The 242,870-nt window shown below is 41.7% G+C and overlaps 1 protein-coding gene across 3 annotated transcripts; it reads right to left on the bottom strand.

Annotated features, from left to right (window-relative positions):
- Positions 1-2,783: 2,783 nt before the first annotated feature.
- On the bottom strand, positions 2,784-231,380 carry esyt2b (extended synaptotagmin-like protein 2b). Of its 3 annotated transcripts, XM_072576195.1 has the most exons (24): positions 230,896-231,380; positions 151,848-151,889; positions 138,811-138,945; positions 132,057-132,133; positions 124,574-124,646; positions 123,548-123,637; positions 80,335-80,390; positions 54,472-54,592; positions 49,466-49,642; positions 45,306-45,388; positions 39,787-39,835; positions 39,493-39,582; positions 35,707-35,802; positions 34,798-34,899; positions 32,151-32,213; positions 29,439-29,513; positions 23,329-23,415; positions 22,225-22,374; positions 16,544-16,935; positions 15,495-15,593; positions 14,811-14,942; positions 10,885-10,990; positions 8,712-8,758; positions 2,784-5,767 (listed from the first exon to the last, which is right to left on the bottom strand). In XM_072576195.1, exons 1-24 carry the CDS (start codon positions 231,223-231,225, stop codon positions 5,722-5,724), a joined length of 2,718 nt encoding a protein of 905 aa, XP_072432296.1. In that variant the 5' UTR covers positions 231,226-231,380; the 3' UTR covers positions 2,784-5,721. The 3 variants fall into 3 exon arrangements, with proteins under 3 accessions (XP_072432296.1, XP_072432297.1, XP_072432298.1); XM_072576196.1 differs by lacking the exon at positions 34,798-34,899; XM_072576197.1 differs by lacking the exons at positions 32,151-32,213; positions 34,798-34,899.
- Between the last annotated feature and the right edge of the window lie 11,490 nt (positions 231,381-242,870).

The raw sequence follows: 242,870 nt of genomic DNA, 5'->3' as shown, positions 1-242,870 counted from the left end.
GTACAGTAAATAGCATAACCCTTATAGCATCAACACAGAGGGATCAAGGCGTGTTAGTCCACAGCTCTCAGAAAGTGGAAACAAATGTGGGGAAGGTGATTAAGGTGGTGTATGGCGTTCTTTCCTTCATCGGTCAGGGCACAGAGTGCAAAAATTGTCATGTTGCAGTTGTATAGGATTTTAATTGGGCCACATTTGGAAAATCATGCATAGTCCTGGTCACTACACCACCAGAAGGATGTGGAGGATTTGCGGAGGTTACAGAAACTGTTTACCAGGATGTTGCCTTGTTTGGAGATTATAAGAGGACAGATTGGATGAACTTGGGTTTGTTTTCACTTGAATGTTGAAGAATAAGGGGGTGCCCTGATTGAAATGTACAAAATTATGGCAATATGGGTGGCATCTTTTTCCTTGGGTAGGAATGTCAATTACTAGGGGACATAGGTATAAAGTAAAAGAGAGTGAGTTTAAAGGAGATGGGAGAGGCAAGACTTTTAACCGGAGAGTGGTAAGTGCCTGGAACGTGCTGCCAGATATGGTGGTGAAGGCAGATACAACAGCAACATTTTAGAGGTAACTTGACAGAAATATGAATAGGTAAGGAATAAAAGAATACAGACAGCGTAAAGACAATAGATTTTTAATTTAGAAACGTGCCGTGTGTCGGCACAGTCTTGGTGGGCCAAACTGTCTCTTCTTGTGCTGTGCTGTTCTTTGTTCACAAGCCCAGACAATATCTTGGCAAATCTCCTCTGTACCCTCTCCAGTCCACTCACATCCCTCCTATTATGTGGATTCTGGAACTGCACAGAATACCTTAACTTGCCACACCAATGTTTTACACAGTTCCAGTAGAACAGTCCCCCCTCTTAAACTCTATGCCTCAACTAATAAAGGCAAGTAACCCTTACATCTTTTTAACCAGATTATCCACATATCCTATTCAAGAATCAGAATAGGAGGGTGAAATGAGAAAAGAAAACAAAAATTAGAAAAAGAAAGAGCTGAGAGAGCAATAAAACAGAATAGGAAAATAAGGAAAAAAATTTAAATTTTAATAATCACCAAAAACAATAGACTACCTGAGGAATGAGATTAGTTTCTGCTGCTTCTTTATCAGCCAAAGAAGCTGGCACTGCAGAAAAAATTGAAAGATCATCCTTAAAAAGTTGCAAACTGAAATTAATGCAGACTATAATTTATACTTATTACACAAATTAGCAATTTTTAGAAAATAACAGGTACATTGACATCAAGCTACTGTATCAGTTAGCAACTCATGGCATATTACTTCATCTAAATTGCTGGCTCTGATGATGATAATAATGGTAAATAATTTCCCAAGAGATTCTGGACCATATTTAAGTTTTATTTCTCTGCCCAGTAAATAATAAGAGGAGGATGGAATGAATAAAGGCTGATTCCCCAACTATTGTCAGCTAACAGTGACTAGATTGGCGTGGTACTGAAAAAGCACAGCAGGTCAGGCAGCATCCGAGAAGCAGGAAAATCAACATTTCGGGCAAAAGCCCTTCATCAGGAATGAGGCAGGGAGCCTCCAGGGAGGAGAGATAAATGGGAGGGGTGGTGGGTCTAGGGAGAAGGCAGCCAAGCGTACAGTAGGTGGATGGAGGTGATAGGTCAGAGAGGAGGGTGGAGCAGATAGGGAGGAAGGAAGATTGACAGATAGAACAGGTCATGAAGATCGTGATGAGCTGGAAGGTTGGAACCGGGATATAGTGGGGGAGGGAGGAGGGGAAATGAGGAAACTGGTCAAGTCCACATTGATGGCCTGAGGTTGAAGGTTCCGAGGCAGAGGATGAGGCGTTCTTCCTCCAGATGTCGGGTGGTGAGGGAGTGGTGGAGAGGGAGTTAAAATGTTTGGCCACAGGGCTGTGGGGTTGATTGGTACAGGTGTCCCGGAGATGTTCTCTAAAGCGGTCTGTGAGGAAGCGTCTGGTCTCCCCAATGTAGAGGAGACCACATTGGGAGCCACGGATACAATAAATGACATTGGTGGATGTGCAGGTGAAACATTGATGGATGTGGAAGGCTCCTTTGGGAGCTTGGATGGAGGTGAGGGGGGAGTTGTGGGTGCAGGTTTTGTAATTCCTGCGGTGGCAGGAGGGGAAGGGTGGGTTGTTGGGGCGCGTGGACCTGACCAAGTAGTCACGGAGGGAACAGACTTTGCAGTAAGTAGAAAGGGGTGTGAAGGGAAATATATCCTTGGAGATGGGGTCCGTTTGGAGGTGGCGGAAATGTTGGCGGAGCATGTGGTTTATGCGGATGTTGGTAGGGTGGAAGGTGAAGACCAGGGGGGTTCTATCCTTGTTGCGACAGAAGGGGTGGGTTTGAGGGCGGAGGTGTGGGACATGGATGATATGCATTGGAGGGCATCTTCAACCATGTGGGAAGGGAAATTACGGTTTTTAAAGAAGGAGGCTTCTGGTATGTTCTGTGGTGGAACTGGACCTCCTGGGAGCAGATACGGCAAAGGCAGAGGAATTGGGAATACAGGATGGCATTTTTGCAGGAGGTAGGGTGGGAAGAGGTGCAATCCAAGTAGCTGTGGGAGTCGGTTGGTTAAGTCGATCGTCACTCGTGGAGATGGAGGAGTCAACTATTAAAAATATATGTTTGCTGTTCCTTTCCTCAAAACAATGGTCTTTTATTCTGTGGTTGTTTATGTAATGAAAATAACTGAAATTACAACAATAGTAATCTGAAGTACTTGGTGGAATATGAGACAAAGAAATTGCCATACAAGACTTTGTGTTTACAACCAATATTTTTATTTCAACTGTTCTTTTGAATTGCAAAAGAATAAAGCAAATCCATTTCTTAATAGTTTTAATTACTATACATATACAGTTGACAAAACAATTAAATTACAGAATGCTAGAATTGCCAGTCAACAAAAATTGAAAATATTTATAGTGAAGACAACATTAAAAAAAAATGATAAAATGAACTGTGGCTTTTTAAGCTCTCTTGCTGTTAATTATTTGCCTCTGAATTTCCCATTCATCAGCATTCATAAAATGTTTTACAAGATACAATCATAAGCAAGTCAATGAACAGATAGCAGAAAATCAGTTCATTGTATACCCCAAGTCAACAGATCTTTCTTATTTGATGGTGAAATTTCTGAACTTTCCTATTTGTGATGCTTCTAAATAACACTAAAGAGAGCACATTGGGGATGAACAATTATTTAAAAAAAGACTGACGGTATCATTTGGATAGAATAAAGAGGCCTTCATTCTGATGAACATCTAAGAAAAAAAAACTTTAGTCTACAGCGTTGACAATTCTGCAAAGTAAATATCATAAATATAGCTGCTAAAAAAACTCCAAAAATCTGAGAAGTATAATGATCTTCAGACAAGAAAATTCTTTTTATAACATCTTCATACATATATATTTAAGGCACAATCAGAACTGCACAGAGCAGACAATGGTAGCTTGAAGCAATAGACTTGACTGATTCAGCTGCATTATTCTATTTTGAGAACCAAACACTCAGATATTACAGAATTAACACCAGTCACAGAGTGCGCTTTGTGCAATTGTAAGTAATCTTTAATATTATTTTGCATTCAATGGGACAGTGTGATCTGTGAACAAAGATTACTGCACATGTAAATTCCATTTTGTTGATGCTTATGATTTTCTTGTTAGTTTCTGAATAAGAATCCTCATACATTCCAATTGAAATACTAGGATGCTTATAGAATGATTAGTCATCAGTGCCTGAGCAACTATTTTTAAAATAGAATTCTATTTTGTTGACATTATGAAGTAGTCAACTCTTGATTGCAATTTTTAAAATCAGATAATCTAAATGCATGGAGATATCATTAAAACTTGTCTGCAGAAATAATTCTTTATTTCTTAATAAAGGGAAAAGTTCTGCATGTAGTTGTAAATAAACACTGTACCAAGAAAAATGAAACAAATGTGAATTACATCTCTTAAGGTACAAGCAACTGACCTTCTGGTTTTCTATCAATGACCTAGATTTTGTCAATATAACTCAATACTTGTAACGTTTAATACCACTTTTGCCCTGGAATATTACTTATGCAATAATCATCTAGATACCACAAGATCAAACTAACTTCTGTTTGAGTGAAGAACGTGTTAGCTGGAATATAAAATGGCACTGCAGCATTTATAACATGATTAACGTTCTGATTAAGTGAAACAAAATGGTAAGTGAATTCAATCATTTTTGATGATTTGATGATGTGTATTGTCTCACGATTAGTAGGTCAGTATACTTTTCAGAGACACTGTACCTCAGAATCCCAGCATTGACATACTAACTGTGAGACACAGCACAATAAAATCTGAAAATATTTTGCTTCTGTAACTCAAACCTACGATATCTCATCTAAAATCAAACAATAGCTTACTTAATAACAGGTTTTTAAACCTTTTACTTCAACCCAACCTTTGATTCAAAAGAGTTGAACTAAACTTTCATACACTGATAGAAGATGTCAATACATCTGAAATACTACAAAGTATTAACATCTTTAATACATTTTTATATACAATGAAATCTTAAACCAGAGCAATGCTGTAGAAGAACATATGTGTAATAGTAATAGAACATAAGAACATCCAACAGTAGGCCTGTCAAAATACAATTTAGATTCTCCTCCGTGATTTCCAACACAATGAGATTCTGATGTCATGTATATAGGGAAGATAAACAAAGCATGCAATCCCCACATCTCCCATTAATTTAAAGAAGAATAGGTTTAGAAGAGATCTAGAATCAGTGAAGTAACTTGTCCTGTCAGTCATTAAGTGCTGAGTGAAGACATTGGGAATTCCCCAGGGAAAGGCAAAAATGCAAAGACAGAAGCCTGTGAGTAATACAGGGATGAAGAACTTATGGCACTTAAATCTACAAAACAAAATTTAAAAATCAAGACTAAAATAAATAGTTACTATTAAATCCCCATAGTTTTTACTCGAGACTCACAATTGTGAAATGCAGTTTCTGCCTCTGTAGCTTGCAGCTCTTCACAATTGCTCTGGTAAATACACAATGTGACATGTGAATTGAATGACAACTCAATAAAGCCAATATATTTTGCATCATAGCACATGCTTCTTATGAAGAACTATACACTGCGCAGCTACTGTAAAAAGCATGAGGCAACTGCTCAGTGAGACATGCAAAGTTTGTTACTTCAATAAATGGAACATTCTCCCTTCAGTATCCTTCACAAATGTCTCAGAACACATAGTAATATAATAATTACACTTGCTGTATTTACATGTTATACATTGCAAACCTACAGAAAGCAAGGCTAAAGTAATTCTGAATCCACTTTCTGCCTCACACCATATATTACAGTCTTGTACAGGAAAGAGATTTTCTTTCGAAAAACGGTAGTCAGTACATACACCACAGTTTATCCACTTTACAGCCATGGGTGACGTGTCAGTAATTGTTTTGATCAAAACAGAATTTTAAAAATTACTTGATGAACAAAAGTATTTTTAAAAAATGCACAAGCAGTGCCAAAACTCAGTAAACTATATACTGAGAGGGTGACATCATCTGTAAGACTTGGTGCATCCAGTAGCACGTGCAAAGCTTTAGGTGCGATGCTGGTGCTCCTGGAAACATGTGTATTAAAAAAAAATCTGCTAAAAGCTTGGGTGGCCAAAGGTAACAACACTGCGTTAGTGCATTCTCTAGGCCTGAGGTTGGTGCCTGGTCCCATCTTCTGTTAAATCATACCTGGAAGGTGAATATAGATAAAATTACATGCATTGCAAAAGCTATATCTGATCGAGTTAGAAGACAAAAATTCTCAAATACTATTTTCTTCACCCTACACAATATCACAAAAATGGAAAAGTAATGCTGATCTTTGTTTGGTTTGCTGAGACCAATCTGAGAAATTGAGAATAGTGACATGAGACTTACTGGAATTGACAATAGGAGCTCTGTAACTGCATGAAGCTAGACAGTGTCCCACAGCCTGACAGGCAAACTTAATGTCGTCTTTAATAAAATGTCAGGAGATATAATGGCACATGAAGTCCATCACTGCTCTCTGTCAAGCACTAAATTCATCGATCATCTCCGGTTCCATTACCTTCAGAGGCAGCAGGTTCTGGGTAAATACCATTTGCAGCAAAAGGCTTTCCTTACATCCTTTGTATTTCTTGCCCAAATCCTTAAATCAGTGTGTCCTTGTCCTTCTATCATTAGGTAATGGGAACAACTGTCAAAATCTTGTACACATTTATCAGATTTCCAGGCAACCCCACCTCTGCTCAAGGGCTGCCCCAGCTTTATAAACCCAACCTTGGAGATAAAGTCCTTCTTCCTTGGAACCATTCTGCTGCATTGCAGCACTCTCCTAAAGACATTCTTCCTAAAGTGAGATGATCAGAACTATAGACAATACTTTGGTTGTGATTTAATTCAAGCTTTATCATTTGCAGCACAAACTTCCTGCTTTTTAAATCAGTATCCCCATTTATGAAACACAAGAGACCATGTTCTGCTATATTTCACAATTAAGCACATGCGTGCCTAGTCCCTGTGTCCTACACACACTTTAGAACTGCTAAAATGCATCACCTCACATTTCACTGTTAAATTTCATTAGCAACTTATCTATTTCATTAACCTATCTGATATTGCAGGCATATAACACCATTCTCACCATGTGTCATACCGCTCAGTTTGGTATCATCAATCAATTTCAATATCCAAGATGGAGCAACACCAACAGCATAGGTCTAACTTCCATTCTAGTGGAGGGAGAGCAGGCACTGTCATCATGCCTTGATTAAGATCATTTACACCTCTGCTTCCATCTCACCTGAATAAATCTGCTAGCAAAACCCTCATCTGTTGTTTTATAAAATCGTGAGGGGCATACATATAGTGAATAAGGAAGGTCTTTTCCCTAGGGTGGGGAGTTCAAAACTAGGGGGCATATTTTTAAGGATGACAGGAGAAAGATTTGAAAAGGACATGAGACTTAAATTTTTTACAGAGATTGGATCACGTGTGGAATGAATTGCCAGAGAAAGTAGTGGATGGAGGTACAGTTACAATGTTTAAAAGACATTTTGATAAGAACATGAATAGGAAAGGTTTGAGGGATATGGGCCAAATGCAGGCAGGTGGGACTAGTTTAGTTTGGGAACATGGTCAGTGTGGACTGGTTGAACCGAAGGGTCTGTTTCCATGCTGTATGACTCTACAGCTCTATGACCTACTCCATTCATGTTCTAATACAGGTACACCACTTGCAGATCTTCTATTCCCTTTCAATCATTCAAAATGTTATCGTCTGTTTCCTAGATTGCCAAGTCCTTCACTTCAATTGACTCCCATACCCAAATAGCTTCGCATATTTAAAATTCCTGTCTTTATACTTAAATTCCTTTCCTCATGTTCCAAACACCCTCGAACACTTCAATACCTGCCCTCAAATCCACAGACCCACTAACTTCAATATCTTGCACTCCTTCTCCCATTCCCTATGTTTCAGTTCACCATTGGTGAACATAGCTTCATCCACAGGCCTCGTGATATGCAATTCTCCTGTCTGAAATATTGAGCCCTGAAAAATGAACATTTTTGGAAACTGTATAGCTTTTAATTATATTTAAATTATGTAGTAGAACATTTTTATTTGTGATATCTGGCTTTGCATTTTTTTCATCTGACATAAAATAATTATCTGATTAAAATGGACTGATGAATGAAACAGAGGACCTTAGTTAAGCTATCGTCATTGTCACGTATTCACTGTAAAGAGATCCACTGACAATTTTAGTTCTATAAAATTGAAATTGCTGTCATGATTTGGAAAGGTTTAGGAACTGTCTATTGAATATTACATATGTTTTAAACATGTTTGTTGTTGAGCAGAGAGAAGGTACTTCCCAGCAGACAACTGTTAGTGAACAAGGAGGTGCCCCCAGGTCTCTTGCAGAACTCCTAGCAAACAGCAACAGTACCAATGAGCATTGTTGGCAGATGCCAGTGAGCAAGTAGCATATCCGCTATTGGCAAGAGTGGTGCGGGGAGAGCTTAAAAGGGAGAAAGGTCAGTCCTATTTGTGAGTTCATGTGTAGTGACCTATAATTGTAAGTCAATAACAGTCTATTTCACAAGACCGTGGGCAGCACGGTGGTTAGCACTGCTGCCTCACAGCGCCAGAGACCCGGGTTCAATTCCCACCTCAGGCGACTGTCTGTGTGGAGCTTGCACATTCTCCCCGTGTCTGCGGGGACTTCCTCCGGGTGCTCCGTTTTCCTCCCACAGTCCAAAAATGTGCAAATTAGGTGAATTGGCCGTGCTAAATTGCCCATAGTGTTAGGTGAAGGGGTAAATGTAGGGGAATGGGTCTGCATGGGTTGCGCTTCGGCAGGTCGGTGTGGACTTGTTGGGCCAAAGGGCCTATTTCCACACTATAAGTAATCTAATCACCCCACTTTGCCTCCTTCCTGCTGTAAAACCATACTCTAACCCAATGTTTGGTCATCTTGCCTAATATCTCCCATTCTACCTCAGAATCCACTTTCCTGCCTGTCTCCAAATTGCCTTGATGATATTCAATATAAATGAGAGAATTGGTCAGAAGCCAAAAATATTTGCTGCAGCATTTCCAACCCAGCTTTATTCTTCAGCTTTTAGTCAACATTTTGGTACTTACCACTGCGTAGAGCCTTTAATTACCTCTTCTGTCATTTCCATTAGGAGCTATAACAAGAAATTATACATATAGAGCGGTACAAAACATGACAATTAAGAAAAATAGGAGCAGGAATCAGCAAACAATCATAGCTGATCTCATCCCAGCCTCAACTCCTGATCGCTATTCATAACCTTTCAACACACTGCTAACAAAAATCTGTATCTCTTCCCCAAATTTACTCAGTGCAATTTACAGTACAGATATGAACTGTTATACCAACTTTCTTATTCAATTGTTGATTGATACACTGTATCAATCACTGTATATTTTGAGATTCTCCCTTTCATCTTAAAGATATATAATTAAAGAGTGAAAAACATGCTATATCAGGCATTATTTTAAAAATTAAATGATGTGACAAAAGCACATGCCAATTATTGGGTTTAGCATGATCTGAAGCCAGACTGCCCATTTATGTAATAATCTGGTTAGATTCCGTAACTTCCTTGCGTAAATAAGGAAAAGTTGAAATCCTAGAGAATAAAACCACAAGATTCCAGCTTTGAACAAAAAAAGTTTACTGTATAAGGTTAGAAAATAATTATAATTTCTACTCTAATGTCCAGAATTAACAGGAGGTAAATATGGGTAACAAATCATGCGGTGTTCAAACAGGTAGCCCTGCACATCAAAAGTCATATCGTTCACAAGAGATTCTATTTCTTCACTTGCGATGGTCTACCCAGCAGGGAACTCCCTCATTCGGTTATGGACTGTCTGAATGATTGTTGCTCTCCTGGTGGTTCAATCCCTTTCCCAAAACTCCACTAGTGTCTAATTACTGGTACTAGTTCAGCTTATTATCAAATAATTTGTAGAACTACTGTTTTTGGCTTTCTCTCAGCTGCCAGACCCAGCACTCTGAGCTGAGCTAACTGACTTCTAAGACTGTATCCTTCTGTTTTGGTCATGTTATAGTCCAGCATCTAAACGCAGGCACGATGCCAGCTCCAGAGCCATGCTGCTGCCAATAACTGCTCATCTCCTAGCTACTTAAGCCCTAGCTCCTCAGTAGAACCGTAAAGCTCATAGACCATTTTGTCCTAACTGCAGTTTGCAGTAGCACTTCAGCAAAATGTAATCACTTCTCCTTTCTCGATCACTGACAAACTGACTGCTATTTACCGACTGCTGAACTGATCAGAACGACCTCTTAAAATACTGAGATCCCCCCGTTCCTCAGCAAAATCAAAGTTAGCATCCATTGGAACATTCTGTACTTATGTTACTAATTCCACAGGCTGATTAAGTACACAGCAGAAATGGATATAAAAAGTTGATTTCATCACGAGTTTGATAACTCAAGGACTTTGTTTCACACTCCTTCCACTTCTGTCGTAATTTTTCAATGCGTTGGCTACATTACTGGCCATAAATTATGGCTTATATTTGACTTGTCACAGCAACTACATATATATGCCATTTAAACTGGTTCTTCAACTAAATCTCAGCCTACAAATTCTAATGTAGTGTCAGGATACAATCCAATTTGTCACTGTTCATTTGTTAGCTGCAGTGAATGTCTTCACATCGAGAATACCCGACACTGTGTTCTGTGGCATTATCACCATGCTAAATAGGATGGACTGAGAATAAATCAAGCACCAAGCACACGTTAGGCACTGTGGGCCCTTAGCAGCAGTGGAGCTGTATGCAGACAACCTCAAGGCTTGGCATATTCCCCACTCTACTCAAGACTGGTTCAATGGAGAGTGCAGGATCACTTCAGAAGAATGTGTTCTGAAGAGTGATTGGACTCAAAACATTACCTCTGTTTCTCCCTCCACAGATGGGCTGTCAGACCTGAGTTTTTCCAGTATTTTCTGTTTTATTCCCTACTTTAATTGCTCCACCATTGCTAGTTGAGCTGTCAGCTGCCCAAGTATTAAACTCAAGAATCCCTCCTCTAAATTTCGACCTTGTTCTTTTAACAAGACACCAATCAAACTGTATATTTTTGATCAGGGTTGTGGTCATTTTCCCTAATATTTCCCCATGTGGCTCAGTTTCACATTGTATTTGACATTATGCATGTTTGGTGTCTTGGAATGGTTAACTACTACATAAATACAGAGAATGATGAACAGAAGAATTTTATCCAAAGCAAGAGAAGTGCAAATGTGATACGTGCCTTTCCCAAAAGCCCTTTGTCCCTGGATAAAAAGCCACCACTGTTCTTTACAGCTACATCCAGAGTCCTTTTCTGTACCTCTGCTTGCGATACAATGAACTCAAATCTATGGAAAAAACAAAAAAACAAATTAGGCAGCTATGCTTTCATGAAATTGGTTTTTGCAAAACATGCACATCCATAATCGACTGGAGGCCACTGATCGGTCATGTGGAGCTCTCGCTAAACAGCAGATCAACTATGACATAGATACCACACTCTTTAGAATTACTATTTCATTCTATCACGTGATCAGTAGAAAGAGAGACTGTAATCTTAATAGACAGAAATAGTGAATAAAATATGCTGTATTAATACACACTCCACTTTTATACCATAATCTCAATCCATGAATGAATTAAATATTGAGCATCTGATGCTCTCAGTTGCTTCCTTGTAAATATGTGAAAACTTTGGTTTGCAGGGGGTAGTCTAATTTTTCAAAGGGCTGGCTTGGGATCTGGTGAGAGCTGGATGCGAAAACTGCAGGAGCAGTCATCTTAGGATCTTCAGGGCAGTTCGAAAATTTTTAAAAGTGTTTGAAGCAGAAAGAAAATGGATATTTAGCGCTTCAGAAATTGTTTGTTACACAGCTGTGGAATTGGTACAAAGGATAATTTAAGTTTATCTGTCTTTACTTTTTTCACCGGTTTCTTCCTACTTACGCTGGTGCAAGTAGTGGACTTTCATTTCTCCTTATTCGCCTCTTTTGGCCTTATCGATACTGCCGGGTCTTTGAGGAACTATCTGCTGCTCTGCTGAGGCAGCACCAGGCTTACCCAACACAGCTACCTCTGTCATTGCTGCTCACACTAGACAGACAATTCTCACTTCCTGGAGATGCTTAATTAGGGCACAAACATTCAAAACCAAGGTTGCAAAAGTGAAATTGAGATGTGGCACTTCGATCTGGCCACCCTCCTGTCTGAAAGTAGGATTTGAGTGTAGAGGAATTAATTCTACTGCATTTTTATCCTCAAGATTTTGACTTATCCTTTGGTACAGTACTCGGGTGCCTGCAACCCTTTAGCACCTCACCTTTAGCAACTGCAAATCCAGTGGGAGAGCCATCACTCAATTTGATCTTGTTCTCACTCACCCAACATTCATGTTACTGCAATAATCCAGCAAGTACCACTAAACTGAAGAACCAGTGGGAATAACGGTCAATATTTTTCTTCCCTGTATTCTCAGCATAGGCTAATTAAAGCCACTATAAGATTAACTAGCTCTATTGTTAGAATAGATACCCCTCATGATTTTAAAAACCTCTATAAGGTTACCCTTCAGCCTCTGACCAGGGAAAACAGTCCAGCCTATTCAACCTCTCCCTATAGTACAAACCCTCCAACCCTGGCTGAACCCTTTCAAGTTTCACAACATCCTTCTGAAGTGGGAGATGGCATGGGGAAGGGTGACACTAGGCACACTGACACATAAGATGGCCATGAGCCATATGTTGGCCACTTGACACATAAGATGGCCACCGGACCACAATATGGAGAGAGACAGCACAGCAAACACAGATTATGCCTGGGGCCACCAGAATGCCAACACAATGCACTCACAACCTAGCTAATTAGTTTAAGGTGGGTGAGGGTGAGAATACATGAACTCATCCACAGACTCTATCAACAAACACATCGACCTGGACCCAATATAATGGCCACTACAGCGGACAGCTCAAACTGACAACCGGAAGCGGCAGAGAGAGGTCACTATAAATGCAGGAGGAAACAGCACAGAAGTGCTTCACAAGAGGCTCCCAAGCACTGAGGATGTCACCTAGACAGGGGACAAAACGTTTGCAAGACAAATTCCCAGCTCGGCGAACAGAACCACAACAAAGTCTGATCTCCCAACTCCAGTACTCAATACTCTGGCCAATAAAGGAAAGCATAGGCTAATTAAAGCCACTATAAGATTAACTAGCTCTATTGTTAGAATAGATACCCCTCTATTGTTAGAACAGATACACCTTCTTCACAATCATATCCACCTGCGACTCCACTTTCAAGGAGCTATTAACTTGCACTCCAAGGTCTCTATGTTCAGCAACACTCCCTTGGACATTACTATTCAGCGTGTAAGTCCTGCCCTAATTTGCATTTCCAAAATGCAGCACCTCCCATTTATTTAAATTAAACTCCATCTGCCACTTTTCAGCCCATTGGCCCACCTGATCAAGGACCCGTTATAATGTGAGGTAACCCTCTTCACTGTCCATTACACCTCCAATTTTGTTGTCATCTGCAAACTTACTAACTATACCTCTTATCCTCATATCGTCTAACTCTCTATAGTCTCCCTTCTGAATCTAATCCTTTTCCCTTCCAATGTCATTGGTTCCAAAGTAGACAATGACCTCTTGCTGGCCCCTCTCCCCCTTGAGAACATTCTGCACTCTCTCTGACAGCAGGGAGGCAACACACCATTCTGATTTTTTGCTGCTGGCCACAGAAAAGTCTTTCTGTGCCTCAGACTAGAGAGTCTTCTAAGACAATCGATCTATTGGAACCTGACGTACCCCTCGTTACATTAGTGCCAGTCTCAATACCAGAAACTTGGCTGTTGGTGCTACATTCTCCTGAGAACCCATCACCTCCCACAAGGTCTGGAATACAGGTAAGTACTGAAAAAACTCAGTAGTTGGTGATAGAAACAGAGTTAGGACCCGAGTTAGTGCTACATTGTTCGAGTCCAAAATGACTCAACTTTGGAACCTGTCATTAAAGTGGGAATGTATTCAGTCAGGCCGAGGAGGACGGCAATGTATAGAACTGTTCAGGCCTCCTTTCAAGGAAGAAGCAGTGAGCCCTCAGACAGTCCTGTTGGTAGATGGATGTATGCATAGAGGAATTGCACAGCTATGATGAAGATGTAGCTGCTGGTATCAGGAGGCTGGAATTGGTCAAAGTCAGAACAAACTGGTAGTTCCAAAGTTATGTTGGATTAGACTCTGCAAATACTACAAGACCTGCTGAACTTCTATGGCACTTTGTTATTATTTCATGAGATGCACTTACCAAATAGTGAGAATTTATCAGATTTATATAACAAAGCTATACTTCTAAGAAAATAAAAACACTTCCGTGAAATATCCATCCGTACTGCACAAGTGACAATGATCGAGGCAAATGCTTACACCATACTACTGAGCAAATACTCTAATTTGAGAATTGACAGGTTGGGAGTAGGCCTAAAATGTGAAATGCTTGGTGTTGGGCAAGAATATAAAATTATCACCCTGGTTTTCCAATTGGTCCATGGCCTCATCCCTATACTGTTAATGTCTTCCAGCCCCATAGTCCTTAGATTTCTGCACTCCTTCTAATTCTCACCTCTTGTACACCCCAATTTTAATTGCTCCACCGTATCTTCGATTGTTTCGGCCCTAAATCTGAAACTGGTGTTGGAGGTTGAGACAGCTCATAATATCTGTTTTGTTGCATCTTGCATTTCATTATATACATGTTACGAAGAAGCTCTGCAGACATTCCCAAAACTGCCATCTACAACAGTGCATATAAATGGACCTTCAAAAAGGAGAATCTGTGAATATATTTTTGTCAACTTATTCATTCACGCCTTGGTGGAACATGAACCAAAACCAGTGGCAAAGAGGCAGGGACATTACCACTGTTAATACAAGACCCCTTTCTAGAAGAACATGTTTGGAATCTCACAAAGTTAATGGATTTAAACAGGAAGTAACATTCCAAAACTACCAGCTCCTACATTGGTATGTTTCATTACTTTCTGAAAGTGTAATAAATGTTGTAACTGTTATCGTGATCATTTCATTACAAATAGTGAATCTTCAGTTTGATTGATTAATAATTTAAACAGGAATATTTTAAAATAAATGCAAATATTCCTCTACTCACGTTTCATCATAGACTGGATTTAACTGTCTCTTCAGCACAGATGTTTTTCTCCTTCCCGATCTTCTTTTATCAGGCAATAAATACAATCGAACATATGGATCGGAGCCATCTTCAGAAAAAGCTATTAAATTACTGCAGAAGAAAAATTAATGTAAGACATAGTCAATTCAAACTTTGGGTACAAGCACTCAGCAATTTAGAAAGATAGCAATAACAACCGCGACCTTCACAATCTGTGAAGACATACAATCTTCTGTTGCTTGGAGTGAGAAGTGATATAAACACAGGGTTCATTATTACCCACAAACTATACAAACCTGCAGATCATCAAGATTGCTCCTTCAGTCAATGCATGCCCAGCTTTACCGTCCACACAACCTTTGCCAATCAAATATTCCAACCATTTTTTTCCTGAACACCATAAAAGAGTGGGTTAGCCAACTCCTTCAGGTTGGTCTATTAAGAATCACATCAAGAATCAGCTGCTTTGTTGACCTCATCTCAGTGAGCAACTACCATGAATCTGACTCAAGAATGTGAAGAATTATTATTCTAACTTCAGGTACCAAATTAGAGAAGTCGTTTTCAGAATACTTCCTAGCTATTGTATTTCCTCCTTTACATTACAAACCTTATTCATATTTGTGCAGTCACACCAATTCATTAGACTGTTGCATTACCTACCGGCAAGCATGTACAATGACAATAAGTTTGTTTCTTTGGGAACTGTGTCGAAGAGTTAGCTGAATCTGACCCAATGGTGATTGACCAAGAGTTGTCCCACTGCAACATACAAAATGTACAAAGATTTACTAATGAGACCAATTCTCTTGCAATACTGATGAATCACACCAAATTTAACCCAGTCAAAATAAGTGATCAAATCGCAATAGGCTGCAGAGCATTCTACATATTTTAAACTAAACAGCTTAATTTTCCAAAAACAAAACCCTTAAACTTCATGAGGGCTGTTGTTTTTTTTAAAAAACCTGTTTTTGTCAAAGCAAATGTGTTGAATGGAATAGGTGGCACCCTTTTCTCTGTTCCAAAGTTACGCAAAAGAAAACAGCTCTCTCCCACAGCCAAGGCTGTTTCTTCATACAGTTACAGTTGCAAGAGTTATGTTCCTAGTTAATGCCCACTATTGCTGAAGTGGTAGACAAGTGGAGAAGTGGAAAGAGAAAATTCCAGAGTTTAGAGCCTGGACAATTGAAGACACATGGAGTAATTAAAATTGGGAATGCACTAGAGTCCAGAATTAGAAAGACTGCAGATCTGTCAAAAGGACTTTGGGGCTGGAGGACATAAAGGGGCAAGACCATGGAGGGATTGGAAAATTAGGGTGATAATTTTATATTCAGGACTTGGCTTGACCAGGAACCAACGTAGGTCAGTGAGTACAAGGAAGACAGCAACATGAGACTCGTTATGAGTTAAGAGACAGACAGCAAAGTTTCGGTATCAAATTTACAGAGGGTAGAAGGAAGAAAGACCAGCCAGGTGGGCCTGACAACTAAAGGTAATATGAATAACTTTCAGCAGCAGATGAGACAGAATGAAAAGTAATTTTTTGTCTTGTTCAAAGAGAGAAGTAAAGAAAACTTCTGTGTAAGACAAAATATTTTTCAGCAAAAAAAAATCAAATGATTTTACATTCCCATTCCTTAAGATCAGTTTTAAGTTATGAAACAACTCCTCCCGGCCAACCAGTGTAAAAGGCAGTGGGACTGTACTTTTGGAGTTGACGCAGTCTCTGGTGTAACTCCTGCGTGGCAAAGGGTAAAGATACATCGGAGGCAATACTTGGAGTTGGTTCTTTAGAAGAAAGATGAGATGGAGAGCCTGTTTGGCTGGAGCTGGCGTTAGCTGATGCAGTTTGTTGAAGATTGGCAGGCCTCTGAGGGCTGAGGGAAGCAGTGCTGTAGTTCTCCAGCCTGTCTGTCTTCTCAGGCTTTTTGATGCTGTCAACAGGAGGAGCAGTGGGGGAGGGCTTGCTTGACTCTGAGGGCGGGACCAGTGGCACTTTGGATGCTGGCTTCCGATTATCTTTGCTATGAGATGGTTGCTTCTTTAACTGAGCTGATGAACCATCTGGAGTCTTGTCTCGTTTTTCAAGACCAAGGATCTGTAAAGAGGAGAAAGAGTGTGAAAAGAGTGAAAACTACAAGCTTTATGAAGTAACACAAGAATATGGTGCTGAAATGTAAAGATAGAAAATGTTTTTTTTAAGTTAGTGGTAGATGAAGAAAGCCGAAGTCCATTTTAATTAATATTTAGTCCTATTCAACACACGTTAGACCTCTACGATCCTGCATAAAGGATTGCAGACAAACAAGAGATACCAATCTTCTCAAGGAAAGCAAGTGACCATTTTAAACTTTGGTTGTTTTGTTTTCGTCATAATAATATTTTTAAAGGAAATGTTGGGCAGTCTTTAACAGGAGACAGGGTTTCCCGGTTACCCCTTACCTATTGCATTAATTGGTTGAAAAGGGGCTCTATACCCCTCAGATAGGCAGAGGTCTGGCCTCAGAGACCTGCCAGTCAAACTGACAGCAATATTCACTGTAGATACTAGAACTGGTGTCCACAACTGGTGTCCACAACCTTGGAATATTGCGTGCAGTTCTGGTCTCCTTCCTATCAGAAGGATATTGTGAAACTTGAAAGGGTTCAGAAAAGATTTACAAGGATGTTGCCAGGGTTGGAGGATTTGAGCTATAGGGAGAGGCTGAACAGGCTGGGGCTGTTTTCCCTGGAGCATCTGACCTCAGAGGTTTACACAATTATGATGGGCGTGGTTAGGGTAAATAGACAAAGTCTTTTCCCTGGGATTGGCAAATCCAGAACAAGAGGGGAAAAGATATAAAAGAGACCTAAGGGGCAACTTTTTCACACAGAGGGTGGTACGGGTATGGAATGAGCTGCCAGAGGAAGTGGTAGAGGCTGGTACAATTCCAACATTTAAGAGGCATTTAGATGGGTATATGAATAGGAAGGGTTTGGAGGGATACGGGCCAGGTGCTGGCAGGTGGGTTTAGATTGGGTTGGGATATCTGGTCGGCATGGACAGGCTGGACCAAAGGTTCTGTTTTCACGCTATACATCTCTATGACTCTAAGAAAGTGAGACCTAGGAGAGACTTGAGCAGATAGAACGGGTGCCTTAACAGGGAGGTCAGTATTGAGATGGAGAGCAATTTGTTAAGTGCGTACAAGACAATTTTCTGATTCAGTGTGTGGATGAACCCGCTACCTCAGATTACAACAGGAACTTGACCAGATGGGCCAATGGGCTGAGAAGTGGCAGATGGAGTTTAATTCCGATTAATGCGAGGTGCTGCATTTTGGGAAAGCAAATCTTAGCAGGACTTATCCACTTAATGGTAAGGTCCTAGGGAGTGTTGCTGAACAAAGAGACCTTGGAGTGCAGGTTCATAGCTCCTTGAAAGTGGAGTCGCAGGTAGATAAGGATAGTGAAGGTGGCGTTTGGTATGCTTTCTTTTATTGGTCAGAGTATGGAGTACAGAAGTTGGGAGGTCATGTTGTGGCTGTACAGGACATTGGTTAAGCCACTGTTGGAAGATTGCATGCAATTCTGGTCTCCTTCCTATTGGAAAGATGCTGTGTTCAGAAAAGATTTACAAGGATGTTGCCAGGGTTGGAGGATTTGAGCTACAGGGAGAGGCTGAACAGGCTGGGGCTGTTTTCCCTGGAGGCTGGTGGCTGAGGGGTGACCTTATAGAGGTTTACAAAATTATGAGGCGCATGGATAGGGTAAATAGACAAAGTCTTTTGCCTGGGGTCGGGGAGTCCAGAACTAGAGGTTTACACTGAGAGGGGAAAGATATAAAAGAGGCCTACGGGGCAACTTTTTCAAACAGAGGGTGGTACAGGTATGGAAAGAGCTGCCAGAGGAAGTGGTGGAGGCTGGTACAATTGCAACATTTAAGAGGCATTTGGATGGGTATATGAATAGGAAGGGTTTGGAGGGATACGGGCCAGGTGCTGGCAGGTAGGACTAGATTGGGTTGGGATATCTGGTCAGCATGAACGGGTTGGACCGAAGGGTCTGTTTCCATGCTATACATCTCTATGACTTTAAGAAAGTGAGACCTAGGAGAGACTTGAGCAGATAGAACGGGAGCCTTAACAGGGAGGTCAGTAGAGAAGGAAAACATTCAAGTAGGGAGGTGGGAAGGGAGAACACTATTTAGGAAAGGGGCCTTTGAGAAAGGCTGTCAGGGCTCCTATTTTCACAGCTAGCTGTTATGGTCATTGCTGTAATACCCAACAGAAACAGTAGTTTTACGTTTTGACTGCAAAGGTGAGATTTGTTAAAACTCCTTAAAAGATGTCAATATATGGCTGTCAAGTTGCTTATGCTACTTGTACTTAGAAAGAAACATATCTAGACCACATCTTTCAAGGGTGGATACTTGTTAAAGTTAACAATTTTAGATACAAACAGCCAGCTGTAACACTGTAATAAAGACAAAAATTACAGACAGGGTTCTGAAGAAGGGTTATTCGGCTTGAAACATTAGCTTTATTTTGTCTCCACAGATGCTGTCAGACCTGCTGGGTTTCTCCAACAATTTCAATTTTTGTGTTTCAACTGAAACTCCATATTGGAATAAAGGTCATACAAATTGTGATCTGCTGCGGAGTTCATGGATTGAAATGGCTTGAAATGATGGAAATGAAGAGACATTTCTTCACCCAGAAAGTGGTGGGACTGTGGAATTCACTGCCTCGGAGCACAGTGAAGGCTGGGACGTTAAATGTCTTCAAGACAGAGATTGATACATTCTTAATCTCGCAAAGAATTAAGGGACATGGGGAGAGTGTGGGTAAGTGGCGTTGAAGTGCCCCATCAGCCATGACTGAATGGTGGAGTGGACTTGATGGGCCGAATGGCCTTACTTCCACTCCTATTTCTTATGGTCTTATGATTTTAACAGAAGGGAAGGATTCTTAGACATAATTTGTTTGGAAAAGAAGACAGAAGATTGTCCATGGCGGACTGAACACAGCAAAAGACAAACAAATGGGGACTGATGAGCCAGTGTTCCAGAATGCAAGGACCACATAACGATGCCTTTGTGAAATATTACAACTTTGTACTTATTGCATCTAACTTAATAAATTCTGGAATGTTTAAGCCAATGTACTCATATCTACTTTGATCAGTAGATAATACGAACTGAGTCAAAGATTGATTTAAAGTTTAAGGTTGAATATAAAACACAAACATCCACACTTATAAAGCAGCCATTTTCCTTTTATCACCAGAGGCCTGAGCAGGGTGGCCTGTCAGTTACCTGCAATCATGACCTTCTCTGACCAGCCTCAAAATTGTGTCAGTAATTGGCCACTTAAGGGCATCAATTAGGGTGAGGATAACATCCACTGTAAAACCAAGACCAGGGTACGAGCTGATAGCAGCAAGGCCACTCAGGCAATTTAACACTCCCCCCTGCAACCATGCCAGTGGGGACTATTAAATACGTTAATCTGAGATTGTCTGAGAATTAAAGCAGTGGATCTTCGTACTTTCTCCCATAAACAGCAGAGGACACTGGATCAGCTGTTAAACACGAGATCGATAAATTTTTGTGAAGCATAAGTGTGAAGGCTTTGAGCCAAAGGCATGTTTAGATGGAGTTAAACCACATGATCTTGTCAAATGGTGGAACATTCTCAAGGGACTGAATAGTCTACTCCTAGCCCTATGTTCCTAATTCTTGCTGATTTATGCAGTACTTCATTCCAGTACTTGTCATCAACTGGGGGGAAAACAAAAGCCTGACAAGAAAATTTAGATGTAAACTGCCTTAAAAATCCACTATTTGCCACCAAGTAGTATATGACTATTGAGTCATAGTCATACAGCATAGAAACAGAATCTGGGGTCAACTCGATTGTTTGCAGTTGTGTGTTTAATTTGAACTGCGATTTCATTGTTAGATCTTTAGCTTTGAACAAATGTTTAAGAGGCAGGTTAAAAGGCAAGAAACAAGTGATGGTTCTCGCTAGACTGGAGGAAGCAAACATTTTTAAAAATTCATTTATAGGATGTAGTGTTGCTGGCTGGCCACCATTTATTGCCTGTCCCTAGTCAGTCAATGTCCAAAGCACCAAGCAAACAGAAAATCAAAGAAATAAAACTATACCATGGTTACATTTTTGAGATTAGCTTTAGTATTGCTATTAACACAAAGTTAACTTTTCTTGAGAACATTCCAAAAGGAGATAAATTGCAACAAGTATAACTGCTTGACTGCAACACCTTACACAAGCTCCCACAGACAAACACAAAAGTCTACATGCATGGATACGACGATTCAAATAGATAAAACACGCAGAAGCTGAAGTTCACATTCTTGGAGTAACAATAGCCTGTATCGCTCATTTCATTTGATTTATCATCTAGCTGAAGAATAATTTTAGCCCAGCCAAAAATAATGGAGATAAAGCAAATGGGCCATGACACATATTAATGTATGGATAAAAAATGTGCTTTCCCAAAACTTGAATGTTATTAGCACACATGCAGTGACAGCTTTCCTACATTTAACACAGTACACAAATTTTTAAATGGTATTTATGGAATTCTGAGATTCCCTGAAGTTGCACTTCAGCAACAGCTGATTATTTCCCTCCCACCTCCTGGCTGCACTGCAGAACCACCTCCTCAAAGTAATATGGACTATGACCTACTATGGCAGAAATGTTTTTCATGGATGACAACATACATTACTTACTTTAAAAATCACATTCAGACCTTTCACAAAGATCAAAAATGAACTATTACCAAGTTGCAATCTGAAGATTAGATTTTAGATCGAATAGTGACACTGCTGCATCCATTTTGTTTTCCTCAAGTGTAAGGCAAGTCCAACATCCCTACTTGGGACATAATTTGGGTAAATGAGTCACCTTAGTCACCCACAATCTATACCTTATAGGGCCTTTTATTAAGTTAAAATCAGTAGCGAAAACTGGAGGATTCAACTAAACATTTGATATTTTATTACCATGTCCTGGACAAGACGACAATATTCCTAATAACTAAAGCTATTAGCTCAGGATTTGCTCTTCCTGCAGTCCAGCAAAGTAGATATCAGGAGAAGAGACTTCAAAATCAACAGACTGGCTGAAAATCAGAAGGAAGGGCAGACATCAAAATACTTCAGCATTGCCAAATTAACTAGTTTGTTCAAGGAATCAACACAAGCAGGGATCTTTATGTCAGCCAAGTTTTGTAGTTATATAAACAGAAACATGCCTGTTCCAGGTAAGCAATTTCATTTTAGTTGGCACTGACCACTATTTTTAAATACTATCCTAAATTGGAGATAATGGCAGGTGGCTTTTGTTTCAACAGACACAAAGACACTGTTCACACATACTCGAAGCATGATCTTCATCTTGAGAGTGCTGCTAGGACCTGAGTTGTTTAACTGGAATCGTTGGTCCATGGTTAGGTCTTCAGCCTCCAGCAATTTTTTAAGAGGTAGGTTAAATGAACCTAGCGAGCACTGGTGATGGTCATCCTTAGCCTGGAGAAAACAAACAACACAATAGTGAACTTTCAAAGCATCAAGCTTTGAAAGACCATTTAATAGAAAGGACAAAACTATTTTGTATTGGAGGCTGGAGGCCAACACCGCAAATGAATCCCACCAGAATCCCACACTACCAGAGTGGTTGTTGCCTCTCAAAGATTCAGAGAGACCCTTGGAGACATGGAGCGATGGAGAGACTGGGACCAACTTCTTGGTGCTGAGTTCCACAGTCAAGGCTTGCATGTCGTGCTCCCTGCATAGCAAGATCCTGTCCACCAGGGGCTGAATAACAGCGTGAGGCCCTCAAGTTGGCATTAATTGCCCATTTAAGGGAGAACTGTCCACGAGCCTTCCTGTCTTGATCAGGAATACCTGGTGCAAGCTTGATCCCACATCGTCTTGCTTAATCAATCACACCCCCAGCATCATCCCACCAATGAATACACCTCCAGGAAGAAGGTGGGTATCATTAAAGTCTCTCCTGCAAAACAATTTTGAGTCTTCTTTCAGGGACAGTGTACTGATATCTCCAGATACTAGCTAGAACTATCAAATATCATTTGTCAAAGTAGTAGTCATTCATTTGGGTATAAAAGTTTCTTATTCTGATGCTTCGCATTAAAACAAACCCCATTTCCCATGCTTTAATTTGTTTACAAGTCAGCTCATTGTCTTTGATCATATACATTAGTATTAATGCATCCAATTCAAAATTCTGATTTAAATTATCTCATGAATTCAATTCAAACAGCAACTTGATGTTTGAGGAAATCATATTAGTTCTTCTACATTTCAACTTGAATGAGTAAGCTACATAAATCTAGAAAGTTGCACCTTTGGTTTGGTTTCTGCTGCAAACTTCAACTGAAGTGCTCAATGAATTGGTTCCAATAACTGACTGGCATAAAAAGGTAATATAATACAATAAAAGCCTTTTAAACACCTTACCTCAATATCCAGGTCCACAGTCAATGGATTATGAATGCGGAAAATAAATGATTCTTCCCAGACAGGCTCTGTGGTCCGATATCGGATCTGCACAAGGTGACAGCCAAGAAAATGCAATAAACAAGCCAGCATTCTACTGATGGAAAACAATTTTTTTAATAGTCTGCTATTAAAAACAATATGAATCAATTCTATAAAACAAAACTGGGCATAGGTCAACGTAAAACAACAAGTTATAGGATGCTGTTATCAATGAACTCAGACCTTTTATAAAAATAAGATTTAGTTAGAGCATTTTTTTTGAGGTATTCATGACTTTGTTATATAGAAGTGAACATAATCTGTTTGCGTCTTGTGTGATGATACTGTGTTCTGTCCTTTTTCTCTTGTAGAGGGGTGTTGTCACAGTGGTGGCAAATATCTTCTTCAAACAGGCTAGGAGCTTTCCCTGGGTCTTTCTTTTAAAAAATAAGACAAACGGATTATGAGTGGGCAGGATCAGGCTCACGCAGACTCATAAGGATTTTGGTTTTGCTTTCACTTAGAAGGAGGGTTTGCTGTCTGTTGGAGCTAAAAGCTTGAGTTGGCTGCTGCTAGAGTGAAGAACTGTTTTTCTGAATTGCATTTTGCCAAAGGGTGTGTTTATGGGATGCTGCTTTATTAGAACATGATGTGAAGGAGCCAGTGTTGGACCAGTCGAACAGTTGATGATTAATGGATTGATAATACATAATCTTGTCAAGTATTTCAATTCTTGTTGTGGTTGTGTTCGCCGAGCTGGGAATTTGTATTGCAGAAGTTTCGTCTCCTGTCTAGGTGACATCCTCAGTGCTTGGGAGCCTCCTGTTAAGCGGTTTTGTGATCTTTCCTTCGGCATTTGTAGTGATTTGTATCTGCCGCTTCCGGTTGTCCGTCCCAGCTGTCCGCTGCAGTGGCTGCTATATTGGGTCCAGGTCGATGTGCTTATTGATTGAATCTGTGGATGAGTGCCATGCCTCTAGGAATTCCCTGGTTGTTCTCTGTTTGGCTGGTCATATAATAGTAGTGCTGTCCAATCGAACTCATGTTGCTTGTCATCTGAGTGTGTGGCTACTAAGGTTAGCTGGTCGTGTCGTTGCGTGGCTAATTTGTGTTCATGGATGTTGGTTTTGCTCGAGGGAGAGAGAGACAGAGAGAGCCAGAGAGAAAAAAAAGAAAGAGAGCGAGAGAAAAAAAGAGTGAGAGAAAAAAAGAAAGCGAGAGCGCGCAAAAGAGAGAGCGCGAAAGAGAGCGCGAAAAAAAGAAGAGAGAGAGAGAGAGAGAGAGAGAGAGAGAGAGAGAGAGAGAGAGAGAGAGAGAAAGAAAGAAAGAAAGAGAGAGAAAGAGAGAGAAAGAGAGAAAGAAAGAAAACGTGCAAAGGAGAGAGAGAGCGAAGGAGAGAGAGAGAGAGAGAGAGAGAGAGAGAGAGAGAGGCGAGCAAAGGAGAAAGAGAGCGAGAGAGCGAAGGAGAGAGCGCGAGCAAGTGAAGGAGAGTGCGCGAGAGAGCGCGCGAAGAGAGAGAGCAATCGAAGGAGGGAGAGAGAGAGCGCGAAGGAGAGCGAGAGCGCGAGAGAGCGAGAGCGCGAGAGAGCGAGCGCGAAGAAGAGAGAGAGCGCGCGAAGAAGAGAGAGAGCGCGAGAGAGCTAGCTAGCGAGAGAGAGAGAGCGAGCGAGCGAGCGCGGAGAGAAAAAAAGAGCAAGAGAGCGAGAGAGAACGCGCGAGAGCGTGAGAGAACGTGCCCGAGAAAGAGCGAGCGAGCGCGCCCGAGAGAGGGCGAGCGCACGAGAGAGAAAGGGGGCACGAGCGCATGAGAAAGAGAGCCCAAGCGTGCGCGAGAGAAAGCCCAAGCGCGCGCGCGCGAGAGAGAGAGAGAGCCCAAGCGCGCGCGCGAGAGAGAGAGAGCCCAAGCGCGCGCGCGAGAGAGAGAGAGCCCAAGCGCGCGCGCGAGAGAGAGAGAGCCCAAGCGCGCGCGAGAGAGAGAGAGAGCCCAAGCGCGCGCGAGAGAGAGAGCCCAAGCGCGCGCGAGAGAGAGAGCCCAAGCGCGCGCGAGAGAGAGAGCCCAAGCGCGCGCGAGAGAGAGAGCCCAAGCGCGCGCGAGAGAGAGAGCCCAAGCGCGCGCGAGAGAGAGAGAGAGAGAGAGAGCGCGCGCGAGAGAGAGAGAGCGCGCGCTTGAGAGAGAGAGAGCGCGAGAGAGAGAGAGAGAACGCGAGAGAGAACCAACTAAAGAGATTTTTAGTCAGCCTAGAGTTATATTCAATGTTACGGAAGTGCCAGTGAGCACCTGAGCCTCTGAGAATCCTCCCATCCTAGCTAAAGAGGGTGACATCTCCCCCTGGCCATTCACCTGCCCTTGCCAGGAGATGTTGGGATACTAATGCTAAGAGGGAATAAATTCACAAGTGGATTTGAACAGATGCAGGAGTGTGGTCACTATTTTCCAATGGTGGATGTCAGCAGACTTGTTGAATGAGCGAACATTTAGTTGCAATCTTATCTTGGGGTCAAATAAAATACGAAGTTCAATCTCAGGCAATTGCCTAGAAATGAAGATAACAGCTTTGATCTCCCAACTTGGATAGGCACTTGGCTAAGAGGCAGGAAACAAAAGGTCATCAAAGGCAGACTTTCTGAGACTGGAAATCTGGGTATAATAGTGTTGCAAACACCCTGCCCTTGCCTCTGAACTTTCAACTGACTCCATTTCTCTCATCAGACCTCTCCACAAACATAAGAAAAAAAGGACATGACCAACAAGACAGCATTTAACATTCATCTCTTAACATTCAATTTCAGATAGAGTCAAGGAGTTCCAGAGGTGCACTGTTAGAAACAGACCCTTCAGTCCAACTTGTTCATGTCAACCAGATATCCTAAATTATTCTAATCCCATTTGCTAGCATTCGGCCAATATCCCTCCAAACTCTTCCCATTTCTGTACCCATCCAGATGCTTTTTAAATGTTGTAATTGTACCAGCCTCCAACACTTCCTCCGGCAGCTCATTCCATATACGCATCACCCTCTGTGTGGAAAAAGTTGCCCCTTAGGTTCATTTTAAATCATTCCCCCTTTCACTTTAAACCTATGTCCTCGAAGTTTGGACTCCTCTACCATGGAGAAAAAAGCCCTCGACTATTTACCCTATACATGGCCCTCATGATTTTATAAACCTCTATAAGTTAACCCCTCAGCCTCTGACTCTCCAGCGAAAACAGTCCCTGCCGATTCAGCCTCTCCCGATAGCTCAAACCCTCCAATCCTGGCAACATGCTTGTAAATCTTTTCTGAAACCTTTTAAGTTTCACAACATCTTTTCTATAGCAGAGAGACCAGAACTGAATGCAAGCGGGAGGCGATGGCATTGTGGTACTATCGCTAGACTGTTAATCCTTCATCATCCTGTCTACCTGCCACTCCACTTTCAATGAACTATGAACCTGCACCCCAAAGTCACTTTGTTCATTAACACCCTCCAGGACCTTAAACACCTAATGGGAAGTCATAACCTGATTTGCCTCTCTAAAATGCAGCATCTCATACTTATCTAAATTAAACACCATCTGCCACTGCTTGGCCCGTTTGCCTATCTGATCAAGGTCCCGTTGGACTCTTAGATAACCTCCTTTGCTGTCACTACATCACCAATTTCAGTGTTATCTGCAAACTTACTAATCATACCTCCTGCATACACACCCAAATCATTCATGTAAATGACAAAACACAGTCAGCCCAGCACTAATCCTTGCGGTACACCACTGGTCACAGGCTTCCAAGTCTGAAAGTATCTAGATTACACCTCCTCCCACCCTGCCCCCTGTAAAAACGCCATCCCATTTTCCCAATTCCTTCGTCTCCACCGCATCTGCTCCCAGGAGGACCAATTCCAATACCGAACAACCCAGATGGCCTCCTTCTTCAAAGACAACAATCTCCCCTCATACGCGGTTGACGATACTCTCCATCGCATCTCCTCCACTTCCCACTCCTCCACCCTTGAACCCCGCCCCTCTAATCGCCACCAGGACAGAACCCCACTGGTCCTCACCTACCACCCCAACAACCTCTAGATACATCGTAACATCCGTCGTCATTTCCGCCACCTCCAAACAGACCCCACCACCAAGGATATATTTCCCTCCCCACCCCTATCAGCGTTCTGGAAAGACCATTCCCTCCGTGACTCCCTTGTCAGATCCACACCCCCCACCAACCCAACCTCCACTCCCGGCACCTTCCTCTGCAACCGCAAGAACTGCAAAACTTGCGCCCACACCTCCCCCCTCACTTCCCTCCAAGGCCCCAACAAATCTTTCTATATCCATCACAAATTCACCTGCACCTCGACACACATCATTTACTGCATCTGCTGCACCCAATGTGGCCTCCTATACATTGGGGAGACAGGCCGCCTACTTGAGGAAAGTTTCAGAGAACACCTCTGGGACACCCGCACCCACCAGCCCAACCGCCCCATGGCTGAACACTAACTCCCCCTCCCACTCCGCTAAGGACATGCAGGTCCTTGGCCTCCTCCATCGCCAGACCATGGCAACATGACACCTGGAGGAATGGAGGAAGAGTGCCTCATCTTCCGCCTAGGAACCCTCCAACCACAAGGGATGAATGCAGATTTCTCCAGCTTCCTCATCTCCCACCTTTTCTCAATCCCAACCCTCAGACTCAGCACCACCTCTTGACCTGCAATCTTCTTCCCGACCTCTCCTAACATTCTGGGAGTTATTATTGATTAGAAATTGAACTTAATCAGCCATAGACATACTATGGCAACAAGACCAGATCAAAATAGGAATTCTATGCCAAACAACTAACCACCCAATGCATGGCTCACCATCTACAAAATATAATACGGCGCTGCGATTGAATCCTCTCTATTTGGCTAGATTGGTGCTGGAATAGAATACCTACAGAGTGGAAACAGGCCCTTCGGCCCACCAAGTCCACACCGACCTCCTGAAGAGTAACCCACCCAGACCTATTCCCTCTACCCTATATCGACCCCTGACTAAAGCACCTAACCTACACATCCCTGAATACTATGGGCAATTTACCATGGCCAATTCACCTAACCTGCACATCTTTGGACTGAGAGAGGAAACCAGAGCACCCGGAGGAAACCCATGCAGAAACAGGGAGAATGTGCAAACTCCACACAGACAGTCACCCGAGGCTGGAATCGAACACGGGTCCCTGGTGATGTGAGGCAGCAGTGCTAACCACTGAGCCACCGTGCCGCTCCAGTGCAGTTCCAACAGTACTAAGGGGACTTGTCACAATCCAGGAAAAAGCTGCCTATATGACTGGCACCACATACATCACATTTTAAATACATATCCTTTACCAATGGGACACAGTGGCCAGCAGGGAACACTATCTAAAAGATGCACTAAAGCAACTCAGCCAGGATCTTCCAACAGTAGCTTTCAAACCTATAACCTCCAGGTCAAGGGCAGCAGCTCCATAGCAACACCGCAATCTGCAAATTCCCCTCTAAGCCACACATCATCCCTGATTTGGAACAAAATTGCCATTCCTTCACTAACACTAGGTCAAGCTCCAGAAAAGTAATTCCTAAGAGGACTGAAAGTGCCCCTACAGTGGTTAAAGAAGGAGCTCACCACCATATTCTTCTGGGCAATTAGGGAACGGCTGAGCTAGTCAGCAATTCCACCCGTACCACAAAGGAATTTAAAAAACCCACCATATCTTCTTATAGCTGGACTACAAAGGAATAGGCCTCAACCGGATGTGTTGAGGACCCAGAAGCCTCCAGCCTCTGATCAGCTGGTAGGTATTGGTGTCCCAGGACACCAGTTAAGGCCTGCAATATGACAAACAACCCACCAAAGCACTTAACAAGCTGACTGCCACACAGTAGGAAGAGTTATCTCAGCAGTGGAGAATGCATGTTTGTCAGCATACTTAATTGCAAAACAGGAAAACTACGGACATTGTGGTAGAAATTTATTGCTGAAAATGGGAAGTATGGAGGTAATGGCTGCAATTATTCAAAAGAAACACACCCATTGGTGATAACTAAAACTGATTTCCTTTTCAGGAAGATGGGCTGCTTACCTTACTTTCGTATGTGGTATGTCCCACTGACAGCTGGACAAATGGGTTAGGCTCACTGTTCATTTTCTTTGCAAACTGTAATAAAAAATGAAAAAAATTTCGGAAGTCAGAGAAGAAATCAAACTCTTACTTACTAGATACAAGGCATTTCATTTTAGCTTTGTAACTTACCTAAAATTACTGTTCTGTTTCAAGATTCTGAAATGACTCAGAATCCCTACAAAAGGAGGCCATTTGGCCCATCTAGCACACGCTGGCCCTCCGAACAACATCCCACTCAGGCTCACCATATCCCTGTAACTCTGCATTTCCCCACGGCTAATCCACCTAGCCTGCTAATCTCTGGACACTATGGGTAATTTAGCATGGCCAATCCACCTAACCTGTGTATCTTTGGAATGTGGAAGGAAACCGGACCACCCAGAGAAAACCTGCACAAACTTTAGACAGAGAATAGCCAGAGGATGGAATTGAACCTGGGTCTCTGACACCATGTTAGCAGCAATACTAACTACCGTGCCACTGTCACTAAATATATTGGAACTAATTAATTGGCTGAGAACAGATAGTATGGTAAAGAATCAAAACATGAACTGTCTGAGATTGTTTTAAATCTACCTGAATATACAGCATTTCACATGGTAAACGCTGAATTCATAATGGTATCAACAAGATCCTACTATGAATTACTGAAAAGTTATTTGAGTCAATTCTAGCAATAATAACAAAGCCTGTGAAAGTTTCTATTTTCAGAGATATAACAAAAAAGAACTTGCTTTTTTTAAAGTCAGAAATCTCAAAATATTGTATATAACAATCACCACTGTTCTGACAGATTCTCTTTAATTCACAATAGTTCATTCACTAGGTTAGTTAGCAAATTAATAAAGATTTTACTGAAGCCCACAAAAAGTCATTGAGTTCAGGTTGCTATTTTTATTTGGTTTGACCAAAAGTAAGAATTCATCCAAATTGTAATTTCTATAGATACCCTTCAGCATCTCTCCCAGTGTAGTTCTGCATAATTCCAGCAAGATGTCAGCTGGTCTCAGTATTGTACCTGGGTAGCAAAGCTGCTTAAAGTGTCATTATGATGCTATGGATTGGTCAACAGCTGACTCAGATAAAGCACCTCACTAATTCAGAAGGTCAGTAAGTTTACGCCCCAATATCACACAAACTCTTCCCAACTCACCTCTCTGAAACTTATTCATGTCCGCACTCAAAGTCATTCCACACAATTATACCAATGGAATGTGACATAGTTAATTTATAAATATTTTCCTTTGGTAACATACATAAGATAAAGGGATGGAATTTAGCTAAGTAGGTGAGTAACGAAAGTTGGGAAATTTGCCTGTGACTCTGGAGGACTATTCTGGCACTCACGGGAAAGGTGAGTGCCAAGATGGATTGGTCAGTTTGAAGGCCTGCTACTGGTCACTGGGACTTTGCCCCATTGTGAGAGAGGATTTTTAAGTCTCTATGCACTATATCTTCCATATCCTCTTACCCACTATCCACATTCCATGGTATGCTCCAAACTATCTCTTGTCCCTTTCATGCTAATTTCTCTGGTATCCACTACACATGCAATCAATATAATGCCAGAGAATAACAATAGCAAGATTGGAACAGCCAAAAGAGCCAATGTTCTTTTGAAGAATAAACTGCTGTTCTTACAAGCCGATAAACTGTTTTACACAGAGTGGGGGCAGTAATGTTCTGGAACTTGTTGCCCATAAGGGTGGGAAAGCAAGAATGATGAATTATTTCAATAGGAAATTGGAAAGTGCACTGAAGAAAATAAAACTTCCAGGTCCACGGGGAAACAACTGGGAAACAGACCTGACTGGAATACACCACAGAGAAAGGTCTGTTTCCATGCTGTACATCTCTATGACTTTCTGATGGGCCAAATGGTATTCTGCACTGTAAATTAATGCAACATTCTAACTAATGCAGTAGTTGTCAAACTGGGATCCTCAGAGACCTCCCAGAGTGACAGCTCAGGGCCAATACTGAAGAAGGGCTTATACCCGAAACGTCGATTCTCCTGCTCCTTGGATGCTGCCTGACCTGCTGCACTTTTCCAGCAACACATTTTTCAATCCAATATGTGGGCAACCATCCATTATAAAAAGTGATAAACCCCAATCAGAGGTGTTCCCTTGCTCCCCTCAGATCCTGCTATCTCCAAGTACTACGCTGCCTGTCATTTGTCCTACCTAAGTTCCTGCACACTCAGAGTTCCTGCCAGGATAAATAAGCTCTGCACTGAGAATCAGGCACACCCACCTCACTAATAAAATCCTAATTTTTTAAAAAGCATTTTGTAGACACTCTTTACAGGCAATGCTCTTGTCTTATGAATATTAAATGGTGCACTAACTTAGGTAGGAGATCAGTGATTACTGATCCATTACAATTGAGTCTATTAGCTAAATACACTTGAGAACTTCAGAATTAATGAGAACTTACCGTTACCGAAGTCACATAACTTGACAACTTGCGCTTTAATACTACCTTTTATGTAATAAAATATCCCAGCTCCTTAAATTAATGTGACGATTAAACCGAGTGAAATCAGCCAGTTTTTAAAATTGTAATTCTCTTGTGTCACAATCAGTGAAGAAATTAATTTAAACCCAAAACCTCCTTTCTCATCCCGGTTGACTCTGTGTGGTCTTCAGTAAATGATTATCAGATTACCTTCAGTGATTTGGAAATATTAGCCCTCTTCAAGCCGTCAAGGTTAAATTCAAATGGATTGCGCTTTGTTGCAGGAAAGAATGAACAGAGATTAACGTTGCACATGCAATGCAGAAACAGCATTCTGTTATAGTAAAGAGATGAGCACAACATTCCACCCAGAACACTTTGAACTGAAATGAAATGCAAGATTTTGTTTTCAAGAATGCAGCATAAAAAGATCCCCAGAAATCATTTCAGTTAGTGCCAAGGAAAAGTGACCCAAAACGAGGCCGACAAATTAAGTACTGAAGTTATAAAAGATGCATTGTCTTCAAACAGGTTTGTTAATATTCTCCAAACTCCCCAGAGTGAGTAGTTATAGATTTAATAAAAAAATGAGAAACCCACCTAACTAACTAAATTTAAGGCTTGAAGGGAAATTTCTGAAACTCAGACACATCACTCGTGGAAAACTAAGTGCATTCATTTACAGATAGGTGATAAGCACAAATTACACATCTAAAACCACACAAAGTGAAGGGCTGGGTTAGTAGCATTGAAGGACTTGGATTGCTGTTCATTTATGGCCTTAAAAGAAAATGGAAAACAATGAGATACTGCAATGACTGAGTTTACTTTAACTGGATGAATTATTTTGAACTGAAGAATTCATCTCATCCATAAACGAGTAGGCACAGCTTTAAAGTGATGTGAAAAAGAGGCAAAGGTGAAGTGACTAGATAAGGTATGGGAATGCACTGCCTGGAAAAATAGTGAAGGCAGGTTTGATTGAGCATTCAACTGGGCATTGGCTGATTATTTGGACAGAAAATGCGTGCAAGGGTATGAGGAAAAGGTGGGAGATTGGCACAAGATAATGGCGCTTGTTACAGGAGCCGGCGCAAGCTCGATGGATTGAATGGCTTCCTTCTGTGCAGCTAGGAGAAAGTGAAGCTTCCAGATGCTGAAGCATCAGAGTTGAAGAGTGTGGCACTGGAAAAAGCACAGCAAGTCAGGCAGCATCTGAGAAGGAGAGTCAACATTTCAGGCATAAGCCCTTCATCAGGAATGTGCAGGGAGGGAGGGGGCTGAGAACTAAAGAGAGGGGTGGTGATGGGATGGCGATAGGTGGATACAGGTAGATGGTGATTGTGTGATAAGTTGGTGAAGAGGGTGGATTGGATAGCTGGGAAGGTAGATTGATAGGTAGGTCAGGTCAAAAGGGGGTGCCAAGTTGGAGGGTTGGATCTGGGATGAGGTAAGAGGGAGGAGATTTGGAAACTGGTGAAGTCAAAGTTATGCAGAATGGTTGTAGGATCCTGAGGCGAGTCTTCAACCATACAGCATCAACAATGACTTCACCAGTTTCCAAAATGTCCCCACCATCTACCTCATCCCAGATCTAACCCTCCAACTCGGCACTGCCTTTTGATCTGATCAACTTGCCCATCTTCCTTCTTACACATCCGCTCCACCCTTCCCACGAAACTATCACAATGACGTCCGACCTGCATCCACCTATCGCCATCCCACCTAACTTCCTCCCTGCTCCACCCTCAAATTTACCTCCCAGCCTCCTTCCCCCTCAACATTCCTAATGAAGGGCTTATACACAAAATGTCAACTCTCCTGCTTTTCGGATGCTGCTTGACCTGCTGTGCTTTTTCCAGCACCACACTTTTCGACTCCTTCTACGCAGTAACAATTCAGGGTTGCTGTGACATACAATTGGGCAACCCTTACAATGTCATGAAAACTGAAGACAATCTGTGCTTGTGGAAAACCCATTAAAATCCTGGAACTCTCTCCCTAACAGCATTGTGGGTCCTCCTGCAGCACATGGACTACAGCAGTCCAAGGTGGCAGCTCAGCACCACCTTCTCAAGAGACAGGCAATAAATGTTGACTCAGCCAGGGAAGCCCATATCCCATGAGTGAATAAAAATGGTTTAGGACTAGTTTGGCTTATCTTAGATGAACACTAAGATAAATAACCTTGCTCACATATGGAGACAAGTCACTCTGACAAAGCATAGAGACCAGCAAGCATTATGTGTACTGGACTCCAGCAGGTGAGACAGCCTGCAGAAAACTAATTAGAGGGTAAAACAAAAATATTTACATGATCCATTATTTAAATTTGGTGGAAAAAAACGTCAGTCTAATGCACCGACATGTATTAAATAAAAAAACCTTTCATTCTCCAGTCCAAGTTGAGACTGCTGCTGAATAAGTGGGAAAAAAATCTATTTATTTGGATTTGCAGTCATGTAACTTCCTCTTTCAATGAGGAATCATTTTATGTTTTTCCTGCTTCACATTCTGTAAACTTCACCTTGGAATCTGTGTATTTAACTTAGGCAATAAAATAGGGGCTTCTCCTCCCCACTTAAAAAGGGAAGCAAACACCATGTCTTTCCTCCTTCTCATTCTCGATATACTAATACACAACTCAAAAACACCTTCCTAAAGATTAAGACCAACTTGTACAAGGTTTTTTTGAAACATTTACTTTTTGGAATTGCACATCAATTTTCTATATCAGAGCATGCATTGAAATAATAAACGTGCTCTGAAACCGGCTTGAAACAAACTTACTATATAAACCTTCATTATTAGTGCCTATTCACAACACACAAAAAAGCAAACAGAATAGAGCACTCACAAAAAAGTCTCTAAAGATTGAGCTAGTATTTTCACAAAAGACTAGTCCTGCTGCTCTCCTCTCTCGTAAGTATCCAGACCCAAAGTTTCCTTCGTAGACATTCTTAAGGAAGATGGAAGTGAAAGAAAAAGCAAAGAGTGATGGGATAGGACAGGTACGTGCTGCAGGGAAAGGCAGAATGGAATGTAGGAACAGCCAGTTTATTGTAAATAACAGGCAGAGGTTGAGATAACTAGTAGCCAATGCATTTAATACCATTGCACATATATTATAAATGCACAAATTGCATTTCAGTCATTTTCTGCATGCGCAATTAAAAAAAAACATGGTTTTTCACTCAATGTAGAAATTTATATCAAATTCAACAATTCGCAAACCTGGAAATATGCACATTTCACATCAAGAATCTACACCTGATAGAAGATCTCTGCACAAAATGTTAAAAATTGAAGCAGATCTACCTGCACTCATTGTAAGCAAAGGGATTTCAAACAAATTTTGTTGCAAAGAATCGTATTGACAAAATTTTATCAGCATACATTGAATAAAATTCAGCAGGGCACGTTCAAGAATAAACAAAACAATAGACATTTAGCACTTATGCCCAAACATACTAACTTGTGAAAAACACAAGAACAGTCCATTCACCAACCTGAAAGAAGGAGCCCAATTTATCACAACTATTAAAAACAGTAATAGATAAACTATCTCATGACAAGTTAATAGATGCTGGTATTAGGGACAGAGAAGGTGTTCAACAAGAATATTATTGGGCAACTGTAAGACTAGAGAAGGAGGAGGTCTTAAGAATTACATGCCATGGTTAAAAATAATTGAGAAAGATGACAGCAGAATGAATCATGGCATAGTAACATCAGTACATCATTGCAAAAAAAAAAATCCACTTACTGGGAGATTCCTAGCAGAATCAAGATAGATGATGAGTAAAGCAGAGGAAAGTCCATCATTGGCTGTTCCTTTAATAGCTTTGGTGCTGGCCATTGCCTGGAGAACAAGTAAGCAGTGTTTTACATTATGCTAATTTTCTTGCAGTAAATCAGCATCAAGTCTCAAATTTTCATTTTCTATATTTCATATCACAATAACGCCATAGTCACAACAAAGCTCTTCAATTTACTGAATTCCCTCTCGAAGTAACACAGATTAGAACGAGTGCATCATTAGCAAATTCACCATGTTTACATAAAGGAAGTGTAGTTATTGATCCAGATCTTTCTAGCCAGGGTGAAGTAATGACAAATGCAACTGACCTCAAAGAAAGATGCTCTCAAAAATCAAACCAGTTCACTAATGTGGGTTTAATCCTTCCTGGCGCCAACAAAGAGGCTCTCTGGTGTTTCAGAATAATAGAATTATTAACAGTCCAGAAGGTGGCCATTCAGCCCATTGTGTGTGCAGATGACCAATTCATCCACTGCCATTCCCCTGTCATCTCCCCATACCCTACAATATACTTATTTTTCAGATAATAATCCAATTCCCCCTTGATTGGTTCAATCGGCTCTGCCTCCACCACTTTCGAGGCAGTGCATTCCAGATCTTAACCACCTTGCTTCAAAAACCTTTCCCAGTCTCCAGTTTGTTTTATTAATTATCTTAAATCTGTTCCCTCATTCTCAAACCTTCCACCAATGGGAACAGCTTACTCTATCCACTCTGTCCAGAACATTCATGATTGTCAATACCTCTATTCAGTCTCCTTTCATTTTTCTTCTTCTCCAAGAAAAACAGTTCAAGTCAATCTATGGAACTACCTTCAGAGTTCTGCATGCCTTAACCCATTCTCATGATTTATTTTCCCCACTCTCTCAATGCCTTCACATATTTCCTGACGTGTGGTGTCCAGAACTGGATGCAAAACTCCAATTGATACCAAACCAGTATTTCACATAAGTATAACGTATACCCCTTACACATTTATTCTGTGCCCCTACAACTAAAATAGCCCAAAATGCTGTATGCATTATTAACCATTCTCTCAGCTGCAATGATATCTGCACATAAACTAGCCAATCCCACTGCCCTTGCACTTTTAAAGTTGTACTCTATTTTATATTGTCTTGTGTTCTTCCTATCAAATCGAATCACTTCATAATTTTCTGCATTACATTTGATCTACCAGTTCTCTACTCAGGAGACAATGAGGTCTGCAGATGCTGGAGATCAGAGTTGAGTGTGTGTTGCTGGAAAAGCACAGCAGGTCAGGTAGCATCCGGAAGCTGCCTGACCTGCTATGCTTTTCCAGCAACACACACTCAACACTTGTCTACTCATCCCATCAATTTGTCTATGAACTTTGTGGAATATCCTCCTGAAATTAATCTCTTCTTTTTAATCATTTGCAAATGTTCAACCTTTTCCCTGTACACAAGATCTAGGACAGTAAGATACATCAGGAAGAGCAGCATTTCTAACACCAATCACTAGAGAAGTCCATTAAAGATGCCCCTCCAGTACAAAGAAGATCTATTCTCCATTTCCTGTCAACCAGCCAATTTAGCTTCCCTGATATTACTGTCACGTTTATTCCATGAGTGATGATTTTGCTCACAAGTGTTTACTGTGGCACTTATCGAAAGCTAAGTGCCCTGCAGCAGCACTGTCATTGATCAGGCTGTGTAGCGACTCATAATTAAAACAATATGCATCAGTAATTATGACTAAATACACTATTAAAGACCCAACGACACCTCATGCACAGTATAACGTTTTCGGTGACTAACAGAAGCAGGGTAACAGCAGGGTAAAAGGAGGAAGCTCATGTTAGTTAAGTGATTTTTGATTATTTGCCAGACTCAAGGATATGCAATCTATTGTTACTACTGTACAAAATTGAGATATCAACACATTTACAGTTAAATATGGAAATCTAGAAGTTGCTATCAGTAATAAATACACTGCTACCTCACAAGTTGCACTTTTCATAGCTGCAATTAGCAAAGAATCACTGACTTGATGCAAGTCCAACATTTAGACACTATCCTTATGGTAAAAATCAATAAAAATGATAGATCTTAATTAATCAGGAATAATTGAGCATAAAGGCTACTGAAAAATTTGACTGAGAAACTAATCTTACAAGTTGTTATCTAATTTCTCAGGTGAATATTTAAAAGTTACATAATTTACAAAGCAATAAAAATAATTTGAATTGTTCAAAAAAATTATAGCACTGAGGTTAAACCTTAAGCCCAAAGAATGACATGGGTAAATGTCAATTCAAACATTGAGCTTAAGGTACCATGGCTCACCCCATAAAAAGTCAGGAGGGAAAGCGGGGATAGTGGATAACCTCAGGGTTGGGAAAAGACCTGAGATGGACTCAAGTTACATTTTTGAACAGAAAAGAAATTAAGGGATACGGTGATCAGGCAGGTAAGTGGAGCTAAGTTCACAAGAAGATACAGCCATAATCTTATTGAATGGCAGAACAGGCACCACAGGCCAGATAGCCTATTCCTGCTCCTATTTCTTATGTTCTTATATAAGGTGTTCCAAACAGTAAAAACGCCCCTACTCCACCCACAATAACCAACAGCTGGATGCTTGGTCTTTTCCACCACTGGGAAAATCCCTGTGGCAGCAACTGTCCAAAACTATCTCAAATTGGTTTTATACTTATCCCACTGAATGCACACTGATCAAGCAACAATAGGATTTAAAAGGCATTAACAACAGTCTTCAAAAGTTACTTTCAAAGAGATAGAATTCTCCATTGGCTAAGTTGGGACAGGTGTGTTCAGTGGAGACCCACCAACAGAAAAACTTGCAACATCAAACTTCAAAAAACTGAAGAGCTGACAGGTGAGTTTCTTGATGAATTACAGACTTTGACATTGGCTAGAAGCTTCTAGCAATCAGAAGCCAGCATATTCTGGAGATTGTCATTGGACCTTGGTCTTCAGGAGATCCAAATAGTGAGGAGCCATATCTTTTTCTGTCAGGTGCCATGGGTCATGGGGGTTTTGGGTTGGGAGGGTTATCACAGATAACGGCAGGAGATGACTTTCAGTGGCCACCCCTTGCCACACTTTCCCCATCGTTTCCCCCCTAGATTTGGGCAAATGGTATTCCCGCACCTCTCCAACACTTCAGGCAGGGTGGCCTGGGCTCCCAATTGAGAAACGAGTCACTTTTCCCACACCTAGGGAAGGCAGGTATTTGGACATGTGGTGAGTTAGGGCCCTTAGGTGGTCATTAATTGGCCACTTAAGGGCCATAACTGCTAGTGAGTCAAGATGGTTGTCCAATGACCTTCTCATCAAATGCTTACATTTCTGAGGTGAAAAGAAGTGGATTGGTAACTCTCGAAGGTCAATTTACCCAATTATTTACCCTTCTCACACCTTCAGAAAGGCAACATTCTGCCCCAATGAGTGTTTTAAAAATGTAAGGTGCAATATAGTAGTGTGAAACCGGATAAGTGCAGTACATTGATTGAAGAAGTATCTTTGTACATACAAATGTCTCACCTAAAATCTACCTCAAAAGGCCCATTTAAACATATAAATAACTGCAACTGTTTTGGTTCATCATTTTGTGCCCAATGTAGGCATTTCAAATTTGGTGGAAGCAGGGAGAAGAAAAAAAAAACCATGCAAAACATCAATATAAACTGCTGATTGTGTCACTAAAATTGGCAAATTTAACTTGGTATATAAAGTGTTTAAGTACCTCTGGCAGTTTGTTGGCTTCTGACAGCAGGGAGAGCCACTCGAACTTCAAGTGCAGCTTTCCAACGCTCACCTCATCCAAATCGAACCACTGTAAATGCATAAAATAGTCAAACACCTAAAAACAGTGGCCCCATGAGCTACCAACACCATCAGTTCTGGCAAAATGCAAAGATTCCCCAATCTCCCTTCACATACTTCATGTTATTTTAACACCCATTTTACTTTAACAAAAATGTTAATCTATTTCTACTTAAAATACAGCCAATACATATGATCCAAAATTACCACATACCTGATCAACAAGCTGTTCCTTTTGAACTTCAGCAAGGTCAATCATAAGGCTATAATGAGAAGATACAGATATTATAATACATATCATGAAAACAGACATGCAGAAAAATAATAATGTTTTCATTCATTAAATTTCCATTGCCGTAACACCTCCCAATACAGCTCGCCTGTATTGAGTTTCCATTCTCATTTGGAAAGGGATGAATACTATGCCCACTGACTTATCAATTTCACCAATTTAGAAGAATAAAGGGAGATCTCAAAGAAACATATAATATCCTGATGGGACTGGACAGGCCAGATGTGGGAAGAATGTTCCCAATGATGGCGAAATCCAGAACAAGGGGTGACAATTTAAGAATAAGGGGTAAACCGTTCAGGACTGAGATGAGGAAGAATTTCTTCACTCAGAGTTGTGAACCCTGTGGAATTCTCTACCACAGAAAGCTGTTAGGGCCAGTTCATTAGATGCAGTCAAGAGGGAGCTGGATGTGGCCCTTGTAGCTAAAGGGATCAAGGGGTATGGAGAGAATGCAGGAATGGGATACTGAGATTGCATGATCACATTGAATGATGGTGCAGACTCAAAAGGGCCAAAGGGCTTACTCCTGCATCTATTTTTTGTGTTTATATATTTCAACATCCAAGTTGTAAAAATTCTTATCCTTGCTAGGATATTCAACTGAGCCTGAAGGAAGCCACATGATTAATGTTTCCATTTTTGAGGATTATTGAATTTCCCTCTCAGTAATCACCTTGAGCGATACTGCCCTTTAAGTTCTCGAGCTCCTTTACATTTTGCCATGTGCCTTCCTTGCTGCCATTAATGACCTGGCATTCAGATGTCTCGGCCTGACGTTTCCTACTTACATACCTAAACCTCTTTGCCCAGGGTCCCGTCTGTCTATTCATACAGATACAAAGATCTTCTGGTAAGTTAGTGGCAGCATTTGCTTTCTTAAACAGTTTTTAACTCCCAAACCTACAATAAACCCCATTCTACCTTGTTTAATTTCAACTTAATTTAGTCAACAAAGTAGGCAAAAGTCCATTCCCGATGAAGGGCTTTTGCCCGAAACGTCAATTTTCCTGCTCCTCGGATGCTGCCTGACCTGCTGTGCTTTTCCAGTACCACTCTAATCCAGACTCTTGGCTATTGTATCCATGACTTCTCTGCAGTCACATTCCCAGGGTCCTCATGCCACCACAACTCCCTCACAGCGAAAGTTCAGGAGAGGGAAAACTGCAGGGGCAGAGTTATAAGCCGGAGATTCAATGAACTGGTGAATCAGGGAGCATCAGAGGCTACAAGTTGGAGAATTAAAAATGTGAGTCAGGTATAGGAGAGGGTTTAAGGTAGGTCATCAGGAGGAAGAGTCTGCAATGATCAAGATGTCAGTGTTAGCAGAACCACAAACTCCCCAGTGTAAAAGCAGGCCATTTGGCCATTGAGTACACACTAACACTCCAAAGGGCATCCCACCAGACCCAACCCCCTCCCATTCCCATAACTTTGCATTTCCCATGACTAATCCACTTAGGCTGTACATCCCTGAACACTACGGCCAATTTAGCATGATCAATCCACCTAACCTGCACAACCTTGAACTGTGGGAGGAAGCTGGAGCACCCTGAGGAAACCCATGCAAACATGGGGAGGATGTGCAAACTCCACACAGACAGTTGCCCAACAATAGAATCGAAGCTGGTACCCTGGTGCTATGAGGCAGCAGTATTACCACTGAGCTACTGTGCCACCCAAATGAAAGGTATGTGCAAAATTGCCACTTTTTACTTTTTATTTTAATATTTTCAGTTAAGTTTAAATATTTCAACTTACAAGAGATAATGTGATTTAATGTGATTTATTTTCTGAGAAGGAAGGTCCTACATTTTGTTGAAATTTTACATTCCTGCACTCACCAGAACAATTCACAAGATAAATCAATATTAATATGGTGTAAGAGAGAAGATTGCTAATTGGTCTATAAGTGGAATTTGATTGTGATCTCTAAGATAATGTTTCTGCCAAAGGGTCCATAAATGTAATTTCTTTATCACTCTCTGCATTTTACAGCTACATACTAACAAAAATCTAATCTAAAAACAACTCTTCTCATTTCCAATCATTAACTAAGGGTTGGAATATATATCAGGTATAAGGCAAAGGCACAATTTAAAATATTTGACCCATCTTCAACAACTCTGGCGGAAAATACGTAACTTGCTCACATTATTAAGATTCAAATCTGCTACACATTAAAATTCACAAATGGTACACAACATTTCATTTCAGTATACAGTGGAAACTCGATTATCCAAATGTGATGGGCGGGCACTATTTTGTTCAGATAATCGATTATTCAGAAAATTGATTTTCCTCTGGGGCTCAGAGTCTTAAAGTGCTCTCTATTCAGGAGACTGCAGCAGCGCGTGAGACCCCGCTCCCAACCCGGGGTCCAACCACGTACCCCCGCTCTAAACCTGCTCCCCGACTCCCAACCTGCGCCCACACTCTAAACCTGATCCAAACCTACTCCCCCACTCCCAACCCCCATCCCCCCCAACCTGATCCAACCCCGACCCTGCTCCCAACCCAGTCCAAACCTGCCCCCCCAGCTCCCCCAACCTAGTCCAACCCGCCCCCAACTCCGTCCAACACATTTCCCCAGCATAAAGCACACGAACCCCCCCCCGCCCCGGGCATCTGGACTGCACACTAACAAAGACTGCTGCTGCCATCTCTGTGGCGTAAGTCTCCAAGTAGCACACAGACACACACACAACTTTTTACTGCAAATTTTTGACAGGTTCCATGTTTGTCTGTATATGACAATGTTGGAGAGATTATTCCAGGGAAGTGGGGGGGGGGGGGGTCAGGCGTTGGAGGTGGTTAGGGTACACCCGTGTAGAACTCCAGGGAAAGTGTGGGAAGAGAGAGAGAAACAGAAGACGTGATCACTGCTGGAAACACATCTTTGATGTAATGTTTCTATAAGGACATTGTGATCTCCTTCGGATAATTGGTATTTGGATAATCGAGTTTCCTCTGTACACTGGAAAATCCTGTCAGGTTTCATCAATGGGAAAACCCAAATATCTCGACTTTCGCCAGTAGCACCTATTCTGTCAGCAGTAGTGCCACGATATAACTTTTCAACAGAGGGAGCTTTGTAAAGGGAGCGGCTAAAACTACAGCTCTTGCATTCAATTTTGAGAGATAAGATTTTTTAAAATTGTTGTGCATAATGTTGCATGTTTTGGCCACCAAGTGTCACTGCTGAGCAGCCTAATTTCCATAGTCTCCGTTTACAAACAAAGTCTGCTGACTGCCGGCATCCCTTGCATGTGCATAAATCTGGCACTATGTATGCGTGAATTGCAGGACCATGCACAAGGATGGAAAAGGGATCAAGAAGTGCATAGTAATACAGACTATTATTTGTGCGAAAAAGTTTCTCCTCATATTCTCTCTGGATCTATGGTCAATCACCTTAAAACTGTCACTTGAATACAAACCCTTCATCTTTCGTTATATCATCAAGCGCTCTCTCAATCTTTCCTAAAGCAAAACAAACTTAGCCACGTAACTGTAAACTCCTAGTCAGTGGAACCATCCTCTAAATTTCTTTGGTACCTTCTCCAAAATGTTCACATAATGAGTGTGTGTGAGAGAGTGTGAGTGTGAGTGTGTATGCGAGCAAGCGAGCGTGAGAGTGAGTGAGATAGCGAGTGAGAGTGTGTGAGTGAGAGTGTGAGAGTGTGAGAGTGTGAGAGTGTGAGAGTGTGAGAGTGTGAGAGTGTGAGAGTGTGAGAGTGTGAGAGTGTGAGAGTGAGAGTGTGAGAGTGTGAGAGTGTGAGAGTGTGAGAGTGTGAGAGTGTGAGAGTGTGAGAGTGTGAGAGTGTGAGAGTGTGAGAGTGAGAGAGTGAGAGAGTGAGAGAGTGAGAGAGTGAGAGAGTGAGAGAGTGAGAGAGTGAGAGAGTGAGAGAGTGAGAGTGTGAGAGTGTGAGAGTGTGAGAGTGTGAGAGTGTGAGAGTGTGAGAGTGTGAGAGTGTGAGAGTGTGAGAGTGTGAGAGTGTGAGAGTGTGAGAGTGTGAGAGTGTGAGAGTGTGAGAGTGTGAGAGTGAGAGTGTGAGAGTGTGAGAGTGTGAGAGTGTGAGAGTGTGAGAGTGAGAGTGAGAGTGTGAGAGTGAGAGTGTGAGAGTGAGAGTGAGAGTGAGAGTGTGAGAGTGTGAGAGTGAGAGAGTGTGAGAGTGAGAGTGTGAGAGTGAGAGTGTGAGAGTGAGAGTGAGAGTGAGAGTGAGAGTGTGAGAGTGTGAGAGTGAGAGAGTGTGAGAGTGTGAGAGTGAGAGTGTGAGAGTGAGAGTGTGTGAGAGTGTGTGAGAGTGTGTGAGTGAGAGTGTGAGAGAGAGTGAGAGTGAGAGTGAGAGTGAGAGAGTGTGTGAAGTGTGTGTGTGTGAAGTGTGTGTGTGTGAAGTGTGTGTGTGTGAAGTGTGTGTGTGTGTGAAGTGTGTGTGTGTGTGAAGTGTGTGTGTGTGTGAAGTGTGTGTGTGTGAAGTGTGTGTGTGAAGTGTGTGTGTGAAGTGTGTGTGTGAAGTGTGTGCGCGAGAGAGAACGAGAGCGAGAGTGCGCGAGTGTGTGCGCGAGTGTGAGTGTGAGAGCGAGCGAGCGAGCGAGCGAATGAGAGTGAGAGAGAGAAAGAAAAAGAGAGAGAGAGAGAGAGAGAAAAAGAGAGAGAAAAAAAGAGAGAGAGAGAGAGAGAAAGAGAGCGAGAGCGAGAAAGCAAGCGAGACAGTGCGAGAGCGAGAGACACAGACAAAAACTGTACATCTCTAGATTGGAGGAGGGAAATTGGACATGATGTTCCAGCTGTGTTCAAACAAATGTTTTATGTAGATCTAGTGACACTGCCTGACTTTTTTTTAAACTACATGCCTCTACTTATGCCTAGATCCATCATTCATTGTTGATTCCTTTATTAATCAATCTTTTCACTTCCTATGATGAATGCACAAGTCTCCCATATTTTTCTGGTTTTGCAAACCCTTTAAAATTATATCATTTAACCTGCTTCAGTAGATAAATACAAAAAGTGCCAGCACTTCCTGTTTTTCTTATGTTTCTTTTCACCACATTTCTAAGGAAACAGAATGTCCCACCTTCAACCCCCCCAGTTAATCGTCAAAACCACATCCTTTTAGTCACATCCACACATCTTTCTCAATGACTTGCCCTCCGACAAAAATCACTGAGCAGCAGCAGTGCAAGGCAGTTAAATTCCCTCCCCATCAACCAAGATGTTAGCCTCCATTACCTTCACCACACCTTATGAAGAACCTTTGCCCTGGCCTTGACTGTGGGCCACCTCATTCCACTGATCTGTGAAATTGCCCAGATATACCAGCCACCTTTGCCCCTCCCTATTAAAGATGCAGCTCAACACAGAAACTTCATTAATTCATCAGAATGTATTGCAGAGTCATTTCTTTTTCAAAAACCAAAATTATAATTTCTTTTACCTGCCAAGAAAATCATCTTTGTCTGGATCTTCGTCAAAAAGTTCAATCTCAAGTTCTTGACCAGGATTTTCATAAATTAGTGCCTATAATTACAATTTTAAAATATATTGAAATACACCTAACAATATTATATCAATTCAATCTGCAGACAAGTTATTGAAGCTAGTTATGGTCTGGAAATTCTCAAGTCAAATACCAATCTGTTATTTGGAAATGACCAAATTTTCTTGCACCAATTTAATATAAAAGCGGGTGTTAGCTTATAACAGTCCAGAGCAGCACTGCAGCCTCTCACATTGCTCACTTTCTGTCCACTTGTTTGATCATTTAGTGTCTTTGTTTTGCAGAAAATGCAGTAATTGAGATTACTTCTGCTCCTGGTTATTATCCTTAAAGTGAAGGCTCAAAATGTCAAGTTGTCAGCTATCCCAGAAAAAACAAACCAGAACTTTAAGCCCAGCTCACATTTGCTCTTAATTCAAATTGTGAAAGATCATGTTATTCTCAAATGAAAACTGCATATACTCTTGTCAGAATAGAATAGAATCCCTATATTGTGGAAACAGGCCATTCAGTCCGACAGGGTCACATCGATACTCCGAACAGCTTCCCACACAAACCCATCCCCCTATTTCCCATGGCTAACACACCTAACCTGCACAACCCTGGGCCCTAAGGGGCAATTTAGCATGGCCACTCCACTAACATGTGCCCTCTTGGACAGAGGTGAAACCAGAGCACCCAGAGGAAACCCATAGACACACTGGTAGATTGTGCAAACTCCACTCAGTCACCTGAGTGTGGAATCAAACCCAGGTCCTTGGCGCTGTAAGACAGCAGTGCTAGCCACTGAGCCAGTGTACCACCTCGGTTCTTGTTCTCCAGATGTCTTCAAAACCTGATAAAATTAATTCTGCCAGACATCTTCCTGAGAACTTCTGAGAGATACAGGAGTTTCACTTTAGAAATTTTTTCCATGGTATGTGAGTATCGCCAGCAAGACCAAGTTTTATTGCACATCCCCAACTAACCTTGGACTGAAAAACTGCTTGAGAATTTGAAGGCAGTTGAAAGTCAATCTGGAGTTACTCGTCAACCAGATCAAGTAAGGAAAGCAGTTTTCCTACCCTAAAGTGAACCAGATGGAGTTTTTGTTTTTACGTCAACCGATGTTAGTTTCATGGTCATCATTACTGATAATATATTTCAATTCCAGAGTTATTACCAATTTAAATTCCAAACAGAGTCACAGTGAATGTGAACAAATGGCCCTGCAGCATTAGCATGGGCTTTTGGATCATGAGTCCAGTAACAATACTCCTGCACTACTGTTGTTCTGTACAAAAGCAATTCATGTTGTTCATAGCCTTAAGCTGTCTGTGGCAGCTATCAGGATTGCGAGTCTCCCCATTGACTCATTATGGGGCCTGTGGTCTCTACCAAGCTAAACTCCAACTCTGAAGTCTCCCAATATTTCCAAAGCTTCGCCCTTTATTGATAGCTGCATGAATTTCAGATCCTATCAAGCATGTAAGGACAAGAATTTAAACTGTTAAGATTTTTAAGGCCCCCAACGAAGCTGCTAGCAAAGGAAGAAAGATTGTGCCAAAGCCTGCCAGTGCACTATAAAGACCTAAGACCACAGAAGAAAAGCAGAAGCCTGGCACCCATGAAGGAGCAGGGAGGTCCTCTTCCTAGAAAGTTGCAGGATGCCACCACAACAGAGACATCTCTGTTCTCAGTCACTGGCATTGCCTCCAACTCCCTCCCCCTTCAGCTCCTACTCTCCCTCCAATGAGTTATCACTGTGCAGAAAATGACCATCCTCAAGGTCCACACCCTTGAAAGGGACCATATTATGAAGAATACAGCAGACCACCATAAGGCATGGGTCCTACTGCCCTCTCCAATGTAATGTCCTAGTTGTGAACCTAATGTGTTTCTCAGCATCAGGAAAGAGACATCCGTCACATTGGTAATGCAACCCTGTGGAGCTGCCTGGGAGATACTGCAGAAGTGACTGGTGCTCAGGTCCTTGTGACCATCTTCCAAGAGAATTCTCAGTCATCGACGGGTATTTTTGCCTCTGCTTGCATTTTTCTGTTGCTCAGAATGGTGCCTTCTTTTTATTTGTGCCTCATGTCCATCGCCTCTGGTCTCCTGATGCCCAGCATTCTCTTCCACGTGTAACCTGCTGCTCTTCATCTCCTCACCCTCAGTCTGCTACTCCTACCAGGAAATTTTCTTGTCATGCTGATCTAACTTACATCATTCTCACAAATGCACTGCAGTCTGCCTGCAATCACCCTAATGTCCATATTCCAGCTATGCTTAAGTCAACCCTTCTTTTCTGTTGTCCTGAACTTTGTCCTGTTGAGATATCCCAGTGTCTTTTCAGCTCTGATCAAGTGGCCAAATACCAACACTTTTTTTCCTAAATGTCACTTGATAAGTTCTTCTTTCTTTTACAATTTCAAGCACCTGTACATTTGTATTGTGGTATGCGTATTTATAACTATCTGTCATTACATCCAATTTGAAAAACCTCTATTTATTTACAGGTTTTTGAAGCATACATCAAAAATGGACCGAATGTAGCATCTTTACATCTTTCCCAAGCTTGAGATTTCCTGATGTTAACATACTCTTCATCTTCACAAGATTGCTTCTGGCGATGTCTACCGTTCTTGTGACATCAGCATCACATCTACCGCTTTTTTAAAAGTCATTTCTCCTAAACAGACAGATTTATCCACTTCTATCATCACACTCCATTTCTTTTCACATGTTCCTTATTTCCACTGTTTTGTCATTTTGATCTTCATACTCAATCCATATTCTAAATGTGCAGATGTCACTTCAACTATAGTATTTTGTTGGGTCTCTTCTGTTCTGCAAGTATTGATGTGTCATTGGCATATCACAAGCTTGCAATGTCCTTGTCCATAACTTTTGACCCAGAAGTAGAGCTGACCTTCCATCTGCTCTGTGTACAGGTTGAATAATCTTGCAACAGAATACTACCTTGTGGTTCATTGCTCTTCACCTGAAACATAGCTGCTTGTCTATCTTATGATCCAATATTTGCTATTCGGTTCCAATAAAGGCTCTGGATAAAGCTCACACCTTTACTGTCGGAGTTACATTTCAGTACCACCTCAATCAGCTTATGGTGATAAATAGGTCAAATGCTTTAACACCCATGTACATTAAAACAAAATTCATCAAGGGATATGGGCATCATTGGCTTGGTCAAAATTTCTTGTTAGAAACTAGATGAACTCAAAAAGCAGTGGTATTCTGACACTGCAGCTCATTGTTTACTCTTCCTCAGTCACATGCTCCACGGCCAGCAACTGCATGTACCAGGACCTCCAAGTCCCCGTCAGTAAAATGGCATGCAAAGTTTCCTCTGCCCTGTGTGTCTGGGGCAACTGACAGGGACAATGCTGGGCAGCTGTGGACTGTCAGTGTTGGTTGGGTCATAGCTGGGCTTTAAAGTTGGCATTGGCACCTAAAATCCCAGGTGATCCCAGCAGTGGCCAGTACTTCCACCTATGGCAAATGGGAGAATACAACAGCGGGGCACCATAGAGCATGGTGCATTGGTAATGAGGCACATTTGGGTAGACAGCCTGCAAAACTTTGCTTGGGCTTTTGGAGAGGAACCCTTCATGAAAGCCTGCAAAATTGACAATTAGCTGATTTCTGGTAAAATTCCATCTACGGTCCACGCAGCTGACACTGATAGCTGCATCCTGCAAAATTGAGAGAAATTGACTTTTAATAAGCCCACAATGAGCTTAATTGGTCTCATAATAGGCTTTGATGACTCTCAAGGCCTGTGTGCTCTCTTGCCTTTGAGAAAAGTGGGACGGGCGGAAACAAAAATGCCTTTGACTACATAATCGTGGCAATTTTCTTTTAAAACTAGCTTGCCTCCAATACAGCTTGATGTGAAGCCAGCAAAATCCAGCTCCCCATGTTTCAGTGGGTTTCAAATTGATGTTAATCATGAGAATCTTGCTCTTAAAACTGTCCATGTGTTGGGTACGGGAAAGAGTGCTTGAAGGGTTCTGGAGTGTGGGCAGTCATATAATGAAATATTATCTAGACCTGTACAAAAAGGAATTAGTTTAGCTTCTTGTAAGGATGGTTACCTCATAAACCTCGTTCCATTTTGGATTGAGATTTTCTTTGATAGTCTTACTTTGGAACATCTGGTTACCAATGTAGAGAATGCCATATGGGTCAGATTTTCCTTTCACAAGTCCCTTCATGAACTTGTCCTTCCATTGCAGATCCTGAGCTTCAATGAAGTGTATTCTCAAAAGCCCCTAATAAAAGACGGAACACAATTTGTTAAATATAAAACTTCAGTAACATACACAACCCAGCAGAATAATTACAGAGTACAGTACTTTAAAGAGAGGTTACACGAAGAAGTTTTATTGAAGAATTCCAAGGATATCAGCTATCATGAATCCTTAATCACATAACAAATATGTAGACTTTTGATTCTCAGGAAGGAGGCAAGAGATCAAAGAAAGCGATTACATATGTCAATATTTGTATCAAGAGCTTTGCACAGAATGATTTTCATACCTTTTCCTCTTGCCATTATATTAAGTACATACGGTTTAACAGTGATCAGCAGAAATTAAAAAGTAAGCTATTGACCTTGATCTTCTCCTAATCTGTACTTCATGCACTCACTTTGACGATAGTTCACGAAACAAACAGTGTGGCAATCTTAGCTGAACATTCTTTCTCGCCACAATATACAATAAAAATGCCCCTGACTAAGATCAAATCCGCACAAACCTAGGTCTAAAAATCACATATATGGTTCATGCCAAACACATTTCTCTAGGCAAGGCAAAAAAGTGAGTGTCATGCTAATGGAATCCCATACACAAATCATTATGATTATAGACAAGTTTGTTAAAAGTTTATAATTTTGGAAATGTTTAATGGAAGATAAAATGGAATTTTGAAGGGGGTCTTGGAATCTCCTACAAATTCTATCTGACAACAGGTTTAAAATTTACTACAATCCTTTGAGGAAGTAATAAGCAGGATAAAAGGGAGACAATGGATATAATTTATTTGGATTTTCAGAAGGCGTTTGATAAGGTACCAAACATTAGGATGCTTAAGGTAAGAGCCCAGTGTTTGAGGTACTATATTAGGAGAAAGTGAAGACTGCAGATGCTGGAGATCAGAGTCAAGCGTGTGGTCCTGGAAAAGCATAGCAGGTCAGGCAGCATCTGAGAAGCAGGAGAATTGACATCTCGGGCAGCATGGATAGAGGACTAGCTAATCTACAGAATACAGAGAATTGGGATAAGGAGGGCAATTTACCTGTATAATCCCTCTGCTGATCCCGTCATTCTTACCACTTTCCATCGCACCAATTTTTGGGTCAATTGCAAACCTGGCTATAGTACATTCACTTTCCTCAACCAAGTCCTGAATATATATAAAATTAAAGTGGACTTAGCACTGATCCCCATGGCACTCCACTAATTGCCTTCCCAAAAACATCCATGTATCCATTAGTTGTCCACCACCCTTCATGACTAATTGTGGCAAGACTGCCAAGCTTCGACTTGATCCTTTGGTTGTGAAATCACTTAACTCTATCACTTGCTGCTGATACTGTTTGGCATGCTAGCCTGGTTTTGTCACTTTACCAGGTTGATACCTCATTTTTAGGTATGCCTGGTGTTGCTCTTGGCATGCCCTCCTACACTCCTTATTGAAGTGGGGCCGATCGCCTGGCTTAATGGTAATAGTAAAATGTGGGATTTGCCAGGATATGAGGTTGGAAGTTGCGTTGGAATACAAATCAACTGATGATGGTCCACAGCTTATTTTCAACTTAAAGATGGGACTTCATCTCCTCAAAGACTGTGCAGTGATCTTACCAATATTGGTAATGGACAGATGCAATCAGTCTATTCCTGATGAAGGGCTTTTGCCTGAAATGTCGATTTTCCTGCTCCTCGGATGCTGCCTGACCTGCTGTGTTTTTCCAGCACCACTCTGATCTAAACAGATGCAATCAGTCCATGAGGCAGATTGGTGAGGATAAAGTCAAATATGTTCCTCCCTCTTTTTGGTTCCAGCATCACCTGCTGCAGACCCGTCTAGTAGCTCCATCCTTTAGGACTCAGTCAGTGGTAGTGCTGTCAAGACAGTCTTGGTGATGGATATCAAACTTGCCACTTGATTGTCTTCTTGTACCATAGTGCAATTGTCAATCCTTGGATAAGCGCATGGATGATGATGGGGTAGTGTCGGGGGATGGGCTTAGAATAGTTTCTCAGGTCGGCGCAATATCGAGTGCCATAGGGCCTATTCTGCACTGTATTGTTAGCGAGTTTTGAGAAGATTTGTGTATGAGGTTGAGGTTCTGGATGTAGGTTTGCTCGCTGAGCTGGAAGGTTTATTTTCAGATGTTTCATCACCATACTAGGTAACATCTTCAGTGAGCCTCCGAATGAAGCACTGGGTGTGTAGCCCGCTTTCTATTTATGTGTTTGGGTTTCTTTGGGTTGGTGATGTCATTTCCTGTTCTTTTTCTCAGGGGGTGGTTAATGGGGTCCAAGTCAATGTGTTTGTTGATAGAGTTCCAGTTGGAATGCCATGCTTCAAGGAATTCTCGTGCGTGTCTGTTTGGCTTGTCCTAGAATGGATGTGTTGTCCCAGTCAAAGAGGTGTCCTCCCTTACCTGAATGTAGAGATACTAGTGAGAGAGGTTATGTCGTTTTGTAGCTAGTTTTCTGCCAGTTTGGCCAATGTAGTGTTTGTTACAGTTCTTGCACGGTATTTTGTAAATGACGTTAGGTTTGCTTATCCTTATATACAAATAAGGAAGAACACCACTTCGACTGAGACAACACATTCATCCTAGGACAAGCCAAACAGAGACATACACAAGAATTCCTTGAAGCATGGCATTCCAAACAGAACTCTATCAACAAACACATTGACTTGGTCACCATTTATCACCCCTGAGAAAAAGAACAGAAAATGACATCACCACAGGAAATGGCATCAACCCAAAGAAACCCAAAAACACAAACAGAAATCAGGAAGCATCAGGAGTGCTTTGTCCGGAGGCTCACTGAAGAGGTTACCTAGTACGGTGATGAAACGTCTGAAAGTGAACCTTCCAGCTCAGCAAGCTGTATTGTTCTATGTTCGCTTACACAGAATATATTCTGTCCCGTTATCAAGTGCTGTTCAACATGGAAAAACACAAATCCATCCATAACCTGACACCATGAGACTTCATCAGATCCAGAGTAAAGACTCTGAGCACAGCTCCCTTCCAACAGTATACTACTGTCCCTTCACCTTTCTGGGTCTGTCCTGCCAGTGGGACGGGGCACACCCAGGGATGGTGATTGTCGTGTCCCAGATATTTTGTGTAAGGAGAGTATGACTACATCAAGCTTTTTTTTGTCTAATCTATGAGCCAGCTCTCCCAATTCTGGCACTAGCCCCACATGTTAGTAAGGAGGAGTTTGCAGGGTTGACAGGACTATTGCTGTTAAGGATACCTTAGTTGATGCAAGATGATCCATCCGTTTACACTACTATTTTCCTTAGTAGATGGTACAAACTGAATGAAATAGTCTAGCAAGGCAGAGGACAGTTTCGAGTCAATCAGATTGCTGTGGATGGCTGTTTATTAGTGAATATTAGTGAATTAGAACAGTCTTCCCAACAATTGACAACGGTTTTCAAAATGTTCCCAATATTTACCACACTATGTTTTTTCCTTTCAATCTAATGTTATCCTTACCTTCCCTGGGTAACCATGGTTGGTTTATCCCCTTCCTAGAACCCTTCTTTTTCATTGGATATATCTTTGATGTGAGCCATTTTCTTACTGTCTGTCATTTTTCTTCAACTGCACTTGCTCCCAAATTCCTTTCCTAGTGGACTCTATAGAGCAGTACAGTCATTTCGTTTGTAATTACTTTTGTTTAAAGTTAGCTCATTTGTTCCAATCCAAATTCCTCCATCACAAAGTAAATGCTAAGTTCTACTGTATAATGGTCACTATTTCCTAGGGGATCTTTTACTCTGACATAATTTATTATATCTACCTCATTACAGATCATCTGATTCAAAACAGCCTGATCCCTAGCTGGACTCACAATACATTGTTCTAGGAAAGTGTCACAAATTCACACTATGAATTCACCCTCATGACTATCTTTGCCAATTTGACCATTTCAATCTATGTGAAGACAGCAAGTGCTATGGTTGCAACTCCTAGGACCTCTGAACACAAATTAAGGCTGAAACTCTAGCACAATACTGAATGAACACTACACTTTTGAAACACTGTCATGCTTTAAAACTAAAGTTTTGTTTGCCCTCACATTCTGACTAATAGATCCCATGACAATGTTTCAATGAAAAATAGGAGAGTTAATCCATTCAATACCCCTCAATCAACCTTACAAAATCAGATTATTTGGTCATTATCCATTGTTGAAGGCAAACTGCCTTCTGTGCTTCCTACATTACCATGGTGCCGACACTTCAAAAGTGTTTCATTAGCTGTAAAAAAACTTTGGAAAATCCTGTGATCGTGAAAGGCAAAATGCAAATCTTTCTATTTTGATAAAAAGTTCCAAGTGTGTAATTTTAAGCTTTCAAAGGCCTGAAAAAATTAGTGATAGTCAAGTCTGTGATCCATTTCAACTTCTTCAACCATCTCAATGAGTTTTATATCATCCACTTTTTAATGTAAATGTCTCAAACTAAATATTCTGGTTTGTCCAATAAAAAGATATAAATTACCAAAAGAAACCCACAATTTGTTTTGAAATTTTCCAAAGGGCTCCTGGAGGAAGCAAATGTTCACACCCAAGAGTAAACCCTGACAGACTGCAATGCCTTCCACATGAGATGTAATACACAAAAGTTTAGGCAAACCACTCTTAACTCCATTCATGAAATCAAATGATATTTTCACATTCTGCTACACTTCCAAAGCTCTGCACCACCACACTTTAGCCCAAGCAATTAATATTCATAAGTTTTCCTCATTGTTAACTGTATAGAAGGCCTTTTGGCTCATCATGCCTATCCTAACTCTGCTAGAACAATTGTCCTAACCAGTCAACACACAGATACTTACTTTTGGTACAGGAAAACGCAGTTCAGCCAGATGCACCTCATCAACCAGTGGTACTGTGATCCGATTGGGCAAAACCAGATAGTTGGAAATAATGTCAAGGATGATCGTATCTGACATGCCACTGAGGAAAAACGGAAATGTTAAACTTCCAACACAATACAAAATACATGCATTATTCCATTCAGAACACACTTGAAATTCATAATGATATTACCACAAGAAATTACAAATTCAAAACAATGAAAAGTCATCTGTATTCTGCACTCTCTTCTGCTACCTGAATACAGTTTCTATGTTAAGAGCTGCCTGTATAGCAAGCAAAACAACACTTTTCACCGTATCTCGGTACATGGGACAACAATAAAATCAATCAATCTGGAAAACTGGCCAGAATTTTAATACTTCATGCACTAAATACACAACAGGCACCTTTAACATCGATGAATTTCACCAGCCCCATATTCAAGAATGATGCCTGATTCTGTGCTCTATCTAGAACTTGCATACTTCTAGACCTTTCAGATGCCTAGACAGTGAACTTTTCTTTTGTTTGAAACTGCCACCAAATCAGAGACCAGCAGACAGTACAAGCAGGACAAGCCAACAGAAGCCAGATTGTGCAACTACGGACAACTGGGCAATGAGAAGCTAAGTTTTCTTTATGACCACACTATACTCATCCGTCCTTAGGCAGGAAAAGGATAAGAGAAGATACAAGTTTTCAAAATCATGAGTGATTGTTCAGAATAGGTGGAAAGCAACTATTCCCTGTCATGAGAGAATGGAGAACCAGAAGACAGTCTTGAAGAATTTTAAGAAAAAAGCAAATGTGAGGTAAAGAAAAATCCTTTTCACATGATGGATAGTTAGGATCTGGAATGCACTGCCTGGAAGTGTGTTGGAGGCAGGCTCAATTTTCTTAGGGACATTAGTAAATTATTTAAAATGAAAAAAATGTGCAGATTATGGGGTAAAGGCAGGAGAGTGGCACCAAGACAAAATGCTCAGAGTTAGTGAAGACATAAATGGGCCAAACAACTTCCATCTGCCCCACAACAACTCTATGATTTCTTTTAGCTTTCCAGCAACCCCCTATTAAGCTTGCTGAAAGTTTGCTTTTTTACACTCCAAATTTAACTGGTTTGTTTACTTTAAGTTCCTGTGACCAAACAGCAATTAAACTCAAGATGGCCTAAACCTCTGATAACATGACAAGTGGAACGTGTGCTCTTAAAGGTCTGGTTTTAAGTCCCACTTGTCACAGACATGTCAGAATATATCCAAACAAGTTGATTAAAAATAAACAGGCTCAAAGCAGATTTCTTTCCTAATTCAAGTTGCAGGTCCAAAAATACATAAGTTACTTTTAATGGAGGAGAATAAAAAAAAGGGGGGGGGGGTCGGACTGGAGGCCAATGGTAGGTCCACAAGCACAAGGGTGGGAATAGAAGTTGGTACAAATTAAGACATAAACACATTTGGATGATGTCAAGTTTGCCGAACATAGCAAATCAGGAATACACTGAACTATCAAGGCTTGAAGTAATAAGCGTCTATTATAGTAGATGAGACAAGTTGAGTGATGATATGGAGATGAAAATACATGGTCTTGTGACTATAAATACAAGACAAGAAGTGCATCTCAGGATCAAATATGGCACAAAGGCTGAGAACATTCTAACATATATTGGCTTAATTTCGGATTGTTGTCATTGTTGTCAGATGAAGTATTTAGTGAGAGGCTAGTAATTGGAAAGGAGTTTGAAAAAGATGGCTTCAGTCATTTTGCTGGTTGGGAATTCTTGCTCATCCAGTGCTGAACAACAGAGAATGTCAGCTTGAGACTTAAGTCAGTGACATTTGTGCCTCAAAGTTTGAGAATTGTAAGCCCAAGATCCACTCCAGGGCTTGAGCACATAAAATCAGTACTGGGTGCCATCAAGCACAGGTAAAAAATAATGAGGCACCTTCAAATGGATGTTGCTCATGGGAAGTATCTGGATAGAATTTAAAGGGTTAAGAATGGATCCTTGGGGGAACATTGGAGATAGTAGTGTAGGAGCAAGAACAGAAGCCATTGCAAGTGAATGTCTGGTGACAATTAGACAGCTGAGAATGGAACCAGTGGTCCCCACCCAGCTGGATGACACTAGATAAGTGCAGGAGGAAGATGATATGATCAACTATGTCAAAGACTGTGAACAAGTTGAGAAAGATGAAGTGGTTTCAGAATGATCCTTCACCGTACCCACCCACACCAATGCTTGACATACTACATTTATCTATTTCGCAAATTCTGAAGTGATACTTTGCACAGTCAGCGCACAGTGACTGAATATTTTGTTTCTCACTATTATGAGATTCACTATCACACTTGGTAATAGATCAACATTTTAACATTGAAACAAAGAACCTAATGTACCAGCTAGCTAGAACACCTTCAACTGATCCCTAAACAGAAATATACACAGACACATCTGTACTAGTCTAGATTAGAGTGGTGCTGGAAAAGCACAGCAGGTCAGTCAGCATCTGAAGAGCAGGAAAATCAATGTCTTGGGCAAAAGCCCTTCATTCCTGATGAAGGGCTTTTGCCCGAAACGTCGATTTACCTGCCCCTCGGATGCTGCCTGACCTGCTTTGCTTTTCCAGCACCACTCTAATCTAGACTGATTTCCAGCATCTGCCGTCCTTACTTTTGCCACATCTGTACTAGTGTTAAGACACGGGGTAAACCCTCCTGCTAAATTTAAACAACACAGAAAAGACTTTTCCTGTACAGTAATCTGTAAAACTTCGACTGGCCAAGAATATTTAAAGTAAAAAAAACAACTTTATTTCTTAAAGTATAACAGAGAATAATTAACTAACCACTACTCACCATTCCTTATTCTAACCTGTTACCTTCCCTTCTCGACTACTAGTCCGATAAAACTCCCAATTAAGATTTACAAAACAACACTTCTTATTTCAAAACCGGGCAGCTATATGTGTGGTGCCACAGGAGATGGCGGAGATACTAAATGAGTATTTTGCATCAGAGTGTACTGTGGAGAAGGACATGGAAGATATAAAACGTAGGGAAATATATGGTGACATCTTGAAAAATGTCCAAATGACAGAAGAGGTGCTGGATGTCCTGAAATGCATAAAGGTGGATAAATCCCCAGGACCTGATCAGGTGTACCCTAGAATTCTGTGAGAAGCGAGAGAACTGATTGCTGGGCCTCTTGCTGAGATATTTGTATCATCAATTGTCATAGGTGAGGTGCCGGAGACTGGAGGTTGGCTAACATGGTGCCACTGTTTAAGAAAGATGGTAAGGACAAGACAGGGAACTACAGACCAGTGAGCCTGACGTATGTGATGGGCAAGTTGTTGGAGGGAATCCTGAGGGACAGGATTTACGTGTATTTGGAAACGCAAGGACTGATTATGGATAGTGCCTTTGCGCGCGGGAGGTCATGTCTCACAAACATGATTGAATTTTGTGAAGTAGTAATAAAAAGGACTGATGAGGGCAGAGCGGTAGATGGGACCTACATAGACTCTAGTAAGACGTTCAACAAGGTTCCCCATGGCAGACTGGTTAGCAAGGTTAGATCTGATGGAATACAGAACTGGCTTGAAGGTAAAGATAGAGAGTGGTGGTGGAGGGTTGCCTTTCAGACTGGAAGCCTGTGATCAGGGGAGTGCCACAAGAATCAGAGCTGGGTCCACTACTTTGTCATTTATATAAATGATTTGGATATGAACACAGGAGGTATAGTTAGTAAATCGGAGGTATAGTGGACAGCAAAAGAGGTTACTTCAGAGTACAATGGGATGTTGATCAGATAGGCCAATGGGCTTAGGAGTGGCATATGGAGTTTAATTTACATAAATGCAAGGTGCTGAACAGTCGAAAAGCAAATCAGAGCAGGATTTATCCACTTAATGTAAAGTCCTAGGGAGCACTGCTCAACAAAGAGACCTTGGAGTGCAGGATCATAGTTCCTTCAAAGTGGAGTGGCAGATAGGTAGGATAGTGAAGAAAATGTTTGGTATACTTGCCTTTATTGGTCAGAGTATGGAGTATATGAGTCAAGATTGGAGTGATGCTGGAAAAGCACAGCACATCAGGCAGCATCCGAGGAGCAGGGAAATCGACATTTTGGGCAAAAGCGCTTCATCAGGAATGAGGCAGAGAGCCTCGGGGATAGAGAGATAAATGGGAAGGGGAGGGCTGGGGATGGCGCGGGGGGGGGTGAGGTGGTGGAAGGAGAAGGTGCCCGAGATGGATGGAGGTGGGGATGAGGTAATAGGTCAGAGAGGAGGGTGGAGTGGATAGGTGGGAAGGAAGATAGACGGTTGGGACAGGTCACGAGGACAGTGCTGAGCTGGAAATTGAAACTGGGGTAAGGCGGGGCGAGGGAAAATGAGGAAGTTGGTGAAGTCTACATTGATGCCATTGGTTGAAGGGTTCTGAGGGAGAAGAGGAGGCGTTCTTCCGCCAAGCGTCGGGTGGTTAGGGAGTAGCGATGGAGCAAGTCCTGCATCTCCATGTCCTTGGCAGTGTGGGAGGGGGGAGTTGAAACATTCGGCCACGGGATGGTGGGGTTGATTGGTGTGGGTGTCCCAGACATGTTATCTGAAGCGCTCTGCGAGTAGGTGGCCAGTCTCCCCAATGTACAGGAGACCGCATCAGGAGCAACCGATACAGTAAATGATGTGTGAAAGTTGAGGTGAAGCTTTGATGGATGTGGAAGGCTCCTTTGGGGCCTTAGACAGAGGTGGGTGGGGTGGAGGTGTGGGCATAGGTTTTACAATTCCTGCCGTGGCAGGGGAAGGTGCCAGGAGGGGAGGGTGGACTGTTAGGGGTGTGGACCTGATCAGGTATTCATGGAGGGAATGGTCTTTATGGGAAGCGAATAGGGGTGGGGAGGGAAATATCTCTCTGGTGGTGGGGTCAGTTTGTCAGTGGCAGAAATGTCAGCAGATGATGCAATGCATCTGGAGGTTGGTAGGGTGGAAGGTGACGACTAGGTGGGGTCCTGTCCTTGTTGGACCCACCCAAGTTCCACAAGTCTGACTACCCCGGCCGACCCATTATCTCAGCCTGCTACTACCCCACCTAGGGTGTGGGAGTCCAGAACTAGAGGGCATCGGTTTAGGGTGATGGGGTAAGATATAAAAGTGACCAGAGGGCAACTTTTTCACGCAGAGGGTAGTGCGTATATGGAATGAGCAGCCAGAGGAAGTGGTGGAGGCTGATACAATTACAGCATTTAAAAGACATCTAGATGGGTATATGAATAGGACAGGTTTGGAGGGATATGGGCCAAGTGCTGGCAAATGGGACTAGATTAGGTTAGGATATCTGATTGACATGGATGAATTGGACCGAAGGGTCTGTTTCCATGCTGTACTTCTCTATGACTATGTTCTAACTTATCAAACACCTTCTGAAAACCCAAATATATTATATGTACTGCTTTCCTTTATGTGTCCAGCTTGTAACTCAAAATATTCTACTGCACTTGTCAGATTCAATTTTCTCTTCATGATGCCACGATGATTCAGCTTGATCATTCTTTGTATTTCAAAATGCTCTGCTGCTACACCTTATCATATAATAGACTCTAACATACTCCCAAAAACAGGTGTTAAGCTAACTGGCCTATACGATACCTATTTTTTCTGTCCCCTTCCCTTTCTAAAACAACAGTGTTACATTGGAAGATTTCCAATTGTTTGAGACTTTTTCAGAATCAACTGATTCTGAGAAGATGATTATGTGTGCATCCACTATCTCTGCACATACTTACTTTAATATCCTAATATGGATCTCATCAAGTTCAGAGGACTTATCAGTCTTTAGCTCCATTAGTTTTCCAAACAATTTTTCTCTAATAATGGTTACTGTATTTACTTTTTCTCTTCCTTTTGTCCTAGCTCATTTATTACATGGCCAAACAAGTTCCCTCCCAATCTGTAAATCCTGGCACTAAATCTATTGCAGGCAGTAAGAACAGGAGTCTCTCCTGGTCAGACAAGCTTAATGTGGGTATATCATCCGATAACAGTCTGGTGAACAGTTCCAGAAAACTAACTATGGAAACAGACATAAGCATGTGCTTTGTCAGCCTTATATTTAAGTGAATCTAGGAAACATAGAACTTCGGAGAAGGACTAGTCACTGTGGCCCCTTGAATTTGTTCCACTGTTCGATATGATCATGGCTGATCCTCTACCTGAATGCCATATTTCCACTTCCTCTACATACTCCTTGATGCCTTTAATATGAAAAACATTCCAATCTCTTTCTTGAATATAATCAGTGACCTTGCCTCCACAGTCTTCTATGGTGGCAAATTCCACATTCTGGTCACTGAGTAAAGAAATGTTTTCTGGTTTCAGTCCTAAATGGCCTATTCCATATTCTGAGACTGTGACCTTGGCTCTAGAACTCCCCAAGCAGGGAAATCTCCTCCCTTCATCTAATCTGCCTAGCAATGTTAGAATTTTATAAGTTTTAGTCAGATTCCCTCTCATTCTTTTAAACTCTTTTGTTAACAACATTTTTGTTAATAAATACAGGATCAGTCGAACTAATCTGTCCTCATAGGACAGCCCTGCCTTCCCCAGTATTAGACAAGTGTATCTTTGCTTCATCCTCTCTACAGCAAGTATATCCTTTCTTCGGTGGGGAAGCTAAAATTGCACACAATACTCCAGGTGCGGTCTCATTAAGGCTCTGCATAACTGCACTAAGACATCCCTACTATGAACTCAAATCTCCTTGCAGTTAAGGCCGACATACCATTTGCCTTTTTAACTGCTTGTTGGATAGTGAGGACTGCAGATGCTGGAAAAGTCAGAGTCGATAAAGTTTGGCACTGGTATAAGCAAACGGGTCAGGCAGCATCTGAGGTGCAACAGAGTTGACATTTCTGGCATAACCCTTCGCTGGGACTGGGGAGGGGGAAGGGAGCTGAGAAATAAATAGGATGGCTGGAGTGGGGCTAGGGGAAAGGTAGATGGGATGGCAATGGGTGGGCAAAGGTAGGAGGTAATTGGGATAGGTCAGTGGGAAGTGTGGAGAGGATTGGAGGGAAGATAGAATGACAGATGGGTCAGGTCAAGAGGGCGGAGCAGAGTTGAAAGGTTGGATCTGGGATTGGGTGGGGGGGGGGGGGGGGTGGTGAGATCTGGAAACTGGTGAATTGGGCTGTGTGGTTGTAGGGTCCCGAGGCGGATGATGAGGTCTTCCTCCTCCAGTTTGTGGCTGTTGTTGTTTAGGCAGTGGAGGAGGCCCAGAATGGACATGTCATTGACAGAATGGGAGGGGGTGTTGTAATGGATGGCCGCAGGAAAGTGGGGTTGGTTGGTGTGTACGGGCAAGAACTGTTCCCTGAACCGTTCTGCACTCTATCTTCCCAATGTAGAGGAGACCACAGAGAGCAATGGATGCAGTAGATGAGGTTTGAGGAGATGCAAGCAAATCTCTGCCATATTTGGAATGATCCTTTGGAGCTTTGATTAGAGGTCAGAGGGGAGGTGTAGGCAGAGGTTTTGCACCTCTTACGGCGGTAGGGGAAGGAACCAGGTGTGGAGAGGGGGTTTGGTGGGGTGTGGACCTAACGAGGGAGTCTCATAGGGAGCAGTCCTTATGGAATGCAGATAGAGGTGGGGAGGAAAATATATTTTTGGAGGTGGGGTCTAATTGTAGGTGGTGAAAATGGCAAAAGGTGATACACTGGAGTTGGAGATTAGTGAAGTGGAATGTGACGACACGGGCATTCTATCCTTGTTGTGGTTTGGGAGAGGGGTTCGGGGGGGGGAATGGAGGATGTGTGATTTAGGGTATTGTTGATAATAGGAGAGGGGAGATTGCAATCCTGGAAGTAGGAAAACATTTGGGAAGTCCTGGAGTGAAATTGCTCATCCTGGAAGTAGATTTGGTGGAGGCAGAGGAATTAGGAATAAGGGATCGGATTTTTACAGCATTGCTGCCTCATGGCACCAGGGACCCAGGTTCAATTCCAGCCTTGTCTGTGTGGAATTTGTACATTCTCCCCATGTCTGCGCAGGCTTCCTCCCACAATTGAAAAATGTGCAGGTTAGTGAATTGCTCATGGGAAATTGCCCACAGTATTTAGGTTAGGTGCATTAGTCAAGGGAAATGTAGTGTTATTGGGGAATGGGTCTGGGTGGGATACGCTGAGGGTCGTTATGGACTTGCTGGGCCGAACAGCCTGTTCCCAAACTGTGGGGATTCTATGATTCCATGGAGGCTGAGGATGGAAGATCACCTGAGGTGATGAGATTGTCTTGGAGATGATGGTTGTTCAAATTGCTTGTTTACTTTCATTGACTGGTTTACAAGGACAGCCAGATTCCTTTGTTATTTTAACAAATATGGATGTACATCATTTAAATAATACTCTGACCTGATGTTATTCACACCAAAGTATATATCTCCACGTGCTGCAGCATCTGCCAAGTGCTTAAACACAATCAATTTGTCCAAGTTACCCTGAACCCTCCTTGCCTTCCTTACTCAGTATCCAAGCCTCTAGTTTAAGTGCAGGAGTATCAGTTAACACTGGAATATCTCAAAATACTTCATATTATATAATACTCTAAATGCATGACTGCATGTTGACTGTATCATATACGTTGTACTATAAACACTACTTGGGTATCTGAAATATTAATTACATTATAAATACCATTATCTGTAGGATAATCAAATCAAAAGACCTATCACAAATAAAAGAATTAGGAGGGTATCCATTTAGATGCTTGAGCCTGGTCCACTATTCAATAACATCAGAGTTGATCAAATAGTGGCCTGAACTCTACTTTCCAGCCTACCCTTGGACGCCGCTGATCATCAAGACCTATCCACTTTGCCTGCAAAATACTGTGACTCTACCTCTACTTCTCTCTGCAGGTGGTGTGTGCAGGTGCATGATCTTGACATACATTTGGCTCATCTCTGCCTTCAACAAGACCCACCCCTTATTTTAAAACAGTATTGCCCAGTTCTTGTATCACCCACAAGAGGAAACATCCTTTCAGTATCCACCCTGTGAAGTCCCTTCAGCATCCTGTATATTTCAATAATGGAGATAGCCTAATCTTTTCTTCTAGGATAACACTTTAATCTTAAGAATCCTAGTTTCCTTCGAACAGGAGACAGAGGGTGGCAGTACAGGGTTGTTGTTCAGACAAGAGGCCTGTGACCAATGGTATGCCTCAGGATTGGTGCTGGTTTCACTGTTGTTAGTCAAATAGAAATTGAGAAATAAATTTGTAAGGAGATCTTGTTATCTGTAAGAACAATAGGATGGTTACGTTTGGGGATTTTAACTTTCCAAACATAGACTGGGACTGCTATAGTGTTCAGGGTTTAGATGGAGAGGAACTTGTTAAGCATGTACAAGAAAGTTTTTTTGATCCAGTTTGTGGATGTACCTACTAGAGAAGGTGCAAAACTTGACCTCCTCTTAGGAAACAAGTCAGGGCAAGTCACAGGGGTGTCATTGCAGCAGCACTTTGGGGCCAGCAACCATAATTCTATTAGTTTTAAAATAGTGATAAAAAAGGATAAACCGGACATAAAAGGTCAAGTATTAAACTGGAGGGAGGACAATCTTGAGGGTATTAGGCAATAATTTTCAAAAGTTATTGGGGACGGATGTTTGCACGTAAACGGGACAGCTGGAAAATGGGAAGCCTTCAAAAATGCGATAACAAGATTCCAGACTTGGTATGGTTGCAAGGCCAGGCTGGTAGGTGCAGGGAATGCTGGATGACTAGAGAAATGGAGGTTTTGGTTAAGATGAAGAAGAAAGCATATGGCCATTATAGACAGCAGAGTTTAAGTGAATCCTTATAGCAGTACAAAGGCAGTAGCAGTATACTTAAGAGGGAAATCAGGAGGGCAAAAGGGGAACATGAGATAGCTTTGGCATAATTGGGTGAAGGCAAATCCAAAGGGATTTCATAAATACATTCTGACAAAAGGTAACGAGGGAGAGAATGGAGCCCCTCAAAAATCAGAAAGAAAGCCTACATGTGGAGCCACAGGAGATGGGGAAAGATACTAAACGAGTATTTTTCATCAGTGTTTATCGTGGAGAAGGGCATGGAAGATATAGAATGTGGGGAAATAGATGGTGACATCTTGAAAAATGTCTATGCTACAGAGGTGGTGCTGGATGTCTGAACATCCATAAAGGTGGAATAATTCCCAGGACCTGATCAGGTGTACCCTGGAACCCAGGGAACTGATTGCTGGACCCTTTGCTGAGATATTTGCATCATCAAAAGTCAGAGGTGAGGTGCCGGAAGATTGGACGTGGCTGACGTGGTGCCACTATTTAAGAGAGGTGGTAAGGACAAGCTAGGGAACTATACACTGGTGAGCTTGATATCAGTTGAGAGGGAGTTGTTGGAGGGAACTCCAAGGGACAGGATTTACATGTATATGGAAAGGCAAGGACTGATTAGAGATAGGCAGCATGGCTTTGAGCATGAAAAATCATGTCTCACTAACTTGATTGAGTTTTTAAAAAAAAAATAACAAAAAAGAGGATTGATGAGGACAGAGCAGTCACGTGATCTATATGGACTTCAATAGGGCATTCATCAAGAATCCTCATGATGAACTGGTTAGCAAGGTTAGATCACATGGAATACAGGAGAATGAGCCATTTGGATACAGAACTGACTGGAAGGTAGAAGAAAGAGGGTGGTGGTGGAGGGTTGCCTTTCAGACTGGAGGCCTGTGGCCAGTGGCGTGCCAAAAGGATCAGTGCTGGGTCCAGTGCTTTTCATAATTTATAGAAAATGATTTAAATGTAAACATAGGAGCTATAGTTAGTAAGTTTGCAGATGACACTAAAATTGAAGGTGTAGTAGACAGCAAAAGTTACCTCAGAGTACAATGGGATCTTGTTCAGATCGGCCAATGAGCTGAGGAGTGGCAGATGAAATTTAATTTAGATAAATGTGAGGTGGTGAATTTTGGAAAAGCAGATCAGAGCAGGACTTATACACTTAATGGCAAGGTCCTGGGTAGTGTTGCTGAACAAAGACCTTGGAGTGCAGGTTCATAGTTCCTTGAATGTAGAATCACAGGTAGATAGGATAATGAAGGCAGCGTTTGGTATGTTTTCCTTTATTGGTCAAAGCATTGAGTATAGGAAGTTAGGAGCTCATGTTGTGGCTGTACAAGACATTGGTTAGGCCATTTTTGGAATACTGTGTGCAATTCTGGTCTCCCTCACATCAGAAGGATGTTGAGAGACTTGAAAGGGTTCAGAAAAGATTTACAAGGATGTTGTCAGGATTGATGGTCTTAAGCTATAGGGAGGGGCTGAACTGGCTGGGGCTGTTTTCCCTGGAGCGTCGGAGGCTGAGGGGTGACTTTATACAGTTTTATAAAATCATGAGGGGCATGAATAGGGTAAATAGACAAGGTCTTTTGTCTAGGGTGGGGGAGTTCAGAATTAAAGGGCATAGGTTTATGGTGAGAGGGGAAAGATTTACAAGGGGCCAAAGGGACAACTTTTCCACAAAGAGAGTGGTGCTTATATGGAATGAGCTGCCAGAGGAAATGGTGGAGGTTGGGACAATTACAACATTTAAAAAGCATCTGGATGGGTATACGAATATGAAGTGTTTAGAAGGACATGGGCCAAGCACTGGTAAATGGGACTAGATTGGTTTTGGATAACTGGTCAGCATTGACGAGTTGGACTGAAGGATCTGTTTCTGTAATGTACATCTCTATGACTCTATTTATATAAAGGATTTGGATGAGAATATAGGAGACATGGTTACTAAGTTTGTGGATGACACTAAAAATGGTGGTATAGCAGACAGTGAAGAATGTTATCTTAGAGGACAATGAGATCTTGATTAACTGGGCCAGTGAGCTGAGGAATGGCAGATGGCGTTTAATTCATGTGCGAGATGTTTTGGCAATACAAATCGGGACAGGACTTTAATACAGTTAAAGTGTTAGGGCCCTGGGAATGTTGGTGAACAGAGATACCTGGGTGTACATTGTTCCTTGACATAGTGTCACAGGTAGACAGAATGGTGAAGGTGGTATATGACATTGATCAGAGCATCGAGTACAGGAGCTGGGATATCATGTTGCGGCTGTACGACACATTGGTGAGGCTACATTTGGAGCACAGAGTACAATTCTGGTCACCCTACGACTGGAAGGTTCTTAGTAAACTGGACAGACTGCAGAAGAGATTTACAAGGATGTTACCAAGACTGGAGGGTTAAGTTAGAAGGAGAGGCTGGGACTTTTCTTTCTTTCTCCCCCCCGCCAGAGTGTAGGATGCTAAGAGAGGGCATTATAAAAGGTTTATAAAATCATAAGGGGCAAAAATAATGTGAATGGCCAATGTCTTTTCCCCAGGGTAAGGGAGTCTAAAACTAGAGGCATTGATTTAAGGTGAGAGAGAAAAGATTTAAAAGGGACCTGAGGAGCAAATTTTTCATACAGAGGGTGGTATTTGCAGAGGAACCTCGATTATCCAAAGTACACGTGAGGAATATTTCACTCAGTTGATCAAAACTGGTCAATTAAATGCTGGATAACATAGTTAGCCAAGCATTGGGATCTTGCAATCTTGTTTGGATAATCTGAAATTCGATTAATCAGATGCTGGATAATCAAGGTTCCTCTGTATATGGAATGAGCTTCCACAGGAAGTGTCAGAGGCGAGTACAGTTGTAACACTTAAAAGACATTTGGAGAGGTACGTGGATAGGCAAGGTTTAGAGGACATGGACCAAATGGGACTCGTTTAGATTAGGAAACCTGGTTGACATAGACGGGTTGGGCCAAAGGGTCGGTTTCTCTGCTGTATGATGATGCCGGTGCCAACCATGTTGCTATTCTGACCTAATCCAATCTGCCTGCACATGGTTCACATTCTTCCAATTCCCTCCCTGTTCAGGAATCTTAATGTCTCTTAAAAGCTGCTATTGTGTTTGTTTTTTACCATCTCCCCTGGCAGCACATTCCAGGCATGCAGCCCACTGTATAAAAAAAACCATGTCTCACAAACCTCCTTTAAACTTGCCACCTGTCACCTTAAACCTATGCCCCCGAGTATTTGATAATTCAACTCTGAGGAAAAAAAAAAGAGAGAGTCCGACTATGCATCCTATCCATGTCTCAATTTTTTTATACTTCTATCAGGTCGCCCCCAGTCGCTGATGCTCTAGCAAAATGTTAATGGAACATATCCCCAAAATATAATTGCTTGCTTTGGTATGGGGAAAAATCTCTTCACCCAGACAGAGGTGAGCCTGTGGAATTCTCTGCCCGAGAAAGTGATTGACTTGAAAACACAATGTTTTCCACAAGGGATCAAAGGGTATGTGAAGAAAGCTGGGGAACTAAATGCAGAGTCCGACGATCAATTATGATTATACTGAATGAGAGCATGCTCGGAGGGCCAAAAGGCCTACACTTGTTCCTATTTTCTATGTATTATTCTGGTGAATTTTCATTATGATCCTTTCAAGTTTTATGCACGTTTCCTGACGTTGAGAGCTTGAAATTGAACACAGTACTTCAGATGGCGTCTGACGAGGGCTCATTCTCCTAGAGATAAAAGTAAATAATCCATTAGCTCTGTTGGATTACTTTTTGTACTTATTTTTAAATTCTTCGGATGTAGGCATTGAATAATTAAGTGCCAGACTCATAGCTATCAGACAGTGGTGAAGCATGTTTTTGAACCACTGCAAGTATAGGGGTTTGGTACAAATAAGTGATCTAGCATTGCAGACACAGATAAAGAGTTAATCCAATTGCTGACAATTAGTCACATATAGGACTAATCAGACAAAAATAACTTTCTTCTCTGTAGTGAACCAGCTATTATGTTGTTAAATGTAATCACATCCCTCCTCTGACATGGATTCCAAAACTGCACACAAAATTTTAGCTGTGGCCTAACCAATATTTTCTCCAGTCTCAGCCTAACCTCCCTGCAATTAAACTCAATGTCTCAGCTAACAAGTGAAAGTATATCATATGCCTTCTTAACCACTTTATCCACTTGTGTTGCATTAACTTGTATTCTCCTGAGTTTAGAAAGTTAAGCATGGTTGATAGACTATTAACTTAATCACTACGGTCCCACTCTACGCAGTATTTTTTAATAATTTATGTACATGGAGGCCTAAAGCCCTTTGCTTCTCCAGTTTTTATTCCAAAGTTATTCCAGTTTGTCATTCAAAAATCTAGCATTATTATTAATGATGAAAAACATCAGAGTACAAGTAGTTTGAGGGCGTGTCTACAACTGCTGGTAACATGCTTGTGCTTTGTAGAAATTGAAAAACTAGAATTACTGCATTTTTGTTTCAGAAAGGATTGGTCTGAGATTGTGACAATTAAAAGGCTGCAAATGTGGGATTTGCTAAATAAAGTGCTTTGCAAGAGATGATGTTTGTTTCAATTTCAGGTTTATTTTAATTCAAATAAACTTTAAAGTGAAACAATGACATCCTCTCTTACTAAGTACCTTATTTATAAGCTGTCTATTTCATTTAGATGAGTGATATTGCAGTACAGAATTATAAGATTACAGTAATACTGTACACAAGATTGATTTAATCAGTCAGTTCAGCCGGTAAATTACAGAATAAAAAGAATAGCCTTAAATATCACTCTCACCAAGCCTTCACCCGGGTCCTTTTGAATATATTACCACAATCTGGCACTTCATTTTCCATTTTCTTTTGTAAAAATTAGTTATTTTTATCTAACTATTCTTTGATTCCAGGCCACACAGCATTCTATCTTAAAAGTATCAACAAGAGTTTTGAAAAGAACACCTTCATCAAAAGAGTTCTTTAACATCTAACATCTAAATATTTTCACCTGCAGAAAGAAACATAGGAGACAATTTTTAGCTGCTTCCCTTTTGTCTGACAATTTGCAGTGAGTAAAAGTAAATTGCTTGGAGGGGAGACACCTCGCCTGTTCCATGAGGATCACCCAATGCAATTGTCAGGTGGATACAAGAGCTCTATGACCCCACTTTACTTTGACAAATCGGTGGAAGGACCTCCACTCTCTCACACTGGAAAATCCTACTGGATAATGAGCAGCCTCTCTGGTGTTCAAAAGACCACAGGTGCCTGTTTCAAATAGCCCTGTCTCTTTTGTTTTTAAAAGAGCCAATAGAATGAGGAATGCTCCATATGAGAAGAGTTGGTTACAGCCAACATTCCTAATTCATGATATAATCAGAATAGAACTATATATTACTGTAAAGATGGTATGACTTAGCATTTATACAGCATCACATTAAACTTATAGAATATTGCAACAGGTTTCAGAAGGGCAATACCGAACAAACTTGATAGAAGATATGCTGGTACAGATGATCAATATGGTCAAGGAGATAAGGTTTTAAGAAGCATTGCGAAAGGAGGAAAAGAGATAGCAAGGCAGGAATATTTAAGAAGGAACTTCCACAGCTCTGGACCTAGTCAGGTGAATGGCTGCTCTGAGGAGGGGCAACAGAGAAAAGAAATAGCATGACTTGGTATTAATAAGAAAACAGACTGAGCATTGTTGAGAAAGGAACCCGGAAGTGGCTTTTAATTAAATTAATTCATGATATACGTGTTCCTTCTTTAAGACACTCTATACTCCCACAAAGCATTTTGTAATGTTTTACTGCATTAATATGGATGAATCTTGTTGTTATAGGTTTGGACTGATCTGGCCAAAAAAATCACCTTCACCATTTATACAGCACTTGTTAGCATGGTAAAATACCCAAGCTGGTTCAAAAGAATATTTCTGTTGAAAGGCATCATTGAGACATACATCAAGAGATCCTGGAACAGGTTAACAAAAGTTTGGTCAAGAAAGTGAATTTCCCCTTCAAAAATAAATTAATCTGAAAATCTAAGACTAGCAATGATGGGTAAAGGGAATCAGGCTTGTCCAAGATACTGGAATTGAAGGAATGAATAGATCACAGCAGGCTGAATGACTGGAAAACGTTGTGGAAATCATCACAGTCAAATAGACTGAACAGTCTCCTTCAGTGCTGTAAATGGATTGTAATGGGGATACCAAATGACTTTAAGTGCTGTAATTTATGAGAAACAAATTGCACTGTGTTCAGTAATGGAGGCAGCCAGCACTATCTTCTCAAATTAATGCTAGAGAGTGAATTGTTAGATGTACTGGATATATATCCTTAGTTTAACCTCGTTTGCATGCTATATTGTTTCTTTTTTAATTTGTTCATGGAATGTAGATTTGCTGGCTAGGTCAAAACTTATTGTCTATTCCTAGTTGACCAGAATAGATTAGGCTCAAAACATTGATTCTCCTGCTCCTCAGATGCTGCCTGACTGGCTGTGCTTTTCCAGCATGACACTATTTGACACTGATCTCCAATATCTGCAGTCCTCACTTTCTCCTGCCTGGCACATATATTGCATTATTTTGTACTTTGTATTGCTTTATTATTATACTTTATAACATTACATGATTTGCCTAGATTTATCATTTTCATCTGCAGCTCTGTGAACTACAGATTTCTCATTCCATCTAATCTGGCCGAGTTGGGCAAAATGAGGATCAAAACTCTGATCAGTTTTTGTGGACTTCATTGCTCGGTTCAATCTTCATACTATCAAAAAAAAGGAAGCTAAGTAAACACAAGGCAAGATCCCAGGTTTAGATCCCATTATATGTTTTAAATTAACTAACATTATCCAGGATGGTAGAAAGACTACCTCATTTGCTTGCACCCAGTTCTACAGTGAAGAAACTTGATCAAGATATGATCAAGTTGTGACATACATTTTCGGGACAGAAGCGGATGTGAATTGCTGAAGTATAATGTAGCATTCCAACCTATTATCCACTCTGGCAGTCGATCCTTTGACCTATTTCAATGATTTAGATATGGGGATTAAATGTAATATTTTCAAGTTTGCAAATGACACAACTAACCAATGTGAGGGCTGTGAGGGGTTCAGTCCTGCAAAAGTGCTTCTCAGGGAGAGGTCGACTGAATGAGCAAAAGTTTAACAGACATAATGTGGAGATGAGGTTATCGACTTTGGTAAGACAAAGCAAAATACAGAGCATATCTTAAATGGGAAACGTTGAACTTACAATCAGAGAATCACTATGGCATGGAAGCAGGCTATTCAGACCATTGAATCTACATTGCTCTTCCAAAGAGCATCCCCATGGGGACTGACTCCATCCTTGTAACCCCATATTTCCAATGGTTAATCCAACTAGCCTGCACATCCCTGGACACTTTGGGCAATTTAGTATGACCAATGCACTTAAACTGCACATCTTCAGACTGTGGGAGGAAACCCACGCAAACACAGAGAATGCGCAAACTCTGAGACAGTTGCCAGAGGCGGGAATCAAACCCAGATCCCTGCTGCTAATCACTGAATCACCATGCCGCCCTCAAGCCATGATCTCAGTGAATGATGGAGTGAGTTCATAGGGCTGAATGACTTATTCTTGTTCCTATTCCTTATGTTTCATTCTTTTGTTCCAGTCAATTTCATCAAGTTTTAGACCAGATGCCATTTTAGCTCATTAAATCAACTCAGAACAAAATGAAAACAAATTTGGTTTTAACTGAGACGGGGAAAGAGTGATTGGTTAGATGATTTTAAGGGGGGGGGGGGGTGGAGCCAAAATACAGCTTAAAAATGGAGGATAGACAGCTCAATATACAGGGAAACAAAGTGTTCAGTAAACATAGGGAAGGAGAAAAAGGTAGCTGGTGTGGTTGCACTGAATAGGGAAGACACTTAACTTTTTGAAATTGAGAAGGTCCTTTAAGCACCAATGACAAAATCTGTTTGGATAGAGTTGAGAAGCAAAACGACAATCATTGTAATAATTTAGAGATGGTGCAGAAAATCTATGCAGAAATCAGATAACTAGCATGATGATATGGAGGGATTTTAATTCCTCAAACATCAGTAAAGATAAGGAAGGGATGAAATTTCTGAAGCACATTCAGGATAAGAACACAACAAGATCTGGACAATATCCAGACTTGGCCTGACAGGTGGCAAGTAATATTCACACCATACAAATGCCAGGCTATGATCATCACCAATAAAGAGACATTGCCCTTTGCATTCAGCGGTATTCCCATCACCAAATCTCTCACTATCAACATCTTGGGGGGTTACCAGTGACTAGAAACTTAATTGAACTTGCCACAAACATAGTGGCTACAAAAGCAAGTCAGAGGCTAGGCTTACTGTGGTGAGTAACTCACATCCTGATTCCCAGAAACTGTCCATAACCTACAAGGCACAAGTCAGGAGTGTGATGGAATACTCCCCACTTGTTTGGATGGGTGCAGCTCCAACAACACAAGTAGTTTGATAACATTCAGAACAAATCAACCCACTTGACTAGCACTACATCCACAAAAATCCACTCCTAACACTACCGCCGACATTCAGCAGCAGCTATGTGCAATATCTACACACACGATGCATTGTAGAAATTCCTCAAAATCCTTTTTCAGCACCTTCTAAATCCATGACCACACATGGGAAATCCACCACCTTCAAATTTCCGTCCAAGCCACTCAATATCCTGTTTTGGAAATGGATCACTATTCCTTCACTGTCACTGAGTCAAAATTCTGGAATTCCCTCACTACTGGCACTGTGGGTCAACCCATAGCAGGTGGACTGCAGCAGTTCAACAAGGCAGCTCATCACCATCTTCTCAAATGGCAACTAGAGACAGGCAGTAAATGCTAGCCAGTCAGTGATGCACACAACTAACAAATGAATGAAAAAAAGGAGAACCTTCCTTGACCAGTACGGTCCCATAAGAGGCATTATTGGATCTGGTGAAAAACAAGTTAAGCCAAGTGGAACCGAGTGAACAAGGGGAACACTGGGTAAGAGTGATCTTTGCATCATAAGATTTAGAATAGCAATGGAGAACAGCAAAATGCAATCTCTTATTCAACTTCTAACTTGAAAGACTAACCCGAATGGGATGAGAAAAGACTTAGCCAAGCTAAAATGGAAACAGAGACTGAAAATAGAAATAGTAAAAGGAGCAATGAGTTATCTTTAAAGAGAAGGTGGTTCAGATACAGGTTAGATACATTCCAGCAATGGTGAAAGGTCAGGGAACCAAAGCTAGCACTCTTGAATGACAACTCTTTTGGACCTAAAATGGCTGCAGTAGTCACCTGACCACAGATTGAAGCAAGCATCATAAGACTCTTGAAATAAACAAAACCATCAGCACTAACATTTTTAACTGAAGACGTCAAAATCAGACATTGGAGTTAGAAGCAAGAAATTTGCATCGCCGTTTTAATTTTACATGTTGGGATATTTTTTAAAACGCACCTACCGGGCTAGTTAGCCAAGTTAGAAAGATAAAAGGAGCCAATCTCAAGAACACACACTGAATTATATTTCAACAACTGTTTCTGAACAGCCGAAATAACATGGATTGGCAACAGCAAGGGCTAAAAGTTTCTCTTACATCCTTTTATTAGACAGTGTTCAATGAAAAAACATATTAGAGATGTAACCATTCACGGAGAAGTCAAAGATACCTAGAAACTTGGCCACTGTTGAGTAAAACCAGTCAACAATTAAACAACTGTGGTCTCACATTTAAAAGAAACAGGAGCACCTCAAGGACCTCTAGTAGTTTTAAACTACATAACCTCTATTCTCTCTCTCTCAGTATTAGACATTCGCCCCTGTAAACTGTGCTTATGTGTATTTGATCAAACCCATTGCCTGGTGAACATAGAATCCAGCCCTATGACTTTGAAGAGGACTTGAGATTTCTATACAATCTTGGTGCTTGTTTCAGAGAATAATGCAGTTGTTCAGAGACAGCAACTGAGCTGTGACTAATATTTCTAACTGGCAGTAGCACCTGTAGCTCCAGCACAACAAGGAATATCTAAATTATCCTGCAATGATTCACAAAAAACAAATTTCCACTTCCTCCATAATACAAACTTATTTTCACGAAAATAGTTTTCCAAATCTTGTAGCTGTTAGTGTGAAACTCTTTCAATACACCTAATACATCTGCCTAACTTAAAGAGTTATTTCCACTCCTAATCATGTAACTAGTGTAGCAAAGGTTGTGTCATGAACTTTATGATTTACTAAATTTAAAAAAAAACACCATCTGAAGGTTACTTGAGATAATGACTTGTTGGCAGGGGCTTTATATACCAACCTGAGATCTCACTTTGGATGGGGATGGTCTCAGGGACTAACAAGTACTAAAACAAACTGCACCACAAGTAAAGCATGAACAATAGGCAAGGTTCTCACGTTGGGTGTACAAAACATCTCTCAGACTCTTTCACATCTTCCAAAATGCACAACCTACAGATGAGTGGCTTTCCCTCCCTGAATTCAGAGCTCTCTGCAAAAGTAAAAGAAAAAGGGGAACACTAGCTCGTTTGGTTCTCAAAAAAATCAGCATCCGAACTCTCAATTTCATTTGAAGGCTTCCTAAACTTCACCACTCAACCCTCTACTTACCCCACATCCCCTTTCCATGCATCCTCAGATCCCCATGTCACCATAACTTCATGCCCCCTCCACAATCATTCACATAGTGGGTCGGGTACGTTTTGGCACCGCCCTTTTGGCGCCGATCATTTGACCCTGCCGTTTTGGCTCTAAACTGTTTTGGTGCTCATTACTTTGGTGCTGAGCTGTTTTGGCGCCAATTCAGAATTTTAAAAAAAGTCTTGTTTGGTTAAAGAAGAGGGGATGACGAACGACCTGATGTAATTTTCTCAACTAGCAAGAGTTGATAGTCAAAGCTGTAATGACCTGCTGTAGATTCAAATCTCGTTTTGTAATCATTTTCTCATTTAACAATTATTAATAGTCATCTACTGCCTTGATGATACTTAAGCCCTTCTGTCTTCACATTGGAAAGCTGGTAATACAATTTTCTTTCTATTTTCTTGTAGAGCCCATACCAGAAATGGTTGAAAACATTTTAAGCAAGCGAGACAAACCAAAATTTTCACACGATGGTTATCTATAAGAATTGCGCCAAAACAGCTCAGCGCTAAAGTAATGAGCGCCAAAACGGCAGGGCCAAATGATCAGCGCCAAAAGGGCGGCACCGAATAGTCCCATTCCGTCACACAGTATCCATTATGTACAATCCTTAAGAGCCATGCAGTATCCCAGCAAATTTATGGAAAATGAAAGTTTTAAATAAAGTGAAACTGATGGCAATCTATAAATTCCCAATCCATAAACTTATACTTGATACTGCAAAAATAAAAGACACTCCTACAGAAAAAAAAAGTTTAATCCCTGAAATGAGCATTAAGTTGTTTAACCAAAGAGTGTGTACTCAAAAGACAACTGTAAGAAATAGGAACAGGAATAGACCATTCAGATCTTTGAACGTGCTCCATCACTGAGTAGGATCCTGGCTGATCTGACATGCCTCACATCCACTTTCCTGCCTTTTCCCTGTAACCCTTAATACCCCGAATGAACAGAAACCAATGGCAGATGACGTCACATCAATCACCCACTTGGCAGAGTTGTCAATAGATTACCGGCTGAGTTCAGGCTATTCACAGATTTTGGAACTCGGTTAAGTATTCCTAATAGCAACAGCTATCAGAACAGATCACAACAGTTCCAGGCAATGAAACTGTCAAACCAGATGCTGTATCATTTACAGTTCAGAGCAGTTCAATGGACTAGAGTCAGTAGTTAGATTAAAAACAAAAAGACCTGCTGTTAAACAAAGTAAAAGATACCTGGACATTTAAATCTCGTACACTTATCTACAGTTTTGAATGTATTATGGCACTTTTCTTCATTAGGAAGAATGCTGCAATGCACATCATTACTTACAAAATACTGGTCACTATAATGGCCAAGTTCAATAAAAGAAAAATACCATGGATACTAGAAATCTCAAAGAAACACAGAGTGAATGAGGGAGAAACTCAGGCAGCATCTATGGAGACAAGAACAGAGTTAACATTTTGAGGCCAGTATGACTTCTTCAGATAAGTTTTAAATCCCTCTGTTTTCCCAATGAGCAAAGATCCTTTCTGGAGCAATGTTTCAAATAAGTCAACCCTTAGTCTTCTAAACTTCAAGCCTATTCTGTCCAAACTTTCCTCAAAAAGGCAACTTGCCCATTCCATGTATTCATTGTAAATTATCACAGAACTGCTTCTAACACATTACATCCTTCCTTGCTTTTATATTAAACTCCCCTCGCAATAAATGATAGCATTCTATTATTTTTCCTAATTACTTGCAGTACCTGCATGTTAACGCGAGATTCTAGAACTAGAAAATCCAGATTCCTTTGTATCTCAAGAGTTGTGTAATCTCTGACCATTAGGATAATATGTTTGTTTTTATTATTCTAATTTCTCCCTCCTTATTAATCTTTTAGTGTTTCTTTCTTTTTCTAATTTTCTGAAAGGCCACCCATTTCTGCACAATTATATGCTTTTTTTGTTAAGTTTCACATCATATTTAACTTTTTAACGAACTACGTTTAATGGGACCTCCCTTTGGAATTTTTCTTTCCCATTGAAATGCATGTATTCTGTGTATGATGAAATAATCCCCATCTGCTTTGGAACTCTATTGACCTACCCCTTAACCTAATTTGCCAGTTTACTTTATCTAGCTCAGTTTTCATGCCCAAATAATTGCCTTATTTTTAATTTAAAATACTGGTCCTGAACTCTCTCTTCTCTCCATCAAACCGAATATAAAATGCAATTGTATCTGTGACCTAGAGGAACCTTCACCATGAAAACAATTAATCCCATTTTGCGTACAAACTAGAACTAACAGCCATGGCTAACCCACCCAACTGGCACATCCCTGGATGCTACTGGACAATTTTATTTTGGAAAGCATGGCCAGTCCACCTAACCTGCACATTTTTGGATTGTGGAAGAAAACCAGAGCACCCAGAGAATAGAGAAAGTAAATGTTGGCCCTTTCGAGGGTGAAAATAGCAAGGTAATAATGTGAAACTCAAATGGCAAATGCACCAAACCAACATTTTGTCTTTGGTTTCAAAGTGAAAGATAGTAATTTTTTTCCCAAAAACTGCAGTTACTACAGAGGAACTTTGTGAAATTACTATTACTAGGGAGAAGTATTAAGTAAATTGATGAGATTAAAGACAAAAAAAAACTGCAGATGTTGGAATCCAAGGTAGAGAAGCAGGAGAATGGAAGAACCCACCAAGTCAGGCAGTATCAGGTTTGGGAGAAGTCGACATTTTGAGTGTAACTGTTCTTCTGGACTCAGACTGGATTAAAGGTACTGGAAGAGCACAGCAGTTCAGGCAGCATCCAAGGAGCAGTAAAATTGACGTTTCGGGCAAAAGCCCTTCATCAGGAATAAAGGCAGACAGCCTGAAGGGTGGAGAGATAAATTGGGGGGGAGGAGAGAAAGAGAGAGAAAGTAACAGAGTACAATACGTGAGTGGGGGAGGGGATAAAGGTGAAAGGTCAAGGAGGATGGTGGAGTGGATAGGTGGAAAAGAAGATAGACAGGTAGGACAAGTCATGGGGACAGTGCTGAGCTGGAAGTTTGGAACTGGGGTGTGGTGGGGGAAGGGGAAATGAGGAAACTGGTGAAGTCCACATTGATGCCCTGGGGTTGAAGTGTTCCGAGGCGGAAGAGGAGGCGTTGTTCCTCCAGGCATCTGGTGGTGAGCGAGCGGCGGTGAAGGAGGCCCAGGACCTCCATGTCCTCGGCAGAGTGGGAGGGGGAGTTGAAATGTTGGGCCACAGGGCGGCGTGGTTGATTGGTGCGGGTGTCCTGGAGATGTTCCCTAAAGCGCTCTGCTAGGAGGCATCCAGTCTCCCCACTGTAGAGGAGACCTGCATCAGGAGCAACGGATACAATAAATGATATTGGTGGATGTTCAGGTAAAACTTTGATGGATGTGGAAGGCTCCGGGAAGTCCCCAGGGCCTGATAGCCTGCACCCTAGGGTATCAAAGGAACTGGCAGCAGAGATAGTGGATGGATTTGTTATGATATTTTAAAACTCCCTGGATTCTGGAAAGGTACCAGTGGATTGGAAAATGCTAATGTGACAATCTTATTCAGAAAAAAATATAGCCAAAAAAAGTAGGAAACCACAGACACACAGTTTGTTCTATGTAGTGGCAAAGTTGCTGGAATCAACCATAAAGGAGGAGATAATTGAGCACTTGGAAAAACAAAGCTCAATTCATCAGAGACAGCACAGTTTCAGTTTCATGAAGAGCAAGTTGTGCTTGAGAAACTTTGAGGATGCAACCAGCAAGGTAGATCATGGTGATCTGATGGATACGGAGTATCTAGACTTTGAGAAGGCATTTGACAAGTTGCTACGTAAACATTGATCCCAGGAGATTAGGGTTAGAGCTTGGCTTGGACAGAGGACTGGTTGGCTGACAGAAAGCAAGGAGTTGGCTACTTCTCTGGATGGCAAACTGTAACTAGCAGGGTGCTGCAAGGTTCAGTTCTCAGACCTCATCTGCTTACAATCTATATAAATGATCTACAAACAGGGAAAGTGTAAAATTGCAACATTTGCAATGATACTAAAATAGGTGGGGAAAACAGGCTGGAGTGAGGAGTTTAAAAAGTTTACAAATGCATATTGATAGGCTAAGAGAATGGGCCAGAGTCTGACTGATGAAATTTAATGTAGGTAAGTGTAAGTTGTCGATTTTGGGCAGAAAAATAAAAGAGCAAATTATTATTTAAATTTGAAGCAGATTCAAAGCACATCCGTGCTTTGTGCATGAATCGCAGAAAGTGGGCATATAAGGTATAACAAAGTAAAGACAAATGGAATCCTGGCATTTACTGAAAAAGGACCAGATTATAAGAGTAAAGCAATGTTATTACAATTATATAGAGTGGTGGTGAGACCACATTTGGAATACTGTGTCCAGCTTTGGCCTCCTTACATGAGGAAGGATGTGGTGGGGGTGGAGGTTCACCCAGTCGTTTCCAGGGAGGAAAGGTCTACCGTACGAGGAGCGCTTGAATAGCTTAGGCTTGTACTCTCTGGAGTTCCGGCAGAATGAGGGGGTATCTGATTGAAACATGTAAAATGCTAAAAGGGGATCGATAAGATGAAACAGAAGTCCCCCTTGTAGGACAGTCTCAAACAAGGGGTCAGAGATACAGAATGTGAGGAGGTAGGTTCAAAACGGAGGCAAGGAGAAACTACTTCAGAGTGCAGTGAAGCAGAATCAATCAACAGATTCAAGAAATAAATAGATATTTTTCTGATCAAAAATGGGATAAAGGGCTGTGTGGAGCAGGCAGGAAAGTGGAGTTGAGACCAGGATAGGATCAGCCGTGATGGTGTTATAGACAATAATAGACAATAGGTGCAGGAGTAGGCCATTCTGCCCTTCGAGCCTGTTAAATGGAGGAGCGGGCTTGAAGGGTTGAATTGTCTATTCCAGCTTCGAATTCCTTCATTGTATGTAACATGAGAAGTGAGTGGGATTAGACAAGTTAGTTCGTGATGGAATGGGTTAAATATCTAATTTCAATACTGTAAATTTAATGATTCTAACTCAACATTACTCAATGGTGCAATGGTTGGAATCTTTCCTCTCAACAAGGAATTTAGAAAGCCAGTTACAAACATATCACACAGTTTAAAAATAGACTAAACAAAAAGTGTTTCAGTTTAGATGCATGTTTCCATTCACAAACATCCATGCCTCTTGAAAGTAACCTTCATTCTCAAGGCCCTGCTTGTTCATTCATTCATTATACTTACTTCAGACCAGGGACATCCAGAAGATTGGTCAGTCCTGTCCAATTAATTTCAAGCAACTGGTAATTAAAAACAAAGAATTATTTTCAGTGTATAATTTTCAAAAAGTGCCAAAAAGCTGCAAATTAGATCGAAAATGTAAGCCACTAAATTCATCAGATTTTAATATGTGACTACCTAATTCAATAGGCATTCAATTCTTTCCATTGTTATTTTAACATTGGTATTTATCTTGTTTGTGTGAAATGTTGATAAGGTAATGAATCCTGAGGAATATAAATCGGCAATTTTGTTGAAGTGTTTCATATATCATATGTTGAACAATACTGATTACAGAGGTTTAGGTTTACCATTCTGAATGATTTAATGATCATAATACATGCTTCCATGCCAGTTATCATTAATTATGATCTAATTACTGTAGGGTTTAAAAAAAGATAGTTAATTACTAGTAAACAAAGAAACAGTACTTATTAAGTACAAGTTGCAATTTAAATAGATTTAGAACCTAAATAAGTAATGGTGTCAAAAAGACTTCAAAAGGTTAATTACATTTTCCAATTTGTTTCAATTTATTGTTTTTATTCAAAGATGGCAAATCATCAATAAATTTTACATTTGCAAGTGTTGCTTGCATGTGATTTATATATGAATGTATGTCAGATTTTGACCTAATAGCCTGTGTGTTTTAGATGGTGTGTATGACGGGTTTAATGATTAACTTGTCAGCATTTCTGGAATCAGGTTTTGTTAAAACCAGTATTTGAGAGAGTTAGTGTGAGATAATGGGAATTTGTTAAACATTCAGTGCAAACAGATAGAGTAAATATTGAATATTAGCTTGCTTTCAGTATAGAAGGATCAGGAACGGTTTCTTTTATGCTCAAGGGAAAAACCAATAGCTTGGAAAGGTAGAAATCCTAGTTGAAGTTTATTGTAAAAAACACTTCCCCTGGAGAAAAGGAGTTAGTTCTGAAAAGTTCGGAAAAAGGTTGTGTGTCAGTGTAATGGTATTAATTTAAAAGTTCCAGCCCAGAAGTTTGGTTGAGATCCTGAAGGAGTTATTTGAAGCGGAGAAAGCCTAAACTCAATTTTGTGACCAATTAAGGCAGAGGCTTCCAAACTCCAAAAACCAGGAACTGAAACAAATTATGTTAAACCTATAATCTGCTCGAGAAACAAATGCTTCAAATACTCTAAAATGTTGTTGTTGGGATAGATGGGACTGTTGTTTTGAAATCTATCAAATTGTGTCATATGTAAATATGTTGGTTTATTCTATTTTATCTTCATTTCTTTTTATGTAATCAATTTCTAACTTGCTTTTAATCTGCAGCATTGCGTACTTGTATTTCAGTGAAAGATGACCTCCTTAAGTTAAGAAATATTAAGCCAGATTTCAGTCTGGGATTGGACTTGTACAGGAGTAAACGTTAGCTGGAATAACATACTGTTGGGATTTCTATTAATGTGCTATGAAGGTCAGTGTTCAGGTCTGACATTATGGTACAGTAATTACAATGAACTGAGTCTCTGTTTCATCGATGGCTGGTGTAATTACTGATATAGCATGTCACTCCTGTTACATATCACTTAAGAGCTGTAAAAGAATTAAGGAGAACCATTTCACAGCAAGGACAATACCTGGAGAAACTTGCTTTATTCAAATCCAGCTTTGGTTAAATTGCTCATCAACTCCTAAATTTATGTATTTGCACGAAGTCAGTCAAGGTGACTGTCTCCAGTCATGCTTCAGCGAGTGAACACAAAAGCATCAATAACAATGCTGGGCAGATGTTCACAAAGGTACACAGTTCAAAACAGTAAAGCAGACAACTGCTGGTGGTACTAGCACTTTTCAGTTAATATAAAACAAAATGATGGTATTGCTTCATTTCAGTGTCGCATTTTACAATGCTTTTACTGTCCGTAATCCACTGGTATGTAGTGAACAATATTTATGCTCAGCGATCAGCATTTTCCAAGCTGCTCCAACTACTTTCTGTTCTCACTCAAAACAGCACACAGATGTCTGCTTTTCATCTTTTAGGGTGTGAAGCAGAATTTTTTTTGTCTTTGAATTGCCACTGAACTGAAAGCAGCAGTACAGAAAAAAAATGGATCACAGCAGCTCGCAAACTGATGCTCTCCAGGCCCTGTCATGACATAATGTAGCAATAAGTGAGGTCATTGATGCAGTTAACCAAGCTAGCACAATTAACAAAGAAAAAGTAGTAGAATAATATTATTATTATTCCAAAAGTGGGTGGAGAATTGATTTTAAAACATTGTCTCTCGACTACTTTAAACTCAGTGGAGGTGGGGGTGATCTCACTTTTGAGGGGCCTCAACCATCTGCAATCAAAAGTCAATGAATTTTAGTAAATTAAACATGTTTTAAACGAACATTCAAAATTGTGAGCACAAATACAAGTATTCAGAAATTCTCTTGAACATTTAAAAAAAAATCTTATGGGCCACCTCAAATCAATAAAGCAAGAAGTTTTATCACTGAGGAAAATTTTCAACCTGTGGTGGGATGCATTTCAACAAACTGGTTATCCTATTTGCTGCATAACTGGACATAACATGGACATGTTTAATAGCAAATAAAAATTGTTGTTATGTTCTTAAAACAGCTTTTATAACTAGCTAGGACAGAGTATGATCAACACTACCTTACCAATCCTTTTTATACAACTAACGAAATGAAAATAGTAATGACAGAACAATTGACTTATATAATTTTATTATGTAAGAAATGAGAAGAAATGAAACAATTTACCAACGCTAAGTAAAAGCAAGTACAGATTAAACTCTAATAATACCTGGAAATAAACAAGTAGCTTCATTGGAAACTTTTATGCAGTCAGCAAACATTTTTTAGGGAGATGTCTGATTTACAGACTGTCAGACAAAGTTATGGTTGTTAGTTGCAACAATTACTCAGATTTTATTGTGGCAATGACAGCAAAATTAGCAAAATTTGCAATCACAGACAGCAGTGTCTGGACTCCATACGCATGCAGAATTTTGACAAATACACATATTGCCATCAGTGATTCTATGCTTTTTCGGAGATTGCTGGAGCACCCCCTGATGACAATCAATAGAAATCAAAAGAATTAATATGAGCTCCCACTCAATGTTATGGCTTCTGTAAAAATCTTTGAAAAAGCTGTGGAATGCGATCTGACTAGGTTTTTAACTGCTGGTCCAACTCAATCCATGCTAAATACCTCACAAAAATCTACTACTACTAGCAATTTTTGAGAAGTCTTGTAGCTCGGGTGGATGGTAAGTAAGCAAGTTAATGAGCTAACTTATAAACTACTACTTTATTTGAGGAATGTCAAATTTCACCATAACAGAAAATGCAGATTCATTTATAATATAATCGATTGCTTTAATATCAAAAATCTAAAAGCAAGATATTATTACATTGGATATGTGGGATACAAACTAATGGTTTCAGCCCAATATGTCCACAATGATAGAGAGACATTTTGAATTAAATAATTTTTATTGTTCAGACATGTTATTATGTATGCCTAAAGCAGGTAGAACATGAACCGGAGTTTCCTGGCTCAGAGGTAGGGACACCACTATCGCATCTCAAGAACCCCAGTGGAAGGACAGTAAATTAATTTTTCTAATCAACCAGTTGAGATGTTTTATTCATCTCTGGAGCAAGGAGGGCTAGAATCCAAATCTTTTGGCCCTGGGGGAGGGATTTATTTATTTGATTAATTTATTGTCACATGTATTTTGTTAAAAAATACAGTGAAAAGTGCTGTATCGTGTTGCCACTCTCCAGCACCATCTTAAAATACAGAAAAATATGTTATGAACCAGGCCAGACCCCCTCAAACCATTTTAAAGAAGGCACCACAGACCCTAAACTTTTATGTACATGTAAAGTGGAAATTCCAAGAGTGATACAGCTGGTCAAATCACTCAGCTTTAAGCAAAACAGAATTAATTTATCACTATGGATGAAACACAAACAAAAAAAAACAGAATTTAAAATAACTTACTTAAAAACTCAATTGCAGAGGAAGTGATTGAGGCTAGGACAATTGCAATATTTAAAAGGCATCTGGGTGGGTATATGAATAGGAAGGATTTGGAGGGATATGGGCCTGGTGCTGGCAGGTGGGACTAGATTGGGTTGGGACTTCTGGTCAGCACAGATGAGTTGGACCGAAGGATCTGTTCCCGTGCTGTACATCTCTATGACTCTATGACTTGAAATCGCAATTTAATGAAGCAGTTCCAATTCCTGCAACCTCCCATAAACACACCCCTTGGCAAATGGTAAATTCAAACACAGGTTCTTACAGCCAAGAAAGATTTCAGAGAGAAAGCTCAGGCAAGATCCCTGTTGAAGCATGGAAACTCTTTTCAGTGTATCTGCTTCTCCTAGTCCCCAGCGGTTTTTGACTGCTTGCTAAAAACAGACCAAACTAGAAAAGAAAATCTGAACAAGGAGGAATGGCCATTCCCCAGCCATTGTTTTCAAGTAGCTATTTCCAAACATATTGGAATCTCTGCCTTGACGGCCCCTTGAAAAAAGAAACAAAGACAACATAACCTTGTTAAAGGGGCAGCGTCATCACAAATAAACTAAAAAACAAACAAACATCAAGGCAGGAAATAAGAAATGAAGGAAGTGTTCAACTTTACAATCCTTCTTAAGTGCTGCACCATGGGTTATGGGCCTGGTGGCCAGGTATGAATTCCTGCTAGAAGGAAGATTCCCAATCTCTGACACCCTGACAAACTTGCTTCGGCTGCTGCCTCCATGAATCTATGCTGGACGCGGATGCTGCCAGGAACCCAAAGTCGCCTGCAGCGCAGCAGCTAAGGGTCAGCATAAGGACTACCTTGTCAGAAGCCGCCAAGAATCCAAACTTGCCTCCGATGCTGCCATCACCAGTCTGTGCTGCTATGCCCACTTACTGCCGATGAAGAATGCTCCCTCTGCAACGGAGTTCACTTAAGAGGTTAAGTAAAATAAAAGAGAAAAAAAAAAAGAAGAAAAAAGAAAAGCAGATGCGCCCCGGCTCAGAAGCCTTACTTCAGTGCCATCTTACCAGAAGATGGCCACTATCCTACACGAGTCCTTTTTGAAGGACATTAAATGCTTAGCTTCCTAATATCTTGCATCTGAATGCTTAAAATGTGATTAGCTACTACCAACTTGCTAACATAACTGCTGCACAAATGTTATTAGACTTGGCTGTGTCCGCAACTTTCTTTGAGGTCTGTAGTGTGCACCCTTCCTTTCCCACTAAATTTGGGGGTATATGCAAAGACGTGACGTGAAAAATAAAGCAATGTTTTCCTGCTTCCCCAGACCAAAATCAGCTTAATAATCCAATCTTATAATGCTACACATTTGAAAATAGTAGAAAAGAAAGCTGTTCTTTGTAGAATTCTTGCATTTCATTGGAAATGACAGAACCTAATGGAGTTCCACCAATTGTAATTGGGAAAGCAAGCCACTCAGATCTAAAAGAAGTTCAATAATGATACATTGTATAAGCACAATGTTTTGACCAGGTGAGGAGTGGTGAATTGGTTAACTTTTTTTTTAAAAAACCCTTTGGTTGGTCTTAACTAAAACTTCTTGAAAGGAAGTGAAAGTAATTTTCTAGTCATTAAATCAGTGAAAAATATTAAAGTGTGATATTAAATGTACACAAAAACACAAGTATAAATTTTAAAAAGGGAGAATGATTAGTGCACAAAAGAAGATCAAGTATAGCAATTAAAGAAATCCCCAGAATCCTCCAAGTGTTAGATTTTAACCAGAGGCTGGGGTTGTTTAATTGATGTCATGTGTCTTGCAGTGGTTAAAATTTGAAGAAATTCCAGAGTCCTTGAATGATTGTTGATCCTATTTGTTGCTCTATGGAACAAAAAATGTCTAGTGTTGCGACAGAAGATGAAAATTACTCAAGGAAGACTAAAAAGACCAAGATACCACAACTTCCAATTTTTAGCAAATGATCGAAAAGTGGCAGAAATACAAAGTACCCTTTACGTCACATTGGCATTCGGCTCACTGACTGAACTCTGGACAGCAGAGGTTCGGTAACATTCCTAGCAAAAATCACAGGTCAGTAGAAGCTTTTGGGTGGTGCTACTTTTTGTGGTCAACAATGAAATTAAACACGACAGTTATTTAAAAAATGTAAAACTGAAGTTGAGTGGCTCTTATGTATGGTTTGCAGAATCAAAAGCCCTGTGAAATTGTTCTCAATTAGCCAACTAATGGTCTTAATTACCTTCCTGGCAGAAAGTGAGGGTTGCATTCCTTATGCTCGAAACTTTCATTCTCCTGTTCATCAGATGCTGCCAGAGCAGCTGTGCTTTTTCAGCACTAAGCTCTCGACCCTTAAATTACCTTCCTACCCTACCTATAGGCAATGTCCTCCCACCATGTTGGCTGTCATTGTGATAATCTGGATATATCATGAAAACTTTAGGTTTCCTATCAGACAAATTCCATACCTGCATTTTGTGCCCTCTGACCCACTTCCCCCTTAGAATCCAATCCCAGCAGGCCCAGATAATTCTGACCAATATCTTGGGATTACATCATCATGGAAAAAATGTCAAAGAACATAAAATCTTATCATTAACATTTACAGTTCATGTAAAAGCATTGATTTGATCATTACGTGAAGAAATGGGCAACTGGAAGTATGTTATTTTTATCAGCCAGCTTCTTCCTTCATGGTCACAAAGTTATTGGCAATAATAAAGACCAAAAGCTATTTAAAACCTCTAGCAAACAAGACAAAAGCAATTAACTTCTGTGACTCAATTTCCTTTAATAAATGGACTTGGGATAATTACCAAAAAAAAATCCTTGAATAATTAATACATGATTTCCTCTCACAGGGCCATTCATCAGAATGTTAACCGAAAACATTAAGATTGGTACCTCTTCCCATAAATGCTGCCTACCTTGTTAATATTCCAGGGGTTAAACTTTAGATCAAAGTTTTGATGAAAAATATATTTAATAGTGAATTAATTTTTCATCTATAAAGTGAACCAGCAGCTTTCTTTGAAATGTTATAACTCATTCCAAGCACATTATGACACATTTATCTCTTTCCTTTGTTACAAATCAAACAATCTATCAAGGTATGTGTAGTAAAGAGATGATTATAAATATAAAATCAACACTGTCCATCTAGTGAAAAGGACTAAGGGAAAGGGTGGGTGGCTAGGTGGTGGTGTTGACTTCAAAAAAGCGAAGTAAATTAAAAAAAAGATAAGTGCAATGAAAAGGTAGGATATTTGACAACATAGCATTACGAAAGTAAACGGTGTAGAAAATCAACTGAATGTCAGTATTGCATATGTGCCTTGCTATTGACAGAGCTCACTTTTAAAGCACTCTACATACCACGTGGATACAATGTTGTAGCGCTGTCAGACAGTTAGTCTGCTTGGGGTCTGCAAATTGCACACACTACAGAAATCAGTTGGTTTGCTGTAGCATCAGCTAAATTAACCCACATAGCTAACCACTGATGAGCAATTGATTATGAGATTATAACATGACTTGGGGAACAGAAAATACCATGCTAATGAGAAGTTCCATGCTTAAATAGTCAGCAAACAAGTTAACTTACTGGTGAAACTCATGGTTGGTCATCTTAAATTATGCTCATGTGCATGACATGACACTCAGTGTATTTGTTAGAGTGGAGAGTTTTGAAAACCTAATTTGATCATTAAGCAGAGAAATTACAATTGAGAAGCCAGTTTAATTCACTTTAGAAAGACAAGAGATCAGAGTGCGTGCTGGATTGGCAGCAAGCAAAGGAAGGCCAAAAAATATCATCAGAATTTCCACAAAATACAGTAGTTTATCTTGGGAGTTGCACACCTTCTAACAGAATTTAAAATACTCTTAACAGTGTAAAAAGCCTTCAGATTTGGGTGGATCTAATTCAGAAAAGTAAATCATTAAGCTTTGCATAGCAATTGGTGTGGCTGAGTGATTAGGACTGCTGCCTCACAGCACCAGGGACCTGAGTTTGAGTCTCGAGCAAAAATGTGGGGAGTTTGCACATTCTCCCTGTGACTCTGTGGGTTTCCTCTAGTTGCTCCAGTTTCCTCCCACAGTCCAAAGATGTGCAGGTTAGGTGAATTGACAATACTAAATTGCCCACAGTATTCAGGGTATGTACAGTAGGCTATGTACATTAGTTAGGGGAAATGTAGAGTACTGGGGTAGGGGAATAGCCCTGGGTGGGATACTCTTCGGAGTGTTATTGTGGACTTGTTGAGCCAAATGGCCTGTTTCCACTCTGTCGGGATTCTTCTAAAAGTCCATAGATACTTAACAAATTGGACTAACGGCTAAAGAGCTAAAAGAACCCAAAGCATATGGATCACATTAGAAAACTAATTCAGCAGCAGATGAAACCTCTAGATTCAGTGACAGGAATGCATGCAATTGACGCAGAAGCCTCCAGAATTCACAAACCACTTTCCAAGCAAATGCAGAGAAATGAGATTTGTGTGAATTTTCAGATGAGGAGCTGGTAAACAGAATTGCTGAGTTGGTGATTGCATCCACCTCTCTGGATGCTTTCCAGAAAGATTTGCAAGTCAAACTAAAGAATTATACGGAAGATCTCCTGCATGATGGGTGCATATACAAAGACTGCCTCACAAGTCAATGAAGTCAACGGGTCCCAAATACACTCGACAGTTGATGCACTTGAACATCCAAACACAGCAACACATGTGGAACAAAAACCAAGTGCTGGAGAAACTCAACATGTCTGGCAGCATCTGTAATGTTTCTCCAACACTTGTGTTTTTGAATCAGACCTCCATCATCTGAGCTCTTTGTTTTTATTTTAGTACCTGTGAAACATGAAACATACTGCATGCTCCAAGGAAGTGCCCAGCTTTCAATTGTGCAAGACATCTGGTAGAAAAAGCCCCTGGCACATATCACACCAAAACAAAGGCTGATGAAGCTGGAGACCTGTGCACTGATTCAGAAAGACCATGCAAAATGAGTATTTTTTAGCTGCAATAAAAGACAAATTTGCTATCCCATCAGAGGCATATACACAAAATGATGGACAAACCAGAAGCTGATGATATAGATGATGAGTAAAAGTGGTAAACATGTGTTTCACACCGTCAGTCTACATCAAAATCCTGGAAATCCCTCCCTAATGGCATTGTGGATGCACCAATGGAATGAAACATTTCAAAAAGACAAGTCACCATCACCTTCTCAAGGGCAATAAATGTTGGCCAGCCAACAATCTCTATATTCTGTAAATGATCACTTAAAAGTTAAACAGAGACAACAAAAACTGAAGCATACCATTCAAGAAACGTGCAGAATGGAAAAAAAAACGAAAGACTTCACTTGCTTCTGTCATAAAAGTGAAAAAGATGAAAAGGCTGAACAACTAGCTCGGGTAAATCTGAAGGTAAGGATACCACCTCTGAGATGATACAGTATTTAGTGTATATCTCCGCTCAAGTCAGAAAATCTGAATTAAATGCTGGAAGAGAAAGAAGGAAAGTAAGATTAACTGCAAGGTCGAGATGTGCTTCCCTGTAAGTTATACCTTTATATTTCTCTTTTTCTTGAACTATCAAGACACTACAATATAGTGGCAACATATGAAAGCTTTTCACTGTATTTCTCACTGCAAAATACACTTGACAATAAAATCATTACTTCATTCATTTACTCAATCATCAATCTATTGAAACGACTACTGACTTTCTATAACACACACAAAACAGATCAGGCTCAGTATAAGCAGCTACAGAAACATCGGCTCGAGTTCAAAATTATGCTAGAGAACTGGATTCAAGACAAATATGTATGGTAATAATGTTAGTTTTGTTTGCAATACGATGGTTTACATTCCTGGAATAATCAGGGATGAAGCTAGAGAGGATTGTGGATGCATTGGCAACAATCTTCCAAGAATCCATAAACCCTAGACAAACCTACCGATTCAAAAAAAAGAGTCAAAAACATCGGTCGTTGGAAAAATGTTAGAGTATAGTGTAAAGGATTTAATAACAGACTATTAGAGATATGTAATCAAGCAGAGTCAGCATGGCTCCATGAAGGCTAAATCATGCCTGAGAAATCATTAAAACTTTTTCAGCAGGGAGCAGGATAAATAAAGGAATATGTATTGGATTTGGATTTCCAAAAAGCATTCAATAAAGCACTGTACAAAAAATGTTACTTATGATAGGAGCCACAGTGTCAGGGGTTATATGGATATAAGAGGATTAGCTAACTAACAAGATAAATAGTTGGATGAGAGGGGCATTTTCAGGATGGCAACCTATAACTAATGGAGTGCAACAATGGATCAGTGTTGGTGCCATAGTTATGTTAATGACTTGGATGAGGGAAGTGACCATAAGGCCATAAAACATTCAGCTTAACTACGTGTCTGCTATTCACTAAGATCGCAGCTGATCTGATAATCTTCAATTCCACTTTCCTGCCTTTTCCCTATAACTCTAGATCCCCTTACTGATTTAAAATCTGTCCACCTTAGCCTTGAACATACTTAATGACCCACCCTCCAGAGCCCTCTGTAGCAAAGAACTCCATAAATTCATTAGCCTCAAAGAAGAAATTCCTGGGAAGAGTGGTAGAGGTTAATTCCAGAGGAGGTTTCCAAAGAGAGCTGGATTTATATTTGAAAGTGATAAATTTAGAGGGGTATGGAGATAGAGCTGGAGAATGGGAGGAGTTGGGTAGCTCTGTCTGTAGCCAGTACAGTCATGATTAGTCGAATGGCCTCTTCTGTATTGTAAAATTCTATTCATTAGTCTTAAATGGGTGACTACTTATCCCGAAATTATGCCCTCTGATCCTAGGCTCTTCCACAAAGGGGGGGGAAAAAAACCTTTCCTCATCTACCTTTTCAAATCCCTTAGAATTGTGTGTGTTTCAATGAGATCGCCTCTCATTCTTCTAAATTTCAATGAGTACAAGCCCACCCCTTTCAACCCCTCCAAATAGAATAGTCCCTCTATACCTGGAAGGCAGTCAAGAGAAGGGTTACTGGATTGATCCTGGTTTTGGAGGGATTTCCTTATTTAAAAATGTTGAAGCTACACTCATTGGTGTTAAGAATATTGCAAAATTTCTTTGTTTCCTAGCTGCTTTTACTAGAGTTGACAGCTCCTTAATGTTGAGTGAAGAGGAGCAATGAGCATTGGAATAATTTGTGTTGGATATACATAGGATTTTGAGTCACATGCAGAGCCATGGCTTCATTAAGGTTCCCAGATTTGTGCGAACACAGCAATAATTTGCAACTCACAACAAACCAACATTCAATAACCCAAATATTTAGGAAGTATTCTGCAAGTATTAATGATCAGCTAATAGCTACCCACAGGAACAAGTTGTTCCAAGTTGATATTTTGCAGAACGTGACTTTTATAATGTTATTGCACTCATGGAAACTACAATAATGAATATTGCTTTAGTATATTCCTTGAAGTAGTATCTAATGCCATCAGCTGGAACATTTCTCTTGCTTGAAAGGCCAATCTACAACAGAAATAAAATCAGGATCAACTGCATCAGCAAGCTGAATAATACAAAAGCATGGAGAAATGCTCTCATATATTCCCAAAGCTTACTGTGCTTAACCTAGCATGCCATTACGATCCTTGGCATAAAATATGCACTCCAACATGGATTCATACATGCAAAAGTAGTGGTAAGTAAAGCTTTCAGGAATTATAAATTATAATAACAGTCATATCTCAGACACAATAATGCTTTTATAGAAGCCTAGTTCAATGCTGTATTCTTTGCATATCAGTAAAATAAATATTAATTTGAACACAGAAGGATGAACAAATGAAAGACAGCAGCTTCATTTTAGAACACCAAAGTTCTAGAGGTTATAGAGGTTTACAAAATTATGAGGGGCATGGATAGGAAAAATAGACAAAGTCTTTTCTCTGGGGTCGGGGAGTCCAGAACTAGAAGGCATAGGTTTAGGGTGAGAGGGGAAGATACAAAAGAGGCCTACGGGGCAACTTTTTCATGCAGAGGGTGGTACGCGTATGGAATGAGCTGCTAGAGGATGTGGTGGAGGCTGGTACAATTACAACATTTGAGGCATTTGGATGGGTATATGAATAGGAAGGGTTTAGAGGGATATGGGCTGGGTGCTGGCAGGTGGGACTAGATTGGGTTGGGATATCTGGTCGGCATGGACGGGTTGAACCAAAGGGTCTGTTTCCATGCTGTACATCTCTATGACTCTGCTGTTCAGATTGTGAAATATTCAAGATTAGGTATTTTGTTCAATGAAATCTAGGACACAACATACAAACTTGGTACAGCTGTGTATGTGCAAACTGAGACCTTTCATGAACTGTGTGAAATTCACAGGTTCTACCAATCTCTCTCTCTCTCTCTCTCTCTCTATAAATTCAATTCTCTTTATGAGGTTTAGCATCAATGATGCAAAATCAGCAATTTGCCAAATAATCTTCAAAAGATTAAGGCAGAAAATATTAAACACGAAATGCAGATTAATTCTGTACCTCAGACTTGCTTCCGATCGTTTCCCACCACTAAAGGCAGGCTGACTGGCTCATTGCTTGCTAGTTTATCCCTTGCCCTTTCTTGAACAACTGTAGCCCACTGGCTATTCCTCCAGCATCTGGCAAGTCTCCTGTGGCCAAAATGGAATTGAAAATTGTCAGCGTCCCTTATATTTTCTCCCTTTCCTCCCTGAATACATTTTATCTGGCCCTGGAGAGTTATCTACTGTCAGACCATTCAGAACCTCCTCTGCACCTACGTTTTCTGCTTTTTGAATGTAAGTGCATCGACTAATTGACCCTGCTACTGTCGTACAAGAATACATTTAATTGGGGTAAGGGGGGGGGGGGGGGGGGGGAAGGAGCAGTAAAATGTAGTGCTGTGGTAATAGGTTTCGTCAGAGGGATCAACATGGTTCTGTGTAGCAAAGAGGAAGAGTCCAGAAAGCTAAATTTCTAGCCCCCTGCCAAAAGCAGAACTAGTGGGTCACTGTTTCAAAAGGATGGTTACCCATTTAATGCAGGGATGAGGAGACCCCTTTCCTCATGGATGGACCTTAGTCTTTGAAACTCTCTTCCTCAAAAGGCGATAGAAGCAGAGTCTTTGAATACTTTTAAGGTAGAGATAGATAGAATCTTGAAAGCAAGTGGAAAGATCATGGAGTAGGGTGGTGGTGTGTGGGGGAAAAGAGACAGACAGACAGACAGATAGATAGATAGAGAGAGCGAGAGAGAGAGCCGAGCAAGAGAGCCGAGTGCGAGAGAGAGAGCGAGGGGTGGGGGACAGACAGGAATATGGACTGAAAAAAAAACTGGCAGAACTGCAGATGTTTTAAATACAGAAACAAAAACAGAAAAGCTCAGCAGGACTGGCAGCATCTGCAAAGAGAAATCAGAGTTAATATTTCAGGTCCGGTGACCCTTCCTTAACTCTGTACTCGAAACATTAATTCTGATTTCTCTTCACAGGAATGCAGACTAATCAGTTCAGTCGTGATCACGTTGATTGGTGGAGCATGATCAAGGGACTGAATGACCTACTTCAGCTCCAAATTCATATGCTTTTATGAATTATGATCTAACTTAATTGCGGAACAGGCTCAAATGGCTAAATGACTCAATCCCTTTTTTTTTGTCCTTAACCCTTGAATATTCAGAATAAAAATCTGTCCAAGTCTTTCTCAAACTTCATGACAACAAAAGCATCCATTGTATCCAAAGACAATCTGATCAGTAACAAGTTAATTTTCAACTATTTACATTTGCCTTAAAAATAATTTGTATTTACATAGGACCGTTCGTGGCTTTTTGAAATGGGGTATCATTGTTACAACGTATGAGATACAAGCCAGTTTACAAATAACAAATTCCTACAGGCAGCAGTGACCAGATGTTATAGTCTACATTTTTGCTAATGCGGTGAATGCACAGAATTGGGACATTTCCTAGCTAGCCATGTATTAGGGCGGTTTCACTCTAGTTGTGTGGTACAGACACCAAAGGGAGGTAGCCACTGAGGTTGACGTTTACCAAGGTGGCCTGGCTGAAAGGCCAGTCCAGATTATTTGTCTCTTTTCCCCCAGTTACTTCCTTAAACATCAGGCATCACAGCCTTATCTCTTCCCCCACACCTGCCTCTCAACACCCATCCAGTCCTATGTCCATTCATGCCTACTCACAACACCCACCAACTGCTCCCCATGGTCCCTAATAGTCTCTATTAGAACTTTGGTGCCAACCCATGCACCCCAACACCCATCAACTTTGCCTGTCACACTAGAAGAATTTACCTACTTTAAAAAAACCATGAGAACTTTACAAACTAACAAAAGGACAGAAAAGACCTCAGTTCAATGTCTAACCTCAAAGACTTTAGATAATGCAGCATTTTCTTAGTATTTCACTGAAGCGATTATTATAAGCACAAGTTTCTGCAGTGTGCTTTGGCAAGAAGCAAGAATTTCACCACCGAGCCAATGTCAACACAGTTCCGTGATTGAGTCTTCATGTAACCTGGTTAAAGTTAAAATGATTATTAGTTTGTAGTCTGATGAGGGGCAAGTACATCAAATGGTAGAACTGTGCAATGGTTGAAATTGCAGTGCCTTTACAAAGTAGTGTACACAAGTTTGGGTATTTTCACATTTAGCCTGAAATTATTAAACTAGGGCACCTCTGATAAACAGATCTTATAAAATGTCATGCATCTTTTCAGGAGGTTAGCCTGGGGAAAGATATGAAGGAATTATTGGCATTTCTAAAGAACGTTTCTCATGGAGCAATGCGTCTGGCATTTGAAGACTTTAATCATCCTCATACGAAGTGTGCTCAGAAAAATCAAGATTCATGTCTGATTGCAAAATGGAAATTGAGGTTACTGTCTGCAATCTGACAAACTCACCATTACCTTATATGGCAACATTAAGCATTGCAGTATGAATTATTTCTACTGTATGAATCAGGTCTAGTAGGTCAACTCAGACTGGAAAGCAATGAAGGCCAAGCTGCACTGTGTAATGCTGTCTTTGCCAAATTTCACAGTACCCAACAGCAGACTTCAATTCGGAATAAAACAACATAAATTAAAACTGGATGTTTGGAGTCTTTTAGACTATAGGTTTGAAGTGTTCCGAGAATGGTTAAGCATCGATTTGAGCAAGGTGCAAGTAGGATTTCTCAGTAATTAGCTAATTGTCCTCATTGCAGATGCCAACTTTATAAGAAATACTGATATACATAAAGTACTGGGATTTGGGGTAGAGGAACTCAAGTTTGTTTCGCAACTTTGATACTGTGCACGTAAAAGCAGAGGTCTTGCAACAACACAGCTGCTTTAAATAATAAAGTACATTCAGTAATTTCTAAAAGCTGGCTCAACCAGAAAGACCGAATTATTGACTGAAATTTTCTGCAGTGGTGTTGCGAACAAGAACTAATAATCTGGAAGGAAACAGTCAAACTCCTTGTCACCTTACTGCCACCAGCACAATTAAGGGGCAGCATGGTGGCCTCACAGCAACAGGAATGTGGGTTCAATTCCAGCCTTCGGTGAGTATTTATGTGGAGTCTACACATTCTCCTTGTGTCTGTGTGGTTTCTGCCGGGTGCTCCCATTTGATTTGATCTGATTTATTGTTGTCACATGTACCTGAATACAGTGAAAAGGTTTTGTCTTACATGGAGTACAGGCAGATCATACAAAAATGATAGGATGATAAAACAGTGAGGAATATAAAGTTATGGTTGCAAAGATAGTGCACAAAAAGCAAGATCAACATTAGATTTGAAATTTGAGAGCTCCATTCAGAAGTCTAATAATAGCACAGAAGAAGCTGTTCTTGAATCTGTTGGTCCATGTGTTTAAGTTTTTGAATCTTCTGCCTGACGGAAGAGGTTGAAAGATTATAAACTGGGGTGGGAGTGGTCTTTGGTGATGTTGGCTGGTTTTCTGAAACTGTGAGTAATGTAGATGGAATCAATGAGTGGAAGGTTGGCTTGCTTAACGGACTAGGCTACATTCACAACTCTCTGTAGTTTCTTACAGTTCTGGGCAAAACAGTTACCATACCAAACGGTGTTGCATCCAGATAGAATGTCTTCTGTGGTGCATCTATAAAAGTTGGTGAGCGTCCTTTTTGGACATGTCGAATTTCCGTGAAACTCCCACATTCCAAGATGTGCAGGTTAGGTGGATTGACCATGCTAAATTGTGCCATAGTGTTCAGTGGTGTGCAGGCTAGGTAGGTTAGTCATGATAAATGCAGGGTTATGGGATACAGCAAGTGCCAGGTCTGATTTGGATACTCTTTAGGGGATCGGTGCAGACTTGATAGGTCAAATGGCCTCCTTCTGCACTTTCGGGATTCTATGATGCTATGCCTCACTACCAATTGTAGTTCTTAAGTAGACAATTCTTGCTTTAAAAATACCCTAATCCCAACTTCATAGCAATTAGTCCAGCCTCTGGGTAGGCTTATTGCCATGCAGTGGAATGACAGATAAACCAGGGCAAGCTGCTTGTTTTCTCTTCAGGGAGGGCAAAAGTGGTGGCATCCACCCTAGAGCAGTGGTAATATCACTGGGATAGAAATTTAGAGACCCAGAGTTAATGCACTGGGAAGAAAATTCAAATCCTACCACTGCAGCTGGAACAAATGAAATTCAAATAACAATTCTGGAATGTAAAGCTGATCGCAGCCAGTTATGGAACCATAAAGATCGCATCAGTTGTTGAAAAAAAAATCTGTGGTTCACTAATGCCCTTTTGGAAAAAAAATCTGGCACCCTTACTTTTTCTTAAATACAAGTTCACGGGATGTTGACATCACTGGCCAGGCCAGCATTTATTACTCATTCTTAATTAGCCTAGAGAGCAGTTCAGTATCAATCATATTGCTGTGGGTCTCAAGTCACATATCAGACCTGGTAAGGACAGCACTTTCCTTCCCCAAAAGGATATTAGTGCACCAGATGGGTTTTTGCTGACAATTGGCAATGAATTCATGGTCACCATTAGACTCTTCATTCCAAAATGTTTGCATTGAATTCAAATTCCACCACCTGTCATGGCGGGATTCAAACCCAAATCCCCGAACATTATTTTGGTCTCTGGATTAATAGTCTTGTGATAATACCATTCAGCCAACGCCTCCCCAGACCTCACCTGATCTGGCCTATACCACACTGTGGTTTACATACCTGTTCTCTAAAATTGCCTAAAATGAGCCACAGTTCAAAGGTTGTGAATCTGTGGAATTCCCAGCAGTTGAGGTTGCCTCATTCAATGTTTTTAAGGCAAAGGTAGTTAGATTTTTGAACAATAAAGGAATTAAGAATTATGGTGCGTGGACAGGTAAGTGGAGCAGAGTCCATAAAAAGGTCTGCAATTATATTACTGAATGGTGGAGCAGGCTAACGGGCCGTGGCCTACTCCTGCTCCTAGTTCTTACGTTATGTTCTTACAAGGGGAATTAGCTATTGACAACGAAAACTGGCCTTACTAGTGACAACCACAATACTACGAATTTTAAAAAGCATTTCAGGTGAGTTCTGATTAATGTAGTGACTGACATGCTGAGTGTTTACAGGATTTTCTGTCTTGGCCATCCCCAGCTAATTGCCTTCCTACATATTAGGTAAATTATAAATAATGGATCCTTTAGTTTGGTTGAGCATTGCAATGCTGATGTGTCATAGATGCAAGTATTAATATTGAAAAGTAAAATTTAACATCAACAGAATTTCAGACAATCTTTACTGCACCAAGAATTTACTTATAGGCCAGATCAGGTGAGGTCTGGGGAGGCGTTGGCTGAATGGTATTATCACAAGACTATTAATCCAGAGACCAAAATAATGTTCAGGGGATCTGGATTTGAATCCCGCCATGACAAGTGGTGGAATTTGAATTCAATGCAAACATTTTGGAATGAAGAGTCTTATGATGACCATGAATCCATTGCTAATTGTCAGGAAAAACCCCATCTGGGGCACTAATATCCTTTTGGGGAAGGAAAGTGCTGTCCTTACCAGGTCTGATATGTGACTTGAGACCCACAGCAATATGATTGACACTGAACTGCTCTCTAGGCTAATTAATAGTTTTCTCGTAAGTAATATACTCTGAACACAAGTTTATTCAACTATTCCTTTTGGGTGACCAGAAGTTTGACTTTATGACTCACTTCGTAAAAATGATCACAGCTATGTATTTTACATCAAAGAATGCATACTTGGCTACGAGAAGGCCTCAGCATAAAAAAATCATTTACTTACAACTGTTTCAATGAAAAAGAAAGAAAGTGCTCAAAAATATTCAATACATTGGCCTTATCATTGCTTCTAACCAGAATACTAGAACTTTCCTGAAGTCTTTAACAAAGAAACCCATAAGATGTGATATCACTCACTGAGGCCCTTTGACTTAACAGCAATCCTTTGGGGTAACAAGTTAATGTAAACTTCGGCCAGCGCATCACTATCCAACGTGAAGAATTGTTCTTATTTTGGCTCTACAAATTATTCAAACATCAGCTGTTTCTTTAAAAATTCAAGCTTTCTTACAATGACCTCGTTACATTGCCCAATGTAGTACCCAATTAGTTCAAGAAAAATCCAGCTTAAGTGCCAGCAATACAACTCTTAACATCTGCAAAGCACTCACTCTCCTTTCCCATGACTCAGCACTCAAAAGCTTTTACAATCCCATGGCATTCTGCCACCATCCTGCTCGGAGACCCTGGAAAAGCAAAGTAAATCACTGCAATTTAGTGTCATCAGTTTATTTAATGGGAATGACTGATTCACTTTCTTTAACCAGTCCATTTATAGAAACTAATGCTGCTCTCGCAATATTATGAACCATCAGTTATGAAGGTGTCTATGTTCATGGACCAATCTCAGTATATGAATAACTAAGAAATATAGGTTAGGTGTTCATTACGGTGAGGTAAAAACATCCTAGTTTCAAACTTCCAGCTCAGTAACTGTCTCCTTGACTTGTCCGGACTTGTCGAACCTGCCTATCTCCTTTTCCACCTATCCACTCCACCCTCTCCTCCTTGACCTATCACCTTCATCCCCTCTCCCACTCACCCATTGTACTCTATGCTACTTTCTCCCCACCTCCACCCTCCTTTAGCTTATCTCTCCATGCTTCAGGCTCACTGTCTTTATTCCTGATGAAGGGCTTTTGACCGAAACGTCGATTTCGCTGCTCGTTGGATGCTGCCTGAACTGCTGTGCTCTTCCAGCACCACTAATCCAGTAACTGTTCATTACGTTGACTTTGGCGTTGGCTTTAGTGTTTATAACACCAACTTGCCAAATTAAAAGGATGCATAATGCTTCCATTTACTTTATGTGTATGATATCAAGATGTTAAAATGCATCAGATAGTTTTCAGCTACTACCCACTATACAGGAAAAATAAAAACTCAATTTAATTGTACACATTTATAATTTAAAATGACAGAAGACGAATTAATGCTGTTCAACAATTTTTGTGTTCATATCGCACCTTTAACATTGAAGGATGTCACCCAAATTACTTTGGGAATGACAAAAAAAACCCTCAAATGCAGTGAAGTAGATGTAAGCTGATATTTTGTTATCTTCAAGCAGAGAATTTTCTGGGTGGCACCCATTCAGATTAAAGTTTGCAGAAGAGAAATGGTATAAATAAGCAGAAAAGCACACCTATGCTGACATAGTTCCAATATGATTAGGCGGAAGTGAAGACTGCAGATACTGGAGATTAGAGTCAGGTGTGTGGTGTTGCAAAAACACAGCAGGTCAGGCAGCATCTGAGGAGCAGGAAAATCAACATTTCGGGCAAAAGCCCTTCATGAGGAAATGCCTGGTTCCAATATGACTTTGATATACCTCAGCAAAAACCATCTCCAAATTTGTCTGCGTATGATTAATTGCAAAAATTGGGACTTGAGGAGTCCAATATATCAAGTGATGACATTGATACTATCAGATACCTGATAAACATTTTCTGACACTGTAAGTGGTGAGAGAATATTCAGTGTTTGTATTTGGTCGTTTCTACTCAATCCAGAACATAGGCCCTCACAACCAATTGAGATGTACAGATCTTTTTCATCAATCTGTTTGCAGAGGTGTTATGCCATGCCTATAGAACAGGGAAGACACGAATCTAGGCCTTTCAGATCAGAGGTAGGGACACTACCGATTTAGAATAGGTCCTACAGAAACAAACAGGTCAGTGAAAATAGTTTTACCTTAAGGGTCAGAAGATTATAAGTTCAAGTTTCATCTGTTCATCACACAATTTATAATCAGTGTAGTAAACCAGTGGGTGCTGCTTTGCCTGAGATAACCTCTTTAGGAGGACTGACGAAGCAAAACCTGATTGGATTCCTCTGCTAGATTTTACCCTCATACATTGTTGAAGAAATGCTGAAAGTCTCTTTGAGCCAAACAAAAGCATAAGCAAATGAAGTAGTTAGTTCCTAATTAACATTAAGTTTATACAGTGTGCAAATTAGGTGCAGCTTTGCATAAGTAACAGCAGCTACATTTCTAAATATGTCGTCGGCTGTGAAACTCTGAAACGAGCAGGAATGATCCAAAAACATGAGTTTTTTCTCCCACTGCTTCAAGCACGTGTCAAGATGTTTCAAAAACAACTAGAACTCTCAGCAGTGGACCTCTCATGATATTGCAAATTAATCTACGATGATCTGCCTTCAGTAATTTCTGTTGATTTTTCTCTCACCGCACCTCCTTAGCTAACGTGTATTATTTCTGTTTTTCTTCTCTTTTATTCTCATTTCCTCTCATGTCAGCTGTGGTGGGAAAATGCACCACATGCGCCACAAATATCAACTATTACAAAATCTGCCCCACCCATTCTTGAATTAGGTCATAACAGGTTGGACAGGTTGATTGAAAATACGTACAGACATTAGCTATTCTAAACAGTAAAATAATTCACAAGTGAGATAAATGTTAGTTTCAAAATACAGCTTTTTCAAAACATAGGCAGCATTTTTTTAAAAAGGCGTTTTATCACCTTCCTAATTTCTTCACTCAGCATCAATGTTAAATTGCATGAATGCAAAGCAACCCCCATTGCAGGAGTATAACTAATACACCAACATTTATAATACTCTCAAAGTTAGTTCCTTTTCAAAAATACTACTTTTTGTGGTAAAGCTGTCGAATTTCATTCCCAACCTTTGCTTCAAGCAATTTGAAATTGAACTGCATATAAATTGCTAGAAGCAAAAGTAGCATGTGCCACCCATAAAAGTGATTTTATGGGTACCTGGAATATCAGGCCCGCTCAAACTACACGATTTGCAGATTTGCAAACATAGAAGTCAACACCCAGGGCTTTGGGCTGAAACCATTAAATTAAAAAAAAGTGAAGGCACTGAGGGAGACAAAGTACAAATCAGTTGTTTAATTCAGTAATGTGAATGGTGTATTGTTTTTAAATTTTGTTTATGCCCTGACTTTGGACATTAGCAATATCAATAACAAATAAAAATCATTTACAAAAAAATTATGCAGAAAGAAGGTTAGCAATTTGTAAGGGATATTCACTGGAATAGCTGGTGCTGCATATTATGAAGTACGATAGTTTCATCATCAACTATTACCAAAAGCTGCAGGAGGCAAAGGCCAAAAGACTTGGAGTAGAAGGAAGCCATTAGGCCCATCAGGTTTGATGCGCTATTTGATCATGACTGAGATGCTTCTCTCCCCTTATTGCTTTCACAGTTATCTTTTGTTGGTTTTTAAATGCTTTCCGCTAATCTTAACTACACTGTATGCTTTTTCTTTTGCTTTTATGCTGTCCCTGACTTCCCTGGTCATCCTTCCCTTGCTAGGTATCTTCTTTCTTGGGATGAATTACTGCTATGCGTCACAAATTATCCTTACATATTTAGTTCCCAGCTCTGATCCTTTTGCAGCCATATGTCAAATGATATCCACAACATTGTGCCTGCCAATTTCAATCTGTGCAACAAACTCATTTATCTTGTTTTGTAAACTGCATGCATTTAGGTACATCTTCAATCCTGCATTGACCATCACCCTTCTCATAGGTGTCCCTTATCTGTCATGTCTGAAACTAGATTCCTGATCTTTCCATCCTCTCTGTCCTACTATTTGTTCAGGAAACTAATACCCACTGCTAAGCCCTCCTTTCCTTTAATGTGTTCCATAATTTTCCGTGCAAATGAACCCACCCACCCCTAATTAATCTACAGCCTTATCCATAGCACCTATGCCCTACTTATACAATTCACTAGAATCTAGTCCCAGCATGATTTCAGGTGGAGTTATCACATTGGAATAGTTCCCTCCTTCCTCAGTACTGATGCCAGTGTCCTTTGAGTTCAAACGCATTTCTCTCACACCAATCTTTAAGCCATGCATTTGTCTCAAATCTTGTTGACCCTGTACCAGTTTGCTTGTGGCTCAGATTACCAGGTTTTTGGTCCTGCTTCTTAATTTATGCCCTGGCTACTCATATTCCATCAGCAGAACCTCCTACCTGCACTGTTGGTACCTATGTGGACTTACTTCTCCCATTTCAAACTACTTTGCAGCTCAGATGAGATATCCTGAACGTCAGCACAAGAACCTTCAGGATTCTTGATTCTGGCCACAGGGAATACTGTCTATCCCCTGACTATGCTATCCCTGATTTCCAGCTACATTTCTTTTTTTTTCTCCCTCTTGAATGGCTCCCTGTACCATGGTCCTTTAGTCAGTTTGCTCATCTTCCCTACAGTCCCCAATCTTGTCCACACAGGAAGCAAGAAACTCAAACCTGTTAGATAAGTTCAATGACTGAGGTTCCTTTAGCACTGTTTCCTGGATCCCTCAACTTGCCTCACTCATTGTCAAACTCTCATGTCCCTGACTAGTGACAGAATTAAGAGGTAGTTAATCGAAGGGGTGTGACCGCCTCCTGAAACAGTGTCCAGGTAACTCTACCTCTCCCTGATGTGTTGCAGTGTTCAAAGCTCAGACTTCAGCTCATCAACTCTGAGCTAAAGTTCCTCAAGTTATGAACATTTGCTACAGATGTGGTCACTATAAACCACAATTCCCTCATCATGCAGGAACAACATATCACCTTGCCCCACATTTCAATTTTAATTACTGAGTTCTTAATTTGATTTTTTTTTAAAAATTTATACTGGTCTTTTAGTTTGTAGCCTGTAGATATTTCCCAATGTATCTTCAACCTGAAACTAACCTGTAATAGACAGACAAATCAGTAACTATTGTCAACCAGTGAACTTGTGGTTTACCGGTTATCTTTTTTTATTCTGGGCCCCTGATCTAGGGCTTCAATTTATCCTGTTTAAAAAAAAATGCTTCTTAACTTTAGCTAAAAAAAAGCAAGGAAATAGTACCTTTTCCTCTCTCCTATGCTACCTCCAATTTCCCCAAAATATATACTCATTTGGGATGTCTCATTCTGGATGGGATCTCTCCTTCCTGACCTTGCACAAAGCTTGCTATTTGTATAACTGATCAGTATGTGTGCAAATAATTGAGATGTCTTGTAATGAAGCTAAGATTCGAGGCCCTCTTTTTGGCACAGTGGTAGTATCGCAGCCGTGGATTGGGAGGCTTGGGTTCAAGTCCCACGTGCTTTGCAGGTATGTAATAACAGGTGATTAGAAAAATTGATCTAAAAAAAAAGCTAAGATTTACCTTTGCGGTCCTTGCAGCTTACTCTTACACAGAAACTAAACCTCACACCACAAACAAAAACAGAAGTACACAATATCTCAAATGTTGACCTCAGTTGTACTTATAACAATCATTGCATCTTTGCTCAACTAAATTAAAATTACCATTTAGCCAGGGGATCAACGCTGGTTCAACAGGGATTGCAGGAGGACAGATTGGGAGCAGCATCAAGCCGGTGAAACTACCAAACCAAGCTACTTGCCTGTCAAACAAGTGGTAGATGAGCTAAGGGGATCCTACGACCAATTGATCACACCCAAGCTCTGCAATCATACCATATCCAGTTATGAATGGTGTTTGACAATTAAACAACTCAATGGAGGAAGGCTCCACAAATACTCCTATCCTCAGTGATGGAAAAGCCCAAGTCATCAGTGCAAAAGATTGCTGTGAATGCTTCAGCCCTATCCTCAGCCAGAAGTGCTGAGCGGATGATCCACCTCAGCCTCCTCCAGTGGTACCCAGCATCATAGATGAGTGTTCCCAACCAACTCAATTCACTCCATGTAATATGGTGAGAAATGCTAGACACCGCAAAAGCTATGGAGCCTGACAACATTTCATCAAAAGTACTGAATACTAATGCTCCAGAACTTGCTGCTTCTGTGGCCAAGCCATTCCAGTACAGCTGAAATACTGGATTGCCCAGATATGACCTCTGCACAAAAGTACAACTCCAACCCTAATCAATTACTGCACCTCAGTCCACTCTCAATCATTAGTAAAGTGATGATCAGAACAACACTATCAAGCAGAACCTCCTTAGCAACAATCAGCTCACTGACACCCAGTTTGGGTAAGAGATGAATGCCAGAGGTGAGGTGAGAGTGACAGCCCTTGGCATCAAGGAGCAAAGCTGGAATCAATGGGAATCAGGGGGAAGCTCTCCACTGGTTGGACTGATACCTACCACATTGGAAGATGGAGGTCTGTCATCTCTTTTTGGAAAAGCAAATCTAAGCAGGACTTATATACTTAATAGTAAGGTCCTGGGGAGTGTTGTTGAACAAAGAGACCTTGGAGTTCAGGCTCATTGTTCCTTGAAAGGAGAGTCACAGGTAGATAGAATCGTGAAGGAAGCATTTGGTGTGTTTTCCTTTATTGGTCAGAGCACTGAGTTGGGAGATCATGTTGTGACTGTACAAGACATCAGTTAGGCCATTTTTGGAATACTGCGTGCAATCCTGGTCTCCTTCCTATCAGGATGATGTTGTGAAACTTGAAAGGGTTCAGAAAAGATTTACAAGGATGTTGCCAGAGTTGGAGGATTTGAGTTATAGGGAGGGGTTGAATTGGCTGGGGCTGTTTTCCCTGGAGTGTCGGAGGCTGAGAGGTGACCTTATAGAAGCTTATAAAATCTTGAGAGGCATGGATAGGATAAATCGACAAAGTCTTTTCCCTGGGGTAGGGGAGTCCAGAACTAGAGGGCATAGGTTTAGGATGAGAGGGGAAAGATATAAAAGGGACCTAAGGGGCAACTTTTTCACATAGAAGGTGATGCATGTATGGAATGAGCTGCCAGAGGAAGTGAAGGAGGCTGGTACAATTACAGCATTTAAAAAGTATCCAGATAGCTATATGAATAGGAAGAGTTTGGAAGGATATGGGCCAGGTGCCAGCAAATGTGACTAGGTTAGATTAGGACATCTAGTCAGCATGGATGAGTTGGACCGAAGGGTCGGTTTCCGTGCTGTACATCTCTATGACTATTTCAGCTCCAGGACATCTCCGCAGGAATTCCACAGGGCAATGTCCTAGGCCCAAACATCTTCAGCTGCTACAATCAATTACTTTTCTTGCATTGCAAAATCAGATGTGGAGATGTTCACTGATGATCATACAATGTTCAGCACCATTTCACTGACAAGTTTGCTGATGACACCACTGTTGTAGGCCAGATATCAAGCAATGATGAGTCAGAATACAGGGAAGAGATAGAGGGCTTGGTATCGTGGTGTAATGATAACAATCTCTCTCTCAATGTCAGCAAAACAAAAGAACTGATAATTTACTTCAAACAGAAATAAGGAGGACACGCCCATATCTACATAAATGGATCTATAGTGGAGATGGTTGAGAGCATCAAGTTCCTAGGAGTGACAATAATCAACAATCTGTCCCGAATCTCCCATGGAGATACAACAGTCAAGGTGGCACAACAATGCCTCTTTTTCTTCAGGAGGCTCAGGAAATTCTGCATGTCCATAGGGATCCTCAAAAACCTTTATAGATGCACCATACAAAGCATTCTATCTGGGTGCATATCAGCTTGGTATGGCGACTGCACTGCCCAGAACCAGAATAAACTGCAGAAAGTTGCATACACAGCCTAACTATCACAAAAGCCAACTTCCAATCCATGGTCTCCATCTACACTTCCTGCTGCCACGGAAAGGCTGCCATCATCATTAAAGACCCCTCCCATCCCTGTAATACACTCTTCCAACCTCTCCCATCGGGCTGAAGATTCAGAAGTATGAACACACGAACTAACTGGTTCAAGAACAGCTTCTTCCCTGCTGTTATTAGACGACTGAATGGACTTCTCTAATCGCAAATCTTATATTCATCTTGCTTATGTGCACCTCCTGTGCAGCCATAACCCTGAGGGCGGCACGGTGGCACAGTCCTCACAGCGCCAGAGACCCGGGTTCAATTCCCGCCTCAGGCGACTCTCTGTGTGGAGTTTGCACATTCTCCCAGTGTCTGTGTGGGTTTCCTCCGGGTGCTCCGGTTTCCTCCCACAGTCCAAAGATGTGCAGGTTAGGTGAACTGGCCATGCTAAATTGCCCGTAGTGTTAGGTAAGGGGTAGATGTAGGGGTATGGGTGGGTTGCGCTTCGGCAGGGCAGTGTGGACTTGTTGGGCCGAAGGGCCGGTTTCCACACTAATTAATCTAATCTAATCTGTATGCCTTGCTCTGTCTAAACACCCTATGATCTGCCTATCCTTGCATGTTATGATCTGCCTGTACTGCTTGCAAGACAAAAAAAACAAACAAACTTTTCACTATACTCAGGTACATGTGAGAACAATAAATCAAATCAATCATTTGTTACTCCTCAGCTACTGGAGCAATCCATGTTCAAATACAAGATCTAGATAATATCCAAGTTTCAGTTCACAAGTGGCCAGTAACATTTGCACCTCACAAAAGTCAGGCAAGGGCCATCCGCAGTAAGAAACAATCTAATCCTTTGACAGTCAATAGTTACCACCACTGAATACCCAACTATCAACATCCTGGGAGTTAACATTCACCCGATACTCTACTGGTGTCACCACATAAACAAGTGGCTGCAAGAGCAGATCAGATGCTAGGAATATTGAAGTAACTCATTTCCTCTCTCCCCAAAGCCTGTCCACCATCTACAAGGCACATCATGAATGTGATGGAATACATTGCCTAGATGAATGCATCTCCAACAATACTAAAGAAGCTTGATACCATCCAGGACAAAGTAGCTTGCTTGTTTGGCATCACAACCACAAGCACCAACTCTTTCCACCGCTGGCAATCAAGTTGCAGTCTGTGCTATCGACAAGATGCACTGCAGAAATTCACCGAAGATCATTAGAGAGCACCTTCCAAACCCAATATCATTTCCATCAAGAAAAAGGGCAGCAGGTACTTGGGAACACCACCACTTGCCAGCACTCTCGAATTCCCCTCCAAGCGATTCACCATCCTGACTCGAATATGTATCCTATTTCCTTTATTGCCACTGGGTCAAAATCCTGTAATTCTCTCCCTAATGGCATTGTGGGTCCACCTACAATACACAGACTGCAGCAGTTCAAGAAGACAGCTCATCACCACATTCTCGAAGACAACTAGGAGCAGGCAATAAAATGCCAGCCAGCCAACACACACATCCCATGAGGGAGTAAAGAAAACTTTACGAAACTACTTTAAACAGAGCAAGTCCTAGTGATTTCTATATTGGTTCTGGTCAAACTCAAATCAAAATGGAGCCTGACTAGAATAAAAACCTTGCACAGAAAGACTTTCTGAACAATTCAAACTTGTTCATGAATTTACACAATTAAAACTAAATGCCTGAGTTAGCAAACTTTTCTTGGTCTAAAACACAGGTGCAAAAGAGAAGCGACCCTTCTGAAAATGGAAGCAGATCTTAGGCGGCCAAAAGTATGCCTCAAGCATACTGAGGAAAGCTCATTAGAAGACCCACCTAAATATTGTACAAATAAAAGTAAAATACTGGAAAACTGAAATAAAAATAAAATGTTGGAATCCATTCTGGAAAAGAAAAGTTATATCAGACTCAAAATGTAGATTTTGTTTCTCTCTCTACAGATGTCGCTCAGTTTCCCCATTTTCTGTTCAACACTCTGGGACTTGATTCAGTTAAAAGCAGTTAGGTCCTACAGTCCTAATCCCAAAAATCCACTTCCATGCTCCCCCCCCACCCCCCACGATCCCCATGGCAACTGGAGCTCCACAGTGACCTCTCTGTTCCCTGACAGTGCTGATATCAACTCAGTGTCCACCAGGAGCAGATCTCAGGAGCCATGTGGAAACTTAAAGAAAACTTCTCATACAAAACTGACTTAACACACTTGGTACTGAACAAAGTCTCCTATTAATGAAACCCATTCAAACCTTGTATATCACTCCGTAAATCTAAAAGTAATTCCTATTCATACCCCAACACTAAAATCAAATAATCCTTTTAATACTTTAAATTGTGAAAATGTGAACTCAGAACCCCTTGCTGAGATAATAGAACATTGAAGACTCAACTAAGCTTGCATAATGGTATAATTGCACATTGGGAAGAATCAAGATGTAAGGCACCAAGATTCCTGTGGTGCAGTGGCTGTGTCCATATCTCTGTCCCAGAATTACCATGGAGTGGTGTCATAACACATCTGAACAAATAGATTCAACAATTTTGTTTCTAAATAATGTATCAACTGGACAACAGCAGCTGACCTTACAATCAAAGCAATCCAACAACATCTTGTTTTAAACCAATGATATCGCCACCAGTTACCCTCTACAGTTTGAAAAGTGGGAGACTTAAGCAATTTCAAATCATGACACTACACAGAGCTCATCAACCCTTCAAGAGTGTTTACATTCACCCCATGAATTTATCACTGACATTACAATTTAATGCCTTCACAACAGCCAAAATGAATCTGCCTGAACTCAGCACTAAGTTCAAATGCCCCTGCTGAGTTTGTGTTTCCCTGTAAGATTCATACTTGCCCCTTTCCACCACGGGCAAACAAGGATTGGTCAGAAATAGGGTCAGAATATTCACATCTCTGAGTCCTACCTGCCATTTGTCAAAGATCAGTGGAATTTTCTCACTCCACACAAAAACAACAAACAATCTAAAGTGTTCTACACAACCGGTGGTCCAACTGACACCAATCAGCAATTTCAGGTAACACTGAGCAACTTGTTTCATTGTAGCAACATAATGAATATATAAGAAAAGAAGTGTGAAAGGAATAAAACATGTTGCATGCCAAGAAACAAGCACAAATTCTCCTTTCAAGATCCTTGTCCACAACACAAGGCCAGACAATCTACAAATTCACTGTTTACAAATCCAACATACAATTATTTGGAGAGAAAACTACATACTTGTCATGACTGACAAATAATATTTAACTTTGCAAAGTGCAATATTAAAGATACAGACAGGGAGAATGAAAACCCTTGCAAGGGATAAGCATTAAAACAATAATAAAGAAATTTGGGCAATTCGTGCATAGATTGCTAAAGATTGGAGAGCGAACTGGTAAATTGGTAGGTTGATGGAAAAGAATGTTTAGGTACATTTATAGGCCAATTCACTACAAGACAAAATGGACTTCTATTGCCCTTTCACAGACTTTGGCCAAGTATCAGTTAAATTTCAGTGATCAGTTTTTATTTCCTCATGAGAATATTAAAGTTTTCAAAAGGGTAAAGAGGATGGCTACTAAGTTAATTCAAATTTCATTTCTCTTCTTTTCCTTTTTGTTTACAGCATGTGGGTATCATGGGTTAGGCCACTATTTACTGACCATAAGAACAGCAGGAGGTCATTCAGCCCTTCTAACCTGTTCTACCATTCAATAAGATAGTGGTTGATTTGTGGCCTAACTCCATATATCTACCTTTGGCCCACAACCCTTCATGCCTTCGCTTAACAAAACTTTGTTATCTCAGATTTAAAATTAACAACTGATCCAGCATCAACTGCTGAGTTCCAAACCTCTTCCACCCTTTGTGGATAGAAGTGCTTCCTAACATCTCTCCTGAATGACATGGCCCTAATTCTCAGACTGTGCTCCCTTGCTCTAGAATTCCCAAACAGTGACATTAATATTTTCTTTATCTACCCAGTCTTTCCCTGCTAATATCTTGAAGACGTTGATGGGATCATCCCTTCACCTTCTAAATTCTCGAGAAAACAGTCTTAATTCGTATATAATCTCGACTCATAGGATTACAAGAATGATACCTGGACTATGTTGTACGCCTTTCAAGGCCGATACATCCTACTTAAGGGGTGGTGGCTAGGTCTGCTCGCAGTGCTCCAAGTGGGATCTAACCAAGATTTTGATTAGCTTTATTTTGTATTGCCAATCTCAGTTCAAGCCTAGGTGATAATCTAGGTCTTGCTGCACATGGACAAAGGCCTACTTCATTTTCTGAGGAGTTGCAAATAGTGCTGAACAATGCATAATCATTATCTTGTGATCAAAGTGAAATCAGAAGAAGCAGCTGAAGATGGTTGGGTTTAGAACATAGAACATAGAAGAATACAGCGCAGTACAGGCTCTTCGGCCCTCGATGTTGCGCCGATCAAAGCCCACCTAACCTACACTAACCCACTATCCTCCATATACCTATCCAATGCCCGCTTAAATACCCATAAAGAGGGAGAGTCCACTACTGCTACTGGCAGGGCATTCCATGAACTTACGACTCGCTGAGTGAAGAACCTACCCCTAACATCAGTCCTATATCTACCACCCCTTAATTTAAAGCTATGCCCCCTTGTAATAGCTGACTCCATACGTGGAAAAAGGTTCTCACTGTCAACCCTATCTAACCCCCTAATCATCTTGTACACCTCTATCAAATCACCCCTAAACCTTCTTTTCTCCAATGAAAACAACCCCAAGTGCCTCAGCCTTTCCTCATAGGATCTTCCTACCATACCAGGCAATATCCTGGTAAACTTCCTCTGCACCCGTTCCAGTGCCTCCACATCCTTCCTATAGTATGGCGACCAAAACTGCACACAATATTCCAGATGCGGCCGCACCAGAGTCTTATACAACTGCAGCATGACCTCAGGACTCCGGAACTCAATTCCTCTACCAATAAAAGCCAGTACGCCATATGCCTTCTTCACTGCACTATTTACCTGGGTGGCAACTTTCAGAGATCTATGTACATGGACACCAAGATCCCTCTGCTCTTCCACACTACCAAGTAGTCTACCATTAGCCCAGTAATCCATCTTTTTATTACTCTTACCAAAGTGAATCACTTCACACTTAGCTACATTGAACTCCATTTGCCACCTTTCTGCCCAGCTCTGCAGCTTCTCTATATCCCGCTGTAACCTGCCACATCCTTCCTCACTGTCTACAACTCCGCCGACTTTCGTATCATCCGCAAACTTGCTCACCCAACCTTCTAACCCTTCCTCCAGGTCATTTATAAAAATGACAAACAGCAATGGTCCCAAAACAGATCCTTGCGGAACACCACTAGTGACGGCACTCCAAGATGAACCTTTGCCATCAACTACTACCCTCTGTCTTCTTCCAGAGAGCCAATTCCTAATCCAAACCTCCAACTCACCCTCAATGCCATATCTCTGTATTTTCTGCAGTAGCCTACCATGGGGTGGTAGGACACCACCCTGAGGAAATCTTGAAGCAATGTTCCCAGTTGACTCCTAAACAACTTCCTTTGTAACAGTATGCCTCCAAACAGCACAGAGTTTCCTCAATGCATGCCATCTTCAGTTTTGCTAGGGCTACTTGATGCCATATTCAGTCGAATGCTGCCTTCATGTCAAAGGCAGTCATGCTCAACTCTCTTCAGGAGGTCAGCTCCTTTGGTCAAGTTTAGATCAAGTGTAATGAGGTCAAGAGCCAGAGCCTTGGTAAAACGTTGGTTTTTCTTGAAGATTAGCTGGGAGAGCCAAGATTCTACATTTTCTAGGGAAGGCTTAGAATTGATTCATTGATGTTTCTAAAATGCTGATAGAGGATATATTACCGAAGAGATGAAAATTTGCTACAATTAAATATGTTACAAAGACCCAAGTTGCACCATCCCAGATATAGGTTAGATGTCAGGAAGTGGTTCTTTTCCCAAACAACACTGGATCTGCTGAAGACTGACTGAACTTTTTCAAGGAGGAGGTGAATCTGTTGGCAGAATTTTCAGACTCAAGAGTTTAACAATTTCAGATCATATATTCAGTCTTCATTTTCTGAGAGAAGTACCAGTGACAATATTGTGATTCACAATTACATCTTCTCTAGATTAACCTTCTGGTTCTTCATAACACATTACCATCTCGTTTTGCCTTGCTCCATTAAATGATAAAAGGCAATCTCCTCCAAGTCTCAAGGACAATTAGGGATAAACATCCAACTGCCTCAAAGAAATTCAACCTGCCATCATCAACCTTCCTTTCCCTATCGTTCCCCACTTTTGTCCTTGCTTCAAAACCTCTGCATCTCTAACATTCTCCAAAATTGATGAAATTTAAATTTAATGTTAATTCGTTTGCTCTAGATAGATGACAGCACCATTTCAACTCTATGGCTACTTTGCATATTATTGAATTTTCTCGCATGATAAACTATACAGACCACAAAAATTAAATGATTATTCTCTGCTGAGTTAGCGGACACCAGTTAGAGCAAGGAACACACATGTAACTTGTATCCACAACCTCTCAATGGAAGAAATTTCCAGGCCTCATTCATAATTCCTATCCAACAATATCATCTTAATGTCCAGGTGTGCAGAATTCGAATAATGCCTCCCATTGTTGCATAGTCTTTCAATAATCTTTAACAGGATTTTAAAAAGTGTTTTGTTCATTTGGTCATAACTGTTAGCATTTATTGTGCATCCCTATTTGTTTTGGGGGAAGGCAGGATTTTGACTTGGTGACAGTGAAGCTACAATGATATCATTCTAAATCAGAGGCTTGTGATTTGGAAGTAAACTGCTTTCCTTGTTGTTTTAGGTGTTAAGAGATTGAAGGTTTGGAAAGTGCTGTCAGAGGAGCCTTGCTGAGTTACTGCAGCGCATCATGTAAATGGTACAAAGTGCCTTCACAGTGCATGAATATGTGCACACACAAATAAAGTCATTTGGGGAAAACAATTTCAACTTGCTTCTGGTATCTGTAATTCTAAATTGGTAAGAAATTTGGTCAGCATGGAACAGTTTGGGCTGAAGGGCCTGTCTCTGTGCTGTAGGACTCTGAATCAAGAGTGTGTTGCTGGAAATGCACAGCAGGTCAGGCAGCATCCAAGGAGCAGGAGAATCAACGTTTCGCGCGTAAGCCCTTTATCAGGAATGAGGCTTGTGGGCCGGGGGGTGGGGGTGGCAGCGGGGGGGGGGGGGGGGGGGAAGCTGAAAGATAAGTAGGAGGGGAGTGGGGCTGAGGGGAAGGTAGCTGAGAATGCAATAGGTAGATGAAGGTGGGGGAGAAGGTGACCCTAAGTTCAAATCTTTGAGAAGAAACTGGAAACCAGATGGATGAGGAGGACTGGGTGAAGGAAGCAGCTTAAAAAGTTTGCTTTGATGCTCATTACTTTGCATTAAGACAAAAGTTCTAGCAAATATATGATGCTGTACGACAACAAAATTGCCAGTGGGTTCTGACCTGTCAACTGCACACAGTTGTGACACCCTACCATAAATCTGCCAAAATTTGTTAACAAAGATTTTTAGAAAAGTGTGTTTACTCCATTGTTCTTTCCTGACTAATGGCTGTTGAAAATACAGCAAGGTTACTTGGTGTTACCAGTGGCTGCCCAAGACCATGTAAAGGGCCACCAATGCAACAACTTGTCCAATGTACAATCATCCACTATTTATTACTCCATTTCACATCTTAGAGTGACATTTTATTATCACTTCATAGCTCACAATTTGTAATTTCCTTCTTAAATTAGTTCTGTTTTACTTCAATGGCAAATGCCAAGGACTGCATTCTGCATGAGAAGTAATGTTTATTTTCTTGCTTCAAGTTGTTATCTTTCCTGATTTCAAATGTACTCCATGCAATATTCCAAATTGATATACAGTAGAAACAAACACATGCACACAACTTAACTTCTTCGAAACCAGGATCAAAACGAAATTTATGAAGACGCTCAGCTTATCAATGTGTTTTGGCTATTTATTATACAGTGAAGTACACAGGTCAGATCAAAAACTGGTTGACAAAGGTGGAAACTGGAAGCTAACAGATTTGATAAAACATCAACTGCTGGCAGCAGCAAGGTAAAACAAAGTTTTCAGAACCCTTGGTTGCTAGGGACACTTAAAACTCAGCAATCAAGGCATGATCTGAAGCCTTTATGAGCATATTTTCCAATATCCCATATTTCTTTCCTGCAGGTGTCATTTTCATATTGCCATAGAAAGACATATATTCTGCTTGTCTGAATTTGATCTTATCACTCCATTTGGTGTAGGTACACACAATGCCAAACTGAAGGAATAGCATAGCATTTCCAGTCAGGATGATGAGTGGCTTGGATGGGAACTTGCATGCTGTGGTTTTTCCATGTGTTTGTTGCTCTTGTCTTTGCAGAAAAAGTTTTCCAGTTGAAAGGTGACGTCTAAGGAGCCTTCGTGAATTTCTGCAGTGCATCTTGTAGATGTTACACATCGTTACAACCGAACATTGGTGATGGAGGATGTAAAACTTTGTGGATACGGTGCCAATCAATTACGCTTGACACCATTCAGGACACAGGAACATGAAAGCTATTGAAGCTGCACTCATCCATTCAAGTGGGGAGTACCCCATCGCACTCCCGATTTGGACTTTGTAGATGGTCATCAGATTTTTGGGAGCCCGCTGGCTATCCGCTGCAGCATTCCTGGTCTCTGACTTCATCTTGCACCAAGAATACTTAAATGACTAGCCCATGTTCAGTTTCTGGCCAATGGCCATGCCAGCACATTGATGTGTGGGAAACCAGTGATGGCCACATCATTGAATGCCACAGTGCGATGAGAGATTGTCTCTTTTTGGCGAGTCATTGGCTGGCTGGCATGAACATCACTCACCAAATGCTGTTTGATAATGCTGTTGGTAACCCCTTCCATCACTTTACGGATAACGAAAAATAGGCCAAAGGGGCGGAAATATCTGGATTGAATTTGTCCGGCTTTTTATGTGCAGGACATACGGGGGCAATTTTTCATATTTTTGATTTGATTGGATTTGATAAATTGCGATCACATTTACAGAAATAGTAAAATGTATTGTTTCACATGCTAACTAGACAAATCATACCTTAAATGAGTACATCAGAGTAATAGAGAACAGAAGGCAGAATATAGTGTTACAGCCACAGGTCAATTCTAATACCCAAGAGGTCCTTTCATAAGTTTGATAACAAGGGAGAAGAACTTAATCTTGAATGTGTTGGTATGTTTGCACTTACTGGTCAGTGCATTGAATATAGAAGTTGGGAGATCATGTTGTGGTTGTACAGGACATTGGATGGGCCACTTTTGGAATACGGTGTTCTGATCTCCTTGTTGTAGGAAGGATGTTGTGAAACTTGAAAGGGTTCAGAATGATTTAAAAGGATGTTGCCACGGTTAGAGGGTTTGAGCTGTGAAGAGCCTGAATAGGCTGCGGCTATTTTCCCTGGTGCATAAGATGGTGAGATTTATAAAATCATGAGGGGCATGGATAGAGTGAACTGTCAAGGTCTTTTCCCCAGGATGGTACAGTCCAAAACCAGAAGGGCATAGGTTTAAGGAGAGAGGGGAGAGATTTAAAAGGGACCTAATGGGTAACTTTTCATGCAGACGGTAATGTACAAATGGAATGCACTGTCAGAGGAAGGCATCTGGTTAGTACATGAATAGGAAGGGTTTAAAGGGATATGGGCCAAATGCTGGAAAATGAGATTAGATTAATTCAGAATATCTGGTCAGCATGGACGAATTGAAGCAAAAGGATCTGTATCCATGCTGTACAGCTCTAGGACTCGGTTTTAAAATGTTTGTATTCCTGCCCAATAGAAGAGGGTGGAAGATGATGCAAGTATTGTAGTTGGATTGGACCAGCTTGGCTAGGGATACAGCTGATTGTGGACCACACATCTTCAGCATGATTGTCATTATGTTTATATGGGCATATTCAGTGCCGTTTCCAATGCCTCCAGCTGTATTTTATTGTCACATGGAATGAACTGTAGGAACCCTTTGGGACATTGATCATAACATGAAATAATTCATCATGCAGGTTGCAGGGAAGAAGCTTGATGTGACATTATTACAATTGAGTAAAAGGTAACTACAAAGACATAAGTCAGAGTTGATTGGAAGGGGAAATGAACAGGGAAGGCAGTGGACCAGTAATAGCAAGTTTGTCTGAGGGGGCAATCCAGGAGGCACAGCAAAAATTCATTCTAAGAAAGAAAAAACATACTAAGGGACAATGAGGCAACCATGGCTGACAAGGGAATTCTGGCATAGCTTAAAAGCGAAAGAGAAGGCATAGTGCGCATTGAAAAATCAGTCAGAAGCTCCTTGCTGAGCTGGAAAAATTCATTTTCAGATATTTCGTCACTTATACTAGGTAACATCAGGGAGCTTCCAGTGAAGCACTAGTTTTAGTAACCCGCTATTTATGTGTTTAGGTTTCCTTGGGTTGGTGATGTCATTTCCTGTGGTGATATCAGTTCCTTTTTTTTCCCCTCAGTGGGTGATTAAATAGGGTCCAAGTCAACTTGTTTGTTGATAGAGTTCTGGCTGGACGTCCATGCTTCTAGGAATTCTCATGCGTGTCTGTGTTTGGCTTGTCCTAGGATGGAAATGTTGTCCCAGTCAAAGTGGTGTCCTTCCTCATTTGTAAGGACACTAGTGAGAATGGATCATGTCTTTTTGTGGCTAGTTGATGTTCATGTATCCTGGTGGCTAGTTTTCGGTTTGTTCAATGTAGTGTTTGTTACAGTTCTTGGGGAGCCTTTAAAATCTAGCAATGGACAACTAAAAAAAGTAATAAGAGTGGAGAAGATGAAATAGCTAGCTAGTAATATGAAAGAAGATTGCAATTTTTAAAAAAAATGTTGAAAAGATTAGAGGGGGCAAGAATGGTCATTGGACAACTGGAAAATGAGGCAAGAGTAGTAGTGATGGTACACGAAGAAATGGCAGATGAACTGAATAGATACTTTGCATCAGTCTTCACAGTGGAAGACACCAGTAGAGGTGAGCGTCGTGTCCATCACGAAGGAGGTGTTGGGGAAGCTGAAATATCTGATAAATTACCTGGACCAAATGAACCTGAAGGAGCCAGTTGATATTATGTAGTCATTGGTGGTGATCTTTCAGGAAATCATTGGAGTCGGGGAACATCTCAGAACTGGAAAACAGCTAATGTGACACCCCTATTTAAGAAAGGAGGAGGCAAAAGACAAGAAACTAGGCCAATTAGCCTGACCTCAATCATTGGTAAGATTTTAAAGTCCATTATTAAAGGATGAGATTGTGGAGTACTGAAGTGCATGGTAAAATAGGGCAAAGTCAGCACAGCTCTGTCAAGGAGGAGGAGGGCTTCACACCTGACAAATCTGTTAAAATTCTTGGAGGTGGCAATGGACAAGTTAAACAAAGATGAGCCAGTGGGTGTGACCTATTTGGATTTCCAAAAGGCCTTTGACAAGGCGCCACACAGAGGCTGCTAAATAAGGATGGCGCCCACTGTATTAGGGGCAAGATACTGACATGGATAGAGGATGGGCAAGATACTGACATGGATGAGTAGCAGAAGGCAGAGAGTGGGGATAAAGGATGACAGCCGGTGACTGGTGAGTTAGAATGCAAGAGCAAAGACATGTTATTGAAGCTATGTAAGGCTCTGGTCAGACTGAATTTGGAATATCACACAAGTTTTGGGTTTCATATGTTAGGTAAGATGTGCTGGCATTAGAGTTGGCCAGAGGAGGAGATTTACAAGAGAGATCCCATGGATGAAGGACTTGTTATATGAGCAATTGAAAACACTAGGTCCGTACTTGATGCAGTTTAGAAGGATGAAGGGGGCCAGTATTGTGCCATTGTTTACGAGACGTAGCAGGAATAATCCAGGGAACTACAGGCCTGTGAGCCTCATATCAGTGACAGAGACAAGATGTATATGCAATTAGAAACAAATGGACTTAGTAACGATACAGCATGGTTTTGTGCAGGGGAGGTTGTACTTCCTTAATTTGATCAAGTTTTTTGAGGAGTTGACAAAGATGATTAATGAGGGAAAAGCAGCTGATGTTGTCTATATTGACTTCAGTAAAGCCTTTGACAAGGAAAAACATAAGTTGCTGGAAAAGCCCAGCAGGTCTGGCAGCATCTGTGAAGAGAAGTCAAATCCAGTGGGTCACTGGACCCAAAACATTAACTGTGATTTCTCTTCACAGATGCTGCCAGACCCCTGCTGAGCTTTTCCAGCAACTTAATGTTTTTGTTTCTGATTTACAGCATCCACAATTCTTTTGGTTTTTATTAAACCTTTGACAAGGTCCCTCACAAGATTGATACAAAGGTCATACTCGATGGTGTTTAGAAGGTTAGGGGGTGGGGATGGGAATCTCAAAGAAATTTACAGAATACTCTCAGACCTGGATTGAGTAGACGTGGAGAATGTGTTTCCACTAGTAGGAGAGATCAGAACCAGAGTGCACAATCACAGAATGAAGGGACAACCCTTTAGAACTGAAATAAAGAGGAATTTCTTCAGTCAGAAGGCAGCAAATCTGTGGAGCACACTGCCATAGAAGGCCAAGTCATTGAGTGTACTTTAAGGTAGAGATAGATGAGTTCTTGCTTAGTAAAGGGATCAAATGTAATGGGAAGGAGGCTAGAAAATAGGACTGAAAAAATGTCAATCATGATCAAATGGTGAACCATACTGGATGGGCCAAATGGCCGAACTTTGCTCCAATATCTCATGGTATTATGGCTGAAGACTGGCTTCTTGATACTAGGGACTTTGCACTTCTGACTGGCAATTGTTATAAGTAACATTTCTGGAGCCTCCTCTTCCTCCAATCAGCTGTCCACCACCATTACATTTGCTTGCAGCAGGATTGTAGAGATTGGATCTGATTGATTAGTTGTGGGGTTGCTTAGCTCGATCACATACTGCTGTGTTGTTTGGCACACAAATGGTCCTATTCTATAGCTTCACTAGGTTGATAGCTTGTCCTTTGGCTATGCCAATAATTTTGGTACCAGAATACTCCCCTGCATTAGATTAGATTAGATTACTTAGATTAGATTAGATTAGATTAGATTAGATTACTTACAGTGTGGAAACAGGCCCTTCGGCCCAACAAGTCCACACCACCCCGCTGAAGTGTAACCCACCCATACCCCTAAATCTACCCCTTACCTAACACTACGGGCAATTTAGCATGGCCAATTCACCTGACCCGCACATCTTTGGACTGTGGGAGGAAACCGGAGCACCCGGAGGAAACCCACGCAGACACGGGGAGAATGTGCAAACTCCACACAGTCAGTCACCTGAGTCGGGAATTGAACCCGGGTCTCTGGCGCTGTGAGGCAGCAGTGCTAACCACTGTGCCACCGTGCATTCTTCATTGAGCCAGGGTTGATTCCTTGGCTTGATGATAGTCAGAAGATATACCAGGCAATGAGGTTGTAGAATGTATTAGGATTACAATTCTAATGCAGCTGACAGCCCATCACACCAAATAAAAGCTGAGTCTTGAGCTGCTAAATCTGTTCTGATCGAAGTGTATCTCATTTCGTATGGTGATACTGCCATGCACTGTTTTACTCAGTTAGGTCAATGTGAAGATGGAACTTTGTCTCCAGAATGACAATGCAGTGGTCGCCAAATGATAGTTATGACCAAATGTATCGGTGGCAAGCAGATCTGGGAGAATGACATCAAAAATACTTCTCTCTCTTTCATTTGTTCCCTCAATACCTGCTGCAGACCCAGTATAGCAACCATATCTTTTAGGACTTAACCAGTTCAGTCAATTATTCCGACTCCGTGCCACTTTTGGAGTTAGATATTGAAAACTCCCACCTAGATGATTCTTCCAAATGATGTTCAATGTGGAGGAATATGGATTCATCAGGTGAGTTGGAACAGCATGTGTTCATCAGCAGGTGGCTTCCTTGCCCACAATTAACCTGATGCTCAGAGATGTCACAGGGTCCGCAATCAATTTTGAATGTGCCCACAGCCTCCCGCTCTGAACTGTATACCACTTTGAAGCCACCTCTGTTAGGTCTGGCTTTGCTCAGAATCTCGTCATATTCATAAAATCATAACCTACTGACAATGTCAGTCTATTGCTTGACCAGTGAGATAGTGCTTCCAAATTTTGGAATTAGTCTTCGGACATGAGGAAGGAAGAGCTTGTGGGGTTATCATTTCTAATGGCTTCCGTGATGCCAGGTGGTCTACTTTCCTGCTTTTGTTTTTTGAGAAGTTATAGCGATGGGTACAACTGTTAGGTCATTTCAGAAGGTAGTTAAGAGTCAATTACTTTGCAGTGACGCTGGAGTCACATGTAGGCCAGACCAGACAGGTGAGGACAGCTGATTTCCTTGTGTAGAGGACATTTATGAAACAGATTGACTTTTGCTACAATCGACAATGGTCTCATTGGACCTTTTGTTTCAGATTTCAATTGAATTCAGATTTCACCATATGCCGTGGTGGTGGTCCCCAGAACATTATATAGGTCTCTGGATTACAAGTTCAGTGACAATACCATGACACCACTGCTTTCCCATCTTTGTAATGTATTAAACAGTTGCTGAGTGTATGGCATTAGTCCTAGAATACACTACCAGGGGAGGTTGTAGAAGCAATATGACAGCTACTTTTAAACTGCATTTAGACAGCCACATCAACAGGCAAGGGAGAGAGACACAGATTATGTACAGGCAGATAGGGTTGGTTTAGAATGCACTGTGTTCAGCACAGATATAACGGGCCATACAATGTTGTACTGTTCTATGTTTTTAATTCTAAATGGATGAGCAACAATAAGCCAAACAAACTTTAAGAACTTTCTGAATATTGCTCATGTTAGAGGACTGAAAGAGACTCTCTCCTAATCCAATATTTCATGCTTTAAGCTTTCCCAAGAGAAAACTTAGATCTGAAAAGATGTACATACCCATCTAATGCGATATACAATTAAAGTTAGTAAAAAGCAGATTAGAGTGCAGATCCATAATACAGTAGAATCAAAAGGTTGCATTCAGGGAGGCGATGGCTTAGCGATATTATCACTGGACTGTTAAACCAGAGACCCAGGCAACGTTCTGGAGACCTGGGTCCAAATCCAGCCTTGGCAAATAGTAGAATTTGAGTTCAATAAAAATCTGGAATTAGGAGACTAATGATGACCAAGAGTCCATTGTCAATTATCAGAAATGCCCATCTGGTTCACTAATGTCCTTTAGGGAAGGAAACTGCCATCCTTACATAGTCTGGACTACATGTGACTGTAGATCCATAGCAATGTGGTTGACTCTTAACTGACATCTGAGCGATTAGGGATGGGCAATAAATGCTGGCCAACCCAGTGATGGAACGAACGACTGACAAAAGAAGCTTCATATTATATAATATTATTAAATGAATGATAGGTATAATTGAAACACAGAGTTAGACTTAAGACTGTAAAGAAAAGATCATCCGTGCTGGTAAACTCAATAGATTTTGTATCATACAATCATAGAATCCCTACAGTGTGAAAGCAGGCCATTCGGCCCACCGAGTCCACACTTACCCTCCGAATAGCATCCCACACAGACCCCTACGTCCCCCACCACCATATCCCTGTAACCCTGCATTTCCCATGGCTAATCCACCTAGCGCACAAACCCCTGTACACTATGGGGCAATTTAGCACAGCCAATCCATCTAATCCGCACATCTTTGGATTGTGAGAGGAAATCCCGGCAGACACAGCGAGAATAGGCGAACTCCACGAAGACAGTTCCATGATGCTTAAATCAAACCTGGATCCCTGGCACTGAGAGGCAGCAGTATTTACCAATGATTCACCATGCCGCCCCAATCATTGCAGCACTATTCAAAAGGAAAATGTCCTCTCAACATCCAGGCCAACATTAGTTTCTTGCTCAATATCCAAAAGATTCACCTTATTATTGCTAGTGGTATTTATTTAGCATTTACAGTTGACCATCCTATTTTCAAACTTAACTGTCATTTTTAAGGAAAATCTATTTAAAATAAGTACTTTAACATATTTGATATGTGGCAAGTAAATGCCAGCAGGCACAGACTGAGCCAAATATCAAACTGTGTTCGTGCATTTCAGTGTTAATAAAGTTACTTAAAATTGTAAATTTGTAAGCTTATCACCAGTAACAAATATATGGTTGCTTAGGTAAAGATTTTTGCTGGTGAACTAAATGATCCAACATTATTAGATTTCACATTTTCAAAACAGAAATAGGGTGTAAGCAGCTTTACAAGTATATGTTGTTAACCATGGTTAAAGCATCTAAATTTAGGATCTGACTATTTTAGACAAAGACCTTGCTTGGCGAAGGAATTATTTTAAGAGCAACTCCACTGATAAAATAATTAGTTAAGATCATTTTATATCACAGAAATAGGCATTTCAGTTTGTTAGGTCTTATCTAGTTACTCCACTCTCCCATATACACACGATAAACTTTTAATGTTCTTTTCTGCACTAACTCGATAGTCCCATTTTAGTATGACTTTGGACTTTGCTTCACAACCACAATTTACTTCAGAGAGTTTTAAATTCTGACCATTGCATACACAAATACATAGTTAGACACAAACTTTTAAATATTTTTGATCATCTTAAAATTTATGCCACATGATTTCTGGCTCACAAACCAGTAGAAAACCTGTTACTAATATCACAATGGAGGAATGCAAGTGTTTTTTCCAATCATAAAGTATAATACAAGAGCAATTTATACTGCCTGGACATAAAAAGGTGGTACACTGCAGATGTAAGGATGTGTCAGAAACAAGAGTGTATGCAGTTTTGTTTTCCTAACACCAAGTCCAGCATCAACAATTCCAGAAGATAATAAAGATACTCACAGGCCTGCGGAGAAAGAAGAGTGATAGTGCTCCAACCAGTGGCATGTCACCAATCAAGGGTTCAAGAATCACACGAATTATACCATTCAGCTGCAAAAATAATAAATGGTCCAGATCATTTCAGAAAAAAATATCATCTCTTTTTACAGATTAGAGAACAGCTCAGTTGTGCTCAAAACACATTTCAAGGACCAAAACTTCTCAAACATATTCTCAGACATATCCATAACCAATATCATGGATAACGCGTGGAGAAAAATCAGAATATGTTCCATTCTGAATGGTCACTGGTCCCAAAACTTTAACGCTGATTTCTTTCAACAGATGCTACTAAACTTGCTGAGTTTTTCCAGAAATTTGTGTTTTTGTTTTTGTATCTGATTTCCAGCTTCTGGCAACCCTTTCAGTTTATCTTATATAACATTATGTGAACAGCCCCCAGATCAAAGAAATGACTTTGAAGCATTCTATTCTATTCTATTTTCCCTCCATGAAATTATCCACAAGCAGATCAGGCAAGTCTGATTGTTCAGTACCTATTAATGTTCTATAATTCCAGGCATTAAAGCACTTTGGTACGCAACGGATGCTATTTTACAATGTTTATTTAATTAATTCACAGGATATCGACATTGTTGGCTAGGGCAGCATTTATTGCACACATCCAAATTACCCTCAGAAGGTGGTGGAGCCAGACAGAACACAGTAAAGTGAACACAAGAATACAAACAAAAAGACCATTTAGTCAATCAAGCTGTTCCTTCAGATGATTAGCAATCCCATTTCTCTAAACTACATCTCCTAAGGACAACTTCAATATGCATGCTCAGATCCCTAAAAGGTAATAAAGAAACAAAACTCTGAAATAGTGATCCTTGCAGTTAAAGTTGATTGCCTTTCAATTCCACATATTACATGACACCAGTTAAGAACAGTTAATTACCACTTCACAAGCACTGCCGAAGATACGCATGTATCCAAAGTGCAGTCAGCCATCTAAAGAGTTCTAGCATTTAAGGCACTTACCTGTATACCTTTCACACCAGCTCTGCAAAAGTACTTCTTAATCTCTAGGTCTATCTCACAGTTTCCAACGTAGCTGGGAAGATGAAAAGAAGTATCATGTAAACAACATGCCAAGCAATGTTAATCAGTCATTAATCTAGGCTTTTATTGAAAACCCCAAGATGTTAAAGCAAAAAGAAAGCTCAGTAGGCATCTATCAGCAACAGATTCTTGATGCAACAAGATAACATTAGCAAAGTTGGCTCAGAAGCAAATGATTTCAGAGTTCCTTTCTAACGTTCATTATTCCATGAATCTGAACATTGTTAGATCTTGAGCTGCTTTACATTTACAGCATGAAGCAAAATGGTGAGCATATTAATAATTGCAACTAATTTAATACCATTTTAAAAACTGTTTGCTGAAAGGTAATTGAGCTGAAACATTCATTCAGCTTCTCTGTCCACAGATGCTAAGATTTCGAGAATTGTTTGCTCTAATTTGAAAACTATCCCAACTCTACTCAAATCCTAATGTAGAAGGATACTGCCCATTTAATTAGAGTGCTAGTTGCATTTGACAGCCATCCAGAAATAAGAACACATATATGCCATGGCCACATTACTGACAGAAAACAACTCAAGTTTTAGTCACAAACTTTATTTCCAGCTTCAAAACAAACAAAACAAGAAATTAGCACGTGAAGAGATGACAAAGACAAACAAGAGGTTTATCTCTTGGACTATGCGGCACTGTGGTTAGCACTGCTACCTCACAGTGCCAGAGACCCGGGTTCAATCCCGCCTCAGGTGACTGACTGTGTGGAGTTTGCACATTCTCCCAGTGTCTGCGTGGGTTTCCTCCGGGTGATCTGGTTTCCTCCCACAGTCCAAAAATGTGCAGGTTAGGTGAACTGGCCATGCTAAATTGCCCATAGTGTGAGTTGAAGGGGTAAATGTAGGGGAATGGGTCTTGGTGGGTTGCACTTCGGCGGGTCGATGTGGACTTGTCGGGCCGAAGAGCCTGTTTCCACATTAAGTAATCTAATTTAATACCATTGAACATCAGGTTCTTCACAAGTGAGTTTACCAACCAGGCTCTCTGCCATCCACAACTACAAGCTGTTATGATGAGACTGACAAGATCAGTTACAACACTGCAAAATTATAGCAGAAATACATGGAACAATTCATAGAAGGCTTGGCCTTGGTGGTCACATCTGAACAAATTACTACCTTCCAATCCAATTTCCATTCACATGTACCACAAGGAATCAAAATTGATCTCAAATCTCATGCTTGAAAGCTTAAAAGGGTTATTCAAGTAATTGCTCTGAAAGCAATGAACAGTATATATTATACAAACTATGATCAAAACAATAACCCATGGTCATAATGAAGAGATGTATTTAATCCCACCATGTGACATACTAAATTTTTTTTCCCAGACATTAAATACAAGTGATCGACATGAACTCTAATGCAGACTCGACAACTGCATTACTTTACTGAACGTCAATAATACAACCCATAAACAAGCACACAAATGTATGCCCTCACATCGCAGCTGAAACATAATAAACTATAGCTGTGCTGTAATTTAAAACTCGGAGGAGGTTTGGTGACAAACCAACTGTTGATTGTTTCTGCCCCAGAGGAGCGACCTTTTTTCAGAATACTTAATCTGTATTTGAATATTTGAAACAAAATAAAACCTACACATGCCCTAATGAAACTTCAAATTAAATATCTAATTTCATACAAACAATTTAACCTCAGACTTTTCCATTAGAATGGAAAGGAACATTATTGATTTAATTATCAGCAATATATATTAATGACTTGAATAAGAAACTGAATACACTACAGCCAAGTTTGCAGATAACACAAAAATAGGTGGTAAAACAAGTGGAGAGAATGAGATTCTGCAAATATAGAGGGGTTTAAACTAGTGGACAAAAACAAAGCAGTTGGAATATAACATGGGAAAATGCACGATTGTGTACTTCAGGATGAAGAATAGAGGAGCTCAATATTAGTTAAATTGAGAAAAAGTGAGAAAACTATGGCACAAAGGGATTTTGACATCCCCACCCATGAGTTACAGAAAACTAGTGGGTAAAAGGGAAGGCAAATGGAATGGCTGCTTTTATTTCTAAGAGAATGGAGTATAAAGCAGGCAGATTTTGCCATAACTATTCAAAAGGGTGGCACAGTAGCAGAGTGGTTAGCACTGCTGCCTCACAGCATCAAGGACCCGGGTTCAATTCCTGCCATGAGTAACGTTGTATGTGGAATTTGCATGCTCTCCCACTGTTCGCACGGGTTTCTTCTGGGTGTTCCAGTTTCCTCCCCTAGTCCAACGATGTGCAGGTTAGGTGATTTGGCAATGTGCTAAAAAGGAAATTGTCCTGTGGTTGTCCAGAGATGTACAGGATAGGTAGATTAGCCATGGTAAAAGCATAATGTGGGATGGGATGTTGGTCAGAGGGTCAGTGCAGACTGCACTGTAGGGATTCAATGATACAAGGAATTAAATCAGCCCACAACTGGCATTTGCCAATTGTTTTGGGTTCCTTAATCAAGAAGGCCGTACAGAACAAGTTCACTGGGCTGAATCGGATGTGGCAGGACTCTCTTTACAGGGATAGGTTGAGTAGGTACTCCTGGAATTTAAAAGAATGAGAGGCAACCTTATTGAGACATTGAAGATTCTTAGGGGCCTTGACAGGCTAGATCCTGAGAAGTACTTTACCCTAGTGGGAAAGTTGAGAATCAGAGGGCATAATTTCAGAATATGGGTCACACATTTAAGTCAGAGGGGAGGAGGAATTTCTTTTCTCAAGGGATAGTGAATTTATGGATTCTTTACTGCAGAGAATTGTCGACACTGGGTCATTGAGTATTTTCAAGGCTAAGATGCACAGACTTTTAATCAGCAAACAAGTTAAGGTGAATGGAAATAAGGCAGTCAAGTGGAGTTTAGTGTCATCAGATTAGCATTGATCTCACTAAATTGCACAACAAGCTTGATGGGCTCCTGTGCCTTACAGTCTCCAGGAAACAAAGTGGGATAAAGATGTGAAGATTGGTTCAACATAAAATCACAATGAATAATGAGAATCCAAGGTTTGGATACTAGACAAAGAGTAGAATAGGTTCAACACAGTAAACCTGGAACAAAGTCAAAAAACAGCTGCTGAAAACCTAAAATTAAACAGAAAATGCTGGAAACACTTCACTAGTCTGACAGCAATTGCCAAAAAAAGAGAAAGTGTATCAATTGTAAGGCCATAAGACCACAAAATGCACACTTATGCTTATGATCACAGCAGGCCTTCTTTTTAAACTGAAACAATGCTGCAGGAATATTTCTCCAACCCTTTTTTTCCAGGTTAAAGTAATGTCCACAGTCATGTAATACCAGTAGGGAATGAGAAATCCAGAAGCCTGAACGAATAAATATCTGCGTGAACTGAAAGCTTATACTATGATAGTTTGCAAATAGGAATTTGGTTTTTAAAAATTATTTGCAAATTAAAAGCTAGCATGAGTGAAAGCAATTACAAATCTCCAAGTTGTCATACAATTCTAACTGGTTCCTTGATGCCATTCCTGAAAACAAATTATTCACACTGAGCCTGGGACATTCAAGTCTTATATCCCTTTGATGTCACAGAGCAAAGTGCTCAATTGTTTCAATCGGTTACCAAGAATAAACAGCAATAAAGAAGCACCTTTACTGAACCAATTGCAGCATCTGAAGTTCATTACTTTTACAGGGATGCTCAACTCAAAAATAAAAACAAAATAAGCCACCCGAGTAACTGAGTTGAACCTATATAATCTATAGTCAGCACATTTGAACGGAGTTGAAATGTGCTGACTAGAACCATAACAAAGAATAGTAAAAGAATTACAACCAAGTACAACAGTGCAGTTGAACACAGCCAACTTTGAACAGTAGCAGAGCTAAAATAAAATCAATAATCAAGAACACTGGTTGGATTAGATAGAGCCAAGACATCTAGGACAAAGAGTAGGGCCAAAACAGAGACCACTAATCATCTGTTTAGTTCATGAGGCTGACAAACTATTTTCAAAATTTGAACTATTTGATATGACTGTATAAATTTTCAATATCCGACCCAGTGTCAGAACATGCCAGGAGGCCTTCTCGAATGGATGAGTAGGACCCATTTCCAGGATTACCACCCCCTATTCCCAACAAATTTCTTCAATGAAGGATAAAAGTGCAAGTGGAAAATCTTTGCTGGCTCTATTGTGGGGTGAACATTCCAAATTTGCCCATAGTTTGATTGAATAAGACCTGTTCTGTAGGAAGACAAGGCTCACAACCTGTCATCCAGAACCACTGGGAAACTGTAGTTCTGATTTAGGAACCAAAAGAGCCCAGTCATTCAATATTACTTTTGAGATATATTGCTCTTCTTACTTTCTCAGGAAGTTTTAATCTGGAAAAACACATCCAGTCAACTGTTCTCTCTGCTTTGGTTGACACAACTGACACAATCAATTGCAGTGGGGAACTGCAAGAACTGCTCAGTTGACAGCTTTATTGTTTTTCATTAATGTAACTCTCCTTCAAGATATTTTTTTAAAGGCCTGGATCTTTGTTATTAGAATAAGAGGTGGGGGCTGGGTAATAACCTTTTTTTTATCATCTATAGCATAAGTAGCTCAGATTAAACCTTTGAAGTTGCAGGCTGAACAATTTAGTTTCTACAGTAGATTTTCAAATACTGATTAGCCTGTCAGCTTCATCAATATTACAAAGACTTGCCAATGGCTCATTTGTTCTGTACATTTTAGTTACAGTGATTGTGGTTATGGAGGACACTTAGTGGCATTGGAAGTACAATAAGGAAATAAGATATGCAAAGAAAGGAGCATGGAAGATATGGAGTGGGAATGATACTTGATTGTGTTGGCTGCTATCCCGAGGTAGTGGGAAGTGCAGATGGAGTCAGTGGAAGGAAGGCTGGTTTTCGTGATGAAGCGGGCTGCATTCATAACTCTGTATAATTTCTTGCGGTCTTTGAGAGAAGTTGTTATACCAAAAAGGTACCTTAGGGCAACTTTTTCACACAGAGTAATGCGTACATGGAATGAGCTGCCAGATGACATGCTAGAGGTGGGTACAATTACAACATTTAAAAAGACATTTGGACAGGTACATTGCCCTGTCCAAGATCATTGCCTTCTACAAGAACAAAGGCGAGAGAAGCGACTGCAATAACTACAGAGACATCTCTCTCCTCAACACTGTTGGCAAAGCCTTTGCTTGGGTCATCTTGACTCGCTGCAGAAACTGGCAGAACATGTATACCCAGAGTCACAGCGCAGCTTCCGAGCTAAAAAGGTCAACAGTAGACATGATCTTCTCCCTTCACCAACTGCAGGAGAAGTGCAGAGAACAGAAAATGCCCCTGTATGTCGCTTTCACCGACCTCACCAAGGCATTCGACCGGTTCAACAGAGACTGCCTTTAGATTTTTAGATTAGATTACATTACAGCGTGGAAACAGGCCCTTCAGCCCAACAAGTCCACACCGCCCCGCCGAAGCGCAACCCACCCATACCCATACTTCTACCCCTTACCTAACACTACGGGCAATTTAGCATGGCCAATTCACCTGACCTGCACATCTTTGGACTGTGTGAGGAAACCAGAGCACCCGGAGGAAACCCACGCAGACACGGGGAGAATGTGCAAACTCCACGCAGAGAGTCACCTGAGGCGGGAATTGAACCCGGGTCTCTGGCGCTGTGAGGCAGCAGTGCTAACCACTGTGCCACCGTGCCTCTTCAAGGTTCTCCTGAAGATCAGCTGCCCACCAAAACTGCTGAGCATGATGGAATCCTTCCACAGTAACAGGAAGGGGACAGTACAGTTCCACAACAGCTCTTCTGAGCCCTTCAACATCCACAGCAGCATCAAACAAGGCTACACCTTTGCTCCCACACCCTTTGGGTTTTTTTTTTGCCATGCTTCTGAAACATGCTTTTGGCACCGCAACGGAGATTTACCTACGCATTAGTTCAGACAGCAGGCTCTTCAACCTGGCCTGCCTCAGAGCCAAGACAAAAGTATGTGCGGCACTCATCAGGGACATGCTATTTGACAATGATGCTGCAGTTGCAACACACACCTAGCAGGAACCCCAGTTACTGATAGATAGCCTCTCTCAAACTTGCAAGGATTTCGGCCTGACTATCAGTTTTAAGACGAGCGTCCTGGAACAGGACACAGAGGCACTGCCGGTCATCACCATCGACGACTACAAACTCAATGTCTTCCATCAGTTTACGTACCTTGGCTCTACCATTACTGGCAACCTCTCCTTGGACACAGATCGACAAGAGGCATCGGGAAAGCAGCCTCAACATTTGTTCACCTCACAACTCTAGTATGGACAAATACTAAGCTGACAGTGAAAACGAAAATGCCAGTCTACAAAGCCTGCATCATAAGCACACTGCTGTTTGGCAATGAAACATGGACTACATCTGCCAGAGAGGAGAAGACTGAACACCTCCCACTTGAGGAGTATCCGCCATATCCTGGGTATATCCTGGCAAGACAGAGCATCCAACACAGCGGTCCTATTTCGCACTGGCCTTCCTAGCATGTACACTCTGCTCAGGCAGCAGAGACTGAGCTGGTTGAGCCACGTCCACAGCATGGAGGACGGCTGTATCCCAAAGGATATCCTCTATGGCGAGCTTGCATCCAGAAGAGACCCACTGAGCGTCCCCAGCTGTGCTACAAGGACGTTTGCATGAGGGACATGAAGGTGCTTGAAATCGTTACGGAGTCCTGGGAAAGGCTTGCAGTTGAGTGCATGAGATGGAGAAGCACCCTGAACCAACAGTTCAAAACAGGGAAAAAGAAGCTGATGAGCGCTGCAGCAGACAAGCGGGCACAAAGGAAGGAGTGCAGCAGTCCTAGCAGATCAATGACCACCACCAGGACCATCACTCCAGCAATGGTCTCTTCAGTCACAAGCGATGTTGCTCCAGGGAAGCAGAAAGACAAAATGAGAATGAAACCCATGATGGTCAGCCATGACTGAAAGGGGCCTCACTTATTGGACAGGTACACAGAAATGAAAAGGTGTCTGGGGTATGGGCCAAATGCAAGCAAATGAGACTAATTCAGTTTAGGAAACCTGGTCAGCACGGACAAGTTGGGTCAAAGGGCCTGTTTCTGTGCTGGACATCTCTATGACTCAATGGCTACATGGATTCAACAGAGAAAGGAAGCCTGGTATTCCAAAAATTATTACTGTCAACAAGGAATTAAATCCTTCAGAAGGAAAGAAAAGCATGGCCAAATATAATTTAATAATTAGTACTCTCAAAGGTAAACCTCAAAATAGGTCCAAATCGGAATTACTGTTCTTTTCCAGATTTATCACACTCAAAATATATATAATCAGATAAACGTAACCAACAATTGAGTATGGTTCTGTGGAAATTACCTGATTTGAAGATCCAAAATAATTTGTCTACTGTCTATGTTTTCCATATATGTTTTCACCCCATCAATCCGCAGAGGCTGAAAAGAGATGAACAAAGAACTAATAATTAACAGTCTTGAAAGCCCTCCTGAACAGATGATGATCTCAAACTTCGATAAATTCTTTTTCACATTTGGAGGAATTTTATATTTATACCAACTTGATTTCTTTTAGGTGCTTCAATACTTCAAAACATTCTAAGGGTTTTGTAGGAATAATGTTTCAATTATAACAAGACTCATATGCGATACTGGTTTTGAAACTTTTGGAAATATGAGGAGAGGGGTCTTTTTACATTGTCAACCAGTAGAAGGGAACTTGAGCAATTAAGTGCAAACACGACCAAGACAGTCATAGAACATAGAACAGTACAGCACAGAACAGGCCCTTTAGCCCACTATGTTGTGCCGACCACTGATCCTCATGTATGCACCCTTAAATTTCTGTGACCATATGCATGTCCAGGAGTCTCTTCAATGTCCCTAATGACCCTGCCTCCACAACTGCTGCTGGCATAACATTCCATGCTCTCTAAGCCCCTAAAACCTCCAATACCTCCTCATTCCCTATGTCAAACTGCTGTAGAGCCTCAAAGTCCTAATTCTCGAATCCTAGATCTATGTTTTTAATCTAAAAATAAAGTCAGATGTAAATTATTCATTTAGCACCCTACCCAATGTCCTCCAGCTCCATGCACAGACTGTCCCTTTAGTCTCAAAATAGCCCCACTCTTTCCTTGGTTGTCTTCTTCCCTTTAAAATATTTATAGAATGTCTTGGGATTTTCTCTAACATTACCCAATGTTTTCTCAAGTTCCTTCTTTACTCTCTGAATTGCTTTCCTAAGTTACCCCCTGCAGTTGCTATATTCCAGTAGGGCCTGCATTGATTTACTTCCCTTATACCTGCTAAAGGCCTCCCTTTTCTTACTTATCCAGTCCTGAATATTCCAAGACATCCAGGGTTCTCTGGGATTGTTGTTCTTACATGTAACCTTAAAGAGAACATGCTGGACCTGTACTCTTGCCAATGTGATGGAATATTCCCCATGCTTGGATAACTGCAGTTCCAAGAACACTCAGGAACTTGACACCATCCAGGACAAAGCAGCCTTTTGATTGGCAACTATTCCACAAGCATCCACTCCCCCCACGACCAACACTCAGTAGCAGCAGTGTGTACTATCAACAAGATGCACTGTAAAAATTCAAAAGATCCTCAGACAGCACTTTCCAAACCCATGACCACTTTCTAGAAGGACAAGGGCAGCATTTACATCGGAACACCACCAACTACAAGTTCCCCTCCAACCACTCACCATCTTGACTTGGAAATATATCGCTTTTCATTATTGTCACTGGATCAAAATCCTTGATCTCTCTCCCTAAAGGCATTGTGGGTCAACCCACAGTAGGTGGGCTGCAGTGATTCAAGAAGGCAGCTCATCACCACCTTCTCAAGGACAACTAGGGATGGGCAATAAGTGCTGGCTCAGCCAGAGATGCTCATCTCCCATGAGTAAATGAAAAAAGACCAAATTCTGCTCCTTTGTCTTATGGCCTTTATATGATAAATCTCACTTCTACCTGATTCAACATTCCAATTTTCAAAAGTATATGTACTTCTAACAAGAGCATTTTTAAAATCAAAAATACATTGGCAACCTTTTGCTATGTTGGTCATCAATCTATTTCCATGTTAAACTAAAAGGAAATATAAAACATATGGTCAACAAGCCGATCTCACTCTGGGATCATCTGGACTAGTGTCACCATCATCTGGGATCATTTATCAAGCTCTTGCTAACTAGTCTGACCCAAGTCACTAGATGTTAGCAATGGAGGACTTTGTCAAGCGAGTACAATTATCATTTATGATGCTTTGATCAATGCTTGTTAACACAAGTGGTTTTCGTTTTTAAGACTCACTAGTGATGAGGCAGGGGCTCATTTTCTATCACTTTTTGGATGTAGGATTGCTCGCTGAGTTGGAAAGCTCCCCCCCAAACGCTCCACCATCCCACCAATTAACATCCCCAATGGGCCCCAGGTGAAGCATTGCATCTGCCTGAGGCCCACTGAAGATGCCACCCAGTATAGTGATGAAACGTCTGGAAAAGAACCATCCAGCCCAGCGAGCAAACCTACATCCAAAACCTCAACCCGAGCAACAAATCTTTTCAAAACTCACTATTCTCTATCACAGTTAACAAAATAAAACCTTTGGCTCACTTCAGAAAATGGAATTCATGGTAGCACTCAATGCTAATCTACCTCCTGATGAAAGGAATCAACAAGGGCAGCTCATTTTAAAGTTGTTAACCTTTTGCTTATAAACACTGTGTCTTATACCTCTCTATCATACCACACTGGAGGAAGGAGTTGAACTTCCAAACCTGTTGGACTATAAACCTGGTGTCATTTAATTTTTGACTTTGTCCACCCTGGTCTGACCCTAGCATCACCACATCAAATATTTAATTGAGAGTGGTTTATTCTTCAAATATACAACACTGATATTTCCATATGTCAGCTGCACCAGTATGTCCAGCTTTCAATGATGCTGTTGAGTGAGCAAAGGTGAGTTGCTATAGTGTATCTTCTGTCATGATCAAATAAGGGACCTCCGTTTGTTGTCCTGACTTGTCAATGTGTTCATGAGAGTGGAGGAGAAAACTGGAAGAAGTAGAACAGATTTAGTTGGAGAAGCCATGTCTGTAACAATTAAGTCTTGATTGAGATAAGGTAACTATTCAGAGTTTCATTGAACCCGATTCCCCATTCTCATTTTTTCAGCCAAGTCCCTGTATTCACCAACTGCTGCTCATTCACCATTTGTAGCCCTCAGGGCTTTTCCCACCATTTCTAATTAACCTGGAGTGATTGTTTAGAGTTCAACTGATTCTTGTTCATTACAACTAACCATCAGCCTATCATCATCAGTAGACAACTGGGACCTTTCTTTTTCATTTTCTTAGTCATTATGTGAGGTAGACGATCCTTGGCTTGCAATCAATAAGTCAGGATTCCATAATTATGCATTCCAGAATTAGCTCCAGCTAGTTAGCAACTATTTGCTCTTAACTGCTAAGGTCAGAGTCAATCATTTTACATGCGCCCTTGGCAGTAACAAGAGGCATTTGAGCTACTAACAATTCTTAAAGCTACAGTGCAGGATAAGCTGGTTATCTTTCTATTCCATTCACTTCTTATTTCATTCAGCTTCGTTCTCCTCCTCCCACTCCCAATTACCATCAACCGTTGCTGGGGTAGAATCATATGAGCACTAGAAATACACTGAAACCATTCCAAAGTTGTCTTGCTTTTATCTGTGAGCCAAGACAGTGTTGGTACGTTACTAGGGCATAAGAAAGTTGAGAGCTGGGCCCAGTCTTATCCTCGCTTGACACTATAGTTATAATCTGCAATATGATCTCTACTCAATTCTATTCACTCATTCGCTCGGAGATGCTTGAAGCCAATTGCTGATCTCAACTCATGCACTGACTGAAATGTATCAATTCAGCCCAAGAATCAGATCCTTTGTTCTTCTAGTTTTCTGTGCCAGAGGTTGTGGCATAGTGAAAAGGTCTTGAGGATAGTAATGCAGAGCCTCCAGGTTAATGTCTGAGGCGTGTGGGATCAAATCCTGCTACAGCAGATGGTGAAATTTAAATTAAATTTAAAAAAGCAGTTAGTGCTGCATGGTAGCTCAGTGGTTGGCACTACTGCCTCACAGCCCCAGGGACCCAAGTTCCATTCCACCCTCAGGCAACTGTCTGTGTGGAGTTTGCAGATTCTCCCTCTGCCTGTGTGGATTTCTTCCCGGTGTCCAAATATATGCACATTGGGTGGATTGGCTATGCTAAATTGCCCAGGATTATGCAGGCTGGATGGATTAGCCATGGGACATGCAGGGTTTACAGGGAAAGGGTAAGGATTGGCTCTAGTTGGGATGCTCATCGGAAGGTTGCCATGGATGCTAAGGGCCAAATGACCTGCCTCCACATTGTAGAGATTCTTTGATTCTCATCTATTTATGCCAGAGGTAGTGGTAAGATCACAAAGCTGGTAATCACCAGGTTAATGTCTTTGGGGCATGGGTTCAAACCCACCAAAGCAGATGATGGTATTTGAATTTAATAAAAATCTGGAATAAAAAGCTAGACTAATTGCAACCACATGTGAAAACCCATCTGATTCACTCATGTTCTTAGATAAGGAAATCTGCCATCTGTGCCCACATGCAACTCTCGAGAGTGGACTGAATCCTCATTACACTCCGGGCAATAAATAATCAGTGGTACAATATCTCAAAGATGTATTTAGGAGTTCCTATAAGTAAAGTGGATGAAACGTTTTTCCAACACTGTCAAATTAAAACAATAATTAACATGAATGATGATTAACTGGCTGAGGCAACAACAATGTATCCAAAAGGACACTAGAATGTTTCAGCCCTGTCAGCAGCAGTTCATTTCACATTCAACATTCATTCTCACCACCACAATTGCAATAATGTATAGTATTTACTAGATGGAATACGCCACGCCTTCTTCGGTCACACCTTCCAAACCAGTGTCCTGACCCATCCAGAGGATTATGGGCACATGTTCACCAGAAGCTGTAAATTCCCCACCAGATCATGTGCCACTCTGGCATGGAACTTGATTGCCATTCCATCAGAACCAATTCCAATGGGGGAAAAAAACCTTATTGAATATTTTCTCTGAATTTTAGAAAAAAACATTAATAAACAGACTTTAAAAGATTCAATAGTCATCTCGATAAACTCGAGGTGATAAACACACCATATTATATTTGAATATATCTTCAGGTTGGAAGTCAGAGCTGGATCTCATGATTGAGATCATTTCACACAACAGGAGGAGAAATGAGCAAGAAATATGAGCTTTGAGCAAATGGAACCTGAGAGACATTTGTCTTAATGGAAAATGGTAATAGTTAAACAAATTATCTTTCTGACAAAGACATCAAGGATGGAGGGTAGCTGAAAAGAGAGGCAGACTGCTCATTCTGGAAAAAAAAATTCAAGACAGGCAATCTTCGCTCATGAGGAAGACCCAAGAGTAGTCAATAACTTCGGCAGACAAAGATGCAGCTTTATATAATCCAGTGATATTTGGAATGATGGCTAAACCAATAAATGTCCAACAGGCTCAAATGTGTACTCCCTGATAGAGCAAAGATCGGGAAATGAACAGGATATGTTTTAGGAGAAAGTGAGGACTACAGATGCTGGAGATCAGAGCTGAAAAATGTGTTGCTGGAAAAGTGCAGCAGGGCAGGCAGCATCCAAGGAGCAGGAGAATCGACGTTTCGGGCATAAGCCGATTCGATTCTCCTGCTCCTTGGATGCTGCCTGACCTGCTGCGCTTTTCCAGCAACACATTTTTCAGGATATATGTCTTAATAGAGATAACAGCATTAAGGGTAATGTGATGAAGTGGTTGAGAAAATTACATAGCAGACGGATGGAAGTATTTATAATCTCCATGGGGAAGCTGCAAACTAAAATATACCAATTTATTGAATGACTGCAAAGTTAATACATTCTCTACAAGATTCCAATATTATACAACCTGGACATGAACATGAAGTAGAATCTACACAAATTAAGCATGAATTAATAGACAAGTGGTACTTCAAAATGGTAAATGTTAACTTACTGTAGACAATACAACAATGATGCATCTTACACAACCACAGGTACTTACCCCTGATGATTACCAAAGGCATGTCGCACCTCATATGATTCAAAAGTTCTTTAACGTAGCCGTGTGCATACACAGTCCTCACTTTCCCACTCAATCAATTTAAAACTTGAATTACATTCACAAGCAACTGTTCAGTGACTCCAGAGATGACCATCAATCAAACTTTACACTCTGCAAAACCTCTCTAGCTCGATGTCGAACATTTGGGATGACACATTCTGCACAGACTTCTTACCCAGCCCTTGATAAAAATATTTTCATGAATTTCATTGGTTCTGGCTAAACCTAACAGTAATATAATTATCCAATTCACAATCATTGCTCTAATCTAGTCTTCAGCTATTTGTCCTATTTACTTGTGTTACTTACACACACACTCGCAGGTGCACCTTCTTTCTTCTTCCCTCTGCTGCTCTTCTCCTGGCCACGTAAATATTGGTCTTAACAGCTTTCTTGTTAAGGGCAGAAGTGCCAATAGATTATGTGGGAAGCACAATTTTTACAATTTACCCCTTTTCAACTGCTAAGTAATTTCCAAAACCATGTTTAGAACAATTACAATTCCCTTCGCAAGACATTTTTAAAGAAACAGCACATTTTCTTTATCACATTACTTCCAGGTCAAAGGTCAGCACATGCCCCAATAACTAGATAGTTGGGAGTTTAAAGGTTTTGGATGAGTTTATTTTCAGGGAGATGGACATTAAATGAATAGAGGATGTGGTGGTGGCAGATGTAAGGAAATAGATGGATGTGACTTTGTCAGCCATTGAGACCAAGGCAAGACAGAATTCGTGGATACAGCAAGTTTTAGGTGGAATAATTCTGATTAAGGGGAGGAATGTCTATTTGGCTAGGGAGAATTATGGAAAACAGAAGGAAAATAATAAGACTACACTCATTTCCCTCTTACACATAAGGGCAAATTAAGAGTCAAACTGCTTTTTAAAAATTGTTTTTTCCAGTAACCAGCACTCACCTTGTTTCCCATGTCAACCTTTGTAAAGTTGAAAGTACGAAGATGACTGTTTGCTCCCCTCACAGCTGGTTCAATGGTTTCTTTCAACAATTTCTCCACAAATTGGCAGATATAAGGCCACAACTGCTTTACCGTCTAAATGTAATAAAACAAAAATAAAGCTTTATAAATTGTGATCAAGATATAAAATACAAAACTAGTACATTGAGTTTGTAGTATTACATAGAATTAAAAACCATATTAGCACTATACATCAACAGCAATTCTCTCAAATAAGTATTGATTTAGTTCTGTTTGGCTTCCAATGCATCATACTCAGAAGTGTTTCTTCTTTGAATGTTCACCAACTTCATTTAAAAAGTTGTTACGCTTCTGTTATTACTATATCTGGTAGGATATTCCATGTTCTAACTAATTTCTGCACAAAATCAAAAATGTTGTGTCCCTCATTTTAAAAGTTGTTGAGTCATTTTACACAGAAGCAGCATGATTCACTGTTGCAAACTTGAATTAAGCAGTTCATTTCCTTGGCTTTTTCTGACTACAAGTTGGGAAAAACCATATTGAAAGGAACACTTTCTTTCAAATAGCTGTCCTTACGTTTGTGTCTAAGGTATGCATTTTTTCATTTTGATTTGGTGCTTTTTTTGAGTGGGTTTTATGGCATACAGTCCACACAGCAGCAATGAGTTTTCTCTCTCAATCTTCTGCACTTAATTAACAATACAGTCGGTCTCTGCATTGTACCTTCTCATGCAATCACAAAGCAAAAGAGGCAGACATGCTTACTGCTGCCTGGATCTTCTGGCATTCCTGCTGCTGGCACCATATTTAAGATCTGTTGCACACCACTCCAGGCACTGAAGTCAGGAACTGGCCCTTATATTGTTGGAACACATGCCACACCCCCACCTTCCCAGGACATGGCCCAGCAAGGCTCGCCACCTCCCTTGCTAAAGGGACTGTAAAACACTGGTGGATGGACAGGAATACAGCACTTTACACTGGTAAGTTGCAAAAAGCAGCCAAACCCACCAACCTGTAAGGTGATAGCAGCTTGGGTCAATGTAGTTCCAGTAGTGCAGAAAGTCTAATGATCTTGTGTACTGCTCAAGCATAAGGCCACTATATTCCCTGTGTAAGGTCTCCAAGCCACAATCATTTTAATTCTGTCACCTACCAAAGCTCATGGATTACAGTTCACTGCTGCTTCCATCAAGTCTGTTCAGCAGCTCTCATCCACGTCATCCTCCAAAACTATTAACTTTTTTGCCTTACCGTGAACATCTCCATATGGCCATAAGACAGAGGAGCAGAAATTAGGCCATTCAGCTCATTGAGTCTGTTCTGCCCTTCAATCATAGCAAATACGTTTCTCAACCCCATTCTCCTGCTGTTTCCCCATAACCCTTGATATATGAGAACCCCTCTACCTCAGTCTTAAGTATACCCAATGTCCTGGCCTCCACAGCTTTCTGTGGCAATGAATTCCACACATTTACCACTTTCTGGCTGAAGAAGTTTCTTCTTATCTGTTTGAAAAGGTCTTCCCTTTACTCTAATGCCATAGCCTCGGGTCCTAGTCTCTCCTACCAATGGAAACATCTTCCCGACATCTACTCTGACCAGGCCATTCATTATTCTGTATGTTTCAATTAGATCTCTCCTCATCCTTCTAAACTCCATCACGTATAAACTCAGAATCCTCAAACAGTCCTCATACATTAAGCTTTTCATTCCTGGGACCATTCTCCTGAACCTCCTCAAAACACGCTCCAGGGCCAGTCCATCCTTCCTGAGGTTATGAAACTGTGCAGAATACTCTAAATGTGGTCTGATCAGAGTCTTCGAGTTTCAGAAGTAGTTTCCTGCTTTTATAAAAACGTCCTCTCAAAATAAATGCCATAATTGCATTTGCCTTCCTAACTACTGATTCAACCTGCAAGTTTACCTTGACAGAATCCTAGACTAGAACTCCCAAGTCTCTTTGCACCTCAGACTTCTGAATTTTCTCCCCATTTTGAAAATAGTCCATGCCGCTATTCTTCCTAACAAGTGCACTACCACTTTCCCATATTATATTCCATCTGCCACTTTTTTGCCCACTCTCCTAACCTGTCTAAATCCTTCTGCAGCCTCCTGAATGCTATCTGTCCCTCTACCTATTTTTGTATCATCTGCAAACGAAACTAGACTGCCCTCAGTTCCTTCATCTAGATCATCAATGTAAAAGTGAAAAGTTGTGGTCCCAACACTTAGCCTTGCAGAACACCACTTGTCACCGACAGCCACCCTGCAAAGGGCCCTTTTATCTCCACTCTCTACTTTCTGCTAGACAGCCAAGCTTCAATCCACGTTGGCACCTTGCCTCTGACACCATGGGCCCTCATCTTACTGAGTCACCTCCTGAAAAGCACCTGGTCAAAGGCCTTCTTGAAGTTCAAGCAGATAATATCCATCAGCTCTCCTTGGTCTAACTGCTTGTTACTTCTTCAAAGAATTCTAATATATTTGTCAGGCATGACCTCCCCTTGATGAAACCATGCGTACTTTACCATACACTTTCAAGTAATCAGAATTTCATCATTCACAATAGATTCAAAAATCTTACCCATGACCAAGGTTAGGCTAACCAGCCTGTAATTTTCCATGTTTTGCCTTACTCCCTTTTAAACAGGGATGTCATATTCGTGATTTTCCAGTCCTCTGGGACCCTCCCTCACCCTAGAAATTCCTGAAAGATCATCACAAACGCCTCAGCTATCTCTTCAGCTATCTCCCTTAGAACTCTGGGGTGTACGTCCATCTGGTCCAGATGATTTATCCACCTTCAGGACATTCAATTTGTTGAGGACCTTTGGAGGGGGTTTCTGAGAGGAGTTACAGTGAGGTAGTCATAGCTCAGGTGCAAGAAAGAGGCAGATGGGTTATAGTCAAGGGACAGAAAGGGAGCTAGCAGGCAGTGCAGTGAACTCCAGTGGGCCTCCCTCAATATCAAGTATACCTTTCTGGATACTGTTGGGTTGGGTGGACTTACCAGGGGTAAGCCATGAGGTACAGGTCTCTTCAACAGAGCCTGTACCTTTGTTCAAAAGGGAAGGGAGGTGATGAGCAGAGTGTTAGTCATTGGGGACTCCATAGTTAGGGGGACAGATTGGAGGTGCTGTGGGAGCAAGAGAGACTCACAGTTGGTGTGTTGCCTCCCAGATGCCAGGGTTCATGGGGTCTCAGATCGCGTTTTCAGGATCCTTGACAGGGAAGGCGAGCAGGCGAGCAGCCCCAAGTCGTAGTCCACATAGGCACCAATGACATAGGTAGGAAAAGGGGTGCGGATTTAAGGTGGAAATTCAGGGAGCCATGGTGGAAGCTTAGTGCTAGAACAAATAGAGTTGTTATCTCTGGTTTGTTGCGCATGCCACATTTGAGTGAGGCAAGGAATGGGGTGACAGAAGTTGAACACATGGCTACAGGGCTGGTGCAGGATGGAGGGTTTCAGATACCTGGATAATTGGGGCTCTTTCTGGGGTAGGTGGGACCTCTACAACAGGATGGTCTACACCTGAACCAAAAGGGGTACCAATACCCTGGGGGGAAATTTGCTAATGCTATTAGTGTAAACTAATTTAGTAGGGGGATGGAACCCAAGCTGGAGTTCCAGTGTCCAGGAAGTTGAAAAGTAGTGAGGTCAGAAATATGGTTTCAAGGTTGCAAAAGTTCACCGGCAAGCAGGAAGGTGGCTTGAAGTGTGTCTCCTTCAATGCCAGGAGCTTCCGGATTAAAGTGGGTGAATTTGCAGCATGGGTTGGTACCTGGGACTTCGATATTGTAGCCATTTTGGAGACATGGATAGAGCAGAGACAGAAATGGTTGCTGCAGGTTCTGGGATATGGGCGTTTCAATAACAACAGAGAAGATGGTAAGAGAGAAGGGGAGGGGTGGCATTGCTAGTCAAGGACAATATTACAGTGGCACAAAGGAGGTTTGAGGACCCGTCTACTGAGGTAGCATGGGCTGAGGTTAGAAACAAGAAAGGGCGTCACTCTGTTGTGAGTTTTCTATAAGCCTCCAAATAGTTCCAGAAATGTAGAGAAAAGGATAGCAAAGATAATTCTGGATAGGAGCAAGAGTAACAGGGTAGTTATGGGGAACTTCAACTTTCCAAATATTGACTGGAAATACTAAAGTTAGAGTACTTTCGATAGGTCAGCTTTTGTCCAATGTATGCAGGGTGGTTTCCTGACACAATATTTAGACAAGCGAACAAGGGGCGAAGCCACATTGGATTTGGTACTGGGTATTGAACCTGGCCAGATGTTAGATTTGGAGGTAGGTGAGCACTTTGGTGATAGTGACCACAATTCGGTTATACTTACTTTAGCAATGGAAAGGGATAGGCATATAATGCAGGGCAAGAGTTATTCTTGGGGGAAAGGCAATTATGATGCAATTACAAGATTTAGGATGCATAGGATGGGGAAGGAAACTGCCGGGAAGGGCACAATTTAAATGTGGAGCTTATTCAAGTTACAGCTACACTGTGTCCTTTGTAAGAATGTACCTGTCAGACAGGGAGGAATTAGTCAAGTGAGGGAGTCATGGTTTACTAAAAAAGTTGAATGTCTTGTCAAGAGGAAGGTGGCAGCTTATGTTAGGATGAGACATTAATGCTCAGTTAGGGTGCTGGAGAGTTACAAGTTAGCCTGGAGAGACCAAAGGAGAGAGCCAAGAAGAGCCAGGAAGGGACACAAGAAGTCGATGGCAGATAGGATCAAGGAAAACCCTAAAGCTTTCTATCGATATAACAGTAATAAAAGAATGACTAGAGAAAGATTAGGGCCAATCAACGATAGTAATGGGAAGTTGTGCGTGCAGTCCAAGGAGATAGGGGAAGCACTAAATTAATATTTTTCATCGGTATTCACACTGGAAAAAGACAATGTTGTCGAGGAGAATACAGAGATACCAGCTATTAAAGTAGAGAGGATTGAAGTACACAAGGAGGCAGTGTTAGCAATTCTGGAAAGTGTGAAAATAAGTAAGTTTCCTGGGCCAGATGGGATTTATCCTAGGATTCATTGGGAAGCCAGGATGGAGACTGCTGAGGCTTTGGTTTTGATTGTTACATTGTCATTGTCCACAGGAATGGTGCCAGAAGACTGGAGGATAGCAAATGTTGTCCTCTTATTCAAGAAAGGGAGTAGAGACAACCCTGGTAATTATAGACCAATGAGCCTTAACTTCGGTTTAGATTAGATTCCCTACACTGTGGAAACAGGCCCTTCAGCCCAACAGGTCCACACCGACCTCCGAAGAGCAACCCACCCAGTTTCATTCCCCTGACTAATGCACCTAGTACTATCAGCAATTTAGCATGGCCAATTCACCAACCTGCACATCTTTGAACTGTGGGAAGAAACCGGAGCACCCGGAGGAAACCCACACAGACACTGGGACAATGTGCAAACTCCGCAGACAGTTGCCTGAGGCGGGAATTGAACGTAGGTCCCTGGTGCTGTGAGGCAGCAGTGCTAACCACTGAGCCACCGTGCCAGATATGGGTAAAGTGTTGTAAAGCGTTATAAGAGATAGGATTTATAATCATCTAGAGGAGGAAAAAGTTGATTAAGGTTAGTTAACACTTTTGTGAAAGGTAGGTCGTACATCACAAACTTTACTGGGTTCTTTGAGATGTGACCAAATAGGTGGATGAAGGTAAAGACGTTGATGTGGTGTCTATGAATTTCAGTAAGGCAATTGATAAGATTCTCCACGATAGGCTATTGCACAAAATTTGGAGGCATGGGATCGAGGGTGATTTAGTGGTTTGGATCAGAAATTGGCTAGCTGAGGGTGGTGGTTGATTGGAAATGTTCATCCTGGAGTTTAGTTATTAGTGGTGTACCACAAGGATCTGTTTTAGGGCCACTGGTGTTTGTCATTTTTATAAATGATCTATAGGAGGATGTAGAAGGATGGGTTAATAAATTTGCAGATGACACAAAGGTTGGTGGAATTGTGGATAGTGCTGATGGATGTTGCAGAGGGACATAGATAAGCTGAAGAGCTGGGCTGAGAAGTGGCAAGTAGAGTTTAATCTGGAAAAGTGTGAGGTGATTCACTTTGGAAGGAGCAACGGGAATACACAGTACTGGGCCAATGGCAAGATTCTTGGTAGTGTAGATGAGCAGAGAGATCTGTGTCCATGTACATAGATCCCTCAAAGTTAATAACTGTATTAACCCAAGTGGCAAGGAGGCATTCGGTATGTTAGCTTTTATTGGTTGAGGGATTGAGTTTGAGCCACGAGGTCATGTTGCAGCTGTACAAAGCTCTGGTGCAACTGTACTTGGAGTACTGTGTATAGTTCTGGTTACCGCATTATCGGAAGGATGTGGAAACTCTGGAAAGGGTTCAGAGGAGATGAACCTCGTAGGATGTTGCCTGGTATGTCGGGATGGACTTTGAGGAAAGGCTGAGAGACTTGAGGCTGTCTTCGTTCAAGAGGAGGTGGTTGAGAGGTGACTTGAGACAGAAGATAATCAGAGGGTTAGATAGGGTGGACAGTGAGAGCCTTTTTCCTCAGATGGCGATGGCTAGCACGAGGGGATATAGCTTTAAATTGAGGGGTGATAGATATAGGACAGATGACAGAGGTAGTTTCTTTACCCAGAGTAGTAAGGACATGGAACACACTGCCTGCAACAGTAGTGGATTTGCCAAATTTAAGGACAGTTAAATGGTCATTGGTAAACATATGGATGGAAATGGAATAGAGTATGTTAGTTGGGCTTCAGATTGGGCCCACATGTCGGCACAACAGAGGGCCAAACGGCCTGTACTGCACTGTGATGTTCTAGGTTATCCTTGATGGTGACCACCATACTCAGCTCTGCCCTGACTCCCTTGAATTTTGGGAAATTATTCATGTCTTCCATCGTGAAGACTGACACGAAGCAACTATTCAACTGCTCAGCCATTTCCTTGGTGCCCACTACTATCTCTCCAGCATCATTTTCCAGCAGCCCAATGCCCACTTTTGCCCTTATATATATATATAAAAAAACTCTTATAGTCTTCTTTTATATTACTGACTGGCTTTCCCTCATATATAATCTTCTCCTTCATTTGTTTGTTGCCCTCTGTTGCTTTTTGTAAACTTCCCAATCCTCTGGTTTCCCATTGCCCAATGCCACATTATACACTTTCTTTTTTGCATTTATGCTATCCTTGACTTTGAGTCAGCCATGGTTGCCTCAGCTTCCCTGTACCATGCTTCTTTTTCCTCGGGGTGAATCTCTGCTGCGTCTCCAGAATTACTCCCAGAAACTCTTGCCGTAGCTGTTCCACTGTCTTTCCAGCTAGGCTCCTCTCCCAGTCAATTCTACCCAGCTCCTCCTCCAGGCCTCTGTAGTTGCCTTTATTCAGCTATAATACCATTATCTCTGATTCTAATCTTCTCCCTCTCAAATTGCAGACTAAATTCATCATATTACAATCACTGTCTCTGAAGGGTTCCTTTACCTTAAGCTCTCTTATCAAGTCTGCCTCATTACACGATATTAAACCCAGTATTGCCCGTTTCCTAGTGGGGTTCACCACAAGCTGTTCCAAAAAGCCATCTCAGAGGTATTCCACAAATTGCTTTTCTTGCAATCCGCTGCCAACCTGATTTTCCCAGTCCACCTGCACATTGAACTACCCAGTGATTACTGTAACTTTGCCTTTCCTACACATCTTTTCTACTTCCTGGTGGATCTTGCACCCCAGCACCTGACTACTATTTGGAAGCCTGTACATAACTTCAACTACTTTTGTTCAAAACTTTTGCAGTTCCTAAATTCTACCCACTCAGATTCTCCACCATCTGACGTTACTTTATTTCTTACTATTTAATTTAATTTAATTTCTTACTAATAAGGCAACCCCACCCCCTCTGCCACCTGCCTATCTTTTTAATAGGATGTATATCTTTGAATATTCAGCTCCCAATCCTGATCCCCTTGTAGCCACGTCTCCGTGATGCCCACCACATCATACCTGCCAATATAGATCTACGCAACAAGCTCATTTACCTTATCCCTTACACTGCTTGCACTCAGACATAACACCTTGATCCTGTATTAAACATCCCTCTTCTCACTGTCATTCATTTGTCCAGTTTGCTTGAAGTTCGATTGCTAACCCTTTCCAAACACTGTCCTATTTGTGTCTGTGCTGGAGATTTTAATAACCTGGCCTGAAGTCTGCACTCTTACCTCCTTCTTTAGTTTCCCCTATGAGCCCTTCCCCCCAGCTATTTAAGTTTAAAGCCCTGTCTACAGCCGTAGTTATGCAATTCACGGACTCTGGTTCCAGCTCGGTCCAGATGAAGACCATCGCATTGGAATAGGGTTCTTCTTCCCTAGTCCTGGTGCCAATGTCCCATTTCTCATACACCAATCTTTAAGCAGGTAAATGCGTGGCTCAATTTTACTGATCTTGTGCCAATTAGTTCATGGCTGAGGTGGTAATCTAGAGAGAACCACCTTTTCGGCTCTGCTTTTTAAAATTGAGCTCCTAGCTGTTTGTACTCCCTTAGCAGAGCCTCTCTCCTGGTTTCAACTAGGTCGCTGGTACCTACATGGACCACAACCACTGAATCTTTACACTCCCATTCAAAGTTCCTCTGCAGCCCAGGTGAGATATCCTGAACCTGAGCACCAAGCAGGGAACACAATCTTCAGGACTCTCAATTCTGGTCACAGAACAGTATCTACGCCTCTAATTGTATTATTCCCAATTACAACAACATTTCTCTTCTCTCCCTCCACTTGAATGTTAACGTGTACCACAGTGCTGTGGTCAGTCAGCTCACCCTCCCTGCAGTACCCATTCCCATCCACACAGGGAGTAAAACTCAAACCTGTTGAACAAGGACAGAGGCTTAGGCTCCTGCAACTCTACTTCCTGGATCCCTCGACCTGCCTCAGTCACATACTGGATTAGTGGTGCTGGAAGAGCACAGCAGTTCAGGCAGCATCCAACGAGCAGCGAAATCAACGTTTCGGGCAAAAGCCTTCCTGATGAAGGGCTTTTGCCCGAAACGTTGATTTCGCTGCTCGTTGGATTCCTGATGAAGGGCTTTTGCCCGAAACGTTGATTTCGCTGCTCGCTGGATGCTGCCTGAACTGCTGTGCTCTTCCAGCACCACTAATCCAGTATTTCATTTTCAGCATCTGCAGTCATTGTTTTTACCCTGCCTCAGTCACAGCCACACCCTACTGTCCTTGACCACTGGCTGAATTCGAGTTAGTTAGTCTAAGAGGTGTGACGGTTTCCAGAAACACAGCGTCCAGGTAAGTGCCCCCCTCCCTGATGTGTCACTATGTTTGAAGCTCACATTCCAGCTCATTGACTCTGAGTCGGTGTTCTTCCAGCAACCAACATTTACCGCAGACATAGTCACTGGGAACCACAATGGGGTCCACCAGCTCCCACATCATGCAGAAACACATCACCTGACCCTCCGTCCTTCTTTTATTTAATCAATTTTGAACTTGGTTTTATTACCTTTCCTGCTCCTGCATCATCACTATCTGGTCTTCCATTCACTTCCATCACACTCAATCCCTCCCTTTGTCTCAGTCCAAGAAAAACTGGCCCAACTGATGACTCCACGGTATCCTGACTGATACATCTGTAATCTGTACGCCTATATCATATAACCTTTTGGAGGCCATGGCCCAATCACTAGACTGCAAACACAGATCTGGGACTCTTATCAGACCAGCACCTGACTGACCATGGCTAATCACCTGGGCTAGAATCAGAGTAACCATATGACTAACTATTAACCCTGTCTGACAGACCCTTCAACTCCACTGGGACTGCTCCTTTTTGACCTTCATACACAGTCATTTAGTTCAGGTTCGTGCAGTTTATGCCATGTAAGTTGCTGACAAATGTTTGGTGTGTGAGACTGATGTGACTTCATGCCACAGATCAACTTCTACCCCTTGACTATCCAAAGTTCCTACCATGATAAGCTTCCTGCTTCTCTGATGACACTAAAAAGCAATTCAAGACACTGAGGCTGGTAGCCTCCAAGTAGGTGCAAACTGAGCGAACACCAAAAGAAATAAAGCTATTAGTTATATGATTCATCCTGCTTAAATGCAGGAGATGCTTAAGTGTTCCTACATGTAAAACAAATTGGTCAGTGTCCCTTAGTTCAAAGCCAAGACACAAAGTGACCTTCAAGTTGGACTGACAGCATGTATGATGAGGAGATGAGGCCATTGTTTCTTGTTCCAACAAGTACTCAACCTCTCCTCATTAGACAGCCCTTCCATACTGGGTATGATCCTAGCGAATGTTCTCTGGATTGCCTGCAATGCTGGCAGTATATCTTTCCTTAAGCTAACTGGCCAAAAACTGTCCACAGTACTCCGGTTCTGGTCAGACCAGATCCTTGTATTGTTTAAGCAAACCTTCCCGATGTTTATATTCCATTCCCTTTGAAATAAAGGCCAACAGTCCATTTGCCTTCCCTGTTACTCCTGAAATTAGATGCCAGCTTCTTGTGATTCACAGAAGAAGAATATGGAGTAAGCCACTTATGGCCAAAATGTAGAGAAACGTCTTCATCCAAAAAGACTGGCAAGTCTGAGAAACTCTCTACCATAGAAAGCAGTTGAGGCCAAAAGAGTGAAGACTTTCAAGAAAGAAAAAGTTAGCTCTTAGGGATCAAAGGGTTAACAGGGTACAGAGTTACATGATCAGCCATGAACACGTTGAATAGTGGAGTAGGTTTGAATGGACAAAATGGCCTAATGTCTTCTCCTATTTTCTAATGTTTCTGGGAGGAGAATTCAACAATCTAACGACACTTAGAAAACGAAATGTCCTCAGCTCAGACTTGTAAAGATGATGTCTTGGACTTTATTCCCTAGTCCCACAAGATGTAACATCCTCCCGAATCCCTGCCAAGTACCTTCAGGATCATATCTGTTACAGTAAGATCACTTCCCATTCTTCTGAAATGAAGTGGGTATGGGTCCAATATGTTCAGCCTTTATGCATACAATAAGCCAAACATCTCAGCAATGAGGAGAAAGTGAGGACAGCAGATGCTGGAGATCAGAGCTGAAAAATGTGTTGCTGGAAAAGCGCAGCAAGTCAGGCAGCATCCGATGAGCAGGCGAATCGACGTTTCGGGCATAAGCCCTTCTTCAGGAATGAGGAGGGTGTGCCAAGCAGGCTAAGATAAAAGGTAGAGAGGAGGGACTTGGGGGAGGGGTGTTGGGAATGCGACAGGTGGAAGGAGGTTAAGGTGAGGGTGATAGGCCGGAAAGGGGGTGGGAGCAGAGAGGTCGGGAAGAAGATTGCAGGTCAAGAAGGCGGTGCTGAGTCTGAAGGTTGGGAATTAGAAAAAGGTGGGGGGAGGGAAAATGAGGAAGCTGGAGAAATCTGCATTCATCCCTTGTGGTTGGAGGATTCCTAGGCGGAAGATGAGGCGCTCTTCCTCCAGGCATCGCGTCGTGTTGCCATGGTCTGGCGATGGAGGCGGCCAAGGACCTGCATGTCCTTGGCGGAGTGGGAGGGGGAGTTAAAGTGTTCAGCCATGGGGCTGTTGGGTTGGTTGGTGCGGGTGTCCCAGAGGTGTTCTCTGAAATGTTCACTTTAACTCCCCCTCCCACTCCGCCAAGGACATGCAGGTCCTTGGCCTCCTCCATCGCCAGACCATGGCAACACGATGCGACGCCTGGAGGAAGAGCACCTCATCTTCTGCCTAGGAACCTTCCAACTACAAGGGATGAATGCAGATTTCTCCAGCTTCCTCATTTCCCCTCCCCCCCACCTTTTCTCAATCCCAACCCTCAGATTCAGCACCGCCTTCTTGACCTGTAATCCTCTTCCCGAACGCTCCACTCCCACCCCCCTTCCGGCCTATCACCCTCACCTTAACCTCCTTCCACCTATCGCATTCCCAACACCCCTCCCCCAAGTCCCTCCTCTCTACCTTTTATCTTAGCCTGCTTGGCACACCCTCCTCATTCCTGAAGAAGGGCTTATGCCCGAAACGTCGATTCGCCTGCTCCTCGGATGCTGCCTGACCTGCTGCGCTTTTCCAGCAACACATTTTTCATCTCAGCAATGAGTCAAATTAATCTTCTCCGAACTGTGTCTTACATTCCAAATAAGGAGACCAAAACTGCAAAGTACACCGGATGTAGTATCACCAAAGCCCTATACAGGTGCAGCAAAATCTCCCTCCCTATATATTCCATTCTGTTGCAATATGTAACAATATTGCAGTTGCCTTCTTAATTATTTGCATTTACCGAAGAGATTTTTTCACCTTTCAATAGGAAAAGGTGGCTTTTGAAAAAGATACCAAGCTTACCACCGTGGGCGGCACGGTGGCACAGTGGTTAGCACTGCTGCCTCACAGCGCCAGAGACCCGGGTTCAATTCCCGCCTCAGGCGACTGACTGTGTGGAGTTTGCACGTTCTCCCCGTGTCTGCGTGGGTTTCCTCCGGGTGCTCCGGTTTCCTCCCACACTCCAAAGATGTGCAGGTCAGGTGAATTGGCCATGCTAAATTGCCCGTAGTGTTAGGTAAGGGGTAGATATAGATATAGATGTAGGGGTATAGGTGGGTTACGCTTCGGTGGGGCGGTGTGGACTTGTTGGGCCGAAGGGCCTGTTTCCACACTGTAAGTAATCTAATCTAATCTAATCTAATCTTACAAACCTGAAGTGTTAGTAAATATCGGAACTGCAGTAAATCATTCAGCCCCTCAAGCCTAATCCACCATTCAATATCATGGCTGATCTATGGCCTGACTGCATATTCCTGTCTTTGGCCCACATCCCTTAATGTTTGCTTAACATACGTATATCACATATTTAAAGATTTCTCAAACTATGTAACAGAAATATATATTGAATCAAAGTTGGTCCCAAAACATTGTATCAGTAATTAAATCCAGTTTTTTTTTAAATTGCATTTATACAAAAGTACTTTCCTCAAGAAAAATAATCAAGTTGAAGTACCTTATTTAGCCATTCCACCCGCTCCACATCTGGGAAGTGAACCTGAAACAAGAAAAGGAACATCAGAATAAATCAGCAAGAAAGTAAGCAGAGCATACATACTGGGTGAGGGAGATTGTATGGGATCAAATAAGTAAAAGAATAAGGAACATTTTAGCTCCAAGTGAATAACTGAACACTGAATCTTTGCTCAGAGTTTCTATTTTTAAGAAACAGCTTTTCATGTCTGCAAATAGTACTAAGAATATTCACAACCCTCAGGAACTTCAATATGTCAAATTTCTGCAAATATTTGACCTTTGCTTTATTGCAAAAGTAGTAAAGTTAGTCCTCAATTTATTCTTGAGTCTTCATTCATTTGTGACATGGTGCCAAAATACTGAACTCTGTTTCTAATAAGTGGCAAGTACAGGAAAGAATTTCTTTCCTTCATTGACAAGATCGACGTATCATTACGAAGACTGGCAATTAATCAACATCCTTAATGCCTGAGACAGGCAAAGCCTTCTACTTTCTTCAACAACATCAGTTTGCAAGTAAAGGGTCTCCAGCTGCAGTCAGCTGGATTTTGACCCAGCAACTATGTCGGAACAGTGATATAGGTATGTAATTGGGAAGTGTAGTTTTAGCCACAGAATTTATTTAGCTGGTCTGATTAAAGTTCTAGTCAGTGGCAACCCTCAGAACATTGAGAGAATTCAACAATGGTGAAACCATTAAATGTTCCAGGACGTAGTTTGCTCTCTTGGAGACAGTCTTTGCTTGTGAACGGCGACATTTACTTGCTACAAATCATAAACAAAATCTTGAAGTTATCCAGGACAAGTTGCATGTCAGCACAGCCAGCTTCATTTTCTGTTGAGTCACAAGTTGCAAATAGCATTGAACAGTGTGCAATCTGTAAATCACCTGACTTCTGATCTTATGACAGATGGCTTATCATTGATGAAGACTTTAAAGTTGGAGGGGCAGACATTGCCTGAGGAGCTCCTGAAACAATGCCCTTAGAATTCCAGCAATTTCAGTCCTAACAACCACAACCACAACCACATTCTTTTACGTTAAGTAGGTTTCCAGCCAGTGGAAATGTTTCCACACCACCTCCCCAAAAGATTTGTTGACCGGCTAAGAATTTTCTGGAGCTACATGGTATTACACCCATTAAAAGAACAATTTAATAGAATATAATTATTTATGGTCATTTGTACTTTTATTACAAAATAGTATGCAAAGCATGTAAAGGGTTATCATTCTCCTCTAACATCAGATTCTTTGTCAATCCTCAGTGCTGCAAGGGAGGCCTAAAACAGAGTGATTCTGCCAAAAACCAAAACGGAGCGTCACTGAACAACTGAGAATAGCTTCATGATAGCATCTCAATAGATGTTGGTTACATCTTCCAAAGCCTTACACAGTAAGTGGACAGATTGGTTTGGCCCTGTTTCTTGTGGAGAGGGCATAAATTGGCTCAGTGGTAGTATCACTGGATCAGTATCATCCAAGCTAATGCTCTGCAGACATTAGCTCAAGCAAATAATGGAAATTCAGTTAATAAAAATTTGCAATTGAAAGTGGTCTCAAGATGGTGACCATGACAACCATCCATGTGCCCAACATTCATTGTCAGAAAAAATAAATCCGGTTCATAAATGGCATTTAGTAAAAGGAACCTGCCATCCTTATTCAGCATTGCCTGATGGGAGTCCAGATCCATAGACTCTTGACTGCCCTCAGAAATGGCCTAGCAAGTCACTCATTTTGAAGGTGATCAGGGATGATTGCCAGTGGTGCAAGGATGCACTAAAGCTTGGGGCAGCTGCCACCAAGGCGCCTTGGGGAAAGACCACCATCTAAGATTTTTCTGCCAAAGTTAAATGGGTGTCCATTCAGTTATTGGACACCTTGGTGCCTCAAATGCATGTAAACAGGTCTTCTACAAGTAAGAGATTCTGGATTAGTGGTGCTGGAAGAGCACAGCAGTTCAGGCAGCATCCAAGGAGCTTCGAGATTGAGCTTTTGGGCAAAAACCCTTCAGCAGGAATAAAGGCAGTGAGCCTGAAGCGCGGAGAGATAAGCTAAAGGAGGATGAGGGTGGGGAGAAAGTAGCATAGAGTACAATGGGTGAGTGGGGGAGGGGATGAAGTTGATAGGTCAGGGAGGAGAGGGTGAAGTGGATAGGTGGAAAAGGAGATGGGCGGAAAAGGAGATAGGCAGGTAGGACAAGTCCGGACAAGTCATGGGGACAGTGCTGAGCTGGAAGTTTGGAACTAGGGTGAGGTGGGGGAAGGGGAAATGAGGAAACTGTTGAAGTCCATATTGATGCCCTGGGGTTGAAGTGTGCCAAGGCGGAAGATGAGGCGTTCTTCCTCCAGGCGTCTGGTGGTGAGGGAGCGGCATCACAGGAACTGTAAAACCTGTGTCCACACCACCTCCCTCACCTCTATCCAAGGCCCTAAAGGAGCCTTCCACATCCAAAGTTTTACTTGCACATCCACTAATATCAATTATTGTATCCGTTGCTCCCGAAGCGGTCTCCTCTACATTGGGGATACTGGGCGCCTCCTAGTAGAGCGCTTTAGGGAACATCTCCGGGACACCCGCACCAATCAACCACACCGCCCCATGGCCCAACATTTCAACTCCCCCTCCCACTCTGCTGAGGACATGGAGGTCCTGGGCCTCCTTCACCGCCGCTCCCTCACCACCAGACGCCTGGAGGAAGAACGCCTCATCTTCCGCCTCGGAACACTTCAACCCCAGGGCATCAATATGGACTTCAACAGTTTCCTCATTTCCCCTTCCCCCACCTCACCCTAGTTCCAAACTTCCAGCTCAGCACTGTCCCCATGACTTGTCCGGACTTGTCCTACCTGCCTATCTCCTTTTCCACCTATCCACTCCACCCTCTCCTCCCTGACCTATCGCCTTCATCCCCTCCCCCACTCACCCATTGTACTCTATGCTACTTTCTCCCCACCCCCACCCTCCTTTAGCTTATCTCTCCACGCTTCAGGCTCACTGCCTTTATTCCTGATGAAGGGCTTTTGCCAGAAACGTCGATTTCAAAGCTCCTTGGATGCTGCCTGAACAGCTGTGCTCTTCCAGCACCACTAATCCAGAATCTGGTTTCCAGCATCATTGTTTTTACCTCTACAACTAAGAGATGCCTTTGGTTTGCTTGTTGGATAGAATCAAACTCCAATATTTGGTGGTTTCTTTTTATGCTACTATACAGAACTGAACTGATTAATGACTATGCAAAAAAGATATTTTTATGAATAAAGTATGTTTTTGAAATTTAAAAGAAGTGCCAGTGATCCCACATCTCATGAAGGAAGAAGGTTAAAAAAATTTGGTTCCTATATTTAAAAATTATTTTTTGCTTTCACCAACAATGAATGCTGCAAGTACAGGATTAATATCAGAGATGTAGACAAACAACGTCAGTAAGATCTGATCCGGTGTGGATGAGATTCTAATCTAGCACCTTAAATACTCAGCCATGACAAGATCTCATGTGCATAAGGGGGCTAGAGCAACAACGAATCACTAGCTTGATCCATGGTATAAGGTGTTGATAAAAATGGGATTATATTCTCCAAACTTTTAAAGAATAAAAAGGTCAAAATCTCAGCTCAAACCATGAGCCCATATCCAGTGTAACAATTTTATTTTTCATAAATACAGAAAACAACTATACTTTGGAAAGCAAGGCAATTTGTATCTTTAATTACAGGGTCTAGTTGTTTGTTCTCTAAAATAAGAATGAATGAATAAAAAAAGTCAATCCTGAGATGTTGACATTATTGGCTCAGTCAGCATTTATTGTCATTGCTAATCGCCCAGTGGGTCGTAAAAGTCAGTCATGTTGCTATGGGTCTGGCGTCATACTTCCCTACAGGACACTAATGAACCAGATACATGGTTGCCATCAAGCTAGCTTTTCATACCAGATTTCTTGAAGTTGAATTCAAATTTCATGACTTACGATGGTGGGATGCAAAACCATGCACTCAGAACATTAGCCTGGTGCTCTGTATTACTAAACCAGTGACATTACCACTATGCTGGAGAATCAGTTTAGCTCAGTTGTCTGGATTGTTGGTTTGCAGAGCAGTGGGATGTCAACAGCGTGGGTTCAATTCCCATCTCCGGTTTGAGGACACCATGAAGGACTCTCCTTCTCAACCTCTTCCCTTGCCTGAGGTCTGGTGGCCCTCAGGTTAAATACCACCAGTTGCTTCTAATGAGAGAGCAGCCCCTATGGTCTGGTAAAACTGTGGCGACACAACCAAACCACTATGCCAAGTGCAAAAGATAACCATTTACCTTCTACTGAATATCAATGCACATTAACCTGCATCTGAAACCCATTCTCAGATCCTTAAATCTACTTATTGCAAAACTCAGCAGAAACCTGGTGGCAATTTGCAGATTAGATTAATAGAAAGGTTGTAACACTTGGCATTTGAAAACAAAAGGCTTAAAAAGTTCTTCTGAAGACGACTCCCACTCAGATTTCCAATCTTGGAGTCTGCCAGAAAACAAGTGGGACTACCTGATAAAACACCATGACTAAATGTCAACAAGACCTATTGACCAGTCTTCTTTTTGGAGAAACCATGGAGTTTTTTTTTAAATTCACGAATGCGGTATGGCTGGGCCAGCATTTATCGCCCATCCAAGCTGCCCTTAAGAAAGTCGTAAGGAGCTGCCTTCCTGAATCGCTGCAGTCCATCTGCTATGGGTTTACCCAAAATGAAGTGAAGTGAGAGAAGGAATTCCAGTATTTTGACCCAAAGATACTGAAGAAACAGTTATATACTTCGAGGTTAGGATAGCGAATGGCTTGGAAGGCAACTCTTCAGTGCTGTTATTCCCACATTTCTGCTGCCTTTGTCCTTTCAGATTGAAGTGATTGTGGGTTTGGAAGATGCTATCGAAGGATCTTTGATAAATTTCTGCAGTGCATCTTTTTGATAGTACACACTGCTGTTGCTGAACGTTGGCGGTGGAGTGACTGACCTTTTGTGGATCATAGAATCATACAGTACGCAAACTCTTTGGCCCATCGAGTCTGCACTAAAAACTGAGCCAAATCTAAATTAATGTCACTTTCCAGCAAGTGGCTCATAGCCTTGAACGTTATGGCAATTCAAGTGCTCATTCAAGTACTGTTTGAAAGGTTGAGAGATTTCCTGCCAAAATTACCCTCCCAGGCCGTGCATTCCAGATTCCCACCACCCTCTGGGTTTAAAAATAAAAACTTTTCCTCATATCTCCTAGAAACCTTTTGCTCCTCAGCTGAAATCTATGCCCCTGATCTCTGATCCCTTCCTTAAGGGGAAAATGGTTTTTATTGTTTGGCCTATCTATGCCTCTTAATTTTATACATCTCAATCATGTCCTTCTCAGCCCTAGTCTGCCCAATCTCTCCTCTTAACCAAAACCTCTTAGCCCTGGCAACATCCTAATAAATCTCCTCTGCACCCTTTCCAGTGCAGCCACATGCCTTTTATAATGTGGATTCCAGGCTGCACACAATACTGTAGCTGCAGCCTAACCAATGTTTTTGACATTTCTCAGATAACCTTTCTACTGTTAAATTCTATGCCTTGGCTAACGAAGGCAAGTACACTACATGTTTCTTAACCACTTTATCCTCCTGCTCTGGTACCTTGAGGGACTGGTATACAGTTCCCTCTGTTTCTCGGTGCTCCACAGTCCTACCATTCATAATGGTATTTCCTCACCTTGTTTGCAGTGCCCAAATAGATCACCTCATGTTTATCTAATTGAATTCCATTTGGCACATCTGACTGTCTCTATTCTCCTGTAATCTAAGGCTATATTCCTCACTATTTCATACCCAGAGTAGAGGGGATGCTGCTGGAAAGGCAGCATCTGAGGAGCAGGAGAATCCATGTTTCAGATATAAGGCCTTCATCAGGAATGACTGAGAGGAGGAGAAGAACCTCTTCAAGGTAGGCATCCTTGGAAGAGGCTTCACAGCAGGGTTGAAATCAATGAGAAGGTGAGGATTGCAGATGCTGGAGATCAGAGTCAAGTCTGTGATGCTGGAAAGACGCAGGTCAGGCAGCATCCAAGGATCAGGAGAATCGACATTTTGGGCATTCCTGATGAAGGGCTTATGCCCAAAACATCGATTCTCCTGCTCCGTGGATGCTGACCACACTGTTGACTCTGATCTCCAGCATCTGCAGTCCTCACCTTTCTCCTACTATTTAGCACCCAACCAATTTTTGTATCATCTACAAACTTAATAGTCAACCCTCCAAAATCCAAGTTTAATTCACTTACATAATCCACAAACAGCAAGGCACTTTTCAATCATCACCCTCTCATTCCTGTTGCACAGCCAATTCTAGGTGCAATTTGCAAAATTTCCTTGAATCCCATGGTTCTTACATTTACTTTCAGTATCCCTTGCAGGACCTTATGAAAAGCGTTGAAGTCCAAGTTGACTACATCAAATTGCACTTATTGTAAAAACCGAGATAATGCTTTGAAAAATTCGATTAAGCTTATCAGACATGACCTCCCCTTAACAAAACCATGCTGTCTGTTCTTGATGAATCCCTGCCTCTCCAAACACTGATTCGGTCCCTGAGAATTGTTTCAAATAGTTACTCCACCACGGAGATTAGACTGACTAGCCTGTAGTTTCCTGGTTTATCCCTTGGTCCTTTATTGAATAATGGTGGCACACTAGCCATCCACCAGTCGTCCTCCTGTGGTCAAACAATTTGTTTGAGATGGTAGTCACGTGGCAAGTATTGGCCAGGACACCAGAAAGAATTCCATGTAACCTCCATATTAAACATTTACTATTACAGAATAAACAGAGAGGTATGTGGATTCAGGTTGGTGTACTGTTTATGCTGGAGATCAAAGATATCTTCTGAATTGTTAAAAAATAATTTTCAATGTCACCAACTCTGTACAGACAAAAAACATGCAGCTAAAATGACAACTCAAGACTATTTACTGAGACATTGCAGAAAGTCTGCAATTTGATCAGCTCTTCAGCTTGTTGCTTCTTCAATGATTTGCCTGCCGTGCTGCAGTCTCAAATTTGGACAGTCGTATGAGAGGAAAATCTGATCTTGCCCCTGCAACATGCTGCACAAGTGGACCATTCCGGGAGCTTGCCCACACATACGCTGGCAAAACCAACTGGGGATTTTGTTAACAATTTTGCCTGGTGTTTGTTCTCCCAAAACTAAAGGTTACCTTGCTACCAACAACTTCAACCTCTTTGCATTTTGTTTAACAGGATGGGCAAGTAAAATAGTCATGAACAACTATCAGCAACAGCAACGTGCAAGTTTTTGCGCTCTTCAAAAATTATATTCATCAAATCACATGACTCAGTTTTTTTTTGACTCTCAACTCCTATGGATCAGACTTCAAAGATTCCTGGAGCCTATTCAGATCAATAAAAAGTCAGCCTACACTCTGAATATTTCACAGTCAAATGCTGCAGACCAAAAAAAAAATCAATAAATTTGTCTAATGTCTTTCTGCATTCTGCCCAGCAATATTGTAAAGTAAAATGATTTGAAGGCTGTGAACAGTTTTTGAATTTGGTTTTAAAGGAAAAGTGGGGTATTTTAATCCTGTCCACTCCAGCATATACCAGGAAACTGAGCAGTCTAAATGCTCTTGATCTTCCATTCTAAATTTAAACAGCAACTTCCAGACAGGAGTCAAAGCTGGCTGAGTCTTACTTCAAAAATGCTAATCAGATGCTAATCTATGTAGGGGCTTGTGGCACAGTGGTAAGGTCCATACCTCTGTGCCAGCAGGTCCAGATTAAAGGCCTGCCTGTCCCAGATGTGTGCCATAGCATGACCAAAATGGTTTATTAAATTGGTGACGGCATTTTTCATGAACTCAGGATAATCTGAAACACTTCTGATGAAGGGCTTTTTGCCCGAAACGTCGATTTCGAAGCTCCTTGGATGCTGCCTGAACTGCTGTGCTCTTCCGGCACCACTAATCCAGAATCTGGTTTCCAACATCTGCAGTCACTGTTTTTACCACATTCCCACAAACATCAAGCATAATGATAAAGCTACCAGTGTTCATTGGTTTAATGAATCAGTGTTTGACTGCGTTGGTCTATCCATAGACCCATGCTGACTGTACATAATTGCTGAGGGTTGAATAACTCAGTGGCTGGACAGCTTGCTTGCAATACAGAACAATGCCATTGTGTGCATTCAATTTCTGTTCAATTCCCATTCCAACTACCATGCTTCTCAACCTCTCCCTTCACCTAAGGCTTGGGAACCCTCAGGTTAAAGCATGGCCAGTTGTCTTGCTCTGTCATGGAGGCAGCGGCCCTAAGGCCCAGTCGGACTGCGAAGAATTTACCTTTACTTAATTGCATAACTCACTAGCTCCACCCACAGGATAATTATATCATACAAGTTCAGAAACACCTGGGTTCTGGGTTGAATACAATGGGGCAGAATTTCTACAATTGCTGAAGTGCATGTAGGTACTGTCAATAACCTATTGTAGACTGGGAACAGAAATAAATCAGATACATGAAATATACAATAAAAACATAACAGTGAGCCTCTGAATTGCTAGTCTAGTAATCTCATGCGTGAAACAAGAGCTCAAGTTCTCACCATAGCTGCTAAGGATATTTTGAATTCAACTCAGTCAATTCATAAGTCAGCATAAAAATGTAAATCGGATTATTAATGATCAACCACCATAAAGTCAGGGAAAAAAACCCATCTTGCTCACCAAAGCCCTTCAGAAGAGGAAATCTGCCAACCCACATGCCACAAAAAAAAAACTGCAGATGCTGGAATCCAAAGTAGACAGGCAGGAGGCTAGAAGAACACAGCAAGCTCGGCAGCATCAGAAGGTGGAGAAGTCAATGCATTGGGTGTAACCCTTCTTCAGGGTTGGGGATGGGTGTGGGAGGAGCTGCAGACAAAGGGAGGGGCGAGGTGGCGGGGGGGGTGGTTGGTGAAGTGGGGATGGTGAAGACAGGTAGAGGGCAGACCTGGTTGGTCAACACCACCACAACTCCAGTTACTGGCCCCACCCCCACTCCCAGCTCCACACCCACACCAAATCCCAGCTCCCAGCACTGCCGAGTTTTCACCATCCCTCCAGACCTCCCCTTCACTGAGGACGAACGATCAGTCCTCAGCAAAGGACTCACCTTCAATCCCCTCCGCCCATGCATCAATGAATTTAATACACGCACTGAGGTTGAACACTTCTTCCGCCGCCGCCGCCTCCACCTCCGAGCTTAATTTCACAATCAGGACTCCCACCCACCTTCAGAGGACCCCTTCGCCCGCCTCCAACACACTGCATCCACCTGGACACCTGTGGTGGCCTATTACCTGCCCTGGACCTCTTCATTTCCAACTGCCGCCGGGACATTAACCGCCTCAACCTGTCTAACCTCCCCCCACCGACCCCCAAACCTCTCACCCTCAACGCGCAGCCCTCCAATCCCTCTGCTCCAATCCCGACCTCACCATCAAGCCAGCAGATAAAGAGGGCGCAGTGGTAGTCTGGCGCACTGACCTCTACACCGCTGAAGCCAAACGCCAACTCAAGGACACCTCTTCCTACCGACCCCTCGACCATGACCCCATCCTCCGTCATCAAACCATCATCTCCCAGACCATACAGAACCTAATCACCTCATAGTCCGGGAACCCCGCACTGCCCAGTTCTACCTCCTTCCCAAGATCCACAAGCCTGACCACCCTGGCCGACCCATTGTCTCAGCATGCTCCTGCCCCACTGAACTAATTTCTACCTACCTCGACACTGTCCTATCCCCCCAGTCCAGGAACTCCCCACATACGTTTGAGACACCACCCACACCCTCCACCTCCTCGGAGACTTCCGTTTCCCCGACCCCCAATGCCTCATCTTCATCATGGACATCCAATCCCTCTACACCTCCATCCGCCATGACCAGGGCCTCCAAGCCCACAGTTTCTTCCTCTTCAGACGTCCCCAACAGTACCCTTTCACCAAAACTCATTCATTTGGCTGAACTGGTCCTCACCCTTAATTTCTCCTTTGAATCCTCCCACTTATCTCTCCACCCTTCAGGCTCTCTGCCTGTATTCCTGAAGGGCTTTTGCCCAAAACGTCGATTTTACTGCTCCTTGGATGCTGCCTGAACTGCTGTGCTTTTCCAGCACCTCTCTAATCTAGACTCTGGTTTCCAGCATCTGCAGTCATTATTTTTACCTAATGGAAGGAATGAGGAGAAAGTGAGGGCTGCAGATGCTGGAGATTAGAGCTGAAAATGTGTTTCTGGAAAAGCGCAGCAGGTCAGGCAGCATCCAAGGAACAGGAGAATCGACGTTTCGGGCATAAGCCCTTCTTCAGGAATACAGGCAGAGAGCCTGAAGGGTGGAGAGATAAGTGAGCCTGGCTGGTGGCAGGGAGCAATGGAAGTGAGGGGGAGGGGCTGGGAAGAGTCAGGGGATGGGGAGGGAGGTTATTTGAAAGTGGAGAACTTAATGTTGAGCCCTCCAGGCTGTAGGGTGCCCAGACAGAGGATACGGTGCTGTTCCTTCAATAGGAGCTATGGTTTGTTTTGGAAATGGAAAAGGCCAAGGATGGTCATGTCGGAAAGGGAGTGGTTGGGGAAATTGAAATGGATGGTGACTGGGAGGTCCAATCAGCTTCTGCAGATCCGATTGAGATGTTCAGTGAACCGCTCGCTAAGTTTACATTCGGTCTCCCCGATGTAGAGAAGACAACATCGGGAGCACCTGATGCTGTAAACTAGGTTGGAAGAGAGGCAGATGAACCTCGGTCTCACCTGGAAGGAATGTTTGGGGCCCTAGATGATCAAAGCCATGTCGCTAACTCTTAACTGCTCTCCAAAATGATTGAATCAGACTACTGTATCAAACTGACATTTCATATTTGTACAGAAAAAAAAAAGTGGACGGCAACAGTTGAAAGAAATGCCTCACTAATAGCTTCTCAAGGGCAATTAATCTGAACACTTCCCTGCCAGCAATTCACACATCCCATGAACTAATATGAATAACCCACAATAATCTGCTTCTGAGCTATTATGAAGAAATAAACTTTGCCTGAGACAATTGGAACAACTCTTCCTTGAATAAGTGTTGGTGACAGAGTAATCAGAACCTTGTTTGACAATGTATTGAAAAGATGGCACCTGTCTTACTGTAACACAGCTCAGACTATGCATCCAGAGTGCAGTTTAAACATGCAGCCATTTGACTTGAAGAAAACAGCTGACTCTTAAATAAATAGTTGTGCTTTACATTAAAATATGTCTGTCTTGTGACACACCTACTGGGTGGAAAAAATAAATTTCTTGCATACAAATCTCCCTCAATTTTTTTCTTTTTCTTTCTCTCCACATAGTCATAATTACCAGTAATGTATCTAAGACAATTATGGAGCCACATTAAATATTTTTCATATGGATTTTTCATGTTTTTCATGAGATTTGGGTATCACTGGTTAAACCGGGATTCATTGGTTATTCCCAACTGGTTCACAGCAGAAAGGATACCCTTTTACTCTACGAAGATAAATGGGCTATTAAGAATAGTTCAGTCACTACAGTATGAAAACCAATAAGAGGGTTCTTGTGTTGTAATGATAGGGCAACTATCTGAGCTAGGAGGTTTGGGTTCAAGTCCTACCTGCTTCAGAGGTGTGCTGTAACATCACTCAACAGGTTGATTAGGAAAATACTTGAAAACTAATCAGAACTGAAAAGAGAAAGTAAAATACCAAAAGGAAAAGGTGTGGAGAGGACTGGGGTGCAGGGTGAAATTAAATGAAGCAAACAAAAGGAGATGAGGAACTGGGATAGGAAAATTGAGGAGGAAGAAATGGTCTCAGCGTTAAAAAATTCAGACTAAGCTCATTATAAGTTCATTTTAACATCCCATCTTTCAAGTAGGCAGATTACAGTCTTCCTTTCCAAAAATGAAATTCAACAATTTCAGATCATGACTTTATTTTTTATCTGGATTTCACATCTTCAGTGATAAATGGCAGTGATTCTGCTCTTGCGTTTAGTTTCTATAGGCTCAGTTTTAAACAGCTGTTTCTCCCAAATACCACTCCCCTTTACTTTAGCAACATTATTTTGTAATTTAATAACTTTTGCCTTCAACACTCGCAGGCCCTCCTGTCGTTTTACTTTACCTCATTCCAGGTCTGCAGCTCTTTCCCTGCTTAAAAACTTATTTGAATGCTAACATTTTTCAGATCTGACAAAAGGTCATAAGACTTGAAATGGTAATGGTTTTTCCCTCTGCAAACTCATGGATTTTATTTGGAGCATTTTCTATTTATATTTCAGCTTTCCAACATCTGATTACATTTTGCTTTTGAAGAAGATGCTTCACACAAAGTAGCATGAAAATGCAAGGGAGCATGGAGTGAGATCGAAGTTGGAGGACTGAGGGGTATGAAAGAGGTGATGTGAACAACAATAGATGACAGGGGGTGGAGCCGCCAGCCTTGAGGCACATAAACAAACACTTATGCATGAAAGACAAAGAAACAAGCAGGATAGCACATACCAGAGACAGGGTGTAGACATAGGTCATTATCTCTAGGGTTCAAACCTCCCTCAAAAAAAACCTAAATTCTAATTTTTACTGTTTGAAGCAAGAAGAGAGTTAGTACATTTGGATAATGCACTTGATTAGATTCACGACAGTATGGAAACAGACCCTTTGGCCCAACAAGTCCACACTGACCCTCCAAAGAGTAACCCACCCAGACCCATTCCCCTACTCTATATTTACCCCTGCACCTAACACTATGGGCAATTTAGCATGGTCAATTCACCTAACCTGTACATTTTTGGATTGTGGGAGGAAACCGGAGCACCCAGAGGAAACCCACAGACAGGGGGAGTGTGTGCAAACTCTGCAGAGGCAGTTGCCCGAGGTGGTAATCGAACCTGGGTCCCTGATGCTGTGAGACAGCAGTGCTAACTACCGAGCCACTGTGCCGCCCTGTGCTACAATGTTATCATACAATTTAAAAAGCCTGTCTGTAGCTCTGAATTTCATTACAGGATTTTAAATAAATAATCTAAAGATGAAAATTGTTTAAAGTGACAAAACAATGCCAAACCATTAAAGATAGAACATCAAAATCATGATTTACATGAAACCTAAATTTCTAAGCTTTCACAAATTAATATGGAGGATAAAATTGACATTTCTGATGAAATACCACACATTTAATGCTTGACAAGAAACCTGGTTAAACAGAGATAAGCATATTGAGAACTGCTACACATATTCAATGTCAGTTTCTATTTTATGCTGCAGTGATAAGTGCAAAATACTATGTTATCAAACACTTGCATGCAACATAAGATAAGCTCCATCTATTGCACTGATATAAGCTATCAGAAATAATCATGAACTAAAATAGAAGAGTTCTATTTACACATATAATTTTATTCAAGAACTAAACATTAACAACTCTAGCATCTTCCCTCGCCAGTTTGTTTTAGATGACTAGGATACGGGATTATTTCCAAAAACAACAAGCTTTATCCCCCCATCACCCAATGAAAGACTTGTTTTTGTATGGCACCTTTCATAACACTAGGATTCCCTGAAGTATTTTTCAGCCAGCCAAGTACTATTGCAGTTTAACTCCTATAATACTACTAAAGAAATGTGTCCATTTGAATCCATGATCAAATAATTTGTTTCAGTGATTTTAGTTAAGGATAAATGTCAGGCAGGTCATCAAGTAAAACTCCCTCGCCCTGCTCTTTTTGAAGATCATTGGATTTTTTATACAGACGTTGGAAAGAAGGGGGGTGGGGTTCTTAGTTTATTGTGTCATCTGAAAGAAGGCGCATCAATTAGTGCGCCATTATCTCCATTTTGCATTTCTTATCAGCCTATATTGTTATGCTTCAGTGTCTGGAGATTACAGAGTGCAGCTGTCTATCGTATTTCATAGAGCACCTCTGATCATCTTCTAATCAGTGATGAACAATCACAAAATAAAACTTGCATTTACATAGCACTTTTAACATAACAGAACTAAAAAGGAACAATTGAAGAATGACATCTTCAGATTGCTAAAGACAAGAAAGCCCCATTAGTGCAAGGAGCATGCAGCAACAGCCCATGTGAACAGTGAATGACATTGTTGCTGCCACCCTTCCCAATTGAATTGGATTATACTGCCACCTGAAAACTCTGTAGGGGAATGGGTTGCGCTTCGGCGGGTCAGTGTGGACTTGTTGGGCCGAAGGGCCTGTTTCCACACTAAGTAATCTAATCTTTAAAAAAAAGACTCAATAGATAAGGACATTCAAATCCTGGGCAAGGAAGCAAACAAAGTGAAATAATTTAAAACATCCGTGTGCATTTCACATGAACATCACTGACACCAAGCCACGAGATGGGACGGCAGATGTTCGAAAGCTTGGTCAAAGAGGTAGATTTAAAAAGGGGCATCTTAAAGTAGAAAAGAGAGAGAGTTGGGAAGGCTTATGAAGGATATTCCAGCCTTAGGACTGAGACAGCTGAAGGCACAGCCAATTAAAATTGGCAAAGCTCAACAATCCAGAATTGTAGGTTTGCAGACTAATTTCACTTATTACCCTCAGGAGAGAAAATAAAATTCTATTTAACTCAGTCTTAAAAGGCCTTATTCTTAACATCTGCCTCCCTAATTCCAGAATCCCCCACACAAACATCTTTCCAGTATCAAATCTCTCAAATCCACTCAGGATTTTACATTTCAATTTCAATCAACTTTCATTCTTCTGAACTCCAAAGGGTACAAATTCAAACTGTTTAACATTTGTTCATAAGAAAAGCCCATCAAACCAGGAAAGAAGCTTCTCTCAACTGCTTTAAAAATGCAATTATTTCCTTTGTCAAATAAGGAGACTAAGTTGAACACACTGCTCTAGATGTAGTTTCATCAAATGTACAGCTGCAGCTTTCATCCACAGGGCAATGAAAATAAAGAATTATCTCCCCAGAAAAGTTAAAATTTTCATGAGCTAGATTATTGACATTTATATAAAACTTTCACATATAAGTCTTTCAATAAAATTGGAAAGAGCTGAGTAGTGCCAAACTTATTGCATTGAGGGGATGGGGAGAAGCATTTTTCCAATTTAAAAAACATCAAGTCAGGAGGGGCAGAATTGCTGCTCCAGTTACTCAGCATCTTGATCACTATCTATTCACCATTTTCCTCCACTGAACTGCCACATCCTGGATTTAACCTCCAACTGTTGCCAGCAGGAACAAGATATTCAATGAACAAGCTGCCTGTGGAGATGCTGGCAGTTTGGCTAACTAATATTAGTGAGGCTCAAGACCCAATTTTAGGCCAGCACAGGGTCTGTGTGACTGGAGCTTCCTCCCTAAATATCTCCATTGTAATAAGACCATAAGTGAGAAGCATTCAAACCATCAATTCTTCTCTGACTGATCTGGTAATCCTCAAATCCATTTTCCTACCTTTGCCCCATAACCCTAGATTCCCTCACTGATTGAATATTCATCCATGTTAGCCTTGACTATAATTCATGATCCAGCCTGGACAGCCCTCTGGAGGTAAAGAATTCTACAGATTCACTACACTCTGAAGAAATTACTCCTCTTCCCCACTGTAATTGTGCAACCTCTTATTCTGATTGTTCCAAGACTCTCCTACAAGGAAACATATCTGTTCAACCCTGTAAAACCTCCTAAAAAAAGGGAGACAACGTCTCAAAATTCTCAACTCAACAAAGAATACAGGCCAAAGCTACCCATTCTCTCAGAACAAGAAAATAAGCCTAGTTAACCTTCTCTGTACTACCTCCAATGACAATAACATCTTTTCTTACACAACAAGGCCAAAACGGTTATGGGCGGCATGGTGGCTCAGTGGTTAGCACTGCTGCCTCATAGCACCAGGGTCCCAGGTTCAATTCCAGCCTTTGGTGACTGTCTGGGTGGAGTTTGCACGTTCTCCCCGTGTCTGCATGGGTTTCCTCTGGGTGCTCCGGTTTCCTCCCACAGTCCAAAGATGCGCAGGTCAGGTGAATTGGCCATGCTAAATTGCTCATGGCAATAGGTCCATTAGTCAGGCGGTATTGGGTCTGGGCGGGTTACTCTTCGGAGGATCAGTGTGGACTGGTTGGGCCAAAGGGCCTATTTCCATACTGTAGGGAATCTCATCTAATGTACTGTAAAGCATGTACCTTCCTATTTTATACGAAACTCCCTTTGAAATAATGGCCTACATTCCATTTGGCAGATTATTGTCTTAATTTGCCTTGTAAATTAATACAATTTTCCTGTTATCTGCTGAACTTGGATGCTAGCTGTTCCATGATACATGCAAACAGACTTCAAAATGCCTTTGTGCTACAGCTTTTCAGTCTTTTTCCATCTGCATAGTATTCAGCTCCTCTTTTTTGACCAAAATGCATAACCTCACATTTCTTTGTATTATATTCCATCTGCCAAGTCTTGGTCCACTCACTTTCCCTCTTATATCTTGTTCCATCCTTGAAGACTCCTTAAAAACGGGCATTTGAATATCTGATCTCATATCTAGGAGCAATTGTTCCATGGTAAAGGTACTATAGACATGTGGAGATTGTTTAAGGAACAGTTGTTGCGAGTGATGAATAAACATGTCCCTCTGAGACAGGCAAGAAGGGGTAAGATAAAGGAACCTTGGATGACGAGAGCGGTGGAGCTTCTCGTCAAAAGGAAGAAGGTAGCTTACATAAGGTGGAGAAAGCTAGGGTCAAGCTCAGCTCTAGAGGATTACAGGCAGGCGAGGAAGGAGCTCAAAAATGGTCTGAGGAGAGCCAGGAGGGGGCACAAGAAAGGCTTGGCATTACGGACTAGGGAGAACACAAAGACATTTTACACTTATGTGAGGAATAAGAGAATGGTCAAAGAAAGAGTAGGGCCGATTAGGGATAGCATAGGGAACTTGTGTGTGAAGTTTGAGGTGGTAGGGGAAGCCCTAAATGAGTTTTTTGCTTCTGTCTTTATGAAAGAAACGAACTTTGTCGTGAATGAAACCTTTGAAGAGCAGGTGTGCATGCTGGAATGGATAGAGATAGAGGAAGCTGATGTGCTGAAAATTTTGTCAAATATTAAGATTGACAAGTCGCCAGGCCCAGACCAGATTTGTCCTTGGCTGCTTTGGGAAATGAGAAATGCGATTGCTTTGCCACTTGCGAAGATCTTTGCATCCTCGCTTTCTACTAGAGTCGTACCTGAGGACTGGAGAGAGGCAAATGTAATTCCTCTCTTCAAGAAAGGAAATAGGGAAATCCCCAGCAATTACAGACCAGTAAGTCTCACGTCTGTCGTCTGCAAGGTGTTCGAAAGGATTCTGAGGGATAGGATTTATGACCATTTGGAAGAGCATGGCTTGATTAAATGCAGTCAACACGGCTTCGTGCGGGGCAAGTCATGCCTCACAAATCTTATCAAATTCTTTGAGGATGTGACTAGAAACGTTGATGAGGGTCAAGCTGTGGATGTGGTGTATATGGACTTCAGCAAGGCATTTGATAAGGTTCCACATGGTAGGCTCATTCAGAAGGTCAGGAGGAATGGGATACAGGGGAACTTAGCTGTCTGGATACAGAATTGGCTGGCCAACAGAAGACAACGAGTGGTAATAGAAGGAAAATATTCTGCCTGGAAGTCAGTGGTGAGTGGTGTTCCACAGGGCTCTGTCCTTAGGCCTCTACTGTTAATAATTTTTATTAATGACTTGGATGAGGGGATTGAAGGATGGGTCAGCAAGTTTGCAGACGACACAAAGATTGGAGATGCCGTTGATAGTATAGAGGGCTGCTGTAGGCTGCAACAGGACATTGACAGGACGCAGAGATGGGCTGAGAGGTGGCAGATGGAGTTCAACCTGGATAAATGCGAGGTGATGCATTTTGGAAGGTCAAATTTGAATGCTGAGTACAGGATTAAGGATAGGATTCTTGGCAGTGTGGAGGAACAGAGGGATCTTGGTGTGCAGGTACATAGATCCCTTAAAATGGCCACCCAAATTGACAGGGTTGTTAAGAAAACATATGGTGTTTTGGCTTTCATTAACAGGGGGATTGAGATTAAGAGTCGTGAGATCTTGTTGCAACCCTATAAAACTTTAGTTAGGCCGCACTTGGAATACTGCGTCCAGTTCTGGTCGCCCTATTATAGGAAAGATGTGGATGCTTTGGAGAGGGTTCAGAGGAGGTTTACCAGGATGCTGCCTGGACTGGAGGGCTTATCTTATGAAGAGAGGTTGACTGAGCTCAAACGTTTTTCCTTGGAGAAAAAGGAGGAGGAGGAGAGGGGACCTAATTGAGATATACAAGATAATGAGAGGCATAGATAGAGTCGATAGCCAGAGACTATTTCCCAGGGCAGAAATGGCTTACACGAGGGGTCATAGTTTTAAGCTGGTAGGAGGAAAGTATAGAGGGGATGTCAGAGGCGGGTTCTTTACACAGAGTTGTGAGAGCATGGAATGCGTTGCCAGCAGCAGTTGCGAAAGCAAAATCATTGGGGACATTTAAGAGACTGCTGGACATGCATATGGTCACAGAAATTTGAGCGTGCATACACGAGGATCAATGGTCGGCACAACATCGTGGGCTGAAGGGCCTGTTCTGTGCTGTACTGTTCTACGTCATAGATATATACAGCACAGAAACAGACCCTTTGGTCCAACTTGCTCATGCCAACCAGATATCCAAATTAATCTAGCCCCATATGCCAGTATTTGGCCCAATACCTCTCAACCTTTCCATCATGTATCCATCCAGATGCCTTTTCAATGTTGTAATTGTACCAGCTTCCACCCGTTCCATACACTTACCACCCTCTGCGTGAAAAAGCTTCCCCTTAGGTCCTTTATAAATCTTTCTTCTCTCACCCTAAACCTATCCCTCTAGTTCCGGACTGATAAAGTTTTATTTCATAATATTTCCATGAAAATTCTTGAGACATTTTATGGTGTTAAAGGTTCAATAGTAATCTACTGTTGGTGTTTGGGCATACAGTCCATGTTCAGACTCCATTCAGAATCCAAGAGCAGACTCAAAAGTGAATTTTCAGCTGACAGAATGAAAGGAAGAGTTTTCTAAAAAAAAATGACAAAAAAAAATAATAATAATATATTATTATTACTATTATTTTAGGGAACAGTTTGTACAAGAACTTTGACTACAATTTTCAATATCATGAGCATCTTCAGAAAATTAAAGATTAGAGCAATGGGATAAAACTATGGGTCATCAACAAGATAGCCCATTTAAGGTGTTTTGACAGGACTGCGACATCCAAAAAAAATGATCTCACTTTGCACCACAGTTAGGATGCAGGTGCTCATCATTCTATTTTGGAGGCAGAGGCCCACTCTTGACACAGACTGTGAAACAATAATCCCTATGAGTATCACACATTGCTGGAATCAGGTTAAGTATTTAGAACTACTTTTCACAACAAAACATTAACATTAATCCTAAAACTCTGCAAAAACACCAAAGATACAATTTTAGTTGCAAGGTGAATTAAAGAGCATGTCCATAAGGACCCTCACCAACCTATATAGATGCACCATAGAAAGTATTATGTCTGGATGCATCACAGCTTGGTATGGCAACTATTCTGGCTATGACCATAACAAACTACAGAATGTTGTGAACACAGCTCAGCCCATCATGCAAGCCAATCTTCAATTCTAGCTACACTTCTTGTTGCCGCAAAGGCAGCCAACAGAAGTTAAGTACACATACCAACAGGTTCAATAACGGCTTCTTCCCTGCTGCTATTAGACTTTTGAATGGGCTTTCAAGTTTCAAATCTAATGATGATCTTGCTATTTGTGCACCTTCCCTCCTGCCATGTCTTTATATCCCTTGCTCTGTTCAAATCACTCTATGATCTGCCTGTACTGCATGCCAAGCAAACACTTTTCACTGTACTTAGGTACATGTGACAAGAATAAATCAAATCAAATAAAGGAGGTGAATGTTAACACTTCTTGACAACCAATTAGTTAAAATAAGATAAATTCAGTTGACTCTAGACATGATACCATTCTATCAATCGTTAACCAGGCCCGGCCTAGTCCCCTTAAAACATTTCAAGAAATTAGCCCAGACCCTAATTTTGCAAATTGTTTTAAGCAGGTGTAATGTGGATATTCCAGGAGTGATGCAGTTGGCTCAAACACTTCGTTTTAATCAAAACAGAACTTATTTGTGTTTCATTTGGTAACCTTGCAGAGAACAGAATATAGAATAACTTAATCTATCCAAAAACCTAACAGACTATGCCAACTTAATGATGCTGTTCCAAATTCCTGCAACAATTGCCATAAACTCACTTTGACAAAAAAAGGGAAAATCAAACACAGGATTTTTACAGGAGACACAGACATCAGAGATTCAGCATGGAACACCTTCTTCCATGTAGCTGTTTCTTTGGTCAGTAGCCTCAAAACTGACTGACTGCTTTCTCTGAACAGCCAGAGTACTAAAACCAAACCAAACTAGAGTAAAGCTGAGCTGGGAGAACTGGCCACTGCCCTTTCATTGTACAAGTGTTTTTATCTTTAAAACTTAAAAGCTCCAAGTAAATCAAGTCAGATATTTTGGAACTGGTGTTGTAAAACACTTCTAAAAAAAAACCAAGGACAACAACCTTGTTAAAGGAGCCATGTCATCACAACTGCTTAAGGCAATGAGAAGCCAACCCAAGAAAAAGTCCCAATTTTAATTGTTATTACATGCTGAGTTTCCATATCTCACTGGAGTGAAAATGGGTTGACTTTGCAGGCAAGAAAAAAATTATTTTTGCTCAGAGACGTCTATAGTCAAATTGACTCCCAGGATTTACAAGCAAGAAATTTTAATAAAAATCACTGAGACTGAACCAAGGCATCATTTGGGATCCCCAAAGTTTGAGATTTTATTCCCCTTCTGGTACATGTCTTGAACAATATTTAGGAGAACTGCAAAGTTCTGCACAATGTCAGATCATGACATTTCTTCCTGGAAGGAAAGTAATAAACTAAAATATTATTTAACAGAGCTCTCATCAAACAGAATAGCTTCATAAATAAATAATGTCTAAGATGACTGCAAGGCAGAAAAATTCAGACGAGATTATATATTGCATTCAATAGATGTAATTTACTAATCAGACTGTCAGGCAAGGGAACATGAATCTAACTAGTTTTATTATATTGATCCATTAAAAATCCCACTGCATCAATAAAACATATTCCCTGATTTGGAACATCTAACTTTATGCACAAAAATTGCAGCAGCACTGCACTTGGAAAAGTGTCAGTTTATATAGAACCAAGTTGAGACAAGCCTCCAAATCCCCATCCTCATCCAGCTCTGCTGGTGGGGTCATATTCTCAAGGGTATAAGAATGTTAAGTGTTGCTCACATCCCTGAAAAAGCTCCTTTGATACATTAAGGCACCAAGATGTTTTTTCAGGAACCACTGGCTCCCATTTTTCTGGACACAATGGGTACCAAGTGCATACTGTTATGTACCAGGTAAAAACAATGACTGCAGATGCTGAAAACCAAATACTGGATTAGTGGTGCTGGAAGAGCACAGCAGTTCAGGCAGCATCCAACGAGCAGCGAAATTGACGTTTCGGGCAAAAGCCCTTCATCAGGAATTGCCCGAAACGTCGATTTCGCTGCTCGTTGGATGCTGCCTGAACTGCTGTGCTCTTCCAGCACCACTAATCCACGGTTATGTACCAACCTATTCCTGCCCTGTTTAAATGCATGCTCCCTACTTTTATCCCTACTGTATCAATTATGGTTGAATTGGTCATTCTTTTGCCAAAGAGTCACAGGTTTCTGGGCTCAAGTGCCACTGCAGGGCTTAATCATTAAAATCAAAAGATTGACCTTCTAGCGTGGTATCACGAGTGCACTGTTACATCCCATGGGAAGCTAGCCAATTGGATACAAAATTGGCTTGAAGGAAAGAGACAGAACGTGGTGGTGTAGAGGTGTCGGAATGTTTTTCGGACTGGAGGCCTGTGAACAGTGGTGTGCTATAAGGATCAGTGCTGGTCCACTGCTTTTTGTCATTTATATAAGTGATTTAGATGTGAATATAGGAGCAGTTAGTACATTTGCAGATGACACCGAAATAAGTAGCATAGTGAACTGTGAAGATGATTATCTCAGTACAACGGGATCTTGATCAGATGGGTCAATAGGCTGAGAAGTACAAGATGGAGTTTAACTTTAATAAATCTGAGGTGTTGCATTTTGGCAAGGCAAACCAGGGCAGCACTTCTCCAGTTAACGGTAGGGCTCTGTGGAGTGTTGCCGAACAAAGAGACCTAGGGGTGCAGGTGTATAACTCCTTGAAATTGGAGTCACAGGTAGAAAGGGTGGTAAATAAGCTGTTTGATACACTTGCCTTCATTGGTCAAAGCATTAAACATATGCATGCCAGGACATCATGTACTGGACATCAGTGAAGCCACGCTTGGAATATTGCATTCAATTCCAGTTGTCCTTCTATAGGAAAGATGGTAAACTTAAGAGGGTAAAAAAAATTTACAAAGATGTTGCTGGGACTGGAGAGTTTGAGGTAGAAGGAGTGGCTGGATAGGCTAGGGCTTTTTTCCCTGGAGCATCAGAGGCTTAGGGTTGACCTTGTGGAGGGATGTCTAGTCAATACAGAGGAATTGGGCCATTGTGTTGTGCAGCAAGGAAACAGACCCTTCGATTCTATGACACCTATGGAAGTGATGCCTTTTGTATGAGACATAAACCAAGGTCCCACCTGCTAGATCAGAAAGCTACAAAATATCTCATGGCACTATTTCAAAGATGACAAAGGAAATAATCAGCCATGCCCTGGCCAATTTGTATCCTTTATACAATATTCATAGGTTGAGCTCCCTGCTATATCCTTCTTTCAGTTAGGCACTCAAAATGGTAGACAGTTCTTCAGATATGGTATTTATTCTCATTTTAGTAATTATATTTGGGAAATAAGGAGGTTTAATTATACAATGCACTGCCTTGTGTGTTAACTGATCAATGTATTAAAAAGTGTCATATTTCAGATGAGATATTCAAGTGAGGTTTCATTTCCATTCTCAAATTGGTGTGTAAGATCCTATCATAACAACTGCAGGTCAATTGTCCCCTTTGACCTAGCATTTCTCCCTCAACTAACATTGCTAAACTAAGTATCTAGTCAGTCTTACACAGGAAAGCTTGCTCTGTGTAAACTGGCTGGTTCATTTCTTATGTCACAGTGCAATTACATTGAGAAGTATTTAATTGGCTATACAGAGCCTTTGGATGCCCTGAGGTTGTGAACAGTGCTACATAAATCCAAGCGTTTTTCACTTGCCTGGAGTGTACATTAATTGTTGGTGTTTACTACATACCAAAGTATTTCGCTGACGAAAAGGTGCTTTGAAAGGTGCTATGTAATTGCAAGTTCTTTCTGATTTGTGCCTATTTCTAACATGTGCAATTTACTTCAGTTAATTACAAATAAACTTTGCCCTTAAATTTCAAATGCTGAGTACCATGCTTATAAAGTTTGAGATGGCACAAATTACAAAGGTAAATTATTACCAAAGTGTTCAAATACCATGAGCATGCATGAATCAGGCAAATTACTTGGTGACTATGCTAAGTTTATATCCAAGAATTCAGGTTAGCATACTTGTCCCTGATAACAGAAGCTCTTCAGCCACGTTCTCAAACAGACTCTCTATCACAGCCACATACCTCTGGGACACCCAGACCAACCAACCCAACCACCCTGTAGCTCAACACTTCAACTCCCCCTCCCACTCCACCAAGGACATGCAGGTCCTTGGACTCCTCCATCGCCAGACCATAGCAACACAACGGTTGGAGGAAGAGCGCCTCATCTTCCGCCTGGGAACCCTCCAACCACAAGGGATGAACTCAGATTTCTCCAGTTTCCTCATTTCCCCTCCCCCCACCTTATCTCAGTCAAATCCCTCGAACTAAGCACCGTCTTCCTAACCTGCAATCTTCTTCCTGACCTCTCCACCCCACCCCACTCCGGCCTATCACCCTCACCTTGATCTCCTTCCACCTATCGCATTTCCAACGCCCCTCCCCCAAGTCCCTCCTCCCTACCTTTTATCTTAGCCTGTTGGACACACTTTCCTCATTCCTGAAGAAGGGCTGATGCCCGAAACGTCGATTCTCCTGTTCCTTGGATGCTGCCTGACCTGCTGCGCCATTCCAGCAACACATTTTCAGCCCTGATAACATTCACCAGAGATTTGTTGCAGTCGTGTTAGATTCCTGTAATCCATGGCAAAATTAAAAAAACATCAACTTCAGATCACAAAATCAGATGGTCTGGACCAGTTCATCATTTCGCTTAATGCTATTCTGTCTACTCCAACTAATCCTGCATATTGACTTTTTTCAAATTTTGCTAGGTCTTCACTGAGGCAAAAGTGAGGACTGCAGATGCAGGAAATCAGAGTATAGATTAGAGTGGTGCTGGAAAAGCACAACAGGTCAGGCAGCATCCAAGGAGCAGGAAAATCAACTTTCGGGCAAAAGCCCTTCATCAGGAATAAAGGCAGGGAGCCTCCAGGATGGAGGCATAAACGGGAGGGGGTGGGGCTGGGGAGAAGTTAGCAAAGAGTACAATAGGTGGGTGGGGGTGGGAATGAAGGTGATAGGTCAGAAAGGAGATACTCTCAATGTGGACTTCACCAGTTTCCTCATTTCCCTTCCCCCCCACCTTATCCCAGTCCCAACCTTCCAGCTCAGCACCACCCTCATGACCTGTCCTATCTGCCAATCATCCTTCCCATCTCTCTGCTCGACCATTCTCTCTGACCTATCACCTCCATCCCACCCCCATCCACCAACTGTACTCTTTGCTATTTCTCCCCAGCCCCACCCATCTCCCATTTATCTCCCCTGGAGGCTCCCTGCCTTTATTCCTGATGAAGGTCTTTTGCCCGAAACGTCGATTTTCCTGCTCCTCGGATGCTGCCTGCCCTGCTGTGCTTTTCCAGCACCACTCTAATCTAGACAATAGTCTTCACTGAAACTACCTCTGCCACAATCTCCAGCTGTGCATTCCACATCCTGACCACTTGCTGCGTGAAAAAGCTTTTTCGCAAAACAAATCACATCTAAACCCTATATTTGAAATGACGGAAGTCTTGAGAATTTGTGGTAATACAACTGTGAAAGACCTTGAATTTGTCACACTAGCCAGAGTGTCAAGAAGGCAATAGTCCTATGCTTTGAAAAAAAAAGGCAGATTAAAACTGAAGGCTGACTGTAGAAAAGCAAAATCTGCTCAGAGCATGCAGCACCACAGCCTGCACTCAGCATCCTATGTAATACCATATTTTAAGAATGGAGACATATGGAACAGCAACAAATCTTCCTAAATAAACCAGGGCCAACTACAGACTGGGTTTATAGGGTCAAAATTCCTTTGGGTCACATGATCATGTCTCCCAAAGGAATTTTGACCCTATCACTCGCTGCTGGTCAGAACATTTTCAACAATAACTCAAAACTTTGAATCTACAATGACAGCTGATATTCTTCAAGCTTCTGTCGGATGCAAAATATAAGTGGATCTCACCAATTGGTGAGCTCCAACAAGTAAACAAATTAGGAGCAACATATCCAGCAGATCTGACGGCATTCCAGTAAAGGTCTTCAAAACTTGTGAGCAATTGTCCACATCAAGACTTAATGCTTTCATCAACACATTTAAAAGAAAGTACTCTACCCATACCCTGTTTATAAGAATTTGAAAACCTAACTAGCTTCAAAAAAGAAAAATAAATCACTGTGCGGGAAGTATGGAGGCACTTCCTGTTGTTGATAGCAGGAAAGATTCTGACCCACATACTCCTGTTGCTGAGAAATTCCTGCCAAAGACAAAATACGGTTTTAGACCTTCCAGAGAAACCTTTAACTTGTCATTTTTACCAGACAAAATCAAAGAAAAGTTTTGAGTTTGCTCAGAATTCTTTATGGCATTCAACAATCTGACCAAAAAATGGGACTCACTAAACCACAAGATTCTGTTAATCGTTCTCCAGAGATTTATAGGTTCAAGATATTTCATCACAACCTTTCCATGATGAGGATAAGACAGCACAGTAGACTTTAGAACCATCAGATCAGCAAAAAGACCTACTTTCGCTCCTACATCTGTGGTTGCTTCTTCGCGATGGCATAAGTACAACTGTCCCAAGTATGAAATTTGAAAAAGTTACCTTTAAATTCAAATCTGTGCCAAGCAAGGCTTTGCAGATAACTCTCTTTATTATGTATAATCTACTTTACAATGGGTTAACTTTAGAAATAATTACCTTCCACTATAAGCTTTAAATGCCACCTCTAGATAACTCCACAGTTGCGTCTGTGCCAAAACTAAAACTGATCACCACATTCTTATGCGATGTATAGTATTTGGATAACTACAGTAACATTATCCATTCTGCATTAGACTTGCAAGCCTCTCTCAACGTCTTATTCTGCAGATGAGATTTTACAGAGGAGTGTGATGGTGTTCAAGGGCAACGAGGGATGAGCAATAAATGCCAGCCAGCCAGCCAACAGCACCCATATCCCATAAGAGTAAAAAAAACTTGTTGACCTGAATAAGTGCAGCTGCAACATCTCAAGGAACTTGACACCATTCAGGACAAAACAGCCCATCTTCAAAAATTCATTTCCTCCCACACCAACACTCAGCAGAAATTGTCTGCCGCATCTACAACACGTGCTCCTTTTGAATCCATGTACACTACCACTCAAAAGGACAAAGGCAACAGACACATGGGACCACCACCAGCAGACATTTCTCTTTAAGCCACTCACCATTCTGACTTGGAAATACATCACCTTTCCTTTACTGTCACTGGCCAAACTCTGGAATTCACTTCGTAATAACATTATGTGTCAACCTATGCCAAATGGACTGCAGCATTTCAAAACTGCAGCTCAACTCACTACCACCTGCACAAGGGCAAATAGGAATAGGCAATAATGGCTGAGCCAGTCAACAACACCCATATTCCATAAATGAATGAAAGGAAATAATGAACTTTACATCTTTTGAGTATTCAATAATTTTCTGACCAATTTATAAATTGATATTTCTGGTCAAATTTATTCCTGTGTTAGTTGCGGTCACCAGAAAACTATGTCAAGAATAGACGAAAAAAAACTGTTTATATTATAAATGCAGACAAGACCAAAAAAGGGCAAATGCCCTATTTGCCAAAGTAAACACTCAGCTCTGTCCTGATCCAGAGAAGCAATTACAAGGCTAGTACAATACATTCCCCAGAATGACATAATTATGTATGTAAAGTCCCAGAGGAAATGACCAAGTTGTTTACCAACTAGACTGTGAACAACAGATCACTTACTGAAATAAACAGGCTGCTCCAGTTTTAATATATTTTAATCAGTCAACTGCATTTCCCAATTGCTGGAAATAATTTAATTTATGTTTTAATTAGATCATCAGGACTTCCGTCTCCTACCAGAAAAATGAGTATGATCGTGCTATCTACTTTCTATCCAGGATAAAAACAGGAAGTGCTTGAGAAACTCACCAAGTCTGGCAGAATCTGCAGCTGGTAGAAAAAAAGTCGTATTTTATCAAACATCAACTCTGTTTCTCTCTTCATAGATGCTACCAGACCTGTTGAGTATTGCCAGCTATTTATTTTATTTCACATCTCCACAACCATAACACTTTGCTTTGATTACTGACCAAGATGTCAGTCTCGGGTAAAATTTCACATTGGAACATAATTAACATGTTCCATTAAATCAACAAATTCACAAGAAAATATAGCATCCTTTGGTAACCATGCACTAGGTATGCCTCATCTTCTTTCTGGTAACAATCAGAGGTTATAACGGACTGCTTTCAACCTTAGTGACACATCTGTACCCAAGAAGAATGTTAACCACACGTTAATGCAGTTAGTATTTTTTTCTTAGGAAAGATTGCCCAACTCCAACCCTGTCTCAGTTCATCTGCTGCTGCTGCTAATGTCATCCATATTTTTGTTATCTCTAGACTTTACTCGCCAAATGAACTCCAGGCCAAATTTCCATTTTCTATCTTCTGCAAACTTTAAATCATCCAAAGCTCTGCTGCCCAAGTTCTCACTCAGATTAAGTCAGCATTGACCTCTTCCCCTGAGATTTACAGAAACTCCCTGTTAAAGAACTCAAATTTAAAATTCTCATCCTCCTCTTCAAGTCCCTTAAAAGGTCACACCCCTCCTTATTACTGCAAACTAAAGGCTTTCAACTTTCTCAAGATGTCTACTTCCCACCAATCCAGCCTCATGAATATCCCAGATTTTCAAATCGCTGTTTAGTGACAACCTTCCTTCAGTTAGCAAGATCCAAAGCTTGGAATTCCCACCCTAAGTCTTCCTATCTCTCAACTTCTTTCCTCAAGAGGCTCCTTTAAACCTAACTTTTGACCAAGCTATTCATTATTTACCCTAGCATTTCCTTACGTGTCTGTGTCATTTGTGCTGGATAGTGCTCCAGTGAAATGCCTTGCGATGTCTTACAATGATAAAGGTAATATATAAATGCAAGTTCTTGCTAAATTATGTATGGTGGGATGAACAACAGTTGATAAAATAATCTCCTTTGATTTTGAAAAACACATGTTAAAAGACTGGCAAGGTTCTTAATTAACAAGGAGCCAACAATATATGAACAGACATTCATTCAATCAACTATATTTGTTTCATTGTTTACAAATTGTGAAAATATATATTTCCCTCATAGACAACTGAAAATGTTGAGATGGGGTTTAAATAAAAATTGGAAGAGGACAGAAATTAATGAGGAAAATGGAAGTGTAATTTCGAGATAAAGGGAAAATTGTGTATTCTGCAAAGCACTAAGAGAACCATAATTGATTCACAAGTCATAATTGGTACCCTGCACTACATGAAGGTAAACACTTCAAATATGCAGTGAGAATTATTTTTTGCAAGGCAAAGCATTTCTTTGAATATTTTAAACTCTAATGATTTTCCATTAAAAATATCAAATCTCATTCATGAATAGAGATTGAAACAACAGCTAAAATTAATGTGGCAACTCAAGCCACTCTCCTAATTAAAATTTAACCAATGAACAATCAAAATGTTTAGACATCATAATCTGCAGCGAGTTTATAGTGACCCAAAGTTACACCCAGTCTACAATATATTAGTTGAAATTGTAAATCTGAAGTGATTTGTACTTCTAAAAAAACATAAATTTCTCATTAACACCTCCAACTCACGCATGTCAACTAAACTACATTCTGACAGGCAGCATCCTTCTATTTTCAAAGACACAACGAAAAACCCAGTTCAGATAGGTGCATTCATAAGGTGCAACTTTGCTGCTGAGAAACAATCCTTGATGTAACTACTGTCACGAACATATGAAACTACTCAGTATCATTGTGGGATGTAGTCTTTGGCTTTACAGTCTGCTACTGTGACCATTGGTCTTAATTATGTTGCAGAGTCAAGATTAGAGTGATGCTTTCATTCCTGATGAAGGGCTTTTGCTCAAAACGTCGATTTTTTCCTGCTCGTCGGATGCTACCTGACCGGCTGTGCTTTTCCAGCACCACTCTGATCTTGACTTCTGATCTCCAGTATCTGCAGTCCTCACTTTTGCCTTAAATGATGTTGCAGGCCAGCTATCGGTGGCATCAACCTTTTCCTCTGTCATCAGGTGCAATATCTGATATTCAGGGGATCAATGTAACACTTGTACACATTCATGAAATGATGCTTTGAACATAGAACATAGAACAATACAGCACAGAACAGGCCCTTCGGCCTACGATGTTGTGCCGAACTTCTAACCTAGATTAAGCACCCATCCATGTACCTATCCAAATGCCGCTTAAAGGTCACCAATGATTCTGACTCTACCACTCCCACGGGCAGCGCATTCCATGTCCCCACCACTCTCTGGGTAAAGGACCCACCCCTGACATCTCCCCTATACCTTCCACCCTTCACCTTAAATTTATGCCCCCTTGTAACACTCTGTTGTACCCGGGGGAAAAGTTTCTGACTGTCTACTCTATCTATTCCTCTGATCATCTTATAAACCTCGATCAAGTCACCCCTCATCCTTCGCCGTTCCAACGAGAAAAGGCCGAGAACTCTCAACCTATCCTCGTACGACCTACTCTCCATTCCAGGCAACATCCTGGTAAATCTTCTCTGCACCCTCTCCAAAGCTTCCACATCTTTCCTAAAGTGAGGTGACCAGAACTGCACACAGTACTCCAACTGTGGCCTAACCAAAGTCCTGTACAGCTGCAACATCACTTCACGACTCTTGAATTCAATCCCTCTGCTAATGAACGATAATACTTCATAGGCCTTCTTACAAACTCTATCGACCTGAGTGGCAACCTTCAAAGATCTATGTACATAGACCCCAAGATCCCTCTGTTCCTCCACCTGACTAAGAACCCTACCATTAACCCTGTATTCCGCATTCTTATTTATTCTTCCAAAATGGACAACCTCACACTTGGCAGGGTTGAACTCCATCTGCCACTCCTCAGCCCAGCTCTGCATCATATCTAAGTCCCTCTGCAGCCGACAACAGCCCTCCTCACTGTCCACAACTCCACCTATCTTCGTATCATCTGCAAATTTACTGACCCACCCTTCGACTCCCTCATCTAAGTCATTAATAAAAATTACAAACAGCAGAGGACCCAGAACTGATCCCTGCGGAACTCCACTTGTAACTGGGCTCCAGGCTGAATATTTACCATCTACCACCACTCTCTGCCTTCGACCGGTTAGCCAGTTTTCTATCCAATTGGCCAAATTTCCCTCTATCCCATGCCTCCTGACTTTCCGCATAAGCCTAGCATGGGGAACCTTATCAAATGCCTTACTAAAATCCATGTACACTACATCCACTGCTCTACCCTCATCCACATGCTTGGTCACCTCCTCGAAGAATTCAATAAGACTTGTAAGGCAAGACCTACCCTTCACAAATCTGCTGAGATATTTCTGAAGTGATGCTTAAGAATAGCTAGATAAGAATGCCTGCTGTAAACAATTGTAGGGACGTACAGTTTAATACAATCCACCAAATGCCAGAGATAGGCCATCAAACTTTTGTAATGTTTTGTGTCTCATTTCCATTCTAATAACTTTCTCAAACAGAGCGCTGTGTATGTATGGAACAAGCTGCCAGAGGAAATGATGGAGGTTGGTACAATTACAACATTTAAAATGCATTTGGATGGATATATGAATAGGAAGAGTTTAGAGGGATATTGGCCAAAGGGATGAGGTCAGATTGGGATATCTGGTCAGTGTGGATGAGTTGGACCAAAGAGTCTGTTTCTATGGAATATGGCTTTTGACTCGAGGTGCAAGCACACAGGTCCCTAAAAAGTAGCAGTATAGGTAGAGAAGATTGTAAAGGCAGCATATGAGATGCTCTCCTTCAAAGGCATACGATACAAAAGTACGGATAGAATGATGAAACTGCATAAGACACTGGTGAGGTCACTATTGTATGCAATTCTGGCCACCACATTACAGGATGAATGGGGAGGGAGTGCAGAGAAAATTTACCAGAATGTTGCCAGGGTTGGAGAATTTAAGCTAGGAGGGAAGATTGGAGTTGTTTTCCTTGGAACAGAGAAGGCCGAGGGGTGACATGATTGAGTACATAAAACTGTGAGGGGCAGACATAGAGTAGACAAGAGGAACCTGCTTCCCTTGGTGTGAAGTTCAAAACAAGGGGTCAGATATTCAAGCCAAGGGGCAGAGGATTAGAGGGGGCATGAGAAAAAAACATTTTGTTTTTTTACACAGAGGGTGTTGAATATCTGAAATTCACTGTCTGAACATAAGGTAGAGGCAGAGACCCTAAACTCTTTTGATCTACACTTTAACATGCTGTAACATGCAGGGGTATGAGCCAAGCTAAGGAAGAAGAGATTTGAAAGTACAACTGAATGTCTGTCAGTCATCATGGACAAGATGGGTCAATGTCCACCCCCCGCTGCCCCCCTTTTGTGCTGCATCATTCCTATGGTTCTGTGATTCTGAGAGACTAACCCTAGAATTGCTGGATCAAAATTAGGAATTCCTTGACTGATTACAATGTGGATCAACCTGAAGCATGTTGACTGCATTGGTTCAAGAAGGCAGCTCACCACCGCCTTTGCAGGGGCGACAAGGATGGGCAATAAATGCTGGCCAGCCAGTGACATCCATATTCTACAAGGGAAAGAAAATAAAATGCTCTTACTTTGAATACAGAGAGCGGAGGTAAATGTTTTGTATAGTTGCAGTTTCGCTTACTCTGATTCAATGCATCGCCCATGAAGCAGGCTATTTTAATGAGCTATTTGGTTATTGCTTTAGATTAGCATTTCAAGTATCAAATTTTCAAACTCCTGTACCACCCACTTGGCACTTGAAACTATCATAAAAACATTTATTTGTTTTAAATAGTCTTCTGCCAGTACTAAGCATCATTTGACTCCACTGCATTAAGATTTAGCTAGTGTCCAAATTTGGATGAGAATGAAACCCTGCACTAAAGGGAACTGAGCCAAGTCCTTGCTCTGCTTCAGTTATTTCCTCCGTCATTATCCTGAAAAATTCTGCATCTATCATATTGGTGAACGTTTCCATTTGAAGATGAAAATTAAATAGCATTTGTCCAGTGAGGCAAGTAAACATGCATGCAAGTTCAGAGAACATTAGAGGGTTGCTATTTACCTGAATTTAATACTTCAAGTCATTACTGAGAAACATTAACAACCAAGTACATTCATCCCTCAATCTTCCACCACTTACAAACCCATTGATTTTCTTCTGACTTTTATTGCTCATTTCCTTACAGTGACTACAGAGAGGGTAAAATTTCAGAAGATGACAGCCCTCCACAGTAAAGACAAGTTCGAAAAGACAAATCTGGGACTATCTTTACTGGTGCCCTCAGCTACCAGAAACCAGGCTAACTTACAAAAGGAAAAGTTTAAAGTGTATACTGTTTAATAGCAGATACTGCAGGGTCATGATCAGTCTGTGCACAGTTTTCAAGGAACTACATGTCAGGCAGTCAGGTGAAAAGAAAATGGTATTCACTACAGCCATCATTTATGACTGAATGTGACAGGAATGCAGAGCATAGATCTAATGTGTTGGTTGTGGGATCAGTTAGCTCTGTCTATCCCTTATTCTGATACTTACAAATGAGGTATCAATCTGGGAAGTTATGTCTGATGCGGCTCCTAGCATGTTCTCCTGTACTCTGCATTGAACACCCAGCTTGATAGTTGCAGATTGTGCTGGAGTACAATTTTGCTGCTGTTGATGGCTCATAGTGCTTCATGAATGCCCAGTCTTGAGTTGCTATATTTGTTCAAAGTCTATTCCACTTAGCATGGCGATGGTGCCATACAACACAATGGAGGTTATTCTCAATGTCAAGACAGGACTTCCTCTCCACAAAGACTGTGCAGTGGTCACACTTAATGATACTGTCATGAACAGAGACATGTGTAACCAGTAGATTTGTAAGGATGAGGTCAAATATATTTTTCCTTGTTGTTGGTTTCCTCACTGCTGCTAGACTGGGTCAGTACTACGAAATGTCATTTAGGACTAACCAACTTGATCGTAAGTGCTGTTGCCAAGCCACTCTTGGCAATGTCACTGAAATCCCTAAACAGAGTGCATTTTGTACCCTCAATGTCTCCTCCAACTGTTGCACAATATGGAGGAGTACTGATTCATGAACCAAGGAAAGATTGTGCATGTTAAATCAGCAAGAGGTTTCCTTGTCCTTATTTAACCTGAAGCCATGAGTCTTCATGGGATCCAAATTTAATGTTTACGACTCCAGATCAACTCCTACTTGACTAGGTATCACTGTGCTGCCACTTCTGTGGCTCTACATCAGTGATGGAAGAGCTCAACAGATGAATACAAAAAGATAAGATTAAGTATTTGCAGCAATCTTCTACCAGATTTGCCAAGCGGATGATTTATCTCTGCTTCTGCCAGTGGTCTCCAGCATCATGGGTGCCAGTCTTCAGCCAATTCGATTTACTCCACATGATATCAAGCAATTGTTGGGGGCATTGGATGCCACAAAGGCTTTGATAACATTGCAGCAAAAGATCTAAAGACTTATGTTCCAAAACTTGCCACTCCCCTAACCAAGCTGCTCAATTAGCTGCTTAATTAAGGACTTTCCCTCCAGTGTAAGGTCAGAAACAGGGATGTTCATTGATGATTACACCATGTTTAGCAGCTTCTCAGATCCTGAAGCAGTCCATATTCAAATATCACAAGATTTTGTCAATATCCAGGCTTGGGCTGACAAATGGGTAAGGCAGCATCCAAGGAGTAGGAGAATCAACATTTCGGGCATAAGCCCTTTATCAGGGATGAGGCGTGGGGGCCAGGAGCGGAGAGATAAGCGGGAGGGGAATGAGGTTGGGGTGGGGGTGGAAAAAGTAGCTGAAAATGCAATAGGTAGATTAAAGTCAGGGAGAAGGTAATAGTATTGGTGATAGACAGGTCAGGAGGGTAGTGATGAGTTGGAGGCTTGGAACTAGGATAATGGGGAGGAAGGTGGGGGTAGGGAGGGGAGGGGAAAGTGAGGAAACTGTTAAAATCCACATTTATCCTGTGTGGTTGCAGGGTCCAGAGGCGAAATATGAGACGTTCTTCCTCCAGACGATGGGTGATAACGGTTTGGCGGTGTAGGAGGCCCAGAACCTGCATGTCCTTGACAGAGTGGAAGGGGCAACTGAAGTGTTCAGTCACAAGGCGGTGGGGTTGATTGGTGCAGGTACCCTAGAATTGTTCTCTGAAATGATCCACAAGGCAGCATCCTGTCTCCCTGATGTAGAGGAGACCACATTGGGTGTAATGGATATAGTAGCTGACATTGGTAGAGGTACAGATAAATTTCTGTTGGATGTGGAAGGATCCTCTGGGGCAGAGGACGGAGGTGAGGGGTTTGGTGTGAGCCCAGGTACTTCCTGCACTCGCAGGGAAAGGTGTTAGGGATGTAGGCTATTAGTGGGGAGGGGCGGGGGTGGTGTATGCGTGTGTGCGTGTGCCTGACGAGTGTCATTGAGGGAATGGCCTTTGTGGAATGCTGGAGTAGGTGGGGAGGGAAATGTGTGTCTCGGGTGGTGGAGGCCCGTTTGTAGGTGGTGGAAATGGCGGAGTATGATGCAATATATGCGGAGGTGGGTGGAATGGAAGGGGAGGACTTGGGGGTTCCGTCCTTGCTGCGTTGGCAGAAGTGGGGTTCAAGGGTAGTGGTGCAGGAAGTGGAGGTAACGCGCTAGAGGACATACTCAACCACGTGGGAAGGGAAATTACAATCTTGGAAGGAGGCGGCCATCTGGGATTTAAGGTGGAATTAGTCATCCTGGAAACTGATGCGGAGGAGGAGGAGGAATTGGGAATAAGGGATGGTGTTTTTACAGGAAGTCGGGTGGTGGAGGCATAGTCTAAGTAGCTGTGGGAGTCGATGGGCGTCTCCAGCGACTGACTAACCATGGGCATCTACTACAAGCCCACCGACTCCCACAGCTACCTAGACTATTATCAATTCCTCTGCCTCCACCGCATTTGCTTCCAGGAGAACCAGTTCCACCACAGAACACACCAGGCAGCCTCGTTCTTTAAAGACAATTTCCCCTCCCATGTGGTTGATGATGCCCTCCAGCGCATCTCATTCACTTCCCGCACCTCTGCCCTTGAACCCTACCCCTCTAACCACAACATGGACAGAACCCCCCTGGTCATCACCTTCCACCCCACCAACCTCGTATACATTGCACCATCCTCCACCAATTCCACCACCAAAGACATATTTCCTTCCCCACCCCTATCCGCTTTCTATAGAGACTGTTCCTTCCTCGACTGCCTTGTCAGGTCCATGCCCCCCACCAATCCACCCTCCCCTGTAAAACCTGCACCCACACCTCCCCCCTCACCTCCATCCAAGGCCCCAAAGGAGCCTTCCACATCCAAAGTTTCACCTGCACTTCCACACATCATTTACTGTATCTGTTGCTCCTGATGCGGCCTTCTAGACATTGGGCAGGTAGGACGCCTACTCACAGAGCGCTTCAGAGAACATCTCCAGGACACCTGCACCAATCAACCCCACTGCTGGGGAACATTTCAATTCCCTTACCCACTCTGCCAAGGACACACAGGTCCAGGGTCTCCTTCATCGCCACTCCCTAACCACCCAACGCCTGGAGGCAGAATGCCTCATCTTCCACCTCAGGACCCTCCAAGCCCATGGCATCAAAGTGGATTTTACTAGTTTCCTCATTTCCCCCTCCCCCAGTTATCCCAGTTCCAACCTTCCAGCTCAGCAGCACCCTCATGACCTGTCCATCTTCCTTCCCACCTATTCGCTCCACCCTATCACCATAACCCCACCTATCGCACTCTCAGTTACCTTGCCCCAGCCCTACCCCTTCCCATTTATTTCTCCACCCGAGCCTCCCAGCTTCATTCCTGATGAAGGGCTTTTGCCCAAAGTATCGATTTTCCTGCTTCTTGAATACTGCCTGATCTGTTGTGCTTTTCCAGCACCACACTCTCTACTCTACACCTCCTCCCACCCTACCTTCTATAAAAATGCCATCCCTTATTCCTAATTCTTCTGCCTCTGCTGCATCTGTTCCCAGGATGACCAATTCCACCTTAGAAAATCCCAGATGGCCTTCTTCTTCCAAGATCCCAATTTCCTTTCCCACACTGACACTTCAAGTCGCCCTCCATCATCACAGTGGTTGACAATACCCTCCAGCGCATCTCATCCACTTCCCGCTCCACCCGTCCTTGAACCCCACTCCCCCCAACACAAGGACAGAACCCACCCGATCCTCACCTTCCACCTCACCAACCTCAGCCACTTCCGCCACCTACAAAAGGGGCAAACCATCAGAAATATACTGAGATTACTTAGTGTGGAAACCGGCCCTTCGGCCCAAGTCCACACTGACCCGCTAAAGCGCAACCCACCCAGAACCATTCCCCTACATTTACCCCTTCACCTAACACTATGGGCAATTTAGCATAGCCAATTCACCTAATCTGCACATATATTTCCCTCCCTAACCCTACCAGCATTCTGGAGAGACCATTCCCTCTATGATTCCCTCATCAGGTACACGCCCCCCACCAGCCCAGACCCCACTCCTGGCAGCATTCCCTGCCACTGCAGGAAGTGCAAAACCTGTACCACACCATTCCCCTTACCTCAGTCCAAGGCCGCAAAGGATCCTTCCACATCCGACAGAAATTCACCTGTACCTCTACCAACGTCATCTACTATATCTGTTGCACCTGATGTGGTCTCCTCTACATCGGGGAAACAGGATCCTTCTTGCAGATTGTTTCAGAGAACATCTCTGGGATAGCCACACCAACCAATCCCACCACCCTGTGGCTGAACACTTCGACTCCCCCTCCCACTCCATGCAGGTTCCCAACCTCCTCCACTGCCAAACCATTATCACTTGATACCTGGAGGATGAATGGCTCATATTCCGCCTTAGGACCTGCAACCACACGGGATAAATGTAGATTTCAACAGTTTCCTCATCCAGCCACCGCCCCAATATCCCAGTCCCAAGCCTCCACTCAGCACCACCCTTCTGACCTTTCTCATCTATCTGCTCCACCTATCACCTTCTCCCTCATGTTAGTCTACCTATCGCATTCTCAGCTACCTTCCGCATCAACCCCAACCCCTTCCCGTTTCTCTCTCAACCCCCCCCCCGGCCCACAATCATTATTCCTGATGAAGGACTTATGCCCGAAATGTTGATTCTCCTGCTCATCAGATGCTGCCTGACCTGCTGTGCTTTTCCAGCACCACACTCTTGACTCTGAGCTCCGGCATCTACAGTCCTCACCTTCTCCTTGGGCTGACAAGTGGAAAGTAATTCATGGACCACACAAATGCCAGGCAATGACCATCTCCAATAAGTCTGACCACCATCCCTTGACATTCAATGGTGTTAATATCACTGAAACCCCACTATCAACATCCTGGGGGGGTTACCAGTGACCAGAAGCTCAACTGGATTTGCCAAACAAACAGTGGCTACAAGAGCAGGTCAGAGGTAGGAATACTATGGCAGTAATACACCTCCTGACTCCCCGTCTATCACCATTTTACAGGACACAAGTAAGGATGTGGTGGAATACTACTACACCCCATCTCCCCCACCCCCAGTTGGTTGCAGCTCCAACACTCAAGAAGCTTGACAGAAGCCAGGACAAAACCTGTTTAATTGGCACTGCATGCACAAGCATCCACTCCCTCCACTACAGATGCTCATTATCAGCAGTATGTATTAACTACAAGATGCACTGCAGAAATTCGAAAGATCCTGAGACAGACATTCAAAACCACAACTACATCCATCTAGAAGGACAAGGTCAGGAGATACAGGGGAACACTACCACTTTCAAGTTTTTCCGTCAAGCCACTCACCATCCTAGCTTGGAAATTTATCACTGTTCTTTTAGTATTGTTGGTCAAATTCCTGGAATTCCCTGTCTAAAGGCATTGTGGATCTACCTACAGCACATGGACTGTAATGGTTCAAGAAGGCAGCTCACCAACACCTTCTCAATGGCAATTAGGAACAGGTAATTAATGCTTGCCAACCAGCAACACCCAGGCCCCACGAGTGAATAAACCAAAGGATATTCTGCTGAGAAACTCCGGCAGGGATGCCCTATGCTCAAGATGATCGAACTCAATTTTTCTGTGCTATGCTATGTATGACTTCTGATTGTTTCCATTGACTCCACTTTTGTGAATGCCTTGTTCAAATGCTGCTTTGATGTCAAGAGCAGTCAAGTCACTTCCACTCATGGTCAGCTTTGACCAAGGCTGTAACAACATCAGGAGCCATGTGCACCTGATGGAACATAAACTGAGCATCAGTCAACAGGATACTGTTGAGCATGTGCCACCTGATAACACAGACAAAAACATCTTCCATCACTTTAGTAATAATTAAGACAAGACTGATGATTAGCTACAGACAATGGAAGTTTGCCCACGAAAATACATATAACCATCTGGTTTTCAGCCAATGCACATTTTAGGTAACCATGTTGTGATGAGATAATTTATGCTGTTCTTGCATATGCATGATTTCATTCAGAGAGACAAATGTACCCCATACTTTATGTACTTAATTTTGCAAAAGGTTTATAGCATATTCCTGCCATCAGAACATTATGATCCCAATAGAGACTGGATATTTTAGAAGTTAGGAATACCCACAACACCAGAAATAACAATGATAAGATTTCACTTTTTAAGACTTGAACGGAAACAAATAATACACCACAAACATCAATAAACAAGCAATTATTATAACAAGCCGAAAAAAATGCAATTTCTGCACTAAGTTACTGCAAGATCTCCACAGATTCACCAACTTCTGTTACACCAGATCAAAACTTCCAGTATCCTTCAACAATCACTCCACCCTGTCATTTTTTTTTTGGATATACCCATCACCCAGCAAAGGTCCACCCTAACAAATCCTTGTTCTCAAAGTATTCAAAAGCCTCTGTTCGATTTGCTTTAGTTTGACCATAAACCATTCTGGTGTGCACCCAGAGTTCCAATTAATTCTTTCTAAAATTCTTTATCATTTGTTTTTAAAAGGGATATTAGAAAACCTAAGCAAAGTTCCAGGTTCATGAAAACAGCCAGAAACTAAGCCCCAATATGTCCAAAAGGTGACTTCAAATTGAAAATCACTGACCTAAATATTAGCTCTTGATGGCTTCACAGATGCAGCCTTACTTGACTATTTCCAGCTCCTCAGGTTTTAGTTTGGATGTCCAGCAGCAGCTTTAATCTATGATATCAATTTCAATTTGTAGATACTGAATCTGGATGTCCATTGCTCAAGATATTGATAAACATTGCTGATTGGTACAGTTTGCATGGAAAATAGGACTGAATACCAGAATTTGATTCCCATTTGCTGGTAAATATTCCAAAATTCTAAAGAATAAAAATAAAATTTGAAATTTTTCAGTCATCCTGAATCAGTGCATGATTTTGTGAATGAACTTGATGTTAGAACTCAAATGGTGCAGAAAAGTTAGAATCCTCAATTCAAATGAACATGAATCAGCAGAGTTCTAGACATATGCGAAACCCAAGTGACAAACTTCAGATTATTAGAATTTTTATTTGCAATGCTATGTGTAAACTTATACTAAAATGGGCAGTGACACTACAGACTCTCGACTGCAATAGTCGAAGTGTCATCACTATCCAGACATTGAAAGTGTCAATAAAATAAAATCAAATTACTGCAGATGTTGGAGATATGACAGAAACAGAAAATGCTGGAGAAAAATTAGCTGATCTGGTACCAGCTGTAGAGAGAGAAACAGAGTTATAACATTTTGATGACAACTTGGATCTCAAGTTATGTTAGACTCAAAACGGACTGGGATCGGAATCTTGAAGGACACAGAACACTTAGAAATGACAGAAAAACAGGAAAAAGTGGAGAGTAGCTTAGATAACTAATGATGGTATTAGCATAGTAAAGAATATAGGTTGGGTCAAAATGGAAGAAAATTATGGCAAGAAGTCACTTGAGGGAGTAGTGTCCCAACGTCTAACAGTAAGCATACTAAAGTGAGCATAAAAGATTAAATAAGGGAGTTTAGTAGAAAGGCACAACAATAATTATGGGAGTTTTTAATCTGTATGTTGACTGGAAAAGTCAGACGGACAAAAGGTACCCTGCATGAGACATCGCAGAATATTTTCGCAATAGTTTCTAAGAAGAGCAGGTTCGGATGCCAACCAGAGTAGACAAGACTGGACCTGGTATTGTGCAATCAGATAGAATTATCATCTCAAAGTCATCGCAAGTTAGCAGCAACCATTATATTGTTGATTATTAAGAGTTTGAAGAAGAGAGTCATAGAAACATACAACACAGAAGCAGACCCTTCGGTCCAACTCATCCATGCCAACCAGATATCCTAAATAAATCTAGTCCCATTTGCCAGCATTTGCCCCATACCCCTCTAAACCCTTCCTATTCATATATCCATCCAGATGTCATTTAAAATGTTGTAACTGTATCAGCCTCCACCACTTCCTCTGGCAGCTCATTCCAACATGCACCATCCTCTGTGAAAAAGTTGCTCCTTAGATCCCTTTTAAATCTTTCCCTTCTCACCTCAAACCTATGCCCTTTATAGGGGCTGCACAGTGGCTTAATGGTTAGCACTGCTGCCTCACAGCACCAGGGACATAGGTTCAATTCCAACTTCAGGCAACTGTGTTTGTGGAGTTTGCACATTCTCCCTATGTCTGCATGGGTTTCCTCCCACAATCCAAAGATATGCAGGTTAAGTGAATTGTCCATGCTAAATTGCCCATATAGTGTTCAGGGATGTGTGAGGTGCATTAGTCAGAGGCAAATGTAGGATAATAGGGTAGAGGAACGGGTCTGGGTGAGTTACTCTTTGGAGGGTCAGTATGGACCTGTTGGGCCGAAGGGCTGTTCCCACACTATTCATTGGTCCAAAAGAAATTGAGATTGGAAAAATTAGGTAATGGCATATGAAATGAATCAAGCACTTTCAGTTAATTTTCACTATAAAAAGGATGCAAGTGACAGCCCAAAATCAATGATACATCAGCAAATGGAGGGGTAGGTGAGGTGAACTCAGGAAAATCAGTGAAGTGATACTAAGTAAGCTGTTGGAACTGCAGGCTGCCAAGTACTCAGGTCTTAATAAACTTCACCCAAGAGTTTTCCAAAAAGAGCAGCCACTGAGGTAGCTGAGGCATTAGTTTTTATTTTCCAAAGCAACCTTGATTCAAGGAAAGGTCCATCAAATGGAATATAGTAAATGTAACCTTTTTAATCAAAAAAGGGAGCCAGAAAGTAGGAAACTACAGGCTAATTAGTTTAATACTTTCCTAAAGGCATGTAACAGCTATTGTTAAAGTTATAACAGGGCACTTTGACAAGCTCAACATAATCAGGAAGAGTCAACATCGTTTCCTGGTCATAAAACAGTTTAACCTATCTACTGGAGTTCTTTGAAGAAATTGATGTTGTGGATAGAAGGAACCAGTGGATGGATTGTACTTAGATTTTTAGAAGGCTTTTGATAAGTTGGTATAAACATTCGTTAAAATCCATTCATAGGAAGGGGATATTCTCACATGTACTTATGCCCATCCCTCATTGCCTTTGAGGCAGTTGTGGTGAGAGATGTTCTTGAACCACGAGACTTATGATGCCATGAGGGAGTTCCTCGATTAGCGATATACCTCCAAGTCAAAATGATGACTGATGGGTTGGAACCCACCACCTGCAATTCCCATGTAGCTGCTACCCTTATACTTCTGGATTGTGGTGGTCTTGGAATTGCAAACAGTGCTAACTTTGGAGTCTTGGTGAATTCTGCAGCACATTGTGTAGATGGTACACACTACAGCCACTGTGTAGTAGGGAGTCAATTTACTGCCTGTGTTGCCAATCAAGCAGGTGCTTTACCCCGGATGGTTTCATGATTCTTGATTGTTGGACCTGTATTCATCCAGTTTTTGGAGCACATTCCATCACTTGTACTTTGTAGATGGTGGACAAGCTTTGGTGATACAGGAACTAAAATACAGAGTCATAGAGATGTACAGCTTAGAAACGCACATTTCGGTCCAACTTGTCCATGCCGACCAGATATCCCAACCCAGTCTAGTCTCACCTACCAGCAACCAGCCCATATCCCTCCAAACCCTTCTTATTCGTATATCCATCCAAATGCCTTTGAAATGTTGCAATTTACTAGCCTCTCCTATTTCCCCTGGCAGCTCCAGGATTCCTGTCCTCTGACCTCCTCTTGTAGCAGCAGTATTTGTTTTGTGACTTATTTATAGAACGATTAATGTTATTTGCTGTGCATTTGGGTTTCTGTTTTTTGAGTCAATAACCAGTGAGGTGCAGGTCTGATGTTGACAATTACCTTGTAAACATTTCAAACAAAATCACCATGACTACAAAGACTGACTTTAGAATCAATGAGTTTTGTGCATTCTAAATGGACTGTTATTCATTTAGAACATTTTGTGGTCTAGGAAATATTGGGCCTCAAGGACTGTTCAAAAATTCTGGAAACTTTAAGCTGAAGCAAAACACCCACAACCAAGACAAACCTTTTGCTTCACTTTTGTCTTTCAGTGGGGCAGTCCTGTGAAGTTCTTGGAATAGGATGGCTGTGTGAATAATACTATACTATACAAATGTATTTCGCTTTCTTTTCCATTTATAAAAGGAGTGCTATGGAAACAATGGGATTATATTTTTACTGCACTTTTTAAAAATCTTAGAACTGGTATATGGCTTAGAGTATCCTATTTTACTTTCATTTCCTTTGTAATAAACTTATGTTTTATTGTTCAAGTAAAATCTGCAGAATTGCACACTCACAATGAGAAATAGCTTTGTTAAAATCGAAACAAATGAAAATATGATCTATCTAGCCAGATTTCTGCCTGGGAACTGATTCAAAAGGAATAACATGATATGAAATTATAATATTCATCCAGTTCAGTTTCTGATCAATTGTAACCATCAGGATATTTATAGTGGAGAAATTCAGTGATGGTAATGCCTAATATCAAGGGACAACAGTTAGGTTCCCCCTTGTTGGGGGTAGTCATTGTCTGGCACTTGCATGACACAAACATCACTCGCCACTTGTCAATCCAAGCAAGAATACTAAATAAAAAACAAAAAGAACTGTGGATGCAGTAAATCAGAAACAAAAACAGAAGTTGCTTGAAAAGCTCAGCACGTCTGGCAGCATCTGTGTAGAGAAGTCAAAGTTAACGTTTCAGGTCTGGTTACCCTTCCTCAGAATACATGGTAGCTAGAAAAATGTCAGTTTATATGCAGAAGATAAGGTGGGGGGGGAAGAAGTAAGTAGTAAATGATAGGTAGGGACAGAGCCTAAAGAGAGAGAGAAAAATAGTTGGACAGATAAAAGGTGGTAATAACAATCTGGGTGGGAAGGTGAAGAGATATTAATGGAGACAGTTAGTGGCTAACAGTAGTAATGACAGACTGCAATAACAAGCAACATCCCACCTGCGATTTGATGACAGAGGAAAGGTCACTGATGAAGCAGCTGAATATGATTGGGACTAGGGCACTAAACTAAGTTGACTAATCCCGAATAGCTACAGCCATCTTGCTTTGTGCCAAGTTTAACTCCAATCAGCAGTGAGGTTCCCCCGATTCCCATTGACTCCAGTTTTGCAAGGGCATGCTCAATCAAATTCTGCCTTTTGACATCGAGGCTGCCGTTACTCTAACTTGCCCTCTGGAATTCAAACCCTGGAGCAAACCATAAATTCACACACCAGCTGGATGGTTTCCAGTAACATCCATAATTTGTTTTTAAAAAATGGTGAAACAAAAAACTGAACAGGGTGAGAGAATGGAATAGCTTTTATGGAGAGCAAAACTGGCCAAATGGTTTGTTGCATGCTGTAACACTTTAATGACTATTAAAGATAACAACTCTCAACCTCAAGAGAATCAACATCACATAACGATTACTTAAATGTTATAGGGCTACCATTGCAAACTGCGCAGTCCCAGCAATGAATTGCAGTCTGGGAACCTATTCTAACAAAATCATGCAGCTAATCGTGATCAATTATTTTCAGAATTTATGTTCAAGAAAATGGCATTTTCTAAGTTCATTGTGATCTTGGACACAAAAACTACTTAACTGTACGTGCAGTCACAAAACTTGGGAAGAAATAGAGAACAAGAAACCATTCTTCAAAAAAAAATTAAGAATTATTCATGGATTTGCCTATTCTTTTAATTAACTAGACTCCATATAGTCTGCATTCTATATTCCAAACATATTCTGGAAATCTCAGGGCTGTGCAGACATCAGGTGAACATACAAAGTAGCAGCAGAAATAGACCACTTAGTCCCTTTAGCTTGCTCTGCCATTCCATATGATCAAGGTTGATGTGCTTGTGTTTTAAATTCTGGATTCACTTCTATCCCCAAGAACCACTGATTCCTTGGCCCAACAATAACCCATCTACATCTACCTTAAAAATATTTAGACACCACATTAAGGCAGAGTGTTCCAAAGTTGCACAGCCCTCATATTTGTCCAAAAAGGTGGCTCTAATTTTAATTGTCTCCTATATCTAAACTCACCAACAGAAGTAAACATTTCCTCACTTAGTCAAGACTGTACAGGATTTAATGCACTTCAATCACACCACTTCCAACTCTTTTAAACTCCAGGAGAAACTAGCTCAGACCGCCAAACCTACTGCCAAGAAACAATACAATCATCCCAAATGTCAATACTAGAATCCGTCTCTGAACCACCTTCAATGCATTTATAGACTTCCCCAAGTAAGGAAACTAAAAATCTACACACACACAAAAGGATAGATGTGGACTTACCAATATCCTGCATAAATGAAGCATAACATCCTTACTTGTACGAGAAATTGCTCTCATAATAAAGGATAACATCTCATTCTCCTTTTGGATTTCATGTCATACATGCATATTAACATTATGACTCTCCCTCAGATTTCTGCAACCTTCTACATTTCTGTGGATTGTTTTCTGCAATAACTTTTGATGCAGCATATTATCAAATGCCGTCTGGAAATCCAAGTACAGTTAGTCTTCAGACTCCCCTCTAACTACAACATGTTACTCCTCAGTTTTTCTAAGTGTGCAGCAGCTATAATCTCTTTTATGATCAATTCAAAAACCTTCCCCATAATACCTATATCAAGCTAACTTTCCTACAGTTTCCCGTTTTCTATCTGCGTTCCTTCTGGAATACATATTTGCTACTTAACAATCTAATGGAACCTTTCCTGACTCAAGGGAATTTTGCAAAGTTAGCACCAACACATTTACGAGCTCATTAGAAACCTCTTTCTAAGAGCCTAAGATGAAGTCCATTTGGACCTAAAGACTTATCAGCCCAGTTACCTCATGAATCAGGCGAGCATTTCAGTTGTGCACTGTAAAGATTAGATTAGATTAGATTACTTACAGTGTGGAAACAGGCCCTTCGGCCCAACAAGTCCACACCGCGCCCGCCGAAGCGTAACCCACCCATACCCCTACATCTACATCTACCCCTGACCTAACACTACGGGCAATTTAGCATGGCCAATTCACCTGACCTGCACATCTTTGGACTGTGGGAGGAAACCGGAGCACCCGGAGGAAACCCACGCAGACACGGGGAGAACGTGCAAACTCCACACAGTCAGTCGCCTGAGGCGGGAATTGAACCCGGATCTCCGGCGCTGCGAGGCAGCAGTGCTAACCACTGTGCCACCGTGCCGCCCAAAGTTTCAATCTCAAAACAATACAAACTAGGATGATTTTATTTTGAGCAAAGCTACTCCTCATCAGCCTGAAGATAGATTGCTGTAGCTTTAGATTAATGAACTGCAAAAATTCTGGCTAGAGTTGCCAACTGTAGCTACATTTATTACTGGAATTATGCTGTCACGCTTAAGTGACAGGAGGATCAGCCTTATACAGAAGTACTGAATTAACTGCACCCCAAGAAACAAGTCAAAGCAGCAAGATAGACCTTAACTAAAGTAGTAAAAACAAGGGCTGCAGATGCAGGCAACCAGAGTCTAGACTAGAGTGGTGCTGGAAAAGTACAGCAGTTCAGGCAGCATCCGAGCAGGAAAATTGACATTTCGGGCATAAGGCCTTCATCAGGAATAGGGGCAGAGTGCTTGCAGGGTGGAGAGATAAATGAGAGGAGGGTGGGGGTGGGGAGAAAGTAGCATAGAGTACAATAGGTGAATGGGGGGTGGGGATAGAAATGATAGGTCAGAGAGGAGGGTGGAGTAGATAGGTGGAAAGGAAGATAGGCAGGTAGGACAAGTCATGGGGACAGTGCTGAGCTGGAAGTTTGGAAATGGGGTGAGGTGGGGGAAGGGGAAATGAGGAAACTGGTGAAGTCCACATTGATGCCCTGGGGTTGAAGTGTTCCGAGGCGGAAGATGAGGTGTCCTTCCTCCAGGCGTTGGGTAGTGAGGGAGCGGTGGTGAAGGAGGCCCAGGACCTCCATGTCCTCGGCTGAGTGGGAGGGGGGAGTTGAAATCTGGGCCACAGGGCAGTATGGTTGATTGGTGCGGATGTCCCAGAGATGTTCCCTAAATCGCTCTGCTAGGAGGCGTCCAGTCTCCCCAATGTAGAGGATTCTGCATTGGGAGCAATGGATACAATAAATGATATTGGTGGATGTGCAGGTAGAACTTTGATGGAGGTAGAAGTGAAAAATGAGAATCAGTTTTCAAATAAAATTGATCTACGGTGGTACAAAAATGTTTACTGTTTGCACAAGGTAAGAATAGCTCAAGTTTACACAGCAGACTACAGGAAGCAACATTGCAGAAATGGAGGCAAACTCCCAGCATATTTTCCAGTACAAACAGTGGGAAGGGCTGCCTAGGTTAAACAAAGAAGCTTAATCAAATATCTGAATCACAAGACAACAGAAGGCAAGAGCATGTGAGCCAATTTCAATATTAAATTCTTCTTGGAATTTGGAAAGACAGCTTCTACTGTGATACCAAACAAGGAATGAACATGATCATATGAGTAGAACAAACTTGACATTAAATTTTACTTCACAAACAACTGAAAGGTTCAGTTTTTTAAAAAGGATTCAGTTATCATTTTCAACAGGAATTGCTGCTTATGCAAACATTTAATTCAAAACATCAAATCATGAAATTTCCTCAAAGCTTTTGCTCTGGTTTCAAGCCTGAAATTCCCTTAGATTGATGAGACTCTCACTCTGACAACATTATAGTCTCTGAAGAATCAATGGAACCCTTTGTTGGTGTTATGTTTCATGATTTGATTGGGGGAAAAACCTTGCTTTTCATGACCTCAAGAAATTCCAAAGCATTTTATAAAATAGTTCTGAATACATTTTTACTATGTGCTAACTTGCACATGGTAATTTACTATGTACAGCAATATGGTAATGAACAATGCACTGGGAAAGTTCAGCAGGTCTGTTAGCATCTGTGGACAGAGAAATGTAGTTGACGATGAATCCAATATTGGCTGTTCATCAGAAAGTCAAGTCATGTTGCACTTGAAACTCTACTTCTATTTCTCTCTTTACATCTACTGCGTTTTCCTAACTCTTACTATTTCAAATTTCCAGCATCCACAACACTGCTTTTATTAACACACAAAATAAAAAAAATTGCTGGAGAAACTCAGCAGGTCTGGCAACATCTGTGGAAAAAAAACAGAGCTCACATTTTGAGTGATGATTAAGGATGGATTGTTTCCCCCGGTTGGAAGTCGATGTTCAAAGGGCCCATGGGGCCATTGCTGGGGTCCCCACCATTTGTGGTAATTTAGACTTGAATGAAAGAGGATTGATCAGTAAGTTCACAGATGATACAAAAATTGGTGGGGTGATAAGCAGTGAGGGAGATAACCTTACATTACAGATTAGGTGATGAGTGATATTGGAATTAAATCCTGTTCGATAGGAAGAACAAACGAAGCAAGGGAGTGCATCAAGCATCAGGGGGACATGGAAGTGGTAGTAAAAGTGGTTAAGAAGGCATATGCATATTTGGCTTTATTAGCAGAGGCACAGAGTTTAAGATTAGAGGGGTTATGGTATCTGGTCGGCATGGACAGGTTGGACCAAAGGGTTTGCTTCCATGTTGTACATCTCTATGACTCTATGTGACTTAGAGCAAGGCAGGCAGAGGAATCCAAGAGGTAGTGCTGAGGAGCCTCGGCTCTTGAGCTTGTCTAAGAGCTTTGAAATTCTTGCTCTCTGTATGGATGACAGTGGGGGCTGTAGGGAGGATGAGCAAACTAACCATTGCACTGTAGTACAGGGAGCTTTTTAAGGGGGAGGGGGGACAAATTTGTAATTGGGAATAGTATAGACAGGGGAATAGACACTGTTCTCGGTGGCCAGAATCAACAGCTCAAAGCTGTGTTGCATGCATGTGCCCTGCTTCAGAGGCTTTAAGAGACTCTAGCCAGAATTTTTGCAGTTGGGCGGCACGGTGGCACAGTGGTTAGCACTGTTGCCTCACAGCGCCAGAGACCCGGGTTCAATTCCCACCTCAGGCGACTGACTGTGTGGAGTTTGCACGTTCTCCCCGTGTCTGCGTGGGTTTCCTCCGGGTGCTCCGGTTTCCTCCCACAGTCCAAAGGTGTGCAGGTCAGGTGAATTGGCCATGTTAAATTGCCCGTAGTGTTAGGTAAGGGGTAGATATAGATGTAGGGGTATGGGTGGGTTACGCTTCGGCGGGGCGGTGTGGACTTGTTGGACCGAAGGGCCTGTTTCCACACTGTAAGTAATCTAATCATTAATCTAAATGTCAGACCACATATCGAGTACTGTGAACAATTTTGGACTCCATACCTCAGGATGGATGCACTGACCTGGAACAGGTCCAGATAAGGTACATGACAATGATCCCATGAATAAAAGGCTTAACATAAGAGGAACATTTGAGCACTCTGGGTCTATACTAGAAGGAAAAGGGGTGATCTAATTAAAACTTACAGAATACTGAATGGCCTATACAGAGTGGATGTGGGGTAAATGGTTCTATTAACAAGACAGTCAAGGATCTGAGGTCACAGCTTTAGAATAAAGGGAAGACCCTTTACAACAGAGAGGAGGAGAAACTTCTTCAACCATACAGTAGCAAATCTATGGAATTCATTGCCATAGAAGACTGTAGAGACCACATCATTGAGTATATTTAATGAGAGATAAATAGGTTCTTGACTATCAAGGGGATCAAAGGTTGTGTAGAGAAACCCAAGAGACTGGGGCTGAGAAACTTATCAAGCATTATTTCTGCTCCTCTGTCTTATGGTCTGGGCTGCACAGAAACCTGAAGCGGAAGAGGAAAGATCCAGTTGTAGTGATCCACAAGTATCAATGATTTAGACTGGAAGAGGAAAGAGGAAATATAAGCAGCTAGCAGCTAAATTAAAAAGCAGAACCAAAAAAGATAATAAACTCCAGATTATAAACTTTGCCACAAGCAAACTGGCACAGGGTCAACAAAATTAAAGAGGTAAACGCATGGCTCAAAGATTGATTTGGGAGAAATGCATGCCAATTTTGAAAAAAATAAATTATTTGTTGGACAATGGCTTTGCTGGCTTGCCCGTACATGTTCATCCACTATGGCAAAAGCCTCCAAGCCCTCCGTTCCTTCCTCTCCCACTGAGCCAACCAATGCACCAACACACTCCTTCAATTGGCAGAATGGGTCCTCACCCTCAATAATTTTTCCATAAAATCCTCACACATTCTTCAGGTTATAGGGGTAACCACGGACACTCACATGGGCCCCAGCTATGCCAGTCTCTTTGTCGGATACGTGGAATAGTCCATCCTCCGCAGTTACACTGGCATCATTCCCCACCTTTTCCTCTGCAACATTGACAACTGTATCAGCACCACCTTGTGCTCCCCTGATGAGGCTGAGAAGTTCATCAACTTCATGAATACCTTCCACCCTAACCTCAAGTCCATCTGGACCATCTCAGACACCTACCTCCCCTTCCTGGATCTCTCAATCTCCATCTCCAATGACCAACTCAACATTGACATTTACTTCAAACCCACAACTCCCACAGCTACCTGCACTACACATCCTCACATCCTCCCCCTCCTGTGAAAACGCTATCCCTTATTCCCAATTCCTCCGTCTCCGCCATTTCTGGTTCAAGTAGGAGCAATTTCACTCCAGGACATCCCAGAGGGCCTCCTACCTCAAGGACTGCAATTTCCCCTCCCACATAGTCAACCACGCCCTCCAGCACATTATCTCCTCTTCCCGCACCTCCACCCTTAGATCCCATTCCTCCAACCACAACAAGGATAGAATCCTCCTCGTCCTCACCTTCTATCCCATTAATCTCTAGATGCAATGCATTATCCTTCGCCACTTCCAGCACCTACAATCAGACCTCACCAAAGATATATTTCCGTCTTGACCCCTGCCAGCATTCCATAGTGACCACTCGCTCCACAACTCCCTGGTTAAGTCCACATCCCAACCAACTCACCCTCCACTCCCAGCACCTTTCCTTGCCACTGCAAGAGATGCAAAACCTACACCTACACCTCCATCTAAAGTCACAAAGGATCCTTCCACATCCGGCAGAGATTTTCCTTCACATCCAAACACCTTATCTACTGGGTCTATTGCCCTTGATGTGGTCTCCTCTATATTAGGGAGACAGCATGCCAACTCGCAGAATGTTTCAGGGAACATCTCTGGGGCACACGCACCAAATAACCCCACCGACCTGTGGACGACTATTGACATCCCACTCCCAGTCAGCTAAAAGATATGCAAGTCCTGGGACTGCTCCACCGGCAAATTCAAGTCCCCTGACTCCTGGAGGAAGAACACCTCATCTTCCACCTTGGGTACCTCCAATCACATGGCATCAACATGGATTTCACCAGTTTCCTCATCTCCCCTCCCCTCCCTTATTCCAGATCCAACTTTCCAACTTGGTATCGCCCTCTTGAACTGTCCAATCTGTGCATCTTCCTCCCCATCTCTTCGCTCCATCCTCCCCTCCAACCTATCGCCATCATCCCCTACTTGCTTCTATCTATCGCCTTCCCAGCTACCTTCCCCCAATCCACCCTCCTATCTCTCAGCAAACCCCCCAACCGCCACACATTCCTGATAAAGGGCTTACGCTTGAAATATTGATTCTCCTGCACCTCAGAAGCTGCCTGACCTGCTGTGTTTTTTCCAGCACCACACTCTTGACTCAGAGCCCTATAAATTGAAGAAATAAAATGAAAATCGCTAGCAGGATGCAGGGTGGATGTGATCCATATGGACTTCATTTAAGCGTTCAACAAGGCTCCCCATGGGGACTGATTAGCAAGGTTAGATCTCATGGAATACAGGGAGAACTAGCCATTTGGATATAGAACTGGCTGAAAAGGTAGAAGACAGAGGGTGGTAGTGGAGGGCTGTTTTTCAGACTGGGGGCCTGTGGCCAGTGGAGTGCCACAAGGATCGGTGCTGGGTCCTCTACTTTTTGTCATTTACATAAATGATTTGGATGTGAGCACAAGAGGTACAGTTAGTAAGTTTTCAGATGACACCAAAATTGGAGGTGTAGTGGACAGTGAAGAAGGTTACCTCAGATTACAACAGGATCTGGACCAGTTGGCCAATGGGCTGAGAAGTGGCAGATGGAGTTTAATTCAGATAAATGAGAGATGCTGCATTTTGGGAAAGTAAATCTTAGCAGGACTTATCCACTTAATGGTAAGGTCCTAGGGAGTGTTGCTGAACAAAGAGACCTTGGAGTGCAGGTTCATAGCTCCTTGACAGTGGAGTCGCAGGTAGATAGGATAGTGAAGGAGGCGTTTGGTATGCTTTCCTTTATTGGTCAGAGTATTGAGTACAGGAGTTGGGAAGTCATGTTACGGCTGTACAGGACATTGGTTAGGCCACTGTTGGAATATTGCGTGCAATTCTGGTCTCCTTCCTATCAGAAAGATGTTGTGAAACTTGAAAGGGTTCAAAAAAGATTTACAAGGATGTTGCCAGGGTTGGAGGATTTGACCGACAGGGAGAGAAGCTTAACAGGCAGGGGCTGTTTTCCCTGGAGCGTCGGAGGCTGGGGTTTACAAAATTATGAGGGGCATGGATAGGATAAATAGACCCTTTTTCCTAGGGTCGGGGAATTCAGAACTAGAGGGCATAGGTTTAGGGCGAGAGGGGAAAGATATAAAAGAGACCTAAGGGTCAACTTTTTCACGCAGAGGGTGGTACATGTATGGAATGAGCTACCAGAGGAAGTGGTGGAGGCTGGTACAATTGCAACATTCAAGAGGCATTTGGATGGGTATATGAATAGGAAGGGTTGGGAGGGATATGGGCCAGGTGCTGGCAGGTGGGACTAGATTGGGTTGGGATATCTGGTTGGCATGGACGGGTTGGACCGAAAGGTCTGCTTCCATGCTGTACATCTCTATGATTCTATTGGAAGGCATATAATCTGTGTGGGTATGGGTACAGTTGAGGAACCACAAAAGGAAAAAAAAACCATGATTAGAGTTGTAGTTATGATGTGGGGAAGAAAATAATTCAGAAGATAGAAAAAAGGCATGTAATAAAGGAACTATTACAAGCATTATGGGGTATTTCAATATGCAGGTGAACGAGGAAAATCAGATTGGTAGCAGATTTCGATTAGATTTGATTTCTTACAATGTGGAAACAGGCCTTTCAGCCCTCCAAAGAGTAACACACCCAGACCCATTTCCTCTGACCAATGCACCTAACACTATGGGCAACTTAGAATGGCCAATTCACTTGACCCGCACATCTTTGGACTGTGGGAGGAAACTGGCACACCCAGAGGAAATTCACGCAGACACAAGAAGAATGTTCAAACTCCACACAGACAGTCATCCAAGGTTGGAATCAAACGTGGGTCCCTGATACTGAGAGGCAGCAGTGCTAACCATTGAGCCACCATGCTGCCTCCAAGAGAAGGAAATCCCGAAATGTCTATGAATTGTGTTTTGAAACACTTTGTGGTACAGCCCAGTAATGAAAGACAATTCTGGATTTGGTGATGTCGAACGAAACAGGTTTCATTAGGGAGCCAAAAGTGAAATATACCCTTGGGGACAGTGACCATAATAATAATGGAATTCACCAGGCAGTATGAGGGGGAGAAGTTGGAATTAAATGTAATATTATTATAATGGAGCAAAAGCAACTACAACAACCGGAGGGAAGACCTAGCCAGAGAGCTGATTAGAAAGGGAGCCTAGCAGGGAAGACATTGGAGTTGCTATGGCAGGGGTTTCTGGGGGTTTATTGGGAGGCACAGCAGAAATTCATCCCAATGATAAAGAAACGTACTAATGGGAGATTGACTTTTCTTGTCAACCATGGTTGCCTCAGAGATGGCATAAAAGCAAAAACAGCATACAATGTGGTGAAGATTAGTGGGAAGCTTCGGAGAGGGGAACAAAGAAATGGCATATGAACTGAATGGGTGCTTTGCATCAGTTTTCACAGTAGAACAGTCCTGCAGCATGTGAGAACTTGAACAAGTCATGAGGAGGCATCACTAAGGATAAGGCACTAGGGAAGCTGAAACATCTGAAGGTCACCTGGACCACATCGTCCAGAGTTCTAAAGGAGATAACTCCGAAGTTTAGAGGAAACACTGGAAGTCAGGGAGGGATCCACAGAACTGGAAAATGGCTAACGTAAAACCCTGTTTATGAAGGATGGAGGCAGAAGACAGGAAACTGCAGGCCACTTAGCCTGACCTCAGTCAATGATAAAATTTGAGTCCATTATTAAGAACAAGATAGAGTACTTGGAAGTATGTGGTAAAATAGGCCTGAGTCAGCACAACTTCGTCAAGGGGAGGTCAGGCCTGATAAATCTGTTAGAATTCTTTTTGAGATGGTAATGATCAAGTTAGGCAAAGTCAAGCCAGCGGATGTGATCGTATTAGATTTCCAGAAGGCCTTTGACAAGGACTGCACAGGAGGATGATTAATAAAGAACTATGGTATTAGGGGCAATGTACTAGCATGGATAGAGGATTGGCTGACTGGCAGAAGACAGAGAATGGATAAAGAGCTCTTTTTGTAGCTGGGGACTAGTAAAAATGTATATGGGCATGTCATGGGACCACAAATACAGAGGTACCTCAATTATCTGAACGAGATGGGTGGACAGTATTTCATTCAGATAATTGATTTTTCGGTTAATTGATTTAATGCCTCTCCTCTGGGGCTCAGAGTTTTCTCAAGTTTCCTTTTTCGTCTTTCTTCCTATTTTGCTCTCTCTCTTTGTCTCAGGGTTGGCTTTTGAGCAGATACACACTTGTGTGTAATGGTCCTGCAGCATTGCTGAAGCCTCCCATGCACCCTCAAATCAGTTCAATGGAATTGGCACAGCGAGCACTTGCTAAGTCTGTTCCCCGTTCAGGAGACCCGGCAGCAGCACAGTGTGCACGAGAACGCCCACCCCGCGCAGCTAGACTGTACACCAACAGCAAGACTGCTGCTGCCTTTGGCAGGGTGAGTCTGAAAATAGCGCACACACACACACCTTTTTACTGCAATTTTTTGACAAGTTCCACCTTTGCCCTGTACAAGACAATGTTGGAGAGATTATCAGGAGAAGGCGGGAAAGGGTACACCCCTGTATAGAACTCCAGGGAAAGTGTGGGGAGAGAGACAGGTCAGGCAGTCAGTTATTTGAAGACAGTGCCTGGGCTCCCATCAATGTCCAGGACTGTTCTCGGCAGCATTTCAATAAGCCAAAATTCATTTTTAATCATTGTAAACAAAAGACGCGATCAGTGTTGGAAACAACTCTGATGAAACGTTTCTACTGGGACCTGGAGATCTTCTGCGGATAATCCAAAATTCGGAAAACTGATATTCAGATAATTGAGGTCCCCCTGTATTAATGTTGTACATAAATGATCTGGACGACGGAACTGAGAGCATTGTAACTAAGACTACAGATGACACAAAAGACAGATGGAGGAACAAACAGCAGTGAGGAAGCAAGGAAGCTGCAAAAGGACTTGGACAGGTTTGGAGAGTGGAAAAAGTAGCAGCAGATGGAATACAATGTGGGAAAATATAAGATTATGCAGCTTTGTGTAAGAGCAGAGGCATAGACTGGTTTCTAAATGGACAAAGGGTTCAGAAAGGGGAGGCACAAAGGTCCATAGGAGTCCTGGTTCAGGATTCTCTTCAAGTCAACCTGCAGGTTCAGTTGGCACTTAGGAAGACAAATGTAATCTTAGGATTCACCTCAAGAGGGCTGCGCAAGAGCAGAGATGTACTGCTGTGACCGAAAAAGGCTTTGGTCAGAATGCGTTTGGAATATTGAGATAGTTTTGGGCCCCCGTACCTAAAGAACCAATGTGCTGGCATTGAAGGGAGCCCAGAGAAGATTAACAAGAATGATCCTGGGGATAAAGGGCTTGTCATATGAAGGGCAGAGGATAAAGATTAGAAGGATTAAGAGGGATTGGGTTGAAATTTACAGAATACTGAAAGGCCTGGACAAAGTGGATTCGGAGATGATGTTGCCACTGATAGGAGAAACTAGGACCTGACGGAACAGCCTCAGAGTGAAGGTGTGACCTTTCAGAATCACGATGAAGAGAAATTTCTTCAGGCCGAGGGTGATGAATCTGTGGAACTCATGCCATAGAGGGCTGTGGAGGCCAGGTCATAGAGTACATTTAAGACACAGGTTCTTGATTGGTTAGGGGGATTGAGGGCTATAGGGAGAAGGCAGGAGAATGGGGTTGAGAAACATCCCAGCCATGAATTCAGAGTCAACTTGATGGACTGATTGGCCCAATTGTGGTCCGATGACTTACGATGTCATTACAGTTATGAAGAGAGATTGGAGAGATTAGGGTTCGTTTCCTTAAGACAGAGGAGATTGAGATGTATAACATTATGAGGGGCACAGATAGGCTAGAGAGGAAGGAATATTTCCCTTGCTGCAACGGGCCATGACTAGGTGCATAGATTTCAAGTAATAGGCAGGAGCTTTTGAGGGTATGTGGGGAAAATTTGTTTTCACCCCCAGCAGGTGGTGGGAACTGGAATGCACAGCCCGTAAGGATGGAGTGAGTTAAGTACTGTAGATGCTGGAGATGAGTCAAGAGTGTGGTGCTGGAAAAGCACAGCAGGTCAGACAGCATCAGAGGAGCAGGAGAATTGACATTTTGGGCATAAGCCCTTCATCAAGAATTGCTACACTCTCAAGCCTGTAAGGACGGTCAAGGCAGAAACCCTCATAACATTTTAATAAACAAACATTTAGATATGCATTGCGAAGAAGGCATTTAAAGCTATGAGCCAAGTGCTGGAAAATGGGATTAATATAGACAGGTGGTTACTTTTGACTGGCATGAATGTGATGGACTAAAGGTCCATTTTCTGTTCTGTATATAGCTATGACTGAGTCCTGTGACCCTGTATCAGAAACAGTTTTATTAAATCTGCTTTTGGGATATTGATCATTAGATGAAGGTCTTAAGCGTGTAAAGTCAACTCTTCAGCTCCTTGGATGCTACCTGAGCTGCTGTGCTTTTCTAGCACCACACAGTAATTTTGGGGGAAATTTATTTTTAAAATTCGACTCAGGATGACTTATGTCCACTCAAGGGGACAGCTGGGGGCTCGGTATAAAGTCCAAAACAAAGGACAGCTCCTCATACACTGCTACACTCCTTCAGTACTGCACTACTGGATTGTCAGCTGAGATTTTGTGTTCTAGTCATTGCAACATATTTTGAGCTGGCAATATCCAACACAACATTCTGAATCAGAGGGTGGAGTGCTGCCAACTTAGTTACAGATATATACAATGTTAAACAGTGTTTCTTGGATGAGACCTTATTAGATTACAGCTAACATAATGCAGCCTTCCAACATGAAAAGGTTCCCTACCTCTGGTCCAGATGGAGACTGAACTTGTGACATTTTGCTCTGCTATTCAACAAAATCTCAGATCCAATACGCTTATTAATGAATTGACAAATCAAAGATTCACATGGTGGTGTTAAAGGAATTAACTTTGTGCTGAAGGTCGTACTTCATTGATATTTTTAATCAACCTGCTGACATATTGCAACATGCCTCTGGAGCAGGTGGGGCTTGAACCCAGACCTTCTGGCTCAGAGGAAGGGACACTATCAATGCACCACTAAAGCCTCTAGTTACTTGAAATTAACCCCCTGTAAACATAAATTCATGAGCATTCTTGCTAGATAATGTCATCTTGACCAAATCTTCAACATGATGAATGGAGATCCAATTTCAAACTAACTACTGCAACAGGTAAACCTCGTCAATACCACTGCTTTGCAGTTTACATTGAAAAATAACAAGAACTATATGTTAAATTCCCACACAATCGGAGAATCTCAAATAAAAGCAAATTACTGCGAATACTGGAATCTGAAAGCACAAAGAGAAAATGCTGGAAAATCTCAGCAGGTCTGGCAGCATCTGTAAGGAGAGAAAAGAGCTGACGTTTCGAATCTAACTGACCCGTTGTCCAGTTTTGACAAAGAGTCAGTTAGACTCTCAACGTCAGCTCTTTTCTCTCCTTACAGATGCTGCCAGACCAGCTGAGATTTTCCAGCATTTTCTCTTTTTGTGATCAGAGAATCTCAAAACTGAATTCCACCTTTCCTCTCCAAGAGCATATACATCTTTACTTATTGTGCTTTGCAAGACCTACTATGATTTTGTACATTCAACTCCACTCAAAAAAATGTTGAATTCCAAAACCTAGACTGACATTTCAGGGAGCACTGCAGACAAAATAATAGATCCCACATCATTTCGCTGAAGAGGAAGGGTGCTCCCTTAGGGCCCTTGCCAACATTTAACTCTCAACCATAATCATTTAAATAGATTGTCTGGCAATCAGGTTGCTGGCTGTGCATGCAAATTGGCTACCAGCTTTCCTTTCTGATGCTGGCTATGGCTTAAAACTACTTGATTGCTTCCATAGTGTTTTTAAACATCCTGAGATTATAAAGGCACAACATAAAAAATAATTTTATGCTTCAATTTGTTTGAAGGATATAATGCTAGATCAGAATGGATTCGGTTCTGAAGAAGGGTCACTGGACCCAAAATGTTCACTCTGATGTCTCTCCAGGCCTACTCAGATCTTCCAGCAATCTCTGTTTCAGGGTATCACAGAGTCTTGTTTTGTGTTTTTTTAAAATCTCTATTTCAGTATGAGTTCCATATTATTTACCTCAGTTATGCCTGTGAATCTGCATTCTTTTCAAGAAGAATAGCTCAGATAGTCATTTTTGTCATGTCTCAGCTAGGACAAGCTTTATACGATTATGTAGCAAAAAGGACATGTTAGGAACAGAGAAGCAGAAATAGGCTATCCTGGCCTCTAAGCATATTACATCATTCAATTAGATTAAGGCTGAGATCAGAGGTTTTTAAATGCCTTCCCAAAGGGCAATCAGCTCTGCAAATACAGACAGGCTCGATCAATCAATCGGAGAGAAGCAAGCCATACTTGGGAATCTTCATTTACATTCAACCAAAAGGTTTTTTAAAAAACAAAAAGGAATAGAATGCAAATTTTGAAATGTCAATATTCAATCAACACTTGAAACATGCGAACAAAAATCTTGGCTAGCACTACTGAGGAAATGCTGCACTGTTTTTGTTGTTTTTCAGACAAACGTCTCAGTTAGATGTAAAAGATCCTACAGTATTATTTCAATGAGTGAAATTCTTCCTGATATCCTGACCAACATTTAAGCAACCTCAAGGAACATTATTAAAATATATCATCTGGTCATTTATCAATCGCTGCTGGAGAGACCTTGCTGCACATAAATTAGCTTGTGTTTATGACAAGAGGAACAGCACCTGCAAAGGACTTCAGACTGCTGTGTACTTTTGGACAGCCCAACATCATGAAAGGCACCACAGTATACCTGGTAAAAACAATGACTGCAGATGCCGGAAACCAGATTCTGGATTAGTAGTGCTGGAAGAGCACAGCAGTTCAGGCAGCATCCGAGGAGCAGTAAAATCGACGTTTCGGGTAAAAGCCCTTCATCAGGAATAAAGGGCTTTTGCCCGAAACGTCGATTTTACTGCTCCTCGGATGCTGCTTGAACTGCTGTGCTCTTCCAGTACCACTAATCCAGAACCACAGTATACAAATACACTTTTATAAAATCACCACAAAAGAACAATAAAAATACTAACCCCCATCTCTGTGAAATTGCATAGTGCCAATTCAATACACAATGTACAAGTTTGTCACCTTTTCTAACATCAGTTAGAACAGTTTCTAACAGTTTCACTGTTTGACTCGAGATAGGAAACACCTCACTGTAATACATTAATCCAACTTGAGAATGTAGCTGGAAACCAAATTATATTCAACACTAGCAGCCAGTGTTTCCCAGGGCACAAAAAAAAAACAAGGTAGCTAAACAGACCTCAATGGCTGTATCAATCAGGTTGGTTCATTTAATCAGATTGCACATGTTTCACATCTTATGCAAATCCTCTGCCACAATTAGTCATCTCGAACCATCTTCTCAAAATTTGAAATTCCCTGTTTTTTGACCAATCTTTTCCAGTACTCATTTTGTCCCGAATGCCAGTCCAACTAGCCTAATATCCCTCAAGATCCTCTGCTATTCCTCCTAATGCAGATCTGAGGCCTACCACTTGCCTTCCAATAATTCTTTTGACACTGAAGTCAGCAAAATGTCTCTAGGATTTCTGGTTTTCACTATTCCTACCTTTCATTTCAGTTGAATGGACAGCATAGATTAATATCCATTCCCACCCCACTGCAAACAACATTTGCGCTAGTAACCATTCTTCCCTACCATGGTTTCAGGAGTTTAATTAAATAAACAATTTATTTATAACTCCTCATATTCCATCCAAATATAGGTTTGAGGCATGGTTCAGCATAATTTTTTAAAGTACAAAAAAATTGCAAATTTCCCTGGCCAGAGTCAGCAATTCTAGGGGCAGAAGCACGAGTCAAAAGAGGGAGGGGGAGAAAGGGAGAGCAGAATAATACACACATACATAAAATGTAGAGTCTATAAAATGGTGGAACATTCATTTTCTCAATAGGCATACTTCATTAGTTTTACAGATGAAACACAACATAAATTGACATTAACAGTGGATAATAAAGTGATGCAGTGACCTGTGCATTGAGATTCCAGGGCACTTGATCATAACCAGAAGGCAAAACAAAAAGAACATAAGTCAATATGTAGTCAGTTCTCTAAAGCCTTGCAACAGAATCTAATACTCTGGGGACATGGGGTCATATGCCACAGCAACTGGTATAAATTAAAGCTAATTTAAACAATAAAGCTAGTCTTAGTCTCAGTTTCATGGTTACCATTACTTTCATAAAAAGCCCCATCTGGTTCACTAATGGCCTTTAGAAAAATCTTTACTAGGCTTGGCCTTTGTATGTGACTCCAGACCCAAAGCAAAGCAATGTCATTGACTCTTCAGTTTTCTGGACCACTTCAGGCAGAAATCATCAATTCAAGAGTCAGCTGGAATGGACAACAAACACTGGTCTTGTGAAAAGACATATTCCATGAAAGAAGAAAGAAAAAAAACAAAGCAGCTTGGAATTGCATTCTAAAATCAAAGAAATGCTAGCATTATGTAAAATTCAGACAGTATAGAAACAGGTCAATGGATTGTCCAAATTTTACTAATACTTAACCTAAAGACAGAGGTCCTTATGAACAAAGAAACTCCACCCCAAACAGAACTATCCCTCATCACCAAAGTAAGGAAATGTACACCATCTTGCCCCAAAGCAAATATGATAAATAACGTGATATAGTTAATCTAAATAGTGCTCCCAGACAGGGTACTGCAACTGAAGTGCTAGAAACAGCATAAATGGCAGGGTCTACCACTTATCGGTTTGCATGTGCTGCAAGAATGTAAAGCCCAGTATGGTAGAGGGTACAAGCACTATCCAGAAGAGTTCACAACAATGCAAAACACCAGTATTACCAGATTGTAATTTCTTTGTCATTTACTTTATTCAGAAAAAGGACCAGGAAAGCTGATAACAATATCAGTTTGTCCAAAGAGGTACAGTGTCCCTGAAAAAAATAGCTTCCCTCAGGATGAACTCATCATACCAGAATCTAAAATAATCCCACTGAGTAGTATTGTGCCCACGGGGTGCTGTTTTTGGCTCTGACCTAATACTACTCACACAGACAGCTGCAACATATTCTCTGATCCAATCCCTGTGACGACAATTATGGATCACAAGTATATCCTCTTTCTGAAAATAATCTAGAGAGAGTTTATCCTATCTTCCAGGAAATTATACAATTGTTTTTCCCATTAAATTATAATTGAATTTAATGTTTGCTTCATCCATCCTCTACAATTAGTACATAAGACTTAGGTGTAGGTCAATAATATAGAAAGGACAATGTTTGAGTCACCATAAAACAATTATGTTACACTTGGGCAAATTAGAACATAAGTCGAAAACGGTGGGGCTAGAAAAGCACAAGTGGTCAGGCAGCATCCTAGGAGCAAGAGATTCGACATTTCGGGTAAAAGCTCTTCAATCAGGAATGTGGAGGGGGAAGGGGGTTGAAAGATGGAGAAGGCCAAAAAGCCCTCCACTTCTTCCTCTCTCGCTGAACTAACAAGTCGGCTGACGCACTCTTTCAATTGGCGAACTGGCCCTCACCCTCAATGTCCCCTTCAAATCCTCCCACTCCCAAATAAGAGCAGAGTTAGCCACGGGCATCTGCATGGGCCCCAGCTATGCCTGCCTCTTTGTAGGGTACGTGGAATAGTCTCTCATCTGCAGTTACACCAGCACCATCCCCCCCGCTTCCCTTTGCTACATTAATGACTGAACAGTTCATTAACTTCACCAATAGCTTCCATCATGATCTCAAGTTCACACAGACCATCTCCGACACCTCCCTCCTTTTACATCTGGAAGAGATTTTCCAGTGTTGTGTGTTAGTGAGGATGAAATATTGTCCCCAGTCTTCACCAATTGTGGCCTGTGGGCCAGGAAACTGAGGATCCAATTACAGAGAGTAGGGCTTAGTCAGAGATCATTAACTTTAGTAAATCAGTCTCGAGGGGATAACGATGTTGAAGGATGAAATGTAGTCAATGAGTAGGCTTCTTATGTAGCTGTTCTTGGTGTCAAGATGTTTTAGGGAGGAGTGAAGGGCAAGTGATATGGCATCTGACGTGGATCTGTTGGTCTGATAGGCGAATTGGAGTGGGTCAAGAGTCGTGGGGAGGCTGAAGTTGATTAATGTCATGACCAGCCTTTCAAAGCACTTTATGACCAAAGTTAGGGCCTCTGGGCAGTAGTCACTGAGATATGCTGCATGAGCCTTCTTAGGCACAGGAATGATGTTCACCCTCTTGAAACAGGCAGGGACAGTGGCCTGCTGCAGGGAGAAGGTGAAGATGCCCGAGAAGACGAAAATGCCCCAAGACTTCTGCAGTTGATCTACACAATCTGAGTGCACAGCCTGGCACTCTGTCTGGTCCCATCACTTTCCTTGGATTCACACGAAGGAAAACCGATCTGACCTCTGATGCAGTGACTGTTGGGCTCCATCAAAATTCTGCTCAAAGCGAGCATAGAAGGTGTTGAGGAGATGTGGGAGGAATATGTCATAGTGCAAGATAGCAGACAGTCACTTTTTAGAACATATGATTCAGTCCTTGCCATAGTCGTCGGGTATCTGTCTGGGTCTCTAGTTTGAATCGGTATTGGTCCTTGGCTTAATATCATACTTGGATTCCTTCTATTTGAGTGGGTCTCCTGATCTGAAGGCCTCACATTTGGTTTTTAGCAGGTTCTGAATGTCCTGATTCATATTTGAGGCATATAGAGCCTAAAACAGACAAGGCTGAAAACCATTTACAGGTGCAAAAAAAAAGTAAAAGAGAGACAAAGTTTATAACAAAATTACTCTTCAAAAAGGTACACAAAATCTGAAGGAATGAGAATTCATACATGTAAACATTAGTTTTCAGTGCCAGAGACTTTTTGGCAATAATTATGGCTCAACAAGTAATTAAAATTTCACTTACACTTGAATGGATAAGCCCCAAGTTGGTCTTGCACATTCAATCAGCATCTATTCAATTGACTGCAGAGTTTCTTACAAAGGTACCAAGTTTATGCCATAATGCTTCTGGAGGGGCAGGTACTTGCAAATAGCCATGTCTTGATTTTTGTCAAACCAAATGTGTGTTGATGTGTTGATGCTGGAAGCTGCTCATCAATGTACCCTTCAGCAACAGTGAATGCTATTACAGCTCACCATTACTTCAATGCCAAAATGTGATCTATTATTTCTAACTCATTATTCAAAGCTGATGCATAGACTGGAGACAGATGTACAACTGAAACACAAGTGCTTAATCTACTATATTTGCAGAGCTGCCATGCGTCAGTCATTCTGTGGAGAAGCAAATAACATGAGCTTCAAAAATTCAGAATCGAAAAGTGCAGCACTGGAAGAACAGAGCAGGTCAGGCAGCATCCAAGAAGCTGGAGAATCGACTTTTTGGGCATAAGCCCATCATTAGGAATAACGTTGCTGCCTGACCGGTTGCACTTTTCCAGTGCCACACTTTTCAAATCTGATCGCGACCATCTCGTCCTCACTTTCTCCTAGTTACTTCAAAAATTCAGACATTCACAGCTAGTTATTCAGTGACAGACATTAGCACACTGCTAACTGTCGACCTGCTTTAAAATTAATAGTGGCTTTAAGTCCTAGCCTGTCCAGAGCTTCAAAAACCTAGGTCCCCTACATTCAAATAAATTAGTTTACAAAATTGAGTTTTAATTGAAGAAATCTTTTGCTCTCGAAGTGGCCACAAAACCAAACAAGTGTACACTGGGGTTACCGCCAGCACTGCATAATCGAAAAGTCAAAAGCAGAAGACAAGCAATCTCAGTCTGGGCTTCATCAGGGTAACCAAATGTTTTGTTTTAAAGTAATGTCATGAACTGTTCTCTCCCAAATGACTCGTTTTCAGATTAATTCCAATAGAAAACCACAGATTACACATCCTGGGTAGAACAGCAAATGTTAGAAATGGAAACACGTCATAAGGTAGCAATTTCTAACACAAATGGAATGCTTGTATCTACAAAGGCAACCTGCCCAGTCCACAAACCAAACGTTTGTGCTGATCTACTAGCCAGACTACGCCGAAGTATTTTGTCCAGTGATGGTCAGGAAAAGCTTCACTATATAGGTTACTGTCAGTTTAAGTAAAAGCTTAAAATTCTATGAAGTAGCCAAAAAAAAATTTTAAATTACTTAAAACAAGACGTACAAAATTTCTTCAATTGAAGAAATATATCAAAATATTTCCATTTTTGGCGCTCTCCAATTGCTAGTTAAGCTTAATTGACCAATGGTTTGTCTGCAAAAGCTCAAAAAGGTCCAGATAAAGGAGGAGGAGGAGAAGGGCCAACCAACATACCTGTTTTTGAACTGTATGCAAAAGATCCATTACTCAAAGAATCAACGATTGAAAACAGCATTGAAGCATGCCGTTTGGGCAATCACATCTGTGGCTGATTTGAAAGAGCTACACAATTGATCACACTTCCTTCCTCTTTCCCCAAAGCCCATAAAAAATTTCCCCTTCAAATAATTTTCCAATTTTGGTTTGAAAATTGTTTTTTAGTCTGCTTGTCTCCCTTCCAGATCATGACAACTGGCTACATATTCTGCCTCAGACTCATGTGCTCTGGTTACTGCAGCCTCGCTCACTGAAAACAGTTTCTCCTATTTACTCATTTCAGTGATATGTAGTTTGAATGTGTCTACCAAATCTCTACTTAAATCTTCTCTGCAGTGAAGAGTTTTTCCGATCTTGCCATGTAGCTTAAGTTCTTCATCTCTTAGCATTGTAACAGATAATTCCTTGGTAATACAGATCTTAAAATACTGCTAAAAAGGAGAGACATATACAATACTTCGAAGCTGGCAGGACAATTGAAGGTTTTTTTAAAAAAAATGAGCACAACAGTTGTACCAATTGCTGCAAAGTCTCAAAGAAACAAAACCAGACAGATGACCGAGACACCGGAAAAGACGACAGAAACAGACTTGTTGACCCTGCAAAGTCCTCCAAACTAACATCTGGGAGCTAGTGCCAAAATTGGGAGAGCTGCCTCACAAACTAGCCAAGCAACAGCCTGACGTTATCTGTAAGATATGATTCTGTGAGTATGACCATGTCCCAGACACCACCATCACCATCCTTGGATTTGTCCTGTCTCACCTGCTAATGGAATTCCCCCCACTAATGACATTGTGGGTCAACCCACAGTAGATGGACTCCAGCAGTTTAAGAAAGCAGCTCACGACCACTTTCCCAAGGGCAACTAGGGACAGGCAATAAATACTGGTCAGCCAGCAACATCCACATCCCACAAATGAGTAAACAAAAGTCTGAATCCCCTTAGAAATTATGAACTGTTTTAAGTGTTACAAATTTCATGATGAGAAAGAAAACTGAATCAAGTGTGCAGTCATATGACAGATTTTAAAATGAAGTTTGAATGTAAATTATTTCAAAAAGATCTTCTACAGTGTAATATAATTCGTGCTTTTCTTTCACATGCAAAAGACTTTTAATGAAATACCACAAAAATATGTTGCAGGCTCTTGTGAACATGTTCAGTGACTGACCATCGAATTGGTGTAAATTTGTATAACACCTTTATTTTAACCAAAATAAAGCATACAGTCTATCAAGTCACATGTCACTTTGGGTTCTGAGTTATTCAGATTAGCATTGGCTGAGACCATTACACATCAAAGTAGACAGCATTTAATCACACTGCTGATTTGTACCTTGTGGATGGTGGAGAAGGGAAATCAGAAGAACAAGTTAATCATTACGTGACAATCCCTTGTGGCCACAGTGACTGGTGGAGCTCAGTTTCTGGAAAACCACAGTCTCCAGAATGTTGATAGTAGGGGATCATGGCCATGGTAATGTCATCAATGTCAACACTAGATGATGATTAAATTCTCTTGTTGGGGATGGATATTGCCTGGCACTTTTGTAGCACAAGAACAACTTGCCACTTGCGAGTGAAGTCTAAATTTTGTCCAGGTCTTGCTGTTTATGGTCTTATGGACTGCTTCAGTTTCTGTCTTCCTTCATTTTTAGAAATGAAAACATCCATTTTGGACATCAAGGTGTCCTCAATGTACTGATCAGTTATCCATTCCAAATTCACAAAGAGGAATTAAAACTGGGTTTCCATTCAGGAAATTAGTAGTGAGGACAGCAACAAGAATGCACAGATAAATATTAAATAGAAGTATTTGCAGGTCCATGGAATCACTGTTCAAAACTGCTGAAATTGAAACTGCAACACCACCAAAATATCTTACACTGTCTACATTTTTATATAATCTTGCCATACACAATTAATAATTTTACGACAACATAAATTCATAAATTTCTTCAATTTAAACATAAGTTGTATCTTTGCAAAATATAATCTTAGATCGCCATAAAGCTACAACTCAACATTCCAAAACAGCAAACTAAACCATACCCACATATAAAATAAATACTGCAGTGTTTTTCTTGCAAATCTCCAACACCAAGTGCTGGAGAAACTCAGCAGATCTACCAGTATCTATACAGTGTTATGAAGTTGAAGGTGTATACTGTACCTTAGGGAGGGAGAGAGGGAGAATGCATTTCTGAACTGGGAGCGTACAAGCACCTGTGTATATGACTAGCTGGCAGTCCCAGAAAATTGAAAATATGCAACATTTAGCTATGAAATAGATACCTGCATTTTGGTTGCTGTTTTGACAACAATTTTAATTTAGCTAATCAGTCTAAATCCTGCCCCAAGATACTAAAACCCAATCGAGTTTGAATTTATTATTTTGCCAACATCAAACCAATGAGATGACAGAAGGTTGGGGTGAAAAAAAAACTAAAATGCAGGCATTTTGGAAATTGGGCATCATACAGCAACTGCCACAGAGAGAGAACTGAATGGATAGCTAACATCATACTCTCAAAGAAATTAGAAAACGCTCTCTATCAAAGGTGTCTTTTCATATGGAAAATACTCACAGTAAAAAGACAGATGACAATGCAGGAAATTCAGCAGCTGGAAGAGTGAAGTCATAGAAGACGACAGTGGTTGTGTGGTTTTGAAATTAAGTGGGTGCAATTTTACTAAGTACCTTATTAGAACAGCATATTGTTAGAGTTGGAGGTACACAGTAAACAGTTAAGAGAACGGGGGGGCTGAGGGATATGAATAGTTGTTGTTTAATGTCCACTTTCAAAATAAAAAAAAAAAAAAAAATCGATGTTATTTTCTTTGAGTAGTGGCATCTGGGAATTCTCTGTCACTCATATTTTAACAGATTGTGAAGCAAAGCGAGGCAAGCTTTGCTGGGCTTTTGGTTTAATTAATAGAGGGTTCATTACTGTGTTGTAACAAGAGACAGAAACAGTTAATTTCAAGACCATTAACCCTTTCTTGGAAATGATTGAACTCAAACATCAACTCTACCTTCCTCGCCACATATGCTGCCAGAACTGCAGTGTTTCTCTAGCATTTTCTGGTCTTATTTTAAGTTAAGTTTTACACTCTAATATCATTGATGAGTGCAACCAAGCACGCTAAATCACATCGCTAGTCATTCAAGATTGGTTAACTTCAATGGAATGAACCAATCAATAGCTTTACAATTTTGTTAAACAGTGTCGCTTTAATACAGTACAAAGATGGTTATTGAATATGCATTTTTAATATGAATGCCAGCAAAGATCACACATATGTACTGCCACACCCCAACAGCACAGAAGCAAAGGAAGGATATGGTACGACCAGAAACGTGAATAACTTGGAGGAGTGAATGCTAGCTGGCTCACTCCCCCTACTCTCAGCCCAGACACTTGGTCCCGCACCAACCTTTGACCGTTGTGCCTGTGTCAATGATTATGTAGTCAGTGCATGTGCAGATTTTGTTGAGGCTGGCGCTGTTACTGACAAATGCATGTGAAGGGGTCATATTGCATTTTGTATAAACACAATATAATTCAAAAGCCTTTCAATGCAACCAGTCAACAACTAAGCTTATATTTGTATAAAACATTTAAAATATTAATAATAGTTTCCAAGACATCTTTGCAGGAGTGCTAACAAATTGGATTTGGCACAGAGTCTCTGAAGGAGGTATTGCCCAATGTGCAAAAGCTTGTTCATGGGGGGGAGACATGAAAGGAGCATATTAAAAAGTTGGACAGGATATTTTATGGAGGGAAACCCAGAACTTGGGCCTCACTGATTGAAGGCACGGCAGTCAATCATGAAGCATTTAAAATTGGGAATGAATGACAATTCAGAACTAAATAAGCTCAGATATCACAGAGGTTTGTCAAATTGATGGAGATTACATTGATAGGGAGGGGCAAGGTCACGGAGAGATTTTAAAATCTGGTTGTGCTCAAGTTTATGGTCAGTTGAAGAGGGCAGATTAACCAAGAAAACACTAGAATTGCCAAATCCAAAATTAACTATAATACTTTTTTCTCAGCTGCTGAAATTGTAAGAATGCATAATATTACTAAGGTTGAAATAGAGTCAGATGTACAGCACGGAAACAGACCCTTCTGTCCAACCCGTCCAGATATCCCAACCCAATCTAGTCCCACCTGCCAGCACCCAGCCCATATCCCTCCAACCCCTTCCTAGTCATATACCCATCCAAATGCCTCTTAAATGTTGCAATTGTACCAGCCTTCACCACTTCTTCTGGCAGCTCATTCCCTACATGTACCACCCTCTGCACAAAAAAAGGTGCCCCTTAGGTCCCTTTTATATCTTTCCCCTCTCACCCTAAACCTACACCCTCTAGTTCTGCATTCACCCACACCAGGAAAAAGACTTGGTCTATTTATCATATCCATGCACCTTATGATTTTATATACCTCAAAAAGGTCACCCTTCAGCTTCCAACCCTCCAGGCAAAACAGCCCCAGACAATTCAACCTCTCCCTATAGCTCAAACCCTCCAAACCTAACAACATCCTTGTAAATCTTTTCTGAACCCTTTCATGTTTCACAACGGCCTTCCGATATGAAGGAGACCAGAATTGCACACAGTATTCCAGAAGTGGCCTAACCAATGATCTCCCAATTCCAGTACTCAATACTCTGACCAATAAAGGAAAGCATACGAAACACCTTCTTCATTATCCTATCTACCTGCAATTCTACTTTCAAGGAACTATGAACCTGACTCCAAGGTCTCTCTGTTCAGCAACACTCCCTCAGACCTTACCATTACTATGGTGCTGGAAAAGCACAGCAGGTCAGGCAGAATCCAAGGAGCAGAGAAAAAAAAAAAATCTACATTTCAGGCAGAAGCTCTTCATCAGGAAGGGCTTTTGGCCAAAATGTTGATTTTCCTGCTCATCATATGCTGCCTGACCAGCTGTGCTTTTCTAGCACCACAGTCTGAATCTAATCTCCAACATCTGCAGTCCTCACTTTCGTCTTACCATTAAGTGTATAAGTCCTGCTAAGATTTGCTTTCCCAACATGCACAACCTCACATTTATCTGAATTAAACTCCATCTGCCACTTCTCAGCCCATTTGCCCATCTGGTCAAGATCCTGTTGTAGTCTGAGGTAACCTTCTTCGTTGTCCACTACACCTCCAATTTTGGTGTCATCTGCAAACCTACTAACTATACCTCTTATGCTCACATCCAAATCATTAAATAAATAACAAAAAGCAGTGACTCCACTGGTCACAGGCCTCCAGTCTGAAAAACAACCCTGCACCACCACCACCCTCTGTCTTCTACCTTCAAGCCAATTCTTTATCAAAATAGCTAGTTCTCCTGTATTTCACGAGATCTAACTTTACTAACCAGTCTCCCATGGGGAACCTGGTCGAACACTTTACTGAAGTCCATTTAGATCACATCCTCTGCTCTGCACTCCACCTTCTTTGAGTTTTTTGAAAAAGTAACAATCAAGTTTGAGAGACAGGATTTCCCATGCACAAAGTCATGTTGACTATTTCTGATCAGCCCTTGCCTTTCCAAATGCATTTACATCCTGTCCCTCAGGATCCCCTCCAACAACTTGCCCACCACCTACATCAGGCTCACTGGTCAATAGTTGCCTGGCTTGTCCTTACCACCCTTCTTAAACAGTGGCACATTAGCCAACCTCCTGTCTTCCGGCACTTCATTTATGACTATCGATGATACAAATATCTCAGCAAGAGGCCCAGCAATCACTTCTCTAGCTTTCCAGAGTTCTAGAGTACACCTGACCAGGTCCTGAGGATTTATCCATCTTTATATGTTTCAAGACACCCAGCATTTCCTCCTCTGTAATCTGGACATTTTTAAAGATGTCACCATCTATTTCCCTACATTCTATATCTTCCATGTCCTTTTCCACAGTAAACACGGTTGCAATATACTCGTTTGTTATCTCCCCCATCTCCTGTGGCTCCACTTGCTGATCTTTGAGGGGCCCTATTCTCTCCCCAGTTACCCTTTTGTCCTTAATGTATTTGTAAAAACCCTTTGGATTCTCCATAACCCTACTTGCCAAAGCTATCTCATGCCTCCTTTTTGCCCTTCTGATTTCTCTGTTAAGTACACTCCTACTGCCTTTATACTCTAAGGATTCACTTGATCTATCCTGTCTATATCCGACATATGCTTCCTTCTTTTTCTTAACCAAAATCTCAATTACTTTAGTTACCAGCCTTTCCTTTCACCCTGACAGGAATAGACTTTCTCTGGACTCTCGTTATCTCATTTCTGAAGACGTCCCATTTTCCAGCTGTTCCTTTACCAAAGATGTTCACCCAATCAGCTTTTGAAAGTTCTTGCCGAATACGTCAAAATTGGCCTTTCTCCAATTTAGAACTTCAACTTTTAGATCTGGTCTATCCTTTTCCATCACTACTTTAAAACTAATAAAATTATGGTCGCTGACCCAAAAGAATTTCCCCCCCTGACACCTCAGTCACCTTCCCTGCCTTATTTCCCAAGAGTAGGTCAAGTTTTGCACCTTCCCTAGAAGGTATATCCACATACTGAATCAGAAAGTTTTCTTGTACACACTTAACACTACGGCAGTCCCAGTCTATGTTTGGAAAGTTAAAATCCCCTACCACAACCACCCTATTATTCTTACAGATAACAGATCTCTTTACAAACTTGCTTCTCAATTTCCGTCTGACTATTAAGGGGTGTATAATACAATCCCAATAAGGTGATCATTCCATTGTTATTTCTCACTTCCACCCAAATAACTTCCCTGGTTGTATTTCCAGAAATATCCTCCCTCCGTACAGCTGTAATGCTGTCCCTTATCAAAAGCACCACTTCCCCTCCTCTCTTACCTCCCTTTCTGTCCTTCCTGTAGCATTGGTATCCTGGAACATTAAGCTGCCTGTCCTGTCCATCCCTGAGCCAAGTTTCTATAGTTGCTATGATATCCCAGTCCAATGTTCCTAACCATGCCCTGAGTTCATCTGCCTTCCCGGTTAGGCCTCTTGCAATGAAATAAATGCAGTTTAATTTATCAGCCCTTTCTATTCTCTTTTAAGCAATTCAATCAAATGTTGACGTGGCTCACTTTTCTTTTTAAAAAAAACATAATTTTACTAACTTAAAAAAGTTGTTGCTACTGAATTCCAAACTCGAAACAGGAAACACTACTCACATCTGCTCCACGTGAGCCTAGGTGGTGAATAGCAAAGGGCTTTTCCCTCGGGTGGATGAGTTCAAAACTAGGGGGCATACATGTAAGGAGAGAGGAGAAAAGTTTAAAAAGGGACCTGAAGGGCAATATTTTCACACAGTGGTGGTTCATGTATGGAATGAACTGCTAGAGGAAGTGGTAGATGCAGATCAGTTCCAACATTTAAAAGACATTTGGACAGGTACACGAATAGGAAAGGTTTAGAGGGACATGGACCAAACGCAGGCGAGTAGGACTAGTTTAATTTGGTCGACTTGATCAGCATGGAAAAGCGGGACTAAACAATCTGTTTCCATTTTGTAAGACAATGACTCCAACTAAATCATCCAATGCAGTGGCTTTTCTGTGCATGCGTTAATTTGGATCTATAGATCACCAAACTTTGCAGACGTAAAACTTAAATTTCTGTGTATAGAAAAAAATTAGAGAAAACAGCACTCTGAACTAAAAAGGTATCACTGTTGTGTTTATTATCGATGCTAATTACTAAAAACAAAACCAGATTTGTCCTAATCCTTAGCCTTTCCTACATAGCCCTACAACCATTTCCTTCATGATGCTGAAACCATTCTACCAACTTGTAGTTTCTCGGCCCTTGGAGAACAACCCAGCTTCCCCAGTCTTTACAGGTAACTATGCCAATATCACTGGTATTATTTTAGTAATCCCCTATCATACTCTCTCAAGGTTGCTTCCTACAGTGGGTGTTCAAAGTTAGCCACAATACTCAAGATTTGCATAGGTTTTACATCAATTTCTTGTTGCATTCTGTACCTCTGGTTATAAATATAAAAGACTATTCCACTTGACAACATTTTCTCAACTCATCTGCCATCTTCAATTGTTTGCCCAAGTGAAGCCCCAATTCATTCTGCCCATACAATCCTTTTCAACATATTCCATTATTTTTGTCTATTCTCATTCTTAACAAAATGAATCACTCCACTGTCCTCAGTAATACATTTCATCTGCGATGTCTTCCCATTTCAGAATTCGATATTCTCCTAAAATTACTTTTTTCATTCATTCATGGGATGTGGGTTTCAATAGCAGAGATAAAATTTATTGCCCAGGCCTAGTTGCCCTTTAGGAAATGATTTAAGCTACTTTCTTAAACCACTGCTGGCAGATCCAGAATGCCTTGGGGAGAGTTCTCGGATTTTGATGAAGCAACACCTAAAGAACACTGATATGGATCCCAGTCAAGATGATGAGAGGCTTACAGGGGAGCTTGCAGGCGGTGGTGTTCCATGTATTTGCTGCTCGCCCTTCAGGATGACAAGGTTTGCAACTTTGAAAAGATGTTACACACTACTGCTACCACACATTGATGGTGGAAGGACTGAATATTTGTAGATGCAGTGTCAATCAAGTAGTTTCTTTGTCTTGAATCGTAACAAGTTTCTTCATTTTTAGAGCTGCACCAATCCGGGCAAGTGGGGAGCATTCCAGCAGATTCCTGACTCGTGCCTTCTCGATGACGGACTAGCTTTGGGGAGCCAGGAGGGCTCACTGCAAGGTTTCTAGCCTAACTGGCTCTTGGAGCGACAGTATTTACACGACAAGGTCAGTTCAGGTTCTGTCAACAGTTACCAGCAAGACGTTGCCAGAGGGGATTCAGCAATGGTAATGTCTTTGAATGTCAAGGGACAATAGTTAGATTCTCTTATAAGAGCAGATTATTGCTTGGTACTTGCCTCTTGGTAGCCAAAGCCTGGATATTATCCGGGTCTGGTTGCACGTGCACAAGAATTGCTCCAGTATCTACAGAGTGCTAAAAAGTGAAATCAGCATCCCCACTTCTGAACTCTTGGCAGAGAAAGGATCACTTATTTAGGTCAAGGATATGCTGAGGAATTAATGCACTGATGCCCTGATTTTGAGATGACTGATTACTAAGAAACTATTTGCCTTGGATTTCAGTGAGTGCAACCAGTGCAGATTTTTGTTCTTGCTTCCCACTGCCTAGTTTTGCTAGGGCACCTTAAAGACACATGCTGTCAAATGTGACCTTCATGCAAAGGTAGTCACTCTTTGTTTAGTTGTGATCACATCTTTCTAAATTCAAGTTTGGATCACCTGCAAACGTAGGGTAAAAACAATTACTGCAGATGCTGGAAACCAGAGTCTAGATTAGAGTGGTGCTGGAAAAGCACAGCAGTTCAGGCCGCATCCCAGGAGCAGTAAAATCGACATTTCGGGCAAAAGCCCTTCATCAGGAATACATGCAGAGAGCCTGAAGGGTGGAGAGATAAAAGTGAGAGGAGGGTTGGGGTGGGGAGAAAGTAGCATAGAATACAAAGGTGAGTGGGGGAGGGGATGAGGGTGATAGATCGGGAGTGTGGGGGAGGGGTGAATGGATAGGTGGAAAAGATGATAGGCAGGTAGGACAAGTCATGAGGACAGTGCTGAGCTGGAAGTTTGGAACTGGGGCGAGGTGGGGGAAGGGGAAATGAGGAAACTGTTGAAGTCCACATTGATGCCCTCGGGTTGAAGTGTTCCGAGGCAGAAGATGAGGCATTCTTCCTCCAGGCATCTGGTGGTGAGGGAGCGGCAGAGAAGGAGAGCCAGGACCTCCATGTCCTCAGCAGAGCGGGAGGGGGGGGGGGGGGGGGGGGGGAGTTGAAATGTTGGGCCACAGGGCAGTGTGGTAGATTGGTGAAGGTGTCCCGGAGATGTTCCCTAAAGCGCTCTGCTAGGAGGCGTCCAGTCTCCCCAATGTAGAGGAGACCGCATCGGGAGGAATGGATATAATAAATGATACTGGTGGATGATATTGGATGTGGAAGGCTCCTTTATGGCCTTGGATGGAGGTGAGGGAGGAGGTGTGGCCGCAGGTTTTGTAATTCCTGCGGTGGCAGGGAAGGTGCCAGGATGGGTGGGTGGGTTGTCAGGGGCGTGGACCTGACCAGGTAGTCACAGAGGGAACAGTTTTTAAACAAAGAGTGACTACCTTTGCATGAAGGTCACATTTGACAGCATGTGTCTTTTGCGGAATGCAGAAAGGGGTGGGGAGGAAAATATATCCCTGGTGGTGGGGGTCTGTTTAGAGGTGGCAGAAATGTCAGCAGATAATTTGGTTTATGCGAAGGTTGGTAGGGTGGAAGGTAAGCACCAGGGGCGTTCTGTCCTTGTTACGGTTGGAGGGGTGGGGTCGGAGGTACGGGATGCGGGCGAGATGCGTTGGAGGGCATCTTTAACCACGTGGGAAGGGAAATTGCGGTCTCTAAAGAGGGAGGCCACCTGGTGTGTTCTGTGGTGGAACTAGTCCTCCTGGGAGCAGATACAGCGGAGGCGGAATACTGGATGGCATTTTTGCAGGAGGTAGGGTGGGAAGAAGTGTAATCCAGGTAGCTGTGGGAGTCGGTGGGTTTGTAAAAAATGTCAGTGTCAAGTCGGTCGTCATTAATGGAGATGGAGAGGTCCAGGAAGGGGAGGGAGGTGTCAGAGATGGTCCAGGTAAATTTAAGGTCAGGGTGGAATGTGTTGGTGAAGTTGATGAATTGCTCAACCTCCTAGCAGGAGCACGAGGTGGCGCTAATGCAGTCAATGTAGTGGAGGAAGAGGTGGGGAGTGGTGCAGGTGTAATTACGGAAGATCGACTGTTCTACGTAGCCAAAGAGACAGGCATAGCTGGGGCCCATACGGGTGTCCATGGCTACCCCTTTGGTCTGGAGGAAGTGGGAGGATTCGAAGGAGAAATTGTCAAGGGTGAGGACCAAACGAATGAGTGTGTCGATGGAAGGGTACTGTTGGGGACGTCAGGAGAGGAAGAAACGGAGGGCTTGGAGCCCTGGTCATGGCGGAAACTGTGTTTTGTATGTGCGAGTCCAGGTCATTAATATATGCTAAAACGGCAGTGAGCTTAATACTATTTGCTGGACGAAAGCGAAGACTGCAGATGCTGGAGATTAGGGTTGAGAGTGTGGTGCTGGAAAAGCACAGCAGGTTAGGCAGCATCTGAGGAGCAGGAGAATCAACATTTCTTTGCTGCTAATCAACTCAGACTGTACCCTCAATCTGTACAACAGCTGTATCACTGCTTTCTGTCCAGGCTCTATCTATACCGCCACAATCCCTATTGGGTCCTGTAATTCCATTATGTTGACAACATTACTGCTTTACTTTACACAATGGTATTCTGTAGCACTACCATAGCCAAAACTCAAAACAAGACATGCAAAACAGGTCTCCCAGCAAGTTTGCATGAATCCCAGGAAACAAGTGTAAGTCCTGCATTGTTATTTAAATTATACACTGCTTTTCATCATTTATATAAATGATTTGAATATGAACATGAAGTATAGTTGGTAAATTTGCCAAGGACATCAAAATTGGAGGTGTAGTGGACAGCAAAGGTTATCTCACTGTACAACGGAATCTTGGTCAGATAGGCCAATAGGCTGAGGAGTGGCAGATTGAGTTTAATTTAGATAAATGTGAGTGCTTTATTTCGTAAAAATCAAATCAGAGCAGGATTTATATACTTAATGGTTAAGCTCCTACTGAGCGTTTCTGAACAAATAGACCTTACAGTGTAAGTTTATAGTTCCTTTAAAGTGAAGGTACAAGTATATAGGCTAGTGAAGAATACATTTGGTATGCTTTCCTTTGTTGGACAGTGCACTGAGTTTAGAAGTTGGGATGTCATTTTGTGGCTGTACAGGACATTGGTTAGGCCACTTTTGGAATATGTGAAATTCTGGTCTCCCTCCTACCGGAGGGAAGTTGCAAAACTTGAAAGGGTTCAGAAAAGATTTCCTGAAAAAGGGCTTATGCCCGAAACGTCGATTCTCCTTTTCCTTTCATGCTGTCTGCCCTGCTGCACTTTTCCAGCAATACATTTTTAAGCTCTGATCTCCAGCATCTGCAGTCCTCACTTTCTCCTTCAGAAAAGATTTATAAGGATGTTGCTGGGGTGGAGGATGTGGAAGGAAAGGTTGAATAGGCTAGGGTTGTTTTCCCTGGAGCAATAGAGGTTGAGGTTTATAAAATCATGACAGGCATGGACAGGGTAAATAGACAAGGTTCTTTTCCTTGGATAGGGGACTCCAGAACTAGACGGCACAGGTTCAGAATGAGAGGAGAAAAATATAAAACAGACCTGAGGGGCAACTTTTTCACACAGAGGGTGATGCATGTATGGAATGAGCTGCCAGAGGAAGTGGAGGAGGCTGGTACAATTACAACATTTAAAAGGCATCTGGATAAGTATATGAATAGGAAGGGTTGAGGAATATATGCCAAGTGCTGGCAAATAGGGCTAGATTAGTTTAGGATATTTGGACCAAAGGGTCTGTTTCCCTACTGTATATCTTTGACTCAATGACTATACTGGATCTTTACAAAACATTACAAACACAAATCATAGCTATGCAATTGCATCATGGGACAACACTTCACAGCATCAACTTTTGTTGCACAACTAAAAGAATTTTCTGCAGCCAAACTGGCTCAAAGAAGCTGAAATCCAGTAAAATGTAACGTTCCATCCACTACTGAAGCTCTCAGTTTCCAGATGTTCATCATTTAGGACAAGAACGTGAAACGTCAAAGGGGAAAAATGACAGTCCAATAAAATCTTTTCACACATTTTCAACGTTATTAAATAGCTAACAACTAGAAAGCACCCTGCTATGTAAGTTAAATATTCAACTTTTGCGATACCAAGTACCCACCCCCGGAAGCAACTGTGACTCGCAGGCACATTAAAATGTGCCGGATATTTGTTAGGACTCCTGTGCTAGGTGGTAATGTTCCTATCTCTGAATCAAGAGGACCGGGTGCAAATCACTCTTGTACCAGAGGTGCGTAATAACATCTCTGAACAAGTTGGATTGCAAAATAACTATAAAGCACGAGCACGGAGAGAGAGTGTTGCATATTCTCAGTTTTACAATGAAAATGAAATCCGGGTATCTAGTCAGGGATTAAAGGAGGAAGCAGCTGGATTGAACCAGGAACAGACAGTAAAACATTGAACAGGTGTCAGACACAATGCCAACCCTGTGCCACAGGCATTCCTCTTGACTTGGCCCCCGGCCAGTCCACATTACTATCGTGAGAAATAATACAGCAACACAGCTGAGGAAAAAAAACTCACTAACTTACAGGATTCAAACCAACTCGCTATGAAAACCTGAATCGCGAACTCCAAAAAAAAATACTGTAATGGTCTTTTAAACCTTATAATGAATTGCAAACGGACTATATTTCAATTGCTAAATAAAGTTCAGTGGAGTGGGTGTTGTGAGAACACTGTTTGGAGGGCTCAAGAATTTGGATGAAATGTCGAGCATCAGGAAAGAGAAAGATTGGTAGCAAATCGGGGCCGGTGCAGAGGGAGGGAGGGAGGAGGCTCCGTGTATACCCACCCAGGCCGGGAGGTCGGTGCTCTGGATGTTCTCCTGCAGGGGTTTGCCTTCTTCGTGCTCTAGGAACGCCAGCGCCTGGAACAGCCGCGAGCGCTTGTTGCCCCGGTTCCTCCGCCACCAGAAGAAGACGAGCAGCCCGATGAGGACCCAGCTGAAGCTCAGACCCAGGTAGCCGAGCACGTACACCGGGAAGACGATGACAAAAGTCTTGGAGAACTGCAGCAGGACCCCGACGACGTCCACGCTGATCATCGGCGGCGGTGATGGTGGTGGCTCCTCGCTCAGGCTCGTTCTCCGCCCGCCGTCGCCCGCGGCCGTTTGATCTCCCATCTCCTCTCGGGCCTAGTCACCAGGCTTCTCCCTCCCTCCGGACTGAACTCAGGACGTGATCACACCACCTCGACTATTTCTAAGCTTTCGTTGCAACCTCTTACCGCGCTCCTCCTTTCAATCAGTGCCAGCTCTGTCCCCGCCCCGATCCCGATCCCTCGCTTCTCCCAGCCCCATTCTCCTCCTCGGCGTCAGTCTCCGCCCAGAGACCGCGATCCCGTCGTTACGTCCCCACCCCCTCGAGACGCACGCCCCGTCCGCGTAATTACGTTAACCATTTACGTCACAACACGGCCACCGCCTTATGTCCCACACCCTGACTTTCAAAATCTGAGGCGGGGTTAAGGTCAGGGACTGTCCAATCAGAGTTGGTGGATTTTTTTTTCTTGACTGGGTTACATCATCAGGTTGGCGCCTTTCAAAGCCCCTTCCTCTGTAACAGTCCTAAACAATAACTTTTAAATGAATGCCTTAAGCAGTTCATGTTTAAATACAACAAGATCTGGACAATATCCAGGCTTGGGCTGACAAGAGACAAGTAACGTTTACACTACACAAATGCCAGGCAATGACCATCACCAATAAGACACAGTTTAACTACCATACTTTGACATTCAGTGATGGTATCATCAATGAATCCTCCACTAACAACAGCTTGGGAGTTATCATTAACCAGACACTCAATTGAACTTGCCACAAAAACACAATGACCACAAGAGCAGGTCAGGGGCTAGGAATACTGTGTGGAGTAACTCAATGTCTGACTCCCCAAAGCCTGTCCATCATCTATAAGGCATGAGTTAGAAATGTGATGAAATTCTCCCCATTTGCCTAGGTGGGTGCAGCTCCTACAACACTCAATAAGCTTTACCATCCAGGACAAAGCAGCCCACTTGATTGGCACTATACCCACAAAGGGAGAAAGTGAAGACTGCAGATGCTGGAGATCAGAGTCAAGAGTGTGGTGCTGGAAAGGCACAGCAGGTCAGGCAGCATCCGAGGAGGAGAATTGACATTTCAGGAATAGATCTTCATTAGGAATCAGGCTTATTGGCCAGAGGGAGGTGGGGGTGAGGTTCTGAGAGATAAATGGGAGAGGGGTGGGGCTGGAGGAAGGTAGCTGAGAATGCAATAGGTAGATGAAGTTGGGGGAGAAGGTAATAGGTCAGAGAGGAGGGTGGTGTGGAAAGATGGGAAAGACAATGGACAGGTCAAGAGGGCAGTGCCGAGTAGGAGGCTTGGGATAAGGTGGAGGAAGGGGAAATGAGAAAACTGTTGAAATCCATATTAATCCCATGTGGTTGCAGGTCCCAAAGCAGAAGATGAGGCATTCTCCCTCCAGGTGTCAGGTGATTAGGGTTTGGCGATGGAGGAGGCCCAGGACCTGTATCTCCTTGGTGGAGTGGGAGGGCGAGTTGAAGTGTTCAGCCACAGTGTGCGTGTCCCAGAGATGTTCTCTGAAATGATCCACAAGTTGGCGTTCTGTCTCCCCGATGTAGAGGCGACCACATTGGGTGCAACGGATACAGTAGATGACATTTGTGGAAGTACAGGTAAATTTCTGTCAGATGTGGAAGGATCATTTTGGGCCTTGGATGGAAGTGCCGGGAGTGAGATGTGGGCTGGTGGGGGGGCATGGATCTGACAAGAGTGGCACAAAGGCAATGGTTTCTCCAAAACGCTAATAGGGGTGGGGAGGGAAATATATCCCTAGTGATGTAGGTAGTGGAAGTGGCGGAGGATGGTACAATATATACGGAAGTGGTGGGTGGAAAGTGAGGACCAAAGGGGATCTGTCCTTGTTACTTTGGGAGTGGTGGAGTTCAAGGGCAGAAGTGCAGGAAATGGATGAGATTCACTGGAGCGAATCGTCGAACACGTGGGAGGGCAAATTGCAGACTTTGAAGAAGGAGGCCATCTGAGATTTTCTATGGTGGAACTGTTAATCCTGGGAACAGATGCGGCAGAGGTGGAGGAATTGGGAATAAGGGGTGCCATTTTTACATGAGGCAGGGTGGGAGGAGTGTAGTCCAGGTACCTGTGGGATTCAGTGGGTTTGTCGTAGATGTCTGTGGTTCATCGGTCACTGGAGATGGAGATAGAGGAGGAAGGGGAGGAAGATGTGGTCCAGATGAATTTGTGTTCAGGATGAAAGGTGTTGGTGAAGTTGATGATCTATTCAACCAACCCGTGGGAGCACGAGGTGGTGCCGATACAGTCATCGATGTCACAGAGGAAAAGGTGGGGAATGATGCTGGTGCAGCTGTGGAAGATGGCATGTTCCATGTACCTGACAAAGAGACATGCATAGCTGAGGCCTATGCAGGTGCCCATGGCTACCCTTTTGGTTTGGAAGATGTGGGAGGTTTGGAAGGAGAAGTTGTTAAGGGTGAGGACCAGTTCGGCCAGGCAAATGAGGGTGTCAGTGGAAGGGTACTGGTTGGGATGGTGTGAGAGGAAAAAACAGAGTGCTTGGAGGCCTTTGATATGGCAGTTAGGTGTGTACAGGGACTGGATATTTGTAAATAAACCTGTTGGACTGGAACCTGGTGTTGTGTGATTTTCATCTTTGAAAATATGTCTCCATTCCTTCACTGTCACTGGGTCAAAATCCTGGAATATCTTTCCTAATGACATTGTGGGTCAACCTTGTGGACAGCTTACCACCAACTTCTCAAAGGCAACTGGGGATGGACAAAAAGTGCTAGCCAGCCAGCAATGCCTACATCCCACAAATGACTAAAACAAGTGAAAAAAAGTGTCAGGAGGAGTTGTGAATGGCTGGTTAGCACAAATTTAAAGACCAAAGGATTATATGAAAAAAACGTAATGAAGAGAAAACAGATACAAAATAAAATGCAGGCAGAGATTATGATCTAAAATTTTTGATGAGTTCATGAGGCTGTAAACTACTGAGTCAAAATTTGAGGTGCTGTTCCTCAAGCCTGTCTTGAGAGTTATTGGAATACCGTTGCAGTGGAAGTTGAACAAAAAAGAGAGATAAAATTGGTCCTGTTAATTTGTGAGAACTTTTTTAATTAACTCATTGTGTATGGACATTGCTGGCTTGGCTAGCATTTATTGATGATCCTTAATTGCCCTTGAGAAGGTGACAGTGTGCTGCCTTCTTGAACTGCTGCAGTCCATTTTGGTTGTGATAAGCGGATTAAAGTGTCACAGACAAAGTGGTGAAATGCTGAAAGTCAGGGCAGAGAGAAATGTATTAGGCAGCAACATCATGTTGAGGGTGGTGTATATGGATCTTTTATGTACAGACATTGTGACAATGTGAGTTGACCACAAGGGGAAGCCTATCGTACCTCTGGAAAAGAGAGGAAGAGATGAAAATAGAAGCTTGTGAAATAGATCAGTAACACTGGAGGGCTCTTTCAATCATGTTGAAGGGAACCCTCAGTTGTGGAGAAAGGAAAATACAGTTGAAGCCTGAGAATAGGAAGTTGTATCATCCAAACTAATGAGAGATAGCCAGAGAAACTGGGAAGCTGGAGTACAGTCCTTACAGGAAGTTGAGTATGAGAAAACTGAGTCAAAAAAGTCATCATCTATGTGCAACATTACTCGGGGTTCCTCAAGTCTTCTGAAGCCACCACAGGGAAGTGTGCAGTAGATTTTGTAGCTAACATTGATAATTTTCTGTAGTCAAAATAAAAACAGAAAATTCTGTAAATATTCAGAAGATTGACAGCAACTGTGGTAAAAGAAAACTTGAGTCAATGTTTCATGTCTGTCACTTTCCATCAGAAGTGGGAATGTAAGAAATAAAATGTGGAGATGGGGGGGAAAAGAACAAAGTGGAAGCTGTGTGGTTTCATGGGTGGCAAGAAAGATTAAAATACAAAAGAGTGCATTGTGCAAGGGTGTGATTATGAGATATTATAGAGAAACAGAAGGTGTGAATACCAGGATAATGAATGGCTGCTCTACTGAAATAAAAGAAAGCAAAAAGAGAGAAAGTAAAAGCAAACAAGAGAAAAATACAAAGTGGTGGCAAAATTTATGGTCTAAAACTGTTGAACTTAATTTTGACTCCAATAGTTTATAAAGTATCCAGCTGAGAGATATAATGTTAGTCTTTGAGCGATACTGAACACAAAAATGTTACAGAAGGAGAAAGATGGAGAATTAAAATGACAGGGAACTGGAAGCTCAGGGTGATGCTTGCAGACTGAATGGAGGTATCCCACTCAGTGATCACCCAATCTGCCTTTGGTATCCCAGCGTAAAAGGAATAACAATATGAGCTTTGAATACAATATACTAATTTGAAAGAAATACAACTAAATAACTTGGAAGAAGTGTTTGGGATCTTTAGTATGAGAAGGGATGAGGTAAAGGGCTGGTGTAATATTTCCTGAATTTTCATGAAAAGATGCCATGGTAAGGGAAGGGTAAATCATTGACATGAAAGCATTAATTCTGTTTCTTCATCCACAAATACTGCCAGACCAGCTGAGTATTTCCAGTATTTTCTGTTTTTATTTAAGATCTCCAGCATCTGCAGTATTCTGCTTTTGTCATTTGTTGTTTTGTTTCTAATTTGGATCATCACAGCATGAGGCAACTTCAGAATAATGGGTTCTTCCAAAGTTCAGGATTTAGTACTCTAAGTTTGTAAGTAGAACATATTTTAAAGATCACACACTAATGAACCCGTTATTGGAGGGATGATCTGGAGAGGGTTTAAACGAAATTTACTGGGCTGTTGCTGTGAGTGGGAGGGTTTAGGCTGGGACAATTTTCACTGGAGCAAATGAGGTTGGAGAGATCTTATAGAGGTTTATAATATTACAAGTGGCATAGATGAGGTGAATAGCAAAGGTCTTTTCACAAAAGTGGAGGAGTTCAAAACCAGGGTACATATTTTTAAGGTGAGAGGAGAAAGATTTAAAAGGGACAAAAAAGGCAATCTTTTTACGTAGAAAGTGGTTAGTGTGTGGAATGAACTGCCAGAGGAAGTGGTGGATGTAAGTACTGTTATAACATTTGAAAGACATTTGGATAAGTACATGAACAAGACATGTTTGGAGAGATATGGGCCAAATGCAGACTAATGTAGTTTAGGAACGTGGCTGGCATGAACTAGTTGGATCTAAGGGTCTGTTTTCATGCTGTTTGACTATGATTCTATAAGTAATGATTTTGCTTCTGTTTAGCCACAAGGTCCTTCATAGGAATTTATTGTTTTCATTCAAGTTTGCTTAATGCAACAACTGAGGCAATAAATAATCTTAGAAAAGGACAGTAGTGGAACATTGAGTTCTGGCATACAAACATTACACAAAACTAAGAACATCTTTCAACAATTTGTTTATCAGTCGAAAAAAATGGTGGTAATAAGACAACGGGTGCTTGATTTGAATGGTACTTTGCTGTCAATCAGCTGACAATGAGTGTGGTTGCTTTCCAGTTGGCCAGAAGAAGACAATCTGTCCTGAGTTTGGACGTGACAACTGACCAATGGCATGGGGAAAGAACAGTTCAAATTTGGAGGTCATGTGATAAAACATAAAGGAATATGTCCAAAAACAGTTGGAAACAAAACTGTCATTTAGACAATTGCAAAACCATTGACTTTGACTTGTTCAGTTATTCGGAGTGAGAAGTCACCATGATGTAACTTATGAAACAATCGAAAGAAGGTAATACAAACATCTGTGGAAATATTTGATAGCCATGCTGATGAAAACTTAAAATCAAGAGAGCAAATGGTGTTTTGGGAGATCAACAGGCACATTCAAATTCAGGCCAAAAGTTAATGAACACTATGAGAAGTATTATCAAGAAGGAGCATGAAGGAATTAAATTGACCCTCTGAAGAAAGACAAGGTGAAATCATTTTTATTTCCAAATAACAACTTGCTTTTAAGAGACACTAATCTCTCCCTAGTTTGCAAATAAACAATTAAGGTTAATGCTTCTAAATAAATGCTTCTATGTTAAAATTATACATATAATGTCAACCAGTTGAATAAATAGAAGGAGAATGCCTTTTAATTCATGTATTCAATGAATTAATAACATTGCTTTCTAAGCAACAGAAGCCAGAATTTTATAGGGGTCTGAGCAGGATTTTATAGGGGTGAAAGGGAGATGCGTGGCAGTGAGTCCAAGTCAATGTTGGGAGCTCCATCTTTGCTGAGCTCTGTGGTGTGTTTCTTGCTAGGCAATACAAGTTACGAATTAAGAGTGATTATGGATGGTTAAATACCTCACCTCCTCCAGCTGAGTGCCCCTCGTACCATATTATCTCCTTGTATGGAAGGGGCACCTGGAGTTCTTGCCGGGTTCACCATCTACTTATTGCTCTGCCTTCGGTCCTGAGGATCACTGACAGGGATGATGGAGTGCAGATGTGTGCTGGACCTGGCTCTCCATGACAGCTGCCAACTTGAGCATGGAGGATGCCAGACAGTTGCATGATTTGTAACACTGCCAGGTGCTTCTGGGCAATGAAGGCCATTGCCTCCAACATACAAATCTGCAACTCCTGTTCCTCCCTGTGCACCTGGACTAAGTCCCCAATTGTTAACACTATAGGGTCCAACCTAAGCAGATGCCTGGACTTGGCCCTTAATTCAAGGGAGTTGGAACATAAGAGTAGGGAATTCATAGTGCAACTATATAAGGTGCTGATGAGAACACATCTGGGATGTTGTGAGCACTTGCTAGCTCTCAGGATGGGCACCCCTCCCTGGGCCTTTTCTGCTCTATTGAAGCTATCCTCTCCTGTAATGAGTGAAAGGGAAGGATTGAATGTGATGTAGTGTGTGGCGGAGCTGTTAGTGCTGGTACAGGCAGGCAAAGTTTGTTGATGTGTCCTGAACAAGTGACAAGTCAGCAGAGAGCCCATGCAGAGTCAGTGGTGCTGGTGGTTAGGAGAGTGGTGAAAGCAAGGGAAGGAAAAAGTGTTTCAGGCAACAGTAAGATTTGCAGAGCATGAGCATACTATCCAGATGCACCACAACTTAGTACGATAACTGATCTTCCTAAGACTGCAAGAGATTACAGAAGAGTTGTGTACATAGCCCAGTCTATCACTCAAACCAACCTTCCTTCCATTGACTCCATCTAAACTTCCCATTGCCTTGGGAAAGTAGAAACGTAATCAAAGACCCCATCCATCTCAGTTATACTCTCTTCCACTATTTCCGATCTGGCAGACGATATAAAAGTTTGAAAATATATACCAACAGATTCAAGAACATCATCTTCCTTGTTGTTAACAGACTTCTCATATTAGAGTTGATCTTTCTCTGCATCTTCTCTTGAGCAGTAACACTATATTCTGCATTCTGTTCCGTTACCCTTATGTACATATGTAAGGTATGATTTGCCTGGATGGCACACAAAGCAATACTTTGCACTGTATCTCGGTATATGTGACAATAACAAATGAAATCAAACCAGAGTGAGTGTGAGTAAACAGATATAGGAAACATTATTTCTTAAGACTTTGAATGAATTTGGATTAATGTCAAGACAAACAACAGCACTTAGCCTGGAACAGCAGCAAAGGTCACTGAACTTCTTACAGCAGTGCTGGCCATTTCTTTGCACTTTTGAGATAGTATTGATCTAGGGAGCGACTTTGGACCAAGCTGTTATGGCTCCTCTGCTGGTCTTCCAACAAGACGATGCCCCTCCCTTGCACTACTCCTTGACAGTACCTCCAGCTCCTTCTCGGAGAATCACAGTGCCATTGTCCCATTCTCCAACATGTTCAAATTTCCTCTATGACTGAGCACATCGCCTTTGGAATACCAATGACGTCAGCCACATAGTGGCCTTTTAAATATGGCGCCAAGAATGCCAGTCATTTAGGAGATATCTGGTAAGCAATGAGTTATTCTGAGAATAGAGAGTGGTAAGATAGGGATAGAATTGGATGTTGGGCCTGCCAGACCAATGGGGTATATAGTTAATGAGGTCCATTTAGTAAGATACAGCAAAAGGTCTTGCTGAGCCTCATTGCAAGAATCCCTCCCAAAATAACTTGCACTTCGACAAAAAAATTGTAAGATTAAGCCCATAGGTACAGTGGCTTGACTGATTTTCTTCATTGTAGTGTAGTGCTATGTTTTTATGATATATCTTTATCTTTGCAGAATGCAACTGTAAAACACAGAGAATTTCACAAAGGATTAGGATTGTCATCTCTTGTTAAATTTTGGGAATTAGAGTGGGGTGTATCCATTTGTAAGGAATGATGTTTTAGCTTCAGTTCTAACATTATAATGGCTGTCCTTACCACTATGCATTTAAATATTCAAGTCTTCAATAGCCTTGTCTCAGACTATCAGTTTATGCAATCTTCACCAATCATGTATTTCCACCAGTACTGTGATAGGGCTACTGTTACATTCATGATTCCCCACATTCCCTAGCAACACCCAACTCACCACCAACCCCCCCACCACACCACACAGTTCCAAGCTCTCTGTATTATTGTTCACAACAGAAACATCAGCCACATCAGTCATAATCTCTGGTCTCCTCTTTAAATCCCTCTACGTCTATCTCACTTTGTGCTTTTAAAATTATTCTTAAATACCACGTCTAAGCACACTTTCTACAAACCACCTGCGATGGGTCAGCATCTGCTTCTTATTTTTAATGTTTCCTATCTGTAAAACACCAGAGAACATTTTCCATTGTTAGGTGTTATTTTGCTGTTGTTTTTCTTGGCATTAATCCAAATTCATTCAAAGTCTTAAGAAATATTATCTCCTAGATCTGTGTTTTAATGTATTTGGATACAGATGTGAGTATAGTGCTCATTGTCCACATTTATCATGAGTGACTGCCTGTATAAGGCAAGTAATGTCATCCATAGTGGTTTTAATGTGGCATTTATAGCATTGTGGGATTTTTGTCAGTTCCTTGGACTTTATTAATTCCTGTATAGAATTTTCTAATATGCGCTATTCGTTGTTTTTTAAATCCTTGATGAGAAATCTAGGAAGAGTCACTGCTGCCAAGTACCTCTCCTCCAAAATGGTCTGAATTTTCAATTTTAGTGGGTACAGCACTGCCCCAGCTGTTCTCACCTTACTTAAAAGTGCACATTCCGATTCAGAAATATTTGTCCAGTCTTATTTTTGATGACATACATGCAGGAACTGTTCTGAAGGTAATTAAAATAAAATAGAAAAATCTCCTAGGAATAAGTGAAAACTTTAGCAACAAACAATTCTCATGTTGGCTCATACAATTGGTAGGAATATGTCTGTTTGAAGATCACAAGTCATTTTAAGGATACGGTTGGCACCTCCCACATAACAGCACAATGGAAATGCCTTCACTACACCATCTGCAGCAGTTCAAGAAGATTACTTACTGCCTCCTTCTCAATGGTAACTAGGCATAGACACTAAATGTCACACTTACCAGTAATGCCCTGGTAAGTAATTCTGAGAATGAATGAAGACAAAGAAGACCATTTGGCTTACTTGATTTTTTAAAATTCACCTGTGGATTGTGGACATTGCTGGCTATGTACCATTTTTATTGCCTGTCCCTAGCTGCCCTTAAAAAGATGGTGGTGAGCTGCCTTTTTGAACTACTGCAGTTCACACATTGTAGGTTGACTTGTGCTGCCCTGAAGGAGGGAATTCCAGAATTTTGACCCAGCAACAATGAAGGATCGATGACATATTTCCAAGTCAGAATGGTGAGTGGCTTAGAGGGGAACTTGCAAGTGGTGGTGTTCCTATCTAACTGCTGCCCTTATCCTTCTAGGTGGAAGTGGTTGTGAGTTTGGAAGGTGCTCTCTAAGGATCTTGGGTGAATTTTTGCTATGCATCTTTAACCATGTAAGGAGTCTAAATGATATAGTCTACAAGCTGCAGGAGAACAGGCATTGATTTGCATGTCTGATGAAGGGCTTTTGCCCGAAACATCGATTTCGCTGCTCGTTGGATGCTGCCTGAACTGCTGTGCTCTTCCAGCACCACTAATCCTGTAATTGATTTGCATGTGTATAAATTCAATATCTTTTCATCATGTACTTTAAAATGTCAGGGAGACCAAACGTAAACTAAGGGAACATTTCACTGAGCATCTTAGCCAGGCCGGCAGGGGCCAACCGGACATCCCAGTCACCACTTTAACTCCCCTTCCCACTCTCTTTCTGACATGACCATTCTTAGCCTCCTCCATTGCCACAACAAATCAAACCGCAAATTGGAGGAACAACAACTCATCTTCTGCCTGGGTAGCCTACAACTATGGGCGGCACAGTGGCACAGTGGTTAGCACTGCTGCCTCACAGCGCCAGAGACCTGGGTTCAATTCCCGCCTCAGGCAACTGACTGTGTGGAGTTTGCACATTCTCCCCGTGTCTGCGTGGGTTTCCTCCGGGTGCTCCGGTTTCTTCCCACACTCCAAAGATGTGCAGGTCAGGTGAATTGGCCATGCTAAATTGCCCATAGTGTTAGGTAAGGGGTAGATGTAGATGGAGATGTAGGGGTATGGGTGGGTTACGCTTCGGCGGGGCGGTGTGGACTTGTTGGGCCGAAGGGCCTGTTTCCACACTGTAAGTAATCTAATCTAATCTAAAAAAAACCTGGAGGACTCAAAACTGACTTCTCCAATTTCAAATAACCTCCCTTCCCATCCCTGACCCCCTTCCCAGCCCCTGCTCCTCTCTTCCATTCCTGTCAGCCACCTCCCGTCGACCAGCCAGGTTGTAACATCTACCTTTTTTCACTTATCCCCACCTTACCACCCTGACTCCCCACCCCCTTAATCTGCAGCTTCCCTTATCCCGACCCCCAATCCTGAAGAAAGGTTATAACCAAAACATCAACTTCTCCACTTCCTGATGCTTTTATGGCTTGCTGAGTCCTTCCAGCCTCCTGCTTGTCCACCCTGCCATTCAAACATAGCTGATAAATTTGTCAGGCGGAAGTGAGGACTGCAGATGCTGGAGATCAGTGTCTAGGTTAGAGTGGTGATGGAAAAGCCCAGCAGATCAGGCAGCATCCAAGGAGCAGGAAAATCGATGTTTCGGGCAAAAGCCCTTCATCAGGAAAGCCCTTTGGGCTTTTGCCCAGAATGTTGATTTTCCTGCTTCTTGGATGCTGCCTGACCTGCTGTGTTTTCCAGCGCCACTCTAATCTAGACTGTGATAAATTTGTCAACCCGCTTTCTCCCTGCATGCCTTGATCCCTTTGATACTCAAAAACCAATTTATCTTAGTCTTAAATATACTCAATGGTCTGGCCTCCACAGCCTTTTGTGGCAATGAACTCCATAGATTCACCACTCTCTGGCTGAAGAAGTTGCTCCTTATCTTCATTCTAAAAGGGTTTTACCTTTACTCTCAGGCTGTGCCGTCGGGTCCTAGTCTCTCCTACCAATGGAAACGTCTTCCCAACATATACTCTGTCCAGGTCATTCAGTATTCTGAGAGTTTCCATTAGATTCCCCCCTCATCCTTCAAGTATAGACCCAGAGTCCTCAAATGTTTCTTGTTTGTTAAGCTTTTCATTCCTAGGACCATTCTTGTAAACCTCCTCTGAACATGCTCCAAGGCCGGTACATCCTTCCTGAGATATGGGGCCCAAAACTGTGCACAACACTGTAAATGTGGTCTGACCAGACCCTTATGGAGCCTCAGAAGT

This window comes from Chiloscyllium punctatum, chromosome 8 (genome assembly GCF_047496795.1).
Source record: "Chiloscyllium punctatum isolate Juve2018m chromosome 8, sChiPun1.3, whole genome shotgun sequence".
Lineage (NCBI taxonomy): Eukaryota > Metazoa > Chordata > Chondrichthyes > Orectolobiformes > Hemiscylliidae > Chiloscyllium > Chiloscyllium punctatum.
The sequence above is the reverse complement of the archived record's forward strand: the minus strand, read 5'-3'. Positions and strand labels throughout refer to the sequence as shown.

Coding starts and splice junctions, on each gene's coding strand:
- esyt2b (XM_072576195.1), bottom strand. CDS start 231,225: ATGGGAGATCAAACGGCCGCGGGCGACGGCGGGCGGAGAACGAGCCTG. Junction 151,890..230,895: donor GCACCGACCTCCCGGCCTGG/GTGGGTATACAC, acceptor TTCTTGTTTCAG/GTTCACTTCCCAGATGTGGA. Junction 45,389..49,465: donor AATGGAACGAGGTTTATGAG/GTAACCATCCTT, acceptor TTGTAATTATAG/GCACTAATTTATGAAAATCC.